Source organism: Oenanthe melanoleuca, chromosome 2, assembly GCF_029582105.1.
Source record: "Oenanthe melanoleuca isolate GR-GAL-2019-014 chromosome 2, OMel1.0, whole genome shotgun sequence".
Taxonomy (NCBI): domain Eukaryota; kingdom Metazoa; phylum Chordata; class Aves; order Passeriformes; family Muscicapidae; genus Oenanthe; species Oenanthe melanoleuca.
Window position 1 is genome coordinate 80342349 of NC_079335.1, and position 271709 is coordinate 80614057.

The 271709-nt window shown below is 41.3% G+C and overlaps 3 protein-coding genes across 8 annotated transcripts; 2 read left to right on the top strand and 1 right to left on the bottom strand.

Moving 5' to 3' along the window:
- Positions 1-9454: 9454 nt before the first annotated feature.
- On the top strand, positions 9455-52945 carry ZCCHC2 (zinc finger CCHC-type containing 2). 4 transcript variants are annotated; one of them, XM_056484036.1, is made up of 14 exons: positions 9455-10475; positions 23816-23927; positions 27228-27304; positions 29485-29556; positions 32785-32897; positions 34843-34937; positions 38175-38258; positions 40078-40135; positions 42161-42299; positions 43707-43771; positions 44574-44668; positions 47604-47732; positions 48428-49936; positions 50929-52945. In XM_056484036.1, the coding sequence occupies exons 1-14, from the start codon at positions 9549-9551 to the stop codon at positions 50994-50996; spliced, it is 3543 nt and encodes a 1180-aa protein (XP_056340011.1). In that variant the 5' UTR covers positions 9455-9548; the 3' UTR covers positions 50997-52945. The 4 variants fall into 4 exon arrangements, with proteins under 4 accessions (XP_056340011.1, XP_056340013.1, XP_056340014.1 ...); XM_056484038.1 differs by having other exon boundaries at positions 42164-42299; XM_056484039.1 differs by lacking the exon at positions 38175-38258.
- Positions 52946-88417: 35472 nt separating this feature from the next.
- PHLPP1 (PH domain and leucine rich repeat protein phosphatase 1) lies at positions 88418-223606 on the top strand. The gene is given in 19 exon segments (XM_056482815.1): positions 88418-88697; positions 88858-88941; positions 88944-90359; positions 161109-161305; positions 163282-163407; positions 178258-178424; positions 188182-188328; positions 188853-189083; positions 191133-191335; positions 192965-193025; positions 194685-194780; positions 198541-198696; positions 206893-207093; positions 208111-208273; positions 212522-212652; positions 216142-216246; positions 217148-217342; positions 219423-219651; positions 221543-223606. Coding segments are annotated over 19 exon segments (5316 nt in total). The 3' UTR covers positions 222671-223606.
- A 6931-nt stretch (positions 223607-230537) lies between these two features.
- Positions 230538-254203, bottom strand: LOC130250082 (MARVEL domain-containing protein 3-like). Of its 3 annotated transcripts, none has more exons than XM_056485420.1 (4): positions 253826-254203; positions 252198-252353; positions 248666-248817; positions 230538-235418 (listed from the first exon to the last, which is right to left on the bottom strand). In XM_056485420.1, exons 2-4 carry the CDS (start codon positions 252311-252313, stop codon positions 234715-234717), a joined length of 972 nt encoding a protein of 323 aa, XP_056341395.1. In that variant the 5' UTR covers positions 252314-252353; positions 253826-254203; the 3' UTR covers positions 230538-234714. The 3 variants fall into 3 exon arrangements, with proteins under 3 accessions (XP_056341395.1, XP_056341393.1, XP_056341394.1); XM_056485418.1 differs by lacking the exon at positions 253826-254203 and adding an exon at positions 253457-253811; XM_056485419.1 differs by lacking the exon at positions 253826-254203 and adding an exon at positions 252533-252763.
- Positions 254204-271709: the final 17506 nt, after the last annotated feature.

Consider the following 271709-nt stretch of genomic DNA (forward strand, 5'->3'; position numbering starts at 1 on the left):
TCCAACGATTTTTTTTTTTAATTTTTTTTTTTTTCCCCCTCTTTTGGTTACCAGCCTATTTAAAGGCAAAAGTAATGTTCAGGGTTTTTGGTACTTGCTGTTTGAAATTCATGTCTCTGTCATATTCTTTCGGCTTTTCTCGTGTGCTCATTACTATGCTCCCTAAGTGTTTAAAAAACATGAGCTCCTAGGACAGTAGAATTTTTAAATTAGTCAGAATGTGGTGTTCAGAGGAATTGAGGGATCTGGGAACTCCTTGGAATTCATTAGATGCCAGATTTAAACTACGTATCCAAGCTAGATTTTCGCATTTCAAAGTTTATTTTTTAACATATTTAAACAGAGAGTTCAAGACTGAGGAAGGGCAATCCCTGGAGATTCTTTAAAACAGGAAATGCAGAGAAAGAATTGAGCAGAATTATGTTGCAACTGGCTTCTGACACTGATTACTAATTAAACTGGTAAAAAATTAAACTCTTGAAATTATTTAAAATGCATGCACAGAGCATCCTTTCCCAAGGAGCTGGAGTGCCTTTATAAGGATCCTGTAAAAGGCTGCAATGGTAATTCATTTGATTTAACTGATTTTGCCACCTTTTTTCTGGGAAGTGATAAAGCAGGTTGTAAAGGCAGATAAGAGTGTGCCATTGTGGACTGTGTGCTCACAACGTTTTCCAATTTGGTCCTTCTATCATCAGGGCTTTTTCATTTTCAGGCAAACTCAAAGCATTACAGATTGCTATTCTTTCAGTGTCTCAAAGTGCATCAGGCATATTAAAGATAGAGAAAGCAAAGTGTCCCAAAGAGAGGATTTCTTAATTACTATTTCATTATGTATTTTATTACTCTCTAGAGGCTTTGATCTATGCTTTAGCCACTGCACAAATGCAGAGGCAGTCTCTGTCATGGCCAGGTGAGTTTATCACCAAAATTGAATGTGGAAGTATAGCATAGAAGAAAAGGAAGTTCTTGAATGGGGACTGGAGGCAAACACAGTAGTCCACATTGTCCTTGAGGCAATCTGATTTCTATATGTCATCTCTTCCCTTGTATCGGGCAATATTGGAACCTCTGCAGGAAAGACACTGAGCAACATTGTTTGGTCAATGTTGCAAGAGCAGAAGGGATGGCTGGAACAGGAGGGACCAAGAGATTTGGCACAAGTCACAGCAAGAAAGCATCATTTGGGCCAAGAACAGATTTATTAAGGTAATGGATTTCAAAGCTCATCAAAAGAGTTTTGGAGCTCATTGATATCCAATGGCAAGTATTTAAGAATGAAGAGCAATAATGAATAAAATGGCCCAGAGAAAAGAAAACATGGGATAAATGGCAGAAAAATCTTGAAATTGCTCAAATGGGAAGAAGCTAAGAAGTTTTTAGACAGAAAAGTTTTTAAATGTATTAATTAAATCCAGCCTATTGCCAATGATTCCTCAAGTAGGCTTTTTGTTCTTCAGAGCCTGCAATACTTCATAGATTTCTGGGAAAGAAAGGGTATTCATCTTTTAAACTCTGATTGCTCTTTCAGTACATGCTAGAGAAATTAGGCCTGACTAAACTATTATTTCAAGAGTTAGTAGATGGTTGTGGATGATAATTATATCCTGTTGAAAACAACCCTGAAGGTAGGGATGAAATAGTGTAATTTGTGACCCTTCCCTTGTCTCCATTTACTAATGACAGCCAGAACTGATGAAAAAAAGAAAAAAAAAGAGTAAGGCTTTGGGCTTCAGCCACATGAAACATCTCTCTTTGCTAAACAAATCACAAGCATCACTACTTTTACATTCAAGTTCAAGCTAAGCATGTGCTGGAGTGCCCTTGCTGAATCAGAGTGGGAATGAGGCGAGCACCCACTCACCTCATAAGTACGGATGATAGTTTGTATTCTCCACTTAGAAATTGCTCTTCTTCCTTATGAAAAAGTAACACAGCTGCTCCTGAGCCTGGGCACTACCACTGAAACAGCCAAACTACCCAAACCACAGAGCCAGGGGAGGCCCTGTGGTGGAGTCTGCAATGCCCCAGAGGATGAGGCTGGAGGCTGCCTGAGCTGAGGGCACTGCACTGGTCACTCCAGGCATCGAGGCTGCTGCCCGGTGCCCAGACATGCTTTAGATATTTCCTGTACCACAGGTCCCCTACTTCAGATTTACTTGGGATTTGAGATGTTGACACTAAACAGCAAACCCAATGCCTTGGACCATTAAAAACCACTGAAGTGAGGCTATTAATTTCAGTAGGAACCAGAGCTTATGTAGGTTCCTTTTTTTCTTCTGTAGGAGGTATCCACTCAGCTATTCATCGAATTATTTCTTTTCTCCAAAGTAAATTTTGTATGCTTTTCTTCATAGACCCCAGATTGTAAGACATCCTGCTTATATGCTATAGTCCTAATAAATACAGATTTAAAGAGCTTCCATAAATGTCATTATTTTGAGGCAACCTACTCATTCTTCAGAAGTGGAAAGCCAAAAACACCTCCAGAATGAAACACCTACACATGGAGAGATTTCCAATTCCTTCTTTTATTCCCAAGATGTTGCCAAATGGAAAACTCCTGCTTTACAAGCAGGGATTCACAGCCAAATTGAATACTGGACACCCCCAAAGTGCAAACAGGAAAACTCTCAAGGACAATTGGACTACGGGCACCTCAAAATAAATACATGGGAGAGAGCATGAGGAAAGTGAAAGTTGCTTCTTTGTTTTTTCTTATTTTCACAACCTACTTGACCGTAACTGAATGTCAGTGTGTAACACCTCCTCTAATAAACACTCCTGCACTGTTTTCAGGTTAATGCATGCAGTGGGTACAAACAAACAGCAACAGCATACTGAGGTGTGCTGAGGCTTGAGGATTTTTTAACAGTGATGTTGTGTGCCCTGAGAAAAAAAAAAGTGGTGTGGAGCTGAAGACAAACAAGAAGTAGCAGACAATCACCTCCCACCTCCAGTAGCACTGGGCTGGGCAGATGAGGTAGTCATTTTTCTTCCAGACCCAGTCTCATCCAGAGGCTTATGACTGCAGCTCCCACCCCAGAAGGAAGATCTCTGCTTTTGCACTTCAGCTGGGCTTCCTGGCAAAGAGCTCCAGGACCCCAGCTCTGTCTAATTGTCCCTGGCAGTTTGAAGGCTTTTGTGGGATGTAAGCTGTTCTTGGCACGAGGGGGTTCCCTATCTGCAGGTGAGATGCTAAGCAAGGTTTGAGCTACGTAGAACACCACGCTCTGAGCACTGTCGGCGATGGCTTTGCACAGCGACGGCAAGAGCTGTGTGTCTAATTTGGGCAGCAGCAGATGGATCATTTAAGACAGAAAGAGACTGGCACTACCAGCAGAGCAAAGGGATAACGTGTTCCTTCTGCAGCACAAATCTCTCAAGTGACTCATGACTCTTCTACAGCTCACGCTGGCATCCCTTGGTCTTTGTGACTGTAACTGCACACTTTAAAGGTCAGGGTACAGTGCTTTCTCCCTGGTACCTTGGAATCCGTACAGGTGAGGGTTTTGCTCTGAAGAACCTCCAGTGCACATGGTGGTTTCCATATGGTTTGATCAGCAGGTTGCTCTTCTCCTCCTTCTGGCCCAAGTGTAGAGATTATGAAATAATCTAGCCAATAAACCTCTCAGTTTGATTCCCGGGTGCTCGCTGCATACATAATTATCATGTACATGACTAATATCAGGCAGGCCTGGTGCCTGAGCCACACCCACATTCCTTCTGCGAGCCCTCATTTCAGAACAGATTTCAATTAACTTTCATCAGATGTTTAAGGTGGCCTCAGTATTTTCTTCTTTGTGTAGGTGTTTATATTTCAGTGCTATATACTTAAGGACGTACTTCACTGCTAACTAGAACAGAGACTGGTTTGGGCATGCGCTTAAATGATCTTCTGTCTACTGGTCTTATTCAGGTGGTATTTCCCCTGAGAGCAAAGCCCTGGCATTAGGTGAGCTGTGTGTTCAGGCTGCTCACATTCATGAGTTAGTGTGCCTTGTGAAAGCACACACTGATGGTTCACCTGTAACAACCTGGAATCACAGGCATTTCACCACTGTCCTTGCTGAAACATTAGAAAGCCTGAAGCTTAATGGTGTTGAAAAGCCCATTGCTTTCTTGCCTGAAATTGAATTGTCATCTAGACTGGGTAGTAGCTTTCTGTGCCAATTTCAGTTCTGGGTGCAAGGTACCCTGGTACTGCAAAATTTACACCAGCCTTAACTCAAGGGGGCTCAGATCAATGCAGCCTGTGCTCAGTAATGGTAAAATCCCATAGAGAATTTCAGCCAGTGCAAGGAAACCACTGGCCAGAAAGAAGACCCAAAGGAGATGAATACACCTGTGCTTCTGCACATTTAACTTTCCTCAAATTCTCTTGATACCTTTACAAGGAGAAAAACAAACCAATACAGACAGCCAGGTGTTTCACAGGCTGGAACACTACACTGAAGTTGAAATAGGCCCCCCTATTTTAGCAGCATGGTAGTGTTTCCATCTCTCGCAGGTTTCTGAGCTGGATCCAGCTGAAAACAGTAGTAACTCACCTTTGACAGTTACGTAAAAGACAGGCTGCAGCCTCTGTTCAGCTTCCCTTGAACGGGGAGCTGAAATTTGCAACCATGTTTCATAACAGTACCTTTATTGGCAAGCTTGCAAAGAGGCCTGGGCTAGGTGACCTTTGCAAATGAATAACCAACAACTATGACTTTAGAAATAGTCTTTCATAATTAAGCCGATCTTGGGAACACACCCTTTGCCTACACTGAACTTTTAAAGTAACTTTAAATCCAAAATTATGTTTTAACAATTTAAACTATGCTTAAAATAGTATGTTCATTCCTACACAGGAAGTTAACATGATTAGGGCTATGGGTCATCCTCTGCAATATAAAGTCCTAAATGCCTTTAATATGCACATCTTCCTTGAAAACATGCTTATTTTAAAAAGTGCTTTTTAAACTATATCTTCAGTTTTCTAACATAAACTTGCTCAACACCTTCCAAAAAAAAGTTTCAAAGAATAAAATATTCAAAATACAGCAATAAGAATTAAAAACCAAGTAATAACAACTTATCAAGCTGACAGGTTTTATTTTTAGTGAATTTCAAGTTGTCACATTCTCAAGGCTTTTTCTTCCAGATCCCAGGGCTAAAAGGTAACTACCTCCTATTTAACAAAAGGTAAGTTACACAAAAAATGCCAACTGTCATGAGCTAAAGGACAAATCATGAGTCAGCAAAATAATTCCAGAGCTTTATCAAGGAACTTATCTTTTCTTCCAGGTTGTTTTCTTTTGTGTGACATTTGTCTGACATTGCCTGAAATGATTTTCTTACACCTTGGGAGTTTGGCTGGGAGATCTGACAATATCACTGACAGTGGATTAAATACATTTGCAAACTTTGTATAAAGAAGCAATTGATCATCCTACAGTCTGGGAAAGGAGAAGAAAGGGAATTAAGAGGGGGAAAAAAGAAGGAAGAAAGGGAATAAAGGAGGAAAGCAGGATAGGAAGATTTGTTTCCTTATTTATGTATCTTCTACCCTGTTGTGTGGGCATCCATGCAAAGATCCTCACTGAAGATTTGTTACAGCCTTTGTTAAAAGTGAAAATACTTAGTAGCAGAGACAGTACCTGGGGAACAGGATCAACACAAAAAATATCCCGATATATATGAAATATATACTACTCTACATGAAATATATATCTACATATCCTACAATGTCCCTATCTGAATTTTAAATGGGCCACAGATCAACTTCATTCCTGTTCTTACAAAACAATTTTATCAGATCCTTGGTAGCAGTAAAGGAATAAACAAACAGAGACTGTGAAACTGAATTTATATGTTGCTGAAAGAGAAGTCAGTATTAAAAAATAAAAGGATTAAAAAACAAAAACCAAAAAGAAATGTAGATTGATAGAACTGAAGGTTGCTTTGTTGGTTCCTCCCTTGGCTTCAGCACTCAGTCCAGCGTCCCAGTGTTGTAGTTTTTATTTTTCTTAATGGTTCCCCCCACCTGGGGAAGTTTTAGGCCTGGTTAACAAAATCCTGCTATGTCCATGACCTCTGGAAGAAGTTAGTGAGGGAGGAGGTGTCACTCAAAAGACACATTGTGGCTGCCTCTACTCGGTGTGGTGGTGCACAAAGTACAGGAAACCGCCTCTCCAGGGCTTGTGTGTCTCTGGTGCTCTGCACAGCTCATGCATCCAAGCAGTGATGGTCACAGCCAGGTGGAAAAGCTGAGCCATTAGGCTCACAGAAGGACCTGTCTGTAAGGACATTTCTAGATTGGCAATGAAGCCTCTGCACTCTCCAGGACTTTGGTAAACAGGGGTTATGATGTACAGATGAAAAGAGCAGGCGAGGAAGACTCAGAAAGATCACTGTTCCTTTTGCTGCAAATCCACTAGTGGCAACCACGGCTCGCTTGGACACGGCTTCTTGCCCTTTGTCCTGGAGTGTCAGACCAGATCCCTGCTGTACTCTAAAGAAAGCCACTTCCCAGAGAAGTGGCTACTCCTGAATCAGCACCTCCATCCTGCTGCTCCTCTGCCTGCTCTGTGTTGCATCAGAGTTCATCTGGCTTTCAGCTCAGACAGATTACACACATACTTTTCCCTCTAAGGCTCTGTACAGCTGCTTACCCTAAGTCAGCATGACTGTGGGCCCAAGTCATTAAGGACCTATGCAAGCTATACACTTTTTAAAAGAAAACCAGGTTAGAAAACCTCCAGGGCACTTGCCCTAGACAAGATAATTTTATAGTAGCTCTTCCCATTGTACTAGCTTGACAGTGTTTGAGCACTTCCTCTCTGTGTCCTCATTCCATTCACAGTCTGGAGTTTCACTTTCATTTCTCTTGGGCACTTAAGTTTCAGTTCTCTTTCAGCACTGCCCTCTCCCTTGCTGACACCTCCCTCAGCTACTGAATTACTTTTAAGCCCATTTGGAATATATTTGTCTTCTTTTTGCTTTCTCATATCTTTCCTTTTTTAAATTTTTCTTTCTTGACTTCACATCTGTCTCATCTGTTTTCCTCAAGTATCATAGTTTAAGCCGTTAAGAAGAGGAAATTAAGAAGGGCTGAGTTAATCAGGTTCTTAAGCTTATTTGTGAAACTAAGAATCAGCTTGGGAACTGCCACAAATAGGGATGGGCTTCAAGTGTTTTCTGGATGAGGAGAGTGTATGTTTAACCTTCCATTACCTTCCATTTGTGCATTTTTGAATGGACCAGCATGCCTTCTCTTTCTGCCATCCCCTTCTGCTCATTCCCACAAAAATAAAGTCCTTTTTCACTCTCCATGGTGTTATCTGTTTGGAACTATGTCACATTTTATTTGAATCACAGATTGTTAAAGTAGGAAATGTTATTTCTAACATTGTGATTCTGATCTTGTGAATTCTATTCAGACTAAATATCAAATTGTTAAGCAGAAACCTCAAGTCTTATTCCTGTGCTTCCACAATTCCAGCTTGGCGCATCCCCCAAGACAGACACAGTAATTTTTCTTTGGGAAAAAATAGAACAATAATATGACAAGAATTGCTGTAATTCTAGAATTACTGCTTCATAATGACAACATAAGAAAATATTCTATTGTAGTATTATGATAGCTGCTTTGACTAATGGCTGCAGGGATCTGGAGTGATTCACAGGTCCAGCCCAGCCATAACCAGCAAACAGAATCAAATAAAAGAGGATAAAACAAGTTTATGAGACTTCATGACACTTTTTTTCACCTCCCTAGTCGTGGGACCAGCAAAGAACTGTTGGCAGTCTGGGATGGAAGGGTAAGGTCTGACCACTTCCCACTCCCCTCCTGAAGATTCAGTGAGGACAGTGACAGTGCTCCCGAGATGCCAATGAATGAGGAGAGATGCGCTGAGTCAGGGTCAAGTCTATTTGTGTCACTAGAAGCAGAATGAGCAGCCACTAGGAACTTTTAAACCCAACATGAGCTACCTTCAGATTAGTAATTTAATTTTTAAAAATAAAATACATATGTTTGCTGTACCTACATAAAAATGCAGGAAATGTATAGTCTGTAACCACCTCTCAAGACTGCTCTGTAGCAAATCTGAGTGATGCATACAGGACTATTATAATTTGCAAGACAGTTTCTTAGTTGTTTGATAAAGCTCTTCAGCGTAGCACTATCTGCTTCTGGACAAAAAGATAAGGGACAGTCAGATCTGGCAGTTTATACTTTGTAGTGGTAAGCAGTTGAGGGATGCTGCTCTGCATAATTGTAATTAAAATTAATTTTATTCTTCACTGTGCTGTTAAGCAAGCCACAGGCTTGGTTCTCCTTTTAAAAACATTTCCTTTATGTAACTGTGGGGGAATCAAAGTGAGGAGCACTGCAACTTTCTGACTACTCAAGAGCACTGCTTAAACTTGTAATTGTAGGCTCTTCATCGTGGAACACAACAGTTGGGAACACAGCTGGGGGAATGAGAGCACGGCAAGCCTGCTATTTCCTAACAGAATATCCTAAGCCATTTTCCTGTACTATATTTTTTCTGTAATTTTGCCTATATTTATCTATTGTAAAAAAACAAACTGGGTGGAAAGCCACAATACGGAAACAATGGTAATTTTAGAAAAGCAGGCATTTTGCAATAGAAGAAGTTTCAACTGCATTAGAATTTAGAAAACAGAAAATAAAAATTAGAAGGGCCCGTAGCAGCCATGTTTCCACACTCGGCATTGTTCCAGCACCGGCACAGCTCCGGGCCCGCTCCCGCCGGCTTTGGGCAAACCCACGTGGCTCCGCACACCGGAGCCAGGCCAGAGCACGGCCTCATCTCAGGGAAGTCTTTCATCCAGGAGACAGGGCGGCTCGCTCGGACTGGCCCCGGGCGAGCTGCGGGCCGGTTCCAGCGGGACCCACCGGGGGAGCGCGGGTCCCCGCCCGTTCCCCAGGAGGGCGCCGGTCCCTGCGCCGCGCGCCGGGCGGGGCGGGCCCGGGGCGGCCGCGCGTGCCCGGGGCGCGCCGCGCGCGCAGCCCCGCGCGCACCGCACCGCACCGCCCCGCCTCGCGCCCCCCGGCCCCCGGCCGCGGGCGGGCGCGCGCGCTGACGCGGGCGGCGCCCATAGGCGGAGAGGCGCGCGCGCGCTCCGCCCGTCACCTCCCCCCCCCCCCGCCTTCCCTTGCCCCCGGCCCGCCGCTCCCCGCCGGGAGCTCGGGCCTCAGCCGGTCCCGCCGCCGAGCCGGGCCAGGCCCGCCAGCGCTGCACCGCCGGCGCCCGCCGGCTCTGCGCGAGCGCCGGGCACAGGCGGGGAGAGGCGGAGACGGGGAACGGCCGCCGCCGCGAGCGAGCCCCGCCCCGCCCGCCCACTGCCCGCTCCCCGCCCGCCGGGACCGTTCCGGCCGCCTTTCGCCCCGCTCCGCGTGCGCGCGCGCCGCTCCCGCGCCGGCCGGGCCGCATGAGCGGCATGAGCGGCTCCGCCTGAGCGCCGCGCGCGCCGCCACCTCCCCGCTGCCGCCGGGTCCCGGCGGGCGCCGCGTCCCCCCCGCGCCGCCGCCGAGGATGCTGAAGATGAAGCTGCCCCTGAAGCAGACGAGCCACAAGGCAGCGGCGGCGGAAGATGCGACGACGGCGGGGCTGAAGGAGCCCGGCGGTGCCCTGGACTGTCACCTCCCGCTGCAGCAGCAGGTGCCCCGGGCCCGCGGAGGCGCCGCGGCGGCGGGGAGGGGGTGTGGGCTGGAGAGGCCGAGCCGGCTGCACGGCCTGGGCCCGGGGCCTGGGCCCGGCCCGCCGCCCCCCCCCGCCTCGCTGGGCGCTCCGGGCGGCGGCGGTCCCGGCTCGGCGGCCGCCCGCACCGACAAGGAGACGGTGTACGAGTGGTTCGGGCTGGTGCTGGGCTCGGCGCAGCGCCTGGAGTTCATGGTGGGGCTGCTGGACCTGTGCAACCCGCTGGAGCTGCGATTCCTGGGCTCCTGCCTGGAGGACCTGGCCCGCAAGGACTACCACTGCCTCCGCGACTCGGAGGCCAAGGCCAACGGGCTCAGCGACCCCGGGCAGCTCGGCGACTTCCGCGACCCCGCCGTGCGCTCCAAGCTCATCGTCTACCTGGCCCTGCTGGGCTCCGAGAACCGCGAGGCCGCCGGCCGCCTGCACCGCCTCCTGCCCCAGGTGGACTCCATCCTGCAGAGCTGTCCGGCGGCGCGGCGGGCCCCGGCCGAGGAGGAGGAAGAGGAGGAGGAGGAGGAGGGGGACGTGGTGGTGGTGATGGACGGCGCCGCGGAGAACGGGCAGGCCGAGCTCCCCGCCGCCCAGGGCCTGGGCTGCGGCGCGCAGGAGGAGCTGCTGCTGCTCTTCACCATGGCCTCGCTGCACCCGGCCTTCTCCTTCCACCAGCGGGTCACCCTGCGGGAGCACCTGGAGCGGCTGCGGAGGGCCCTGTGCGGGGACCAGGAGGAGGAGGAGGAGGGCTTCGGCCGCCACCCAGCCCAGGTAACGCCGCGTCCTGCGCTCTTCCTGCTGCGCCATCTCAGCGGGTGGTTTTGTCCTTCTTCCATCGCTCCCTCCCGTTTTCGTAGGAGCGGCTGCTTGCTTTCCCCCAGTCCCCCCCATTGGGATGTGGCCTCTTCTGTCCTCCCCCTACCACGGCGGTGTCAGCCCCGGCCGCCCCCGCAATCTCCTGCGGAGTGTCTACTACGAATTTCTTGGTGGGGGGAAGGGCTGGTTTTCTTAGCCTGCCATGCTTTCTGGAACGCTGTTTTTTTTCTGGAACTCTGCCGTGCTGGAGTGCAGGGTGCACTCTACTGAACTGGCTGCCTCGTATGCTGTAGGCCACTGTACGAAGCAAGAGTACAAGCAACAGCTTGACTTAACTTGTAAAAATAGAAATAATTATAATAAGAAGAATGCTAGATAGAAAACAGATTGCCTAAGAGAGCATTCTCTAGGGGCTTCAAACCAATAGAACACGTTGAAATATGTTTTTATATGGAGCCTGCTTCCTTGCCCCTTCCCAAAATGAGACACAGGCTTGAACTTGGAAGCAGGAATCAGGGCAGCAGTCGGGTCATTAGCTCTAAGGCGGATTCTCCGAAACACCAGGTTCAGTCAGATGGCTGACAACATTGGGGAAGGGGTGGTAATGATTCCACTAAAAAAAACAAAATGTCACAACTGAAGCTTCTTTTCAGAGAAAAACTGATTTTTTGGATGGCTTTCAGGAAACAGCAAAGCTCATCCTGAAAGCAGATGTGCCACTTGTTGCTAGGATGTGGCTGTCACCAGGGATGAGGACTTGCAGTGAGTGACAACAGAAGCTTTCTCTTGTGCAGTAGCTCTGTTTAAGCAGAGGTTTTGCCCCAGTGCCATTGACTGCTGCCCTCTTGATGAGCATTGGCTTTAAAAATTGCCCCATATTTATGCAACCAAGCCGTCCTCATGGAGCTCTACAGTTTTTGGTCTATAGATGGCCTCTTGTGCAAAGGGGAAGGAAGGGCTGGAAGATGGGTGTTTATAGTACTGTTCCACTGAAGCTATCAGGTTTTTATGAGTTGCCTGACAGAAAAGGGTACAAGGCAGTAAGGGTTGGAGTTGTTTCTAAGTTTGCTTGCAGTGCAATCCATTTCAGCCACTTGTAGAAAACTTCTACGCAGCCTGCCATATGAAAGGAATGGCTCCTTCTTTTTGCTAAGGATGGGGTATGCTCTTGAGGAGTGCTCAGAGGAGAAAGGAATCATTTTCTAAGCCTTCAGTTATGTTAACTAAATGCTTATATCATTTAAAGGCCAAAATGCATTTGGCATGTCATTAATAGGCAGATTTTCCAGGACTGAAATCGCAATTAATTTGGAGCATTGGTCCAAAATGTGTTGATTTTGGCTCAATGGCCTGCATCAGGTCTAGTTCTACCCCAGAATTAATTCTGAAAGTCCATCTTTCCGGGGAAAAGATTGAATTGCAGGAAGTGGTAAGACTGGACACTGTCCCTTCTGGGTTTAAAGTGCTAGTAACCGGAAACATACTTCCTGCCTGGAACTGGCACAGCAGTTGTAGCTGCTCAGGGTGTCCCACCACATGCAGTTGGGAGGGCAGGCTCCCGTGAACTACTTGAAACGGAATTGAAGTCCGTTTTGTGCAGGGTTCTGGCTTCAGCATAAGAGCAGCTGTCCAAGTTGTGGCGGTTTTGTTAACTCGGGGAACACCGAGAGACCCGAGTCAGCTTGGCTGAACATGCACATCACATACTCAGTAGTCGACACAGCAGTGAAACGGCAACACTTCCGTAGGCTTTCCTCCCCCTCCCCCCTTTCTTAATGGCTAATTGTAAATACAGCACAGCCTTTCTGGGAAATAATGGCTGACAGCGAACACAGGGATCTGTGCGCTTCTGCTGAGTATTTTCAGTCATCGTTCCACGGTGACGGTGGGACCCTGGCAGATAAAACACTGGGGGAGATGGGGCCAGTAGCAGGGTTAAAGACTTCACTAGCTAAATGCTGCCGTAGCATTACATTGAACTTGGTTTAAAATCCTGTCGGGTGTCCCAGGCCTTTTCTTCTCCTTTAATCTCTGGAATTTGAGTGCCTTCGGGGCCCCGCGTCTGTCAACTAGAACGGTTCATAAAGACCTCGTGTCGGAAGGGCTGGGCTCCATCTCTGGGAATAACCCGCTCCATGCCGGGCAGCCCAAGCAGCTCCTCTCGGGAGCGGCCGCACGGACAGCGCTCGGGCAGGCGGTGCCCGGGAGGGGGACGGGGACAGCCGGGCGCGGCGAGGGCAGAAGGACCGGCGGGAGCACTGTCACGGCCGGGGAAAGGGGGTGACCCCTCTCTTTGTTAGCGGGGAGGGCGGGTGGGTCACGGATCGCCCGCGCCCGTGAGGACAGAGCCCCGCTGTCCCTCCGCGCGGACTGATGGTGGCCGCCGCTTCCCGCCCCGTCCAACATGGCGGCGCTGGCTCCCGGTCACGTGGCCGCGGGGCGGCGCCCGGCCCGGCCCGGCGGGAGGGGGCGGCGCTGCCGTTGCATAACGGGGCGGGCTCGGCCCCGCAGCCCTCACGGGGCGGGCGGGAGAGGAGCGGCTGTGCCGGCACGGGGGGTTCTGAGCGCACAGGCTGCCGCCTCGGCTCTGGTGCTCCCGGCGTCGGACCCGTCGGAAGGCGGTCACTGAGCTGTTGTTCACGTGGGCCCTGAAATACCGACGTAGTCCTACGGCTGGCAGCAGCGACGTGAGGGAGTTCAGTGCTGGAGCGGAATCTGGTGGTTTGTCTCAGTTCTGGACTGTGCTACTGCACGTGGCGTGTCGAACAAAATGGCTCGTTTTGAGGTTTCAAAGAGATGTAACTCCTAGCTTTGGTGAACGCCGAGGCTTGAGAGGCTCATCTGCAAAGAATTTGCGGGTGATTTACTAAAACATGAAGCAATTTGCTTTTCCCCGTTATTTGAGTTATGTTTTCTGGTTAGGACTGTGTTGTCTGATAAAATTGAGCGCACAATAAAGTTGCTTTATGACAACGGATTAATAAGATTGTTGCTACTTTTAGTTTCTTATTTCAATTATTTGGAAAATGTAACATTTCTTAGTGATACATTTTAACAAATTCAGCTCAAAATGGAGGAATTTAAAAATTGTGGGAGGTAGAACTGTTGGAGTAGAATGAGCAGAGCTAGGATTGCCTTACAGTTGACAAATTTTGTGTCTTTATGAAGTGTTCTGAATTAAGGTTTGGGAGATTTTATGCTTAAAGTAGAAACACTTGATACTATTTTCAAATTCTTAATTTAAAGTATGGTTTATAACACCTTTTGGAAAAAAGTCATTGGTGCCTTAAGCTGCAGAATATCAACTTTGAATCTAAAGTCGAAGTACAAGAATAATCAGCAGTGCTCACTGCTGAATAAAAGAAGTGTTAATGTGCAGAGATCCTGTTGATACCACTATATTGGTTTAAGTAACAGAACACATAGCTTAGCTCTTGCATTGATTATTTTTCTTTAATAACTGCATCATTATCAAAGCAGTATGACTTTATTGTTTATCTTTTTCCAGCCCATTGGATGTTGGATCAAAATGCTGAAATGCTGAAGAAACTGAATATCAACGAACATAATAAATATGGCTTGCATTAGGCACTGGAACATTTCATCAGGCATACTTGACAGGAATAGAACCAAGGTTCTGTTGAAATAAGCAATCTCTTGGAGATAGTGGTTTGTTGAATAGTATTATAATTAGCTGGCTGGAGGATTCTTCAGAGAAAAAAGTCTCTACGTACAAACAAAGGGGAAGTTCCTATTTACAGAGTATTTTTCTTAGCTCACTTCTATTTATAAGATATTTTGTATGCAAATCAGAAGAGTGCTTTTATAGTTGATCTTCAGTCACTTGCAGCAGAATAACATAGTAGAATTTAATTTTAAAATCTACGAGCTCTGTCTGCAGTGCACTGTTTTTAGTGTCACAGAGTTAAGTACAGGGAAAAGTGTGTCTTCAGAGTCTGGTTTAAATAAGAGAAATAAAGAAAAAATGTCATTTTAGTCTTGGCAAAGGTCTTTTAAATGGTGGTGCATTTCAGGGAAATACCAATGTTTTACAAGTTTTGCATACTGAGATGAAAAGTATTCCATCTGCCTCAGAGAACCTAACAGCCTTGTCTCTGAATAGGAACTTCTCTGTCTCCAAACAGGAGTTAAGAATTTCCAGAAACATTACTGGAAGTCTTCTGGAAAGGAAGTCATAGCTAGATAAAAGGCATCTAAATGTGCATGCTGATGCTCCAGGAAATTGCGGAGTAAAAGTTTTCACTGCTTTGAGCTGTTTTAGCTGTTTAATTCTAAATATGAGGTGTTAGTACAAGTTTGTAGCCTTTCCCAGTCCCATTTTACCAGAGTTAATCAGCCTCTCCCTGTTATCCCTGACAGTTTGTTCTCCAGCATAGTCATGAGTACTGAGGGTGTTGAAAATATACCCCTGACTTCCTAATGCTTGTGCTTAGATTCCTGGTGGTCCAGTTTTCAGGGTTGCCTAATGCTGACTTATTTATAGGTAGCAGGATCTCACTGGGCTTGGAGTGCAGAGTGACTTTTGGCTTTTTCTAAAGAGCTGCAGAAAAGGATGCAGACAGCAGCAGTAAGATGGTTGTGTCTCTGAAACCTCTGAAGTCTGTAGGATTCTGCCTGCTTAAATCTGTCACCCTGTTTGCTTGCCATTATCAATCTCTGGCCATAGCTGTCCTAGAAAACACTACAGCTGATTCTTCATTACTGTAATTAAAACAAAATACCTACTTTTTCTTCAAGAGTTGGTGAATTGCTGTAGTATCCTCCAAGTCCAGAAGTTTATACTCCTGGAGACCAAAACTGGCTAGAAACTGCATTCCTTTGTGAGTTTCTTGCCTTTCCTCAGCCTCTTGTCTTTTTGGGAGAGTAAAGTAAAAATACTTTGAATAACTAAAGAAAATTTAGTGTCTTGGGAAGTGTCTTAGGAGCAAGATAACCAGAAGACAGATATTTTCTGTTATTTGGAGATACTGTACATAAAAGAATACTTTCAAACTATGCTGGAGTTCAACGATTGGACAAAGTGGCATATTGCCCTCTGATGGTAATTAAACATATTAATGAAGGCATCATTGTTCCTTCTCAGTACTGACTGTACTTCAGTGAACTACTCTTCAGGTGCAAGTGTTTTTTAAAATCTTCCATTCTCTCTAGACTCTTATGAGAATAATTCTTTGTATTAGAGTGAACTGCTACATTCATTTTTATTCACTCAGCTGGCAATAGCAGGAGTACTGAAGTTGCACCATTGTTGGATAACAACCAGCTGGGGATCCAGTAACACCTGAACCGGTGCTTGGACTGGCTATAGCTTCAAGTTCTCTACTTTGTCATGGGCTAGCTAGGTTGGACTGAAACTGTGATTTAGGCCCTGTTAGAAGCTCAGGTGGAGGTGAGACTTAGAACATGCTGTGTTTTAAGGTGCATTGTTCCCTCAGCACTGTAAATCATAGGTGTAGCTGCCATGTCGTGTACTTCAAGTGTAATTGCCACAGGCTGAATTTGTTCATGTGGTGTAAAACGGCTGGTATGCCCTTTGTCTCAAAATTTTATGATTTGATAATGCTATAAGTTAGTTGGTATGTGATTGCTGAAGCTGTCACATGGTGTCTTTTTCCTCCTGGAATCAGCTGATGTTTTGTAAGGTTTCTGTCTCCATCACAGTGTTTTGTTGTTGCCTCTTATGGGCGAGCTCTTAACATAGTTTCACTGAACAAATGTGCTTTGAAGTACTTTTAGGCACCTGTGCATACTCTCTATGCAGTCCAGCTTACTAGATATGAGTTATAGGGCAGTTGTACATAATCCGTTTGAACCATATATTCAGCCAGTCAGGTTTTTATTGCACATATTATGGGATTTTATGTCTGTTCACATAACCATGATGAGAATGAGGTCTGCTGTGACCTCTGGAGATCACCTTGCTTAAGCCAGGGCCACCTACAGCTCATTCCCTAGGACCATGTCCAGATGACTTTTGAGTGTCTTCGAGGTTATAGACTCCACAGCCTCTCTGGGCAACCTGTGCTCTGTCTCCCTGACAATGAAAAAGTGTTTCTAGATGTCCAGAGGGAATCGCCTGTGTTTCCGTTTCTGTTGTTTTTGTCACTGGTCACTGCTAAAAAGAGCCTGGCTCCATCCGCTTTACATTCTCTCTTCAGACGTGTGTACACACACGCACACATTTTTATACGTAGGGGTCTTTTTGTGCAAAGCTACTCTATAGTCTGTTAGGTCCCAGAGTGTGTGGTACATGTAGTTATTCCTGCCCAGGTATAGGATTTTGCACTTTCCCATGGTGAACTTGCTGAGATTCCTGTCAGCCCATTTCTCCAGCTGTGATTTTATGTGGAATAAGCATTATTGTTCTGGAGGCTGATTCTGCATGTTAAAAGATAGGTTAACATGGAAACATCTAAGTTGTTAGTTGGTTTGGCCAAAAGAGAGATAATTTGCTGTGTCTTTATGGTTCTAGATCTTGAGGCTGATCCTGCTCTAGTCTTGTAGAACAAAACCAGCTTCCCTGCATCTTAGAACAATTGGATGGTGCCTTTGCATAGTTCAAAGCTTGAAGATTGGAACATGGCGTAGCAGCAGTGTTTGTTGGGTGTTTGTCTGCAGTCTTTATTTTGCATTTGCCTAGCAGCTTGTCTGAGACAGTACTGCAGTTTTTTGGTTAGGGAACAATCTGTTGTATCAAGAGTGGTCAGCATTAAACAGGTTTTGAAGCATTGCTGCTCTATGTGATTGCATTTGTGAGTATTAAATGCGTATGCTGAATTACCATTTTAAAAGGGCAAGAATGTTCTGTCCCGGTATCCAAGCCACACCCCACAGTGGTGGGGTGCAGATACAGTTGCTCAGAGTGTTGAGTAAGGCTTATCTCTGCTGCTGTTGTCAGGAGAGGGCTCAGCAGCACACAACAGGTGGTTTGGCCCTGTCACTGTTGCTTCTGGAGAGGTGATGTTGAACCTTTATGCTACCACAGCTATGTAGCGATACATCTGTGTGTCACAGCTGTGTAGCAATGAGGGTAAGAGGTTACAAGGTTTGTTGTAAGCAAATCATGGCTTTGGTCTTGTAATTGGCACCACATGTGTTAATGATTATTCTGACATCACTCAATTTTCTTGAACGTGCAGATGCTGTAGTTGATAACTCACAATCATTAGTTAGACCTTGATTTTTTTCCAAAACAACTTATTTCATCTGGCTTTGTTTGTCAGTTCCCACTTGTAGATGAATGAATGAGCTGTGCCAGTTTACATCTGCACAGCCTGCAAGGCTGAGTAGTGCTGTCCCTCATAGCACATTACTGTAGTCTTGCAGAAAAATATTTCATATTTGGGCATGTAGAACTAATCAAGCTGTCCAGCTGCTGCAAGTGTGCTTCCCTTGTTAGTGCTCATCAGAGCTGATGAATGAATAGTTCTTTTATGAAAGTGCAATGCAAGCATCAGAAGACTTATGAGCATCAATTGCTTGCTTGTGATGATTAGTAGGCTATCCAATAACAGATTTCACTACATACTGCCAAGGCAATGCCAGCATAACATTGTTTGATCAATCATCTACATTGATAGAAGACAGAGTTTGCACATCTGTCACGTGTCAGTTGGCTGAGATCTGCTCAGCTCACGTGTCACTAGACAGAGCAACAACCTTCTCAGCAGGATGGCTCGCCACTTCAGGTATTTGGTGCTCATGTTACAGACAAGCACCCCTGGACCTTGGGACACAAACACTCCTGGACTTCTCTTCAGGAGGCTGATTGGTAGAGTATCATGGAATAGGCCCCAGATGGAAGAGGGGCCCCAGAAAACTGTTTGATACTACAGAATTGTCTCCTCCAAGCTTATTAGTGATGCATCCCAACAAGGAGGAAGTCAGGCAAAAATACTAGGGGGCCTATGTGGATAAGTAAGTTGTTTCTGGACAAACTCAAACATGAAAAGGAAGCCTACGAAGGGTGGGAGGCAGTGACAGATACCCTGTGAGAAATAGGGACAAGCTGTTTGAGCAGCCAGGTTAGGAAAGCTTAAGCCATGATGGAATTAAATCTAGCCAGGGATGTCAATGGCAACAACAAAATCTTCTGTAGGTGCATTGGTGGTAAATGGAAGACTCAAGAAACTGTGAGCCCTCTTCAAAAGCAATGGCGTATTTGGTCACTTGGGATATGGAGAAGTCCAAGGCACTCAATAACTTTTTTTGCCTCCGTCTTCACCAAGTGCTTCAGCTTACACCATTGAAGTCACAGCATCAAAGGCAGGATCTGGGAGAATGAGGAGCCACCAGCTGTAGGACATGCTTAAGACCATCTGAGGAATGTGAAGGTGCTCAAGACAATGGGACCTGATGAGATGCATCTGTGGGTCCTGGGGGAACTGACAGTTGATGTCTCAGCCTCTATCCATCATATTTCAGAAGTCATGGCAGTCTAGTGAAGTTATTGCTGACCGGAAAAGGGGAAACATTAGCCCCATTTTAAAAAAGAGAAATAAAGAAGTCACAGGGAACTACAAGTTGGTCAGTGTCACCTTTGCCTGGCAAGATCATGAAACAGATCTTCCTGGAAACCATGCTAAGGCACATGGAAAATAAGGAGGCATTTGGTGGCAAACATGGCTTTGCTAACAGTAGATCGTGCCTGAAAAATTTGGTGGCCTTTTACATTGGGGTAGTAGTGTTGATAGATAAGGGAGGAGTGACTGATATCATCTCCCTAGACTTGTGCAAAGCATTTGACACTGTCTCACGTGATGGCCTTATCTCTAAACTGGAGATACGTGAATTTGACTGATGGACCACTCAGTGGATAAGGACATTGGCTGGTTGTACTCAAGCAGTTGTTTTCAAGGGCTCCCTGGCCCAAGCAGAGGCCTGTGGCAACCAGAGTTCCTTGGGGTTGGTCCTGGGACCGTGCTGTTCAATGTCAGGGGGATCAAGGGCCCCCTCGGCAAGTTTGCCAATGACAGCAAGTTGTGTTTTGCAGTTGTCACACTGGAGGGAAGGATCCACAGGGACCTTGACAGGCTTGAGAGGAATTTCAGAGAACCTCATGAAGCTGAACTAGGCCAAGTACAAGATCCTGCTAGTGGTTTGGGGCGATCCCAAGCACAAATACAGGCTTGGCAGAGAATGGATTGAGAGCAGCTCTGAGGAGAAGCTCTTGAGAGTGTGGTTTGATGAGAATCTCAATGTGACCTGACAGTGTGTGCTTGTAGGCTAGAAATCTAACCACATCCTAGATATTAGGAAGAAATTCTCTACTGTGAGGGAAGTGAGGAACTGGAACAGGTTGCCTGGAGAAATTGTGGATGCCTCATCCCAGGAGGTGTTCAGGACCAGGCTGGATGGGGCTCTGAGCAATTGTGTCTAGTGAAAGGTGTCCCTGCCCATGGCAGAGGAATTGGAACTAGGGGAGCTTTAAGGATGCTTCCAACCCAAAACATTCTATGATTGTATGATACAGTCCTGGGAAACATCTCAAGTGATAAATACTTTCAACCATATGAGGACAGATCTGTTTCATACAAAACTGGTCTAGGTTGTAAGAGCAGATAATTTTAAAGCGCTCTCTTAGCTAGTTTCACTTTCAAGAAGAAATGTAATTAATCCTCCAGCCTGTCGTGAAGATCTGTGTGAATATCAAATAAATTATCTGGCAGCTGATTTGGGGCCACCCACATTTCCTGCTTCACTACATTTTAATCATTAGCAGCAGCACTGTGAGCTGCAGTGAAGTCTCACAGTGACAAAGGCTTATGCAAGAGTTAACCTTATTATTGCGTGTGTTGTGTGAATGTAGAATATGTTGTATTCATTGACAGAGAAGGATGAGCACAGCTAGTTCTTTACAGCATGACCTTCCTCAGCAGTGTACCAGGTTTTTAAGTACTTGTGTTCCTGGTGTGACTGGCACCAGGTAGCAACACATGATGCCACTCTTAATATTCTTTGGCCTTTCAGACTGCCTAGACTTTGCAGTCACTTACACCCTAGAGTTGTCTGCTTTGACAGTCACACCTGTATTTCAGATACTTGTGAGTTTGATGTAGAACTGTCACAGCAGGTAACACCAAAAGTGAAGAGTTGTAATGCAGCTTAAGACAGGATCTGGAGTTTTGCAGGCTATAAGGTAAAGCTGTGACTGCTCTGGATTTCCCACTGTCTACCTCCTGCGTTGCACTAGCTATTGTGAAAGCCAGCAGTCACAGAATACACACAGTGCTTATTACTGGTTAACTTTGGAGGTGAAGAATTACTCAAGTGAATAAATTATGAATTTATTATAGTTATAATTATTTTTAAATCGTTAATATAATTAATTAAATAAGGTTTGAAATGTAATATTTTGCAGTTTAAAGGGGGTCTTCAAATGCAGTTGTAGTTTGCCTGTTACAGACTGCTGCCATGGATAGAAAAATAACCATTCTAGAATAATTCACTGCAAAAGTACTTGAATGCTGTTACAAAGATGATGTATGTGCTGTGCAAAAAGCAATTTTCTAGTATTAAAAGGTGTAGCAGCAGTATTTAATGCTTTGGCATGAGCTGAACAGAATACTTTTTTTGAAGTAAATCCGATTTCTATACATCTCCTAAAAACTGCTCACAGTTTATTTGACTTTTTAACTAGCAACTATTTTTCAGAATAGACTGTAATTCGTTTTCCATTAATCAAAACAAATATTCTGAATCTTAATGCAAAAGGTCTGACTTCAAAATTGGTTGTTTTTAGATCAGGAGTTAACACTTAAACAAACCAAAGTACTTCCACTTTTTCTGTCCACAATTGTTACGGAAATGTCTGCTGAAACAGTATGAGTGGGTTTTTAAGACTTCTGGAAGTGGGTCTCTTCAGAGCATGCTTATGTGTTGGCTTGTTTGGGGTTTTTTTAGTAAACTAAATTTGAAAATGTGCTAAAGCTGTTAAAAATTACAGTCTCATTGACATACAGCTGTTTTCCTTTCTTATTCCATATCTGACATTGCACTCATAATTTATTAGATGTTCGCTGAGATTGTTTACTGGGTGACTGGGAACTGGTGTGAGTTTTATCTTGAAGAAACAAAGCAGTCTTTATATTTAAATCTGATGGCTCTGAAACCTGAAATTACCAGCACTCAGCTCAGAGCTCAAACCATACACGGGTTTGATGAAACAGCTGAAATGTCCTGCAGTGCAGTCTAAAGGCACTTGCTAACTGTGCTGCTATTGGTGTCATCACTGATCAAAGTTAGGTTACAGCATGTCGCTACTCGCGATGAACCGCATAGAATAACGACATGGACTCCTTTAGCTAGGTGGCTAAAGAAGCGATTTATTGAACGACACGGACCACTTTTATAGTGTGGTCCGCAAACTACAAACAGAACAGCAGTCTATTGGATAATTGAAGAAAACAAAACTTTCTCACAAACCGTGAGAACTGTTTATCAGTGAAGCCCAGGTGTTAATCTTGTTATTAATTCCTTTTTATTTTTCCCAAGTGTTATCATCCTGGGAAAGGCTCAGGCTGGAACTGAGAAACTGTCTCAGTCTGGGAAAGCTTCCCCTGCATGAGAAAAGTTCCAAGCCCTCGCAATTTGCAGCCTGAGACTTCAATGGCGTCCACACAGCATGCCCAGGGCAGGCTTGATGGCTGGACACTTCCTGGGTCTGCATGTGTTGGATATACTGTTAGGAGTTGCCACAGTTTGTACCCTTGCTGTAGATGAAGTAAAGATGCTTTAGTAAGATGAAGCCAGCTTTAGCTGATATATCTGTCACATCTGAAGAAGTTTGTTGAAGAATTGGCAGGGTATTCAGATGTCTTTTGCTGCCTCTCTGCTTCCTCATTCTGGTCTTTCTGTTGTGACAGTCTTGGGGTCCTCTTCAACAAATACAGTAACTAATCTTGGCTGATGATTTGTCTGATTGCATTGCACAAGTCCTTAAAAAAACCACATATTCTGGCACTTATTATTATGCTTCCTGCATTTAAAAATAGAGTGCTCTCTGGACATTTATATTTTTCCTTTACCCATCTTTTATGAAGGTCTTTTAGTGTTCTTCATCCTGAATGAAAAAAATCTAGCTTTCATGCTTACCAGTTTCTATATGTTTCTGATGCGTTCAGTTTTCCCAAACTTACTATTTAATCAACTTGTATTGTATTACTTGTTACAGATAAACAAAGGTGCTTTATTTAAAACAGATTAATCCAAAAACTTGCTAGTAACTTCCTATATTTCCTAGTTCTTTGTGGAGGTACCTTTCTAAGGCAATGTGTTGTTGCCTTGAACATAGAATTAAGCAGCAGCATTTAATGTCACTGGATGTTTAAAATATTTCTGAGTTTTATCTTAGTTGGCCAGTTTGTTTGTTTGCTTGCTTTTGTTTTAGCAAGACCTGGTCATTGAAGAATGTGTAAATTGATACATTAATGTTCCATCTTAATTTGGAAAAAATTATATAGGCTCTTGTTACCCTACGGAAACCACTTATGTTCTGTGCTCTTCTAATACTTTTTTCTTATCTATCACTGTTAACCTAGACTGTTCTTTCATCTCTTACTTATCTGTCCATGTTGTCTATCTCCTATGATTTCTTGTTGTGTCCCTTCTTGTGCCCTGCATTAAACCCATAATACATTTGGTATATAATTTGAAGTCTGCATGTCAATGTGGGGGGAGATAGGCTTTCGGTCTGCCCTTTTCTCTATGAAAGTGAGGGTGTTGGTGACAACTGCTTGTGTTCTGAATGCTTAGTTGGTAAGTGATGCATGGATTTAGTTGGTTAGAGATGCATGGACCACATGTCCTCATAGGCTGTCCAAGCAGTTACTCACGATTCCCTATATAGAAGAGGTGGCAGGCTGAAGGTACAGGGTATGAATATAATTGAGGATAATATATTTAGAATGTAGTGAGTAGATGACTTGACACGTTAGCACTTGAGAGAGTTCATACTAATAGTAAATTATCACTGAAGTTCTGCGCTTAGTGGTCTTGAATTGTCCAGCTTGGGAGACACTTCCCTACCCTACTCTGCTTTTAAAATAAGGTCAGTGAAACATTGGAGGTTATAGGTGACATTTGATAAACACATAAAGTAAGAACTGAAATGGCTATTGACCACCTTTTTGCCACTGTCAAGAGCTTTGGGCTTTTGTCCTGTGGAATAACAGATAAAGGGTTTGTGGGTTTTTTTGCAATACCTGCTGTTTAGAGCAAGCTTTGGTAACAGACCTTCTACTAAGACATTTCTTTTTTTGTCTTTCTCAATTTAGAACGACTTTTCCCACGGTGACTGCATGTCAAGTAATGAGACCAGTTTGCTAGAACGAGCCACAGCACCTCGTGATGGACTCCCGATGGCTTCCCATAGACCTCAGCGAGAAGGTATGTTGTCTGAGCTTCCTTTGGAGGAAGGTTTTAAGGGTTTCCTTGGACATTAAACCCTGCTTGGAGTCGTAGATGACTTGTGTCTTTCTTGCTGTTCATCTGAACAAGAAGCTAGAGTGATTGTAAGTAAAATAGCTTCTCTGCAGCCTACTTGGTCTTTCTTTATTATAACAAGTTGTCATTTGTGTTAGCTGCTAACTACTAGTGAATCCATGCATGAAAATTAGCTGCAAATGGGCTTCCCACTGAGAAAAGGGGTAGGATTTGGAAGAAAACAAGAACATTTAATGCAATTGTATTAACAGTATTCAGATTTTATAAGCAAAACTAAATGCAAAAATATTGAGAAGCAGTCGATAGATTTTGCTGCTTGATTAAGTTGTATTTGATAAAATTAAAAAAAAAACAAAGAAAAAACACATATTAGCAGATTATATAGAGATGGCCGTTTGGAGAAGTGAAAGGCTTCATAGAAGTCAGTGTTTTGCCTCTGTTGGGGAGAATAAGAACAAGGCTTCTGAGCATAAACAAAACTCTGATATGCAATTGCCAGCACAATTTCTTCTCTTTGAAGAAGTGAGCATTATTGAAAGCAGATTTATTCTCAGCCTTTATTCTTCAAGAGGATTAGCAAGTCACTTGTCTACTCAAAATTAGTCAACAGATAGTCTGCAGATAGCAAAGAGCCAACAATGTGGAAAAACGGTGGCTATTCATTTTGTCCTCATAAATGTCCTTTGTCTCTAGTATGGAGATTTAACTGCACTTTGAAGGCAGGCAATTTGAGAGTTTTTCATTCCTTGAAAAAAAACAAACCACAGATTATGGCAGATTCAGACAACAAACCTGTTTCAAATCCTTTTATGCAGTTCAAAGTGTTCGTATTCATGAATTAGAAACCTAAAAGGGAGAATCTCTTTAGTAACACTCTCAAATTAAGTAACAGAAACATAGAAAAGTTGAATAATTTAACCTAGCAAAAAGCTTAAATATTTTTTCGCATTTTATTATCACAGTGAGAAACCACAGTGAATGATCAGAATAACCTTGCGATATTTGCTGCACAGTTATGTGGTACAGACTCCTTGCTCCAGAAATCTCCTTACTGGGTTAGAAATACCACTGATAGTAAAACTTGGATTTTGTTATTAGCTGTGATGTATATGAATTTTTAAAATCTTGACTTAGTATGTAAGCAGTGTCATGTATACATGCTTTGCTTAATAATCCTGGATGCATGTGCTGTGTCCAGAATAGATGTAGAGATGTAACACACCTCATTGGCTTGTGCATTCAAACTTTTCTTCCAGTCTAGCTATTTAGAATATTTAAAATGTCATAGTGGAGACAGAATTATAAAGGAGTCTGTTGAAATTGTAGAACTAAAGCTGTGCAGCAAGAACAGTGTAATTACCTGTTGTATCATGTATTACGATGAAGCATGCATTAGAAAGAAGTAAAGGAAATTGAAGATACTCCATTGTGAAATAATTTTTTTGCACCTGAAGACAAATTTTTAGCATTGAGAACACTCAATAGTTTAAAATAAGCACAATCTCATTAGGGAAAAAAAAAACTTGTCTGTGAATGTTAATGGTCTTAGTTTCCTCATTGTGTATGCTAAATATATGCATGTAGTGGAATGCAATTTAAACCACTATTCTCAGTTCCAGTCATGGGAATCAACTTTTAAATTAACTAATGAATATAAATTCCAGCATCGATTTGAATGTTAGCCATTAAGAAATTTTACTGCACCAAAACTTTTGTTGTGCCATGGTCCTTCCTCTAACAGCGCTTTAATCTATACCAGACAGGTAAAAATTAAAGTCACTAAACATTTGTCTTTTCATAAAATATTGATATTGTCTGGCATCCTTATATCATCTCAGATTTCTTTCCTTTGTAGTTATAAATCTTCATTAACTGGTAAAGATGGAGTGCTTGTCTAACTTCCTAACTCCTAGCTAGAGGATTACAACCAGTGTACACCAGCACTCTCTGTATTTGTCTCTTTACTAAGAATATTGGAAGCTGTAGCGCTATCACCAGGCTTATTTACTGGCTTATTCCTTAATGGAAATTGCCAGTACTTAAATTCTCTTAGAAATGGCGTGTTTGATGGGGATGAGACTTGAATTGTAATGTAACAAAATTAATTTAGAAACATTTACTTTATATTAGATGGTAATTAGCTAATATCCTTTAATAAGTTTTGTAACATACAATTGCAGGAGAAATAATTTAATTTTTTAGGAAAAAATTACTGTTACGAGTAGTTCCCAATATATCCCATGTAAATGTGCAGTTAAAAATTGAAAGGAAAACATTAACTGTTAACACCACCCACCGCCTCCCAAATAAAGAAACAGTTTCTAAAGCATTGAAAGATAGCATTGATGGTGTAGGGTGGGTTGAGCTTCTTTTAAACTATTTTTTTTTAACATGCAAAGATGTGTTCTGGTTTGCTCTGGAATAAAATTCTATTGAATTCTTAGGCTATCATAGCAGCAAAAGTGAAAATCCCATCTTGGCTACATAAGGGTTTTTATAATGGAGTATTACCTGAACAATGCTGTGTGCCCTCAAGAAAATCTCCAGTTCCTGAAAGCCATATGGTGCTGCTCTTTGCCAGGTCACAGCCAGAACCCTCCTATTGCTGCATACAGTAGGCTGTGGAGAGGAAATGTTAAAGTAGCAAGTACTTACAGTACCTTTCTTCCTTCTCAGTTCAGTTCAATGACACTCTTTACAGTACAATTATAGTAGCTTTCTGCTGCTTCTGTTTGTTTTCTGTTTGCTGACACTCATTTCTGTCTCCTTCAGGCCTTCCCTAATTATTTTTTTCACCTAAGTACCCTTCAGAAATGTGGTTTTTTTTGCCTTAGTTCGCCCTCACTTACTTTGACGTTTCCGATGCATTGGTGCAGAAGGCACTGTCTGGTTGTTATCAACACTTGTTACTTCTTGTAGTAAAGATACAATTTGACTTACTTTTATTGTCTTTTCACTTATAGTGGTTATATTGTTGTAGTTATGTGATATTTGGTCTAAATAAGCTCTCGGGTAATGCACAGATTATCATGATGTGCACTGAGGAGGTTGCCATTTGGCCAGAGAAGTACTTGGAGGTAGCAAGGTTCTGTTCCTGGCAGTTTGTTGCAATAAAACAGCTCCTAAGGAGCTCCTGCGTGCATCAGGATTTAGCCTACAGGCATGCTCAGAGAGCCTGGGAAAGTAGGGAATGGTTTGCAAACTGTCAGTTTTGGAGTACACAATAAGGTGTTTTTCTTTCAGCTGTACACATTGAGAAGATAACCCTGAAAGACGTATCAAGAAAAAGGGCTGACAAACATTTGGAGTACACATTCAAAGTAAGCAAATAACCTCCAGAATGTTAAAGTTATTGTCTATGTACTGCAGATATGTACAGCTTGTTTCAAAAACCTGCACAGGAGGCAATTTTGAGATTCCTTGGATTATCCTGTAATTCTTTTGAATTATATGTGCAAATCAGGTGTTTCATGTAATTGTGGGGATAAAGTGTGAGGGCATAAGGTGGGAAGGTGTAGAACATCGGCCATAGCTGGGTGTGTGACATCATTTCAGGAAAATTGGCTTTTGCTAATTCATAAGAATTCTAAAACTGGTCAGTTGTTTGCTCAAGTGGCACAGGAGCACAGTTGCGTCAACAGCTGTAGATTGCTTGGAGTCATATGATTGTCTTAGATTCTCAGTGTTTACCTTGTGAGAGTGAATCCTGTGCTTTTTGAGAAAACTGGAGGTGGTTCCTTTGTTTTGGATTTTGTTTCTTAAGGCAAAACCAAACAAGCTGGAAAATGGCCACAAACTAGAAGGCTTACCTAGTCTTCATCTATTGTAGTAGCTAAGGGCAGAATGTATTAAATAATAGTTGCTAAGGCTGATGGTGATGTTCTAATTGAATCAAAGTAGTAGTTTTCTTAGCAAGGGCTGACTAACACTATGAGTCATTGTGCCAATAGATATGAATCTGGTAGTGTACCAATTTGAAGATAAAGTTAAATGTTCCCCTTTTTCACCCAAAAAAGAGTGGTTTGCATCAAGCCTTCTAACTGGTCATTTGACATGGATTATAGGTGATCTTGGAAGAAGCAAACTTAAAAAAAGCCATTTTGAGCTTACAAGTTGATGTGTTGATCCCAGAGTTTGGTATTGTATTCTATGATATTGTATTCTCTAAATGGATGCACTCCTCTTTTTTTGAGGACAGTAATGTGTGGAATGTAGCCTTCAAAGTCTTTAAGATTAACCTGGCCAAATATTTCAACTACATCATAGATTTTTTTTTTTTTTTCTAAATTGTCTGTGAAGTGAGTACATAGTAAAATGCAGTAGGAGATGGGAAAAGTTTGTACAGAATGCCTATATGCATTATCAATATTTAAAGTCAGAAAACTATTCTGAAGATTCAGCATGTAGGTAGATTTGACAGTGGTTTTGAATTTCTTTGTTAAAGGGGAATGCAGAGATATTCTGGCAAGTACTTCAGTAATCTTGAAACTCCACCTCAGTTCTTTTAAGAAAGAGTTTCCTTTCCTTATCTGTGCAGGTATATACTGTGCTCTTCACTGTAGATAATTTTGTGCTTGCCCAGACACTGCTTTATTAAGGTTGTAACAGCAATTGCAGTCATGGCTTCCCAGCTGAAGGCACCAAGGGTAGTTGGCATTTCTTGGGACTAGGTTGAAGGTAGTTGGTGGTGGACATTACTCTATCAGCTTTTGAGAGTAAATGTTTATAATTGTCGTGTCCACTCCCATTACCCTGAATTTTCCCATGTAACTAATTGGAACCTTTGGCCCAGAAGTAGGCTTAAAGCTGGGCAGCGCTCATCTAACCAAGCTTACTTATTTTTTACTCAAAACATGCATGTGAAAGTGCTGTTTTACTACTTGCATGCTGTGTCAGAACAATGAGCTACTGAAATTTTATGCAGGCATATGCTAAAATGTTGTCTGATTCTTGAGTTCCTCCTTTAGTAACTTGCAGTACTTTTTATGACTTGTAGCTTAAAACAGCTTTTACGTGACTGTATAAGATTTGATTCTTGAGGCAGATAAAATTATTTTATAGGCAATATAAACAGATTTTTTTGTTTCATTTTGACTCATGGTAATGATAAAGAGAGCTCAATCATATATATCTGACCTACAGTCCTTTTCTCTGGTACCTGTTTTTTGTGGCTAATTATTTCTGTTTGATACAAATCCCATAATTACAGATCCTCTGCCTGGCTTTTTTCTGAGTCAGTTATCTTCAGGGACTTCATTGTATTTCCCTGAATGTGTCCATACTCCCTTTAGCCACAAATAACATGAAGGTGATCCTAAAATACATACTTAAAATTAGTATGTCTTTGAAAAAGTACAGCCTTATCCCTGTTTTGCCTGATGTTTGCTTAATTGCGTGTGTTAACTGTGAGATTGCCAAATTTATGGAGTTGTTCTGACAAGCTAATTGCTATGAAATTTGGAAGAAGAAAAATTCCTCATTCTTTTTTCCTTCATTCTAGGTAACCTGGTCCGATTTTTCAGTAACATGTGTAACAAAAACACATCAGGAGCTTCAGGAATTCCTGCTAAAAGTATGTATTCAGATATGAAAGTAGTGTTTGCACATCAGGTTTATAACTTCAAAAGTAGTCTAGGAGAGCTGTGATTTCTGGGATGTAATTATAGAAACAAGAGCATGCTAGCAGATTTTTGTACTTCACAATTGTATTAAACATTTAATTATGTATATTGGAATGAAGGATCTTGATAGAAGAAGCAGCCCTGCAGAACGTTTGGGAAATTTCCCAGGAGGTGATAGTTTATCTCATCCAAAATGGTGCTTAGAGTTTTAATTGAACTACCATAAAACTACCAGATGAGTTTTTAATATTCCCCACAGAGTTTTGTATAGGTACAACCACTGGTCATTTGCTTGTGTTCCTGTTAGAAAGACCTTAAAGAGTATAATTTTTTATGTTTAATTAGTGCAACACAGCCACAATAGTTTTTAATTTAACTGTTGTATTCTTCAGTAGAACAAAGACAGGCCTATTCATCACCGCAAAGAGTTCAACTTTAGGAAAATCTAGCAACTATATATGCATATATGTCTGTGTTTAAAAAATTAAAAGTTCTCTCAGTGGTTTTCCCCCTCCCTCTGAACAGAGAATACATTTCTGTGTATAGGTCATGTGCAGACCCCATCAGTGTGATGACCTTGAACTGTGTGTTCCTTGCCAGTGTCTAATATTTTGGGTTCCACCTGTTCTGGGAAATTATTCTATATTTAAACTCCTCAGAGCAGTAATGAGACATTACTGTTTTGGACATGTTTTGATGGCATCTGGTGTTCTTAAGTGCAGTGTTAATTGTGAGCGGAAAGCCAGTCACTGTACAAAGGTCATTGTCTTGGTCACTGTTTAAATTATCAGCACTGTTTTCTGGTATTCCAAAAATGATGCATTGAATATTCACACTGCTTTAATCTAGTTGAATATCTGGTTCTAAGAGTTCTCAGAGCTTGATTTGTGAGGATTTGAATTACGCATGGCATGTCTGGTTGCAGGTGGGTTACTCCACAGCATATGGTACGTGCATCTGCACCTGAAGAGACCCCTAAAAACAGTATTTCATACAGGGTCCTGTGCAGGTCTGGGATGAGCATTCAGATGCATGCCTCATGTTCTCTCACTTGTGTAAGACAAACATCAGTGTCTGTAATGGACATTCTAGAACCTACTTGCTTTCCTGGAGGAGCCAGGAAAACAGACATGATCCAGAGTTTTGAAGGGTTGTACTGTTTGATTGATGTAGGATGTTCCAAGTGCTGGCTTGACTGCTCAAGCAGTGTCTAGGAGGTGATAGAACAAGAGGAAGACAACCACAAGCTGCTATGAGCTTCTTGAGGTGCTCTGTGGAAAATGTGTACAGCTGAACAATATATTTGGTTTGTGTTGGTTTGATAGCTGTAAATAGAGAAATAAGAAAGAATTGTTAAATAAAGCAGGATAGAACTTATACCTTGCTTTAAAAAACATAAAGTATAAATGTCCACTTTACATGCCCTTGTGTTTTGACTTTTTGTTGTTCCAATCTACATGGCATTGTTGAATACGATGTTCTGTGTCCTGGGGACAGAAAGGAATGGTCAAAATACTTAATAGAAAATTTCCAATGCTGCATGTGATAGAAATAAGTTAATGGTAGAAATTGTTTTAGAATAGAAGCATTGGTGGGAAAACTAAGGTAGTAAATGGCATAAATTGCATGCTTTATTTTAAAGACTGGCTTCTCTTGGGTGATAAGCATGAGAAATTCTTTTGCAAATAAGCAATTACCCACGTATGTAGAAGGACTAATAAGCTTGTAAGTAACAAGGCTATCCAATTACCTTAAGCTAAGCACCTAATCTTGGGTTTGTATAACTGCATCTTTAACTACAGAAGGAATTGCATTCCTTTTAATGGAAGTTTTAAAGACAAGAAGTTAACTGTTTCCAGAGACAAATCTACATACAAAATACTAGGATAGGAGATTTGCTCATTCCCACACTTCTGCAGTAACTTTCTGGTACCTTTTGCCTAACACTGACTAATTCTTCAGTCAGATTTCCTCATATTAAAGCAAAAGGGTCTGTTAAGAACAGCTGCTTTCAGCCCTTTGTGGTTTTATATCTAAGACATTTCAGGTGCTATAGCACTATACTAACAATACTAACAGCACCTGTCTGTCTGGATTCCAGTAGTTCCTCTTATGTATGTTACGAAGCAATTATCTGCATCAGAGACAGCATCCCTCTGTTAATTGCTCTTCATTCAGTGAAAGGATTACTGAGTTCTGGGCTGCTGTTTCAGTAGCAGGATGCAATATCCAGCTGGCACTCTGGGGCAGGTGTATTCTAGATATACAAGAGGAAGATGCTGCTCTAGTGTAAATAACTTAGTGCTGTTGATCATAACTGGTGTTATGTTAACCACATTAGCAATAGCTTTGAACTTTAGTTAAAAAAAAAAAAAAAATTTTCAGTGGCAGTTTGCTCTTAATTGCCTCATAATAAAATAATTTTTTCAAATGTAGATGAAAAAGTTTGATCAGCTTTGATGTACTTAAGTACACTATTTGGAAGAAGTAAAGGTGAAAAAAGCTTTGTTCTGGGCAATATTCTTTATTTAAAACAGATATGCTCTTTAGTAGCAAGAATTTTGCCTTCTCAGCTAGAGAATCAGAAGACTTCACTTTGTAGTATTGACGTTGGAAAGTTATAGTGAATTTTGATAAGAAGTTTCAGTGTTAATAGCAACTGGAAAGGGACTTGCTATTGATTAATCTCAGTGTTGCCCGCTGAAGTCTAGTGTATTAAATAACTGAGATGGTTTCCTTTCCGCTCCTGTTTATTTAAAATAGTTTAATCTAGCTAAGTGATGATAATAAATACGTTACATTCAGTCAAGCGTGGTTATTTTTTCATGTTGTTTTCAGAACTAATTTCTATGTGTGAAAGATTTAAAGAAAGAAATGGGAAAAAAAGTCTGTAAGTTATCCTGAAAAAGACCATAGTATTGGTAGATTTCCAAATGTAATTCTTTCAAATAGAGCTTTAAACAGTTTTATGCCCAGATTTGCTGTGAGAATTTACAGCAGAGTATTTCTCTTGCAAAACTAATTATGTTGATTTGTTGTACCTTTGGTCTGTAAAACACATCGCTCAAACTGGAACACTTGAATTTTTTGTTGATACCAAAAAGTGTAAAGACTCTTAGTGAGCAAATATAGTCTTTAAAATGTCAACTACTCATTTTTCATGTTAACCTTTTTCTTAGCTCCCAAAAGAACTGTCTTCTGAAGCATTTGACAAGACTATTTTAAGAGCACTAAATCAGGGTTTTCAGAAGAGGGAAGAACGAAGGCATGCTGATCTTGAGCCCATAATCAGGTAAATGTTTTAGCAAATAGCCTGAAATGCATCACTGGAAAAGTGATTGAAATCAAGCTAGATGACTCCTATGGACAATGGAAGTTCTGCTACCTAAACCCAATCTGCAAAGAAAATGGGAAGGCAGTGATGAAATAGATACTCTAGCTCTTTCAGATTTTCTTTAAATTAGGGGTGTCCTGAGGTCAGTCCAAATCTCCCAAATTTGCCCTAAACCAGGACAAATACTTTTACTGAACTTGGTAGAATTACTTCTTTGGCAGTAATTGTACAATTATGAAAATATATGTCCTAAGCAGCATTATATAGTAATGATTGACACTTGTGGAAGGATACTACCTCCTTTACACAAGAGTATATTTAGAAATACTAGAAACAGTAACTCAGAACACATATGTTCTCCTTTTTATGACAGGATAGAGTGAGAGACAGAACGGAATTTAAAAGGAATAAACAGCAATAGTGAAGCATATATATATAAGATTAGAAGTAGCTCATGTATTTGTAAGAAAATGGTCCATTCCTAATCACCTTCTATTTAGTGATGAGAGAGCTTGGTGGTCAAATTCTCTAATGCAGAACAGTAATATGAATTTGGGTTTGCCTACTTGATTTTTTTTTTTGTTTGGTACAGATATCTTGTTATGTTTGTCCATTTCAGTCAGGATTGTTCTACCTTCTTGAAAGCAAATTATTCATCGTGTTTGATTGGGGTCGTTGAGGAATCAGGCACTGCTTTTCAACCTCCTACTCATAATGCTCTGTTGGTTCCAGCATTTTGTCCTAATATTTTAGTTAAAGAAGATATGTAGCCACTCTGAGCCACAACCACCCCCTTGTCAATTTTAAATAAAGCTTGGTCTGTAATATTTGTTTTTATTGTCTTGATTTTCAAGCCAAAGATTAATCTGTGTGAACAATTTTGGCAAATAAGCATAGTGGTTTTAAATCAATAAACCTATTAAACAGAGGTTGACAGAAGGGAATGTACTGCAACACAGAAAGGTTGTGAAGCATTGCTGCACAGTAATTACAAACCCAAGAGACTCACTTTGAAGATAAGATTTGAACATAGGCAACTGTGTTAGAGTAAGCAACTGTACTTAAAATTTGTAGGTTGTATTGTGACTATATAGGAATGCTACATGAATAATCTCAAGAGAATAGCATTACTATATTCAAATTCCTTTTTCTTTCAATGTCAGTTTTATTATAAATATATACTTATTTGGGGGTTTCAATATGTGCCCAGTTGCCAAAAATTGCTCTCCCGCACCTCTCCTCCAAAGAAATAGAACTGAGTAGTGCCTGCTGGCAAGTAATATCTGAAACCTTGGTGTATGGGAAGTGAAAACCATTCATTGTTTGCCCATTTTCTTATTTGAAGCTAATAGAATTTGTCACTGACCTCTTGGTAACCAACTCAGACCGGTGCAGAGCAATGTTGAGAATCCCACACTTTGCTCTTGGAGATAGTTATGAAGTTCAAACACTGACCTTATAGGTGAATTCAACTTTATATTTAATCATACAATGTATTTAAGAGAGAGGTGCATTGTTTTGGGTAAATAAATGTGTTCTCAGTTAAAAAAAAAAGTTTCAATATAGAGTCCAGTGGTTTTGGACTCAGTTCAAACTCGTATTTAATAAAATGTTACAATTGGCTAAAATGTTTGAATTGGGATGACTCAAAAGTACCTACCATTTTAAATTAAAAAAAATCATTGTACCAATTCCTTATATTGGCTGTACTTCAAGCTTATACTAGCACTTAACAGCAAAGCTCAAAAGTAGCTTTTAGCATAGTTTATGCTGAATGTGCAATTTGAAGGGTTTGGACTTCTTAAGAACTGCCTATTTTGCTTTTAAATGGTACTGTAGTAAATTTTTGTGTTCTTCCTATAATTCTGTTACTTAGTTTAACAAACTCTCATTTAAATTTCAGGCAGCTATTTTCAAATACATCACAAGCTTTTCTGCAGAATCAGAGAGTATACAACTTCTTCCAATCAATTTCATCAGAATCTTTGCACACTCACAGTAAGAAATGTCCTAATACTGTTTTATACAATGAAAAGTCTATAAAAAGCTATTCTTGCTGCTCTGCCTAAGTATAGTTTTATAATTTTATGTTTGTGTGTTGTATTCCACTGGTTGTATTTGAACTCCTGGTCAATGAATAGTTTCTTGATACTCATAGTTTTGGCAGTGGGAACTTGCTATGTAGCATCAGCCTGCTTGCCTGCCTGCCTCCCTCCTTCCCTCCCCCCCCCTCCCCTCTTCAAATAGACTGTTATGAATTGAGTATGTTCACCAGTTTGGCATTTCTTTTTTTCACAAAATCTTAAATTTTGGAACAAAAAGTTTGAACTGACCCAAAAAATCATATCTTCTTTTTGTTTGTTTTCTTCTGTAGATTAAGCATCTGTCTTGATATTTAAGCTAAGATTTGTTTTGAGTGCATAAATGATGGAATGTCCCTAATTTAAGAATGTACAGAATTGTGTTCCAGCATTTGCATTGCAGAGATTTCTTTGGTGGACCTCTTAACCTACTTGTGTATTACAGTTGTTCGTGTGACCAAAGCTTGGCTTTTCTGCCTTAGGATGTGATCTTTGTTTCCATTGAATCTTTTCTTCTTTCAGTGCATGTTATACACTGTTATGACAGTTGAGGCACTGGTTGAGGCCACTGCCTCAGAAGTTGCCGAAGATCTTAGTAAGGAGTTGAATAGAATGGAGGCTCCAAACAGACTGTTGTTTTTTGTTTGGGAAAAAAAAAAAGGGGAATGACAGCTGACTTTAGTTTGAAATGATGTGTGTGATCTGTGACTGATGTATTCTTTCCATTATGAGATAGAAGTGCTGTGGTTAATGTAGTAGCTGTAGCTCACTTTGTAACATTTTTTAGTAACGCTTAGTACATTCTTACATGGCAGTTTTGTGAAAATGTTGAGCTAATACCAATCAAGGTGATCGTGGAACTGGCTGGAATTTACTGCTGTAAAAATTGACATTTCTGTTGTACTGAAAGGCTGACTGGAGAGGAAAGAGTTTGCAAAGTCCAGAAAGATTCATGTTAATGACTGGCACACTGGACAGGTTATGCATATTTTAGACTGTAAACTACATCTGGTTGGGAAGGACTTGCAAATGCATTGTTATACATGGTGGTAATTTGAAATGGTTTCAAAAAAGAACCAGTGCCAAGTTCCATCAAGATCAGAAGGAGAATAGAAAAATGTCAGTTCTGTCAGAAGTCTTGTAGATTACAAAGTGATCTTAAATGTGAGGTAATTTTTATTATAATAAATAATTGGGTACATGAAAGTTCATGAGGATTTGTCAGAGGTAGAATGTATGACAACAGGATGAGGAATTTTATTGTTTAGTGGAGAGGAGGAAAGACTCAAATGGAAGATGATTTAAGTCTTCAAATACCAAAGAGTCCTAATGTATCTTTGATGGATAAGACAGAAACCACTAGGTTTAACTTCTTGTGAGGAAGATGAGCACCAGGGGCAGGCAAGAACCTGGTGATTACAGACAAGTCCAGAGTAGTGAGGCAGATCTGAGGTCAAGGCAGAAAAACAAGTCAGTAGGTCAGGGTTAAGAACAAGATCAGCAAGATTCATGTCCAGGCACAGGTGTGCCGGCAGTGCACGCCAGGCAAGGCCTGAGCTCAAATGCGGCTCCCGAGCCAAAGGATGGAGACCCTGGGTGAGGTATCTGCCAGTTCTTTTCCCAGCAGCCACACCCCAAATTGCAAAACTGCAATATACCAGTTTGTATACCTCGGGAGAGCAGGGAAGTGTTGCAAAGCCCATTGGCATGATTCAGGTCCTGACGTTGGGTAGATATTAAGGAAACATTTGGTGAAGAGAATTAGTGTGATAAATTTAAGCATAGTTGTTTTCCTTTTGAGAAGGGGGACTGGATAACTTGTCCAGGGTAGCTCACATTTCCTGTGGTGCAGGCTAATAAAAGCTGTACTAATACAAAAGTACTCACCTCATCTGTTGCCAAATAACCCCAGTTAAATGGCCTGTAAGGGGGTTTTTTATTGTTGGTTTCTGTGTTTTTCTAGGTTTCCTGTTTGGGATTCCTGTAATCCTACTACTTGTTACTGCAAGTTAGTCGTAGTCGCATGTTTTGCATGTGGTGACAGTGTTGGGAAAGGAAGCACATATTTAAGAAAAATCTCATTTAGTTCTCGGAAAGAACATGCAGAATTAATTGACAGACAAAGCATTTGTGGCTTAAATTGGTCTTCAGTTGTTATATGGAGTCAGAGATAAAAATATCTTTTCACAGAGATACGAAGTTATTTATCAAAACCCATGTGGAAGTAAATTTTATATTTGGTGAAAGGTCTTAATACCTTAAATAATAGCTGGGATCTCACACTGAATATTCAGTAAACTTGATTATGCTGCTATGGTTCCATTAAGGAGAAAATCAATTAGCTCCCTCCTGGTTCATGAATTCGGTTGTTTAGACAATTTTTCAGGTTGGAGTAGACTTTTGATTCCAACATGAGAGCACAATCTCTGGGGATTTAGTATCTTTAATGCAGATGATATGCAGAAGGATTTTCTTATCAATGTTTTAAGCTTCTAAGCAACAGCTTTCCAATGCTTTTACCTGCACTAACTTGGAGCTTTTTAAGAGGGGAAGAGTAGACTCTTAGAGTTAGATACTTTAAGAAACTAAGTCCTTTTTCAGAGCATGGAAGTGGTATTTTTGCAACAAAACTGTTAATATTATTCCTACTTTTTTCATCCTGTCTGGCATAAAAAGGCAAAAATGGTGTGTGAAGACTGTGCTAAGGGCACTAGAAGACTTTAACCCAAATTAGGTCTCTTTTGGCAGATGAATGATTTGACGGTGGAGGAGTGTAATTTGTTGCAGAAGAATGCTAGTAACTATCATTGCTCTCCTCCCATTTCCTGTTGTAACAAAATGATTATAAAGAAAAATCTGAAGTGCAGCATAGTAGAAATATCTCTAATAATTTTCACAATCACAGGCTTTTGAAATTGTACCATAGCATTAAAATTATTTTTGACACTATTCTCTTCAAAATAAAAGTATCTCTTGAGAGCTTTTACTCTTGGAGATGGCCTGCTTAGAAGGAGGCAAAGTTCAAATTGCTGCCACATGCAAACCAGTAAGTTCAGTCTTCCATTTCCCGAGCTTCCAGTTTAGTGCAAACATTCAGGAACTGTCCAGTTGTTCAAGATCTATAAAGTTACTACGTGAACTTTATTCTCTGCAGGTAACTTACAACCCTCTTTGAAGACGGTTAAGACAGCAGAACACTTCAAGGAGGACAGTTCAGAAGCTTCAAGTCAGGAGGAAGGTAGTTGTGTACTCAAAGGTGGTTCTTTGAGATATTTTACCACACTCAGTTCTGGAAATCATAACACTTGACTGATTTCTTCATTGGTATAAAGTGGTACAAAAATTGAATGTAATCTGCTATGCAAATGAAACATTTTTGTGTACTTTCAGCAGTTTCCTTAAGAGGTTGTTCTGTAACTCAAGAAGTGGCAGTGTTCACAGACAGCTCAAAGGCAAAGTTCACAGCTGTGTTGAACAACCAGGAATCTATACTTCAGAATTTATTTGAGCCAAGATTATTTATAGACTTTACTGTCTTTACCTATTTAGTCTAAAGTTACCAGGGTTCAGAGTTAAGTGCAGTATTTCAAGGGTTGCAAACTGTTTTATATTAAATACGCCAAATTTGTTTAGCTTCTAGTTTTACACAGAAAAGATGTTCAAGTTTTCCTCTTCTTGTTCTTAACCTATGCTGCTGTGATACTCTGGACTGTTACTAAGTTTGGGATTGTAGTGAGTATTGATTACAGTCTGAAAGCTGTTTTTCAAATGCCTCAGAAACAGTTCAGACATGGAAGCAGCAGCCTGGTGGCTGGTCAGTAGTTTCATTCTGAAAGGAACAGCAAGCCAGTTTTGCATTGTTTTTGGAAGGAAACAAATAAATCTCCTGGTAGGTGGAAAGGATGGGAAAGGGGACTGATGGGTAAACACAGACCATTGAACACTTATGCTGGCTTTCAAGTAATGACAGCACTCTTATCCTTTTTCACATTAATTGCTCATAAGAAGTTTGCTGTTGAACTTCTGTGGATTCAGTAATCTACATAAACAGTTTGAACAGCTTTTTCTTGTGAACACACCAAGTAAATTTACAATGTATTTGCTTAAATAGTGTTATATATACTGTTCTTAAAAATACGTAAATCTCTTCATCTGGTAAAATTAGAAATGCATTTCAGAACACCTTCTGTGCCATTTTAGTGAAGTGTTTATCAGAAGTTTAAAAATAATGCTTTTATTTTTCTCAAATTTTTAAACCGTAATTTGGACTTACGTGTAGCATTGAGAGGAGTTCAGGCAAAATCATAAGTACCAAGAATACTAAGATCATCAATAGTTGGAATTAAGGAAAGCTGCTATTCTTAAAATTTAGCAGTTGTCTTAAAGAAAAGGATAGACTATGTCTCTAAGGTTCATAGTTTTTCTTCAGAGACTCTTGGAATGGTTTGGGTTGGAAGCAACCTTAAAGTTCCAAACCATCTGCCACAGGCAGAGAACCTTCCACTGTACAGGGTTACTTGGAGCCCTACCCAGCCTGGCCTTGAGGCAGTATCTTTTTCTGTCAGATGTAATTTGTGAAGCTTTACTTGCATAATGAATTTTCAGGTTCAGAATGCAGTGCTTTAGTGGAGGACTTGTCTTTGTTTGCTAGTCAGAATGTGTGACATAGTTTTGAGATTAATTTCAGTAGTTCAGAAGAAATTAAGAAATGTATTTTTTTCTGACTCGTTTCTTCTCTCTCTGTTCTTTCATTCTGGGTGATACTCAGTCATGCATTCAGTGCTTAGAATTAGATATAGAGGTGAGCAAACATTAACATTGTCATAGTTCCTCTTTCTGTTTCATTCTTCTGTGAAATGGAAGGTAGAGTCTTGTTTATATCATCTGTACAAACTAATTTATCTTCTATGCAACACCTGCTAATTTCAGCACTGTAAATTAAGCCTGGCCTTTTAATGAAGATGTCTTCTGCTATGAAAGACGAATTTCCTGGATTGATTTAAAAGATGAAATGGAATTGCTGTTGAAATGACGCTTTTTTTTTTTTTTTTTTCCAGATGTAATGCAACACACAGCAGTTCACAAGAAACATAATGGAAAAAATCCTGTTGCCAAGTAGGTACTAGGATGTAATGTGGCCATGGTACATGTCTGAATTTCCATTTGTTAGTGCTTTTGAGAGTATGCGTCCTTCTAGATTAAAGCTTTTTTGTTTGTGGAGCTTTTGTTTGTGGTGGGACGTTCTTGTCTTATTTTCACTGTTTGGAAGGTTGTTATTAAGTTAATCTCTATTAGAAAAATAGTTCAAAAGATGCTGTGTCTGAATTTGTAGGTCCAGGTCATTTGGTTAGCTCTTCTTTCCCAAATTTTGTGAACTTTCACTATTTGAATTTGATGTTTTGATTTGTGTTGAGTAGCATCAATCTGTATGGCATTTATTTTTCCTATGTGCACATACCCCCGTGCTTGTATTGAAAATTTCCAGTGCTATTGATTTGAAGCTTAAGTAACCTCAAAGAGGAACTTACAGGAGGAGATAGTCCGTTCTTGCCCTTGCTTACTGGCAGATGCATGCACACCTTGCTGGTTTGTGTCCATTGTAAATGGAAGCAGTTCCTAAACATATTAAGGTAGTTTATATATGCCTTCAGATCCCTGAAGTACCTAATGTGAATTCACTTATTAATGTATTTTGATTAAAAATTTCAGATATTTTAGCACATAGTTCTGCAATAATTCAACTAAATTAAAGGAATAAATGGGTACAAAATTTATTGTGATTTACAATTTTTTTCAGTGTGGATTTATCTGTAAAACATATTTATCTTGTGAAAATGTACCTGGAATTCCATTAGTTAGGACGTAAACATTGCACAGAACAGTGTTGGTTAAGGTCCACAGATCTTTAACAGACAAAATTCTTGTGAACTCAGCACAAGACAACTTAGTGGTTTGTGTCTGTTTTGGTTTTTTACTGTCCTACTTTTGACTCGTATTTCCTCAAGAAGAAAGTGTTAACTTAACAAAACCCATGATTATGCTGTGGATATACAGTCTACTACAAAGCCATCAGAGCAGGATCCAGATTTAGTAACTTATAGTTATTAACAAAGAAATTGTCTTTTTTTTTATTCACTGTATAATGAATTACACTAAGGCTGACTATAGTTTAGGATCTACTTTTCAAGTAGGAAAGAGAGGGACAGATATTTCCACAAAGTTCTGAGAAAGAAATTCTTTTAACTAAGTATTGTTTTCTGTTTATTTAAGAGAGGGGAATGTTTTTACTCCTTGATTACTAGAGGTCTGTTAGTCCTGTCCTGTTTTGTTTATGTGTTTGTCTCCTTAAAATCTGTGCCTGTTGTATATGGGTTGTAAAAAAATGGCACTGAATGAAACTTTTCCATTTTAAATACGCATAAAGCTGTTTAGAATCACAATCAGTTCATCTTAATTTCATTCAGTATTGCAGCCTTACACTCGAAAAGTCTAAAAATTTACTGGTATGAATGAGATCCCCCATACAAAACAAAAACTTGAGTACTGTTACATTTCCATGAAATGACTGCAAATTTGGCAGTGAAATCATTTGCCTCCACTTGGCAGAAGTTTCTCAAGTGACCTTGCTTCTGTCTTTGCAATCAGGGGCTTATGTCTTTCTTTTGAGACCTTCTTGGGTTCTTGCCATTTTCTTATTTTTTCTTTTTTGTTTTTAAATATTCTGTTATGTATCTTTTAAGTAGTTTGAGCCCTTACTCACAGAGGTACTTGTTGGGTAGCTACTGGAACTTCAGCATGTCTTGTGCTTTCAAGTGAGCTGGATTTCTGGCATCATGGGAACTGAGTAACATTTCATATTGCAGTAACCTTCGTGAAGCAGCTTGCCAGCAGCCCTGAATTAAAAGGCACTTTCAATTACCAGCATAAGTAGATAAGAATGAAAAAGGAACTCAAATTATGGTCAGATCATAACTTTAAAGCACAAGAACTGCTGTAATTTACATCTTTTAAATCCCTTGAAAATTTCTAGGGTTTTCTAAAAGCAAAATTTCCCAACATGATGTGAAACATTTATGTTGGAAGAAAAGTCTGCAGGTTTGTTCACATCAGCTTAACTTTTGGACCTTTTTTCTTTTTCAGCAGCACTAGCAGTGCAAAATGTTCTTCACTGGATAGCCTTAACATACAGCACTCAGAACAGAATGGGGTAATGGACTGGAGAAGGAAAAGCTGTATTGTCCAGCAGCACCCAGAGCACTGTACTAACCTACTTGACCAGGTGTGTTGTTGTTTATTCTTTAAAGCCATATATATTCTGAGACACTTGAGAAGACTGTCCACTACACATGGTGAGATTAACTTTAAAAGATGAAAAGTGCTCCTGAACTTGTACAAAATAAGTGAAGTTGCTACACTTACCTTGATTGGAAAACCCTTCATAACTCCTTACCCTCAGAAAGCTGAATATTTTGTTTATGAATTTGTTAATAAAATTTCCCAGCAGAATGTAAATAATCAGAGAAGTCTAATGTTAATTTCTGTTTAGGCATTTCCTATTACTGTAGCGTTGTCATCAGAGAAGATTCCAGAACACTTGGGCAATTTCTGTTATTGCAAGGAACAAACTAGAAACTGTATTAGTAGCTAAACTGTATTAATGCTACACAATTAAACATATTCTATCTTACCTTCATTATTTAAGTAATAATCTTTGAAAAAAGTTAATAGATGGATGTATATACACTTCTGAGATTTGTCTCTTCAATGCTCAGTCTCATTGTGAATATAGGTAAGCAGAATAATTGTTTATAAATAAAATTATCTACTACTGCTTATATACAAAAAGCCCAGAATGTTAGAATTCTTGATGTTGCTCTTATATATGTTTGGAATTTGGCTATTGATTGTTATGTACGGAATAGCAAGCCAAACAAAAATAGTTTGCTTATTTCATAAAGCAGGGTAATGAATTGATGTTGGCTTCTAAACATGGTAGGTTGCATCAAAGCTTGAAATACTACAAGCTTGAAGCAAGAAAAAGATTAATTTACTAAAGAAGATGAAAAACTATTTCAAGGAAGTCCAGATACAGTGATTTGGACAGACACTATTTCAGAGTTTTCATAAATTTTACTTCCTTGCCAAATATAAGTTGTTAATAATAGCTTAAAAAATTGTGTAGGTTCCTTATATATTTTTCCTAATGTGCTTGTATGTTGTATTTAGTTCAGCAGCTTAAACCTCCAGTTTAAGACTAGGTACCTGCTTGTCACTATGTAGAAATAATTTGTCACATGTACTTCCCACCCCAACTATCAAATAATTCCATTTATATCTACAAATTTTGTAGCTCCTTAAGCTTGGTGATCAGCCTTTTAGCAGGTATGTGATGAAACACATTTGTTTTTATCTGGAGGAAGAGTAGCATGCAAACAATAATTTGATCGATATCTCTGGCATATTTGCAAGTAGTAATTTGCTGAGTGTTTTGCTGATTCTCGTGTAAACACAAGACATGATGCATTATTTTACAGGCTCAGATGCACTGAGCAAGTGGTTGTTTGGGTGGTTATAGCACCTGTGAGCACACTATTCGACTTGTGGATCTGTTGGTCTAGGAGGGGTGTTCCTTGGCTTTCATAGCCAATTCTGTTGTTTGACTGGTATTTTTATATTTTCTGTCTAGCACACAGTGGAAAAACGAAGTCTGTCTACAATAAGCAAGAAGAAAGGAAAGCCACAGCTGGAAAAGTAGGTTTCCAATGTAACTGGTAATCCAGAAATTAAGTGTAAATGCATTCACTCTGATAAAGAGTCTACAGTCAATTAGGTGCTTTTATTTGCTGTGGTGGCACAAGAGCTGGCATTGTGTGAGGCTAGGCTACATGAAAAACCTTATTTTGTATTCTGTAAAGAATTTTAAGTGAATGCATTCATTTCTCAAAATATTGCTTGGCATTTAATAAAAAGATGAAGGAGTTTTTAACCAATATTAAATTGCCTTTTTCCCTTTATATTTATTTGAAGCTTAAAAGGTATAAAGCTGTCCAGAATATACTGAAAATCAAATGAGGGTTGACGGCAACCTTTAACATTATGAAGTGGGTGGTAGCTGGCTGAAATTGAAGATAATTTGCACATCAGAGGGCTTCAGAATTTCCTGCAGGCTACACAACTCTGCACTGTGAGAAGTGAAAGCACTTCCACCTTTACCTAATACTCTGTCTACATCTGAGTTTCCAGATGCTAGACTGGTGTAGGGCTGCATCATACATATCAGCTTTCAAAAATTGCTTTACTGTCTGCTGCACTATTTCCTTTTTGGTGTCTTTTCTTTTTCTTTTTTCACAGTGTTTAGTGACTCTGCTCACAGCTTAGTTCCTGGTATATTGCATCAGAAGCCTCTATTTAATTGTTTATTATTTAAATTTGTTGTTATATCTATTCAATACACGTTTCTGGCCTGGAGTCACTGCCTTTGTTTCCAGTGTCATTCCATGTTGGTTATTTTTGCTCATGCATTTGCAAAAAAGCCATGAAATTATTTACACAGGGAGAAAGCAAAGAAAACTGACTGCAGGTTGACTAACAGGAGCAATGGAGTTCGAGTTGCAGCATCACAGCACATCCGTCCTGGGACAGCAAAAGGTAAGATGCTTTTTCCAAAGCTGTTAGTAAGAAACTTGTAGCTGATTTATATGAGGTCTTCTGTTAAGGGGAAGGCACAACACTGAAAAATGTTCTGGTGCAAGTCAGTATATTGGCAGTCTAATCTGTGCTTTGACTTGCTGTACAGAATGCACTAGACTCAGTCCTCTGTATCCAGTTGCTTGGGGTGTGTCTCTTCATGCATAGGTGGCAAAATACTAGTGAAGTCTGCAGTAATACCAGTGAAGCTGGCTTAGGGGGTGGAATAATTGCAGAAACAGCTACTGTTGGGCTGCTTCCATATGAAATTTGGAAGTCAGTGTGTGGACATGGATCACTTTGCTGTTAGTGTGCTCTTTGCAGCCTACCAGTTTCTTCATCTGTTGTGTAATGGCCCACGAGAAACCGGTATAAAACCTGTGGTGTGAACCATTGATGAATTGTAGTGTTTAAACCAAGTGACCACTGAGCTACAACACAGAACTCTGTATGCTGCCCTAGCAGGATTTACAGTTTAGGGAAATCATAAATGTAGTGTCTAGGCCAAGACGTGTGTACATCAGTCAGTTGTAACACAAAATTATATTTGTGTTCCTTTAGTAAACTGAGTCTCCAAGTTTTATTACAAATTTCTGAAGGTCTGTGCTACCCACTGACTTACCCATCTTGATATTTTCTAAATTCCCGATATCAGTTAAAACCTCTCCTCTCTTATAAATAGTTCTTGTGTCAGAAGGTTGACAGAGTTTGCCTTTTTCTACACCACTTAATTGGCATAAGTGTTGAAAGGACTCTTAAAAGTGCCTTGTCTTTCTCTTGCTTCCACTTGTGACACAATCTTGATTAAGCTTTCATTCTTTCTTCTCACTATTTCTCACCTTGGAGAGTTCCAGCTGAATCCAATTCTGAAATACTGAAGTGTTTTATCGGCAGGTGTTTTTGCCTTCTACAAACAGCATTTGACTAAAATTTTAAGAACTCAGTGTTCACAAACTTAGCAGAACTAGAACAGTTTTAGAAAGCTATAGTTAAGGGCCATTAAGCAGAAAACCCACTCTACAGCAGAGCTCTGCTGCGTGCAATTCTGATTGATTACTGGTTTTGTTGTCAGGCAAAGCACACTGAGCTTTTATGAACTTTTATGACTTTGAGGTGATGCAGTGGTGTGTAAGGGGAGACCTTATCACTCTCTACAACCACCTCAAAGGAGGGTATAGCCAGGTGGGGAGCAGTCTCTCCTCCCAAGCAACTAGCAACAGGATGAGTAGACACAGACTTAAGCTGTGCCAGGGTTAGTTTAAGCTAGAGACTAGAAAAAAAAATTCTTCACAGATGCAATGGCTGGGCATTGGAATGGGCTGCCCAGAGAAGTGGTAGAGTCACCATCCCCGGAGGTGTTTAAAAAAGGCTAGATATGTGGCACTTGGTGCCATGGTTTAGTTGATGAGGTTGAGTTGATGTTTGATACAGGTTGGACTTGATGATCTCAGAGGTCTTTTCCAGCCTAGTTGATTCTCTGATTCTGCAGAGTTAGAAGGGAATGCTTTTCCTTAGGAGTTCTGTTTGCTCACTATTCACCACTCTACACTATACACCACTCTGTGAAACTGCTTCCTGGTAACTGTTGGCTGGTTCAAAAAGAAGCTGTAATCCACAGAGGCTGGAAGCTGTTAAATCCTGCTCAGAGATGAGCTTTCAACCCACATATACACACCAAAATGTCTTTTGAAATACTTACTGGAGACATATTCTAAGGGAAAAAGTAACAGTCTGAATCTCTGTCTAGGTTAATATATCCTGGCTTGGTTTGAAATGCCCTATTTTGAGTCTGTAATTCTTAACAGCCTTATGTTTTCTTTCTTTTTTTTTCCTCCCTATTTTGAGTTTATCTGAAGCACTAGTTAGTAACAATAGTAACTTACTTATAAGGATGCTTTGTGATTAGCACTTTAGACTTGGGCTCTTGGTGAATATATTAGATATTCAAAGTACTTGTTAAAATAATTGAAGCAATTATGAGTTTAATCCAGGAAATTACTTCAAGAATTGAAGCGTTAAGGCAACTTTTGGATGAACCTGTTAAACTCCCAGTAACAATAAAAAATGGTGGGAAAATAATAATAATAATAATAATAATAATAATAATAATAATAATAATAATAATAATAATATTACTATTATTATTACTACTACTACTACTACTATTCTTCTTCTTCTTCTTTTTGTTCTGAAGTTTTGCTAACCCAGATTTTGTGGCCTGGGGTTTCCTGCTGGTGTCTGTCACAGACTCTGAGAGAGGGTGAATTTGTCATTCTTCTTCCCCTCTAGAGGCTGAATTTGAAAGCCAAACCCATAATAGCTGCCCACCCTGAAAGGTGGTTTCCAGCCAAAGGATGTCCTGTGATCCATTCAGAATTTAGAAAACAATTTACCACTTTTTCAGTTCACCTCTTTTTCTTTTAACAGGATTTGTTGATAGAGTTTGGTTAAAGCCTGTTCTAGAAGAGTGAGTTGTGAAGTGGTGCATTGTTTAGCCGTGTCCTGCTGAGTTAGCTTTCTGCCTGTGCTGGTGTCACTGAGGAGCACTACAGCTCTGCCAGCGGAAATGCTGGATCCCTACGGTTCAGAGGAAATCACTGTTGTAGTACAGTCTGGTATAAACATCACAGGAATCATTCAGGATCATTCTTTTCACTGCTTTGCATAAATATCAATTTTCAGTATCACCTTCTTTAACACCGAGGGTTCACTTATCACAAATTTAGGGATAACACCAGTCCTGACTGCTGGGAATGGAAGTGATAGGAGTACAGGGGGACAGATTCAATTAAGTAGGAACAGACAAAAATCTCAACTCGTGAAATGTGAGAAAACCAAAGTAAACTCATTTCCAAACACTGAGATCAAAAATAAAGCTAACAACTTTTATTTTTAGATCTGAATTTGGATGCTGGATCTGGTCATGATACGTGTGGAGAAACATCATCTGAAAGTTACAGCTCTCCTTCTAGTCCACAACATGATGGACGGGAAAGCTTTGATAGTGAAGAAGAAAAAGACAGAGGTTGTATTTATGGAGAGTGTGCATGAATGACTTTATTCCTAGACTAATCTCTTTCTTGCATTTATTTTACTTAGTTTTTCAGTATGATTAGGTATTTTGTTTTCTGAACTAGCCACAGAATACATTTTTCTTTGTGGATTTCATGACTGGGCGGTTTGAGGGCTTCTAGCACAGTTTAAATACCACTGAGTTTTAGGTTTCTAAACATACATCATATTTTTTTTGCCTTAGTGATATAGCACCCTTGAGAAATTTCCATGGTACAACAATGTGGAAAACTTTGGCATGAAAGTGGCTGGGTTTATATGAAATCGTATGTGGCATGTCAGGGAGCTCCATTTTTTTGTACTGACAGTTTGCCATTCCTTCCAAATTTAAACAGGCTGTGTTAATATCTTTCTAGACAGATGCAAATTCCTAATTCACTCTGTGTCCTGCTCTTCACATTTGCAGATATACACGAGTCAAAGACTCAGTAGCTAGTTGGGCAGGTGGATATAGGCAGGTCATGAAGATGGACGTAGCTTTATTTGGATGAATGAAAAGAATCTCAAAGTTGTCACAGTTTGGGAAGACATAGATATCTTTCATGTCATCAAACTCAATAGGTTTTATATAGGTAAATGAGTCCAGGGCATGATTCTCTGTTGCTTGAGATTCATTCTTCTGACTGATAAATGCTTTTGTCCCAACAGATACAGACAGCAATTCTGAGGACTCTGGGAATCAAAATACAACCAGGTTTTCAGGCTACAGTGCTGTCAGTTCATCAAATATGAACAAATCATCTGCTCAGATCTCTTCAGTGAATAATGAAAATGGGAGCCTTTCAGAAGATCCTTTGAATGCAAAGTTTCAGCATATTTCCTTCATGCCTGCCTTACACTGTGTGATGCACAGCGCTGCCCAGAAGCCTGAAGCAGTTGTCCCACCACCCATATCTGCAGATGGTAAAACCATGGGAATGCTGGTTAGCACACCTGTCGCTGTCTCGCCAGTGAGAGAGTCTGCAAATTCCCCTCCTGCGGGAATGGGCCCAGTGACCTCTGGTGAACCTGAGAAACGCCTTGAGCTCATGGCTTCCCCTTTGCCAGTCCCATCTTCTTTCCTTCCACATTCTGTCCAGCCTGGTAGCCCTGCTTTGCATTTGGCAATACATAGGTTGAAAATCCCCTCTCCACAGGGATCATCAGAAAGTTGCACAGTTAATGGACCACAGCAGCCAACAGGAAACTTAAGTATTGGATCACCAAATACTGCCTTTATCCCAGTCCACAATCCAGGTAGTTTCCCAGGATCCCCAGTTCCTACTACAGATCCCATCACAAAACCTGCATCCCAGGTGGTAGGACTGAATCAAATGGTGCCTCACATTGAGGGAAACCCAGGAGCAATCCCTCAGCCTACCAATCTCAAGGTAGTTCTTCCAGCAGCTGGTCTCTCCACAGCAGCACCACCACCTCCACCAGCTTCGTACGCTTTGCCAGGCAGCCCTCATGCTACCAGTGTGTTGCCCAACCAGAATACAAATGTGCTGAGCACTGGAGCAACTTCCTCGCCGCCTCAGTCCGCTGGCCTTGGCGTTGGTCAGGTCCAGTCCACTGTTCCTCCTGCAATCCCGACACACACGCCAGGCCCTGCCCCCAGCCCGAGCCCCGCTCTGACACACAGCACTGCACAGAGTGACAGCACATCCTACATAAACGCTGTTGGGAATAATAACACTAACGGGACAATGTTACCTCCGCAGCAGTTGGGATCTGGCCCTTGTGGTTCTTGTGGACGTAGGTGTAGCTGTGGGACCAATGGCAGCCTTCAGATTAATAGCTATTTTTATCATAACCCACTTCATGGACAAGTCTACAGAGTTCCATCTTTCTTCACTCTGCCATCACTCTGCAATGGCAGCTACCTCAATCAAGCACATCAAAGCAATGGAACACAACTTCCGTTCTTCCTGCCTCAGTCTCCGTATGCAAACGGGCTTATGCATGACCCAGTGATGGGAAGCCAAGCCAACTATGGTATGCAGCAGATGGCAGGATTTGGGAGGTTCTATCCTGTATATCCAGCACCTAACGTAGTTGCCAACACAAATGGGTCAGGACCCAAGAAGAATGGGAACGTTTCATGTTACAATTGTGGTGTAAGTGGACACTATGCGCAGGACTGTAAGCAGTCATCCATGGAGGCCAGTCAACAAGGTAATCATGATAACTCCCAGCGGACTTGCTTTTGAGTTTAGCAGTTTCTCTTTACCTTTCTGAATGTGCTGTTTCTGGTCTTGCAGAAAGGTGTGCGTGCGTGTGTATGTTTCGTGTAAATGGTTGTGCACTAGTGACCTGCTCTAAACCTGCAAAGTATCCTATCTCTGCCTGAAAGTCTTGTAGAACAGTGTGAGGGAACGGGGTGCACAGCGTGGAGTTGAAAATGGGTTCAGAGCTGGAAAGTCAAATTATAGCAGTCCTAAGTTGTCATTCTTTTTTCACTGCTTTGGTTTTGGCATTATGTTGAGACTTGCATGTTATTTTAATTTTCCCATTCCCATTCAGTGGGGTGCTTTTAGAGAGAATTCATTGGCAAAAAGTGAAAGATAAAAAGTATTGTCTATGATATGACCTCGGATTCCTAAAACTTCTGAGAATTGAAAGAAAAACCAATGGACTGGCCATTTGATATTTAACGTTTTCTAGGCCTTACCTTTGCACAATCAGCCATCCTTCTGTGCCCCGTCATTCAATGCATTTAACTTTTCAGTCAAGTTGCAGCAAAAAGCAGAAACTGATTGGAACTAAATATTAAAGGAATAGCTTCCATTTCTCTCTCTGTCCAGAAGAATGGGGAAAATGCAGGGTTTGCATCAAGCACAAGCTATTTTTGATCCCTGCCCTTGTTCCCATTCTGATTTGAGTAGTTTGATTGGACCAGAACAGGAAAGATGAACCTTGATGGGGACCATCTTTTCATCTTTCCAGTAGAGCTCAAATCCTATATCTACACTCTATATCTTTTTTATAAAACCTACAGTTCTAGCAAGAGGATGAAAGAAAATAGGATAAAGTCTGAGGACCTACTTTAAAAGGACTGGAGGATGATAGTGCCTTTTGAAGAGCATGTCCATTTTGATACCTTGTAGTGGTTTTGTAATCCATTTTAATTGTGAGCAGTGACTTAGTAGTTCTCTTTCCTGTTTTAGGCACTTACAGACTGAGATACGCACCTCCCCCTCCCCCTTCCAATGATACCTTGGATTCTGCAGACTGAAACAAGTAAACATTGCCTACTTAAACTGAAGCTTGGGAAATTGGGGGAAGGTGTGTGTGGGAGGGGGAGGTTGGTCTTGTGTTTTGGGACATTCCCGGTTTAAATTCTTTTGGAGTTTTCAATTGCTTTTGCACCTCTGTTCCGTACAAAAGAAGAAAGCTGAGTCCCTGGTCTCCTCCTGGTTCTACAAGAGGCTTGCGTAATGCATGTAATTCACACACACAGCCAAACAATCAGACAGAGCATTCGAACCATGCTTTTGCACTGAAGACTTGAGACATGTGCAATGTTTACTGCAGTTTAAAAAAAAATTCCTCTGACCTCTGACATCACTGGTGGAGCAGTCATATGGTGAAAGAAGAAACTTGGTCATGTTCCCCACCACAGTCTTCCTCCCTCCCTCCCTGTTCTCCTTATGCTGCTGTTTTCTTTTCTTTCCCTGGTTGTCCACGTGGATTCGTTGGATTTGCATGAGTGTTTAGCAGTTCATACAGACCCTGCCCGTACTCAAAATTTAATGCTCATGAATTGAGGGGAGATGTTCAAACATCCTATTAGCAGAGTCCAAAGGAAAACACGATACTGTATGTGTACTATACCTGATAATAATACAGATACGCAGCTCTCAAGAGGCCCAAATAAATGAAAATACATAGAGCAGGAAGGGGCTGAAACTGTGTGGACTGGAACAGATTTAGAAAAATGAACGAGCTTAAATTGTCAGATTTTTTCTTCCCTTGTAGCTTCTTAGCCTGTATGTTCAGCAACAAAGGTGAAAAAAATGGTATGAATGTTGTACTCAGTGTGTTTGCATTTGTAATGAAAGTTGACAGCATTTTTTCCTTTTTTAAAGCTATTCTACATCGTGTCAACACAGAATGAACATTACTTGATTGAATATTTTTTCCTAAACTATTACAGTGTTGCATTGTACTTAGAATGTAAATGTTTTATTTCAAACTGAACAAAAAGCTATGGTTTTCTACGAAATAGTCAGGTATTAGTATTAGAACCTGTCTACCAAATAGAAAAGTCACTATTTTATAACAATTTACCACTATGCGTAATTACGGTATAATGTGAAAGACTGAAATGAGTGTTAAGATGGTATTAAACATGTCAGTATCATGAGTAAGTAAGTTTAATGCTGCTGTATTTTTTATTTTATTTTTAAAAGCCAATATATGTACTAAATTGCTTCCAGGTAATATTTGATTTCCTAAAGTGCACTGAGGTTATCTGGAAGACGAGTGTGTTTTTGACTGCTGCATTCAACACCGATGAACAACTACCACTGTATATCCATAGGGTTTGGCATTCCTCACAGTTCATGGCAGAAATGTTTTTTTTTCTTAAAATCAGACCCAGTGTCCGGTAGAGGGATGAAATAAAAATCAATCTTTGGTTCAGCCGTCTAATAAATTGCTAAACAAACAAAAAACTTGAAGAAAAAAAAAAAAAGCTTGATTACTACATTTCTTCATAGATAGCATTTATATTTATAGCACCAGTGTACATTTTGAAACTTTTTTCTTGGAGGGGGGGGAAGGGGAGGGAGGTAGATGAAAGCTTTAATTTAAAAAAAAAAAAAAAAAAGAAAAAATGTTTAAGTAGTAAATGAATTATTTTGATTAAAATTTTTATTTGATCTGGGTATTTTTGGACCACTTGAAATGACTGAACTGCGTTTGAGTTGAAGTGAGGGTGTTAAACCACCAATGGACTTGTATTGTGAATTACCTGCCAGTTGTACTTTATGGAACTTATTTTATGATTTAAAATACTGTACTGTAAATAGGAGGTATGTTACCTTCTCTTTATTTGTATGTTTACCATATACTTTGATATTTGAAATGTACTGGAAAGGTCACTTATATTTCTAGAAGAGATTGGATTTTATGCAACCTTTTTCCTTGAATTAACAGCAATAAAAAAAAAGAAAAAAAGTACCCGTGTGCATGTACTGTCCTTTATCACCGAGAATGATGAACAGGGATGGGATCATGGAGGGATATGGCAAGCAACAATTTTGGTTGGAATTTGTCACTTTTGAGACAAAGCCAAGAGTATTTGACTTAAACTGAGGTCAGTCTTGTGTCCAAAGTTAAGATACTGTATCTTGATTTAAACTTTAGGATATAGGAGATCTCCTGGTAGAAACAGGTCATCCTCATGTGATAGACCCAGGACTTGGACCTCAGCCCTTTCAGAACAGGTAAGCCTGTCCTAACCTGTTAGTTCCTGGATTTGGGCTGAAATCCAGGTTAAACTGCCTTTCTTTTTTTTCTATTTTTTTTTTTTTTTTTTTTTTTTTTTTTTTTTTTTTTTTTTTTTCTGACAGGCAAATAATGTGTGTCCTAGTCATGTAGTGACCAGAATACGAGATCTTCTATTTCTAAAATAAATGGAATGCTGGGGGTAGGAAAGAAGCTTAGAAAAATTTGCCTGATTGTAGGGCAATGAAGGGTCTGATAGGAATGCAGTGTCTGGATGTGCTCAGGTTGTACTTGAGAAGGGAAGGGTACTGAGAGACTCTCATCTCTGCTGTAGAGAGTACTTCTGATTCCTACTGTTTAGCTGCAGTTTATCTGTGCAGCCAAGGGCCACAGACTATCTTGGATTTTTATCCCAGATTACACCCCAGAACAGCCTACTTCTGGAGAAACCGGTTCAGGTGATGAGGAGGCTGAAAGTTGCCCGTGTACCCAACCTTTCTTTTTCAGGCAATTCCCATAATCGAGATGGGAATGGAATCCAGGAGTCATACAAACACCATCACACAGCTTCCATTGCTGCAAGTGCCCCATGTCCTTCCTTGGACCCAAGGGAGTGCAAACACCTGTCCAAGGAGTTTGTAAATTGTGGTACTACTCTGAAAATGCCATCTGCTTCTTACAGTGCCATCTTGAGCTGCTGGTATACTCATTTGCATCTGTGCTGCAAGCAGCCCTGACTTTGACAGATCCTGGCTGGACTCAATTCAGAAGTGTAAAATTCCATACCCATGGCACAGCAAACAGCAGAAACACCTCATGCTTCTGGTGCTTTATTTGATGGAGAGCTGACAGCACTTGTACCTGGCTGTCCTCTCTGGCTGCACCACCGCTGTCTGTGCAATCAAGTTTCACTCCAGCTGCAGCTCCAGAGATTCTCTCTCCCGCTGGGTGGCTTGGAAGCTGCTGAATGCCTGAAAGATAAATGAGAAAATCCCACTAGCTGGTTGGCCTGAGCAGCTATCCAGGCTGTCCAGGAGTGGCTCCTGTCCAGCAGTGGCTCCTGCACTGCTCCTGGTTTGCAGTGCTGCTCTGGATTGGAATAATTTGGTTCCTAAAGCTGGAAGAAAAAATGAATAATTAGGCAGGCACGGGGAGGATTGGAAGGAGGGAGCACAAGGGAGTGTGATGAATTCATCAAGCCACGCTGCTTGCTGTGGCTGAACAGCCTCATTTTCCCAGCTAAGTGACCCTGAGATGGCGTAATGCCTGGGTCTTGGCTTAGCTGATACTACTGGAGAGGTAGAGGAACAGATCATCTCTGTGTTGCCAAGGCATGAAGGGAAGTAAAAAGGTGGGGAAAGGTATGTTGAGAACCACAGAACTTGACCGGTGCCAAGCTACTTCACTTTTAGAGAGATGGAAGTACTATTGTAGTTTGTTTCAGCTTTGCTCATGATGTGAGCTCTGGAGGTGGGCTGGCCTGGGCCTCCTGAGGCTGCTCTCCTGAAAAAAGTTTGCCTAAATTCTGTGCACTGAAAAAATCAGCTTTGGGCAACAGAGCTTCCTGCTCTGGGCTGTGGCTGCTGCAGTTGGGCACAATAGATATAAAAGCCACAAGGACTGCCCTTTTGCTTGGAGGAAAGAAGAGCTGTGCTACAGGCACAGTCATGAGTTTATACTATAGCTCAAGTGCTGTCTCAGTTTTGTGGAACTGACCTATAGTCCTGTGAGGGAGGAAGGAAAAGCACATCTCAGAGCATTTTGTCAGGGGAGCACGTTGCCTCTCTGCCCATGGCTGCATTCCTCGGAGTAGAGAAGCAGGGTTCTCATTTTGGACCAGCTTTTGAGCTGACAGCAGCAGATAAAGCTGAATTTAACTGCACATTGTGTGATTAGAGATCAGAATGTATCAACACCTGTATTTGGTGGCTGAAGGGGCACCTATGCCTGCAGCCCCTCACCAGTACTGATCAGTAGCAGATATTTCAGAAGAAAGTACTTCTGATAGAAAGAAGAGAAAGACAAGTGGTAATTATTGCAGACATTGCCTAGCAAAATAACGAGTGTCAGGTTCATCCTCACAATAGGTGGCAGCATAACTCCACCAGTGGAATATATGGGAACTTCTGAGGTACCACTAAAGATCACAGAAATCACAGAATTTTCTGAGTTGGAAAAATCTTTGAGTCCAGCTCTTAAGTAATCAAACCCACGAGCTTGGTGTTATTGGCACCATGCTTTAACAACTGAGGTAATCTCAGATGCTTCAGCTTAACTTGGTTTTAATATCTTCATGCCATCTAAGTAAGCTTTGACTTGTGGCTTTGTAATGCTTGTTTCTGCTGAGTTTTCTCATCTTTATATGTTTTCTCACATGATGAGCATACTACTTGTTACCTCTCAGAAAAATAAGCATGGTAACTGTGTGGCCAGCAATTGAGGGAGGTGATTCTCCCCCTCTGCTCCTCTGTGGTGAGATGCCAGCTGGAGTACTGGGACATCTCCCTAACTTAAGAAGGTTGTGAACCTGCTAGAGTGAGTCCAGAGAAGGGCCATGAAAGAAGATCAGAGGGCTGGAGCACCTCTCCTGTAGGGAAAGGCTGGAAAAGCTGGGGGTGTTCAGCCTGGAGAAAAGAAGGCTCTGGGGAGACCTTATTGTGGCCTCTGATACTTAAAGGATGCCTACCAGGAAGGCCGTTTTAAACTGAAAGAAGGATGATTTAGATTAGATATTAGGAAGAAATTCTTTACTCTGTGGGTGGTAAAACACTGGCATGGGATGCCCTGAGAGGAGTAGGTGCCCCATCCCAGGAAACATTCAAAGTCAGTTTGGGTAGGGCTCTGAGAAATCTGATCTAGTGGAAGGTGTCCCTACTCATTGCAGGGAGATTGGACTAGATGACCTTTAAAGGTCTCTGCCAACCCAAATCAGAGCTAAAATAGCCCCAGTGTCATAACGAATATTGAAAACTCAGAGAATTGCAGCCAGATGTGAAAGCTGTGTCTTAAGAACTATTGAGGATTAAAATGGTTCTAGATTCTTGCATTCATACAATAAGAATTGCTTTCTGAGCACTCTGAAGCTTTTTTTTTTTTTTTTTTTTTTTTTTTTTTTTTTTTTTTTTTTCTGGGAGTAATTCCTGAGGCAGTCTGGTTATCTCTGAGGATAATGTCGCTTACTTACCTCTCTCTACTTAGCCTGAAGGTCCACAGATCAGACATTTATCTGGAATATCTCATGCTCGGGAACATTTTGCCCGAGAGACAGAACATAATAAAACTATTATTTTAATATTGATATGTGTTCCCTGACTGTACAGGGTCACTGTTATATGAATGAGTCAATAACACAAAGTACAAAAGCACAGGCTGAAAAAAAGTGCTGAACTTGTAAAAGGAAAGCTGTGTCTTAACCACTTGTGCATTCATCTTAGAACTTTCCTCTGATCTAAAATGTCCAGTTTTTATTGACTTTTAAAGTATGTTTTTTTCCTGAGGCAGAGGATGTTGAAGATGCATACAAAGATAAGAAATAACTCCTACCAATGCTCATTGCTGTGGCTATGGAAAGATGGGGATTGTTGCATTAAAAACTTACTTGCCACTTAGTTTTGGTATTAAATAATGCTTAGCAACTTCTAAGAAAAAAATGTGCAATACATAATAAAATATAACTTATATAGTAAAATATTACATTAAAATAGTATTATTGTGCATCATTGTAGTTTGATGCCATTTCAACATCTTTAGATTTTTTTCTTATTTTGACTGAAACTTAAGATTTGAAACTGAGTAAAATCTAGATTGAGTAAATATAATGTATAAAAGTAATTGTGTTGCTATCAGAATGCTCCTTTCCTTTCTTTAAAATGTTTTTTAGAGGATATGTACATGCCCCAGCAAAAGAGCAGACAGCTTAGCAGTTGCAAGACTTCTGAATGAAAACATCATGGGACTTATTTTAATTGCTCCTTTAAGACCAGATTGGCTCTGAGGTATCTTGACATGGACTCCTGGGTATTTCAAACCAGGCATGTAAATCCTGGCCTCTGTCAGCATACAAAATAAAGATCACAGATGAAAAGAGCAGTAACATGAGGAGAGAGGGCAGGGGAAAGCAACAGCAGAAAAAAAAAAAAAAAAAAAAAAAAAAAAAAAAAAAAAAATAGGAGCAGGCATTGGGGTGAGACAATTTCCACACATCACTTGATTTCTTACCACAGCTCAGATCAATTTCATAGCACAGAACTTCAAAGAGCAACTGCATCAATTTGGTACAAAACCAGCTGAATTCTGCATGTCACCACAGTGCACTTGTGGTGCAGACATAGAGGAGATGAGCCCTGCATAGGGCTGAGTTGTGTGGACATGGAACAGACTAGCAAAATACTTCAAAACTGTACAGTGTTCGTAATTGTTATGGCTACACAGGGACAGCTAAGACACTCTTCTGGGTGTTGTCTCCCTTTGATTTTTTTTTCCATTTCTCATTTATGTGTTTGCCAGGGATTTTTTTAATCTCACTCTTGCCCTGGTTAGCTTTTCTAAGTCTCTTTCCCATGTGTGCTAAAACCATGCACATGATGAGGATGACAGAGATTGTAATGTTATGGTTCATGGCTTAAACATTGTTATGAAGAACGTGGAGGGCCATTTGAAATGCTTTAATCTGTGATAGGGAAACTCCCAAATGATAGTACAACTTGCTAATTCAAAATAAAATGACAGTGTTAGAGGGCAGCTATCAGAGTCTGAGCTGTGCCAGTGCCTGCCATTGCAAAGGCTGCTAAAGGGGAGCTGGGACTTTGCATCACACACTGAAAACACATTTTCCTTCCTTTCTGAGGGAGGATATCTCATTTCTAGCATGTTCTCAGTTGGAGGAGGCAAAGAACAGGATGTTAATTCAGAGTTAGATAGGAAAGCAAATGAGCTTGGATACTCTACAACTAAAGCTTGATTCCCAAAGGCTCTCATGCCTCCAGCACCACTGGAAAGAGCAGCTGCCCTGAGGTGACAAAGCTGTCACTTTGTCCAAGTCAGAGATGTCTAGCCAAGTAGCTGGAACTAACAACAGCACTTTCCTCAGTTTTTTCTTGACTGTGGGAGGGAATATTATAATGCTTTTATTGCCATCTATTGCCAGCAGGTTCCTGATGCTGATGCCTGCATGGGACAGCTGGTGGGAAGGTGCTGTGCTTCAGTGCCCAGTGCAGACCTGGCAGGTGCAGGGCATTCATGCCCTGATCAGCACTCTGCCTTTGGGCTCAGAATGCAGGGATGGCTGCCCAAGACCTGGCACAGGAGCTTGAAGAGAGAGAATGCTGATGTTCAGTTTCTGAAGATTTTTCAGGCACCTGCGTGAGCCATGTTTTCATTTGCACCAACAGCCCCATCAGCAAAGACAACAGAAGCAGGAGGTGTTTAGCTCACTTCAGCAGGTGACATTTCAACCTGCATTTAGCTGGCGACCTGCCCTCACCTCCCTGCTCTCTCCAGAGCACCTGGGACCCCCCCGGGCAGGGGGATGCCACCTCCTGGCCAGTGGCAGGTGACATGCACAGCACTTCAGACCAGGTTTTGGTTTGGACATGGGTGGGGGTGAGCATCCTGCTGTGCCTGCTGGCAGAGGAGTGGGTGCTGTGATCAGGAGCCACAGGAGGATCACAACTGTTTGCTGGAAGCTGCCGAAGCTTCATTTACAAACTTCAATTGTTTTTGTTTGTTGATCTATTTTAAAAGCACCTAGGCAGTGGTCTTCTTGCAAGCAGGTAGAGCCTGGGTTTGGGACACAGTAGGTCAAGCCAGCCTGACATTTGCAATAGTGTGTATAGCCAGCGTATGGGCTCCTAGAAGGTTTAACTATTTATTTGGGCCCTTACTTTTTTAATTTCCCTAAAATGCCTTCTTGATTAATGCCCTAAAGTTTCATCTTTCGGTGCACATCTTTAACCAGTTTTAGACAACATCCATATTCAAAAGACTTTAGTGCTTCAGGCTTTCTCAGTCAGAGGGGAGGCAATGGGAGCCCTCTCCCCTCCCCACTGGGCATTGTCACTCACCCTGTATTTTTCAGCCTTTTTTTGTTTGGAAATGTATCTAGTTTCCTTCTGAACTCTTTAAAGCTCCTCACTTCAATGACAGACATGTGTAACACATTCCATATGCTCCCTTCCCTTTGGTCCGTGAGCTCTTCCCGTCTGTCTCTGATGGAGGGACATGCCAGGCTCCTCCTGTTGCCACTTAAAAGCTGGGAAGCGCCCTTGCTTCTTTAATAAAATTAAACAAAATTAATTTTGCTTCAAACGCTCTCTCTTGCAGCACACAGCCCCACTTTGCTCTGCTTAGGTGTTTGCACATTGTGCTGTATTGTTCCATCCATGCCAGGATATTATTTTTACAGCTGGCCGTGCCTTTGATACAGGGAAACGTGAGAGTTGGAGGGAGGGAGGGAGGGATGGAGGGAGGGAGCAGCCTGGGTCCCCGGGTGGGAGCTGCGCTGTGCAGAGCAGGGCACCAGCAGGGTGGCCGCTCGCCCTGGCAGGAGGGGAAAACAAGCCAGAGCTGGTGCAGAGTGAGCAGCTGAGCCTTGGGAGCCCTGACGGGCCTCAATGGACCTGCCCAGCCTCCCCTGGGCCCAGCAGCCCCAGTGCAGCTCAGCCAGGGCTTTGCTGCTGCTGTCCCTGTGCCTCATCCCGGCTAAGTGATGGCCAGGTCCTCCCAGCCGGGTCCCAGGCCCATGTTTTGGGTGCTTCCCTCTGCTGCTGCTCCTGCCTGACCCCTGGGTGGTCCTTGGGGCTGCCCCCTTGCTGCTCTTGCTCTGGGGCTGATGATGCACCTCTGTGCAGCTGCTGGGGGCTGTGGGGAGCTGGGGTCCCTCTGCTTCACGGGGCAGCCTCACTGTCCTGCACCCCCCATCTCTTTGTCTCAGGTGAGATCTCTCCTACAAGGTGCTGTCTTAAAACCCCTCCCAGGTAAGTCATGGTTTCCTTCTTACTGGGTCTGTATGGGCTGTGGGCTGAAGAACAGCAAGTGGAAAATACAGACAGAGATCACCCAATCTGCAGAGGGCAGAACATAGATGGGAGAGGGAAGGAAAGATGGAAAGACTGTGGCTAAAATGTGGCTAATAGAGTCACTCAATATTGTTTATTTAAGGCTGGTTCAGGTTCATAGTGAGCCCCAGGTACTCTGGAGCTGATTTCTGTCAGGCAGCAAATGGAGAGCCCAAGGAGCTGGTGCTGGCTGGGCTGGCTGGGGCACTCCATGGAGGCAAGCAGAGCTCTGCAGCCACCCTGCCACAGGGTGTTTGTGCAGCAGTGCCAAAGCCAGCAAACCGTGTGGTTGTGGATTTCACTGCTCACTGGAGATCCATTAAAGTAAGGTATTACATGGGGTGCCTGAGGCAGCAGGGACGGGTGAAAGAGGGCAAATTTGGCATCAGACTGCAGTTGCCTTATCAAAGAAAGGAAAACAGATTCCTCTAATTTACAAATACTGTAGTCTCAGCTAAAAACTCACTTGCCTGTGCTTGTCAGCACTCAGGGTCTAAAATGTCACTTTTCCCTTCTTGAGAAAAGGAGCAGCAATAACCCTATGCTGCTGCCTCACAAATGTGTATGCAAATGCATTGTGTGGTGCTTTTGTTTATTTCCAGAGACTTTCTAATCCTTGTTGCCAGTCTAGGGCTTTGCCTGCCCTTTGTTTTATCTGTGGAGAGCAGAGTGGTTCTGGCTGGGCTCTCACCAGTGGGGTGTGCAATAGCACCTGTGAGGAACAGCCTGGGCTCAGCTGGGCACGCTTACCCAAATGAAGAAAAGGTCATTTTCCCCTTCATCTCCACTTCCATTGTGTGCTGCCTCTGTTTGGTCTCATCTGATTTTTGGCCATAAGCCATACTGTGCTACCACTTCCCATGTTCTTGCCTCACTTCTCTCACAGTGAGGCAATGGGATCAGCCACAAAATCCCTGCTTCCAGACCTGCTGCTGAGTGAATTGGACAATACTTTCTCTGCCCTGGTTATGCCATTTTCCTGTGGTTTCCCTCCATTTCATCTCCTTGTGAGTCTCATACGCTGCTGCTTGTCTGCCTCAGTGTGTCCACAATGACCTTGCTCCATCCTTTCATTTTGGGCTTCACTGGCTGTAAGTCATTTCACTTTTAATTAGTATATGTATTTTCATTCTGTGTTTGTTTATTATAGCATCATGTTCTGTTTGGATAATGTCATGTTTCGGCTCAAAGGGCTTTAAAAGTTCAGAAAATGTAGCTGGAGACAAACTCTCTCCAGATTCAGTTTCCTCTGAGCATCAAGCAGATTGCCCTTGTCTTCACACCCATGGGGAGCATCAGCTGCAGTGGGGAGACAAGCCCTGCCCGTGTCCAGGGTGTGGCTCTGGTGGCAGTGAGAGACCAGGGGCAGGCTGCTGAAGGAGGCCCTTGCTGCATGCCCTTTACAGGAGGACCAATGGGCAAAATTATCAACTATCCACTATTAACAATTTTATTTATTTTTATCAAATTTTCCCTCTGCTGTACTACCTGCAAATGGAATTGCATCCAAACGGAGGCACACCTGCTGGAGTCTGATAGCTGAGCTTGACACAGCTGCTGCTGATGGGGCTCCTCTCTGCCTCTGGTGCTGTGCACTCCCCTTCTCCTTCTAGTGCTTTTTCCTTTGCTCTAAACATGTTCCTGGATAAAGGGTGAATGCAGCCATGTGCATCATTCCCTGTCCTGCTCAGAGGGAATTCTGTCCTATTGTCCCAGTGTCCAGCTGGGGGGATGTTTGTGGCATGGGGCTTTTTTCCTTCTCTTTCTGAGTTTACAGACCATGACTCAAGGAGGTAGCTACACTAAGTAGACAGGTCTTCAGATTCAAGTTCTCTGAGCACTTAAAAATTCTCGTTATAATTACTTCCATGGCTCCATGAGACACAGAGATGCTTTTGTCCTGCATTGCACTGATTGTAAACAGCAGTGTGAAGCTCAAAGCATAAGTCCTCCCATCTGCAGCAGGCATTTGCTCTGGGAGAAATGTGTCCAGCTGGTGTCAGGAGCTCGGGGTTACATCCCTGCTCCTGAATCCAGCCTGTTTGATGGCTGTGGGATGGGGCTCACAGCAGAGCTCGGCCACACACAGCTGATCCCTCTGCCCCAAGGTGCATGAGAAAGACTCATGGGGGAGTGATGGTGGGCCACAGTGATCATGAAATGCTTGACTTTGTTTCTCAGTGTAATGAGAAAAAAGGAGAGCAGGGTTGCTACCCTGGACCCCAGGAGAGCTAGCTTTAAGCTACCTGGGAGGTATTTAGCAGGGTACTCTGGGAATCTGCTTCTGAGGGCTTCAGAGTTCACAAGTGCAGGTCAACTTCTAAGAATCACTTTTCAGATACACAGGAGCAGGGAATTCCACTGCACATCATCACTGCAGAGAGTGGAGGGTGTAAGTGGGAATGGAGGGCCACCTGTGCTGAAACTTGCAGGTATTTTGCCACTGTGAGCTGCTCTTGCTCATCTTGGTGAGGTTTCTCCTCAGGTCAGGTGCCCTTGTCCCTTAAGCTTAGTCTTGCCCTTTCTGAAACCTGGATAAATAAAAGCTCCTTTAAGTGTCAAAATAAAAAATGAGGAAATAGCTGTTTTGTAGGCAAAACTGATGGCTGCCTCTTACCATAAATTGGTGGTGGCTTCTGCAAAGGCTTCCAAAGTCCTCCTAAGAGGTGCTGAGTTGTGCCTATAGGACTCAGGGGCAGCTTTGCCACGTGCCTTGCCTGAGGTGCAGTGTTGGCTGTGCAGGCTCAGCTGGCCAGAAACAGGGCAGAGCTAGCCCTGACTTCCTGGACGGGGAAATGAGGACAGCAGCAATTGGCTTTATTCCCTACTGCCTCCAGCCTGCCTCACAGAGGGCTTTTACTGCTCTTACTCACGGCAATCGCTCCTGCAAACCCTGGGTTGGTGATTCTGTGAGTGGGAGCCTCAGCATTCATTGCTTCCCACTCAGGGTCCCTTTGCCAGTGTAACTCCCCCACTGCCAGTGCTGCTTCCTTGGCTGTGTGTGGTCCTTTTGCTGAGTCCTGACATTTTTTATTTTTGGTTAACATCAGAATGGAGCTGCAGAATAATTGCTCTTTCACTTTGCTCTTAAATAGGCCATGCTGCTTGTCTGCATAAATGTTCTCTTCGTGCATGCTGTCAGTCTGCCTCGCAGGCTTCTTGGAGGGGAAAAAAACCCAAGCCACTTTATTTTTCAAAAAGGAACCTTTTCTTCCTCATGCATTGCCCCTGCTCTGTGTGACAGCCAGCAATTGGCCCTGAAGGATGAATACTAAGCTGCTTTGCCAAGGTGCAATTCAGACATAAGGCATCCCATATATCCAGGGCTGTCCTGTGAACTTTTCAGGCAGGGGATTGAAGACAGGGCAAGGTCACCACGGCAGATCCACCCTGCTCAAGCACTCGACCTTAAAGCCAAAGCTAGGTTTTAGCCACTGGTGTGCAAATCCCAGTGAGATGGGCAGATGCAAGTCAGTTTTCTCCAGGATGAAAGCTTCTGCTGTCAAGCTGTTCAAAGGGAAACATCCTGAGGCTGAAAACTGCTGGTGTGCACTGGCTCCTGCTCCAGAGGCTGGCCATGTGCCTCGGCTTGCCCTGGACCCGCAGGGATGGATGGATGGATGGATGGATGGATGGATGGATGGATGGATGGATGGATGGATGGATGGATGGAGGCAGAGAGTCCCAGGGGAAGAGTACAGAGGAACAAGGCTGGCTTTGCAAAGCTGGCTGCAGAGCCCCTGCCCTGCTCGCCCCTGTCTCCCTGCCCAGAGGCAAATAAACGTGTTTGCCCCAAATGCCATAGGACTTGGCCAAGGAATGCTCAAAGCTCTGGCTCTGCCTTGGGGCAGAAGCACTGAAGGGTTTGCCCTCCTTGCTGGAGAACTTGCCTGCAGAGACCATGCAACTGATCACATCTAATAGCGTTTATGTGACCTGACTCCTTATCAGAATAAAAGCCAGCTCAGCCTTCAGTCCTGGTCAGCTTTCACTGCAATGTTTTCCCAGTGCACAGAGGCCACCCTGAAGGAATCATGTGTGGAAAACTCCGCCACGCACCTGGCTGGGCTGAACCTGTGTCACTGCTGCAGAGCCGAGGTGGAGTTTGCTCCAAAAGGATAAAAAGGAGTTGTAAGTCAGGCCGTGGGGGAAAGGAACCGTGTGGGAGAGAGAGGATGTGTGTGGGAGCAGCGCCTGTGCCTGGAGGAGCTGCCTGGCGAGACTCCGCCGAGTCGGAGGGAAGAGGAGTGGCACCAAAACTGGAGCGGCCCCAGATCGCTGCCCAGGCTGGGCTGGGCTGGGCTGGGCTGTGCTTTGCAGGCACGGAGGTAAGGGCAAGCACAGGTTTTGCCTTTTAAAATGGTGAAGAGGAATGTTGGGGCTTAAGAGATACCATGAGACCATGAGTTTCCTGTTAAACCTCTTCCATCACCCACAGCTCACTGCAGACTTCTGTTCCAGACTGCCCTAGCTCTGCCAGAGTGGTAATTAGGCTGCATTTTGTCCTACTTCTCTCAATAAAAAAGTTGCTTGGGAGCCTCCCTGTTCTGACAATTAGAAACCAGCTAAAAGGGAGCAGCCATGTGGGGTCAGCTGGAGGGTCCTTCTGAGTATCATATGCCCAAAATTAATCAGTAGTGTATTTTAGCAGAAAAAGCAAGACCTCCTAAATTTAGAGAACCTAGATTACAACCAAACCAAACAAATCTTCAGCCTCTCTGGAAGAAAACACAAGACATTTGTGAGGCCACATCCAAGTGGGCCATGTCCAGTTGTCCAAGGTCCTTTATACCAGGGCAAGTCCAACCGAAGGATGTGGCATACAAGGAGAGAACAAGAGAGCTGGGCTTGTCCAGCCTGAAGAAAAGAAGGCTGAAAGGAGACCTCAGTGCTGTCTGACACTACCTTGCAGGAAATACAGAGCCAGACTCACCTTGGAAGTGCACAGTGGAAGGATGAGAGGCACCAAACAGAAGTTATGTACAAGGAAATCCCAATTAAACATTAGCAAACAACTTTCACAGGATTGGTGGTCAAACTATCTCCTGCAGGGATACACAAAGCTCTCCTAACAAAGGCTTACTCTGACTATAGAGCTGGCTGTGTTTTGGGTAGGGATTGGGCCAGACAGTCCATTCTGACCTTATTTATTGTGTGATTCTATGTATTATTTATAGGTATACCTGATTTTTTTTTGTTTCATCTATATGTATACCTGTAGCCCAGACAACTGTAAGTGTAATCACCTTTGTCCAACATCTCTAGTAATGAGACCCCATTTTCACTTCCTTGTGGTACTACCAGATACTACCCATTTGTGCTGACATTGCCAGTGAAGCTCTTTGTGCAGCATCTTTTCTTTCAGTGTTTCCCTCTGCTGTTCCAGTTTCCCTGCTGTATTTCAAAGAAGATTTCTGACAAAGCCATGACCAGGAGCCAGGTGGTGCCTTGGAAGCCTCTGCACCTCCAGCAGATGTGGCTGACAGGGTTAGCAGGGTTGATGCTCCAGCTGTGTGGATGATCAAGGCTCACACTTGAGCTCAGCTCCTGGGTCTCCTTTCTGTGGTTGTCCTTTTCCCCAGACAGTGGCACAGCCATGTGTGGGTGTCTGAGTACAGCTGGTGTTGGTGGGAGCCCTGCTCTCAAAACATGGCCCTGCCCCCAGGTTTGTGGCTCCTGCACTGGCTCTGTATCCACACCTTGGGGACACAGTCTGACTCTTGGTGTCAAGGGCAATCAGGCAATTACAAACCAAGGTGGGACAGCAGGTCCAATAGGAACTAGATCCTTCCCCTCTGCCACAGAAGGCCAATTGCTCTGGATTCGTCACTCTGAAGCCAACAGCACCATGCTTGGTTAAAATGGCTGCAACCTCCACACCACCCTCTGTGATGCTTTAACTACATCAGGTGAAAAACATCTCAATCAAATAAAACTGGGGTTCTGGGTCATGAGCAAGCCCTTCAGCATTACTGTCCATATTGCCCTTTTTGCAGCCTGTCCCTTAATGCAGAAAGTGGCACTTAAAATGGACAGCCATACTCAAAGGACCAACACTCTCACTTGTGAACCCTACATGAACCCAGGAAAAAATCGATAAGGGGTTTAGAAAGAGCAGCAAAATAGCATTTAATCTCCTCTGTGTCAGCAGATCTGCAGAGCAGGGTTAGGGCTGTTTTGCATCTGGGACTTTAAAAAAAAAAAGCCATGTAGGATTGCCTGCAGGTGATTAGGTTTTGTTTTAAAACTTTAAACAAACATGAAAATCTTAGCGTAAGCTTCTCAAAGATTAAGCACTCATGAACTTGGGAGGGAAGAGCACAAGGCTGGGATTCAGGAGATTTAGGATTGCTGTCTTCTCTACCACTGTGCTACTTGGGGTGTGACTATGTCCTGCTTCATTCAAGCCAGACCTTCCACTGAAATCAGAAGGCATGTTAGCCTGGGAGCTGAGGACTTAAACACTGTCAGGAGATATTTGCTGGGGTTTCTCTCCTTCCTTGCTGCCTGTGAGGTGTTGCAAGAGTTCTTGGATGAGGACTGGTCTCTACATGTTTGTAAAATTATGAGCTCTGATCTTTATTGCACTTCTCTGAGGGTCCTTATAAGGATTTGTGTTGCCACATGCTGGTGTCCACACTTTGTCTGTGTCTGGAGATACTGATCACAGCTTGAGGTTGGCTGTAAAGACAGACAGTAATGTCAGTGACCTGGGGTGGACCCTGCTGATGTGCAGCCAAGGGCTCCAATGAAGCTGAAATGCCTTGTCAGGTTCTGTGACTGGTGCCAAAGTCCTGAGCTGCTGGGAGCTACTGGCAGCAGGGTACACACAGCCCCACTCCCTGCATGGCTCTTCATCCTTGTGTACACATCCACAGCCTGTGTGGGAGAAGGTACATCAATTAGGAGTCACCTCCTTTTTTTTTTTTTTTCCCCCCAGGAAAGAAAAAGTGTTGAGCTTGATGATAGTAAAAACCTTCATGTTATCAGACTGCACATTCCCAGCCCCAGTGAAGGCTGCAGCAGAGCTGGCACTCGCCCTGTCTCTCAGCCCCTGAGCACCAGTGACCCCATTGCTCAGGACAGCATCACCTGCCTCTTCCTTCTCCGGGTGGAGCAAAACCTCTGCACGGCAATATCTCTGTGAGCCTGGGTACAAAGGTTGGCCAGTACTTGCAGAAGCAGGTTTTCTCCTCCTCTTTTCATGTGACATAAACGGGAATGACCCAGGGTTTATGAATCCCAGATGGAAAATGTCAGGAGTGGAAAGCAGAAGCCGTGTTTCCATTTGAGGACTCATTTTGGGCAGGGGACATGTGGCCATTTGGTACTTTGGGGCAAGGGCTGGTGGCTTCTCCTGTGACTAAAACAGCATCCAGCCATGCAGCTCAAACCAAAATCATCATTGTCACAAACCTGCTTCAGCCTCTGACCTCAATTCCCTCTCGGTCTGCAGTAAAAAGAGGATTGTTGGGTGTTTGATGTGTGTCCGCACGCAGCCGGGCAGGAAGAGGGATGTGCAGTGCACAAACACAGCTTTGATTGCACAGTTGTATCATAGATGGGCTGATACCAACTACCTTGTGTAACAACAGAAGGCTTTTCCAGAGTTACACAACAGCTGGATCCTGTACTGTAGACCAAGAAACTGTAATTTATTCCAGGTAACAAAGCACACCCTCTACAGCGGGAGCTTGGTGCATTACACAGACACCCCCCACCCTGCAACTGTCCCAGTATAGATGACAACATTTTAATTTGTTTTGCATCAAGATTAATGTGCTTGGCATAAGTGAGGGAACAAAGATAACCCTTCTGAAATAATATGTGGTGTCTGCTCCAGTGGAAGATGCAGGATGCCTAATGGCTTTCCATGGAGATCAAATTTGTGAGCACAGGGAAAGAAGTCAAAGTAGCAGCAAAATCCAAGTGCATGGGATGATGGTCACAACTCCAAAAAGCACACTTCTACATGTGGTCACAGTAAAACTTAAATTTCCCACTCTGAAAAGGGAAAGCAATCCTTATCAAACCTGATTTCCTCAAGATATAAGAGATGTATCCAGGGCCACTCATGCTGCCACAGGAGCATATCCCAGGAAAAAACAAACAAAAACCAACCAAACAAAAGTTAGCTGTTTCTGTTAATCTGTTTTATAGAGAGAGTGATGATCTAGAAAAGCCCTGGTGAGCTCTTAGAATCCTTTTCCAGTTTCTTCTAGAAAACTCCTGCTGTAAATCCCTTGCAGTCGCAGCACCTCAGGTAGCTCTGGGAGACAGATGGAGTTGCCATCTTCTGCCATGTCCCCACAGACTCGTCTAGAGGACAACCACCTCCAGGCAGAGACACCTAAATTCAGCTAGGAGCATCCCAAGGTTCCCTGCATAACACACATTGAAAGGCTTTTGGCAAATGTGCTGTGGCTGACACAGTCAGTGTCAGCAGCCTCTCCCCTTGCTGCAGAAACCCGCTGCAAGGCAGCCCTGGCCACAAATACAGACCTGGAGATGGCTCCAGGGAAAAGAGAAATTGATTTCTGCTGTACATGGGAAGCCAGAAAGAACCTGGCACTGGAGTCAGGTTGGGGAAAATGACCAAGAAAGAGGCCACAGTCTGAAGCATTCAGCCACTAAATGCCCTGCTAAGGAGCTGATGTCATGAGGATGGGGAAATCCACTGCTGTGATATGATGTTTACTTCACTCTGGAACTGTAACATGAAACTTGTGCAGATGCTATGAATTGAAAGTGTTTGTCAGGACTTACACATTACTACAGTGAAAACCAGAGTCAGGAGTTGTCCTCCATCACAAGAGTGGGTTCACACAAGTTGTGAGATTCCATCTCTTGCTTTCAGTGTCTGCATTTTACATCAGCTCCCTGTGATTAAACGAAGAATACAGCATGATTTATAGCACAGCCTGTGCTTCTCATAAAATCTCTTGGCAAGAAAGAATTTTTCTCAAGATACACAATGAAAACAGTAAGGCTTTCTCTGTAACCACAAAATAATCGAGATCTACTACTGAACCAAGCAGAACCTCCTCTCTTTTTATCTTTTATTTCTTGACAAACTGTGATCACTGCAATGAAAAATGTTTGAAAGTGAAAATCTTGTGATAGAGTTTATCCAAAAATTTTTTTTTGTTCATGGGGCACATTGCAGGCAATTGCTCTGTGCTTCACGACAAGTTCAGAGAATAGTAAACAACTAGGAAAAATATCTCCATTCCAAAAAACAGCATTTATGCCCCTCAGTCAGAACCTGGCTGTACTTACTAAAGCTGGTCCAAAGAAATAGTAGTCTGTATATTTTGTAAAAGCTTTGAATCCTTCTTACTTTCCTGCAGTTTTTAAACTCTTCTTAAGAAAAAGTAAGTGCAAAGCCCCTTTCCAAATCCTGAGATCTGTCGTTTTGTGTTTTGTTTTTTGGTTTTTTTTTGTTTTTTTCCTCCTGAAGAAGTGCCAAATGCCAGAGGAGGACATTACCAGGATTCACAGCATCCCAGTCAAAATCTGCACCCTGCATCAGGCAAGCCAAATTCCCATTAGCACCTGAGGTTCAGCCAGCAATACAATTCCTGTTTCCCTTTCTGTCCTTTTTTTTTGAGCTGATTCACCACCTTTGTCACCCCCCCCCTCACCGGGTCAGCCCAAGGACTGTGGCCAAAGGAAAGCAGCAGCCTCTGAGCTGGTACCCAGAGGAATGGCTTAGGATCTTCTGCCGGGAGCAGGAGGCATTACTCCTACTGCAAAAGAAATTCTACAATTGCATGTGTTAAACTGGGATAGAGAAGCTGGAGAACCACCCTCACGTTATAATTCCTTGGCTTCCTCATTAGCTTATTTTCAAACCCGAAATGACCCAGATGGAAAGAACAGTGCCTGCGCTTTGCTCATCCGCAATTAGGAAGGAAACAAGTTTAAACTGTGTGTGTTCTGTCTGTGGCAAAGGGAGGGAAGACTCGTGCTCCCCAATCTGCCCCCGAAATTACTCCTAATAGGACTAAATAGTGTTTTGCAACCGGGCTCTGGGCAAGCAATGAGCTGCCGTCGGGAGGCTCTGCTGTTCGCTACCACCAAAATGCCAGCGTGCTTTCGCATGTATCATGCTATTGTTATTATAATGGCAATTAACGAGCTGTAAACAAATTATATGTCTCGATACAGCCCTTTAAATGAGCTGAGGTGCATACCTAGTGGTAGGTAAAAGGTAAAACAACAGCACTAGACAAGTCGTTTCTGGAGCCATTACAAGTAATTTGCAAGTGCAGGCATCTCAGTTTTGCAATCTCACTCATCTTCATTTCCTTCGAAGCCTGCATCTTGGCAGCGACAGCAGGCTCTGGCTTCTCTTTTGGAAAGATTTGCCTTTACTCAGCTCTCTTGCTCTGGCTGTGCTTGTGCAAGTGCCGACAAATGTTTAACTCCATTGATATTTCTAGCCTGGAGTAAAAGAGAAAAGCAAGTCTTCTGTGGACAGGGATTAATATTTTCTCCTAAATTTTCCCTTTTAATTATTATGTGAAGAAATTAGGGTTATATTTGCCTAAGGGTGCTACTTTTGTTGCAGCTCTGCAAGTGCCTGAAGTCGCTGCTCTAAGCTTCATTAGGCAATTTTAGCAAATCGGAGCACGTTCCTGAGCCCTCGCTGCTTATCCTCATGTTTTTGTGATCTGCCCTACGCAGGGAGCTGCCTGGCGGAGAGCTGCAGTACAGAGGGACCCCGAGAAACAAGAATGAAAGCCAAGGGATGCATTCAGCTAAGCAGGACCCCTCGAGTCTGGGCTGTGGCAGCCAAAAATGTGGGTTCCTGGCAGGCAGCTCAGTGAGACAAACTGCAGGAGCTGTCGGGAAAAGAAAGAGAAATCCACGTGCCGGCAAAGGGCTGCTGAGTAAAGCAGCACACCTGCACTAGGATGCTGGGGGAAAAGACCCTGGCAGTGCAAAGGCACATTGAGGGATTTAAGGGATGAGGAAGGCAGTTTGTCCCAGGTCTTTGAGTCTACGGGCTCTGAACAAGCCCAGGTCCCTGCACTGTAATGCAGCTCAGTGTAGGGAGTGACCAGAAGCGCAGCAGCCCCTGGCACACTGGGGGTGGCAGGACAAACCCTGCTGTGGCACAACACTCGATGGCTTCATCTCCCTGGGAATCTTAAAGCCCTTTGGAATTGATAAACCATTCCCATTACATTATAGGATAATAATATTTTTTATCCTTAGGGTTTTTTGGGGGGAAAGAAAAGCCCAGCACAAGACAAACCCAACCTTCCAGCGCTGTGGCTTAGAGAAATTATGTGAGCTCAGCTGATCTTACCATGGGAAATGCTGGCTTCTTCCTCCCAGAGCAGTGTCTGCTATAAGAAGGAAAAAAGTAGGATGAAAAAAAGGGTTGAATAAGAAAAAGGGAAACACAGAGACTATTTTACAGTAAAGGCTTAGGAATGTTTACCTACAACAGCAGCTCTCATGTCACGGCCAGGGTGAGCAGGGGCCAGATGCTGGGTTTCTGCTTGTGCACAGCTGAAGGTGCCTGAAATGGGAGCAAAACCCACTTCCAAACCGGGCTTTGCCATTTGGGGAAAGACAGGCACACACGCCGTGCAAAATGTAGGTCAGGGCCACGGGTAAGTGCCGGGGTGCTCTGCAGGGACCTGTGTGATGGACTAACCAAGTCATACAAAGAGAAAACATATCAAGATCCACTACAGCTGGCCTCAGCTTGTATCACTCACTAAATATTTGATGAACGCTAACTGCTTAACCTACTTTACTCCTCTCGCCTACCGCAGTGTTGACTGGCTCCTCCATTTTTTCTCTATTATTGATGCATTTTTGAGGAAGACCCTGTCTCACGACAAAACAGTGATCTTAGATGTGAGACAAAAAAGGAAACACAAAAAGGGAAGGTAAAACAGACAGCCCCAGGAAGAGGAAAGCAATATGCAGGCAAAGGAAAGTATAAATTGAGAGGCAGAGCACTATCACCATTTTACAGTAGAATGGAAACCGGCAAAGTCTGGTGATGAAAGTGTGTGGAGAATCACATTAATCTTCTATCCCTTCCTAAAAAAAAAAAAAAAAAAAAAAAAAAAAAAAAAAAAAATAGAAAAATTGATTTCTCCCTGGGAACTGCACAGGCATGAATGTTACTGATATAACTGTATGGAAGAATTGCCAAGGAATATCATTCTATATGATATTTCTCATTGTGTAATTTTAAAGTTCCATACTATTTCATGCAATATCTAGTTTTGCCACCAGAAATATTCATGAAGGAGAGAGAAAACTGGGTGCAGGCAGGACTCCAGGTGGCAGAAGGGTTTTTATGTGACAGGCACTTCAGTAAGGTCACTCAGTGCATGATTCTCCTCCTGCTGAGAGCAGAGAGGTGCTCTCTGGCCTTATCAAAATCAGGGAAAACAGATGAGGAGCAATAAAAATAAAACACATTTATATTGGATAAAGTCCCACAACAGCCCTTGCTCCAGTATTTTGGAAGCCAGTTCAGTTTAATCAAGCATAGCTTTCCTGACCAGAGCTGCTCATGGAACTTCTGGGGATGCGCAGTGGCAGCTCCATCAACAAAGAGCCATTTTTCTTCATTATTAACAAAACATGGTTGGCTTGTGCTTTTTAGCCAGGCAAAGAGGAGGAATAAATAGTGGGTGGAGTGGCAGAGAGCAGCCACTTGCTTTTTTAAAAGATTGTCAGATACCTGCACCCTGGCATTCCTGTTACCCTCTCCTTGTTACCCTGTGCTGCCTTGGGAATGTCCCTGCTCCCCAGTTTGAAACAGCACAACAGCTCTGACATTAATGGTATGGCTGAGCACTGAGTTTCTGTAGGGCTGATTTATGCTGCAGGAAAGTGTTTTTCACTCTGAACTGACTCCTTTCAATGAAACAGCACTATGAGAAATTTGCCTCATCAGTCCTGCCAGTTGGGGTGGGACATGGTGTGCCAGGGATGGCCACGTCTGTGGGGATCTGTGAATGCAAAAAATCTCTTGTCTGGTTCCACAAGCAAAACCTGGATCATGCTGTTTCCATGAAATCTGCTGATTTACTGTTTTATTTTACTTATAGTGACACGTACCAGGGCATGACTCACTTATTTGCTCTCTAAAACCCCTTATTCTTTAATTGTTGCAGTTTTCCATCCTCAACACAGGAGGGAACTGCTCAGGAAGAGGACACCTGGCAAGTCAAGCACGTACAAAGCATTGCCCCAGCGTGCAGGGGCAAGCAAGGGCCAAGGTGTAAGCCAGGAGGGGATTATCAAGGGACACCAGGAACCACATTCTAATGTGAATCACATCAGGAATCCCATTCTATGATTCTATGGTCTCTTATTCCTGAAACAGGAATGCTTTCATCGTGCTCCTATCCGTAGAAGTGTTTAGTGCCTTTAGTTTCTTCTTCTCTTCCCCAAAACACCAGTTGCGTGTGGGTAGGTAACACAAACACCAGCAGCACCTTTGGGAAAGATGGGTGACTCTAACAGGAAAGAGTTCATGGAGAAGTTAATTATTTGCAAATTGGCAGTGATACTTTGACCTCAGATACTTGAAGACCTGGCTAATGGCACCTCTGGGCCATGAGTTAGCTGTCTATAAGACTTGATGGAGGATGAGTCAAACTGTGACTGGGTATGGAGATGGACAAATAGGGTGACTGCCTTTAAAACTGAGGGCAAAGGAGAAAACTGGCCAACTTCATGTCAATGCCCTGGAAATACTGGAGCAAACAAGCAAATATGGACTAATTCACACTTGGTGATAAAAGGAATGAGCACTAAATGAGCTAAAGCACATTTATTTCCTTTTATGGCAATCATAAAGGAGAAAGGAGAAGCAGTAGATGTCAAGTATCTCGTCTTCCAAGTGCTTTTGACAGTGTCTCTGATGCCATTCTCACCATGAGTAAGCTCAAAAGAGAAATTTACAAGGGTCTGACACAAGGCTTGTCAGATTGCAGCAGGAGGGTGAGTGACAGCAGGCACAGTGGCTGTCCCAGGAACAGCAGGGCAGGCTGGCGCCAGGCTGGCATCGTCACTGGTGTCACAGAGGGGATGCTGTGCCGTGGGGGAAACACGGGATGCAGTTCAGAACGGGACAAACTCACATGAGATGGTGCTATCAGGCAGGAGCCATGGACAGATCCAGTCAGGCAATAGCCTGGCTGGCAGATTGCTGGGCAGGAACCAGGCTTGTGAGCTTTGTTTCTGAGGCAAAGGCTAACACCACACTGGGAGGTACCAACAAGAGTAAGGCTCACCAGGGGCAGGCACAAGCCCTTTTCCTCTACCCTGCTGCAAGTCAGGCTGGTTTTGGGATATGGCTGTCCCAGAACAAGAGCACCCCAGCTGGACACAGGGGCAGCCATGTGGCTGACAGAGGCCTGGAGAACATCCCCTGTGAGGGAAGTCCAAAGGCACTGCCCTTGTTCGCCTGAAGAAGGAAAGAAGGGTGTTTCAACACACGGGGCTGCAAAGCGGAAGGCAATTATTCTGCTCTCTGCCTGTGGGGCAGCAAGGCAGTTTCGGGTTAGTCACTGGGAAATAATTATAGATTAGAGCTGGTCAGGGCAGCAGGGCAGAGGACAGACAGCAGCCAGACATGGGGGCGATGGAGCCTCCATCACTGCATATCTAAAAGACAACCTGTTGGAAAAACATGGGTATGGTTTATATATTATTGTTGACATTATACTATAAGTAATATTTTTGTACGGTATCTATAATACTCTAAGCCAGTAAGAGACAGTAAATATCTTACTGGGATCCCTTCCAGCCTTCATTCTTCATTGAGCACAGCTCAGACTGAAATTCTACATGTGATACATCACTTGTAGGAGAAAAATCACCCATGCAGAGCTCAGCATGAATGCCAAGTAGGAAATGTCCCCCACCACAGTGTACTAGTCCATGTTCTTCAGGCTATAGGACACCTCCAACTTTGGGGTGTCTGCCAGAGGCTCCAGAGAGTCAAGATCTGTAGAGAGTTAACAGCACCAGGGCAAAATCTGAACCACCCCTAAGTACTGAAACAGCACAGACCAGGGACTGTGAAGAAAGATTTGCCTACAGATCAGGGAAGTGGCAAAACCAATGTCCTTTTGGGTTGGGGGCTCTTAGGGCAAGCTTTGGACATATCTTCAACTTCCTGAACAGCCCAACACAGATTATAAATCCTTACCTATAAGTGGAGCTTTAAGAGAAACAAAGTAAATCGTGGTTTATTTGCTAGCATGTCTGTGGCTGTCTCTTCTCCTGGCCCTGTGCCTGAGGCTGACCAAATCTGAAACTTGATTTGGAGGGAAGTGTCAGATGTTCCAGCTTGCTCCAAAGGGACTGATGGCAGGAAGAAATACATTGAAGATCTTTTTAGGTGTGGGTGCAGAGCTGGCCTCTGCAGCACTGACTTGTATGTCCCTGTGAATAGCAAACCACACTCTAGGAATTATTCTTTAAGCCTTAACATTTTCACCAGCTATTGGAAGGCATTTTGATAATTACGTCAAGCATAAGGAAAACATCTCTATAGCTACTCAGTAACTAAGATACTTTGTCAACACAGAAATGACAGGGTTCTTATTGCCTTGTTAGTTACTTGAAAAAAAAATGGTATTATTTACTACAGAGGCATTCAACATATTGTATTTGCTAATGCTGCATTTCAGTGCTATGGCCATGGAAATCAAGAGGATTTAACAGCCTAGAGCTTGTCAAGTTTGCATCATGGAGGAGCTTCTATAGAAAAAAAAACAAACCACGCTTGCAGGGAATACTTTATATACATAAAGTGTATTTTATTTGATGGCAAATTAAATTGACATTCAATCAGAAGATACCAGTACTGTAAAGCTACTTGTTATCCTTTCCCAATTAATTTCCAAAGACATGTATCACTGTGCAGGAACTTCATTACCAGGGGCATTTGAAGGCCCTTGAGTTTATTCAAGTCAGGTTAAAAAAGAAAATTCTGGGGAATATGGCAGAAGGAAAAATAAAGGGTATTCACAAAGGCCGCCTTCTGTCTGTGGGTCAGTGAAGTCACCTCCTCCTAAGCATCAAGAAACTGAAAGCTGTGCTGTGAGAAAACAGCTGTTTAGGAAGATCCTTTTAAACATAGATGCAGGCATACTGCTGGGAGCTTGGCTCTTCTTAATGTTTTGCTACTGCCTTTTGATTTATTGTGTGTTCCGTTCTCCCCTGGCCCCCTGCCCACCATTTCAAGATGAATGAAAGAGGTTAGCAGTGACAACAGCACGGGGAATGTGTGCACCGAAGAGGTGAGCCCAGAAGAATGAAACAAACGGCAGTATTGGATATTCTGCAGTTGGGTTCATTCAGGGTAATTAATTGTTGCTCTTTCACAAGTGGAATGAAGAGCACAAAGCCAAAGGCAAGGGGTGGGGAAAGCCCCTGTCCCTTTGGGGAGCAGAATTAGGCTCCCTCACTGCCCCCACACCTTGCCACAGCCACACATTCCCGGGGCCAGCCTGCAGCCCCAGGGCTCACCCACATCTCCCTCCACCCCAGGGAGCCCCCAGGTGCCTGCGCTGCCTCGGCACCAGGAGCAGCTCAGCCTTTTGGAGGGGCCTTGGTGAAAACTCCCTTTAGCTGTCAGCGAGCATGGAGCATTATGCAAACAAATTTCACTGAAAACGAGGAAAAGAGGAAACCATAGGAAAAGAAATTACAAGATCCCCTGCTGCTCAGAAGCAACTCCCTTGCTTTCTAAAGTAGGCTGCATAAATATTGATCTAGCCGGGATATGCCCTACATTCATTTGCACAGGCATTATAAATGTGCTTGAGAATGAGAAATCAATCTTGTTTTCCTGAGTGGTAACCATGTACAGGCAAGAATGCGTACAGATAATGCAAATCACAGTTCTCAGGCTTGCCACTTAAACATGGAGTCGGAAAAGGCGTTCTTGGGGAATGCAGGAGGAAAACATCTTCTTCCCTATTTGCTTGTTTTCAGATATTTCCATTAATCCCTGCAGAGACCACTTAAAGCAGTTGCCCGCTCCAATTCTGACTATAATCTATCATCTAACTTGTTTTCTGTATTTTTCTGCTGGCTTTGTTTAGGCTACGTTTCATAACCTCCTCCAAGCAAGGTGAGGTACAACCTTAGGCATCCCTATAACTTTATGTCTCCCTCTGTCATTAGCCTTCCGTCTGGCTGAGCACTGCAACACCACAGTTGGGAAAATCATATCATTAGGTTGCAAAAGCAGTAGAGTTCCTGCACTAAAGAGCCACAGGGTGGCTTCTGAAGCACTGGGTGATTAATAATTAATATGTAATTGTTGGATAATCTGTTCAGATGGCTCAAGTGTAGGAAATATATGAGTATTTTGTCTGGAGAATGCTGCTACTAAAATAATAAAATTTTAACAAGCCCCCTCTTGGTACACTACTTAATAACAGAAATAGTATGAAACTGCCACATCTTGCTATACATTGTAGTGAAAGATTCTGCCTTTTTAGTAAGCAAAGTGTATGTGCTCATGAAGTAGAAGATGTGGAAAATGTTAGGTGGCAGGGATAAGAATTGCATGTCTAGTTGGATTTTTAGAAGAAAATGATTCAACTGTTTTGAATATGTGATCTGCCTTCTTTGAGCTACCATTTGGCTGATTTCTCTGCTTTATTGGCTTGACTCATTATTTTCAGTTATTTTCATCCCAATTTACGCATTCTAAATAACATCACCTTTACAGAAAGCATTTAAGATGGTTTTATTGCTACAAGGATAAAAAACTTCAAATTAAAAATGTAGATTCTCTTTTCATCAACATAACTCCAGAACAATACAATGCAGTAAATAAATGGAATAGGCTTTAGATGGTGAAAATGGTATCTTTAAAGACCTGGCAAAGGCAGGAAGAAAAGATGAGTCAAGTGATCCCCATTTCTTCTAATTACTTGCCATGCTGACAGAGCTCATCACCATTGGCCTCGAAATGAAATAATTGCCATGCTGCATTTCAAGGCTGTGATTCAGGAGCTGCAGGATGTGTCTTTCTGTTTCACAACATGTTATAAATGGAGATACTCAACTATACTGTGAGGATGCTGAACTTAGAATATTCCTGCATTACACAAGTAGGGTTTTTTTGGACTCTGACTGAAATATGCAGAACTCGATAACCTATCAATTTACTCGCGGGGACTAATGATCCTGCATTAAAATGCTGGATATTCTTATAATGGGCAGATGCTCCACATTATAAAACGTGCTTTGTTCAGCAGTACACTCAATGTGATTTGTAGCTATGGTGCAGAAGCAATCCAAAATGATAAATTTGCTTACTGAAGGTAGCTGTCAGGCTATACTAAGTGGAGGAGCAGAAGCACCAGCTTTCAGAAAGCAGTGTCTTCCAACAACACAATTTCAGCCAAAGATAAGCTTAGAGCTTAGAGAATAATGCAATGTTACAGCTGAAGTACCAGGATAATTGAGCCTATAACATCTGCTCTAAATGTAGTGACACCAAAAATAAGCCCTTCTGTCTTTGTTGTTGTTCCTTGTTAAAGCAGAGTGCAAATATGCAACATGACCCCAGCACATCAGGGAATTTGGGAACAGAAGCAGCTTGCTATCACAATTACCCTTCCCCTGCCAAAGAAGGAACTTTCTCAGCAAAAATATAACACAGACATTGCTTGGGTTGTTTTCCAATAACCTTTACAAGAAAGAAAAAGGGATCATACTTTATTAGCCCCTTTAATAAGGGATGTTCTGGTGACTGTTTTACAACTGGAAGAAAGCCTTAGGGTTAGGGTGTTTGATTGATTTTGCCTTGATTTTTGCCTTGATTTTTAGTCATAGAAGCACAGAATGGTTTGGGTTGAAAGGGACCTTAAAGATAGCTTCCACTAGCTTGCTCAATTAGAAATTGGTAAGTTTCTCATAAGATATTGTATTGAATCATTCCTAAAAGAAAAAGGGAGAAGGGAGGCAGAGAGAAAAATGTAGGTGTGTTATAAGGACTAACTCCCCTAAGACTTTCTCTTTGTTCCAAATTACTATTGAGTTTGATTAACCAGAACCCTTAATTTGCATATTCCACTCTGTTGTGACTTCCCCTGGTTTGAAGCAGTGGGAAACCAATCCCAGCCCCTGTCCAGCAAATCCTCTCACAATACATGCTGCTGGTTTCCCTTCCACAGTACAAACACAAAGGAATATTCAATTAAATTGAAAAAGGACACATTTAAAACTGATAAAAAGGAAATAAATTTTTTGCACAGCATGCAATTACTTGGCCAAATCCCTTCCTACCTAGTATCATCACAACCAAAATCCTAGCAGGAGTCAAAAGAAGACTGCTAAAACATGCATAAAAATAAACAAGAGCTTTGGAAGAGATTTATACTCATGCTTCTGGGGTAAAGCCAGCTTCCAATCACTGCAGTTTTGGGAATAGGTTTTCTGAGACTGGCTATCCCACACCATCTACCATCACTCTCCTTTCATCCTCCCTTGCAGTGTGTGGTAACAACCCTTTTGCAGCAGGATGCTATCTAGAAGGACCAGTAGTCTAATCCACTTATGCTGCTGAAAAGATGTAGGTAGGAAATCCTGCAAATGATTTACAAACCATTTCAGTATCTCGACTCTTGCCAAAAAGCAGCCCTTGTTTAGATATTTGACAATCTGTCGTTATGCTCGTTCAACAGCGACCACATTGACAACTGATGCCTGGCTGAGTGACTCAGCCTGCTAATTCCAGCCTGCCAGAACTTCACGGAGGTTTTGTGCACTGCAAGACCCTGGCTGATGTGATCATGTGTTGGAGACCTCCATGGTCTGTCTGATCTGGAAGAACATTCATTCCCAGAGTAAGTGAAGAGGAGCAGGCATGTCTGGTGGTAAATGCTACCTCGAGGCAGCAGAGCTCTGGCTAAAGCACCTGAGAACATAACATCACACACTGGGAATCAGCAGATACTTTTTGCAAGCAATGCCACCATGTGGGGGAATTATGTGATAAAAGGGTTTCCAGGAGCCACCTAAAAATCTGCTGCAAGTTCCTTGTATGCTGGGATCTGATATGAAGAAAATATAAAAGGGCAGCCAAGAATGGTAGGACACAAAATACTTGGCTACCACCCAGAAACGCCTGCAGCCCAGCTGTGCCGAGCCGTGGCGGATGTGAACCCTGGCCAGCTGCCTGACTGCAATCACTGTGGAGAAGAGCTCTCTGGCTGGCTCTTGTGTGCTGGACTATGGACCAACTTCATGGAAAACCCCACCATGCTGGGCTTCTTTCAAAAGCCTCATTGCTCACAGTCACAGGTACAAAGGCAGCTCCATCCCTCTGCCTCTTCAGCTCTAGAGGAAAACTCTTCACCATGTGCACCACATTTTTTTCCTTTTTTCCTTTGATTCCTGGCAGTATGGCATTCCAGAGTTACTTCTGGTGCAGGACAGATCTGTTTGGTGTTGCAAAGAAGTGTGTCAGGTTGCTGGAAGGTGAAGCTTGTGCTATTATTATGAAAGCAGGTTATCAGTACCTGTTGGCAGAAACAATGTTCCTAAAAATCCGGCTGACTTTCAAACACAGCATTTGCCAACTGCGTGGGGGCCACCAAAGGGTTTTCACAACGAATTCACTGCCTGTCTTATGAAGAGGCTGATGAAAATTTAACCCCAAGGCATGTCTTGATCTGCAGAGTGCTTAGGTCACAGGCACTGAATATCTTGGAGAACATGCTACCAGTGACAGTGCCTGGGCATGTATGCATTTGGGAAAACTAAGAGCTTATTCTGCTCTAGCAATGATAATTCACATCAGTTTGGATACCTGGTTTTTACCCCTGCGCTGGAAAGAACAGGTGGAGTCTTACAGAGCATTCAGATCTGTTCTTGGCACTTAGAAAGCAACAAAGGACACCTTTGGAAAGCCAAAAGCAGGATGATGCTGCCTCTGAAAGAGTTTGGATGCCAATTATATACACGACTGTAGTTTGGTGTATTCTGTTGGGTACATCTGCAAAGGTAACAATGCACGCTTTCACCTCAGTCAAACATGGATCCTAAAATATTAGCTGTTCTCCCCTTCCTGTGACTTCCCTCCCTGACTATCCCAGGCCAGCTTCTGCACAGACTGACAGAGAGCAGGGAGCAGGGCATCACAGTGACCCCCACTGTGGGTTACTGTATGGGGAGCCACATGATCTGTTGGTGAAATGATAGACTCATTTTCCTGGAAGTTTTGTTTAGCCTCACCCATGAATACTGAGGTCATTCCCATCGTGCCAGTCTATTGCAGAGAGCTCTCTTAATCTCATGCAATAACATGTCACAGCCCTGTGACTACGCAGTCATAGCTGGAATGGCTGAGTGAGTGTGCAAGGGAGGGGTGGAGCTCTGAATCCAAGGCACCTTTGGTAGCCACATTCAGCAATTCTGCACACCAGTCCATGGCTGCCAGCCTAGAAGTCAATAGGCATTTTGTCACTAGAAAAGCTAAGGAAGAAAAAGACCTCCTACTCTCCTAGATTTAACTCCTTATGATCATTTTCATCAAAGCCGATATGTTCCCTACAGATTTCCTGAAAGCCCTTCTGAGAGGGGTGCCTGGGGAGCCACGGAAGTGACAGTGAGCTATTTCAGTATTAACTGCTAAGTTGATCCTCCCAATTTTAATTGTACAAGGCTTTATTTTGTTAATTTCCCTGGAGGATTTCTATGTTTACTCTTAACAAGAGACACCTTTGGCGTTGAAGAAATGAATTTTAAAAGGCTCCTTCAAAGGGCATAATGTGCATCTTTGTTTATACTTAAAATAAAGTACTCTAGATGCAGCTGCTGATAGCACTCTCTACTAGGATAAATCATCACTAACACATATTTTGAGGGCTTAGCTTCCCCTGTGCTAGTCTCACTTCAGTGCTTATGACATTCACAAATAAATAACTTGCATTTATGTGATAGATTCTTACTGTATTAAAGGGATACCTGAGATTATTCAGGCACAATTTGTTTTAATGCAGAGCATTCCCATTACTCTGCTGGCAGTGCGGCTCCTGTCATCCTGGCTCACTGGAGTGGCAACACACCATGCAGAAGAGGCAAATACAAGTGAGTAGGGGCATGACCTTTCTACATCAACTTTGTTGCCAAACCTGCTGTTTGGCAGAAACATATCCTCAGTCTCACATGAAAGGCCTTCATGTACAGCCTTTAAACAACAGACAGTATCCTTCCTCCAAGATATTTACAAGGGAATTAATGGGAGATGACTAACCTCGTGAAAAGCTGATACCAAAAATGCTGGAATCTCTTGGGTCACTTCAAATGCGCCAGTCATGCTATTTAGGGCATTATGTAAAACCATCACATTCAAGTCACTGTGTTGGCTGCAGCTTAATGAATCCATGTTAATCCATCTCTATCAGTAGTGATGAATACTGTACCTTGAGGAGTTGTAGAGCTCTGAAACAAAAAAGGCTTAAGACGCCATATGAAGAAGAAAGATAAAAAGAAATAATTACAAGGAAGGATTTATAAAGTTCTGGAAGAGTATATTTTAGTGCAAAAGCTCTTAGAGCAAAGCTCCTTTTTTAAAAAAAGCAACAAACAAAACAAAAAGCTTAAAATGGAAGAGTCGAAGACACAGTAAGAGGATTAGTGTATGGGGCTGCTGCGTCTACTGGCAATTACAAGGTCTGGCTTTGCAAATAGTATCAACACAAATTAAAAGCAAAATCTGTAAAATACTGGTTTGATTTTAACACAGTATCTAATATAACACTAGAATGTATAACACAGACCTGTAATCAATGCAGGTATAACAAAGCTGAGGTTCCTTTTCCTCAAGTTTGTTTCCTCTGCACGTGGCTTTCAGCCATAGAGTTAACTCAGGATCAGCTGCTCATTGCCTTGAACTGTAATGGAGGTGCTGCTGTTTCCTTCCGTTCTTCATGTGACGGAAACAAGAAGTATGTGCTGGAGAAGAAATTCCAAAATTTGCTAAGGAAGCTGCACCTCCCAACTGTTTAACTGCAATGCTAACAGAGCCCAGCCTGTGCGTGTCACAAGGGGAAACATTTGTGTAATCAAAGGATCTCCACACCACACCGCTGCTGATGGCTTAGGAAAACCTTGCCTTGCTGAAAGCAATACAGGTTAGCCCTACAAGAAACTGAAATTCAAGTGGCCAAGTACTGCAAGTTAGACTCACTGTCACTTGAATAACCTCACAGCTGGATTCTGCACTCAGCTCCAGCCCCTCTGCCCAGAGGGAGTTGGAACTGGACTCTAGCTTACCAAGAAGGAAGTTTCACAGCCTGGTACTTCATTTTCAGAACACAGGCTACCTAACTTGTGCCTATCACCTTGAGAGGGGTCTAATGTGCAGCCAAGAAGGTATTTGCCTCTTTTCTCCTCTCTCTGTATTATGAAAATATTTATACTTACTCTGGTTTGTAACAGCTTTGAAGTGCACTGCTGAAGAACATGTAGTAGTGTTGACATTACTTGTGTGGAAGTGGTTTTGGAATCAGAACTACAGATCAAACCTTGCTGAAAATTATTTAAGGAGCTGTAGGTACAAATAACCTCCTGGATCACAAGAATCCAGTGTTACTGAATATATAAAAAAAAGGGCAACTGTAAGATCATTTACAACCTTTAAATTCTATTTCAGGCATTGAGTAATGGAAACTTCCCTGTTCAAGAATAGTTCTTAATCACATCCTCAATATGAGAACACTTTAAAAAGTAAACGTTTCCCTGAATAAACACCATCTTAATTACCTTACTACACTGAAGGCCTTACACACCAAGATGAGCACAACTGCCACAGAACATACACACACTATTGTGCTCAAGTTCACAGGTGGAGCAGCAATCAGCATAAAATTTCAGTTCCTTGTTATCTGTATATTCAATTTGTTCCTACAGCTGTGGCAATTGCAAATCTGAATGAGGAGCACAGGTGCATACCTAGCATTTTGAAAAATGAAGTTAATCTCTACTGATCAAATATTATTTTGAGAACAGTTTCCATATGACAACATTCAATTTCTCTTCAGAAAGGTTATTCTTACTATATTGTTTAATTTGAAATGGTCCCTTTGCTCATCCATCTCCTGGTCTCTGAATAAAACATCCAGTGGCAAATGTCTTTTGTTTCAGCATTTGACATTGAAATGAGTCTCTTGCTTTGTCATCTGTAGAAATATTCTCCCTTACTACAAAAACAGGCTACTAAAGAAGAGAGCTGAGTAAGCTCCCTAACACTCTGCAGGGTTGAAGGACATTAAATTCTTTCTTCCTAAGCTCCCTTTCCACCTTCACATGTTAACTGGAATCACTAAAGTGATTCATACCTTTTTGAAACACAGATGAATATTTAGCAGCATCACTGAAGATGACTTACAGTAGGGAAAGTATAAATATAATCTTTCCCACACAAGCATTTCTCAGCACTCAACTTTTGATCCAGAACCGACTTGTCAGTCAATTTTTCTGTAGTCAAGGACTGAAGATTAGGCAATTCCTGTTTAATGATGGCATATTATTTTGCAATGATATCTTTGAAAACAAAACTGAAACTGGGTATTCACTGCATATTTGATATAACCAAAAAAATCCCTTTGAGTATAGTTCATGGTGAGACTGAGTCTACAAAAGCTGTTTACTATTCCACTGCAGCAGACATTTCTGAAAAATTAGACAGAACAAATAAACCATCATTGAATTGTCTGGCAAAATATTAACAGTAGCTAAACCAAGTTGTTACCAGAAATGAAGGGGTATAATGCTAACAAAGAACAGAAAAAATCAGAACCAGCAGCAATATGAATCAAAGCTGGATCCAGTCCTCTCTTCTACACTCATAATGAAAGAGTAAGGAAAACCACAGACATCAGCTGATGCCCATAATCTGTCCCTTCCCTTGCAGAAACATCTAATAACAGCACAGTGTATCCCTGAGGGCTTTAAAGGAATCTGTGAGAATTGGAGGAGGCAGATTTCAGAAGAGGCTGAGCAGGAATTAACACACTCCAAGCACCACTGCAGTCAGTCAGTCCAGGGATGTGTGTGGAGCCTGATGCCTCCTGCTGTAGCCGTAGCAGCTGCCAGCAGAAACAGAGACACTGAAGATCACAACAACTCCAGCCTTTGTGAGGATTTCAGCTAAGGTCTGGTAACTCTGGGTGCAACACTGTCCTCAAAAGTCTTCTTGTGGTTTCTTCGGGCATTTTCCTGTGTGTGATAGTGTGTAATTTGTTCATTCAGTATCAAGAGTAATTTATAGTAACCTCCAATAAATTACTTTTTATTCCCTCATTTTTTGTTGCCAACTCCTGTAATCAGAAAATGCCTCCTCAAGATCGCCCTAGTCTGGTTGGAAAACTGCAGATTGCAAAGCACCCTGTTTCATTTTACCTGTCTCCCAAACAGCTGTCATCAATCCAACTTTAGTAAAGGGAAATGTGTATTTTACTCTTCCACTTCCTTCTGTCAAACATCAATTTCATAAATTCCATTCCCATGTCTGACAACACCAGTTAATCCCTATCAAAATTCACAATTTCAGGAGAGTTTTAGAGTATATATGAGATACTGGAAATGGAAAATACCAGAGCTTTCTCATAAGCTGCAGAGTTCAATTTAAATATGCATATACTTAGAGATTTTAAGCACACTTTCCTGCACAATGCAAAAATAACCAGGCTGGGTACTGCTAACATTTGGAGATGCTAGGCCATTACAGAAACTGCTGCCTTCATATTCAACGAAGTATGAAAATTGACTGCATGCTCTCTTTTCTTCCCACAGCTCAACTCTGGGCTCACAGGATGCCGGGAGCCTCACTGCAGCCTTCTGCTCCTGGACAAATTTCACGGGGCACAGATAAATCCAACAACTTCCCCAATCTCAGGACTTTAGTACAAATACTTTGCTTTTTAATTGCATAAAGCCATTCATGAGTAGGGCTGCTGGCAGCAGAGAGTTAGCCTGGCAAGAGGGAGAGCGAGGTCAGCTCAGTCCCCAGCCATTTCTCCACGTTTTGTCACAGATAGTGGCTGCTCCATGTGGACTGGTGGAGAAAATCCAGAGCTGTGTCTATACCAGTCCACCCATGGAGGATCTGGCCCAAGGCTGTCCAAATGACCTTAACTGCGTGTTCCTACACTAGTAAAACTATCTCCTCAAAAGACATAACAAGAGTGTGTTTAGGTCTACCCAAGAGGGTAAACAAAGCCTGCCAGGGAACACTGTTGCTGCTTCTAAGCACCTTGGGGTAAAGACTCTGGAGTTAAAAAAACCCCCACAGCTATTTGAGTCAAAGAGCATTGCAATGCTGGCATGTGAGCAAATGTGCATAGACTACTCGTGCAAAATTCAGGCAGAAAATTGGAAGGAATTTCCCAACAGGGAGGGCAGGGTGGCCCTGGGACAGTCTTCCAGTTAGGGCAGAGGACAAAGCAGCTGAGCTCAGTTCAAACTGATGTTCAGCTTTTTATCTGCTGTGTTAGCGGGGCCTCAGTAACATGTAGGATGTGGTATCTCCAGACACAAAGGAGAAAGCTGGAAGCCCCAGGAGATGTCTCTTTGGGTCAATGCTCTGGACTTTTTCTGTGTGTGGATGAACATGCAGGTATTTGAACAGTTTGAGAAAGGTAGATCTTCTCTCTTGCCACTCCCACCAAAGAAAAAAGGGCTAGAAACTGTTTGCTAGAAACATCATCAATGTATCATCATTAACAATAATGTCCCTGCAGCTTGCTGTCTCCTTCTGAGTGTGTGTGTGTCTTTGTGTGTGTTTGCATGTAGAATATTTCTCTCACACATTTAAATCAGGGGACCTGGTGTAACCTCTATGAAGTAGGTGGAGCAAGGGTGGTGCAAAGCAGTAGAAATAAATCAGAAAGTACCAAACAGCCAGAACTGGAGCTCATCTACTCAGTTCTGACTTCTGCTGTGTGTTGCTACAGTCAGCAGAGGTTTTGGGCACCTGTTTAAGTCTTTAATAGCCAAATGCTGCTGTCATCTTCTGCCAGTTTGTGCTCTTGAATTCCAAAGAAGTTCCTGCTGGTGATTGCAGCTCTAGATACAGCTCAGCATGAACTCCGCAATCAGACCAGTTAATTTTCAGATTGTTCTGCTCAGAAGGTGGATGGTTTTCACACACAGTAAGCATCAGCTTTGTTGTTACAAAAAACTTTTAAAAGGCTACATGATTCCATTGTAAGTGCTTTGGGGAATACCTGTTTTCTGTGCCCTGTTTAATCTGCTTCTATGTGGTACAAACACAGTAATGTGGAAGTGTCAAGAAATGTTTTATTAGGAGAGGTAAACCTTAATTTTATTATGGTTCTGGTTTATTTCGGGGTTCATATATTACACACAGGCACTAAAAAGACCAACCAGCTAAAAATAATGTTTCGCTAAGAGTTTATCTCAGGGCTCTTAGCAATGATTTATCTCCCCTAATATTGATGTAACTGGTCAATTGCCCAGAACTCCCAATTTATTGCATTCTACTGCGTTTTTCATGAATCTCTGGCAAGATGCTTGGCTGTGATTTTACAAAATGTATTAAAAAAGAGAGAGATCTCAGGCAGTTACAGCCCCATCCAGCCGGCATTACTCAGCTAAAACATCTCCAGGAGCACAAGAGATTTCTCTGAATTCCATAGTATGATGTCTTTGCAGTGTAAAGACCCACATGTTTACACTGCTAATTGAATGTATGATATACCTTTTCAGTAATTTGTTTTAAATCACACGACATGTTTTTTTTGAAAAAAGTTTTTATTAAATGGCTGCTTCTCAGCAATTTTCCACGCGTAGGCATCTTAGGTAAGTTTAGTGCCAGAAATACAATGACAGACTAATGGCACAGAAACCTTCTGTGTCTACTCACAAAGCAGCTCTTCTCACAGTATATGCGCATATATACACATACATGTTTCCACCCACATTTCCATGTCTCTCTCCATCTTGGATCTGGAGGAATCATCTCCCTCTTCAGAGGGAACACGGCCTGGGCTCTGCTCGGGCTGCGCGCCGAGGCAGCCAGCGGGGGAACGCGTCAGGTTGGGCAGAGCGCGGGCAGAGCGCTCAGCGGCCCGGCCAAACCCTCGGGCCAGACCTGAGCAACACAAACATGGGGCGCGGGACAAAGTCCCGGAATCATTTTAACACGGATACAGCCCCGCGCCGTGAAGGGCGGCAGCGGCACGCTACACCTCCCGGGGGAGCGCCGACACCGCCGGCCTGCTCCGGCCTCTCCCCTCCCGCGCTCCCGCCCCGGAGCCTGCGCGGCCCCCGGGACTCGCGGCCGCCGCGGGACTACAGCTCCCAGCGGCCCCCGCGCGCCGCCCGGGCCGGCTGGGAGTCACGCTGTGTTTATGGGCGAGGCCCCGCCCCGCCGCGCGAGCGGTGGCGTCACCCTCGCGAGCCTCCCTCGCTCCCCGTGGGCTGGTTAATATTCATGAGCCGCGCGCGCGCGGGGAGCGGCGGACGGCGGCGGGATCGCTCGCTCCTTGCCCGCCTGCCTCCCTCCCTCGCTAATGGCGCTGGCGACAGCCGGGCAGCGGGACTGAGCCGGGCACCGGCGGAATGCTTGCCGCGGCTGCTACGTAATCCCCCCCACCCCCGGGACGCGGCGCCGCGCTCCGCTCGGCCCCCCCGCGCCGCGCCGAGCGGCGCTCCCAGCAGGGCGGCGGCGGTGGCGGCATCCCCGGCCCCGCGGGCGATGGAGCCCGCGCAGCAGCGAGCGGCAGAAGCCCCGGCGGCGGGAAGCGGGCGGGGGGAGCCGGAGAGCGGCTCCCCGGGCAGGAGGAGTCAGGCGGAGAGCGGCGCGGAGCCGTCGGGCGGCGGCGGGCAGCTGGACGGCAAAGCAGCCGGCGGCCCGCGGCGGAGGCGAGGGGGAGCCGGCGGCTTCGCTCCTCCCGCGGCGCTGGCGGCCAGCGGGACTCCGGCGGCCCCCGGCGGGGCCGGCAGCGCTAACTCTCTGCTCCTGCGGCGGGGGAGGTTGAAGAGGAACCTCTCCGCCGCCTCCACCTCTGCCGGCGGCGCCCCGGCCCCCTCGCTGGGCACCCGCAGCTTGGACAGGAAGGCGCTGCTGCTGCTGAAGCCGCCCCGGCAGCTGCAGCCCCTGCAGCCCCCGGAGCGAGACTGGGTGCGGCGGGACCTGCAGCGGGGCTGCGTCCACGTCTACGAGCGGCACATGAACTGCTACCTGCGCCCGGTGCTCTGCACCCTGGAGACCACGGCCGCCGAGGTGGCCGCCCGGCTGCAGCAGCTCGGCCACCGGGGCGGCAGCAGCGTGGTGCGAGTGCTGGGCAAGGCGGGCGCGCCGCCGCCGCAGCCCCCGCCCGAGCCGCCGGCGGGCCCCGCCGAGGCGCCGCCCGAGCCCGCGGCCGAGGGGCTGCGGCCGCAGCCGGACGAGAAGCCCAGGAGCCGGCGGGGGACACGGAGCGGACTGTCCGGAGGAGGCTGCGGGGAAGCGGCGCGGCCCGACCGCCTGCCGCTGTGCAGCGGCGCCGAGGAGAGCGACTTGGCCGGCGGCCGGCCGAGCCCGGCGCCCTCCGACTTGAGCCCCGGGGCGCCGCCGGCCGAACTGTATCTTGCGGGGCCGCCGCTCTCCTGCCCCTCCCTGCTGGGGGAGCTGGGGCCGACCGGCTCCGACACTGAGAGCTTCAGCCCCAGCGCCGAGAGCGTCTCCGACCGGCTGGACCCCTACAGCAGCGGCGGCGGCGGTGGCTCGTCCTCTTCGGACGAGCTGGAGGTGGATCCGGCGCCCCCCGACGGGGTGGAAGAAGCAGGTGCTGGGCCGGGCCGGGGCCCCCCCTGCCCGGGGGAGCTGCCCCCGGGGCGGGCAGTGGGGGTGCCGGCGGGCGCGGCCGGCGGGCGGGAGCAGCCGGCGGGGCCGCCCGCCCTGTATGTACAGCTGCACGGGGAGACCAGCCGGCGGCTGGAGGCCCACGAGAAGCCGCTGCAGATCCAGAACGACTACCTCTCCCAGCTGGGCTTCCGGGACCTGTGGCGGGTGCAGGAGGAGGGCATGGACTCGGAGACCGGCTGCCTCATCCGCTTCTACGCCGGTGAGCGGGGCCGGGGGGCGGCCGTGGGGAAGGGGCGGGAGCCGCGCCCACCGCTCCGGCTCTTGGCGCGCCGGGGTGAGCGGAGGGCGTGCGGGCGGCTGGGCGCTGCTCCTCCGCCGGGCTGTCCCCTGTCGCGGGGAAGGTGGCCCGGGGCTGTCCCGTCACGGAGAAGGCGGCCCGCGGGTGTCTCCGCGCCGCGCCGGGGAGGGGCCGTGCCGGGAGGTCCCCGGCGGCGGCGGGAAGCGCTGCCCCGCGCCGGCTGCCGGTGAAGCCGCGGTGTCAGCGGCGCTCGGGCTGCTCCAGCGCTGTCCGCGGGGCAGCCTCCCCTTCCTTCACCGCCTCGGTAATGGAGGTCGCGCTTGTGTTGTTTTCCCGTTCCCAGCAGCGGCACTGGGCGTTCGAGGTTAAATCAGCCTTAATCTACTACTGCTTTCCCTAGTGACGAGGCATTGCATCGGTGCCGCTGTCGGGCACGGGAGGACGAAGGCTGTTTGTTCCAAACGTTTGCGGGATGCCGGCAGGTTTAGTGGAGCTGCGAGCCCGCCCCATCGCGGAGCTGAGGGCACGGCCAGCTCTCTCCCGAGGGGGAAGCCCCCGAAGGAGTTCTTGCTCCTGAAATGGGTTACAACAGTACAGGGAGCGCGGATGCATGAGCTGAGAGCGGTGCATTCCTGCAAACGAAACTCTGCGCTTGGCTTTCCGCGGTGTTGGCATCGGTTTTACCCTTTAGAGTAGTGGGACTTCACTGAGAGACTGAGGGCAGTACGCGAGAGAAGCAGGGAAGCACAAGTCATGGTCTTTGGAAGCGGGGTGGTCAAAACCTTTATAATGAAAAGGGAGAAGCTTTGTAACGCAGCTTTGCTGTTCCACCGTACAGTACAGAATTTGGAGTGTTGGGTGGAAAAGTTCGTCCCACGTTGTAATTATGCAACTTTCTGCAGTTTTAGGGAGGTTTAAAAATACCTTGTGTGTCAGTTGAGTTGGTTTGTGTAAAAGACTTACTGTGATCCCGGAACTTCTTGGCTTTTAACTATCCTGTACATCTCTTCAAAAAGAAGACATTGTTTAATGTCCAAGTATGCATTCAAATACCTTGTAAATTTTCCTGTGAAACAGGTAAATGTGATATCCCGAGATGAGGTCATGCTAGCAAAGTAGCACATGCCATCCATCCCCTTGCTGGGTTGGCTGAGCAGAATGGTCCTTCAATGAACCGTGAGAATTCAGTGCTTTAGCTCTGAAAAATACAGAGATTCCTTTCTCGAATGAATTCCGCTGAATGTCAAATGGAGTCGGTAATGGTGGGGTGGGAAGGAGAACAGTACGCTGGATAAGTGCCCTTCTTTATTCAGAAGAGAATGTGGGAGTGGTGGCAAGCGGTCAATTCAGCTTTTCTTCAGATTCTTCTGATTGTACAGTGACCCTGGCATAACGAGTGCAAAAGTAGTATTTGTAAAGGAATTGACAGAAATAGGTTAGATGCATTTGAGTTAGAAAGTAGTTTAAAATACTTTTTTTTTCCAGATAATAATTGTGGTCTTTTGTGTTTCTGTGCCTGCTCTTGAGGATGGAAGTCAGCAGGTGATGCTGGGAGGGATGGTGCTTTCTTTATTTCCAGTCCCACCCCAGCACTAAATGGGGATGCATACACGTGTTTTAAATTGGGACAGCTGTGTGCCTCCTTTTCTAACAGGATGCGTTCTAAAGAAAACATAATCAGGAAACAGTGAAGTCTTACACACAGTTAAGCCTGTTTGCATATAGTTTTAATGCATTAAATGATTAATTATACATGCTAAATGAGGATGTTCCAACTCTGTTTTATTTCAGTGTCTCAACTTGACTGCTAATGTAGCTCGTACATTTTAGACTTCCTTGTACAAAACTACTGAATAGAAGAAAGGGTATTTTTGTGAGCATATATAGGATTAAATTAATGCAAATTTCTTACGCAAGTTCATATGCTAACAAGTATGCCTCTGTACTTCAAAAGTGCAGCGTTTTTTGAAATCCTTATCTCTTTGAGAGGATCTGTGATCAACATCTAAAACACCTGTGATCAGGTGCTTGTAACAGAAAGGTTGCAGCATCTAAGGTACCAGACCAGCCAAAAACAGTTAAGAAAATATTACTGACATGTAATCATACTGATTTTATGTAACCGTCTTGGCAAGATATCTCTGCTTCCTTATTTTATACACACACAACCCGAAGATGAAAGGGAGGGAAGGAGAGACACTTAAAAAGAATACACACCAAATTACACTGGAAAGGGGAGCAATTTTTTTGGTCTCAAAGTTAAGTGTTTTGCTCAGGAGAAATACCTTTTTAATAATTGATCCTCCAGGATTATACCCTAAGGAAAGCTTTAAAACAGTGATTTCCTGTTTGCCTAGGACTTCGTTGATTTAAGTGGCCTGGCTTGTCCCAATGGATAGAGAACCACTAGCATCTCTATCCCTGTAATTTCCTGCAAGCTGTCTCAGTAGGATTTGGTGATACTGGTCTTGTACTGATGTGAAATGGCAGAAACCTAGGCTGGATTTATTGCATTGCTTCTAAAAGGAATTCTTTCACCTAATCCCCCTGGAGTGGGGAGAAAAGAGAGCAAAGTGATGACTTTGGGGTTTTTCTTCTTTCTGAGGAGAGACAGTTTTAAGACTGGAAGATGACTGTACTGAAACTTACCATTACAAATTCCACATAAGACAATGTAGCAAATAGTTTTAGTGATTGCTGTAGGCTGGTAATTTCTCTTGTTTTGGAATCTGGAAAACACAGATTAAAAAAAATACTTGCTAGGAGAGCTGTAGGGAATCAGATTTTTCTGCTGTGACAAAGGAGTTTTCTTAATAAATAGCAGTCCACAAATGTTCTCTAAATGAAATATCTGGTCTTTAAAAAACCTTCAAAACCAAAATGGGACACTAAGAAGGTAAAAGTGCTTCCTGTACATTGCCATGGTTTGTTTCAGAATGTGGTTAGTACATGTTTATTCTGGTGTCTCCTCATTTTCTTCTTTAAGAGTGTGAGTGTGGTTGATTCCGTCAGTGTCTTGACTCTTTAAGCATTAAACAGAAACACAGCTGCTAAAACAAAATCCTTTACAGCTTTAAGGGGCTGATCCTACGTCCTGTAACATCAATATTGAGCAAAACTGGGCATTAGTGGTTGGTCAGGCATGTCAGTTTTTCTCTCTGTTGAAATCTATCTTAAGAAAAGATAATGTCCTCAAAGTTTGAAATACTTAATCTCTATTTAAAAGGACATGGTTAAATAGCTTTCTGCTGAGATACTGTGTGACTGAGTTATGGAACTGTGTAAGAATCCATAGTACAATTACAGTCATGATATTGTCGCTGGGAGACCGATTAGGTCAGACTTCCTAAACTATTCCTAAAACCTCAAGAGTGGCTGTGATCCAGAAGACTTTTTAGAAACAAGTTATAGTGTTCCTTATTGATTTGTAAAAATAACTGTTGTCCCAGTGGCCTTGACGTCCTGAGATAATTTGCACGTAGAAGGAAAAGCAGACTAATACAACAGTCTCATTAAAAGCTGAAAACTGCTTATTTGTTTTAGATCAAAAAAAAGCATGGAATTATATGCAGTGCTGTGTTCTGGAGCTTCTGCATGGCTAGGTGTGTGAGTAATATGATCCTGGTCTTGAAGACTGGTTCAGTACAATTGATGTTTGAGGCTTTTTTGTTTTAGTGCTGAAAGGTGATGTTATTTCTGATTCTGGTGCTTGGCCACCATTAAATTCTCTGCCCCCTGATGTGACATAGGGCTTCTGCACCTGCCAGTGTCATCAAATATATCACTTTTTCGGTAGGTGAGTGCCTGTAGGCACAGTACTAAGAAATGCCAGATGTAATTAAGGGTGTTAATTTTGCATCTGGCTGTCAGATGGTATTTGGGAAGAGATCCTTTTGGCTCATGTGGCCTTTTAGAAAGCTGTAAAGAAAAATGAATGTAGCTTGGTCTTGACGTACGTTACAAGGGATGTTTTTCTGTCCAGTAAAGAAAGCGGGGGAAGATCTTGTATCAGGATCAGTTGCAGTGCTCTGAGCAATTGTGTTTGCGTGCCTTCTTTAAAAAAAAATAAACCTTGCAGTTGGGGTTGTACTAAGACTTCCAGCTAGATGGATGGAAACATGGTTTTAGATGCTTAGTTTGGAAGGTGCCAGAGGCCTGGCAATGCAGAGCTTTGTGGAATGTATTGAATTGATGGCTGCTTGTTGTACTACTTGGTGAATAACACAGTTCAGCTATTTAATACATTGATAAACTCGATTTAAGGTGACTGAGTGCCGTTACGGGGGGAAGCATGCTAGAGACACTCTTTTTATTACTGAGTGTGGGAGAACAGCTGTGCACTAAAGAGCTGCTTTTGGAGCACTTGACATAGTTCTGACATCTCATGTCTTTAACATGAAAGGAATTAGTTCACATTAATGTGAATGGATGTCTTCCTGCAGGTGTGATTGGACAGGAGAGGTCTTCATGAAACTTGTCTGATACCGAAAGGAAAAACAACCTCTGCTCAGGGCTGCTATGATCCTGATTTTTTTTTTTCTTCCTAACGTGACTCAGATGAACATTCTTTTACCTCATCATTTACCTAATCATTTATGTGTTGGCATCTCCTGCAGAGATTTTTTTTTTCCTCTTTGGGAAGCACTCACATTTCAGCTACATAACAGTTTTAATCTGGGCTTGGTCCATGTCATTCCCAAGGTAATGACATTTCTAGTCCTGTTCTGCAGGAAAGTTTAAAATGGTTGCATTGCCTTTGGCTGGCTCCACCTGTTCACGTGCATAGCCATTTGCTTATCTCCTGTTGGAATGGGGTCTTTCTGAGGTAGGCAGCTTTCAGGGGGGCTCTGGGGCTCCTGCACAGGAGGAGCCCTGCAGATAATGCTGGAATGCTGGGGCAGCTGAGCTTTGGTATGTGACAGCTGTTAAGTACAATGGTCTTTGCAACTTTTAAATTCTGTTGTACTCCTGGCTGGTATCCATAACTTAAGTACGTGTTAAGTACCAACACGGGAGATTTTAGTGTGATGTACATAGCAGTTACTATATATACTGAATGTGTAGTACCTAATTTGGTACATCCAGGAGCTGAATTTCTTCACTGCTTCACAGCACAGAACATGCCATTCTTTTTACTTTCTTTTCTCTTAATGTGTTTTAATACTGTCCCTTTGCAATTTTTACGAATTATTTCCCTCCCTCCTTTTTTATTTAAATTGTACAAACATTCTCTTGATGATGGAATTGCTGATATACCTAAGAGCCCTTCTCTAATGAAAGCATTCATCTGTTCTATTAGGACACTGGCAGACTGGTATGCATCTAAAGCACTGTATGATTCTTGGGAAGGTGCTACTTAATAGTACCAAAAAAAAGGGATTAATTCAATCCAGTGTTAGCAACTGGTGTGTGCTTAACTATCAAAACCTGCTTTTATGGTTAAAAAAACCTCTTTAATAAACAATATAAAGAGATATTTGTTATTTAAGTGGTCCTGTAAGAAAGAGCCATGTATAAGAGAACCTGCTGGAGCAAGTCAATTTAAAAATATATATGCATACAGAATTCCATAGAATAAAAGTTTAGAGATGGAAATCCTGAGACTGCTAGTTCTTATACTCAGCTTTCTCATTTGGACGGAACCTGTGCCTCACATGCTTACATTCATTTCTCTCTGTGTTTAAGGGTGATAATTTTGAATAACTATTTAAGCTATTAGAATATTAAATTAGGGGAAAAAAAGAAAAAGAAACTAAAGACTGACCTTTTATTTGCCTTGGACAGAAGCAAAGATAATTTGATTTAGTCTTCAGTGTTGTTTCACTGCTTGTGGAATGGGGCACAGTGGCATTTTAGTTCAGATCAAAGTGCTCGTATACTTGTTTTCAGCTTCCCTTCAGTCAGTTTCATTGCTCTATTTTAGAACTTTTGCTCAAATGAGGATTGACACTCTGGGAAGTTGTTTATCTGGAGTAGCTCTGTAATAGCTGTATTCTTTAACCAGAAAACTGGATGCTGTAGTTACCTTTGAGAGTATTTTGGTAAAATATTTTGTGTGCGTGTATTCGAGTGGAATAGATTTGGATGCTTCAAGTCACTTGCAGTTTGTGTGGGTAAACTTTAACCAAGTAAAAAAAGTGGGGTAGGATACACCAAAATATCTTCAGGTTTGTAAACTTCACTGTCTTGGCCATTCCAGCTTAGTTTTTACTTCTCCAAGATGTTTAAGAGAAATGCAGTGGACCTTCATAAACACCTAAAAGTTTCAAACTCACGAAAAATGAATGTGTCTTAACTTTTTCTATATGGCTCTAAGACAGGAATTCTGAAACACTATGCCCTTCACAGGGTATTTAAGAAACATCACAGGAGTACAATGGTCTTCATTAAAAAAAAACCAAACAAACCAAATAATGGTATCTTTCTTATGAAAATTATCTAAGAGACTGGAAACCTGTTAAAATTACAACTGCATTGTAGTGTCAGAGTTGAGTATAGATTCGAGGTAGTTAAGATCTATAAATTTTATGGCAGAAAGTTTCTGAAAATTCTAGATTTTTCAGTTTTGTTCTTCATTCCAAAGTGCCATGTTTTATTCTTTGTGTAACTTTTGTCCTTACTTTTCTGGACAGCTGAATTAGCTGTAGTGTTGCCTTTTTTGTGAGAATAATCTATGCATTTTTTACTAGAAAATAACCTGTATTCATTGTAGATTAGTTATTTTTTTCAATTAATCTGGCATTTATCCACCATGGTATCTTAACATAGATAGCATTTTCTAAAAATAACTCGTGGCAAATTTGAATTGAACATTTTCCCACTGATTGCTACTACATACTGAAGTCACCTTAGGTATCTGAGAATTTTAAACTTAAGTACTGTTATTTATGATATATTTTATTTAACTCTTCATTTACTTTGTATCATATGTGTTCTGTATGGTAAACTGTTAATGTTCAGAAAAAACATTGCTTGCTGTTTGGAATGCAGCAGCTGTTGTACCATCACGGAGGGATGTATGTGGGTTTTAAATGAATAACAATACTGTGTTTTGCTGAAGTTCCGTTCAGGATTTCAGGTTGGCGAAATGAATGGTAGAACAGGTTTTCTGCGGTGTCTGTGCTGGCACTGTGGTGTTTTTTTCTTTTTTTTTTTTTTTTTTTAAAGAGGGCACTGCCAGTAATTGCCCCTTGGGGTCTTGTATGTTATTCACCAGGTCACCAGGGCCCTCTGTACTCCCTGCCACTGTCACATAAATATCATTTAGTTATGGAAGGGGATAATCCAAGTTCTCTTTGCCAGTTGCCCCAATCAGGATTCCTTTTGCTTCCCTGGTTATCTAGCTAGCTAGTCCTGACCTTGGGATCTAATGGCTGAGACTTTCTTCTCCCCAGGATGTGGTTAAATATGTGAAAGAATGGGAATGGTGCATAATCTCTTGGGGGTTTTGTACCCCCCTTCCTGCTTCATCCCCCCATTATTTAGGGGGCAAAAATTGTTTTTTGGAGGACATTACATTTAAAAATGACAACTATAAAATCAGGAAGAAAGACCTCCTGGAGTGAAGATTTTTGATTTCACAACGTAGCATACTCTTCTTTGAAGCTTTTTCTCTCAATAGGGAAGTAAAATTTCTCCCAGCTGGCTTTGACTTATTTGGAGGGATGCTGAAAATACTCATTGCTCAACTAACTGTGTGTTCCTCGATTTGACAGCTAAGAATAACTATTTACATATTGATGCAAAATACTGAATTTCAGGGAATTTTTCTCTTCAGTTTTATCTAGTTTAGTTCTTGGTAGAAGGAAAATGAAAATTTTGTAAGTGGGCAAGATTTTTAGAGTTTAATTCAACATGTTTTTGTGGGCCAGAGGTAAAGTTGTTCCTCTGCAGGGCATTATTTGTTCTTGGTCTTGTGCAGTGTCAATGGGAATCTTCAACTTTACTAGGCTCTGGATTGTAATCATAATTCTGAAAACCCCATAATAGCCACTTGAACCAGTTCTTCTCATCTTTGAGCACTCCAAATGCCAGCTTATTTAAATAAAGACAAAACAATGGGCCTTGGTCCAGGGGGTAATGAGGAGCTGGAATGTCTTTGAAGTTCAGGACCCTGGGCTGTAGGTGCAATTTACATAAACCTCATTATGTAATCTGAATGCAATTTCTCTTCCTGTTTGTTTGATTTATGAAGCTTTGTGTCCAAAGAGAAGGAGATAGTAAGACCTGTAATTAAGATAAGTAGCAGGCCACTCCTTTTCTGAATGTGTGCTCTGGGGAGGAGAGAATGTAGATGCCGAATTAAGGGTAGAACAAAACCTGTGATTCAGGCACCTTCAGTTGATGCGAATAATTCTGACTCCTTTCCTTTGTAAAAGCTGCATGCTTCTTTAAACAATAACTATGCCTAGTTCAAACTGTTATTGGCTCTATAAATGGTACAGAAGATCTTGGATGTCCTTATCAGCAACAATTTTGCTTTTATATACACCGTGGAGGAGCTCTATCTAAGCAGCTCTCATCAGTTTGAAAGCTGCCTTGAAAGTTGCAAGTATCTAAGTGGACAGTGAGTTTTCTGATGAGAATTGTGTACAGTGATGTTTTGTTCTCATTCAAGCACCTGCTTTGTCTTACTGCCAGATCCTCTCTAACCTTTTTCTTCCACAGATTGTAAGTAGAAGCACTGCATTTGTGCTTAGAGTCCTACAAGCAGCAAAGCTACCTATGTGTGCAATCTACTTGCTTATTAGATGATTGGTCAGCTGAACCAGTGACTCCTTATCATGAGTTCTTTTATGATTATTGATTCAAATTCATAGAATTGTTGAGGTTGTAAAAGGCCTCCAAGGTCATTGAATCCAACCTTTGATTGGACACCTCCATGCCAGCTTAACACTAAGTGCCATGTCCTGTTGTTTCTTGAACACTTCCAGGGATGGTGACTTCACCACCTTCCTGGGCAGGCTATTCAAATGCCTGACCACCCTTTCAGTGAAGAAATTCTTCCTGATGTCCAACTTGAGTCTCACCTGGTGCAGCTTGAGGCCTTTTCCTCTTGTCACTTGTTGCCTGGAAAAAGAGATCACCCCCCACCTGGCTGCACCCTCCTTTCAGGCAGTTGTAGAGTGATAAGGTCCACCCTGCCACCTTCTTTTCTTCCCGCCCAAACAACCTGAGCTCTCTCAGCTGCTCCTCATCAGACTTGTGCTCCAGACCCTTCCCCAGCTCCATTGCCCTTCTCTGGACTCGCTCCAGCCTCTCCATGGCCTTGTAGTGAGGGGCCAGAGCTGGGCACGGGATTGGAGGTGCAGCCTCAGCAGTGCCCAGTACAGGGGGCAATCCCTGCCCTGCTCCTGCTGGCCACACTATTGCTAATACAGGCCAAGATGCCATTGGCCTTTCTGGCCACTGGGTATGCACTGGCTCACGTTCAGCTGCTGTCAACCAGCACCCACAGGTCCTTTTCCCACCAGCAGCTTTCCAGCCTGTGCCCACAGCCTGTAGCTCTGCATGGGTTGTTGTGACTGAAGTGCAGGACTAAGGAAGTGATGGAGGAAGGTATTTTTCCTTGTTCTGTGTGTTATCTAGTGGGACAGACAGACCTCTAGGGGACATCAGTGAGCAGTCATTTTATTTATGAAACTTATTAGGTTGTCTCAGGCATAATTACTGTGTGTCACTGTTGACTTTCTGCATCTACGTCTGTTTGCTTTCATGCTACGAAGCTTGTCTGTTGAAATAAAGTGGTTAATGACAAAGTGTTAAGAATGAAGTGGTGGAACATCTGGAAGATGGCTAGCATGTCTAATGAACTGAAGTTAACAGTCTAGGAGTTCTTGGTTTCTTCTGGTACCAGTATTTTTTGTGGCCACAAGCACTAAAGCATGATAGTTTGCAGGTTGCAAACAGGATGTGTCTCAAAGAGAAGTTAATCATATATGTGTGGGAGATGCAATTTAACATTTCAGAAATACTGACAGGAGTTTGTTGAAAGCTGTGCAGTATGTAATTATACAAAATTATTCCTGAGTTGAGGACTTCTAATGTACTGTCTTGGTGGAAGCATGGTTCTGTGGATTAGAAGTTGATTATTTAGAAGTAGACCTGAATTTAAATCCTTTCAGAGCAAGCAGTTAACATTTTTGGGTGTCCTTGGGTGTCCTAATAAAAGAAAAGACTGGCTGAAAGTATTTGAAGTGTCCAAGCTCTGGGAAGTTGCTGGGGATGTGTCTTCTTGTTCTGGTTTTGGTTTTTGGGGGGTGTGGATGGGTTTGTTTGAATGGCATGTAAAACATGTCCCTTCTCTATATCATTAAATTAGAACCTATGGTCTGTATATTCCCTGTGAATAAACATATTTATGTGATACATTTCAAACCATCATATACAGAAAGTGTTCCCCATTTAATGACTTCCAGAACAATGGTATCATCTGTATAAGCATATTCATCCCTGCTAAGATTAGACTGTAGCAATGAGAACTGCTTGGTGTGTCTCTTTAATCTTTTTAATCAAATGACAACTATGATTCCTGCTTATACGAGAAGAGTACATTAAATTATTTTACTTATTATGCCTTACAGGTTACATATTGAATGTGTCTCTTGTAAGAAAAATGCTTTAGAATGCTTCCTTTCTTTTATCTTTGTGATAAAAGATCCTAGTTTATTTTGCAACTTGCAGCTTCTTGTAATTGAAACCTAGAATGAAAATATAATGATCAGTGTCACTAGATAGTGTAGTACAGAGATTAAGACAGCTTGTAGCCTGCAGTGGACTAGGCCATACTCTTCTGTGAGTGTCTGAGAAAATGTTTCTCTGGATAAAACAGTCTGCTAGAGCCCGAGGTATATTTGATGTTTAATTTGCAACACAGGATGGGATGTGATCCTTTGTACAGTGCTCCACTGGAGTGTGAGCAGTTTCAGCACCTCTTGCTGCTTCATTTCTGTATTAATAGGAGATGTATTTTGAGTTCCTGGCAAATAACTGATACTACTTACTTACACTGTGGAAATGGGGAATGCAGATTTATCACCTTATTTGTGTACAGCACTGTCTTGAGAGTGTCAGCAGATTGCAAAGCAGAGATCAACTGTAGATCCTTTCAGCCCAGAACAAGCAGATACTTCTCACTCCTTTTGCCTTATTTTTTTCCTTCTTTTTTCCTACTTGTCTTTTTTTTTTTGTAGTGCTTTTATTTTTATTCTTTTTCCGTTTTTCCGTTTAGTCTTTTTTTCCCTCCTCCTGTCTTTTTTTTTCTTTTTCCTTCCCCCCCACCTCCTTTTTCTTTTACTGGAATTTTTGGACATTCTTGGCTGCATTTACTAACTCAGCCATTTTGTACATTTTGAGTCTTCTTATTGAAGACTTTGAATGGTTTCTTTTCAATATGCATGTATCAGCAGGCCTCTTTGTGTGTTCCTCATTCTTCCATGCCTGTATCTGTAAAGCTGTATATCAAACAGTACCAGTGCATTACTTGTGGAGAAGGAACATTTGTTCTAGTATGGCTAACACAGGGCTGCAAAAATAAGTAAGTAAAATTCACTCTAGAGAGTCACAGCACATGGCTGTAACAAATTCAACAAATTGCTGACTGTATATGTCAGCAAACTAATGTAGGATCAGGCAACAGTGTAGCCAAGAGTTAAAAAGAACAGAGCCTTAAAGCAGTTTAAGGTGTACTGTACCTTTATATTACAGGAATAAGCATTTGAAAAGTTTTTAGGGTTTTTTGTTAAATAAAAAATCCTGTATCATGTATGTTCTTCATCCAGCAGAGTATCTCTAGCAAATCTAGGGTTTTAAAAGGCAAGGGTTGTGGCTTGGCTTGTCTGTTAGAAGAATTTGTAAACTGATTATGAAGTAAAGGAACAAAAGGCTGATTTTGCATAGTAAGAATTATGGCTGATAGTGGAAGAGTTCATGCTGTTATAGCCTTTGAACCTAGAATTGGATGTACTGATTCTTTAGCATTAGACTGACTTTTAACTTTAGAGTGTCAGTGGTATTACATGCAGCACATCCTTAAAGCCTCTGCTTTTTAGGAATGTGTACAGCAGACATGGAGGAGATTCAGCATTTGGCACTGCTCTCATGTTTGCTGTCACCAGCTAAGCTAGGCATGATCGACTAGACGAGTTAAATAAAACATGCAGTTAACAATCATTGTCCTTTCTGAATTGTGAAGGAAAGTGCTGCTAGGGAGAATTGTACAGTCTCCTCTTGTAGCCCCAAAAAAGGCAGGGTTCCTGGTAGGCAGGTCCCAGGAAGTCAGTGTTGAGACTTCTGTCCAGAAGAGGATTGCATACCAACCAAATGAAGTTCAGTGGGGCACATGGCAGATTCTGCACCTGGAAGGTGGGAACCCTGCATTCGCACACAACTTGGCGAAAGAGAGGTTGGAGAGAAGCCTCACGGAAAGGGATCTGGGGATCCTGGTCAATGGCAAGTAGAACATGAGTCAGCAGTGTGCATTTGCAGCCCAGAGGGCTTAACAACATCCTGAGGTGCATCAGGCACAGCACCAGCAGCCAGTTGAGGGAGGGGGTTGTCCTGCTCTGCTCTGCACTGTTACTGCCTCACCTTGAATACTGTCTGCAGTCTTGGGCACCACAGTATGAGAAAGATTGGAAAGAGGGCTACTAAGCTGGTGAAGGATCTAGAGGGGAAGCCTTATGAGGAGCTGCTGAGGTCAGCTTGGTTTGTTCAGCCTGAAGAAGAGAAGACCGAGGGGGAGAGCTCATTGCAGCCTACAGCTTCCTCCCAAGGAGGAGTGGAGGGGCAGGCACTGATCTCTCTGGTGACCAATGACAGGCAGGGCAGGGGAATGGCATGAAGCTGTGTCAGGGGAGGTTTAGGCTGGATGTTAGGAAACCACCAGAATGTGGTTGGAGACTGAAACAGGCTCCTTAGGGAAGTGGTCATGGCACATCAGGCCTGCCAGAGTTCAGGAAGTGTTTGGACAATGTTTTCAGACAGATGGTGTGATTCTTGGGGCTGGCATGTGCCAGGTCAGGAATTGGGCTTCAATGATCTTTGTGGGTCCCTTCCAGCTTGGAATATTCTACCATTCTATGTGTCCTTGTCACTGGTGAAAACAAGAACAACTGTAGTTTTTGTACAGGTGAACTCTTCTTGCATCGATGTGTTCTTTATTCTGTGAGATTCTTAACCATGTTGCACTTAGAGTTGGGGAATTGGCTTTCCAGATGTGGTATAGCTAGTTCAAGTTTGTTCTGTTGCTGTGTGCATTGGCAGTCCTTAATTAGAGATGGCATTCAACATGCTCTTCAGTAGGTTCTCTTGTCATTGTGCCTTGGCACTATGGATTTCTGTTGCACTGGCATTTTCTTCGCAGTTTTCACATTCGGGCTTTACTTTAGCTCATCCACTAATTTTCATTTACAACATGTTCTCAGTTGAAAATCCTTTGGACTGTTCTCTGTAGACTTGACTATACTGTTTTGCAGCAAAATACATAGTTGTCTACAGATGGTTGGAGACTAATGTCTAACTTTGATACCTAATGTAGATGTTCATACCAAAATAAATGCTGTGGCCTAAAGTCTTTTATGCCCACTTTTAATTTTTATAAACCCACTAACCTTTTTGTAGAAGAAATGTCTGAATAAAACAACGTCTTCATGTGTAGCAGGAAAATAGTGCAATACCCTTCTATTCCTAATGAAATGTTAGACAAACCTTGTCTTATCTTTCATGTATAAACATCCTGTTCTGTCTTTTTGGATTCTCTTGTGCATTTGCTTCTCTGCACTGGAGTTACAGTTGTCCTTTCAGCAGCCTAAGCTGAGGAGAATACAACCCTATAGGCACACCTGGCTGTTTTGCTTTGGATGAGAATCTTTGGTTCCCTTCTTGGTAGTGAAAAGCGTGGTGGTAGCTGGTTGCAGGTCTCGTGGCCACTACTCTGAGCAAATCACTGTGATTTGATGAGATGTAGGGCTGTCACCTTTCTGGCAAGGCACAAGAGTGAGGTGCTGCTATCTCACCATGTACCAATCTGGGTTCCCAAGTCACAGGCATTTGCAGCTGAACTGTAAAAATGAGTGCACGGTGCTCTGGGTCATTTTGATCTTTCCCTTTGTGTGCTATTCTTGCTCTATCATTTTCTCGTATGTATGTGTGGCTGTTGAGAGATTTGATGAGAAACAAAGTCCTCACTTAGAGGAAGCTGCCCTGATTTTATTTCCTAATGACCTGTAAAGCAAATTTCTGAGTGCATTTGTTCCTTGGTAGTTGCAAAGGGGAGGGTGGTAGCACATGATTGGGGAAAAAAAAGAATTTTTATATCTTGCTGGTTACTGGTAGTTGTTACTCTTAATAACGTGTGTGCTTTGGTTTTTACTGAAGGCACTTGAAGTGAAAGGAGCGATTGAATGCTGACGTATGAGTTCATCCAGTTAGGGGTTTAAGGTACAGAGATAAATACAGTTGTAGCTTGCTCACAAGTGTCACGAGTCTCGTGGTGAGTGAAGAGCAAAGGTAAAAGCCCCATGTGGTAGAGAAGCAGGGCTTGTCTCAGGCACGCTGGTGAGGGCTCTTGCCTGCAGGTAGAGCAGTGCTGTGCCGCCATCGGCACTCTGCTGGATCTGGCAGCAGTGTGCTGGTGACATCACCCTGAGGAGAGGGAGAAGGTTCGGCAGAGTCACTGGGGCTGCTTGTTCTGCGCAGGCACTCGGGAAAGGGTTTCTTTCCTATGCTGTCTAATAGATTCAGCCTTTTATTTTATAATATAATTAAATAACCAAGCCTTTGTGAGGCTCCTGAATTCCTTTAATTTAGCGGCAGCACAGAAGCTGAATTCAGAGTATTCATGGGCCTGTACTATCTCCCTGACTACTTGCCAGGTCTATTCATGCTGTTCTGAGTGCAGGAAGTTCTCACATTCATTCAGGGTTGGGGGGTTGGGGGTGGAAGGCGTTGTGTGGTTGGCTTTTTTTTTTTTTTTTTTTTTTGTAAGCAAGGGAAATGGTTATAAGGAAAATTCTTCAGCAATTCCCTTGGACCAATTTACCAACTGTTAATCTGTGAGTAAATAATGGGAACAGTTTATACACTTGGCAGCTCTTGAGAAAGAGCAAAGAATCATGAGAAGTTCACAGTCCACAGCCTCAAGATAGCTGAATCCTTTGGTATGTTCGGATTTGTCTGAACAGGGACAGATTAGCACTTTTTTGCTAGCACATGTGATCTTAGATATTCTGAAGTGCTGAATTTGATGAGGAAAACGTTATGCTGGCATGTAGTAGCTGGCTGCTTACATTTAACTTGCTCAAATTATTTAATTATTTTTCTGTTTGAGTTTTAGGGCTCTAGCCAATAGGTTCATCATCCTGTTACTGTTACTAATGCTCTCTCAAGGAGGGGATGGATGAGGAAGTGTATTTGCTGCCTGGTGAGAAGAAAGCTGGTAACTGGCTTTCCTTTGGTTCTGAGAAGGGCACAGACAGAGGGGACAAGAAGGTGAAAGAATCAAAGCTAAATGACTAAATCAAAGCTAGTACTCAAAACTACAAAATGCTCTGCGAACTTTAGCATTCATTTAACTTCTCAGGAGCTGTCTCACATCTCTGATCTGTAGTATCTAATCTTTATCATGAGATACCACAGTGATAGACGTTACTGACATGTGTTAAGGACATTGGAAAAGGGAAAGTGACATATTGGTGTGGGTTTTCTGCTGCTACAGCTGAGGCATTGAGGAAAGCACGCAGCTATCTGGGATGAGTATAGCAGGATTTGGGCAAGTTGCCGTTTTCACTGAAACAAACGGAATTGGGGTGGTACACTGTATTTGCTTTTTAACATTTCTCTGGATTGTCTGTTGCAAAATGGAGGAACAGTGGATGGTTTGGTACCTAAATGGCAAGAAAGTTCACAGATGAAAAGCTTTTTATGTAGGTAGGGTGGGCTACATCTCATGTTTCATCTGGAAACTGAATTAGAGGTGGGGAACCCAAAGTTTGTGTGTCTGTCTCATAGCATGTGGTGAAGTACACATTTTTATGCTGGGATACAAAACCTGCAAGCCAATGTACCCTTAAAAATAATGTTTTAAATTTGGATTACCTTAAAGCTAAGTAATCACCTTTATAAGGTTTCACTTTTATTGGGATCTTGGCATGTGTAGGACTTAAGGATTGCCCTGCTGTGAGAAATATGAAATTCTGATGTTTTTGTAGGACAGCTTCCTGTTCTCTTGAAAACTGCAATGTGTTTTTGAGTTTCATTCTGTTCCTTTGTAGTTTCTATAAGGAAAAGCATTGTGCTTATGCTCTGTCAGTGACTATTTTGGCTGTTTTTGTCCTTTTTTCTTTCCATGCTCCAGCTTGGAAGTTTTAGGGATCAGTCTGAATTACTTTTCATGAGATAAAGTCTTGTGAATGAAGTAGTTTTCCCAAGGTGTCATTGGTTCTGGATCATGATCTGTTAACAACATTTACGTACGGATTATGGCACCTGTTAGCACACGTGCAACTGAGAAAGTAGTGCCAGGTGTCCGGATTGTTCTAGGAAAAACAAGGAAGCAAGGAGTGAAAAATTGTTGCTGGTAGATAGCCTCTTCATATTGCTTTTTTTTCCCCCCAACTTTTGAACTATGAGTTTTGAATTCTCTTTCCTGTTATAAATACTGGCGCTGAATATGCATGGCAGCTTTCCGTTTAGAAAAGCTTACCATTTTAAGCTCTAAAAGTACTGTGGCAGCTTTACTTTTTACAGATTTATATTAAAAACCTTCTGGTTGCTTGTATGTATAAAATTACACATTATGTATAAGATTTTAATCTCTTCAAAGTTAGAAGGTTACTACTTAAACTTACTTTGTGAACCCAATTTCATAACACTACTAAAAAGTGCATGCAAGCGCAGATTTGCCTCAAGGTTGGTTTTCTGGTGGTTTTTCAACACCTTGTGAAAGTCTTCTGCAAAAGGAAGATAAATAGCTTCAGCTATTCCACACATTCTTGAGTACTGGAGGAGGGGGAGTGTGTCAGCTGGGGGGAGGTTTACAAGTAAAACTCCTGTTGCCAGGCAGCCCGAGAAGTGCGTTGGCATCACTTGGAAATGAGTGCAAATTATGGGTTGCTGTTGGAGCAGAGTGGACAATGGAGGTAAAAAGAGTGTGAAGAGAAACTTGACTGTTTTGCAATTAGCTTGTTTCACCTTCCAGAATACAGGATGTTAAAGTTAAGGTAACTATCTTTGAAAGTCTGATAGTACTGTAAGAGGACAACTGGGCTACATAGAAAGTGTAATTCCTATCCTTTTTTAATCATTATAGCATATTCTGGTGAGTTAATGATTGCTGTTACAAAATGGGGTGTTGGAACGTGTAGTTATGCTATTGCTCCTCCTAGCTGTTAGTGTTGTGAGTAGATGAATGCTCAAGAGCTGCCTGTTCTGTTCTAATGCCAAGTCTTTTTGTTTAGCTTCTGGCTTATATAAGCAAATTGAGCACTTGCCACAAGATGCTTTGTGCAAGATACTATCACCTGAAAGTATCAGTCTCCAAAGGATTGTGTTGTTCCCTTTGCCTATTGGGGACCTATCACACAGGTAAACTAGGAGTCAAAGGCTTATTTTACTGTGTGGATGAGCTTTACATAAGAAAACCATTTTGGTTTTAATTGAAATCCACTTCTTATGTCTCCTTTCCTCACTGTTAGTGGTGTAGGATTTACTCTGTTGAAACATATGCCTTTGTAAGCTTAAATTTGTCGGTGTGTGTGTGTGTGTTTAGCAGAATGTTGTAAGATAGTAATTAATGCTGTAGTCATCATGTGAATGGAAAATATTTCTGCAAACATGCCTATATAACTAGATACTTAAGAGGATAAAATTAGGCTTTGGAATTTCCCTCTGGTCCTGTTTAACTTAGCCAGCTCTTAGACATTTATTTTGGTGATAGTAGTTATCTGTCATTGTTTCACTTTTAATGTCAACATTGCACTGTCTTTTGCAAGAGCATAACATGCAAACCTGGGGCAAATGAGGACAGTCAGATGGAGGCTATGTTATGTTCTGTCACCTGGAAAGCTTCTGTCCTTTCTTTCAGTTTTCTTGTGAGTTTAAAAACTGTTGTAGTTGCTGTGTAGCACCTTTCTTGAAAATATTTTAATATTTCTGCTTTAAACCCTAGAAGCTGCAAAGTACAGGCATATATTCCTTTGCAGGTCTTCAGTGTTTGCATTTTATGATGACTGTAAAAGACACTGATTTAGCTGAGACTCATAATTCCTCTAGGATTCTTATGTCCATACAAGATAAAACTGTGTACAGTACCATGTTCTTCGTTTAGCTCACGTATTTTTGTGAGGAAAAAAAACTGTGAAGGCAACTCTAGTGGATACACCATGTTGTCCGCTTTTATTTTTTTTAAAATTATGCTTAACTTTTTCTTAAGTATTTTGAAATGAAAAGATGTTTAGGAGGGCTTTGGGCAAGATAGCAAAATCTTTGTGGCACCTGGTCCTTTCCCCTCTGTATTCCTGATAACGGTGAGAAACATTTAGCATACACATTTCTTCCATAGTTGTAATCTTAAAACTATGGGGGGAAATGGTGAATTACTTTTTTCCTCTTCCCTTTCATTTTTGTAGCACACCCAAAAATCCCTGGATTTTTGTCCTTGTATTTGAAGTTCTCTCTTGGAAGCTGGATGCTTGCAAGGTAGAGATATTTCTTCTGTGGTATGGCTCTAACATTATGAAAAGTCACAAAGCAGCCTTTTGGTTTCTGCAGTGTGCAGGTAGGCACTTTCTTGTGAGGAAGCCTTCCAACAAATTGGCTGGGCATGATGCTCTGTTGTCATACCATTGTCTAAAGTAGTCAAGCACTCTTCCGTTTTAAGTGACTGGACAGTCCCGGAGCTGCATTTGGATTGTGAGTACCAAAACAGATGTTTCATGTGGCCCTGATATTGGAACATATAATAGCTTGCATTAGCAAATTGCTGGGCTGCATAATCCAAAAGTTCAGTAGCCACAGATCCCTTGTTTTCTTGTTAACTTGTAATCCAGTTGCAAGAAATCATTGGAATGCTTTTCCAGAAATCTCATTTGTTGAGGAATCAAGTTGTGCTTGAAGAACTCAGCTCTTCCTTTTTTTTCATTTTTTACTTCTCCACAAAAAAAAAAAAAAAAAAAAAAAAGGCAGAATTTGAAGATTCTAAATGTAAATTCTAGAAGAAAAAATGGAGAGGCTGGAAGGGCTTTGAAAGGCAGGAATTATTTTTGGTCTTTAATAAAACATATAGAAAACAAATTGTCTTTTAGCATCTTTTGCTTTTAGACTTTTATTTCTGCCTGGCTTCATAACAGGGTAGGTAAACACTACCAATCAAGTGCATTGCTCTAATTTTTGGACACCTTAAACCTTAATCAGACTATAGTGTGGCTTTCAAGCTCAGATGCAGTTATCTAGATGACTGAGATTAAATATTTATGATTTTTGGAGTTTTACTTAGCTTTTTTTTGGCTGTATATACTTTCTATTGCAGAAAAAAAATGCGGTCATAGGCAAGGGCGTTGTTGTTGTCGTGGTTTTAGGGCCAGGCAGCGGGGCATGCAGAGAGCAAATACAGAATTTCCCGAGGGGAGTGGCAGTACAGAGTGCTCTGCCAACTCCATTGCCCTATTGCCTGTTAAAATGGCAGGCATTTGTGGAATTAAAAATCCCACATAATTATTAATTAGTGTGGAAGTACGGATAATCCTTTTTTTAATAAAGCTGGTTGGTTTGCAGCAAGGGAAGGAGTCTCGATTGGTGGTTTATAATGTGCTGTCCTGAACCACTGTTCTTGGAGGCTCCGGGGAGTCAGTCACTGCTTGCACAGCTTCAGGCAGCTCTGACCCTTGAGTGCCAAAGGGCTGGTCTGGGCTGAAAAAAAATGAAATCCGTTTCCTTTCAAGGGATTTCTGTACTGAAGAGAGTGCTCTGTTACATTTCTTCTAGAAAGCTTCCTGAGGTAGCCACTGTAAGAAGTTCTGTGTTTAGGTGGGGCTTTGTGCTCAACTCTTCTGAATCTGCATTAAAAGAATACCCTGTCTTGTTCTTACTAAGCTGCTGGGCATGGTTAAGTAAACTGTATGTTGTCTGTGCCTTGAAAGGATAGTTATTGTTTGCAATGTCTTCCAGCCCATAGAAGTGAGTGGGAATGGGCTGAAACTTTTGAGAGGGGAAATCTTGCTTTGGCTGAATGGATGGGTGTATTTAGCCACAATGGCTTGGTTTTTACTGTGGTGTGTGTAACACTTCTGTGCTCTGTTAGCATAGTCTCTTTCACTCCTCCCTGTGGAGTAATGTCAAGTACTTTTTTTCAAGATTGGCTAATTATTGTAATGGATTAATTTTGTTTTGAAGAGTCTTTTTTTTTTGTTTGTTTTTTAATTTCTTACCTTCAGTTGCAGTAGCAAGGCCTTGCTTTGACATCACCCAGAAGTGATGCCTTTTGAGCTTGGTACAGTTTACATGGGCCTAATGCTGCTCACCAGGACATTCCACTTTCAGGGTTGCCTTCCCATAGGTAAGTTCTTTCATCCTAAGGTCTGTAAGACACTGAATCTGAAAAACATGGGTTTGGGGGTCAGATCTGTAGCTTTCAGGAGGCAGTGCTTCTTACCATCTCCTTTTTGCCTTATTGGCACTTGGGGGCTACAGAAAATTTTTAAGATAAATGAATGTGTCAGTACCATTTACCTGTGTCTCTGGGCATCTTTTGTATATCTGAACAAGGGGTAGTGCTGTCTAGCTGTGCACTCTTGTGTGTGGGCATTTTGTTCTTAAAAAGGTTTGATATAAGTGTGATATAAGTGCATATAAGTGCAAAATCAGAAGGTACTGATATTACATCGTTTTTATAACATCTTAAAACCTGCTTTTTGAAGTATCTAAAATAAGAAGTTTGCCTGTATCTCTAACATTTGTGGAATTCTCACAGACTTCTAACTTAAGCTTTCTTAAAAATAAATGTGCAAATATTTACATGATACCTTTTTCAGTGAGTGTCCTCCCACGACTCTGGCTGCATACCATCCAATCCACCTATTACAGGATATAGTTAGTAATATGTTGAACCTCTGCTGTTATTCTATATTAAGTATGATAATAATGCAATTTTAATACTAATAAATCAAAAACTTGAAACTCTTGTGTCTTTCACCTTTGTTTATTTTAATGTCTGGATGCAGTAAAAAAGACAAGTTGTGCGCAGTTCAGTTACCAACTTTTGTTGGGATACTAGGAGACAAAACTACAACACAAAATCCACAGTGTCTTGTTATTTGAAGTTTGATTGATACCGTTCTGCCAATTAGGCTTTTTTATATAGGAATCATAAAATGTGTATCAAGGCTGCACATGTAAAACTTCTTTTCCAAAACAAAGGGAACTGCACCAGTATGATAGGTAAAAGAAACTTGTCTTCCTATTTTTAATAAATTTACAAGGGGAAAGTTGATCATCTCTTTCCTTTTTCCTACCCAGTCAAGCTGTCAGCTTGCAGAGATTTGCTAATTGTGTAATTGGTGTTTTGAATTATGTTTAACTCTGCAGAAAGCTTTCTTGCTATTGAATATTCTATGATGTGTTACAGCTAAAGAAAACTTTTTCAAAACTTTAAAATGACTAGTAAAAATTGTCCACCAGTCATGCAGAAAAATTTGAAATCAAGAAGACTGCACTTTTGAACACAAAAATTGAAGGTTAAGCCTGGATGCCCTAACTTGCATAACTTTTAAAGACTTAAGCTCCGGGCATAAACAAAACAATCCGTCCAAAGTAGCACTTGGTGCAGATTAGAGAATTGCTTGAGGGCAACTTGCACAGTAGTGGTAGTATCATGTTGACATGTCACTGGCATTCCCTGAATCCAGAGGTCAGTAGGAAGGATTCAAAGGTAGCAGAAATTAGTGGCATCACACCATGAAAATGGTATGATATTAGGAGGTTGATTAAAACTGAGCGTTTTGCAGTGGTACTTGTTTTTTTTCCCCCCACTCAGTTTCTCCACTGTGCAGGTGGCCAAAATGTTTGGAGGGAAGTCCTTTTGCTTTGTGGAGTGTGTTCATTTTTTCTGGGAGACTCTTTTGGGAAAAAGGTTCTTGTGGCCTGCCTGGCTGACAAAGCAAGCAGAGCACCAGATATAAAACTGCAGTGGGAAGAAGTCAGATCTTTTGGGGTTCTGTATTTCTTCTAGATGTCTGGTATTTGTGGCATGAGAACTTTTTGGGGTGGGATTAAAAGAGCCTTATTTTGGGCAGTATTGTCATGCTGAGGTTTGTCTAAACTCGATGAGGTTGTGTAAGCTGACTGGTTACTGAGTAAGCTGTCCAGTTACTAACTAGTGTTGCTATATGAAATAGCTCTTTTAAAGCAGTTCTGTTGACATGAATGTGAAATGCTCACACAGAGAGTTGATTTCCAGAGTAGAACATGTTGACTGTAAAATATGGATTTTAATATACAAATTAAAAACGGGTGGTTGTTATACTAATCAGATGTGCTTGCTTATATTTAAGACAGATGTATTATGAGAGATTCAAGAAGGTCTGCATTGTAGTGGTACTTACACAAGCAGTGCTGGATGTATTCTGTGCTTGTGTGTTCTCCCAGAATCGTGGCTAGAGAACAGCTTACTTGGCTAACAGGGTAGCTTGGGCAGCTGTTTTTTAATAGGAGGATTATGTGTGTTCAGACACTGTTTCAGAAGAATCTGGGTTGGTTTGTTTATGTTTCTGGAACAATGCTTTATTGCCTTCCTTGAAATTCACCTTCAGACTACAGCCAAAATGAATTGGTGACTGTTACCTGTTCTTATGCTAAGATTCTAATGCTAAGAGAGAAATGTATTTAAGCATAAAGATGAATTGGGGAGGGGGAAAGAAAAAGGGATGTATGTGTTGCCTCGTCCCTTTTTCCTCACTGTTTTCCATGATCAGCTCTGTTTCTAGAAAGAAGCGCTCTCCTTATATTAAGTTGTTCATGTATGATGGGAAAAGAAACATGAGTTGTACTGATCCCTTCAAAAGCACAGCATATACTGGAGTTCCATGTTCTTCTCCTTGAATGTAGGTGCCTATCGTAGAACAGGACTGCTTCAAGTAATTGAGAATGGAATTTACAAAGTTGGTGTTGAGGTGACTTTAGATGCTAGCAAAAAGAAGTTTGTCAGGATTTGATCTATGCCTACATGCTTGGGGTTGAATACAGTCCAGAACTCAGTGCTTTCATCCTATGTAACACAAGGTTGTTTCAGCCATCTCTGAAATGAGAACTGAAATGTAAGGAAAATAAATGTGATTTGACTCTGAGATAGACATACTCCTAAAAAATGCTAGTTTACAAAGTTTTTCAACTACTTATTGTAATGAGATTTTCAAGATTTGCCTTGGAGACAAATGAGCTGTGCAGGGAGAAAAGGAGACATTAGTTTATACATATTATATTCTTTCCTAGATGATTAGCATTGCTCCTCTGTGCTGCACCACTTCTTAGCAGTTAAGATCTTTCTTATTTAAAACTGTGGTTTTGAAGTTTTTTCTCCTAGAGAAGAAATGAATGTGACGTTTTTCTGCTGTCAGTGGGATGAGTTCTACCCCATTAAATATAGCTTCAGAGGTGTCTGCCAGGGTGTTCCTCCTACAGCCTTCTTGATAAGCCAGAGTCTGCTTTCATGTATTTGAGTACCTACCCTGCTGCTCTGCTTCCTCACTCCCATCAGGATCTTGAGCTCCAGTGTCTCATGGTCACCACAAGCACAATTACTTTTGACTGCTGTAAGCCCAGACAGCTGCTCTTCAGTCAATAACAGATCAAGCTATAAAGGATAGGAAAATGTGTATTAAAACTTCCCTGAAGTGACTGAACCTGGAAAGTCAGATTTTTATATCTGAGTTTTGTAGGTGTTTCTGATATCCCTGCTTGAAGAAACGTCTCTGGAAGAATTTAAATATCAGATTTGCTTGCAGATTTGTTCTCCTTAACATATAGCTACTGTCATGTATCTATCACCTGCATCTAATAGTTCTCTTCTGCTGTTTCTTTTTGCCATAATTACAGGAAGTAATTGGTGGCTAATTTTGTGTTTTACTCACTCTTCTCTCCCTTGTCCCTCAGTGTAGTTTTGGTTTCTTGTGCAGTGTCTAAGGCCATTGAAGTGTACCAGAACAATGCTAGGAGGGAAGATTGGGTGACTTCCTGAAATGTAGTAATGGAGGGAGAAAATGTGGAGCACTGCCACTGTGTCTAAGTATGGGTAAAATAATGTGTGTATACATCTATATCTATGGAGGAGCACAAATACGGGTGTAAAACTGTAAAATCTGGTAACTTTGGTTGCCTTGCTAATGCTTAGGTCTCTGACCTTTTTGAGTCATCCAGGAACACATAATTCTTCTGTTGCTGCAGAGACAGCCTTTTATGATAAGTAAGTTATGTAGATAATGGGGAGCTTGGAATACTTTGGATGTTAGACTTCAGGGAGGGTACCTAGAGTCCTCTTCTGTAGGAAAAGAGGGAAAAGGTTCAGTTTCATAAATACTGCTATAGATATTAATAAGACTTTATGTGGTTTTTGGATTTTGTTTTATTCCATGGTTTGTCTAATTTGGTGTATATTTTTTTATCTAGTTGTCTTCTGTCTGTAGAGGATAATGGCAGATATCTCACAGTAAACCTATCTCTAATTTTTCAAGAGTCTCCTGACTCTTGAATTTTTGTTCAAAGGTCCAATAAAGTGAAAGATATTTTACTGTCTTTTTTTTTCTGCTGGACTCTCTTGGAGCTTAAAATGTTATCCTTTGTTACCCATGTGACGGAGCTGGTGTCTCTTTGAGGCTATGGGCTTGGGAGGAGACTCATAAATGTTTCCAATTGGGTTTTAAATTTCTGTTATGTTCATAAAACATTGTTTTAAGTGGGATGAAACTAATTCATGGGTGAGTGATGACTTTGGCCAGCCAAAGGGATGAGTCCACTCATGAGACTGCATGAAAAACTCAAGAGTTGGAAAGAAGTAAATCTCATCAGAGGTGGCGTAGGAGGTGAAGGCACTCGAGCAAAAGCCAATGAGTATGGTATTTGGGTTTATGAAGATAGACATACTTCTCACAGGTGAGCTGTGTCTGGATGGAAGTTGGCTGAATATAGTGCAGGAAGAATTAGGGGCAGAATTAGACCAGAGTGTTGAGGCCTTTCCAAGAATAGAAAGCAAGGGGAGTGCCATTTGCATGTGTGGAGCTGGGGGAAAATGGGGTGCTGGATTAAATGGATCTAACTCAGAGGTGTTGTTGGAGTTCAATGAACTTGTCAGTGGTGGGTCTTTTGCTCAGATTTGTATGTGTGAAGGCTATCTAATAATAAACAGTAAGCTTATATCTTAGATTGTGAAAGCTGCATGTTAGTGAGAAAAATATCTTTCCAGGTTTCTAATGTTGGTATTGCTGAATTGGAAATTAGGTCTCTTGTGAATTAGGAGTTAAGATTCATTAGCAACTCTGCATGGAAAGAGTTTTCCATATATTTTCTTGTCCAAATTAGTATATTTGTGTGTAAAATTGCTTTCAAGTTGTTTTAAGCAAAACATTTTATGTCAGTGGATTAATTTCTTGATATTTTTAGAATGTGGTATTTTGCCTTTAAAAAGATATTAACTGTTTCGTAGTTGAAGAACGAGGATCCCAAGGAGATTTGAAATAACTTTGTGGAACATTGGCAAATCTTGTAAAAGCATTCTGCTGCTGTTGCAGCAATAATTCAATCTGCAAGACTCATTCTCCAGCTCATGGCTGTTGTAGGTCCTCTCCTATTCTGCAGCTGTTTTATTGAAGTGAGGGAGTTGAGAGGTGTGCTGTGAGTCATTTGTATTGAGGTCCACTGCACCTTATCTGTCGCAGCTTCTCCTGTAGAATTTTTTCTTCATTTTTACTGCTTAAAATTACAAAAACAGGACATGGAGTTTAATAGCAGAATCTTCAGCTGTATGATCTAGAAAAGTAACTTTATGTTCTTACAGGAAGCACTACATATTATATGACTTCTCTAGATGACCCTGTCCATGTAGCTTTTAATACATAAGATTAGTAGGGAAGTGCCTTTTATTTTGGTTTTCAATTATGTAAATAATATCCTTGTCAGAAATGGAGGCTAAATCCATGTGGATTGGGATTTACTTCCAAGTAGTTACTCTTTGTTTTATCTTAAAAATGTTGTGCATATTCTTTTAAACAGCTTACACAACTTTCATTAAGAGGTTCTGTAATCTTTATAAGGACATGTTAAAGATTTATTTTACCTTGTATAGCATGAGTAAGCACACTGTCTTCTGTAAGTTTTGGTAAATACATCGTAGATAAACCAGTTGTGTTTTCATTAGTTTGCAGGATTGAGTATGCAGAACTGTGATAGAAATGACACTGGCTTTATTTGATAGTTTTGATAGTAATGATATTTGATCTAATTACAGATTAATTCAGTCTTTATTTATGAAAAAAAAGTATCCAACACTTGAATATGCATAGGTTGAAGTACTTGTGTGCTGCTTTTTCTAGCTAAAAAGTTGTCCAAAAATATGCCTACCTGTATCTATTTGCAGTATATGAAGCTTAATTCATATCTGTGGGATGGTGCCAGAAAACATTCTAAGATTGGTGCTCACTGACTTCTGGGGCTAAACAAAAATCAATTTTTATTGTGATGTATAATTGAGTGCAGAAATCTGTCTTCAGTGTGGCATTTTATTTTTTGAGTAAAGCAACCTGTGTATTCTATTTGAAGAAGTACAGAAGACTGGCACCTTATCAATGCTCTATTGCAGTGGTTCTGTTCAATTTGTATCTGTATTCCAAAGTAATGAGCCAGTATTACAACAAACATTGAGGATTAACCGCTAAAATACTATAAATCCATTGACCATATTTTCTTTATACACGTGATTAAAATCTTGCTTTTAAATGTGACTCTGATGTCTGAGATGATGATTGTTCCCTGCTAATTTCCTTAATGCCTTAGCAAAGGCTTAGCTGGGCAGTTTTATCTGATGCTGCCCTTAACATAAATTACTCCATCAGGAACTTAGTGTAAACATAAAAATAGGGAGTCCCAGCTGCCAGGCCCTGCTGGATTAAAACCTGAGTGCATTTCATGGCCTTGTAAGCTGAGGAATTTTCAGGAGGAGCAGAAATTGAAGTGGTGTTATTTATTTAAAAGAGAAGAATAAACAGTATTTGAAGGTGCCATTGCACAATTTTTTAAGTTCTTGAGAGAATGCTTAAGCTTTTCCATTTAGTGCTGAACATAATTGATTCACCTTCTTATTGCACAAAACATAACTCAATTATGGTAGGAGCAAACACTGTCTCCAGAGATGCAAGCTTGAGTGGATATGTGAGATCTTGGCCTCTATCCAGCAAATGATGCCATTGCTTCTCTTTTTTTCTGGTGCTTAAAATCTTATACCAGAGTCCCTCTGTGGAAGTTAATGCAAACAGAGCAGAAGGTGAAGTTGTCTATTCAGTTTTAGATAACTCGAAAAGGCATTGCTGTCATTTTAAAAAGCAAGATGGAAATTTGTTTTTATTTGTTCTCTTTCAGGATGCTTGCTTACTTCTATTGGGTAAGCAGAGAGTTAAGGGTATTTTTTTTGGGGTGGCTTTTTTGTGTTTGGTTTCTGTTTTGTTTTTCTGTATGAACTGTGTTTTGGGACCTTTTTTCTAAATTATTCATGGTCTAAATGTGTTTGACATATTTACCAGAATGGTTTTTTTGCAAGAATGTAATGCAGCAATGAACATGGCATTCTCTCTCATCTTAGCATTTCAGCTGCAGGTCTGTGAGGGTTTTGTTTGGGTGTTTTGTTGTTGTTAATTCCTAAAAGGAACCAGGTTTGAGATTCTTGACTTGAGAATAGAAATGTTGAGGCTTATTTCAAAAAGATTTGTGAATCTTTTAAGCAGAATACTTACTGTCATTTTCCACAGTACTTCTGTTGTGGCTCAGTCAACTTTATCTGTTGAAACTGGCAGGGTGGCAGAAGCATGACCTAAAGCAAACACAGGCTGCAACAGACATTTTGAGTTTTATTTAATTAAAAACCCAAAGCAGAGATCATGGTATAGCTTAGGTCAGAAGGTATCTCTGGGTCTCAGCTAGTGGCACTTCCAACTCAGAGCACGTCAGGTCTGGTTAGATTAGATTATTCAAGGTTTTGCTTGGTGGCATTTCCGTGGAAATGGGGCAGCCTGCAGTTGAGCTTCGTACCACTGATTATTACAAGCCTTGAACCTCGTGTTATTGTCCTCTTAGTTCATATCACTAAATGAGGATGCTACAGGAAACCAAGCAAAAGGTTTTGCAAAAATGGCAGTGAGAAATATCCACTGCTTTTTCTTTGCCTGTACATGTGTGCCTTCTTGTGTCCCTTGACTACAATCAGGTTGGTTGAGTGCAGTCTAAGTTCATCCCAGTCACATCATTGTTGTTCAGGTGCCCAGAAATGGCATCCAGGAGGACTGGCTCTGTTGTGGCCCCAGATCTTGTTTCTTACAGAGGGACGTGCTGTGTGTCACCCAAAGAGGATGATGGGGCTAATGACCTCCAGGCCTGTGCTCCAGTCACTGTGGTCTTAATCCGGTGCAATTGCCAGTGAACCTGGGACTGGCTATTGCAGTTTATGCTGCTGGCACCTGGAACTTTTGAAAATCTGTACTTTCTAGCCTTATTTCTTTCTAGCATTATTTCACCTGTGTGGTTCCTTACTCAAGCATTTTTTTAGGCTCAGTTTTTTTCTCTGAGAAATGACTTCAGAGCAGCAGCAGTCTTGCTTGAACATCTCATTTTAATGGTGTTTTGGTTCTCTAAGGAGATAAACCTTGTGTGGATTTAGTAGTTCTCTCATAAAACTTCAGGAGCTGAATTACTGTTAAGTGCAGAAGTAGTTTGTTTTGGACCTGCAATAAAACATAGAGAGTGCAGTTGATTAAAGATCTTATGTATCTATATACTGCTGCAAATGCTAGCTGCCATTAGAAATACAAAATGGGAATTGTACCTGTTTTTAGGAGGTTTTAGTAAGAGCTGTAGCTACAGGTCATTTGGCTCTAAGTGTATTTCTTCATAGGAGGAGCCAAAATACAGACAATTGTCTCCTGAAGCTATGAGTGTTCTCTGGCAGAAAGTTGCTAAGCAAGAGGCTTCTTAGATCTTGGAATTTTTGGTGGAAGGAAAAGTTTGGCTGGGAAAGTCTGACTTCTACTTAAAATACATTTTTAGGGTTAAAATTTACTAATTATCTGTTATTGGTGCAATTGTTATGGCCATCTATTGTAAAGTATAAGCACTGGAAGGGGAAATAGAATTGTTAACTTTCGTGCCTGAGCTGAAACTTTTGAGATGGAGAAATTAGCCTTGACTAAAGGAGTACTGTGATTATTCAGGATTTGTAAGCTTGCTTAAACTTGTGTTTGTATTTCTGGCAGTTTGGAAAAATTGGTTTGCCTTTGTGAATGTACTTCTGGCTTCAGGGTCAAACTTTCGAAACTGAGCATGAGTAACTTGAACAGTGCTTGTTTAGTCTATTTGTTCTGCTATGGTTGAGGCTGTAATTACATGTTCAATCCAGTGTGCCCTTCTGGAAAAGTATGTGTTGCTGTTCTGCACGAGTCCAAACAAGTATTTGTATTCAGCTAATTGCATTCCTTCAGCCAGTGTGCAGTCTTTAAAAATTAGAGACTTAAATATACTTACCACAGTAAATCAAGTAGCACAGTTAGTCTCCTCATTTGGAACAGAATATATTTAGAAATAATGTTTATAAATGTTTTACGCATGTTGCTGTAATAGAGGAAAGTGTGAAGTATGTACTAATGTTATTTGAATTTGTTATTTGAATTTCTTGCTATTTCTTGGTGGGAGGTTACTGAGGGAATAGCTTCTGAAATTGTGTTGTTTCTGTTATCCTCTGAAGATGGGACAGAAATCTCCCAAGCATGAGATAAAAGCTGCTTTTTTTTTATTTCCCATGATTTACTAAAGTCTAAATCAGCACTGCTGAGGGATGATGCTGGGGAGAAAAGGAATCTGGACTTCTCACCTGGGTAAGATGTGGAAAATTAATAGCTTGTGCTTCTTAAAATTTGAGATTGAGCTTCTATGTGGCGAAACTTGAGACACCCACCTCAGCAGAAAAAATGTAAATGCAGGCATAGACACATGAGTTCTGTTGGTTATGGACTTGGTGAGTTCATAACATTGTTTCTGATGTTAAACACATATGGGTGGTCTTCCTCTTCACAAAGCCTTGTGCCTCTGCTGTGTAAGATGGAACTTTATACTCTACTAGGAGTAGACTGCAATGATTTAAGTATTTCACTGCTGCTTGTTCTCTGACCATCTTCACCAAATGCTTCTTAGATGAAGATTGGATAAATGTATGCTCAATTAATAGATTACTGGGTGGTTAAATTATGAGTTGTGGGCCAAGTATTTGTCCTGGTGCTTGCTGGATTTTCACCTGTAATTTCTTAGAGTTAGTACTTTTGAGTTCTTTCTTAAGCATTTTTGTACTGTCTGTTCTGTGTGTGATAGCCTTAGATAAATGCTAAATTGTAGTGCTGATGGTAACAAACAGCTATTGTACTCTGCTCTCCAGAATGAATGTCTGCTGTGTTCTGTAATTACTCTGGGGTAAAAGAGGACACTTGAGTTCTTAAAGTAAGCTATTTTCTGCTGCTTTCCTGGGTAGCAGTCATCTAGGCTGTAGAGAGTGCTTGTGCTGTCACTTCATGCAGAAGAGTGTGATACTGGTTTATTCCAGTCTGCTCTTCCCACTTTGTCTAGCATAGTCCTTCAACTAATGGGAGCTCATGCAAGTTTGTTTTATTGTTGGTTTTGAGAAGGTGTGTGAGGTGAAAAATGGTGTGTAACATTGCCAGTAAGAAAGTTATATTTTAACTCTTTCTGTGGCTGGAACTGACTGAATATATATTTCTGTCTGAATGATTCTGTCCTTGTGTCCCTAGTGTGTGGTTTCATGTGGAAAAGTGCTATATTGGGACAGTCAAGCATCCAGACTTTGGGCTCCCAGTCATCAATGGATGTTGCTAGTCACTTTTTTGCTCAGTAACTGGGCAACATCATGATGGATCTGTCTTCTCAGAAACAGTTGGGATGTTCAGTCCATGCAATTCTTTTGGTACCTTAAATCTTGGCCATTCATTTGTGTAGTACTTGGAGCTGCAAGGTAGCATGTGGTGTGGGGAAAGGGGAGAACAATTCCTGATGGCATTTACCACAGCAATATAATAGGTGGGAATTTGGGTTTCTCTGCTTTGCTTCTGTGGTTTTCTTCCTGAGTTGCTACTCTGTGCAAGAGCTCATGGGTATCCATATGGTATGACGGATGTCCTACACAGACCAAAATTAATATTTCATCACACCTCCCAAAAGATAATGTGCAGTCTACTAAGCAGGCTTTTACAGCAGGCAGCTCAGCTTCCTGAAAATATCACAGCTTCCAAGTTGTTTGCCTCTTTGAAGGAAAAAGGTCTTGGGCTTCATACTGAAGCAGAGAAAGTGGTATAATCTAGTTCTTGCTTACCAACCTGGGTGGTAAAAGATAAGCTGTAGATCTGATTCTGTAATGATGTTTACTTACTGGGGTCATCTAAATCTACTTTTTAGGATTTTGATGGTAGTTATTTGCTGGCTTTGGCGACCTAGCAGCTATCTTAGAAGTAAAGGAGATGTCTTGTGATGCAGTGCTGAATGGAATTTTTTTTCGTTAGTTTGCTTGGCTGTTATGAGGTGTGGGTTTCTTTTGGTTTTGTCTGTTTTTCTTTCTCCCCATCCTGGAATGTTCCTGGAAGTAACATCTTCCCTGTCAGACTGCTTTGTGACAGGGTGAGAATACTATGGTGTCTAATCACAGCAGCACTGAAATGCTGATTAGTTATCCTGAGAAGTTACTGACCATAGCCTTGGAAATCCAGATCCTTGAGAAATTGATGTGGTTTTAGCAAAGAGGGATTAAAAGTACTTTCGGTGATCACTAGTGTATTTTCTTCTGCATTCCTTCTCCAATAGGGGAAATACGAGGTTTGACAGGGGCGTGGCTGATTTTTCATACACGGGTCCCTGCTTTTTCCAGACATCCAAGTGCAGGGAAGCATCATTGCTCTTATGAGGGTGCTGACAGGAACAGGCACTGTAGAGTGTTATCCATGCACTGAGCCCTGTGAAAGAGCTGTGATGCAGGTGTTGGGTGACAGTGCTGGACAAGGTCTATTCCCTTTCCATGGGCTGGCACTGTGGAGTTGTTTGAAGTCTCTTCTGAGAGGAGGCTTGGGTACTATATCAGGGCAATTCTCATGCCCCCTGTAGAGACTGTGCTACACAGCTCTCTGTAATCAGTATTAGAGACAGCTGAGGTGTCATAGTGGTGTATATGAGCTGCAGTTGCTGTCTCTGAAGATGCTTCTGCTTTTGTTTTAAGTAGTCAAAGGCTGTCCCTCTCTTTTAAGGTGTATGATTCATACCTACTTTTTTCTGTTTTGACTGATTTCATCCTGTGAGTTAAAAAAAGAAATGGAGAAGGCTTTTTAATAAAACACAGACCGTGGTGTCTGGATTTACATCCTCTGTAGCAAATACTAAGGTGGCAAAGAAAGAAGGTGGGGTCTTCAAAGCAATTAAAGGACTAAAATTTTTCCATTTTATGGCTTGTACAGTACAGTCAAAACTGGTAGTAATCCTGCATTTGTTTGCTTTGTCAGACAGCTTTCGTCTTTAAGAGATAGCAATGCAGTTTGCTGGTAAGATGGCCAAACTGTATGGGCTTATATTTTCCACACAGAGTATCTGCTTCATTCTGGATTATTTTTAGAAAACCTCATGAAGAATATATGAACTACTTTCAGGAAAGATTAAAGCAATTAAATTGTCTTCCTGTGGAAGAGGTAGGGCTGTGTGTGTTTTTAGTGAGGGGAGGAGTGTTAACAGCTTTAGCACTTTGGTATTCTGGTGAAGTAAAGATCTGTGAGACAGTATGTATTTTACTCTTTCAGTGAAAATATCAAACTTCTGTATCACTTTTCAGGCAACTGAAAATCTTACTGTAGAATTGGTGGAAATGTAGTTTGGAAACTGTATTCTTGGAAGATAGCAGCTGTGTCAAACATTGAGCTCCTGGGCCCCTGAGAAGCAATGAGGACTTAGAGTGCATATAGCATACAAAAATGCTATTTTTATGTAGGATGCCAATGAAAACAAGGATATACTTTTCCCTTATTATTTCTTTTAACTTTTCAAGGGCAATATTGGAGGTAGCAAGTCTGACTTGCTGGAAGAAGGGAATGAGAAACTATCTTGATATTTCCCCTAAATTTGAGGCTTTTTAGACATCCATTTTATTCCTGTAATTGTGTTCCATTGTTGGACTGTTTGGTAGTTGCAGATCTTGATTTCTCACATGTGTATGTCCCATCCCTGTATTTCCCTGTTCACTTGAGTGTTCAGTAAAGGTTTTGAGGTGTAACCAGCTTCCTTGGATGACAAATCTCAAGTGCTGTGTTTTGCCCACATTGGAATCTCATTAACTTTCATGCATGTTTTGAGTTTAGGAAATGACTTATACTTCATGAAGGCTTCAGGTGCCTGTGATAAACTCTTTTGCATGCTCCAGCTGTTGGACTTAGTATAGACTAAGGGATATTTCATCCTAAAACAAGAGGAGGAGTTGCTGCATGATTTGTGGCTGAATATTTAATGCAGTCCTACAAAATGAGTGAGTTTGATGTGTTTATTGTGGAAGAGGGTCTCTTGGTATTTATATTAAAGACAGGAATTAAAATCTATTTTTTTTTTTTTACTGCAGAAAAAGTCACTTGCAGGCTTCAAAAAAATGATTTTTTTGAACGAGATTTTTTTTTCTAAGCTAGGCTGTTTCAGGCTATTCTTGGGTTTTTATTGCTTCTGGTGTTTCAAATTGAGATCTTTCATTTGTAGCTAAAGAATCTGTTGTATGGATTTTTAGACTGTGAAGGGGTTTGAGATTTGGAAGAAGAGGAATTATTTTGCTGTCTCAAATCTTTCAGGCAAATTGAAGAATTCAGGCATAGAGCAGTTGATTACAGCCCTCTGTAAGACAGGGAGGCCACACATACATTGTGGGTTTTTTGTGTTGTGTATAAGTGTAGTACTCAGCAGAACTTCCAGAAGTAATTTTCTTTGTACACAAACCTGGAAAAGTACTAATGTCTTAACCAGAGTGAGAGTGGATTACACTTCAGAATGTAACTGTACTCTCTCTGACTGAATAGATTATATGGTTCTGGCCTTGTTAAATAATTGTGTGGGTTCTCTCCAAATATAGCTGCTTAAATTAGAAAACAGAATAGGATTGCTTTGAGAAATTAAGTAATGAAATAATGAAAAAGAGAAGGAATGCAGGGAAAAAAATCACTCCTTTCAGCTTCTCTGCGGCTCTTCAGTGAAAAGGAATGGTATTCCATGTCCCTGGGAATTCTTACTAGTGTGTGCTCTTGCTAAGTTAGCAGTCAAAGAATAATGGGGAATTCTTGTAATTGGTACCTTTCCTATTTAGGCTTACAAAGACTGGTGACAGGTTTTTAAATTTAATTGCAAACCCACGTCTGAATGTTCTTAAAGAACTCGTTAGTACCACGAGCTGCTGGAATACTGGTTTCTCTTGTAAAGATGAAGTTTTGCCAACAATGACGTCTTGACTGCTATGCAGAGAGTCCTTAAGATTGTGTTTTATGAGGAGGGTGAGTGAAACTTGGATCTCAGGAGAATCTTTAGCAAGGGGTGGAGAAAATCTAAGAGAATGCCTCCTAATTTGCCCCCTGTTGTTAGATTTAAGATCAGTTTTCCTTCCATACCAAAGAGTTGCTTCAGCTTTTGTTATGACATAATATGAAGAGCAGCTTTTGCTGAATGTGGCAGTATTGGTTAAATTCTTAAGCTGCTTCTTAGTTCATTTTCTGTTGGTTACTGGGGAGACTGCTGATACTGAGAAGGAAAAAATCTTCAGTGAGCTGACCAGGATTGGAAAGTTGAAAGATTTTTTTTCAGTCCTAAAAGTATTGGAACTTAAGAAGTTATATACTTGGTATTCCTCTTTCACTTTGCGATTATATTTCACTTACAGCAGAGATGATGGAAATATGTCAGAGCTTGCTTGTTCTTCTAGTCAAACTATGCTTTTGTCCAGAAAAATACATTAAGATGTTTTCATTTCTGAAACTTTGAATTACTTTAGTAAGGCAGAGAAGCATTGTGAAGCTAGAAGATTATGGTTGCTTGTCCTCTTCCAGTTGTACATGGAATTTTTCAGACGTGTCCAAAGACTGTTTCTTCTCATTCAAGTCATAGAATTTATAAATAAGCTTTGTGCAGGTGATATACTCTTTCCTCATTTCATGGGGTTTTGTTTTTCTGACGTGCCTCTTCATTCTGTGTTCAGCTCAGCCACCTTTTGCTGAAACTGATCGTTACGTGTTGCCAAAGAATAGCTCAAAGCAGCTGACAAGAGGTGAGAGAGACCTTTTCTTGCTTTGAATTATTCAGTAGTGGACCTCTAGTTGGCATTTCTAATATTAAAGCTTTAATAGAGGCTTCTGTCCCCTGGTAGTCTGTCTGGATTGCTTGATTAGTAGACAATTTTTTTTTTTTTTTTCATGAAAGTAATGAAATCAGTTAGTAGGAAACCCTGTGCATCCTTCTGTAAAAAGCTTTAGTCTGAATATCACCTACTTGCTCTGAAAGATAAGATAGCACGTAGATTTTTGTCAAACTGACCACTAGTACATGGCAGGCGCACTTTGAATGGTCACCAGCCTTTTAAGGGGACAGTATGAAAAAACTGCTTTTGGTATTTACTGACCAGAGAGAGTCTTCTCTTCATTAACCCACACCCCTCCTAGGGCATTTTTCATCTGGGATTCTGGAGTAACAAAGCTTCAATTGCTTGTACAGAAATCCCTCTTAGTGAGCAGCAGGCTGATTACCATTACCACTCTGGCTTTCTCTTCAGGGCTTGCTTGGCTTTTTGGCAAATAGGAGGAGACGTGTTTGTGTGTGGGTTTATGTGTCTGTCTTTTGAGTTGAGAGGTGTATCATCATGGGCAGTGCTGAAGGGAAGAAACAAACTCTTCCTTTATAATACCATCAGCCCTCTGGGAGGTTTTTGCTGGTATGTCCATTGTGTCTTTTAGAACAGCTTTTAATGAAGGAAAAGCTTAATATACCGTCTATATAGGCAAGCCAGTATTGGAGCACTGCAGCTGACTTTGTGTGGCTAACTTGCTTATTAATACATACAGCTTGACTTATCTGTTGTAAATAACAAATTATGTTAGAGGAGTATCAGTAGTTTCAAGTCAGACTTTGTTGTAAGATGGTCAGTGTTCTTTAGTGCAAGGGTGCTGTACTGGTAGCAGATGGGGAAAACAAAAGTTGACAGTCATAGCTGGAAGACAAGGATAACTTCTGGTGTTTCTCTCATAGCAGCTGGGACTCTTAGAGAGCAGGAACACTGCAGTGAAGGGTATGGAATGGAACCGACAGAAAAGCTGAAAGGGAAAATATGTCTAAGCATACAAATTGCTGAGAATTGCCACCTTTTTTCCTGTTTTTTTTTTCCTTTTCCTCTACTCACACTAAATGTATACAATTTCAATAGCACAGGAGCAACAGGGGCTGTGAAAGCAACTGTGACAATTTCAAGGCAGTATTTATTGAAACTGTTTTAATTTACCTTGTTATTTGTCTCATCAAAGTTGCAATATGTTACTTGATGAGTAAAACAGATAAAGGCTTTCTTTTCTTGTTCTGGAGACAATGAAAGTAAATGTTACTTATTTTCAATTCTGTCATCTCGTGAGGTGAATAGTCCGGTATGCAGTGCTTTAAACACTGTGTATGATACTCTTCTAAGCCCTCCTTCAATAACTACTTGCAGAACAGTCTGATACAGATGAGGAAATTCTGCCATGGAGACTGCAGTTTAAAACGGACCAGCCAAAGTCTGCCGCTGAAGGAACTCTTGCTATTTCTGTCAGCAGAGACTTTGCACTGTCAGGGTATCTTATAAAGCCTGAGCCACATCAAAGCTTTAAATCAGTTGGTAAAAGCTCTAATGCTACATCAGTACTGCAGAGCCCTGTCAACTCAGTCGTATGCAAAGCAATTGCCATCTTAATGTGTGTTGGAGTGTCATTTTCAAAGACTTGAAAGCATTTATTCAATAACAGCATATTTTACATTTTAAAAAAGAAAATTTTATTTTAAATGTGCAGTGTTGCCCAGAGCTAGGCTTTGCTGCTTTGTTTATCAGTTTCCTGTTTCTCTACTGCAAATGAATTATAGAGGTGCAAGAACTGCAGAAACAGACTTGCGTGTAAATTGTTACCAGAGAGAAACCATGGCTGTCATTGAGTCCTGAAATGCCCAAGTTTCATCCAATTATTACATAAGTTGTACTAAAAATACCATTGTTGTAGTCACCACTTGGAAAACTGAAAAGGAAAGGTTTTTTTTTTTGAGACTTGCATTGTGCTTGTCCACCTTTTGCAGGCAGCATAGAAGACTCTGTGCACAAATCAGTCTTGTATTAACAAGGAAATAGTTTGAGTTTATGCTTTATTTGTTATAGAAGTTAGAGATGCAGTGACTGCAGGCAAGAGAGTGTCTTTGTAGTTGGCTTCATAGAAACACAGTGGCTTGCATCCTTATTTTTTATCAAGGCACTTACTGAGTTACTTAAAACAGCAGGTTTTTAGCAGTTATTTGTATCTTGGTTTCTAGATCTTTCTTTTTAATTGTACTTCGGCAAATCAAGATACCATTTCTTAAGGCAGTGAGAGTAGTACAGCTTCGCTTTCTAAGGAAGGAGCCTGAGCAATGAGAGATGATGAGATCCTGCTTCTGCCACTGACTCACTGTGGCCTGGGGCAAGGCTGTCTCCCTTAACTGTCTGCAGAATGATGATGATTCTTGTCTTGTGGTGGTAATTGGTAGCATGTGAGACAGTTAATGTGATACTGGAGAAATTAAGTGTTCTCTACATCTAAGGAGTGAGTAAGGCACAGGCTGCTAACTGGAAGATAAAACAATTTTTTCTCATTTTCAGTGAAAGACCCCCTGTGTTCTGAGGTTAGTGCTTTACCCAAGTAAACTCCCTTTTTCAGATGTGTGAATGTTCTTTCATAGAGTGGAAGATTCTTCCAGCCTTTCTTATCTAATCTCTCCCTTGTTGTACTCATGTTAAGTTTTAGCTGATAATTTAAAAAACTTTGAAGACCTAACTGATGTAGCCTCAACATCTTAACTACTACTCACTGCAGCATGAGATTTTTTGATGACAGTAATATTTGCAAGTCCAGTGACTTCTGTTGATACTTAGCAGAGCTTGTGAGCAAGCTCGAGCTCATGAGCTCTCATTGACTACAGTCAGATGGTTGTATAACAGGAGATGGCAGTTATAATGCATGTGAAAGGAAGGAACCTTATGCCATTTGTGAGCCCTAGTGAAAAGACCTTTATGATTTCTTCATGTCCCCTTGACATCTGGGAAGTAGGAAACCCTTTCCTGGTTATTGTTCTTAATACTGACAGAGTTGATCTAGAATATCTTTTGAGCAGGTACAGCTTTGACAATTTTCATTATAGTGCTCTGACTGGAAATGAAAATTAATGTTTTCAGAACTTTTTTTCAGGGAAGCAAGTAACTGATGACAGACAGCTGTCCACACCAGCTTCATAATATATTCCTAACATGAGTTCAACTTCCAGATCCTAAAAAAAATTCAGTTTATTTTTGTTAAGGTCCTTTCCTTAACAAATTGAGAAAGTTTTAATTGTTGGGTAAAAATCGTGTTTTCTGAGAAGAGTGCATTTAGAGTGTGACTGGGATTAGAGAGTCAAAAGCAATAACTACAAAGTAGAATGGCTTTGTCTGACAATTAATTTTTTAGATGTGTTATACATGAAGATTCTTCACATGAATGTGGAGGCATTCAGAGGAATGATGTCCTTGAAAAAAAGTAAGCTGTTTGGGACAAGCATGTGTTTTACAAGTGCATGTGTGCTTATGTTGTTTTTTTTCTTTTTTTTTTTTTTTTTTTTGGTGAGTGTACATTTGCTGCTTGTATTTAGATATCACCTGGCATGGTGGATTCCTGTGTTATGATGAGGATTCCTAGGTGTTACAAAGTGAAGTAAATACTCAGAAACAGTTAAAGCAGATGGCTTAGATGAGAGCTGTTGAGAACAAAGGAGACAGCAACAATGTGGTGACAGCATTGTGGAGAAGAGTAGTGAAACATCTTTAATCATACCTAGCTGGCACATGGCTTTTTCCTCTTTTTTGCTTCTCTAAAGAGATCAGAAGGGTTCTGAGCTGGTCTGCAATGACTCATTTGAAGTCACTTAATTCTCTGCGATTCTACATGTAGAAGGTCCATCCTAAAAGCTGTTGACCTTCCTTTCAGAGTCACAGCAGTTTTCAAGAATGTGAAGAAAATCAATGAAGTTTATTCCCTGTGGCAAAGAGTGTTGTTTGGTAGGTTCACAAAATGCAGTGCCAAGGTGTGAGACTACCCTTGAGCTGTTTTGTGTTTCTTTTATGTTCCTGGCATTCTTGCATGCTCTTAACTTGCAAAGTATTTCATAAGTTCTGTGATGGTAAGGGAAGGCAATATATTAATTTTAAATTAATATTACCTGGAATGTTCTGTGATGGATGAAGCACTAATTGGGCATTGTCTGGGTTACCTCGCTCTGCTGCTGTGTTTTCCTCTGCTAAGTCTGGTTTGTTTGTTTTCTAATTCAGATTTAAGAAAAGAAAGAAAAAAAAAAAAAAAAAAAAAAAAAAGAAAAAAAAAAAAAAGGAAAAAAAAAAGAATTTGTGGGACCCTGCTGCCCTGAGATGTCCTTAATTTGAAAAAAATAAAAGAACGCACTATTTTGCTTGTATCTGGAACTGGATTGGATTTGTTCTTGCAGAAATCCAGTGAAAGCTTAGAGGATACTGCTGTTTTTTGCTTCCTAGAGCAAGAAACAGAAAAGGCACTTTATATTGCATAAATAATATTGGTAAGAAGGTTAAGTCTTCTAATTCTAACAACATATCTGTGTGTGCTATCTTGTCAAATAAGATTTTCATAATTCTTTTTTTTTTTTTTTTTTTTTATATAGAAAGGAAAAGATGGGAAACATTAAGAATTGCTATCAGCTTTTTCTTTAGGTGGAATAATTATTTTTTAATCTGATTTTAGGGGAAAAAATCCTTGAAGTGGAAAATCAAAATCAGCCATGCATGTGGGATAGATACCGTAAATTTCAGAATGATCTCCTGGATAGGTTCCTTTGAGTAGCTCCAAGTGATACCTGTCTACTGTTGCCATTAATGGTATAGATTCCTGAAAGGAGATGTTTATTAGCAAAGCACATCTGATTTCTTGTTCTGAAGTTTTTAAAATAACTGGAAGCTTTGGTGGTGAGGCATTACACGTCTGGGTGGATGCACTCCTCTATAAGTGAGTCTTTTTAGCATCTGTGGTGGAAATCATTGTAACAAACTGTTGCTTCGGTTGATAATGGCTTAGGTTGAGTTTTTTTTTTTTTTTTTTTGAGAACCCAGCCTTTGAAGATCGGCAGAGTGCCTGGACTTGCCACCAGATTTGGTGTAACTAACATTTTCAGCTCCCTGTTGATCAGCAAGGTTCTCTGCCATGAGCCTGCAAGAACAAACGATCAGTTTCATGGTGAAAGGAACTTCCTATGTGCTAGTCCAGCTTCTTGCTTAAGCTTTACAAGTCGTTTACAGGAAGTTTTGTTTGGAAAGACTTTTAGTTTTAGAAAAGTTTCTATCACCCAATCAAAACTCCAGTGTGTGTGTAAAATGTACTCCTTTGTCCCGCAGGATTCTTGGAGGGGCTTTTAAGCTATTTCACCATTAAGAAAACACTTATTTTGCTTTCTCTTGTAGTCTAACATGTTTAATTTCAGCTTTCATTTCTGTCTGTTTTTACATATTTCTTGGACTGGAATTCTTGAGTTTTTCATCTAGGAGAGAGTAGACTTGAATACTGAGTTGCCCCTTTTTCTTTTAATCGAATAGATTACTGTTCATAGATTTCACTTAAAGGTTGATCTTCAATCTTTTTGTTTTTTTTTTTTTCCTTTTATCAGATCTCTGTTTAATCTTTAAACAGTGGATTCAGAGCTGGCTATGGTATTTCACTAGGAGTTGTGCAGTACTGCAACACTATTAATCCTATATACTATTGTCTGTATTCTCAAGGATTAAGTCAGCTCTTTTGACCTAGCAGCCTGGAGCTTTTCTGATTCAGATGGGAAAACAGACTTGACTCATATGTTTAAAATTGCTATTCAGGGATGCCAAATCTGACCCCTTGTCAAGACCACCATGTTTGTCTTGGTTTAGCTACTGCAGGTACATGCTGAATATATTTTTGTTGTTGTTTTGGGGATTGATTTGTTTGTTTGCTTTCCCCAGCTGCATAGAAGTAAAAAGAGGTCTTTATAAATTAAATGGCTTCAAAATATTTCACGTACTGGCTGGTGGCTAGCCATTCCCACTTAGCCAAAGAGATTTGAATTTCATCCACGCCTGTTAATAGATTTTTGGAAGCCAAGGTCTGTAACTTTTGCAGAATTGTCTTTTTCAACTACTTGTCGACTTAACCTGTGAGAAACCATTCTAAATCTTTTTCCTCCCCATCCATTCATAGCTGCCACTGGATTAGATATTCCATTAGCGCCACATGACTTTCTTTGGCTGAACTCTGTTCAAGAGGGGTCTTTATAGGATCACTTTCCTTATACTTCTTCGTGGATTTACTGTGATGTTCCACTTAAAATGCCACCCACAAAACTGTCAGTCAGCAATCAAGGTAGTGGCAGTAGTTGCTGGAAGGAAATCACTTACAAGTTCATGAGATGCAGTTACAGCTGTCCTTGGTACACTGGCCTCTGATTCCTGCCAGAGGTGTCAGCTGGTTTGCTACCAAAACCTGCATGATCATTCATGGCTTCTTTACACCTTGACTGGTGCATGGCTTCATCTCTGCAGCTCAGCTCGTTGCCTGTGTATTGATGACCAGGCCTTCAGTTATTTGCTGCTCCCTTTGACTTCTCTTAGGCGTGCCACTGAAAAGCTTCCCTACTGGCCCTATGGAGCCTTGGCTCACCTTGAACCTTCTGCATCTTTATGGCCTGCTGACCAGTTGATTTCATAATATCTTACTGCACAGTATGAAGAAGCTATCAAAAGATTGCTAGAAGTGTTTAGCAGAATTATAATTTTCAACTGCTTGTGTTTCTGGAGGGATGAGTTTACATCTGTTTTGGTTAAAAACAAGTTATTTTGGTATGAATGGACTTAGTTTACCATCTCATAAAACAGTAGGTTTAAAGACTGTTTTTCAGCCTAGAAGGCCTTAAGTGTACCTACTCTTAAGAAAAAGGCATGGTTTTTCTCCAGTGCTGATTTTTTTTTTTTTTCATTTCTTCTAATTCAATAGCATCAATAGAACAAAGAGGTGTAGAATCAAAGTGAGGTGGAAGAACCTTCAGAGTAAAGATTTTTTTTTTTTTTTTTTTTTTTTTTGGAGTCGAGCCGATGGTGGTGGGTTTTTTTTTTTTTTTTTTTTTTTTTTTTGTTTTGGTTGTTTTTTTTAAGCTTCAGCATGTAAGCTGTCTTTTTCAATAACCAGAGTTAGGAATGTAGCTTCTGCCTGTTAAAAAACAATAAAATTGGTACATAGGCAAGCTGACATTTAATAACATATTGTGCAGAAGTGCTTGTGAATAATTGGATTGGGTTCCTGCAATGCTAGGCATTGTATGAAATTCTAATTCCTGCCCTTGAGATCTGTGTATAGCCAAGACAAAACCAAGGCAGTACAAGCAATGTAAACAAGCAGAGTGACAAGCGTAGTGGGGCAGGTGTGTTTGTTAGGCAGCTGTGTTGCTTTCTGATCTTGATTAAGTGTGGATTAACTTAATGGAAGGAAGTGAAGGCAAGTTGCAGGGGAGCAGGAGGGAAGGGTGGGAGTAGTGTTGCAGTCAGCTATGGAGAAGCTGGATTTAGAAATAGTGGGGGAGAAATCACGTCTGGCATTAAGAACCAAGCCATTGCCTCTCAGTCTATTAGAGGGAGGGCTGGAGGAGGAAGAGGAGTGAGGATGAGGCTGGCTCACAAGAGCAGCAGCTTCCTTGCAGTCTGAAATGAGTGTGCCATGAGATACGTTCCTTCTGTCCTTTGGAGTGAGAGCTGCTTCCCCAGCTTTGTTTACTCTTCAGTGTGAGCTGTGGCAATAAAAATATTTACAGTAATTAGAAAAACTAATCCTTTATGAGAAGCAAAGGCAGTAATTATACCAATTACAAGTTGTCCTTATGCACTTCCTGGTGTGATGAAAAGCAATTGTTTATCTGTGTGGTTCTCTCTCACTCTTTCTTCATTCCCTTGTTCTTTGGTATTTGTAAAACAAATATTTTCTCCCCTCTTTTACAAGTGGCTTCATAGTGACAAGGATGTTTCTGAAGATCTTGCTTTAATTGAGAGAAGTTGATCAATATGCAGTGTGGAAGGCTGTGAAAGTGAATTTTCCATCACTTCTGGCTTGACATCTATCTCCCAAATTGCCAGCAGTGGACCTGGAAATACCAGTGCTCTGTAGGACATGGAGATTCCCCTGAGGTCTCTCCTCTTTTATGGGGCCTAAAGCTGAATCACAGTTGTCCCTCTTGTGGTGTGTGTGAATCATTATAGCTTTCCTAATGATGGAACACTGGTCTCCTGTGGTCTGCTATAATAAGATGAGTCACTGAAATGTTGTCTGATTGCTGTTGAAATGTCTTAAGGTAATTCTCTTATTTAAGTTCTTTATTCTAAAAGTGATGCCCGTATTCATTGTCTGTTACTTACAATATATCTAGTTCTATAACATCCCTTCCTGTAGATGCAGGTGGTGTGAACTTCAGAGGGCAGATTTCCCTGATGTTCAAGGGCAAAGGTGATTATCTTGTCCCTAAAGAGGAGCTTGCTCCTAGGTTGAATTTAGTGTAGATAATTACAATGAGGTAATTAAATGTTTCCATCTATGAAATGACTGAGGAAGCTGGTCCATGCTTTATTGCTTCAGAGAGGAATACCTTTTCTTGTTTAGTGTATTGTATGGAGCAGGCTACTATGTGTAACCTCACAGTCCTGTGATTCCTGTATCTTGAATGCTGTTTTTGTTGCACTCTTTGATCAGTGGTGGAAGAAGGCTCTTTCAAACACTCTGTAGTTGCCAAAAATGCTACAAGTGCTATAGGTAGCCCCTTAGCACTGAGGAGAGGAGGGGGTCTTAGCTATTAAAGCTATGAATCTCAGAGCCATGGTAGTTTTGGGGGTTTATTTTATTTCTCATGCTCATACTTTAGTTTGGGAGGGTAGGAAATACTAACAGTGGACAAATATATCATCACATGGGAGGATTATGTGGATGGATAGTGGCTTTGGAGAAAGTTCCAATTTGGGTTCACCTCCATCTTGCAGCAGAGAAGTGAAGCTGTGGCTCTGCTGAAGCAGGATTGCTGCAGGGTAGAAAGGGTGTTGAAGTCAATAGTGTAGGACTCCAGTGCATGGAGGATACCTGAACCTCCAGCAGGGAAAATACTGCTAAACCTGGTAACAGTGTTTTTGCTTTTCTTCACTCTTTTTTTCTGTAGACAAGTCTCTGCCCCTTGGATGAAGCTACTGGGAGTGTAATTGGTCCAAGACTAACTGCAACTGTAAAGCAATCTCTGGTGTGTTGTGCTATTGGCACTAAGCTAAATATTAAAAAGAGAGCTTAAGCAAGAATGGGTTATTCCACCAGGGAGCTGTAGATGTTCCATCTGACTCCTCGAATTAACTCTAGAGCTCAGATATGAAGTTTGAGAGCAAGCAGCCTGGGGGCTCAAACAATAAATAGCAAATTGAGAAGTGATATTTTAAGAATTTTGTGAGTGTAGGGGGTGAGGGATTAATATGCTTAAGGCATGCTAGTATGGATGAAAGTCTAGTTTTTCTGTGGATAGTAGTTTTAATGTGTTTTTGCTGTTGTTGGTTTTGTTTAAAACTTTGTGATACCTTGTCACTTGATTTTGAGACAATTTTTTTTTCTGATTTCAGTGAATTTTCTGCATAATCTTACCCATTTGTTAAAGTAGGTATTTAAGTGAAAGAGCAAACTTTCATGATGAGTTTGAGGATGACTTCGTGGGTTTTGTACTCTTTGTGGAACAGGAGCACTTCCTCCAGATGCTGTAATATATGCAAGAAATAGTAATAGCAAAGGCAGTAAACAAGAATTGGAATAATGCTTGCATTCACTTATTTGTATATAACTTTGGCAACTTATCTTGCATCTCTTAAAAGATTCTATAAACTGATTGTTTTAGAAATAGGTGATAAATAGAAATTAAGTACTAATGAAGCCTTGAGGAATTCCTCTCTTGGTATACTCACTTTGTGTTCACTATTCTGTGTCAATCAGTGTATAGAATCTTTTAAGAGAAGTAAGATGAGTTTCCGAAGTTTTTGGCATTCAGAAAGTTTATACAAATAAGTGAATGCAAACATTATTCCAATTCATCATGTTTACTGTCTTTTCTGTTACTATTTCTTTCAAATACTACAGCTGATCTGGTGAAAATTAGAAAACTATTTTGAGGTTACAGGAAAAATAAGAAATGTAATATCTTTTTCTGCTCTTAGTCTTTTTCCCTTGTGAGAGGATTGTACAACATCACCGACACCTTGCATAGTAAATCTCCAAAATGTGAAAACTGAAAACACTAGCGAACTTGTCATTGTTCCTTTTTCTTTTCTTGTACCTGGGGCTAAAACCAATGTTAGTTAGTTAAACAGAATTGCAGATGGTTTAGCTTGCATGGTATCTATTGTTTTGGGGGCTGCTATCCAGTAAAATCCAACTGCTGCTTTTTTCCTTGCTTCCAAGCTTAAAACTCTTTGCAAGTTATTTAAAGCGAAAGCCAACCTGGAGCAAAATTATGAAAAACAAATGGATGAGGGAGCACTGAGGTGCCGCTGCTGACCTTACAGGTGGAATGGAATGTGTCTGTTTACAGCAGCGTAAAAATAACCCCACCAGGATGTGTTGCCTAGGCAGGAATAGCCATGCTAGACACTCCTCTTAGTTTATATCATTCTTGTGTGAACAATACCAACTTGATCTGTTAATCTATGCATTTAATAATCCAGTAAGAACTGAAGTTGAAATAGCTGATGTGTATGTGAAAGAGCCAAGTGGTGTCAGAATTCTGTGAGAAGTGTCAGACTGGAGATGCTAGACTGTAGCACTCAGTTTCCATGACCTTGCTTTGCGTGACATTCCTGGCTGTTGCTGTTTTTCCTGTTAGTTAGTTAATACAATAGCCCACTTTTCTGGCATGGCATATTCAAGGCACTAAATCTATGGGCAGGGAGCCTGTAGAGCATTCAAAAAGCAGGACATGAGCTCCTTTTAGCACATTCATGTAATGTAACTTTCTGCATTGCTGTTCATTTCATCACAGTGGCCTCTCGGCTCAGCAGCCTTTCCACTTTAGAGAAGGGTTTGACACATATTTAAATCAGCATGCTCTGCTGCAGTGTATCAGCTGGGAGGCTTGTTTGTTTGAAAGGTATAATACAGAGACTTTTGTTGCCAAGGAATAAGAGACCTGCATTGACATCAAGGTCTGGAATGTGCTAACTTTAATGCTGCAACATTTGGTGATGCCTTGTTTCACAGGCAAGTAACTTGTTGAACAAGTTTTCCAAATAAATACAACCTATAAGATAATGAAGACTTGTGGTCAATTTCTTCCTTTTTGAAACATTCTCTGAAGTAGGTTTTGTGCTCCTCTTTTATAGGTAAGTCGTTTTAATCTAAACTGGTTTTGTGGAAGTGCTTGGGGGTTTCACTAGCTATAGTTTGGAGACCAGTATGCACTTTGTACAAGCCCTAAGTGGAGTTTTGGCATGGTTCAGATTTAGCCCACATGGTTTGTGGGCTAAATTCACACCATTCAGCTGGTTGTTACTCTTTACATTTTCTGAGTTTGTTCCCAGATCTTAAAGATCAATTCAGCTGTTCTGGTCTCTGATTTGGATGTTGACATGCCAATGAACACATGACTAATCACATGTAGCTGTAGAACTTATTGCCTGAGTGTTTTCCTGCTACATGTCCAGTTAATGGAAACTTCTCCTTTGTATTCTGTGTTTCCACTGAAAACCACACATTGCCATCACTTCTGCAGACTGATTGAAGTATAATTTTATACAGTGGGAGGGATGGAATGAAACTTTGTGTAGTGGTTATGGTTAGTGAGGGAGTTTAGATCAAAAGTACTTGGTTCATGAGCTTGCTGCCTGACCTGTTAAATCTCTGAATTTTAACATGTGAGGGAAGTCACCTGCACTTAGCAGGTGTGGAAGTCACAAGGTAAGAAGGAGATGGGCAAGGTATTGGATTCTAAGAAGATTCAATGAGCAACAGTAGCTTAGAAAAACTGAAAAGAGAAAGCAGGGTAATTTCATGGTCTGATAAACTGTGTGTTCCCACAAACAAGCCTACTGTCATGGCTGTGGGTGGTAAGGGAAAGGAACACTGGAGATTAACTGCATAAGTGGGGGTAGAAGGGATGAGAATTCCTTTGGAATGGTACTGCTGCTGAAGTGTTGACATGGTTTTAAGAAACCATGGTCTGAGGTAGAGCCCTAAGGGAATGCACACTCTTGTCTTCCAAATGCAGAGGCAGTGTGCAAGGTGGCTGTTTATGGAGTGAATTGACAGATTTTTTAATATTACTTTATTTTGGTGAGGGACAATATTCTGTTTCAACGTTGCTAAAGTTAGATTGTTGAGGAGCAATGTGCAGCTGGTGGCTGGGCATTTAATGGAGATTTCAAGTCAGCAAAGGGAAGCAACTCAGGGAGCAATCCACTGGTTTGTGCTCTGCAGAGCATGCATGACTCTGTTTGCCTGTATACAAAGACAAGTGGCTGCAGCAATTTGCAAAACTCTTGTTAACACTGTTGATGCTATTGATGCTACTCTACTGAGACCTAGCTTACATGCTTTACTGTTGAAATACTATTAAAAGATTAAAACAGTGCTTCATCATTGCTGACAAAACAGCCCCATAGCAGCAGAGCAACCTAGACTGCCTAATGCAGTAACAGCATAAACATACACGGTTTCCTCCTACAGTATGAAAAGTGTGTTGATGTAACTAACGTACTTGCTGTTTTGTCTTCTCTAGCTGATGTTGAGTGTACCAAAAAATGCTTGTCTGTGCTAGTTTTAAGAGTGGCTGCCCTGTATATTGCTTTAATGTGAAACTACTCAAAGTAAGAGTTGATGGCTTCAAAAGTGTTAAGAGATTTCAGTTGTAAAGTAACTTTTTTCCTTACTTTAAAAGATGAATTAGGTTGACTGTACTGTAAAAAAACCAAAAACCAGGCTGCTATATTGATCAGTCATTATCAGACAAGGGGTTTTCAGTCCTTCCTCCTCATTTCCTCCCCACAGTGAAAGTGACTTTCAGTTCATGCTGCAGGCTTTTGTATGGATGCGGAGAAATGCTGAAATAATCCTAAGCAGACATGATCTACTGCAATTTTAATTAGAAGAATGAGACTTGGGAAAGTTGACAGCCCTTAGAAATTAAATGGGCAAACTCAATGGGCAGAGTATAAAAAGCAGTAAATTTGTATTTTTTTGAGAGGCTGAAAATGTTTAGCTGTTGTAAATGTCAAAGGAGGGATAGCTGTTAAACACTAGCTGTTAGCCAGGTATTTTTATTGTTTGGTAAGTGGCATAATAAAAGTCTAATTTTTTATTTAACAAATTTGTTTTATTTAGTTTTAAAATTTAATTCTAAAAGGTTATTTTATTTAAAAGGTTATTTAAAGGTTATTTTAAAAGGTTATTTAACATTTTAATTTATTACATCAAATAATTTATCCTATAGTCAGTTTTACTGTATTTTCTGTAAGCTTTCAGTGTATCTGACAAGACAGAATGAAGTTTTTCCTTTAAAGAATGTAGCTTTGCAGTTCTCTTTATATTGTTGTGAAATTACTGATGAAAAAATACTCAGAAAAAAAAATTTTGGCTTTTTTTTTTTTTTTTTTCCCCTTCTTCTTCCTCCTATGTAACAAGGCTAACCCTTGTTAAATCTTCTGGTGCCTTGATACTTGTTCACTAAGCATACCTGACTTTCTCACTTTATAACTGGTGCTGTTGTTTCTGCTCTTCACCTCCATGTCATGCCACTGATTCTGGGTCTGTTAATGTGGTTTCTGTAGGGTTACTTCTGTCTGCGTTCCTCACTAATAGCTCTGGAGTGAAGAGAGAGGTCTATAATCTGTCACATGGTAGGTCTTTGGTAGGAGGGCTGAGAGAGGAGGAGAGCAGACTTGTGTTTTAATCCCCACTTTTAATTTTAGACTATGTAGTGAATTGCAGTAGAGAAGCACTTGTGGCTTTTTTCCTCCCTGCAAGGTTGGTCCTGTTGTCCTGTATCCCTTCTATGGTGTGGGTGTGAGCTGCAATGTCCTTTTGTTGCTTTAATAACAAAGCCTGAGAAATCAAAGGGATTAAGCATCCTCTAGCTGTACTCTGATTGTGGAGTTTCACTGCTGGATTTAAGCTGTAATAAGGGAATCACAAGTTACAGGACTTGAGTGGGATTTCATGTATCTTAACAGTCCATAGGAATAATAATCTCTTTGTCATGAAGACCAATATTGAAGTTAAGCTGAAGTTGTTGTGAAATACCCCAGTTTCTGAGGACAGATTTCAAAGGAAAGGTAAATGGACAGGAGCAACTCGAACCAACAAAATTTAGTTGCATTTGCTTCAGAGTAGCCTATTTCCCATTCAGCTGTGACATAAATAGGGATTGTATGTATTTGAATTTGTGTAGTCTCTGGCTGCAATAGGTGTTAACTCAAGTGAGATATTTGAAGAGCAATATTGTCATTTCTGCTCAGCTGAGAGTTCTGCTTCCTCTGCTGTGAAGAGGATCAGCTATTTCTGTGTGGGCAGTGTTTGCTGATGCCACATGTGAGGTGGCTCTGAAAATACTGAACATCAGCAGCCTTCAGCTTTTGGGGTTTTTTTTTCCTTTTAAGGTGGTGAAGTTGATCTACCACTTTGAAGTTGCCAGAGTGGTTTTAAGAATCTTGTTTTAAGTTATGGCTGTGACTCATTACTCTTTTTCTGGTTTAAGAATGCACAGGGATTTGGGGACAAAATGATGGTTTATGAGTGTTACAGAAGAATGTCGTCTCCAGGAAACTGTAGACAAAGATTTTTATTTGGAACACTTAGATTTGCAGGTGGTTCCTTTATCTTGTGCCTTACTGAGTAAGTTTAATGTAAGTTTAATGTTGAAATGAAAATAGCTTTATCTAGTTATTAATAAAATAGTGTGCTCTAAACGTTAAGACTCTGCTCTTGCATGATCCATAAACTTGTGGATGAGATGGGACATCCCCCCTTTTCATCAAAACTGAGCATTACACATTGGCTATTTCTTGCTTAGGAAATCTGATTTATTTCTATTTTGTATACAGCTGCTTTGAAGTTCTGTTGCAAGCATCCTAAACTTTGAGGTAGCTTAGCTCAGGGAAAAGAATTTTTATCTGAGCTGGATTTTTCGCTGCAAAAGTTTGTCAGCATTGAGGCCCTTCAGAAGATGGGCTTATCTGTCTCCAAGTGACAGATTTGCTTTCTGTTCCTGAAAACCACAACATGTGCTGTGGAATCTCATCTGTGTTTGAAGTAAAGATATCTTTCATCTGAGCACGGAGCTGTTTTGTTTAATGCTTCTGTTTGCCATTGGCATTTCTGGAGCAAGTAGAAAAGTACATATGCAAGTAAGACTTAGGAGCTGTTTTCTGGTTGAGAAATGAACATGGGCAAGCTGACTTCAAGCTTTTTAGTTTTGTGTGAGTGTCTTTTCCTGCAGGCTTTGGAAGAGATGAAGATAAACCAGTCTGAAAGAGAACTTTACATTGAAACAGGTGACTTCTCCTACACTTGAAGATTGGAGAAGCACACCATGTAGAGCAGGGGGGTCTTCCATGTATGTGCTTTTCTGATAGCTGACACCAGTTGGGTGTCACTACTTGTTGTCTCTGTGCATCTCATGGTGCTGTGCATCCCCCACTGTGCGTGGTGGAGGCTTGCTGGCTCCTTTGCTCCTGAGAAAGAGCTGTGTACCCTCCTGGTGCTCTCTGCAGGATAAGCTTTAATGGCAAAATTTCTGCTTTACAGCAGATGGGGTAAGAAGCAAAAAACTCTACTTTCAGATCTGAAGCAATACTCTTAGATTAGATCTGCCTTGAGCATCTTTAAACCCTGACAGCCCTCTGGTGCTTTACACAGAGGTGACTGACCTTGAAAATTCAGGTTAGTGGTGTGAAGATGGGAAAAAAAAAAAGGCAACAGTGGGAGACCCTAGTGAGGAGGGGTCTGTGACACTATTAGTTTTGTAATAATAATTAAATACTACTACTTTCTTTCTCCCTTGCTATAGCATGCTTGGCATCGCATTGGTATTTCAGGTGCTGGGATCTGTACTGTGGCATGTGGAAAATAGTTTCATGTGCCTGTGAGTGAGAATAGAACATACCAAAAAGACTGATCCAGAAATAGCCAGTCTGGTCAGAGAATTGGTATTCAAGATGCCTTTCTGATGTATGTTGGTCCCTTTTAGAAATTATTTTTTAGGAAGTGGGGAGTGTTCTGGGGTTTTGTTTGGTTTTGGGCTTGGAGTGGGGGGTTTTGAGTTTGTTTTTGGTTTTCTTTTTGCTGTGTACAGCAACCTGGCTGAAGTTGCTGCATTAATCGAGGTTTGTATATGGGAGTACTTAAACTGAAGATTCTTATGGTTTAATGGAAGGATGGAAAATTTATGCAAGTTGTGAAATTAAATAGTACTCACTCCTGTAGTACTGAATAGTCCAGCAAAATCTGATACTACCTCTTCTCTCCCCAAATTCTTAAATCTAAAAGAGAAGAAAAAGCACCAAATAAAGAGTCTCTTTCCTGGTTTTTAATATCACAGGTATGGAATTCCTGAAACTGCATGGCTTGCCTTTTATGGATTTGATACTTTTAAGAAAATAAACTCAGGGATGTGAAGTGGAGACACAGAATTTTAGGTAGAACCTTTTTTTGCATGTCTTTATGAGGACCAGTGACTTGCACATTTAGGCACCTCTAACCCTCTTGTGTATGTAGATGATCGTGGAAACAGCACTTGTTGCTTCAAGGAATGGGCACCTTCTAGAAGAGCATTGTTTTTGCTATTCACTAGCCTTGTCTCTTGAACAACATTTCCTTTCTTCAGTAGAAACTGAAGTGCAAAGAATTGCTTTCTTGAACACTGAAGAAGAGCAGAACTAACTCTTCCACTGCCATCAAAGATTCTTTGGGGAAAGTATGTCTTTATTCACAGTGTAGACTCTTGTCTGTTTCTACATCTACCAAAAAAGCATCATGGGCTTGGTAGAGGACTTGGTAGGGATAGTTCCTGTGCAGCTGATGCAGTAGACTTGAGAGTTTGAGATAATCAGTATGTATTCCTGCTCATGTGGTAACTTCTGTGCGGATCTGCCAACCCCATCTTTGAACTTCAATACACACAAACATGTAGGTGAGAAAGTATTAAACCTTGTTTAAGAAGGCCTATAGGCAGGTAAGTAGGCTTGGGACAGGTTTGGGGCTTTGGTAGTCTTTGGGCATCTCATGGTGGAAGAGACTGAGTTGAGCTGGTGTGTGAGGCATGTGAGCAGCAGCAGCAGACATGGAAGCTCTGCTGCTGTCCCATGGCTCAGAATCAGAAGTTTCAGTAACCTTGAAATTACAGTTTGCTTCGTAAATGGGCAAGGGGAGTGGTGATGTGGTTGTCAGTGTTGTCCGGCCCAGAGCCATGAATTTTCTTAACCAGTTAAAGGAATGTATTCTTCTCTTTACAGTATCAGGCAGTGAAACAACCACAAAGTTTTCCATTTACTTATTGTGAGAGATACACACATCTTCCCCACACTACTGCTCCTCACCAAGTAGTGAGCTATGGGAACCAGGTTTGGGGTGCCAGATATGATACTATCACCCTATAAACAATAATGCATATTTTTTTCCAGTAATTTCTGTCCGGCCTATGTGTTGCACCTTGTTGCAACCTATGTGGTTTCTCACAGCAAACAAATCCAAAGGCTAACTTGCTTGATTGTTTTCTGTGGGAAACTTTGCATCTTACATAGATAAATTGAAAATTACTCAAGAGGAGAACTCTGAGAATGTACCCACCAGTTCAGGGAAGCTGCTTGCTTTCTTCAAATCCAAACAAAGAGCAGACAGTGTATATTTGAAAGTCTTTTTTGTCATGATTCAGATCACTTGTCCTAGTTTCCAAAGCCAACTCGATAATGTCAGTTTGAGACTTACAATGGGATATGTCAGTATTTATTCTACCTCTTCTCCACTTCATAACATCCTAGTCCCATTATTTCATCCCTGCTCTCCCCCCATTGTTAAATAGCTTGATTCTGTCAAGTTGAATAAATATCTAAATTCTGTCCATTGGAGAATGGCTCAGTTTCATCAGCAAATATAAATGTGCACAAGTTCCCGAGAATGGAGCAGCACATTGCTGCTGCCTTTGTCTGTCTGTGGGCTACCCCTCTGCACAAACCCACTAGAACTGAGATGAAGTGATGAGAGCTACAGTTCCTGCTCTCCTTGGGCTATACCTTTTGTGCTCTGAGTGAGCAGGCAGCTGTGAGAGCCCAGCACCCGTGGGCTATACTTTGGCTACCCATGTGTTCATATATCATGGGTGATGGTAGAAGAAAGTGTTTAAACTGCTGATTGCCACAGACATGCTGAAGTAGCATGCTGCATTTTGTAAATATGATTTGGAGCTAATGAAGCAGATCAGAGAGAAGCAGTCTTTTACATAATGCCATTGCTTCAGCACTAATATGACTAATCTGTTTGGACAAGTAACGATGAACTTCTGAATGGCTTATTGCAGGATGCTTGAGTAACTTGGTTAGAAACAACAACCTTTGTACTGGCATGATAATCTTTTTATAAGAACAAGTGGCTCGGTTCTCTTCAGAAGTGTACTATTTTTGTTTCAGAGCAGTGGGATGACAAGTCTTGGGGTAATGCATTAATAAAAAGAGAGAGAAAAAATCAGCTGAACTGCATTATAATAGCAGACCGCAAAATGTTATTTGGATCGTTATCTGTGGATACAGAGGAGAATGGGACTAGGGATGCATAGTGATGTAGGATGTCTGTTGAGGGATAGCTAAAACTGCTAGTGGCTGCCCATAGAAAGTTTGCACCTTTTGCTTAAATATAGTTTGAGTATTTTGTAATTTACTCCTAAGGAACTGATAACAAAAAAAGCCCTAAGTTTCAATGTACTTGAATTTTTACAGAGTCTAGACAAATCTGCATTAGTTCCAGGTCAAGGGATCTGGTCAGAGTATTTTTGTGTTTGGTAGATTCACGGGTTTCTTTTTCCTCTCTGACTCTGTGTTTATATGTTATGTGCTGTACTAGAGGAACAGTACCAGAAGATTAAATCTCTAATGATAAAAACTGAATGTACTTTTTTCTACAGATTGGTGTAATGCTGTTGCTTGTCCTCTTTATGATATTACTTCTGGTCTGCTACCCTGCATTGCTGGCTAACTTTCAAGGAGGGGAGACAGCAACTCAACTTATATGTTGTATGTATGTGAGTTGGTCATAGCTATGGAATTGTAATAAATTGAAGTTGTCTTTTGTGAATTAGTGGTATTGTGGCTTTATGCTTCTCCTGTAGAAGCTGACTAGGTTTTTTGAAGCTCGCAACAAGACAGTATACCAGGGACAGATGTTCTGGTTAGGTGAAAAGCGTGCAGCAGCCTTGGAACTTGCAGCATTCTCTGTTTTCCAGCCTGGTATGTTCTTTGTTTTTGTCAAAGGTGCATCTGCAGGAAGAAGCTATGCCATGCTGGATAAGTCTTGTGCTTGAGAGCATCTTTTTTCTTTCAGTAATATACCTCAGAGAAATGTGTCTTAAATGTGTCCTATTCCTCTTTTGTTTTCATTAAGTAATAAATTTAGCATTGCCTTGGAGCATTGCTGTCCTTTAGCTTAAGGAGAAATTTAGAAGAGTAGACCAAATAATGGCCCTATTCAACCAGAATCTTGTTATATGGGTTGTGTAGATAAAGCTGAAGGTGGCTTGATAAAGAGTCCTGTGCTTTGAGAGGACAGATTTCTTGAACACGCTTTTTTCATTATTGTGATCTTTCTGGCCAGATCTCCCTCTAAAACTGCTGCTGGTACATTTTTACCTTTCAGCAGATTTCCTCTACAGAAGAGTTATGAGCCTGTCTGATGCATCTCTGGAAGATTATATTTAGTCACAGGGAAACTCACTGTTGCAGCTATTTCCAAGAAATGTAAATGTAGTCCTGAGCTGTTGTACTGAGGCTGTCATTGTGACAGTACCCATTTAGGACACTGAAGTTTGCAAACAAATTTTGAAGTCTAACTTCAAGTATTTAATTGGATTTACTTTGTTCCAAAACAATTTCCCCCCCCCCCCCCCACTAATGAGTGCTGGATGAACACAGCTGCTCTGCTTGCAGCTTCCATAGAAAGATTTAGAACTAATTTTGTGCTTGTGCTTTCTTTCCTTTTTCTCTTTTTTGCCTCCCTGAAATGGTAAACAATGCATAAAATTTAGAAGTTAAGAAAAACAAGGGATACAAGTTTAGATTTCAATCCCATATCCTGAGCCTAGCACAGTTCTCTTAGATAATTGCCATAGTCTCCACAAGTGAACTTTACTGAAGGAACATGAGAATTTTCTTTCCATGCATTGGATTCTATATGAAAACTTACCATGTGTGTATATGAAAAATACCATGTGTGGATTCAGAATGTCTTTTTTGCATTAGCTTTAAATGTCTTGGAAGAGATGATCTTCATGTTCATTGTGAATTAACTGCTTCTAGTAAAAAAAAAATAAAAATCCAGTACAGCAGTACAGTTTTCAGAGGTGATCTGTGTTCTTAGCTTAAAATTACTAAGTTTTATATATTTGACTATTTCAAATTGAGCTGTTAAGACAATACTCTCTTTCAGATTGAACTTTGAAGAAAGTAGTTTCTCAGTTAAAAAGCTAAATGGTTAAAAAGTTATGTTTCCTGAAGTGATTAGGTTCTCTGGTTTGATGAGTTTATTTTGCAGAGATACTCCAGAGTTCCAAAGCATTTTGAATCTACATGAAGTCCTCAGACTGTGCTTCATGGTTCAGTAAGACAAGACCTCTGTGACAGCTGCTAAGTCATTGCATCCATGGAGCTGAAATCTCCAAGTCTCCAAGTCCAAATTCAAGGAAAGCCAATTTTTTGGAGTAGAGTGGCCACTTTGGTGCAATTTCTGTAGCAATTTCTGGTTGCTGTGTACATTGCTGAATGTTAGAATATGCTGGCCATCATTCCTCAGTGGTGTCCTACAAATTTGAGTACCTTTTTTCTACAGTTTATTAGGACAAGCTTTCCTTAGTTTATTTCGAGTGTAGAAATTTGTCAAGCCTTAGTGACTGATATGACAGTCTTGGTTCCAGCTTGGACATTGGTCTAGTAATGTGCTTTGTGTAATTTTTACCATGAATTTAAGGTAGCTTCAGGGAAGTGATCTGTGCTACGTTAAGTAGGCACAGACTTGGTTTATGGGATAAGCCTTCCTAACAGGACTTTGGTCTGTTCATGTCATTCCTGAGAAGAACACAAACCGCTGCTGAAGTCAGCTTATGGAGACAGTGGTGAGTTCTGCCCTGGAAGCAGCAAAACCTGAGTCAAAGGATTAGTGAAAGCATTTCCAAGAGATGGAAGGAAGGTGATTATAGGGTAAAACAACTGGCCAAGAATTGCTGAAATGCCAAGTTGTATAAATGTTTGAGTATAGTTGCTATGCTTGCTCAAAGCCTCTCTGCTTGTGAGCAGTCTAAACAACTGTATGCTTTTGTAGGAAAAAGTAGATGTGAATCAGTGTTTTTAAACTCACCTAGTGAGTTCTCACATTATATTAACTATTCTAATAGCAAATAGTTAAGTAGAGCAGTGAGAGAAAGTCTAAACAGCTTTTCATACAATGCAGTTAGTATGCAAAATGCAAATTGGATGAGGTAAACTACGCAGTTCCTTTCCCGTAATAATTACATTCTGGGTCACTGGCTTATTTGCTTCAAAAACCAGCAGGAGACCACTACAAAAACTCAGATTAGAGTAGAATGTTGGGCAAGACAAACTGGGGCAATAAGGGGAAATGTTTTCATGCATTGGAAGGGCAATTCTCCTCCTCTTCCTATTTCCCATTGTACCTTTGCAGATGTTCCCATGGTGTAAGACTGTTCTCAAGCCTTGTTCTTCTCATCTAGGTTTTATAGCAAAACCAAAATGCAGATACCAATGTTCCTTGAAGCTGAAAGCAGATCCTGATGCCTGACTGCCTTTTTCTTTTGTTGCCAAGCAGTTGATTTCTCAGGATTTGGGGAGGTGCATCTGCTGGTGCTGGAGGCTCTGTAGGTTCCCTGCTTGGTGTTCCAGCCAGGGAAAGCCTTCTCTTAGGGCAGGGTTGGATATTGGGAAAAAGTTCTTCCCCCTGAGGGTTGGGCACTGGAACAGGCTCTCCAGGGAAGTTGTCAGAGCACCAGCCTGGCAGAGTTCAAGAAGCATTTGGACAATGCTCTCAGGCACATGGTGTGACTCTGGGGACGGTCCTGAGCAAGGCCAGGAGCTGGACTCAAGGATCCTGATGGGTTCCTTCCAACTCGGCATATTTTGTGATTCTATGATTTGATTGTTTTTTATTGAAAATGTTGCATTGAATAATTACATGGTGTTTCAGTTTAGTCTCATTGTCCTTATGTAGCCTAATGTGATCTGTCTAGCTATCTAGAAATCATGTACTGGTTAAAATGCCTAGAAATTAGAGTATTTCATTAAATCCATTAATGCAACAATACTGTATGTGAAAATTCCATTTAAAAAAATTTCAGAACATGTGAGTTCTAGAGATTTGACATATAGCAGAAGGATGTTCTTTCGGAGGTTGGCAATGCTTGGCATTTTGTACCCAATGTGCTTCCCATGGGCAAAGTAAATGATTTGTAATTAAAATTAATTATTGTTTTGCTCCTAATAATAGGAGCAAAACACTGAATAAATTTTTGTTCTGTGATATTATAAATTAAAGTGCTGCAAGTATAATATATCCTTGACTTCTTCCTTTCCTTTCTTGCTGAGATGGTGATAAAGATACATGGAACATAAATAGAGTGTCAAAAAAAAAAAAGTCTTCAGGAGTCTCAGTTCTCCCTCAAAGGAGGGTGAGTGGGCAGAGGAATCAAAATGATAGTATTTTGGGAAGGATTCTTTTCAAAATCTGTCCAAATGCTTTTCAAATTTATTCCTGTGAATGTTTGTGAATGAGAGAGGATCACAGACCTGTGGTTTTTCTGACAACAAAGCTTCATGTGTGTTTTAGGGACAAGAGCTTTAATACTTATCCTTGTTGTGAGTGTGTGGCTGTGTCCACTCACACAGTAGATCTCTGTAAAGGGGATGTAACTGAGGGGGTTTTAATCCACTGTCTCTTATTTCCTCCTCTCTATTCTGGTGAGATAGCACTGGAGAGGATTTCTGCCATTAGGGTATATGATCATAAATGTCCTGGGCATTTGCATTCCTCTGCATAGAGGTGGCCTGTGAAATGGCTTTCAGAAAGACAAATTATCGTGATCCCTTCCTCTGTAAGGAGCCAGGCACTTAAGACAATTGGTCAGTGAGAGTGGGTGGGTCAAAATGGAGAGCCTGCTTAAATGAGATCTTGCATATTTTAAGTTTTTCCCCTGATTACAGGGTAGAGGGTTCAATACAGTGTTAATAAGATTAAGATGTGCTGAACTTTAAAAAGATGTTCTTTGGAGGGAAATGGTTTTGGTTTTGTTGGCGGCTTTTTGTTTGTTTTTAGATGCTAGCATTGGGCAAGGATGGAGGGTAGAATAGTTTCAGTTGGTCAGCTTTTTTCAAAGTAAACTGTTTAACTACTGTGTCTCTGTGTAGCTGCAATATTTTTTCCAATGGTAGAGAAAGCATTCATTTTTAGGGCAGAAAAATTAAATAATATTATGGTCTGACCACAATCAATATACTCATATGGTTTCACTTGTGATATATATTATACTGAACACTGTTCAGCTGCACTGCTCTCGTGGTATTGAGAGGTCTTGGATTTAAATGCCAGTAGAGATGATGCTCGACTTTCAGGATAGCTTCCCCTTATGTAGATGGGCTTTTCATGCTCATCTGGGTATTTTCACTGAGAGGAGAAAACTTTGACAAGTAGCCCCAGTTTCAAGTTGATCCTACTAGTGTTGTACAAAGTACTCATGGTGGGTATTTCCGGATCCCTTTCTAAATTTATCATGAACCAGAGGTAAAGTTGTGCTCTGATGAATTTAAGTTCCTGAGGTTGTTTTTAGCACACTCACTTTTCTGTCAAAGCTGAAATTTATGAACTTGTTTTGATTTCTCCCTGATAACTTCCTGAGGCTTCAGGAGCTCTAAATCAGCCTGTGTACCTGTAGAACTGAACCTTTGTACAGGGTTTTTCCTGCCCTTGCTATGGCTGTGAGAATTTTCAACATTTTTCTTATAGGGATGTATAGCGTCAAAGAAGAGACTTCAGAGTGTAGTCAGGCTTATGAGCTAGTACTTGTGGTTATTGTTTCACAGACCCATGGAGTGCTTTGGACAGAAAACTGATGGCTTTGGAGATGACTCAGATGTGTGATAGTTGATTTAATTTGAAAAGGGAATGGAAAAAGCCAATCTCTTCTGGTTTTTTCCTCTCCTTTGTAATAAAACCGTATGATGTGCACTCCTAGACAATTCCCATATGCTATCCAGTTACTTCTAGTCTCTGAGGTAGGAAAGAGAAGAAACTGTGTCAAACCTGATATCTGTGGGCATGTGATAAATCTTCTCTGCCTGTTTCTAAGGGTAGAAAAGCATTGAGAAAATGTTCCCTTTCATGTTTCATGTTTCTTCATGCATATCTCTCCCCACTGTTTCCTTTTTCACACTTTATAAAATCAGCTGTCCTTCTGTCTTGTTTTTTTCCTCAGGAATGCAGTCTGAGGTACAGAATTTTGCTGCTGACACACATGTTTAATGTATATCAGCATAATCCAACCTTTGTCATGTAAATTTGAAAAAAGAAAACACTTGAATGATTGAAGTTAGTGTGAATCAAAGGGTCTGTGTTCTTTAGCAAGGCAACGAGATGGATGGCTATAAGCAGGCAGAAATCCAGGTAGTGAAGCTTTCCAAGGCTATCTGGAAATCCTGTCTCTCCTTTTTCATCATCCAGGCTTCTGTGTGATTCTTTGAAGCTGCTCTTACTGATAAGAGAGCAGTGAAAAAGAAGGGCTGTTAAGAGTGGTGTTAGGAACAGTCTCTACAGTGTTGTAGGAGAGGGAGAAAGAGGCAACCGAGAGTGTCCCTGTGGCTTGTTGCAGCTCTCACTTTCAGCTGAATATGTACTCTGTGCCTACTTACTGAAGTCAGAACCAAAACCATTATTGCTCTGACTAGCTCCTTAAAAGGTTTGTATGAACATACTACATAAAATCACATGCATGTACAAATATTGATGACTAGTACATGGGAAAAGCAGCCAAGGTATAGACATAACGTGTATGAACTAAGCTTACCCAGCAAATTGTGAACACATTGGCTGATATGATGGAGCAAGATTGGATTAAAAGGTCAGCCAGAATTCCTTCTAGCAATAGCTTGGAAATCTCATGTTAATGAAGCTGAATTTTAAATGACAGATAAGTCTGACTAATTGCTTGTGCTGTTTTTTCTGGCTTTTGTATTTCTCTGTCTTTGTGCAATTTAAAGCAGTCACTCAATCTTTATCTGCTAGTTTTTCTCTTTGTATTTATTAGGTGTTGTGGGTTTTGATTGTAGATGCTGCCAATTCTAAATCCAGCATTCTGGCCTTCTCTTTGCAGGGCTGGATGTTGGAGGGACTTGACTGGACAAGTTATACATTTTTCAGTATTGTTTCATATCACAATTATTTGTGATTTTTTTAAAACTAGACACAGTTGAGATGTGCTAGTAATAGCCTTGCAATACGCTACAGAATTGTTTTGACATAAGCTGCTTATCATTTGGGTCCTATGATAAATCTTGAGTCTAGATTTTGATCTGTGCAACAATGCTGGTACAGTGGTAGGAAGTGTCATACTTAAAATGTTTTACCGTAACAACGATTTAGATTGCTACATGCTTTTAGATATGTAGGATGCCTGACTTTTTTCTTCTGATGAAAGAACAAGGAGAAGATCACTGTACTTGGAATTTGAATACATTTAACACACAAAACAGCTTAATCATCTTGCAGTTGATGGAATTTTAGTCTAGAATACGTTGAACGATGACATTTGTTTTGTGTAAGAAATTCATACAAAACTGTTCTTGACTTAGTGTGCACGTGTTCCTCTGTAGCATTTTAAAAATGTTTGACTACCCACATCTTCCATCCTTGGGGCAAGGCAGGTACATGCAAGGGCGTGTGGGGATTTGCTCAACTTTTGCTGGTAAGGAGCATGGATTCCTATCTTTCTGTTGTAATACTGAGACATACAGATGAACTTCTGCCAGGGGCTGTCATTCTTCCTTCTCAGAGGAGTGTGCACTCAAGTGGTTATTTTGAGCTTACATTGCCATGCCTCGTGCTGGGCATCTAACACTGATAAAACCTGAAAGCTGCTGTTAACTTCAGTGTAATTTTGCTCTTCAATTCCATCAAGACTCAGGCTTTGCCTAAAACAGTTGGTTAGCTCAGAGCTTTTGCCAATACAGCAATTGCTTTAGACAGGATAAGTATCCTTTGGGATGCCAGGGATTTTACTGTGCTTGTGGCTTTATTGTGCACTGGGAGTATAACAAGTAGAATTCTATTTTTGCATGACTTCACAAAAAAATATGTGCATTTACAGCATTTTGGTCAGCTGTGCTTTATGGGGGCTGAATTGGGAAGAAAGGGGAAAGATCAGTTGTGCATTCATTGTGTCCCATCCTACAGAAGCTGTACATGCTGTCATAAAAGTCATGGCAAGTACTGGTGAGTTTGTAAAAATTTTTTTTTTTGCCCCACCTATTATAATTTCACTTCTTTAATATCAATGCATAGAACTGTAAAACTTGAAGGAGTTTTTTGAGGCCATCTTTATAAGGGATAACTTGAAATGAATTGCTAAAGTATTCTTTTAAAGAAATACATGTAACGAATCTGACCAGATTTTAGCACGAGTCTTCCCAGTGTAAGATTAATTATGTTTTAAATTTACTTTGAGCAAAAATACTTGGTAGATTATGTCACTGAAGAACTTAGTCAGTAGCTTCATTATATGAATTCTGAGTTCAAGATGGGAAAGTTGTTTCAGATAAGACTTCCTGGAAGCCTCTAGGCCAATATTGCAACTTTTGCAACTTTTTTAAAGCCCAGGAGGAAGATGACATTTTTTTTCTTGATCTTACATTTTCAGAATATTTCAGTTATTTCTCCTTGGAGAGGTGACATATGGCTTTTTCCCAAAGGAGCTGGTATTGAGTTTTGCTACTCGAAAGCGAGTGACTTTCTCCCTTTTAGAAGCTTTCTTCAAAATGAGATTCTTGAACAAAACAACAGAATTCAGCCTGCATCTCCATTGTATTTTTAATGCTGTCAGAAGTTTGGACATCAAGTGTGCCTTTGTTTTGCTAAAGAAAACAACCCTGACTGCATGTAACCTGCTCGGATTTCCTGCAGACAAGTGAAGTGAATGGGGATGCATGATGCATAGGTCTGAGAGTTTGAATGTGAAGGACCTGTGTTTCAGCTGCAGAAGTAGTCTGTAGGGATAGATGGGGTGAAGACTTTAAGAACAGGTGAGTTTTCAGTTTATTGTGGGTGAGTGTGTTTATGGACGATTGCTTGCACAAACTGAACTTTAAAATCTGTCAAAATAACATTGGAGCAGCTAGATCTGGAGTTCACTTGTTACAATCAGAACAATTGCATTCCAAGGCTTTGTCTCTACATAGTAATCCAGATGAATTTGCACTGTGCTTTCTTTCTTTTAATTGCAAATAGTGTCCCGTCCACTGCTACATATCCTGCTTTAGCCTGTTGCTTTTATTAGGTCACCCTGGTGTAGGAGTAGTGCTGGATTCTGCTGAATCACTGTTAGATTTTTCTTCAGAAGCTTTTGCTTATATGTGGTTATATACTTTGGTACTTAGTTTTTGACATTAAAGATATTACAGCCATCTTCAATGGATATACATGCCACTTGATAGAAAAGCTTCTCAGGGAAGTAATTTTTGTTACATTTTGCCTGTGATATGTTTAGAAGTGTTGGTACCATGGTTTTAGGGCTCCTGTTTCAAGATGATGAGCCTTGTTGAGAACAAGATAAAGGGAATGATCAGGTGAACAGACTGAACTATGTCTCAGTGGGGAAAGAGGGATATTTTCTCAATTATGAAATACATACAAACCTTCCCTCCAGTGAGGATTTACTCTGAAGTGGAAGGCAGGATTATGGCTATAAACTATTAACTATGTTTTATTGTATCATATCATGTATTGGTAATGCTTGCTTTTAGGGGTGACCTTCCTATAAAGTAGGAGGAACATGTTTCACAAAGACTAAAGACTTGTCTGTGTTCTACTTTGCCAGTTTTGTCTCATAGTGAATGTTTCCTTAAAGAAAAGGATGAGTTTAACACAATTCAGTAAAATCTGTCATTTGGAGTCCGCTTTTCTTTTTCAGGTGAAAAGGTAACAATAGTAGAGCTTGAACTGCTAATTCCTAAAGGAAACTTAGCTACTTCAGAGTACAATACAGAGTGCAGCAAAATAAGGAGTATAATGAGTAAACTTTGGAACTATGCTAATAGTTACCCCTAAGAATAGTATAATAGTGACTAAGTCCCTCCTTGACTGAGCAGTACAGAGTCAATCTGTGGCCTTGTGTTAAATCTTGCAGGAATCTCTAAGAGTCTAAGTAGATTTGAGTGCAAAAATTCAATTGCTGCTTTTGGAGTGATTTGCCAGGTGAAACTTTGATATATATTCTTGGTCTAAGGATACAAAGACCTTTGCAAATGTCTACCTTTGCAAAAGCAGCCTGCTGGTAGAGACTGTGAGGTTAATCCTTGGTCTTAGTTAAATATAAAACCTGCTAATTCTGTGCCTTTGTTCCTAAATTATGACAGTATGGACAAGAAAAAAAGACTTCTAATAAGCATGGATCTGTATGTAGGTTTTCTTTGTAAGTTTCAAAGAAAAAAAAAGAGAGCAGTGCAATAGTTTGAGGTTTTACTTGTATTTTTTCTGCTTCCTTTGCCACCCTCCTTTTTATTTTAAAATCTAACTTGCTGCTTTATTTTTATTCATCTCCATTGCACTGGGGCTTGCCTGAAGTCATCATTGCTGTCCTTAGTTTGACGAGAATGAAAGGGGAAGCAGCCTTACATGACTGAAAAGCTTCAAAAACATTGCAGGCAGTAGCTTCATCTGTATTTAATGAAAGGGCTTGAGCAAAAGTAGAAATCTGCAGAATGATCTGGCAGTAAGGTTTTAGCAACAGCAATTGTGACACAGTTTCCCAAAAGGTGGGCAAAGACACAAGGGCTTTCAGTGGTTTGAGATAACTGAGGTCTCTTTGCACTTATATTTAGGCAGGACCAGCACTGAGCTTTGATTTGCAGATTTGCAGGCATGGTGGGATGAGGTGTTCTGGTTTTTGTTCAGTGGGGTGCTGGGGATGGTGCTCCAGGTGTGAACTCAGGGGCTGCAACTCACCCTGCTGGCTCCCCCTGACCAGCTAGGAAATAGCCCAGCTTTCCTAAGGGGATTCAGATCAAAGTCTTGAAAACTGCATGGTGGTTTTTGGGTGTTCTTTTTCTCCAAGGCGTACAAGAAACGATATTCACAAATTATTTGTGTGTGGGATATCTTGTTTCTGAAATGACTTGCTGAAAGCCGTGGGTGGGTTTAATTACATATCCTCTCCAGCAGCAGCCACTGTGTCACAGCTCTGGCCCCTATGTGCCATTCCTCTGCTCCCCATGCTGAGCTGTTCACCATGAGCTGTCCCTAAGGCCTCTCAGTCAAAAGGAGAAGCAAGAAATGGAAGCAGCCTGTTTTGTCTGAAAGGGCTCGGGGACAGCTTGCGAGGAACAACTGATGTGGTAGGGCTGATGCAAGGGCCGGGGGCCCAGCAGTGTGCAGAGGAGGATGATGACCTCTGCAGCTGCCCAGCTGTAGCAGGAAAGTACATCCCTAAATTAGGCACTCAGAGTTAATTCAGTCACTTCTGAAAAGTCTCAAACTTCGACACTGTTCCTACTGAATAATAACTTTAGCCTCCCTTACCACTGGCAAATACCCGAGACAGCTCAGGGCAGGCAGTCTCTCCAGCTGGCTGGGCTGCCTGCACCATGCAGGTCACGAGGAATTTTTAGTTTTCATTCCATCAAACCAATATTAGTAATAAAAATAAGGCCTGCTGCACAGAAGTGAACGTGTTTCTTATGTCAACACTTTTCCTTGCTCTTATTTTGGTAATGTCTTAAGTCGCTCTTTAGAGGCAGACTTTATTGGCTGTACTTTTCAAACAGGGGGGAATACTAAGTGCTTGCAACTTAATCAGCCGTGTAGCTGAAGAGAGGGTTTTTTTCTCCCCAAGTACTTTTATGTCCCATAATGAGCTGGTATTTTATAACTTCTGATGGTAATGTATTCCATATGCCTTCCATCACTGGGATAAAGAGCTTTACTCCAGAATCTAAAGCAAGTGGCTGTGGGTATTTATTTAATAAGGTTTGAAGTCTCTGCACCAGGCAGGATGTCAGTGTGTTGTGTACCCAGAGCTTCCTCAGGCTACTTGTGGTGAGATCTTAGTTCTTTAACATCATGGAAAGATCACTCCTGTCCCATCCTGCTTCCTATGAAGCAGGTAGGTTCTGTGGTTCCAATGGCAGTCCTGCTGTTTCAGTCAAATTCCTTGCTTTTCTTTCTCCTTGTTGTGAATACCTCTTGTTTCTCTCCAGGACTCGGGGAGGAGTTAAACCAGAGGAATTCAGCCTGAATATCAAGATAGCCAAATGAGTGGTCTGCTCATAATTCCTTGAGGCATCTCTTCTAATGACTTGCACAGAACAAAAGTCCTGTTGTGGGGGTGCTTAGGAGTTGCTGTAGTCTTGGAGACCTGACAGGAATGAAAAATAATCTTTTTATGGTTTCTTGCTAAAATACTCAAACTACTTTGGTTGGGCTTAGCGTTTGAAAAACATTTTCTGGTATGTTACTTTTCTGGATGTTCTGGCTTATTTGGCTTCACTCTGATCAGTGTAACAATAATTATATTTAAGGTTTTTGGCAGGATTCAAGTTTATGTTTCAAGTCACAGAGGATCATCATTACCATTTTATCTGCATGACTGTTGGCTTTGGTATATTATCACCCATGTGAAAACTCATTTTCTTCCTTCAGGGTTAGTTAAAACTGAAGAATTATCTGTATATGTATGTCATGCAGCCTTCTAAATCTTGAATGGAAGGTCTGTGAGGCAGATTGAGGAACATAATTTCAGAACTGCTGATGCTTTTACTGAAAACAGTGCTTCCTCTGGCACTGTTTGAGGCAGGGTACCTCAAAACCAAGAGATTGTTGGTGGTGATGCTGTAGTTATACCATAATTTGTGGTGTTTGATTCGTAGCCTAAAGGCATTCTGGTGTAGTTCAAATTGCTCCCTCTCTTTCTGTACACTTGGAAGAGAAAAGGTCTTTTGCCTTCTGATTTGATTATTTTCCAGGTCATAGAAAAGACAGGTGCAGTTCTGAGCCTCTCCCTTGCCCTCTGCTCCCCAGCCTGTCAGGGATGAACCCACTTGCAGGAGACTCTGCCACCTGCTGCTTTCCTCCCTGAAGTGAGGAACAGCCAGCCTTAGATTGCTTCACACTCTTTCCAAACCCCATCCCACTTCTGCTGTGGCAGAGCTCACTGTCATTTAAACTTTCCCTTGCTTTTATGCTCTCTTGGCAGCTAATACCTGAGCTCTTTAAAGCTCAGTCTGTCCAAGCTTATTTTTCAGTAGGCAAGGCTGCTGCTTTTCAAACAGATTTTGCTCACAGTTACCTGCAAAAAATAGTTGGATAGATTCAGGAATCTAGGAATTTAGTTCTACAACTACTTAGTATGTCCTTGATTAACCTCTGCTTAAAATCAAAATAACCCAGTGGCTTTTGACTAATTTTTTCTCCACTTGCATGATAATAGTATCACAGTATTTTATCAAATATCAATGATTACAATCCTTAAGCAGGAAGAAAATGGAATATGTGAGCAGATTGCATCTCAGGCAACAACATGTGATCCAATATTAAACATGAGCTTTTCAAGTTACAGAATCATGGAAGAGCCCAGGTTGGAAGGAACCTTGAAAGATCATCTGGTCCAACCAGATGGTTGGTTATGTAGTGAAGTAGACAAGAATAGGAAGAGAGAAACCATTTGCTTTAATGAAATAGGTCCAGTGTTTATTTCTGTATGTTCTCAAGAACCTTCTGGCTTTCACTTAGCAAAGCATAGTACTTGCTTTGAAAAAGCACCTTAAATTATTTGAAAGGTTGTTTTGAGTAAAGGGGTTATTTGTTTTTTGTATTTGTAGGAGTAACTGAAGCTTCTTATTCCAGTAATTTTCCAGTCAAACTTGAAGTTTGAGAGAAAATACAGTTAATATCTAGCAGGAGTACTTCTAGTGATAGCTCTCTTCCAGTTTTTCTAGTAAACCTTTATTAATGATATAAATTGCTACTGTATCTTGTGACTTACAAACCGTGAATTTACATGAAATTTTAAGAACTACTTTTTAGAGAGTAGTCAGAACTACGTTTTTTTTTCTGAATAGTTTTGCCGTTCCAGCTGTACCTAACATCATGTACTTAGTCCAAGAGAATCTGGTCCTAGAAAGCAGATTCCTCAGGCATCTGAATTTGTTTTCCCCTGTAACTTTTTCCCAGACTAACCCTTTGTGAAGTGTGAGTACCTAGTGTGATAGTCTTTTTACCACTGGTGTAGGCAGGATAATGCACTCCTTGATTGTTCTAGAATGCTGCTGTGTTTCCTACCAAGCCTCTTGGCTGCAGCACTGTAGCCAGAGCTTGTGCTCTTTGATATCCATGATATTCCTGAAGCATTTCTGAGGTATGGTGTTTTCCAGGACACAGATCTGCCCTTTGTTCCTGAATGCTAATGGAAGTTGCATTTGGCTATGGCGAAATTCTAAGTGAGCTTGTCTTCCCAAGAGATTGAGGTTATGCCTTGCAGTCTTAAGGGATTTCTGTCAGCAGCATGTTCTGCTTTTCCTGGGAAGTTAGAGAACACACAGTCAGAAAACAGACCTGGGAAGAATTTTAGAGGTGCAACTGCTCACATCCCTGACAGCTATTCCTTAAGCAGCTGTGCTATTAGTATTTACCAGGCACTTTTTACTCCATTACAGAGATAAGGTTGGTTGTGCGTGTTAATTCTTTAATCAGTGCTCTGTGGCATGAAGCCCATCATTCTACACAAGCCAAGTAAATTCTCAGTTACTTTAAGAACTAAGTGTTTCATCTTCCAAATGTAATGTTCAATTCAGCTTTTGTGTTTGTTGAGTTGCTCTAATTTACTCACTTGTGTTCTCTATCAGTTGTCTTGTGGCTTTGCATGGAGCAGGTGTCCCATTTCCCTGTTAGGCAAAGAGTTAATCCACAGCTTCTATGGTTGGATATGAATTTGCTTGGCAGTGTAACTAGTGCTTTCTTGGAGCACCTATTTTTGAATTTGATGCTGATACCTTGTGGGCATTAAAGATTCAATGTTTCAGCTTTAAGCAACAGTGATGTTCCTGCAGATCCAAACTGGCAGACATGGGTAGCCTAAATGCTAGTGTTTATTAGAGCAGAGCAAGGCTTGAGGGTAACTATGCCAAGTGTTGGCTCATTAAATTGGCAGGAAGATTTGAAAAGGCTGCTTTTAAAGATAAGGACAAGAATTGGCGTGGGCTAGGCAGGAATGAGCGAGTGGCAGTGGGTAGGGCATGTGGTAGGTGTCTTCTATCTTTCCATAGATAATTTGAAGGCAAGAGCAGGCTCATTGAGACAAATGAGCTGTCATGCAAGCAGGAGTAATAGCAAGTTGAAGTAATAGTGTGCAGCACTTGTCACTGCTGGAGATCAGGCATGGCTCTGCAATACTGGTACTAGAATCAACTCCTCGCTTTTCTGGAGTCCTAATAAGTTATTACTTCCTTGTATTTAAAAATTTTGGTAAACATTAGTGCAGGAACATTAGTGATTTTTCTTTTATCATGATGGGGAAGCTACTTGGAATTAGCATACCCTTTGCTTTGTTTATCCAGGAGAGCTGCCTCCCAAAGTTCACCAACACCGATATTCTTACATAAATTTGAACTGGTTTAACCTGAACATGATTAACTCTTGTCTCTGTTTGCAAACTACTTAGATATATTTGGATGACTTAGATCTGGGCTGGACTGTTTAGAGTTTGATAGGGTAACTTGGTGTAGATAAGTTAGATTAGAATGAGTAAATTGTGCCTCCCATTTACATCCTGAAAGAGCAGAGATGAGAGATGCATGTCTTTGTGTTGCCATCACTATGATGTTTTATGAGTGATGTAGACTAGATGTTTTAGAGTAGATTCTTATTAATAGATTAGATTAATAGAATCTGAGACAATTAAAGTCATTTGACAGATTTGGTCTAATTGGTAGTTATGCTAATAATTTGAATTACTAAAAATAGTAAATTCATTGTAATACAGAAAAAAGAACTTCACTCTTTCCAAGTCTCTACTCAGACTAAAGCAGGGTATTTGAGGGGTTTAATCTAGGTTGCACCTGCCAATGTAATGGCTGAGTGTGCTGCCTCTGCTATGGAGTTTGGACGGAGCAGTGTGGGTTGGGGAAGGTAGGACCTTGTTCTTTGGGAAGCCTTTGAAGCTATTTGAACCATGACCTGAAGGATAGCCACAAGAGACATGGAAATGCAAAGATACGGGTCAGCATGCACTACATCACCCCCTTCTGCAGTTACCACATGCCATGTGAACTCAACAGGAACCAATTACTTACTGTTGTGGATGAACATTTGATTTCCAGGTTCCATAGAGAAGGCCATTAATTGGTGCTTGTATGATTACTGCAGATTATTTAATGTGACCTGCTCCTCATGATAACAGCCTGTTATATCCTTCTATCTATTGAAGAAGACTGTACTGAAGCTAATATTAAATTACCTGCCTGCATGGTTTTGAATCTATATTTCATTTGTCGTGCTGCAGTTTGTAGCTTGAAAATTTGCTGATCAAGTCTCAGGACAATTTGAGTGAAAGAGGCAAAGATTTTCTGTGATTAAGTGGATTCTTTTGTTTCTATTTCAGGCAAGCCCCACAGCACTGGCAGCTCTGAACGGATTCAGCTCTCAGGAATGTACAATGTTCGAAAAGGGAAAATACATTTGCCAGTCAACAGATGGACAAGACGCCAAGCTATCCTTTGTGGAACATGCCTAATTGTCTCATCAGTAAAAGAAAGCCAGACTGGAAAGATGCATGTCCTCCCTTTAATTGGTGGAAAAGTAAGATATTTTATTTTGTTTATTTGCTTGGTTAACCCGTGTCTCTTTATGAAGAGAAGAGTGCATTCAATTAGGATGATTCTGACCCTCCAAAACCTTGTTTCTCTAAATGGGATTTTCAAAGTATATAAATGACTTTTGGTTATTTAGAATGTTTGAATTAAAGCTACAAAGAAAAGCAAAGGATGCACAATCAGTGTCTTGTGTGCAGTGTTAAGTGGTTTATATATGCACTAGCATACAGCCAAAGCATACAGGTCTTTTGTGTATGGTCTGTGCCATTCCTCCTCATTCAGGTTTTATCCCTGCTTGCTCTTAAGTTCTGACAATTAACAGATAAGGGCATGGGCTTTTTCTGAACATCAGGGGAGTTTTGAATATTCAGCATTATATGAGTAGTGGTCTGTTGCAAGCTAAGTGTAGCAAACATTCTTCCTTGTGAGAAGCTGAAACTGAACTTTCTTAATAAATTACATCTAAAACCTAGGAGTTCCAGGCTGAACACCAGGAAATTTTTTTTCTGCTGTGATGGTGACTGAGCACTGGCATAGGTTACCCATATGGGTGATGGCATATTCATCAGCCCTGGAGATACTTAAAAACCATCTGGACATGGTCCTTGGCAACTGGCTTTAGGTGGACCTGCTTAAGCAGGGAGTTGAGGCCGATGGTCCCTAGGAGGTCCCTTCCCACCTTAACTCTTCTGTGAAGCTGTAGTGAAGACACTAAGATTACAACATGACTGTTTTAAGCTAAGTAGTATTTCAGAAAACTATTATTGGCTTGTTTCACTGAGGTAATGGGAAGAGAATCATCACCTTGAGGATGAATTTACACCTTAAGTGATCAGCAAGTTGAATTCTGAAGAGTTATTTGGAGAGAAACACGCTTCACAATATTATATATGCCGACTAGAGTTGGTTCATTAATATTCTGTACTAGTGGTGTGAAAAGTAGTGCTGCCTTCTACAAGCTGTTTTTCTTGCTTCTTTTATGGTTTTTCACATGATTCTGCACCTCTTCCTCGGAGATACTGAAGTAGAAACATTGTCCTCTTTTGGCAACAGTGTGTGAACTCTTGACAGGGAATTGTATATCCTGGCTGTAGGTTGCTGAGAAGGACAGGATTAAGGTTCCCATCAGCCTTCTCTTTGAGATGAATATTCTTTTCATCTCAATGTATTTCTTTTAATTTAAAAAGGGAAAAGATTATGTACCATTTTAATTGCTTAATGTGGAATTTCTAAGTAGCTTTTGCACAGAAATGCCTTATGTGATGTAAAACGTGCAGACTGTGTTAAGCAGAAAGTTGACAACAAATTTTAAAAGAAAAAGATAACTAAGCTCAGAAAAATGTACCGAGAGCTTCTGCTGACAAAGCTTGGGAGGAGGGTGTTTGGCACAGAACTGAGTGTTTTTGAAATTATTGCTCAAAAAATATTCTTCCTCATCCCCATAAATACTCTGCACTTCCTGGTTTGCAAAGGCTTTCCAGAATGCTGCACTGAGACATTGAGACCATAAGTTGTGTGGGACTTCTCGTGTATGGTAGCAGAATGATGTACTCTGGGTGTTTTTTAACAAGTTGAGAAATGCCAAAGAATTTAATTGGGCTGTAAGAGAAGCATTTTGTTAAGCCTGTTTTTAATAACCGAGGAGTATAAATTGTATTTTTTTAGGTTGCATAAAAACAGCCTTAAATGCGTTTCACTGGCAAACCTTTTATGGTGTTCAGTTTCTATTAAAATGTTTATGTTCTTGGTGAATTTCCCTGTTAGTTCTGTCCTCCTGTTCTCATTCCTGCTTGTGTAGATTCCATGAATATTTGACATCCAAGATCCAGCTTGGTTGTTTGGGATGGTTAGTCCAGTTCTACTTGATAATCTCTTCTTGAGCACACTTTAACTTTGCTTTGGGGAGTTCTGCTAAGAGAGTTTTGATTCTTGTTGACTCACGGTTTTGTGTCTCTGCTGTAGGTGGAAGAAGTGAAGAAGCACCAGCACTGTTTAGCATTTAGCTCCTCTGGACCTCAAAGCCAGACCTACTACATTTGTTTCGATAACTTCACTGAATATCTGCGATGGCTGCGACAAGCATCAAAGGTGAGAATGCTGATAACTCTGGCGTGAATGGGATGTTTGGAGAGTTTCCCCCTGTTCAGTCTTCTCCATGCAGCAATACTGTCCCTCCTCTGGGCTGGTTGTCAAGACCTGCTGTTGCTGCTGCTAGTGTTGTGTAGAAATACTCAATTTCAGAGTTCTTGATAACAGGCAATAGGGAGGTGAATTTTTCTGCACTTACATCAAGACTTCTTTCTACTGAGGTTCTGTAAGCTAAGTGCTGTACTGAACTTCTTCCATTTTCTTATCAGCTGGATGGATCTACTGTGGTCATTATAATAACAAGGATGACAAATATAACTGTAAACACTTCAGTTAAAAAACTTTTTTTCAGTGTTATTAAAACCTAAAATAATGTTAGGGGTTTTTTAATTCATTCCTTACACAGAACCTAAATATTAAATTGCTAGAATAAAGGATTTTTTTCCTGCTTTGAAGTGTTGCTGAACCTCTCATTTAATAACTATTTGATTTTTGGGTTATTTGTAATAAGCAAACCATTTTCTGTCAGTGAAAAAAGATTACTAACTAAAACCTTTGTAAAGCAGATTTTATACTGGGCTTAGAACACAATTATAGGAATTTAGGGCCTGCATTATTTCATTTAACTCTTCAATTCCACTTTGTGTTGTTGAAAGGTGTTCCTGCAGTTGTCTGTTTTATCTCTTAATCCCTGCCACTTTTTTGCTAAATCCTAAGTATCTTGAACCATTATATTTTTCATACTTTTTACAATGGAGGCTTTTTTGCTGTGCTGTCAGCATGCTCTATTTGGTTTTGTAGTTGGACCTAAACTGTTCTTCAGTTTTGTACTTGATAGGACTCTCCATGCTCTTTACTATGTAAAAGCAACTTAGTTTTACATAGCAGTACTTAGGGACACTCATGTAGCACTAGATCTGTTTTGCCTTTAGATTGCAATAGCCTATTATCCAGCCCATTGCCAATGATCCAGCCTAAGTTGTCGGCTTTTTAAAGAGGTTTGATTTTATGTCGAACTTTCTTCAAACAGTAACTTATTCACCTTCTAGCATATGCATCATTTAAAATGTCTTTTAGGGCTTTTTTTTCTAGTAAGTTTTAAAATTCTTTTTAAAGAAGTTGTTCTGGTATATCTGCTTAGGTCTGTTAAGCCTCAAGGTAAAAATCCCCAAGGCATGTTTTATGAGATGGTGAGGCACGGTCTGTCAGGTTTTTGAGTTCTTGACGCTTTGGGGCTGTCTCTAGGACAGTAGTGTCCTTTCATCTCCAGAGGCTTTGACATCAGATAAATGAAAGGCAAATCTAATGAGTGGGGAAAACAGTGGAAAACAATGAACTTCAGAGCTAGAGATAAATGGCCAGAAAGCCCCTCTGAATTACTGGCAGCATAAGCTTGTTCTGTGCCATGCTGTGCTTCTCTCTTTCTCTCTGGTTCACCCAAATGACTAACAGCATCGGGATGATAGCCAGCATGAGAACATATCCTCATGCACTCACCATAACCTCCCATTTTTATGTAAGTGTAGAAAGAAAATACATAGTTTCAAGTTTCTTTTCAGACTATCAGGAGTGAAAAAGCTCTCTACGCTATTCTTTTAGTTGGTGAAACATACTTAGAGGAAAAATAAAGGTGTTTTCCCCAACTCTCCAGCCCCCAAACCCAAAACTTGGCATTCTGCATTCATGGATTTTCACTTTGCCACTTCAAGTTTTTTTTTTTTTTTTGATGTTTGGGGTTCCTGTCCTAAAACTGGAAAACAGAGACAAACATGATTGTATGCAAGGCAGTCCTGTGGGAAGGCTGCACAGTAACACTGTTTCTGAAAAACAGAAATAGGGAAACTAGTAATGCTGCAAAAGTATCTCAAATTTCCTTCAGCTGGTGCTGTTTGTGTCAAAGTGCTTAACTGTAAGGTGCACCACACCTGATTTACATGTATAAAGAAATGAGAAGTTGAATTTTCAGCTCTGTAGTTCAGGCAAACTAACATTCTTACACTGGGAAAAACCCCCTATATTTACATGAGGTATTCTGCCTCAGCTGTTTGGAAACTAATAAAGTTCAAAGCTGCTGAAATGTTCATGCTAACCAAGAAAATACTGTGTAAAGCACTGTTTCTAAAAGCAAGCAAATTTAGGAAGAGAGATATAATGGCTCTGACACTTAGCTTCTAGCTGCTTGCTATGAATTTACAGATTCTTCCCTAACACTGGTGTTGTATATAGTACTTGCACTTTCATGAGGTGTTATGAATATTATTTAACATTGTATTTTAAATGTAGATGTTGTTTAATGGCATTTGTTTTGAAAGTGACATTTGTGTTAACTTATATTCAGTGGTGGCTTTTCAGAGTAGTTCTTCTTTGTGCTCCTGAAAACTGAGGCTTCTGATTCTTACTTAGTGTAATTAAAGCTTCAATTATAAATTTTGATGCAGAAGGAAATCCCTGGTAAAAATTTTCTTTAAAATTGCTCAATTCAGTTTTTAATTGTGAAAAAAGTCATGTCTGTCTTCTGTATACTTCAGAAGAGTTAGATGATGGTGTTATTTTAACTTTTAAATAACAAGCTCTATCTTGAAAAGAATGCTTGCTCTGCAGTCTTTCTCCCCACAGAATATTGGCAGTGTTGACTTTCTAGTGGTGTTTCAGAATGAGGCAAATCCTAATGCATCACTCCTGCAATAAATATGCTAGAAAAGATCTCAGTTCGTGTCTGAGGAGACTGGAGTTTAATTTAATTAAAAATAAGCATTGCTCCTGTATAATCAGATTCATTCCAACAGTGGAATCTATCATAGCCAAGACATCTCTCATGCTCTGCCTCCATAAATTTTTGGAAGGTGAATAGATATTAGGATTGGTTTTCCTAGTTGTATGTGTCCTGAGGTGAACAGAACTTCTGTTTTCAGGACAGACTAGAATTACAGCACAAATACTGACCTAAATCTCAAACTTGGTGACATACTTATTCCAAATAGGTCACTTTTAGATACGCTGATTTAGCCTCAAACAGAATATTTTTAAAAGCTGGAAACGTGTCTTGTTCGTTAATATTGATAATTCTATACCACAGTGCATTTCTTCCCTTCTACTTTCCAAAATCTGGAGGCCTAATTAAGGAAGCTTAAAAGCAAAACAACAGCAACAGATTTGGTCCTTTGTGATCTAATGCATTCGTTCTCTTGCCAAATGTTGAAAAATAAGCTTATGCAACTGGGAAGGGGGAGCAGAGGGGAAAGAAAGGAACATCTTCACAGCTTTAAAGACTTTTCTCTGCATAATGTTGTCATGATGGTTCTGGAACTGGCACAATTACTTGCACAGCAAATCTGCCACTGTTTGCTATTTAAATGTCACATGCAGAAGGACAGGGCAAAGAATGTCAGTGAGGCGACTTGATGAGGGCATTCCTCATTTGCCACTTCCAAAAGCTAAAAAGCTATTCCTTTAATGTGGAAGAGAGAGAAATGTTATGCATACGGTATTGGTGGGACTTGCTGTTGTGAGGTTTTTGTTTGGGATGTGGTCTGCTGTTGGATGCTTCTAACAGCTAAACCTAACCATTTTTCAACATGTGAAATTTCTGTTGTGGGCACTGCCTATGACACAATTCAGGACATGGATGGTTTGGCTGGAGTATAAAAGGATTAGCAGTCCTCTCTTTTCCAAGGCATGCAGTTAAAATGGGATGTGACGGTCTGCCTTGGAAATTCAGTATTGCAGAGCTTATGCATTGTGGAATTTTATCTTCTTGGAAATAGTGTGCCCCACTGGGCATGCCGGGATGAGTTATCTGATCCCACAGACCTTCTCCCCTCCTGGCTGCAGGAGAGCAGGAAGTGTGTCAACAGCTTCATGTGGTAATAATTTCCTGCTTTAGTGCTTGGTTGGATGGGGCAGGTAGAGAGGTGATGAGGGACAGGGGCTGTAAATAGAGTGTGTCTGTGTAGGTGGGGAGAGATGTACTGGCACAGAGCCTTGTGTGTCTGCACACCATTGACCAGAGTTGGACAGCTGTGTTGGAACTGTTGTTGTGTGGGCTTAGGTGCCTACACACACAAGAATCCTACTGTTGAAAATACGAGGAATGTCCAAAAATAGGATTTAAAAGCTATGAAATTTAAGAGTTTTCTCTTGCGTGCTTTTATATTTTCCTTTCTCTGTTTCAGTCACCTCTGTGTTAAAGTCTGTAATGGAAGTGTGTGGTGGTCCAAACAGCTAGCCTGTGAAAAAGGAGAGACTAAATGATGATGTCAGTGTACATTATGTTTAAAACATGGTAAAAATAGCAAGAATAGCAAATTCAACTGATAAGCATGTGCTGTCATGTTGGCCTTATTCCTTTCATGTCAGCGCAGAATGCTCTCTTCATACATTTATTTGCACTGTGGAGCTAGCAGAAAATAAAAACAGATTAGAATTTAGCTTATACTATACAAGTGATGCAGGAGCCTCTATAGCTGTAGTCTCCATCTTTCCTCAACTTACATAGAGATCTATTGAAGCAGCAGTACAAAATTATTGGTTTTGCTTTTTGCTTTCTTTTCTCTGAAGTTATCTAGTTCTGACCATCTGCCTCAGTCTTGTAATTATTTTTTCAGTGCAAATTTGACAATTGTGTACAGAAACTGTTGTAAAAGGGGAGTATGAGCCCTGTAAAGAGGACAAAGCTGATCTGTAATTCCAGTGATACTTATTTCTGATGAGGAGAAAAGATCTGAGTTCTGACCAGATACATGGTGCTACAGATCACATTTATATGTATAAATTCTACAGAATCTAGAAATTAATTTCTGACCTTTGCAGTTCTGCTAAAATATTTCCAAAATAGGAGACCAAGATGATTAGGTTTTGGATGTGTTTTACAGAAATTTTGCTGAGGAAGTGCAGTGAGGAACAATTGAGTGTTAGTGCTAAAGATGTACCTGTTTTCAGCTGTGCTTCATTTGCCCTTGAGATAGGGATAGATCATCAACCATGGGACTGCTTTTTCCTTCAGCACATAAGATTCTGCTTATTAATTCAAGTGGTGGGAAATAAGGCATATCCACTTGTACCTTCATCTTTATTTCAGATACTCTCAGATGTTAGTGTTTGGCTTTTTCCTGTCAGCCAGGAGGAGTTTTGTGAGAAACTTCCGCACCAGCTTCATTGTGAAACACAGACTTTGCAGAACTTTTTAATATAAAATACAGCTTCTAATCTGTACAGAAGGCTTGAAGCCACTGGTATAATGGTTAAGTTAGCCCTACATTGTATTTGCCTTGGCTTGCCCTCCAGGTGATTGACCTATTTCATATGTATTTCTGGATACTGTAATGAGCTGTCTTCACAGAGTTCATCACTGCAGTGATTTTTATTAACAAGCTTCAGTTGTTTCTGGAGGCACTAGGGGCAGGCTTTTCTAATGCTTACTGGTCAAAATGGCCTCAGAATACCTTTTTGCAGAGCTTTGATCACAGAGCAGCACCAGTGCAGAGTGTAGGGAAAAATCACGTGCAAGGATAATGGTTTATTTTAAGTTATTTGGAATGCTACCTGTTACAGTGCGGACAATTCATACTTTTATGTCACTGGATGTACTGTCTCTTCTCCAAGTGTCTATTAAGCCCTCTAAGCAATGGATAACCTTCCTCTGGAGGACTACAGTGGAGAACTTTACTTTTCATGCAATTTGAATTTCTAGATTAGTATTTTTTGCTTTTACATTTTGCTGTTGGTTATCACCTGTGATCATTCTACAGGGAATGATTGTGTGCAACAAACAGACTATTTGTGTTGAAGTTAGGAATTTCTGACATTTCCTTTTAGCTTTATAGTCTTGGTCTATGTGTTTGAATGTACCATTGTGATTCTGGGCTGCCTATTTTTGTGTGTGATGGGGACAGGTTGGAGGTCAGGAATGTGCTGGCTGGGCACTGAGAAGGTGTCCATGAAGTAGTTGGTTTGTTTCTTATGCCAGTTGAACTTTGGAGGCTGGAGTCTTTATTCTAATATGACCTAAAAATTGGTTTAGTGTACTGCCAGCATCAGTGGGCATTTTTTGACAATAGCCTTTAACCAAAGCTTGTTTTCTTTGAGAATAACAATTTGGATTTCTTCACACTTGAGACTAAGCAGCACAATTAGCCTGTTGGAAAAGTTGATTTAACATCTAGTCAAGAAAAGAGAACCTAGAAAGATTTTCTCATTTTTGAAGTGTGGGTCTTTGTGGGTCTTTTTTTGAGCTGACCCTTACTTACAGGAAATATGATGAATCTAAGTTTAGTACAAGGAAACCATTTTTTTCCCCTAATACCATAAAATGACAATGCTGAGATAATGCTTTTGCTAAAAATAGATCCCTAAAAATAAACCTACTGCTTCCTTTTGGTGGTGATTACAAGTACTCAAACATAAACAAACCTCTGGTTTCCATGTGGAACTTGACTTCCTTTTCTCTGTGTGCACGAAATCTTCAGTAGTTGGGACCTTTGCTCTGAAGTCGTATCTGGTCATTCTTGCTGTCGGTGGCTTCTTATCATCTCAAGTGTGAAAGCAGAAGATTGTGCAAAACAAACTTGAAGCCAGTTTTGTTGCTCTTTTGATGATAGCACGTGAAAGTGTTCCTCCTTCTCTTTCCATGCAAAGCCTATTCTTTTGTGCCTTTTGTTATTAGAGGTTAGTTGACATTTTGGAAATGAACTTCTGGGTGTGTTTCAGCATAGTCAGTCTCTCTTAATGGTTCAGGAGGAAAGCCTGGTATTTTGTCTCAGCTGATAAATTTTGCATGTCTAAATAGTTCAGCTGATTTTGAATTTAATGGTGACTTCAAGATCTTAATTTGTGTTTTACAGAAATTATGGTTTCTTTGTTTTTTGTTTTTTTTTTTTCTTTTGCTAGGATTTAGAGAGTCTGTGGTTCTTGTTTTGGGCTTGCTGCCTTCAGTTAATAGTGGTTATTGAAGTATTGCAGCCAAGAGTGAGAACAGAAAACTAGGTATCGCCCACACATTTGGAATAGCATTCAATACTGTCTTTTGAAGCCTTAAATCAGGTTCTGGTATTATTGAATCTGAATTTGTGCAGCTCTTGCATAAATGTGGGAAAGCATCACCTGGAAGCTCAGTGAGGTGTTGCATATGTTACCTTTTAAGGTGTATTCAATCCAGAAGGATCCCAAAGTATTTTCAGTAATCTCTGGAAGTGGAAGAGTAGAAAGAGGGATAATGAATATAATGTTGCTCTGAATGGAGCTCAGGGGAACCAAGTGAGCACGTACTCTAAGATGTGAGGGGATTGCAGGGACTGACATATTGCAAAGTATTTTGGTATGTGTAAGGTGATAATGGAGCTGGTGTGAAACTGATGGTGGTAACACTGAAAGCCTTTCCAAGCAAAGTCTAGCTTGGACTAGGAAGAAAGGAGGGGAATTACTAGCAAAACCTAACTTTAGGGACATTTACTCTCTTTAGGTCTTTTCTGTAGTCGGTGGAGAAGGATTAAAGTCTCCAAGGAGAAGAGGGAGTGAATGCTGGAGACCAGTTTTAGGCCACACACCAGTAGAACTATATCCATGATTATTTGTGTTGCAAAACACTTGGGCCAGAAGGCCTTTCTGAGTTACAATGGTATAATGGCATGAAAAGAGTTCATCTCACTATAGAATTAATCCATATGATACAGCTGTGTCAAAGAACCTAGGTCAGAAATTGAGGACCTAGCATAATCTCTGGCTTAACACAAACAAAAAACCCCACCATTCTCTCCATGTGGGACTGAGGAGACTCAGACAAGTGAACTTTCAGTGTAAGTCTTACTGGCAAGAGTCTGAAATCTATAGTGTGTCATAGAGTGGTTTGAGTTGGAAGAGACCTTAGATTATCTAGCTTCAAAATCCCCACTGTGGGCAGGGACACCTTCCAGTAGACCAGGTTGCTCAAAGCCCTATACAATCTGACTTCAAACCCTTCCAGAGACAGGGCATTCACAGCATCTCCGAGCAACCTTGGATTATCTTTGTGACCTTTCTCTGGACATGCTTTAAAAAGTTCACATCTTTATTGTGTTAGAGACCTTAAACCTGGATGCAGCACTCCAGGTGGGGTCCCACAAGGACAGAGTAGAAGGGGAGAATCACCTCCTTGCCCTCCTGGCCACATCCTTTTCATGCAGCCCAGCCTGTGGTTGGCCTTCCTGGCTGGGAGTGCACGTTGTTGGCTCATGTCTGGCTTTTCATCCACCACAACCCCCAAGCCCCCCTCCACAGGGCTGCTCTCAGTGATGACTTCTACCAGTCCGTACTTAGGTCTAGGGTCGCCTCCTGACCCAGGTGCAGCTCCTGGGACTTGGGCTTCTTAAACTTCATGAGCTCTCGTGGGCCTACTTTTCAGTCTTGTCCAGGTCCCTCTGGATGGCATCTCTTCCTTCTCTTGTGTTGCTGAGGGTGCACTTGAGCTCACTGTGTCATTGTTAAAGATATTAAAAAGCACCAGTCACAAGCCCTGTGGTCTCAGGGACACCACCTGACAGAGATCAGTGCCTGTATGGTTTGGAGATAAGGATGTTATGTGGGATTGTGTTGAAGGCCTTAGAGAAGTCCAGGTGGATGACATTGGTTGGTCTTCCCTTGCTGGCTGCTCCAGTCACTCTGTGATAAAAAGGCCACCATATTGGCCAGGCATGATTTGCACTTAGTGTCTTGTATGTGCCTTAGCATTGGTTCCATGAGGATCTGCTGCATGATTTTCCCATGCTGAAATGAAAAAACGCTGAAAAAAGGTCCTTACTGGAGGGCTGCTCATTGTAAAGTCTGTGTGCTTCACAGTACAGCAGCTTGTCTTTAAAAAAAAAAAAAAGTAACAGGAATAGTAAAAAGAAAAAGGGGTTTTTCTTAATTTTTTGAGACTGTCACCTCTTTTGACAGTATTTACAAATGAATTAGTTTCAGTCAAGCTGTTATAAGGATGTTAATATTCCTTGCTCAATCAAATGGAGATTCACATGTCTGAATTATAAATAGCTTAATGCTACAGCTAATTACTCTCACTTAACTCTAAGTTGCATCTTAAGCCTTGTCCTTGCAGGGATCTTAGTGTGAGCATCCCACTGTGACTACCTCCAAGGCAGAGAGTTGATATCATTCCCTGGGTAATATTGATACCAGTACACGATCTCTAAAAGAAGAGTACTCTTCCTCCAGAAGGAACAAAAGTACTTATATTATATTAGTGAATGACTTCAGATACTACCCAGCATTTCCAAATGACAGATGTTGAATGTCACCTTTTTTGTCAAATTCTTGCTGATCTTTGTTAAACTTGGGATGCCTACTTTCACACCTATGAATTTTTTTCTGGTCTCCTATAGTGAAAAGTAAGGGTGCCCAACTTCTGGTTAATCCCCTTCACGTTTTTCCTTCCCCACACGTTTGCTAATGCTGTTTTCAATTGACAGAGGTTTGCACAAAGGCCATAAGTAGAAGTGACCTGTTTGTTTATAAAACTTTGTACAGAGATAAGGAGAGCACAGAAAGAACAAGTTTAAATTATTTTTGTGCCCGTGAGTCTTGCAGGCATGAGATATTTGTACAAGAGGCTTTTGGCTGCTTCACCTGCAGAGGAGAGATGGGGTAAGAGTGCCCTGTGAGTGCTGCCACACTGGCATGTACTTCTGCCCTTTGTCTTAATAAGGAATTACTACTCTGATCTGTGGCAGTGCCTCTTGGGTTTGTGGAGCTGAGTGACAGGCTTTCAAAAAAAACCCTTTGCTGGGTTTTAAATTTTCTGTGCAAGGCCCTTAGCTTGAGTGGTGTGTATCTAATTTAACATTTGAAAGAAAACAAAAAGGAGATGCTGGAAAAGCCAGTACCCCTTTATCCTTGGGCTGTACCCATTTTAACAGCTGTCATTTAAAAATGAAAATATATGGCTTGAAAGAAAAAGCAAATGTTTTATTCCCCCCTCCCCTTCATTAAGTTTTCAGGCATGAGTTTGTTTACCAGGCTAAACAGTTCCTCAGCTCTTGGCTGTGGCTCAGGGCACCAGTGTGCTTCCTGGCTGTGGATGCAGCTCACTGGAGAGAGCCTCTCTGCTGAGCAGGGCTTTGATGTTTGAATAGAAAGGAGGATTAGGGTTTAAGGCAAGGTTGGTTTTGAGGTGAAGGGAACCTGTTTGCTCCAAGTTAGTTTAGGTATTTCAAGACAATGTATCACTGTTTAGTTAAAGCTTACACAGGCATTGGTGGGATGTAGTGATTATCAAACTGTTTAAAAACAAATCCTAAAGGAGAAAAATTAAACTGCCTTTGTATTGCATGTCTACAGCAGGTATAATTTAACACTGTCAACTCAGTTCAAACAGACTGGGAATTTGGCTGCCTGCACAGTGTGGGCTGTTTTGCTATTTTGTCTTCTGTTGAAGTCCTAAGCAGTAATTTCTTATCTGAATAGAGCTGTGGGGAATGGGATGAGAGTAAACAGGAAAAAGACATAATTACATTGGTTTAAATTCACACCACAGGTCACACCAAAAGATGTCCTTGTGTAAACAAGACTTGTGTTTGTCCATACAGCTGGGCTCAGCTGTACCCATTGCTGACATCCATTGTCAGCAACAGATCATTTTTGTAGTATAGCCAAGGCTTTAAAACAAAGAGGATAATCAGTCTTGTTGCATAGCTCAGTGACAGAGGTGTCATTATACTGATGGACAAAGCAAAGTGGTTTTTCAGTCCTGTGTAGCAAGAAGCATCAGGAATATGGGTTGATGCAAGTATTTTTCTGTATTTTTGTTGCCAGCTGATAAAGATTTACAGTGAACTCATATTGTATTTTCACAAGTCTTGAAATACTGTTTGCTTTTTAAAAATAGTATTTGGCAAATCTTTTACCAAATCTTTTTTATTTGAAGTGTTGCCTGGAATCTAGGCATGAGAGGTACTGCTGGCTTTTTTGAATAGTTGTTTTTATTTGTGTATTGTGTATTGTGGCACAAGTAACACATGTATAAAAAGTGAGCTTTCATATTAGGGAGACTCCTATTTCTTTGATATGTGTGCAGCTCTCAGATGGGGAGGAGCAGAAGGCATACCCCCTAACTGGGGGAGAGCACTCTGCATCAGCATTATTTGTGGTGGTATTTGCAGGATAAATCTGCATTTTGTTGCTGCTGTGGGAAAATTAAAAGCACAATGACAGGTTTTTGATGTTTGTAGTGGGTAGACCCAGGGCTTTTTGTAGTACATGTGCTGTATTGTGTATCACATCTTCAAAACTACAGTTAGTTTGCCATAGTCATCTGAAGACTGAAAAAAAATACAACTGTGTAGGCCTAGAATGCATAACTGAGGTTGCAGAAGGAACTGGGGGGAAAAAAAAAATCTTCCATTGGAATTTGCTGTTTGATGTACAAAATTTGGTGTGGCCGTATCCCATTATACTCCTCTGGTATTACAGTGGGGGCCACTGCAACACAATGATAGTAAAGTATTTAAAAATCATATCCAGGGAGTGGAGAAAGCAGCATATTTCATATTGTTTATTTGTATTATTTTGGTTTTTAAATATCCCAACTGAAAAACAGACTTCAAAAAGTGTGAGATCATGCTTTGTGTTTGAGCTGCATGGCTGTAGATGTTGCATGTCTGCAGAGATAAGCATTGACTCTACAGCCCCTGCTGCAGCTCCTGTCACTGAGAGCTTGTGATGTACCATCTTCTGAGAAGGCCATTGCCCCAGCCATTTCCTCAGTGTTATTGGTGCTGAAATTGCAGCAGTGGTTTCATGTGACACAAGTGCAAAGGGTCTGTGCAGTTTGGGATATGATGAGAAGACGTTTGAGAGGGATTGGTTTGGGCCATGGCAGCTTCTGCCTGTGGAGTTTTGAATTGTACTGCTTGTGGTTTTATTTTTATATATGTACATATAGCATATCAAACAGCTGTACTTAAGAGCTGTCCACAAGAAAACACCAAACAAGCCATAACAAGCAGTTAATGCAGGTTCCCTGTGTATTCAGAAAGCCTTTCCCTCTAGCAGTGCCACCACACCAACCCTTCACCATTTTTAAAGGAGCATGGATGTGTTGAACACATTGCAGATAACTTGTTGGGATATTTATTTACAGTGGGATGTTTTGGTTTTGTTTTCTTCCAGTGGAAGCACGACTTTCTACAGATAATGTCCTTTTTTTCTAGATGCATTTTATTCTTTGAGTGTGAAGGATATTCTACTCAGCATTTTCCCACCCTTTATCAGGTTATCTCTGCAGTGATTCTCCACAGTGAGTCAGGGAAATCCAGTGCTTTATTAAAGAACTTTTTTCTTTTAGAAAAAAAATATTTGCTTTTAATAAACAATGGCAAGCTCAAGCATGTGCAGTCTTGCTACATTCAAGTCAATTGCAGACAATTGCAAGGTTGATTTCAGAACAACATGATTTCAGAATTTCAATATTCAACTTCAGAATAACTGGTAAAAATTTCTGGTGAACAAAAGAAAGTATTAAGATGTTCTCGTTTTTTACTTTTCTTTGTTTTTCATCTTGTTGCTCTATTCTGTAGAAATTTGTTATAGAACAGTATTGAGCAATGAAAAGAGAATGACTATGTGTGTTTATATGAGCCTTCCTTGTAATGATTTGAGAGTTAATTCTTAGAGTACTGTTTAGTGGCAGAACCACTTTGATAAAATTAGAGTTGATTCCAGAACTGACACCTTTTAAAATAATGGTTATAACTTTTACAGTTATCTCTCTGGTCGAAGCATCATTCAATATTTGTCAATTGCATGAAAATATTAGTTAAATATGTTGTATAATAAAGGGATCCTTTTAAAAATCAAACAAAAAATTGTACAAACAAAAAAATTGTACATACAATCTGTAAAAACAAAATTACTTTTAGCTAGATTTATTTCTCAGGGTTTGACATCCTTTTTTGAGGCAACAGTAGAGTTTGTATATTTGATTTTGTTTGGCTGCATTATCATGATCCCCACTCAGAGTTACCATTTCTGGTTCTTGAGATATTTTTAGAGTAATCAGCCTTGCTAAGCACTGCTGGGTTGCTTATTGCTGTTCATATCACATTCCAAACAAGTAGTTGGAGCAACAGTGTATGCAAGCCTTACACCTGAAATTAAACATTCCTCCTTTTTAATTTAATGGGTGTCAGCAGTTTTTCATCTCTTGTGTTTGCAGTGTGATCAGAACTGTACAGTACTGGGCATAAACAGACTGAATACCCAGCATTCAGAGATGACAGCTCAGTATAGCCTATGAATAATTCTTGTCTCATACTACAAGGGGAAGAAAAATACTAGCTACAGTAACAAAGGGACTGAACTAATTGAGTAACAAAAATTCAAGCATTTTAATGGTTGTGGGAGGACTGCATTATTAATGGTTGCACTGGAGAAAAACACTGCACTGTATGTTCCCCTTGAAGCTTATGCTGTGTGTTTATAATAGCAACCACTTATCCTTGTAGCTTGCTTGCTGGAGAGGGAAAAAAAAAATTCTATGGTCTTCCTTTCAGTGGCAAGCTACTTCACTTACCTCCTCAAAACCTGATGCCTCTAGTGTCAAAGTACTTTGTGGCAGGGATTCTATCTCTGCCCAGAAGGTGTTCATCATCATCAGAGTTGAGAAGCTCTTATGTTGCTGGGCATTGATGAAGAGTTGTTAGGTCTTTTCCTCTTTTTTGTCCCTTAGATGTGGTGTTTGTACCTCCAGAATCCCATAAGAGGCCAGTGAAACGATAGCTGCTTTTGGTGTGAGCAGCTGGCAGAACACCATAACCATTTGAGAGCATTGTTGGTGTGGTCCCAGAAGTCTAAAATGGTGATGAAGTTGTTTGCTTCTCTTCCTTTGGTTCCTTTGGCCATGCCTGCTTCAAAAATGCCTCTCCTCCTTCTAGCATTTGGCTCCTCTTCCTTGCCAACCATCCCCACTGCCTTGGACTTCCTTGCACTACCTGTGTGGTGATGCTTTGCCATGTAGCATGTCTGTGACACTACCTTGTGAAAGAACTTTTTTAGTAGTGTTGGACAGAAAATACAAGCAATCTACATTGCAGCCTTGGGTTTGTTTTTGATTTTGCTGGTGATTTTTTTTTTTTTTTTAGTAAAGTCTCATAAGTAAATAAAACAGGAAGATGTAGTTCACCAAAATGTATCCTAGAGATATGGAGATATTGCCTTTACTTGAAGAAGTTGCCTGTAGGTCTCTGTGGAATGATGTTAGCTGTATGATTTTTTTTTTTTTTTTTTTTTTTTTTTGCCTTTATAGATTGTGTTTGTTTTACCTTCCTCTTTCTAGAAAACAGTGTAAAGGCTCCAAATCACAGTTTTGTTTTAGTCATATTTTTTATCACTTTTGGACAGTCTTCTAATTCATTGAGAAGAAATGAGTGCTCTGTGCTTTGCTGCTGGATTATTTTTTCTCCTTGGTAAGGTGTAAATGGGTTAACTCTTCTGTCATTTAATACCCATCTTGGATGTATGATACCAAGACAGTGGTGATGACTGCTAACCCCTCGCTTCCACTCACTTGGAGGAGAATGATACCCAAAGGGCTAAACTAAAGCTCATGTCAAATATCTTATTTTTTGGGGGGTTGTAAAGTATTGCATAACTTCATAAATGAAAATGGATTTATTTCATATGTTAATATGACAAACCTTTGCTCTTTTCTCCCTACTAGCTGTCTGTGGATCTGGTTTAAGCAGTGAGGTCAAGAAAGAGATCATGGCATAACTTACAGCAGTTGTGTATGCTTAAAAACCAGTATATCTTGTGCTGGTAGGGGTGAAGGAAATTCTCTTTTTTATATTATGGTATTAATATGTTGGTGTTGTACTTGATTTCCAGGTTGCATCACAACGCATCAGCTCAGTGGATCTTTCATGCTGCAGCCTGGAGCACCTGCCTGCCAACCTGTTTTATAGCCAAGACCTCACTCATCTCAATTTAAAGCAGAACTTCCTGAGGCTAAACCCCAGCCCATCCACAAGTAGAGCGCTTAGTGAATTACAAAGGTAAAGTGGTATGGTTCTGCAACTCTTCCTCTGTTCTTGGAGCCATGATCTGCAGGAACTTTCCTAAAATTTACTCCTCTTGGAAAATTGTCCTGACTGTAATGCTTCAGAAATTGGTTAACTTTGTGTGTTAGAAACAGACTGGCTTTCATGAGAAACTTAATGTTTTTCTTGTAAATAGAAGGATATTTTCAGCCCAAAATGAAATTTTAATAATGTGTTTTTATCTGCCTACTGAGACCAGACTGTAGTTCTTCAGCCTTTGACTCATGTGAGTATGAGTTGGCGAGCTGCCCATCAAAGGCAACCATTGTAGGTAGGAGCAGTACTGCATGTGACCAAGTGAAGAAGTGTTTTGTTACCCTCCCAAGCAAAGAAAGCTCTAATTTCATAAATTCAGTCTGGTTCCTGTCCTTTTTCTTCTTTGCTCAATCTTAATTCTTCTTTCTTAGTATCTGTGACCTTCCACTGCTTTCCACTGCAGCTCATCCGAGAATGTAACAAATGGGTAGACAGCAGCATGATTGGTGCTCAGAATGATTTAATGTATGTGTTCTGTGGAATCAGCAGGCTTTCTGTGTTCACAAAGATGAATGTTCCCATACTGAATATAAAGCTGTGATTTTAATTTCAGTGGTAACTGAATTGCAGAGTACCTCATATTTGTGGATGGTCCCGTTCAAACAAAATGTTTTGAACCACATTTCTAAATCCCTTCCTCTCTGAAAAACAACCGAAAAATACAAGATGAATTATGCGGGCTGTTGTATTTTTGTATCATTCCAATTTCATTTTGGAAAAACAAAAAATTTGGCATATTGAAAGATAAATGAATAAATGAACCCAGCAAGTCTGCTTCACAAACAAAGCAGGCAGCTATTCCAAGACCTTACGAACACAGTCTGGAAAGGAATTCTCACCAAACTCTAAATGCCACCATAGGTCTCCAGATAGCAAGTGGAATTTTAGCATAAGCTAGTGATGTATGTGGACAAATAGTCAATGTCTCATTTTTAATGGCTTCTTAGAATTTTTCCTTTTTAAATATCAGAAAGTGTAAAGGAGATACTTGATTATGCTTTGTCCATGTACCTACAGCTAATCTCTGTTTGGAATAGATTTGGATTTGTCCATGTATCTGCAGTTAATTCTGTTTGGGATTAGAAAGCATTGACAGTTAATGCAATGGGCAATGTTGATTCCCTCTTTAATGTTCTCTTGGTATTGCAGTTGTAGGAACAGCTGATGAGTCTTGCTGATAGTTAATAAACTGTTAAATTTTAATTTACTTACATGAGCCTGAACATAAAAGAGTGAAAGAGTTCAGGTGACAAAATATAACCCTCCTGTTTCCTGAGATTCTTCTGAGATGAGAATCTAGAGAAGTGGCATATACCTGAGATAGTGCAAAACTGATTGTCTCTCATTCTTCTGTGAGCTGGTCCTATTCTGTAAGCGAGTAACAGTCTGCTCTGCTTCCATTGCTTTGAGCTTCGCAAAACGGCACGAGGCAGGAACTTCTGGAGGGGGAAAAAAAAATTTAGGCTACACAGCACTGTTTTGGTGTATCTGAGTTGGTGCATCAGAACCTCCTGCCCTTGAAGTTTTCCTTTGTCTGCTTGATGTCCTCCAGCCTTATGTTCACCCAGCACAGGTGGCATTGCCTAGACGGGAGTAGCTGGAAGAAGCTGTTGCCACTGTTTCCATTGCTGTCCCAATGGGAAGGGCACTGTGAAGTAGAGGTAGTTCATACTGAGGGTTAGGAAAAGCAAGGCCCCTTTGGTTGTCTTTTGCCTCCCTGCTGCTACAAAAGCATGAGCCCTAGAGTGAATTCCCAAGCCATTCTCCTTCCTGCACTAAGAAACACAGAACTGGTTTCTCCTTTGGGTGAGAAAACTTGAGTTGCACTTCTGTTCCCAAAAAGCTTTGAGCCAGCTTGACTGCTAGTAAATCTGCTTTTCTTCAGTGAGTAAATGCACAAATGTCTAGAAAGAGGAGAGCACCATATATTTTGAAATTATTAGTGAAATCCAGTATCAAAACGTGTAAAGTGAAGCTCGTTGTTCCTGTGAACACACATTGTCTGGTTTATTTTTTTCTTTTTAAACCAATTCCATAAGACCATTTTCAGATTTGTAGGGGTTACACAAGGTAAAACGTCACTGAATAAACCAAAAGTCTTTTTTTGTTCACCCATGTTCTTTCAAATCACAGCAAAGCAAGTACAGAATCTCTGCTGTTCTGATTTTGGTTTTTCTGATTTGGCTTTTCTACAAAATTCTCAGATTCTAAATTGGAGCTGCACACAAGGCAGAGCACCACTGAATCAAGCCTACAGGTATTTAAGGCTCCAAAATAGCCATGTGCTTGGATGTTGTGAACAAAACACATTGGCATTTATATACCTACCCTTCCTGGTACAATTTTAAAGTAAAACCTGGTTAGCAAGGTAGTGTAGGAAAATTTGTCTTGCTATAAGCAGTTCTTGGTGCTGCAGTTCCTCTTAATAAATCACTTTGAGTGATAATTTAATGAATGCTGGATTTCAGAACAAGTGTGTCAAAGACACAATAAAATACCAATTTTTCAGCCACTCACTGAGTGCCAGCAGCTGGGTCATAGTAATGACATGCTGACTAGTGCACTGACATGGCAGGTACAGTCAGGAATGTATTGGGGAAAAAAGGAATTTCTCTTTTTTTTTTATGCAGTTGCTTCTTTCAGTTGTTAATGTAATTTGTTGCATTATGAATAAAATGTTTAGTCCTGATCAGTACATGGCATCTGAAGGTATACAGAGGTGTAGATGTACTTTTTCCCAGTAGCTGCACTTCTACTTGCTTTCCTGTCCACTCAGCCCCTTTTGTTGCTAAGATGCCCTGCAGCTGTGAACTTCCATAACTGAATTCTCTGAATATTGAAAGGTAAATACAACTACCTCTATTTTTTTCCCTGTTTATCAGGGAAAACATATTTCATGCTATGTATACAAGTAAGCCATCTGAAAATTCATCTGTGCTGAAAAAAAATAGTAAATTATGCTACCTGTTCTCCCTCACAGAATCTTTTAAAACTACAGGAAAGGATATTTCTCTTTTGGAGAAGGGAGGAGATTCCCCAATTGAAATGCTAACAAGAGTTCAGGCTTGCTAATTTTGCAAAGTACTGTTGCTCTGAGTTTGAGGCAAAAGAATAGACCATAGTCTTTATTTACTACTGCTCTACTTCAGTGGACTAAAAACACTTTGTATTTGTAAGTAATTGTTTCAGTTGATGTTGTTGGAAAAAAGTGGTTGGTGTCAAGAACATTTTCTTGTTAATGTTGAAAAGTAAGTTATCAGTATGTGGGTTTTTAAGGTAAGACTGTTACAGATTTAAAAGAAAAATAAGAAAAAGAAAAGGGAGATATAACAAGACACAAAATAGTTTTAAAAATAAAATAAAATTATGCTTGCCAGTTTTATCTAAAGAAGGATTTATTATTTTGATTGTGGTTGTTAATTGTTAACAGTGATTATATGGGTTTATATCTTAAGATGAGTTGGCATAATTTCTCTCCCAGAGGCCCTATAGAAATGAACTGCCTTCTCTGGCATCTCAGGTGAAACTCTTTGGGGCTAGTGGCAGAAATTTGAATTGCATCTCTAGATGCATTTATGAGAAGGCTAGAGCACTCTGACTTACTGACTTCTGAAATCCCTTGCAACTTCCAATTTTTATCCATAAACCCAGGATTTCAGGCAACCTCAAGCTAAACCCTCCTTACAAATTCATTATGCTATAAGGAAGGAGGTAATTTAAAATGGAATCTTTGTTCAGAGAGCACTTGGAAGCGAGGGGAAACCAGTATTGCCAGCCTAACTGGTATGAACCCAGCAGCAAGGTGGCTAGAAGTCAGTGTGAGATGCAGCTTCATCTTAGCTTGTACCTAGAGATTGAGGAGCAGGGAGAAAAGTCTCCAGCCTGCCACTTGGTTGACCTCAAAGTACATTGAGGTACTCCTTGTGATTATTGGTATTAGTGTATGAAACTGAGGTTAGTGGAGAAAGTTGGATGGTTTAATGAATGTCAGTTATACATCTTCCCCCATTGCCAGGCCCAAACAGGGGCACTGCCAGTAGAGGCACTGGAAAGGATTTGAGCTTTCTCCTTTTTTTTGTATTTTTCTCCCCCTTTATTTTGGGGGGTGGGGGGGAAGGTGTATGTTTGGGTTTTGTTTTCTTCTTGTTGTTTATGGGGTTTGTTTTTTGTTATTTTTACTTAGAGATTTTTGTGGTTTTTAAAGATTTTTTATTTTTGGGTTAGTGGTTTGGGTTTTGGTTGGGTTTTTTATTTATAATCAAATGAATCCCAATATGTGGAGCATGCCAACTTTCCTTGCTCTGTGGTGTGTGAAGATGTGGGGAGCTGCCTCTTGCAACTCTTGTTGATCTTGGAGAGGAGGAAACCTTACTTTTGTACAACTTCTCCTCTTTCACTTGAAGTCAAACACTGAAGTGCAGCTATCTAAGCAGCAGGGCAAGAGGAAAGGTTGGTATGGTATTGACAGCCAGAGGTGTGCTAGTAGCAAGCTCCATCCAGTGCTTGCTATATTTTAATGCTACACTTATTTTCTCATCTCTGTAGCTTTAGAATTTTTAAAGAATATTGGTAATGCTAAAGATGGAACTTCGTGTTTGTTGTTTACATGACTTCCCTGCTTTTGTTTTATCCAACTTGTGAAGACGTTGAAGAAAGAGTTTGCTTTTGTTAATGCATCTTTCCAAACCTTCATGACTGTGTTCTCCTTAACTCCTCTCTTTGTGATCTCAAAAAAGTGCCCAGCAAAAATAAGTGACATTTAATTAAAGAAATATTACATCATAAAATTAAATCTCTGCAAATGACTAAATGGGGACAATTGCAAAATTGGTTTAATGCCTGAAACAAATTGACTTTTTTATTTTATTTTTTAAATTGGAGCAGTGAACTTAATAGTGGTATGAGGAAAACAAATGGCAGTAAGATATATACTATAAAAATAGCATTTTTAATATAGTGTAATTTAAAAGCAAAAATTGCTCTTGGATTAATTGGATTCACTTTGGTGAACTGTAAGGCTATGATCAGCAGTATCTCTTCCAAGTAATGTTTCAACAAGTGAACATATTTATGGAATCCAGTTATTGTGTATCAGTCTCCAATTTAATTCTCTAGATTTTTTTGGATATGGCTTCCAAAGTCAGGGTTTTCTTTTTGTGTAGTTAAAAATGTTTCAGTTTGGAAGTCCACCCCTAGTTAATACTTTTGTATTTCAATTGTAAATTTCCATTAGAGAACAAATGAATATATTTTCACTGTTTTTTCCTGGGAATTTTATCCTTCCTCTGAGGTCAGTCATTCTCCCCATATGAAGCAGTGTGTGGTAGGTACATGCAGAAATTGAGAACTGTATTGTGCAGTAGTGTAGGTTCAGGTTATTTCCACTAACAAAACTGGATCTTCTTGTCTTTATGGTACTCTTACCAACTATGTAATATAATAAAAGCTTTATTGTTAAATTTGGAGCTAGTCTGAATTTGACTTAACATCTGATTATTTGTTCATTTGAATAGTCCTACAAATTTAAGACTTTTGCAAAGACACCTTTCTGGAAAGGGAATACTATGACAGTATTTCTGGCGCTAGGCTAGCAACTGCCTTAGGCAGTAAGGAGGTGCAGAAAAGGGAGTAAATTGCACCTTTTATTTCTAAGGAGGAAATTGCCATGGCAGAATTTTAGGTAAATTCTCTTCATAATTAAATAAGTGGCCAAAGCAGTAGATGTTCCAGAAAGTGGCAAGTTTTAGTTGAATTCTAAAACTTGTCACAGCACTGCAAGGCAAATGCCAGTGTTCTGCTCAGAAATGGTGCTGTAACTGAGGGACATTTAGGGTGATGCTTGAAAATAATATTGAGATGTAACCACAGCACAGTCATGAGAGCCCAGGTTCTGGAGATAGGTTTGGAAAAGTGATTCTTTTCCTTTGGCTGAGTTCTTTATTAACCCATGCCTTCCCTGACAGGTGTAGTAAAATACTGCTTTTTAATTGTCTTGGTAAGAGTAGAGCAAGACTAGTTTTGTCAGATGAGGCTGTTATGGCTGGATTTCAATAATGGTGCATGACCACCAGTTGGAATACACTATTCCCCTTGCCCCAAACACAGTGGAACACAAATGCTGTACTGTGTGATTGAAATTCCTCTGCTGTTCCCACTGAGTAGGTCTGAATTTGAAAACAGCACATCAGTCAGTTCATTGCTTTGCCGTGATACAACTTCACTTGTTATTCCCTCTCTTGATTTTGGATATGTCAAACTAAAACCTTTCCTGAAGTGGCAGTTTCAGGATTAAATAAGTGGGCAGTTTTTGGCTCAATTAGGGCAATTAGTGTTCAGTCATATTGCATGTTTAAACCCAAGGGTTGACATGTCAAGATTTTGCTCTAGCTTAAAGTAGGGCTATTTTTGTTCAGCAAAGTGAGTGTTTGCATATTGGCCATTACAATAGAAAGCTTAGTAAGCTAACTGAGCATAGTGTTTTGAGAGATGCTGTTCTTCAGATTGACTTTTACTGAGAGAGAAAAGTCTGGAACTGTGGAAGAAGGGAGAAGAGGATGAAAAGTATATGCATGAACTTGATATGAGGTTATTACACTGTCATGCCTCAAACAAGCATTTGTGCCTTTTTTTCTGTCTAGCAATGCCATGTGGGCAGCATTCATGTGTGTGCCTGCTTCTGATAGGAGTAAAGATTTGGATGTGCGAAAACAGCAAAGATGTTGCTCTGTAAAATCTATTGGAAGCATGATGCTTTGCAAACTCAGCCACAACAGAAATCTTGAGTCTGTAAAATACTTCTCTCCTACCTTATTTATATTGATGTGATATAGAAGTGATAATGGTGTGACTGACTGTAAATCTGTCTAGATATAAGAAGCTCTATAAACAATTCAGCATCTGAAATGTGCAGCGTGGCAGTGCTCCATAAGGGAAGTGCACCGGCGTGTTTGTGATATGGATAGTGGGAAATGAATGGCCAAAGATGAGGGGTAGACTTAGATTTTAACTGAGCAAATGTCTGCTGGTTTGGCTCAGTAATGTTCTGCACTTGACAGTGCTCCATGGGAAGTAATATTACTTTGGCATTTTCTAAATGAACATGTTTGCAGTGGGGGAAGAAAATACCTCTTTCCAGCCAGATGTCTTAAATTAATCTCTTAACTTAGCTAAGACTATGGTGCTTGTCTTTCAGTGTTTCTGTAAATATGATTCAACAATGAACTTTCATTTTTGGATTTTTTTGATGTACAGTTCTAGGTACATTATGTATGAGTTTACCCCATACAATGATGTACTGTTTGTCCTTGCTTATGCACTACATAGACCTGTTAACCAGTTCAAGACTGTGTCCTGAGTAGTTAGATTCCTCACCAAAGACCTTTAATAAGCACACATTACAACATACATTAAATGAGTAAAGCTGTAGTCCAGATATGTCAGGTAGGGGGAGCTTTTTTCCCCCTCCTCCTCTTTGACCTAGGGGAGTTATGCACAAGAATGTATGCAGAAAACCTTGAAGATGAACATGACACTGGAGTTACTGTATTTCCTATCTTAGCCACCAGCAGCCCTTTTTCCTCTCTTAGTTTGATCTTCTGTAATTTTTTCTCAAAATTGTGTTTGGGATCTTCTAGTAGATTGTTTAGTGGACAAAAGCCCTGAGACTATCCTTTTGAGACTACAGAGCAGCACAGGTAAAGGCTGTAGCCTCAGTCTGGTTGTTAAATTCTTTTTTCATGGTTGACTTGAAAATTGGAAAGGTTACATTTTTGTTTCTCCAGCAGCTTAGTTATTTTAACTTAATCTTCTCATTTTTACTATTTTGGTACTTGCGTAATACTGGGAAAAAATATTCTAAAGCCTTGGAGTCCAGTGCTTGGAGCACTTCTGTGTGTATTTGCAGCTAACTTTGAAAATGATGTGGGACAGCTGTTCCACCACAGAAAGACCCCAAATTTCAAAGCAGTATATCTGTGCCCTAAATCTACACTTATCTTCAAGATAAATGCAGGATCATGTGTTTCAGTTCTAGGTTCAAGATTTTTAAGTCCTCTCTCTCAAAATAGAGCAATATGAAGGTATAGTGTTTAAAACATGCATATTTATTTTTATGGCTAGCAGCCCTTATTAACTTACCCTTGCCTCCTTTTTGATTTACAATTCTCCCTTTAGAGATAGACTAGTCATTGTTTCTGCACATTTTTTCCCCTGTAGCACTAATGTGGTTGCATTATTTCCTTTAGTCTCCATCTAACTTTGTTCCAAACTTTTTCTGCCTCCAGTATGGCACAGGGTGTTCAAAATTTGTGATAACTCTGGCAATGATTTTTCTATTTTTTTTCTCTCCTGCCATCAATGCACCAAAATACCACAGCATTCCCTTGCTTGCTGCAAGCCTGTGTAAATGCTGTGTGTGTTTAGAGCCTGCCTTTGGGGCTCAGCAGCCCTCACTGAAGTACCACACAAAGGTGCTGCTTACATTTTCAGTTGAATTTTAGTCTGTGGCTTGAGTTTGATTTAGACAATACTAAACGTGTGTGCCAGTTGATAGCAGTAGCTGCTAGGGATTTTTAAATCTTGGTATTAAAACTCTTTAGCCTTTTAATGCTTGATACATTTGCTCTGCATATTTTCTCATTGGAGGAGGACAGGGTTCTCTAAGGTAGGAATGGGCTGATGCAGAGGCTATGGATACACTGGCACATGCTGCTGGAGATTATTTTTATGTGCAATAGCAGCACTCATAGGTGCAATTTTGTTTCCATTGCCAAGTTTATATAAAAGTCTACTCACACAAATAAAGGACTTGATCGTTAATGAAGGGAAAATTAAGTCCCGATAAAATGTCCTGGTATAAACTGTGCCAGAAAAGGAACTTCCTCCCATCTATCGGAATCTGACACAGATCTTTTCATTCATCCTTTTACTTGGCTTTAGGCACACCTCCCAGTGGTTGTCAGGCAACTGTAATAATGTTGCTGAACATGCAGGCTGGCTAATTGGATTGCCCCTTCTTGGGTTTTTTGTTTAAATGGTTTTGGTCATTTTTAGTTGCTTTTTTGGCTGATGTAATAAACCAAGGGGCTTGTAAGAGTTCTCTGACACGTCAAGGACAAAATTTTGCCTTTATCGCTACTGAAGCATTGCTAAATTCTGTTTTAATTTAGCACATTTCCTGCTTGTATTTCAAACAGTCTGTTCTAATGATAATTTTTGTTTGAAAGGTAAACATGAATGGTCCTGAGCACAAAGATCAGCAGCACCAAAAAAAAATCATATTTAAATAGTCTGAGAATTTCCTGCACCTTGTGACCTGTGTAAGAAGGGCAATTTTACTACTAAAAAATGGGTTCAGGAAAATAGCAGTGCTTTAATACAGGGTAAGATGCCACAGAAGTGAAATACATAATAAGGATGGCAAGGGATTTGTTCTTTGTTACATTCTTTGGAAAATACATTTAATGTGTTGTTCAGGAGGGTCTGTTTCTCTTTATCAGCTTATCATGAGTGAAATCTTACAACTGGTGTTGAGTTTGAGTGTGGTAGTTTCCCTGGTTGTTCTGAGCATATAACTAAAAATGAATGTGATTTGTATTTATATAATCAAACTTGCCTTATATTAATTATTGTGTGGATTACTTATTTGTTTCCTCTATTTTTTGTTATCTCATTTTAGATTCACCAAATTGAAGAGCCTTAACCTTTCGAATAATAATTTAGGAGAGTTCCCACAGGCAGTCTGCAGTATCCCAACCCTGACTGAACTCAACGTGTCCTGCAATGCCCTCAGAAGCATTCCAGCAGTTGTAGGCGAAATGCACAAGCAAGTACTTTCTTAGAACTTTCACATACACAGCCTGACAACAGCAAAGGCAGCAAGCAGTTTCATGACTCTGCATTCTCCTGCTATGAGGAACATTCTAGACTTACTGGGTTCTGTCAGAACAGACTGGTTTGTAGATACATATGGAAGCAATTGTGGACGGAGGGAAAGTATGCTTTGTGCCTCTGAGCTCTTCCAGTCTCTAGCATTTGACACAAGGGTCACCTTCATGGTGAAGAAAATCTTTTTAACCCTTCTTGTATATGTTCTTCAGCTGTCATACAAATTGTACGTCTGGAGGTAGAACTGTCAGCCTACTCTTCGTAGTTGCCAAAGCTTTTAATTATTCAGTGGCTATCTTCTGTAACAGATGTTACACCATTATTCATTAACATTTTTCTTTCTGCTGCCCTTTTAGTTATTGTATGTCACTGTAACTGCAGCAGATTTGTCTGTTTATAGGAAGGAAATGTGATTTAACAGGTCACTCATTTTCTTCACTCTCCCTCCCCCTCTTCTAATAGCTTGCAAACATTTTTGCTGGATGGCAACTTTCTCCAGTCCCTTCCTGATGAATTGGAGCATATGCATCAACTCAGCTATGTGAGTCTGTCCTTCAACGAGTTCACTGACATTCCTGGAGTGCTGGAGAAGCTGACTGCCATGGATAAGCTCTGTATGTCAGGAAACTGCATTGATACCCTGAACCTACAGGTGCTAAAAAGAATGCCTCATATTAAGCATGTGGATCTAAGGTAGGTATTTAGAAAAGGGGAAGCATAAGTGAGCCTAAATTATTTGTGTTGAAATGGCTTGTCTTTGGCTCTCAGAATTGCCTCTGGGCATAAATCTCTTGTGTTTGTCCACTGAACCATGTTTCTGGTGGTGTTATGTAATTCCCAGCACTTGCAGTGACTTAGCACTCTTCTTTGACAAAGTTGGAGCATTTAGGGGGATCAATAGGTAGAAAAATGAGTTTTAGGGGAAATGAATGTTTGCACCAAAGGATCAGACAAAACAGAGCTTGGGATGCTTGTGGTTCCTGCAGTTCTTTTTGCTGCAGTGTTAATGCAATAGACATGATAGTCCCTGGCCCAAAAAGCTTCTATCTGAAATGTTACAGATTTTTGAGGTGAAGAAAAGGACATTGAAGGTGAAAGGTCAAAAATAGATATTTTAGTATTTCTTAGCGTGTTAAAAGGCCTTGTCCAGGGTGAGTAATGTTATTTTATTGATACACTCAGAAGAGTCCAAAGAGATCCTTGTTACAAATGGCTTTGGTGTAAGATGGTTGGTTCTCTATTGTTACAGTGTTTGTGGAAGCCAAATTCTGCAATCAGGTCATGAAGGCTCAATTCAGAGCCTGGACCTGAGATCCATGTAACAGTGAATTTTGGAATTCTAAACAGTGGATTTTGGAAAGCTAAAGTGAGATAAAACTTATTTTACTTGCCATGTAGCTGTCAGACTTCGCAGACTAGGAAGGGCCAGTGTCAGTTTAGCTGAATTGACAGGTGAATTCCGAAGTGTTTCTGGTAGGGTTAAAATATGTCTGTGTGTTTATACATACATTAAAAGCATATAAATTGGCCTCAAAGAAGGGATCTTGTGTCTGACCTGGCCCTGAGTTCCAGTGGTGCAATTCCAGCCCTCTCATCCTTTCTACCGCATCCATTCTGCACCTAGCCAGTGCACAGTGGTTCTTTGTGGCACAACCTGAAATAGTAAATATTGTACTTGCTGTACAATCAAGTGCTTTGCTTCAGTGAAATCAAAAAGAAGCACTGCTTGCAAATTGAAAATAGAAAAGTTAAGGTGGTGTTGGAGGGGACATATTGCGCTTATGCTTTTAACTGGGAGATGCAGCTACTCTAAAAACACAACTGTTACACAGAGGGCAATGCTTGGAAAGCAGGAGCAACAACAGAACTGCAAGTATTTGTCCTTATCTGCAGTAGTGAGGGCTCAGCTGGCTTAGTGGGCCAGCAGAAGTTGCTATACTGATTTTAGTGTTCTGCTCAGAGCTGGGTTTGATCAAAGAGCTCAAACTGATCTCTTTGGGAGTGCTCGGCAGTCTTAAAACAGTGCTGGATTATAGATAATCTCACTCAGTTATAACTTCTGGGGCAGTTGCTGAGTGTTAAAGCATCAGTGCACTACAGTGAAGATGTGTAAAACCTGTCCTCTTTATCTGTCAGCCCCAGTCCTCTTGGACTTCTGCTTTGTTTTCCTTCAACACTCATTTTCAGGTCTCTGAATTTGCTTGCTGTGAAACATGGAGAGGTGAGAAGCAAATACATGGGAATTCATAAATCTCAATTTGGCCTTTCAATAAGGCAAGGATCTCCAATACATGCTGGTTACTTGTATGTGCTGGATTTTTCCAGCAGATGATTGGCCAGCAAGAACTGTAGAAGTTTTGTTCTTTTCCAAAGTGTTGGGCACAAATAACAGCCAGATGATCTTTTATTTTTATATGTACAGTAACAGCTTATAAGTATATATACTTACACTCAGCTTCTTGCAGGGCTTTTCATCAGTAGTTTGCACAATAGTTTAGAAAAGAGCTTGGTGTCATCATTCCTTTGTCATGATGGATAAAGCTGCAGAGCATATCTATCCTGCTTTTCAAAAGATGAAAACCGTAACATAAAAAAGGGGAAAATATTAAAAATCAGCCTTGATCAGAACCTGAAATTGTGCTAGTTTAATCCAGTGCAGCTGATTGATTGTAGAGCAAGCAATGGTTTATCAACAGGAGCCTTCCTTATAACTACACCTAATCTCCTTTTTTTATCTGCAAGATTGAATTCAATTAGGAGATTGGAGGCCGATGAAATAGATTTTCTGCATCATGTGACCCAGCTGGATCTGCGAGACAACAAACTTGGGGAGCTGGACGCAACAGTTTTTAACAACATGGAAGTGTTACACTGTGAACGGAACCAGCTGGTGACCCTCAAAATCAGTGGGTATTTTCTCAAAGCTCTGTACGCTTCCTGCAATGGTAAGTGCATTTTCAGGGCAGCTGTGGCATTGTCGTTGTACCTGGTTCTCTGTGAGGTGCTTGTGAAGTGTAGTGCACATAATCAGGAGGCTCTTGACACAGTCCTAGATAAAAGGGTTTTACATGTGCTGTGTCATGCTACTGGCAGTTCAGAGCTTCAGAAGTGACTTTCAAATAATAACACCATTTGGAGGTCTAAGAACTGTGACAATCTTAGGAATTCTTCTCTGTGTCAGTAGGGAGGGTTCTTGAATTTGTCACTTGTTTCGCTTGCATTGATGTGTTGCTCTGCTAGAACCAGTAAGGAATGTATTGCTTTTCCCTGCACTGAGAAAATTTGAACAAGTGGCCATTTGGGAGACAAACCAAAACTATAAATTTTTACTCCTCCCTCTAGCTGCTTACCCTGTTAAGAAAGCTATGAAATTCATAATGGTAACTTCATTTACTCATGTTTGATAATAAAAATAATGCAGCCTTCTTCAGTTGAATAACTGCTGTGTTTCATTAACTGTTTGATCTGTCTCTGGAAACTGCAGTTACTTAAAATACTCAGTTTGCACCACCATTTTTATAATTTGGAGTAGTTCAGTGTGGAATAAAGAAAATGCAAAGTTGGAGAACTGTGAATTTGATGAGCAGTCTGAACTGCCTTTAAAAGGCTGTCGTCTTAGCAATATCTAAGCCTGCACCTTCATTAAGTATTCATGCCAAGATCTTTGTAGCTGAGAAAAGTTAACATAATCTGAGAAAAGTTAACATAATCTGAGCATGTGTTCAATGTGGGCTGAGAATCCAAGTCAACCCATGTCTTGCAATTCAACTGCCTATTTGGTCTTGCTGTTCCTCCTGGCTTGCCCTCTCCTTGCACCCTCGGCCACCTTGCTTTCATCTATCTCATCTTCCAAAGAAACTGCTTGTTACAGTGGCATTTTAGTTGATTTCTCTGTAGGGTTAAATAAATCTGTTTGGTTTCTTGGGTTTTTTTAAACTTAACACCTTGCACTAGCTAAAACCTTAGGATATGAACTATATTTTGATTGCTTCAATAATAACATTATTAGCTGTAGGTGTGTTATGAAAGATCTGTAAGGCTGCCTGCAACTGGGAACTCCACAGGCATGCCAAGGCTTATGTAATGTGTTGACAAATACTCTGGGTCTTACTGTGACCTAAAGGACTCTGGTATTTATTCTGTAACTTGCTGTTCCAGAGTGGGGAGGTTCCCTTCCCATGCTTATATCTCAAGAGAGAAAAAAGTAGAACAGTTTTGTGACTGACTCTTCTGGGCAGAGGGCGGCAGAGGTGAAATTCACAGCTCTTGTGACAAAAATGGAAAAAATGAGAATTTGCCATGAAATTTTTAATATCCTCCAGTTTCTTGTCCCTGATCAGTTATGCAGTGTCAGTCATAGCAAGTACAATGTAACATAGCAAATGTACTAAGACATAATAAAGAAACAGAATTCAGAAGGGGTTCACAAAGGTCCAGATCTTCAGAAATTTTTTAGGTTATTGATTTGGTCTGAAATCTCTGGGTGTTAGCTCTTAAATTAGCTCTTATGGAACAGTCACTTAAGTGCAGATCTTTATCACCACTTTTCTTGTTATATATATTTTTTCCCCTAGAACTTGTTCACCTTGATGTGTATCCAGTTCCTAATTGCCTGGCTTATATGGATATTTCTAGGTAAGAGTATATTTTTTTTTGACCTGTGAAATATAAATCAAAGAGACTTATGGATCAATGACATCCATCTCTCAGTTATCTCTCTGAGTGGGAATGGGGGTAGGAATTGGACCTTGGGATAAGAAAAGACTAATTTTCAGATTTAGAGGATGCTTTTTTTTTTTTCTAGTCAGTTCTTTCCTGTTTCCTTTTTATAGATTTACTTTTTTTTTGTTTTTTAAAAAATCCTGCCCAAAGCAAACTTTATATTCCTTTGTAGTTAAAGAGTTTCCATTATTTAAAGATTTCCTGTCTTACGGAGTTAGAACATGATGATTCAAACACCCACCAATCTGAGACTTGTAGAGAAGTTACTTTCTGGATATGTCTGCATCGTAAGCCCAGCGTAGGTGATGGTTTGATAGTTTACTCATCAGTTTGGCAGCTCCTGCAGCTCCTGGTAGTTCTCTGCAGCCCTGGCTGCTGCAGGGATGTCTGCAGTTGCCATTTGAATGCTTACGTAAATTTTATCTTAATGAGGGAGGTGGGATGAGGGAAGGAATGGAAAAGGGGGTGTTCTAGTTTGTTTTACAGTTCCAGGAATGAATCAGGAAAACATTTAGACACGTGCTTAATGGCTGTCTTATTTAAGAAATTACTCATCTGCATTTAAAGTGATAATATCTTCATTAAAACACCTGCTTAAAGCACTCATGCTATTGAGGGTGATCATAACAATTAGTGAGCTAACCTGGGCTAGTGGCCATCAATTTGGAAGTTTCATCAGCCCTGATTTACTCACATTGTCCTAAATGTAGCACACTTGTGTGACTAAATGAATTATTTATTGAAAAGAAGTCTTTGTAAAGCTGTGTTCTTCATTTATTTGTTAATGAAATTGGTGCAGAATAAACTAGAATAAACTAGAGGATACAAGTACATGATTGATTTATATTCATGCGTCTTAAGTATCTATTCCTGAACTTCAGGTCTGCGATTGCCTGACTATTATTTGATGCCCAGTTTGCATCTGTGTATTCTGACTGAAATAGTTATTATGTGAGTGCATTTGCACACAATCTCCTCCATGTATCTTGTGCTGCTGATTTTTGTCTCTTTAAGGCAGGATGCAGGAGTGCCCCACAGTACCTATTTGCGTGTTTTCAGTTCAGTATTTGGAAGACCTTGCCTCCAAGTTAGTTTCCAGGAGGGTCAGTTTCTGGGAAGATAAATACAAGAAAAGCAAAACAGTTGGCTTGAAAGATACACACAAAGAAAATTTTGCTCTGCTCAGTGAGGTAGCAAAAGAATGGTAGAGTGGATTTCAGTGAATTTGAGGGATTGAAGAGATATTTGAGCTGTGTAATCTTCTGAGCATCTCAGAAATTTTCTTCTCCATGGAGGGATTTCAGCTTTGGTACTCTGGTACTCTTAGTACTCCCCTGATAATTTGGAAGCTTTTTGATTTTTCCTAACTGCTGTTAGCTTTCTTGCCCCCTCACTCAGGACTGCGCTGGTAATGCCCTTGCAGAAGGATGGGTGATACAATCTCACAGGCAACATGCTATGTAGCAAATTTGTTTCCTGCAGGTGTCTGTATCTCTCTTGAGGCTGTATTCTTAAATGCTTTTGCATCTCAATTATAATTTAGTTACACGTCTTTGTGTTCCTTATTCTTAGAAATCACCTGGAAAACCTGCCTGAGTGGGTGTGTGACAGCAGGAAACTGGAAGTGTTGGATGTTGGCCACAATCAGATACGTGAGCTGCCTGCCCGGTAAGTCTTGCAGACCAGTTGCACAATGGGGAACAGGATAAACAATTCAAAAATAATTGCTGACTCAGTGTTGCTTGTTCCAGTGACTGTCAGAGCTGTTTTATCTTTTGTTTGATTTTATTTTTACCTTGTGGGGTGTCGTCATGCCTCAAGCTTCCACCCAGCCTTTCTTCTTTTACTTTCATGCAGAGAAAGTAGTGCCTTTGAACTTTGAAGCTGCTCATGTGGCTGTTCAGGCAGGAAAGCCCTTCATTTTTAATACTGAATATTAAATATTTACAGCTATAACTTTGCATGACAGTTTAGAGATCCAGCACTTGTAACTTAGTTTCAGTGATGCTTGGAGTTCACAGCCCTGTTTGAGTGAAAAAGGGTTTAAAGAAGGGAAAGCTTCCTCAAGCAAGTAAACTCCTGCAAGAAGAGCAATTGCCTTCACTACCACAATCTCTTTTCTAGAAATCTAAACTTAAAATTGATAAATATAAATGATAGCAAAGAAGTCAAGAGGAAACAAAATAGGAGTTGAGCTTAAATTCCAAATAAGTCTTGCTATTATTTGTTCTAGAGAGAGCTGTCTGTTTAGGTGAGTTTTACTGCTTAGGTGGTGATATTGGGCATTTTTAAATTCTTGCCTTCATTGGAAGAGAGCTGTCATTTTAGGTTGTTCTGTACACTTTGAAAGAGATGTTGTGAAAGATCATGATGTATCATGAGCTACTAAATCACAGAATAAGCTGAGTTGGAAGGGACTCACAAGGATCATGAAGTACAAATATTTTCCTTAAGGAGCTGTACAGCACAGATGATCATCAGAAACCAAGGATTATAGCTTTTTCTGGGTCAGATGAATGTGTAAGATGGTGTAAACTTGTCTGTTTTAGTGTCAGAAATGGGAAGAGAATAGATTTCAGAAATATGGGCAGAAGAGGATGTGAGGAGATTTACCAAGCAAACTAACAGGCTGATGTACAGACTATTAATCCCTCTGTTTTTTCATATACACAGCATAAAAAAGTAAAGCTGTGCCTACTCAGAAGGTGGGAGTGCAAAAGTTCATTTTTCTTTCATTTGCACTTTCTAACAGGCAGGACTTTCAAGGCATACCGGATATCTCTGGGAGATTAATGATTAGCTGAAATTAGGTACAGTCAACATCCCACTTGTCTCTCCTGCCATCTTATCATTAACCCCAGGAAATAGCTTATCTTTGAAAGTTCTTCTTTGTAGTATATGTCTAGATAGCTTAGCTCCTAATAAGTCAGCTCAGTTCTAGGGTCCTGTTCCATTCAAAAGATGGGTTTTGAATATGTTAAACTTTAGGGGAAATTTGGGTCTGGACTCAAATGCAAATGGCTCAACATGCCTAAGTATCAAAGAAATGCAAGTAAAAGCTCAATAACTGTGTTCAGGTGCACTGCTGTGTACTTTCCTTTTACATAGAATAGCATTCTGAAAACCTGTGAAGTGAATCAGCAGGGCTCTCCTAGGAGGCTGAGTGACCAGCATATTGCTGGTAGGATGAAGATTTTATCTGATCTAAACAAACTACACTTGATGCTGTGTGTTTGCCTCTCGAAACAGAAAATAATTCTTGAAGACAAAAGAGTTGAAGCAGTTGAGATATAGGTTTCTGTACTAGCATTTGTCTCAATTAAGGAAAAAGAGAAAATATTCCCTGGACTGTAATGCAACTGTTTTACTTTTAAAATTACTGAAAAATAACAAAAAGGGTACTTGGGCTATGCAGGGCAAATTCATAAAAATCATACTGCCAAAGAGAAAGGAAATGCTTCAATTAGGAGTTGTCAAAATTATCTTGTTACCATCAGTGAATAGATGTTTGTATGTGTTTTTGTTCCTTTGTGTCTTGTTTTTTTAAAAGATGATATTTTTGTATTCAACATTGTGTTCTCTTGAAGAGTTGCTTATTAAAGGAATTGGTAGAATGCTTACACCAAACCCTGTTTTCTGAGAAGATGCTGATGATGAATGACCTGCTTGTGCTTAGAATTTACTGGTTTCAAAACTTCCAGCGGGAATTGGGCAAGTGGGAAAGCTGCCCGTATGGAAGAGTAGTCCCAGCATCCTGGTTCCCCACCCAGCTTGAGAACTAGGCGTCCCAGGCTCATCAGGAGCTTGTTTAGTTTTCAGCCAGCCCAGGTCCTTCAGTGCTTGTGTGACTTGAAAAATAAGAGAAGGCAAATTTAAAAAAAATATATTGATTTTTTTTTTTTTTTTTTTAAACTAAAACTCCTTAAAGATTTACTCAGGTTTTCTGAATTTGTAAGAGAAAATCTCTGAGGATTTTGCCACAATTTGAACTTTCTTTTAAATTTTAAAATGTTGCTGCCCCCACCCATCCCAAAAAAACCTCCAAGGGAATTTTTTTTTTCTGTCAACCACTTCTGTTTTCTACCCTGATATTTGGTGTTGGCAGTATTAACCAGTCTCAAAAAACAGAATACAAAGGCAAATCCGTAACTGAGAGATTTTCAAGTAAAAACAGAGTAAACCAAGAGTGGTTAAATAACGAATACGTATTAGATAGGCTTATCACTTTGGTAAGTCTTTTCACCCCGTGTTGAGCCTTCTGGAATGATAGGGCTGGCTGTTGACTTGTATCCATGGTCATAACTCAGACAATCCAGCCAAGTGAGATAACTGTTAACACTGGCATGCAGATACTGAGAGTGACGGTATCTGTCAAGGGGAAAATACTCAGCATACTTGATTGATGATTCTGGCACAATAATCCCATGACCTGATGCGTTGCAGGGAAGGGGCAGGGAGGCTTGTTATGTGTATTTGGGTCATTGTGACAGAGGGAAGATGATTTTTGCTTTAATGCTGAATAATTCGAGAGTATTGGATTGAAGCAGGTCAGCGTGTTGCATGGGCTCGCCAGATTGAACAGTACAGTAGCAGGCATGTGAAACAGATGTAAGACATGTGGCAGATGAAGAATAATCTTTTTTTCTTAATTTGCTGAAAGTGGTTTCTGGTCAAAATTCAGAGTTGCTCTATTTTTGCTGTCTTTAGGTGCATGCCCTCGTTCCATTGGTTATCCTGCAAAATTAAGCTATACTGTTTGATCAGAACAGCTGTTTTTCTCTTTATGTTGCCCTCTTCTCCCCTCCCCTTCTCCCCAGCCCCACAGAAAAATAGAGCAGGGGGATGGGACTCCAGGTCATCTATTGGTTGTAAAAACTCAAGAAAGTAAAGCCGATTAGATAAATTTCATTTGCCGTAGAACTGGAAAGGAGGCTTTATGTAAGTCTGGTATTAACAGAAAAGAAAAATTGTGGGGGTGGCGAATTGCATTGGATTATGAGTCAGCACATGATGAGTAGAGCATTATAAAGCTTGTGGGGTGACTGGTGATTTCACCCCCACTTCTGAAGTGCTTGTATTAGCTAGGGGGATCCCACATGTGCAGGTTTCTGCAGCCTTTGTTAGCAATTGCCTCCTTCACTGTCGTGCTTCTATATTCATGTTTTATACAGTGCCATAAAATAACCCTTTGTCACTACTTTCACTCCTGAATCATCTGTGAACCTCCTTCCCTGTCTCTGAAAACCTTTTGAAGAAGTTGGTGGAGAGTGGGAAGACATTTTTGGATCTGTGCATAATTAATGCCACGTCTGCTAATCAGTTGGCTGAATCACTTTCTTGTAATGAACCGTGCTACCATGTCTAAATTATCAAAGAAACTCCTCATTTGGAATTTTTCTCATTTTTGGTGTTTTTTATTTCCCTTAAGGTTGTTTTACAATAGCAGCCTGCGGAAGCTTCTGGCAGGACACAACATGTTGGGAAGGCTCCCAGATCGGCTCGAGCGAACGCAGGTGGAGGTGCTGGACGTGCAGCACAACCAGCTCCTGGAACTGCCATCTAACCTGCTTTTGAAAGCAGACAGGTAAAGTTATGAAGAAATTGGATCCTTTTGACTTGCATCTGATGAACCTTGCTTGGGCTGTTACTTCCTAGTTCAAGGGGTAGTCTGAGGTTCCCCTGATTTGAAAGTTGCCACACCTTGTGTGGTAAGAACAGATGTCTGCCCAACTCACCAAAACACATTTTTTTATTCTGGTTTTGTTTCCTTATATGGTTGCTTCTTTTTTTCCACCAAGCTCTTGCTGAACACCTACTTCTTGAAATCTAGCTGTAGAGTTAAGCACATGCTATTTTCTGCTACATATACTGGAATGGTTTAGTGGCAGCTTCTTTAAATACATATTTCTTAGGCTTGCTTGATGCAGTGTGAAAGCTTTTTTTCCCCCTTCACTCAGAGGCTAGAACTTATTTATACCTGTCAAACAAAACAAAATCTGTGCATAAGGCTGTCAGAATAATTCAGTTATTCCCCTGCCCCTGCTTTTTTAATTTTTTTTTCTATGCTTTTTAAATGTTTGTCACTAATTTAGCTGGTGTCACCACTTGATCTGCTTTCTGGATTCTTATTTTTATGGTGCTATTTCTTTAGTATCAGAGTCTTCAAGGTTTTGGGGTTTTTTTCTGAATATGAACATATCCTTCAAGTGACTGTGATTGAAATATAGGAGGTTGGTAGCTTCATCTGGGGATGGTGGATGGGCTGGCCCCGCTTGATGTCAGCATTCCTTGCACCTCTTCACTTCCACATATAGTCATGGGATTTCTGAGTGCTCAAAGCATGCATAATTTAACAGGCAGTGAGATTGTGTGCTATGGGGTTTTATATCTGATCCTAGCTGTGACAAAAGGAATGCATAGCTCCTGGCTTTCTTGAGAGGTGCAGAAGCAAAAGAGGTGATCTCAATGGCAGAGCTCTTTTCCCAATTAAGAGTGTTGCAAAACCCCTCCTTTTATACTGTTATTAATTCTATCATGACCCTCTAGTTAAATGTCCTGAAATTGACGTGGAGAATTAGGTTGGTGGTTGAGATGTTTTCTAAATAAACTCTTTAACTGTCCCAAGTTGAATCTGTTAACTTGGAAAGAAAAGAAACCTTTAATTTTCAGAGAGCTCATGGTAATTTGGAAGCAACTAGAAAAATAATTTCGCTAAATTTGTATTAAAAACAGGTGGTAGGTCTAGGATGTAGTGTAGTTCAATTTTGGAAGAGAGAGAACCTGATTTTTTTTGTTCTGCAGCTCGTCTGTAGGCAGGGTTTATTTTGAGGTTTTTTTTTGTAGAGGTTGTTGTTTTGGGTGGGGTTTTTTTTTTTGTTTTTGTTTTTTTTTTTTTTTTTTGGTTTTTTTTTTGGTTTTTTTTTGGTTTTTTTTTGTGATACCAAAATGAACAACTACAAGCTAAAACCAGGATTGGGGATAGATTCCCTGAAGTTTACTAGGAATATGCTGAGAAGAGGTAGAATTAAAGAATATTTTGCATAACAGTGTTAAGTGGCTGGTTCAGGGTTAAGCAGTTTTTTCCCCTCTGCAGCTTTTGAGCAGCACAGGGTTCTTGTTTTCAGTCTTCTTCAGGTCTTAACAAAGTCATGCACCATCACAGGAGATAAACAGAGCTTGCCCATTCTGACATCTCATCACCAATGCACCCTCCTTTGCCTGTGATGCTAGTAGAAGCAGTTGGCTTTGGTAGTGGTTTCCCTGTTGATCCCTACTCTTGAACTTGGTTTAAGATGGTATGGCTTGTCCATGCTGGTTCTCCTATGACTGCTCCAAAAGTGAGAGCTCTGAAGGAAAACAACAGTACAGGCTAATACATTAGTGTACAATGTCAGAGTTTTAAATTTGGAATTTTCTCCATAGAACTTATTTCCTTTTGTTTTCAAATGATTGCATCCATCAGCAGCTAAGTGTGAACAGAAATGGGTCTGGAAAGGCATTCAGGAGATTGTTTTGCTTTTACAAAGGTAAAATGCTTCTCTTCTCCAAGCATTCCCTGGGAAGCACAATCTGTACTGCCAGACGTGCCAAGAGAACTGGTTCTTCAGAGTGGTGTGCCATAGTCTCTACCCAGCATGTAATATTGGACAAATCACTTTACCTCACAGAACCTTTATCTCTGCATAAAATGACTTGCCTTTTACAGCCTTGAAAAGATTTGGGTTTGTTTTGGTTTGGTTTTTTTGAAAGGTACTCGGGTCTGTGCAACTGACAGATGATATCTTGTCTGGATATGAAGTCTCATGCTGTGAATTATAAACGCTTTCTGTTTCTCAATCCTGAATATTTGACAAAGTGGGTGTGAAGTGCCTTGGGCGAACTTCAGCACAAGCACTGGTGGGCTTTGACTTCTAGAACATCTGAGGAAGGAAAGGAAATCGGTGCACTGGTACACAAAGAGAGAATATTGCTTTCAGAAAAAACAAAAACAAAAACCCCAAATACTGAAAAACCTCAGTTCTCTTCATAAAAGAGTCTATGAACATTTGTTTTCTACCTTAATCCTTCAAAAATCAATGAAAAAGTGTCATTAGAGATATTTTGTTGGTCTGCTTTTTAATTAATTTTCTATTTTAAACTAGTTGTCAAGGAGAAATTGAGGACTAGCCTATGAAACATCTCTCTGACCGAGATAGAACTTGATTCTGTTTACTGCACTGAAAGTATGCACATCTTGATCATGTTAGCAAGGATTTCTCTTGTGGGGTGGGGATTTTCTTGGCAAGATCAGTGCTACAGAGGCAGCCAGATAATCTCTTCATTTCTCATTACCATATGCTGGAAAAACAGAGAATTCATGCAAGTGCTGCAGCTGATGGGAAAACTCCCAAACTGAGCTCTGAACCTTTTATCATGCACCTGCATTCCTGAAGCGTTTCATTTCTCTCCTCTGCTGCATCTGTTGTGATGCCTTTTCCACTGTCTGATTCTCGTACAGACTTTTACTACCTTCCCTGAAGCTTGCAGGCAAGCTACCATTTAATGACATGGAAACTGTTGCACCAAGTGTTCTCCAGATGAGTCTTCAGGAGCTTTAGCTGGGCACAGTAGAAAAGCAGTGACAGTGGTTAGGTCAGGGTTAAAAATGGGGAAGCACAGTGGCAAGATGGGCAAGAGTTTGTTTCTTGCCTAAGCATCCTTTCCAGTTAGAATGAGTGTTTTCAGTGTCAACCCTTAAAACAGTCATCAGACCTGTGAAAGTATTTGTGTGGTGAGGATGTGTAGCTGTGATGTGCACAGCTTAAGCCTTGGGCTTTGTTTTGCAGAGTCTGGTAGTGGCCAGCTGTGGTCGTTAAGCCACTGTCAGCTATTCAGAGCTTGTCTAGACTCTGTCTGCATGATTTTTGTTTTCAGCTTTATTCAGCTGTTCTTACCTCATTTGATTTTCTGTTTGCTTTGAATTTATTTTATTTGTTTTGGGTTTGGTTTTTGCTGGAGTTCTGGAAGATGACCCAGTTAAATTTTCTCTCATTTGATATTTGCTATTTCCACCCACTATGGCTGCTTCTTTGTGATGCAAGGATTTAGTCCTATCCTGGATGCAGAGGAAATGTGAGGGAGGAAACCAAGTCAAATGAATGCCAAGTGCTGCTTGAATGTTTGATGCACATGCTTGTGTTGCAGAAATGCTTAGCTGCCTTTGTCTCTTTGTTGCTAGGTTAAGGATTGCAAGCAGATACTTTAGAAACTGGGGAAATCCCAGTTAATAAAATAGCTAAAGATAGGTTAGAAAGTAAGAGCTGAGGAGCGGGCAGCAGATAAGTGTTTTTTTTTTGGCAGTCTATCAGCAGGAAAGGGATTCACTTGAATGTTTCCGTCTTTTAATCGATTTTATTTATTTTTTAACTATGAAATACTCTCTTCTGCACAGACTGGCAAAACAGCTTTGATTGTTTTTCCCACCCGTCTGTTTTTCCCCCCAGACATGCTTAGATTACAGGATTCTTCCTCACACACCTGCTACCACATTCATAAATTATATTAGACTAAGGCAGTCAGAAATTGAGGGCATGTCTCTGCAGAAGGCACTGAAGAAGAAATTTTGTATTTTGATTGCTTCATACTGATGGAGATCTTGGGGCATAGGCCAAACTGGAGATCTTGATTTTTCTGCATATTCTTTTTTTGCAACTGCAGTGGTGTTTCCAACTCTTATCAGTACTTTTAAGCTAAACACAGTAGTTTTGATTTGCTGCTGCTTCACCAAAGAATGCTGTTGTCTGTGTTCCTCTTTTTAATGTCAAACATTCCTAAGCTTTTTGGAGAACCTACATTTTTTCAGTGATGGCTCTATCCTACCCAGCAAAGCAAGTTTGTCAAGCTGCCTTGGAAAATGGTGAGGAATTCAGAGGTGCTGTGTTCTCCCAATTGTCTATATTCAGCTTTTGTATGTGCTAGAGGTAGGCATTGGTAGGTAAAGTTCAAACCTTTTGCAGTTTTATGTAGAAGATATTCTTCCTCTGCTTTTATAAGTTTCAATTGAGATAGTCTTCTAGGTATGACTAAGGAATGCATATGACTGCATAATAGGTGTTTTTAGTTGAATTATATTCATGTCCTTGATTGTGGCCTATTCTTTGGGATAGTCTTTTTTCTTATTTTGTCTTTTGGAGAAGTTAAGTCCAGCAAGGGTCTCAATACTCCAATAAAACAAAGGTGACTTATTCCAGCCAGAGATCACTGTCTCTGCTGCTATTCCAAAGGAGAAGATTCACCTTGTCAAAGCTGAAGAATTCAGACATCTCCCTGCCAGAATTTTGTTTCTTTCTTCATCTTCTGAGTGTACCTGAGTGTGCCCGTGTGTGCCCCAGTGTGCTCTTTTAGTACTTTTTAATTCATGCTTTCCTGGCTGTATTGTTCTGTTATGTGTGCAGGCTGCTGAATTCAGGTCTTTGTAGTGATGCTGTAGGTTTCTTCATGAGCTTGTGTATAATGTGTGGGTGGAATTGGAAATGGAAACAATTAATTCTGGACTGAGTTTTAATACTTGACATTCTGCTTCCATCTGATAAGCAGTGTGAGTGGGATATCTTCAAGGAGCATGAATCAGTTTAAGTCCATGCACAAGGGAGATGGGAACAGTTGTGCCCAAGTAAATTTCCACTCCTCTGGAGGGCATTTATAAGATGTGCCTTCTAAGGTAGCAGCTGGCACCTGCACAAGGATGACCAAATAGGGGAGTGGAAATAACCTGGAGGAGGACTTCTGTATTAAATCAGTGTGAGGCAAAACCTGATGGGCAGCTATAGTTTTAGTTTTTGCTGGGGTTTTTTTGGTTGCTGGGTTTTTGTTCGGGGGTTTCTTTGGGTTGTTTTTGTCTTTTGGGTTTTTTTTCGTTGTTTGTTTTTAACATAAGATTATGGCACAGAATTGATAAATCTTTGGCACTAACAATCTGACGGTTCATACTGTTCTCTGCCCAAAGAATAGTGTCTCTATTTTATTTCATTTTTATTTTCAAATCTAGACAATATCTTGAAAAAATTATTATTTCAGAATATTTTTTGACATTTTAATGTAACAGCTGGTCTAAAAACGTGTGAGCAAGCAACACACTCATTTCCAAAGGCTGATTTAATTCTAGTTATGTCATCTAGAGACAGAGATGAGTGTGTGACTGTTGTGACCCTGGTAGTCACCTAAACTTTGTTCACAAGTCAGTAGCCTGTAGGTTAGGATGATGGGGATTTATTTCCAGTGTCATTGTATCACTCCCTGGAAGATTTAGCAAAAGATCAGGGTGGGGGGAATAGTATGTGTGTGCAGAGCATCAACTCTCCTCTTTCCCTTCCCCATTGGAAAATACATGCATCAAAACTTATTTCTGACAGGAACACACAGATTCCACTCACTTTTATTACCAATGAGGGAACAAATTGAAATCTCTTGTTACATTTCACCAATGTTGAAAGTTTATTAAAAATAGAGGAATGTTTAATTTTATTTTGAATTTAAAATTGCTACAATATAGTACACTTTATTAATTTCAGTGGTATCAGAGTAATGTACCTTTTCTTAATTGACGCTTTTAGGTGTGCTTTGGGCTAGCTGTTCTTGCTCAGACTTCACAGCCATAGGCTACAATGCTCTCTAAATTACCTCTCTGGCTGCTGGTACCTGTGAAACACTCCAGGTTATTCTCGTGCAGCTTGTGAGAACAAAACTAAGATTCAGGCTCTTCTTCAAAAGAGTACCAGGGTGGGTTTTGCTGTCACCTCTTATGCCCATCTTTCCTGTGACAACTCACTTTTTCCAGCAGCCTTGAACCTAATTGTTTCTTAAGCCTTTCCAGCTTGATCTGAAGATGACCATTTTGTACTGTGAATGGTACAAAAAATACTGTGGCTTTATTGTTAATTAAAGTGCCTTTATTTTGTGGAGAGGGAAGAATACCATGCACATTAGATTGAAGTTGCCAAAGTAGTAACTGTCTGTACTTCAGTAATAGCTGTACTTGCTGCTGTTTAATTAAGCACAGGATCTGTTGATGTGGTATGCTTTGGTTTAATGATCCAGCCTTGAATGAGCTTAGTGTATTTTTAGTTTGTAGCTAAAGGGTGAAATTGAGCATCTTTTTAGAATAAATAAATAAATTAAAAACCCCTTTCAGCTGCTTATTTCCTTCTCTGTACTAATCCTTCCTCCCCTCCCTTCCTCCTCTGGATTTTTAGCACCCTTGTGAATAATGAATGAGCCTGAGGATTAAACTCTGTTTCTCTGAAGTGGACTCCTCTGTTTGCATAAAGCAGCTAACCTGGTTTCAGTTCTGAGCAGTGCTGAGAGGCTTTTGCTTCTGATGGAAATAGTGGGTTTTTTTAATCCTTTGGCGTTCCACGTGACTTCTGTAGCCTGTCTGACCCTTATTGACTGCTGAGCAAGTTTGAACCAGCTGTTACTCCTGCAAATCCACTTCATTCATTAATAGACCTTAAAGGTCAGTGTGGACTCCTGTGTTCGTGGGAGCAGCCATCAATATTTGATCACTTTCTCTTAGGATTGATGACAGGAATGCACCTACCTTTTGTGTCCTGATCTGTGGGCTTTACAGGCTTGAGAGCACATTCATGAGTCTTTTTTCTTGAATGCAGCCTTGCCCACTGCATCTGCCTGTTCCCATTAGTTGGTAGGAGCAGGACAGCCGGGTCTGAATGCTGTCCTGCAGACTGGCAAGCTCACACTTCCTTCTGCATTGCCCAAGGCAGCCTCTTCTGAAAACTGAAGGAAGGAAGAGGGGTCCCATATCTGTTGAAAAGGCATGGTCATGCCAGAGTTGGTTACTAAAGGATAAATAGTTGTTTTTTTCCATTTGTGTGGAATTGCTGGTGTGAATTCTAGCCATCAAGATACCTACAGTGCTGATGTGATCAACATACTCCCCTAACAAACATGAGTCCTCTGCCCACAGAAGTTCACTAGCCAGAATGGGCAATGCCTATACCTCAGCAGGTCTTGCTCCCTTCCTGCAAAAGGCCTTTGGGGGAGAACGAATAGCTCAATTTCTGTGCTCCTTCAGTTGCTGTTCCTAGTGGTGGGACTGCAGAAACATGGGTTTCTGCTGTGTTGGGGAGCAGAGGAAGGCAGTCACTTAATATGCTACAAGCACAGTCTCTCTTTAAAATCCAAAACACAAATTACTGCTTGTTCTCAGGTTTTGCTTTTTGTTGTGATTGATGCATCTTTTATTATCCAAATATTCAAACAGTACTTTTCATATTTTGTAGTTGCTCTGTGGCCTGCAGGTTTAAACAAAACACTGTCTGCACCTTAGACCATATTTAAAATACTGAAAAATTGGCTGGCTTTTTTTGCCATTGAAGTGTTTAGTCACTTGAAAGGCAATTCTCATGGTTCATTGATGATGAATACAGAACTCATTTTTATGTGTAATGAGTATGGAAATGATGTGGTTTGTTCTAGCTCTTACCTGTAGCTACAGCTGTAGTAATATTGGAGATACCAAGCTCTTGATAGCAGGATAGAGGCACCTTGACGTACCCCTTTTGCTGATGTTTTGTTTATACAAATGTGGTCATTAAAAATAAAATCAGAAATTTTGCTCATGTCATGCTAGACTTTTGGTCTGTCGTGAACTTCTTGCTTTTAACCTTTACCTTTTGACTATCTTAAGTTAACTCTTAAAAATAGAGATTTTTCATTTATACTTTTGGACAAAACCTGCAGGATGTTTGACTGAGCTTCTTTATGTAACTTCTCTTTGCAGCCTGAGATTTCTTAATGCATCTGCCAACAAACTGGAAATGCTTCCTCCAGCCACCCTTTCTGAAGAAACTCATAGCATCTTGCAGGAGTTGTATTTGACCAATAACAACCTCACAGATAAATGTGTACCCTTGTTAACAGGCCACCCACACCTGAAAATCTTGCACATGGCTTACAATCGCCTACAGAGCTTCCCTGCAAGGTAAGGAACTCGTTTCACTGCCTCTGGCCCACGGGTGGGTGGGCATCATGAAGTATTTTTGCAGCAAGAGCTGAATTGCACAGGAATGTGGTGGCAGAGGCTGCATTTTGGCTGTAGTGGTACTGCAGTGGGTGGATTCCCCCACTTATGCCCTCCTGCACATTGCTACCCTCCCTTGCAGCACAGGCAAGTGAGTGGTGCTTGTTAGTTGGTGAGTTTTCATGGTGCTAGAAACTCTTTTCAGCTGGACTAATCCAGCATGATCACTCTATGCTTTTGGAAGTCAAGCAAGGAGGTCTTCAGTCCTCCCTGGCTTGGTAACTTTGCTTACACCTGGTGAGCTTCTCCTCACTAGAGATTTGTGAGCACAGCCATCTGGAAATGTCCTCTGGAAGTGGACTAAACTCCACTAGGGAAAAGTCCTCTCAACTCCAGGAGATTGTGCCTTGGCAGCAATTTCTGTGCTTTCAGTTCACTCTTTTTTAATCAGAAATCTTTCAAGTGTAAGATGTGCTGTAAAACTGATGGGGTACAACCTTGAGAAAGAAATGCCAATAAATAATGGAAGAGACATCTCTGTCCTTGTGTGATATTCTGAGCAGCTGGGCTACAGCAGCAAGGAGAAGGGACAGAGATGAATTTCAGGGGGAAGGGCTGAGTGGGGTGCTAGGAGGGGGAGGGGAAAATGTGAGGTGGAGAGAAGTAGTGAGAAACTAAGGTTGATAGAGAGGGGAAGGAAGGAGGAAAGAGTGAAAGTGAGCTGGTAAGAAGGGGAATGTAAGCAAAATAAGTAATTTGAAAAGTAGCATTAACAAACGCTGATGGAAGAAGTACACATTTTGTTCCACAGCTGTGTTAGCATCTGACATGAGGAGAGCTGACAGGCACTGCTGTGAACAAGAATCAAAGTCTGTGATTTTGTTCTCTTAAAATAACAAAAACCATTGCTCTTATCACCGCTTCAAAACAAAATATGCATCTATTAGAAGAAAAATTCTCAAATTCTTGTTTTCATAGCAAAATGGCCAAGCTGGAAGAGTTGGAGGAAATCGATATTAGTGGGAACAAACTGAAAGCCATTCCAACAACCATCATGAACTGCAGACGTATGCATACTGTAATTGCTCACTCCAACTGCATTGAAGTCTTCCCAGAAGTCATGCAGCTTTCTGAAATAAAGGTATGGAATGAATGTGCTTTGGAAAAAGCAAGCATAATGCAATTTTACCAATTCTCCTCTGCCCTCGGGTCTCTCATTGCTATGGAATAGTATGTTCTCAGAGAGTATGGGGATCTGACAGCTGCTTTCTCCTCTGAAGTCATATCCAAAATATTTGCCCCTGTGCAGCCTCAGAGTGGAATGAAGAGGAGCCTCAAAATCTGATTTTATGCTTACCTTGGTTACACTGTATCTTTTCTGCCAGATAGGTGTTAATTGTCTTCCTGTGGCAGTCTGTTTTGATATGACTTAAACATTTGGCAAGAGCTGTGCATAGTTAACTCTTGCTGCCTTGGCAGTTGGTTGATTCTGTAGGAATGGACTTCGTTTAGAGCACGTCTTAAAAACCGCTGAAGCTGTAGAACAGGATAGGCCTTGGGGACAGAGATAAATTCGGGGAGCACAGGATTTGAGTATTTAGGCAATCTACTTCCATTTTCCTAATTGCAATCATATTCTGCACAACAGGAAGATTAGCTAATCTGTCTCCTGACTGTGTTTCCAGAAGTAATTCTGTACTTTTTCCAACACTTTTTTGAGGTGGGCATTCTTCACTTGACCACACTATGAACACTACTCCTTGCCTTTTGTGAACTGAGTTCCTGCTTCTCGCCTGGCTCTAGTGCAGAATAATTTGTGCTGTGTGCCCTTTCTGCTGGACAGAGCTGGGAGACTGTTGTCTCACAGCATACAAATCTTGTGATACAGCAGAAAAATCTGTCCTTGTCTGAGGCTGAGAACTGATTACCTATTCAGAGACTCAAAACAACTTAAGTGTCCTTCTGGCCCTTCGTGAAGTCAAAAGGCTTAGTTCCCAGCCTGCTGTGTGTGCCTCAGTGTCTAGGGTCATGGAAAGCAGCAGGAGCAATAATTCTGTTGGACAAGCGAGTGTATGTAAAGATGAGCTTTATGGTTTCAGCCAGGAAATCTCAAACAAACTCATGGGTATTTGAATACTCCTCCCTCTTTGGAACAATGGCCAGAGGAAGCAGAGGGCCATTTAGAATCAATCAGAAGTAAAGCCTTTTTTCTTAGAGGAAGAATTGGGGTGGGGGAGCAAAGCCCTGCATGGTAAACATTTCTTTAAAAATATGAGGGTGGTGTTAACAACAAAAAAAATAAAGTAAACATACTGATAGGGAACAGTCACCTTTTTCCTTTTGTTTGTGCATCTTGGGGGAAAACTGAATTCTTTATAGAAGTGTCATATTTAAAGTTCTATTTGGCCACATTGAGCAGCAAAGTGCTCTTGGAAGAGCTGGCACTTTCTTCCTGCTGGTTCCCTATGGTTTAGTTCTTTTCAGCAGAAGAAAGAGACATGAACGTCACTAAGTGTTTTGGGAATGCAGGGATAACATGTGGCTTAATCTAAGAGGACAAAGTGTTCTTTGACTCCACCTGTGTGGAAGGAAAACACCTCATCAGTACTCAAGCCTAGTTTTGACTTCCATGAGATGAGTTCATATAGTTGCCAGATGGGAAGGTGCCTTGTTGGACATAGGAGTTCTGACCTTTGCGTGATTTCTCTAGATCAGGGCAGGTGTTTATCAGTCTGGAGATTAAGCATGTGCTGCCTGCCTGTATCCATTCCTTGCCCTTACCCGAGTTCCTTCTTAGGTATGGGGTAGCATTCAAAATATGCCAAAAATGCAGAATTTATTTCCTGAACTATGGATTTGGTCACTTGGTGAAATAAGCTTGTTTGTAGCAAAGCACAAAGTCATCTAGTCTAATATCACCTCTGTGATTATATCATATTTGATTATTAATTTTAACTGAAGAGGCATTCACTAAACTCCTGGGGAAGCTGTTACCTGAGGTAATGGCTGTTTTGCTTCTGTATTTAATTAGCCTGAGAGGCTGACGTATTATGTTTTTGGTGTCAGTGTCACTGGAACAGTTAGTATGCTGTCTGAAATTATTTTAGAAGGAAGACTAGTGTAAATGATTATGCTTTTACAATTGCAGTGACTCCAGGACTTCCAGACACAAGGTCATTTCTCTAAGCCTTTTAACACACTAAAGTCAAGACTACAGAAGTTGTGTATTGTCCTCTCTTTTAAAGACCCCAGTGGAGGCCTTGGAAATACCTTGCACAATATATTTTTAGGGGTTTTATTGTCTTTCATGACAGGATTTATACTGTCAGAGTTAGGTTTGCCCTGTGCACACTGAAAGGTCTTCTGCAAAAGGCCGAGCAGCTGGAAGCACTCACACCTGAGTCAATGCCCCAGCAGACTCTTCCCTGTAGCTGTTGGGTGACTTCAGTTTCCTTGCTTTGCAAAAGATAAAAGCCAAATAGGATATTATTGGTAGAACCACCTTCAGCTACAAGTGGAAATAACCCAAGTCCCTTCTGGCCTTGAACACAACAGTTACAAAGCTGTGAAAGCAGCAGCCTAAGCAGGTGCTCCCTGTTAAACCCTGTCTTCCAGCTGGCCCATCCAGTGCAAATTCCTGTGTGCACTTGCAGTTGTTCTTCTGGTGCTGCATGGGTGGGGCGAAACCAGGTTGCATTAAAATAACACAGGAGGAAATTGGGATAAGTTGGGAAATAAACCTTCCTGCTTGCCTGTGAAGTAGACCAAGGACTAAATTTAACATAGACCCACAGCAAGTCCCTCTTAGCCTATTCTTCAAAGAGTTCAAGTAGCACCTAAGAAATTCCAACCTGATAAATAAACCATCTTCACTAGCCTTGGCCTAGGGACCAAGGGATCTGCTGGAGAGTGCTGCTGTCTTTGGTACAGTGGGCATTTAAGGAGAGCAGTGAAATTAGTGGTGTTGGTACTTCTCATTCCAGCATGTTCTTCCATCAAATAGGTAATGGCATGGAGGTGTTGAACACAGCAAGGCCTGCTGGCAGCTTCCTTAATCTGCAAAATAATTACTGGCTGTCTGGAATAACTTCTGCTAAGCTGTCCACTATTTTGTTTGCGTGACTGATTTAAACTTTGATTTCCTTATCAGGCTTAGATAGCGTCAGCAGTTTGTTCTTCATAGATAATAAAGTCTCCATATTAGACAATCTCAGGATTCAAGATTTGGGTCAGAAATTTTTTATTTCCATTGCACTGATTTAATAAAGTGTTTGGAGACTGTTCTTTTCCAGGATTTACTAGGTTATCTTAGGTTTGCTTCCAGCTCAGGAGCTGATGTCTTTGAATATACCTACAAAAATGAAAGTGCCTCTCTTGTGTTGATGGAAATTATATAATGGTCAAAATGTGCAGCTAAAAAAAGTCTCTCTCTGCCTTTTTTATTAAAGTTTCTGAAGTCTTTCACTTTTGCAACTTGAAAGTAGAAAATGTCCTTTCAGAAAGATGTGCATAGTTCCTCTGTCCTCTATTAAATACCAATCTGATCTGTCCTCTCAGAACTGCACTTTTTTTTTACTTCCCAGTTTTTGGGGCATGCTACACCAATCATCCTGTAGTAGTTTGGAAATTTGATTTTGTTCTCATATGCCCTGTTTTTCCCTGTGCATTGACTTTCATTTGGATATGCAGCTTTAAATAATGTTTGGGGATTTTACCATTCTAGTACACTTGTTCTAGCTAATTTGCTTAGCTGGTAGATAGCTTGCAAGTTTCTTTGCTGTTTTGTATTTTTGAAATATTTAAACTTTGTTTTTTTCTCCTCTTTTTTCTATTGATTTTGTATTTAAATAAAAATTATCTAAGATGACACTAATTAAAAGCATGTTTAAAACTGCTTCAATATTCCCCCCCCTACTCCTCTGTTCTGCATACATTAATAACACTGCTTACTTTAATATCTCTCAGTAAATACTGAGTTCCTGGGAGCCTGATGCCTGTGGCTTAGAAGCCCCAGCTGTACTTATCTCCATTTCCTTTGTTTATTAAGAGAGTGTGTTCATTAATAACAGTTTTTCTTAATTACTTTGAAAATCCACTGACTCTCTCTGTGAAGAGCAGACAAAACTTGCTGGTTTTGTAACAAGATGACACCTGTCTACAGATGGAAGTGGACAGAACATATTTCTAGGTGTCCCAGACATCTGGCAAGATGGCTAAATGCCATGTAGGAATTTCTCTTGTACGAACCACTTACTTAAATCAATGGTCTTAGGTCTTGGTTGCAGCCTTTTTTGTTCATGAAACATGGATTACAACATTTAGTCAAAATTTATATGATCTTGATGACAGCTGAATTCTCTTTGTTTTTTTGGCTGCTTTCCTTTTGCAGTGTGTGGACCTAAGCTGCAATGAACTGAGCGAAGTCACATTGCCTGAAAACCTGCCTCCAAAACTGCAGGAGCTGGACCTGACTGGAAATCCCAGATTAGCCCTGGATCACAAAACCCTAGAGCTTCTGAAGTAAGTTACCTTACAGAGTGGGGAAGGAGCAGAATAATTCTAGATTTGTAAACCACAATACACAGAAGTGGGATCTCTTTTAAGGAATATGGTTCCCTGTTGCCAGTGGATCAGAAAGTAACAGATTGTGTGGATAGGCCAGGAATTGATGCTTCATTGAAGAGGATGACTTTACCCATTTTGGGACAATTGTTTTCAGCTGTAACTCCTGGAGAGGTCTGCTAGTCTGGTGTAACCACTGTTGTACCAGTTTGATTCCATTTTACTTCTGACATTAGATTCAGCCCAAAGACATATTTTATACTATTGAGGAGATGCCAGTAGCTGCTTGCTATATCTTTTTCTTGCATTCATCCTGCTTGGGCCTGTCTTTGCCATTGTACTGCTTTTTACCTCTTCACATGCTGTTTCTTGTTCCCCTTCATATCTGTCTTCTTCTGTGCTAGAAATTGCATGGTTTTTTAATATTTAAACGGCTAAAGACTTGCATCTTTCACTCTGTTATCAGAAAACCTGGTTCCTTTGCTTTGGGACACTCAGTTTCCTTCCTGTCTACCTGTTTGTTTCCTGCCCTGGGATTTAAGTGTCATCCATAACTGAAATTCCCCAAGTGCTTTGTCCCTTCTTCTGCAGTGTGATGAGGAGCTATTGCAGTAAGCCAGATAATCTCTGGACTGTGGTGCTGCCTTGAACTTTTCTTATCTCCTGGAGGAAACTGCACCAGCTCCAAGTTTCCTTCTAAATCTCTTTGATTCTCAAACATCTAATGGTTCCAAGGGGGACTGATTTACATTTTAGGGGTTGAGCAGTTACTTCATATTGTTTGCTTTTAAATGGTTTAGATCAGACACTGGAGTAGTAACCCTCATCTGTTGTGCAAGGGAAATTTACAGCTGAGTTTACTTTTAGCTTGAATCAGCAGATTTTCAAAATATAGGTAGATATTTGAGTAATGATTATTGCTCACAGATAAAAACAAGAGTCCATGTTCTGCAGCAGACAGTGAAAAAAGGGGCATGCCTCTATTTTAAGATAGCAAATCTATACTCTCTTGCATACAGGAAATCTTCCTGAAGAAGCAGTGTGTGATATTGCTCTGGTTTATAGGGGAAAAGATATGTATGTTTTACAGAGTTAATGAATGGTGTCAAAGCTTAGTGAAAGATCAGCTTTTCTCATGTATAACCCAGCAGACAAGGTGGGCACATACATTCTCTTGCCACTTTAATATTCAGGCATCATGCATGGTAGCGTGCTTGTACAATGCTACAACAAGGAGTTGAAGAGTAGTGTGGCCCAGTTATATGCCATGTTTTCACTGGCACATGTGTGGTCCTTAATTCACAGGAAACTTTTCCCTCTTGCATGTGCATTGTCCTTGCTATTTGTTTTGGCTTTTTTTTGTTATTGTGGGGTTTGTTCGGGTTTTTTTTTTTAATTTTGGGGTTTTTGTAAAAATCAATTATTCTTGAAATTACAGGTCTGTTCTGCTCACTAGTGTTCATTGGACACAATCAGGTGTTTCAGGCCTCCTGAGGGGTTTCTCAGTGTCTGATACGCTACCCTTACTTTTGTGGTATAATGCTATAATTGACTGTGAGGGAGGAGGTGCTTCTTTCACTTGATTTTTGTGGCAGGCACAAAAATACTTGTGCACTTGGTACTTTTTATATCCTCCTTCTGCATGTGAAAGGCAGCTCTCCATCTGTGCCCTGGCAGAACTCAAGCAGGTAGTAGGTTAATATGTATTCTCAGTGCTGGTGAGAAGAGTCCTGTCATGCATGCTTGCTTTTTTAGTATGTATGGAGATCTTAAAGGAAGCTTGCATAGTTGGAAGGATGTTGCCAAGTGATTTATTGGATGTAAGAATTTTCATTAGCAATTAAAATGAAAAAGAAGAAAAAAAGATGCTGTTACTCTGATTTTTAAGAGAGAGCATCTAGTTCAATTGTAACAGCAATTTTAAATTAAGGGATGAAAAAAGCCAGGCTGGTCAGAAGCCTGTATTAGCCTGCATGGGATGTTCTCTGGGTATCATTCCCTTCAGGACGCATGGTCTGTTTGTGCTGGTGCCCCTAAGGAGGCTGGAACCAGTGTGTTGAGGTAGCTTTTGTTTTTCACCAGTTGCTGGGAAACCTTGAGACAACCCTGGGTCCTTTACCTGCACAGGCCCAGTGGTCAGTCAACCCACTTGAAAAAGAAACAAGCAGAAACTTTTGTGACCCAGGTTCCTCTGCCATGGAGATAAATGCCTTATATGAGAAGTCTGCAAAGAAAGTGTGTTTGCTCGTGTGTGTCCTGCTTTGCAGGTGCAAGAAAATTAAAATCTCTGCTACTTTAGAAGAGATCCAGGTTTCCAGTTTGATTTGGGGTTAGTTAAACTTTTTTAATAGTTGTGGCAAGATGTTTGCCTCCTATTTGTCACACAGCGGGCTGCACGATCAAGAACTTAAAACACAAGTAATTCCAACATTATTTATGTAATTTTTTGGCTTTTAGTCTGCCCTCACTGATGTACATCCTGGCTATTAATATAAAAAGAAATCAAACTGGATGTGGCAGTACTTTAGGTTATTTGAGGAAGGCTTTGCAATGCAAAAAAGGCTTTCCTGTGTGTTCAGGTCAGGTGGGGATTTAGAGGAAAAATGAATGCTCAGAGTGAACAGTTAGACCTTTCTGCTTGTGTCCTTTTATGTTTCATTTGGTTCATGAAAGGTTTGGGTGCCTTTGAAGTGTCTGCAGCATGTGGGGAGCTCGCTTTTCCTGCCTTTGGAAGAGAGCAGTAGGGAGCAGGGGGTATGTCATCTCTCCCCAGCAAAGCAGGGCTGTGAAGAGAAGAGTATAAACAGAGAGGGCTGGGCCCTTTTTAAGTCGTTACTATGCTCCAGGAGATACTTGAAATTCAGGCTAAAGGCTATGTTGGTAGTAAATTGGAGGGTAGAGGATCAAGGGCCTGTGTGAAAATTGGACTTCACAATTGGGGAATGCAGAAGGGCTATTCCTGCTGTCAGGACCACAGGCTACCTAATGCAGGTTGGTGCAGGATCAGGATGGAGGTGATTTCTGTTTTGTGGGTGTTTTCATGAAAGGCTGTTATTACATTTGACTACAATGAAAAGAGCACGGAAACTTGTTGAAATGGCTGGGAGAGATATTTAAGTTTAAAAAGTCACTTTGCTGTGCTGGCTTTTATCAAACTAGTGGCAAATTCTCTTTGTGTTCCTAGAGGGCCTGGTTTGACCCAAATAGCTCAGGGGTGAAGGCAGGGAAATACAGACAAGCTAAGCAAAGTAGTGCAGCTGACACCCTCATAGAGGCTCAGTTGTTGTTGGTTATGTACAGGCACATAAAGGTAACCATTTTGGATGTCCTGCTTCGTTTTCTGCCATTAAATGTGTTACTAAGAACTGGGAGAGCAATCTCACATAAGTAGGATCACATCAGCATGTCCATCCATTGCATCCTGTCCCCTTTCCTCTCTCCTTGCAGCAATATCCGGTGCTTCAAGATCGACCAGCCCTCGGCCGGGGACGCGTCGGGAGCGCCGGCAGTCTGGAGTCACGGCTACACGGAGGCGTCCGGCGTGAAGAACAAGTACGGTGGCACGGGCTTGGCGTGGGCTGGGAGAGCCTCTGTGAGAGACAGAGAGAGTCTTTCCTTGTGCACGTCTTGGGGACGTTCTAGGGCTCGCAGAGGCCAAGCCACGTCCCTCCATTTGTGAACACAGCCCTTGGGTCTTTGTTAGGGAAGTTGCTAAGATACAAGGGGAGCCAACACATTTGGTCTATGCAAAACACTGCTACTTGCAAAAGATCTGAGTGTTGAAAAGCATTTTCCTCTTTGCTCAGCTTCTTTATCTTCAACCAAAGGATGTTTACTAAGCAAATCAGAAATACTAAAGTAGAGACAGAATGGCCAGAACTCTAAATATTCATAGTCTGTGGCGCTTCTGTGACTAAGGCAGTAATTGACAAATAATGTACCAAGAGTCTGCTAGTCTCTCTGTTGCTGGCAATGTGATGAACCTTTCTTTGTTCCTCAAATACCTTTTTAGAAATCTTCTGCTACCTAGGTTTCCATAGCAAGTGCCAGCAAGCCTTTCCTAACTCTTAACTGATTTAGTACACAACTTGGTCATCAGCATGCTAGATCCCAATGATGGCCTTTGGAGCAGCAAGTGCAGTTTAAATTGGTGTTGTTTCAGACATACTTTCCCTCCTATTTTTACAAATAAAGGACTTGCTCACATGCTGAAAAGGAGGAAGAATCCTGAGGGCTTAGCTTGAAGTTCCAGTATAGTTCTCTCCATGTCGTAGCACTGCTGATGGGCCTGACTGGTCCCCACAGCTCAGAAAGCAGTCCTGAAACACCTGTGACCATAGGTGGTTAAAGCTGGTGCTCAGACCAGGCTGCATCTGTCTGGTCAAAATGACAAGTTGAGAAACTAGGAGTGGGATAGAACCCCTGATGTGTTCCTGCTTTGTTTTGTCCCTAGGCTGTGTGTGGCAGCACTTTCAGCCAACAACTTCTGCGACAACCGGGAGGCCCTTTATGGTGTGTTCGATGGGGACCGCAACGTGGAAGTGCCCTATCTGCTGCAGTGCACCATGAGCGACATCCTGGCAGAAGAGCTGCAGAAAACAAAGAATGAGGAGGAATACATGATCAACACTTTCATTGTTATGCAGAGGTGAGTCTTGGATCTGAAGCTTTTTTTACTTTGTCTGTGCTTACAGTGCAGTTTCTTTGTTTTCGGGTCAAGCACCTGCTCTTGCTCCGAAAAATGTGAGGCGGGGGAAAAGCATTGGTATCTGGCTACAGTGTATCCTTTTATTGCTTTTTTTACAAATATTGCCTCCCTTCCTTTCAGGTGTGGGGAGAAAAACCCCAACACCTCTCCAACCAAACAAAAAATCCCAACCCACCTGCAGAGTTACTAAAATGCTCATGACGAAGTGGTGGTTGGATGTTTATTCCTTTTTGGTATCTTCTCCGAGTCTTAAGGTTTACAATTGGCTATAACCAAGTCATTGGTATGAATGTCTTGATCATATTTTTAAAATTCCTTGCTACAGCTGCCTGCAAAGCCTGAACTCATCCTTTCTGTCTCTGCCAATGTACCAGTTCAGGTTATTTAAGGGAACACAAATATTTAAAACACATAGTCTGACTTCTTAGAAATCCCTTTGGCCTTTGAGTATTATTTGAGCAGGACCCATCCAGAGAGCTTTTGATACAATAGCTGTGAGTGTAATAGTAGTTCTGTGTAGTGGTTTGGAAACTGTGTGTGCTGTTCTGGACAGAAGAAATTGTGCTTAGGGAGACACTGGGTGAAGGAGGAGTATGAAGGGAATTGAACAGAGGACAGTGAAGAGGTCAGGGAAACAGAGGGGAAGGCAAATAAGTAGCTTAGAGACTGAGTAAATGGATCAAATTAAAAGTAGCATTGCTTATTGTTGAATTTCTGCACCCTTGGAAAGGAAAAATTCTAAAGTTGCTGTATTGGGAAAGATAGGGAAGCAGTAGGGTGGTACTGAATCTTACAAACACAAGGGAGAAAACACTTCCTTCTCATAATTGCTTATAACAGTGCTTCAGACTGCTGAGAAGGTGGTTGCCATATACTGAAAATATTCAAAAATACTAAAAAATTTGACTACTGAAAGTACTTATTAAGTGATTTTGTTTGCTGTTAGTGCAATTTATTAGGAATGTGGCATTCCTACAAAAAATTCTTTTTTTCTTCCCGCCCCCCCCCCCCCCCCCCCCCCCTCTCTTGGTCTCAATTCAAAATCAGCTAACCACTTCTTTGGGGAACCAGAAATAGTATTCATTCGAGTTGCATTTAGCCATTCACTGATGCTTACAGATGATATGCAGCACTCCTAGTGTGTATTTGTGAAAAATTAAGTAGAAAGCACATTGATGCTTGGTTGCAAATTTAGTTGCCCATTCTATCCCCAGGATTTCGAATCTAAAGTTCTTATTAGCTATACCTAGCCTTAACATAAATATTAGTAATTAGCTTTTTAATTACTATAGGAGTAAGATCCTGATAAACAAGCTACTGGGAAGGATGAGTATTTTTTCACAGTCTGAAATTGAAATTAATTTACATTTCAGTGGCAGGCTTCTGTAACTTCCATTTTATTAATAATTTTTTTTTTTTTGTTGGCTTCTGCTGAAAAGCAGGTTTAAACATTTCTAAAAACTTTTTTAACAGGTTAGTAGCTGACAGGATAAATCAAAAATGTACCTTCTTATAGTGGAATTCATAGCCATTGTGAATTTTTTTGGTCATAATGTAATAACTTTTAAGAGCATTATCTGGAAGATACCACAAAACAGTGGACCTCTGCCGCCTTCTTTTGCTCAAAAGTAGACATTTTTTACAGTCAGAATCATTATTTTTATATGATCCATAGCTTCAGAAGCCAAAGCTCTATCTTTAACACAAATGCCTATTAGATGTAAAGGAAAAGACAACTGTGGAACTCTTAGAAGAGTTTTTTAGCTTTTTTTTAATTAAGCATATTTGAGTATCTGCATATGTGAAGATAACTCCCTGCCTGAGAGTTGCACGTGGGATCCCTGCAGTGCTGCTGCTGTAGTGTCACAGTGTTCAGTGCAGACTTCTGTTTGTGTCCCAGTGATCCAATAGAGCCAGTGCCCCGAATGCTTCTGCTTGTGGAACAGCGCCTGTTTCTCCAGAGTGCCCCTAATGCTTGTTTTCCAGTTAAAGAACAATCACTGTTTTGTTTAAATTCCAGGAAACTTGGAACAGCTGGACAGAAACTTGGAGGCTCTGCTGTCCTTTGCCATATAAAACATGATCCCATGGACCCTGGTGGATGCTTCACACTAACCTCAGCAAATGTGGGGAAGTGCCAAACCGTTCTCTGCCGGAATGGGAAACCTCTGCCTTTGTCCAGGTGTTACGTGATGAGCTGTGAAGAAGAGCTGAAAAGGATTAAACAGCATAAGGCCATTATCACAGAGGTTAGAGAACAGCTGGGGACTGTTGCAACTTGCAGCTTCTTTGAAGAGCATTTGCACAGCAGTGCATGAAATTGCATGTTGGTATCACTAACCTCTAGGAGGTGGTGTTCATGGTGTGGGTTCCTCAGTTGCACTTTTCCTTTCAAGGTGGTTCATACCATGCAGTCAGGTTGCTTTTCCAATCCATTGCCATGCTGGATTTTGATTAGCTTTCAAGACTGAGCAGCTGTGAGCATGTTGCATTGAAACAGGAAAGCAGATACTCTCCTAATGGGAGAGGAATTGCTGTGTTGGAACTGTCATGGAGAGCTTTTCCAATTAAAAAGAATGAGAGGGCAGAGCATTTGGAGCAATGCCATCCTTCCCTTAGGAGACTCCTTGCTCCAGGCAGACAAACTTTTGCTGTCTGAGCTGTGTTCCCAGAACTGCCCTTCGACAGGCTGCTCTTGAAGAGAGCACTTGCCTAAAAGGAAAACTCATCCTGTGTTCAGCTGAGCCATGAGAGGACAAAACTATTTGTTCCTTTCTTAGAAGCTTGAAGCCGCTGCTGTCAGTTTTGCTTTGCCTTGTGTGACACATGCAGAAGAATAGATAAATATTGAATCCTCCTAATGGTGGGGCAAACCTCCCTGCTGTGTGCCTGAGAGCAGAGTGGGCATGTGAGTGTGGAGTAAGTCATGTGCCTGTTGATCTTCCCTGGGAAAGGTGAGGACTGGGATCTCAAACGTGGCAAGTTGAAGGGGAATCACTCCAGCATAGCGTGCATCATGAAGGTACACTCTTTCTGTGGCTCCATAGAGGAAAAGGGAAATTTTTGCACTGAATCTTCAGATGACTCACTGATTTCATGCACACTGATGGCTCGTCACTGCTGTCAGCCTTCTAATGGGAAAGTTAACAAGCTGACATGGGGGCTTATTTTCTTCTGAGTGGTTTTAAAGAAGCTTTTTTAGTCTTGGTTCACTTTTCTATGGTTATCTGCTTTATAATAACCCTTACACTTACTAGCTGAACCCAAAGAGTGTAAATGCTCACCTTTGCTGTTCTTCTTGAATACACAATTAGCAGGGTGCAGCTATCCCCAGCAGGCTGACAGATAGCCAGACTTGCAGTTTCAGACATTTGCTCTGCTCATTCTGACAGCTTGGATTCTAACCAGGACAGGATTCTGGGATTTGGACGTGCATGGGATTCGTTTCTCAAATGCGTCCGTTTTTACTGGTGTTATCCCTTCAGATACTACTCCTCCTCCCTTTGGAAATGTCATATCTAAGTGGAAATGTAGTAACTAATTGGGGCGTGTAAAACATTTCACTACAACTCAGCTGACTGAGAAATGCAGACTTGCTCTCTGCTCTGTTTGACTTGCATGCTTAATTTAAAAGGTTTTTTTAAATGAACCTTGGTTTCTAAAGTGATGAGCCAAGATGAAGCCTACAATTGTTGCGGCTGCAAGAGAAGACTTGTAACTGAATCACCTGCCCCTATATCAAATGCGTGTTGCTTTGCTCTGTCTAAAGCCAGATACCGTGGGTGGAGGAGGGATAAGTCTGACTCACTGGTAAAAGATTTGTCCAGTTGGCTCTTGCAGCTGCAGGAGCAGAATAGATGGCTCTTTGTTGCAGCCTTCTGCTTTGTTGATCTGTGCATAGGTGGTGCTGATGACAAATCAGTCGAGTGTAGGAGGCGAAGCACAGGATTGCAAACCAGCCCTTGCTGTGCTCTGATCCCAGCTCTGTCACCTCCTTGCAAGTCACTTGTCTGTCTCCTTGTCTGTGAACAGCAGTGTTGGGGGTCCTGCAAAAACAGCCATCCATAGAATACAAGGAGAGGCAGGTACTGTATATCCTTGTCTGTCTTGTTACCAATTTCCTGTCCTTTCTAATTTCAGGATGGCAAAGTGAATGGTGTGACAGATTCAACAAGAATCCTGGGGTACACCTTCCTTCACCCAAGCGTTGTGCCGCGTCCTCACGTCCAGTCCATCACCTTAACTCCACAAGATGAGTTCTTCATTCTGGGGAGCAAGGGGCTGTGGGACAGCCTCTCGATGGATGAAGCCGTTGAGGCCGTCAGGAATGTGCCTGATGCGCTGGCGGCCGCCAAGAAGCTTTGCACTTTGGCCCAGAGTTACGGCTGCAACGACAGCATCAGCGCTGTGGTGGTTCAGCTCAACGTGACGGAGGACAGCTTCTGCTGCTGTGAGCTCAATGGGGTCCCGCCCCCCAGCCCAGGCATCTTCCCCCAGTCTGTCAACGTGGTCATCAAGGACAGGCCCGCCGACGCGCTGGGGATGCCGTCCTCGAGCAGCGGCATGGCTTCGGAAATCAGCAGCGAGATCTCCACCTCGGAGATGAGCAGCGAGGTGGGCTCCACGGCCTCGGACGAGCCGCCGCAGGTGGCCATGAACGAGAGCAGCCCGGCGTACCCCGGGGAGCAGCGCTGCATGCTGCACCCCGTCTGCCTGGCCAACTCCTTCCAGCGGCAGCTCTCCAGCGCCACCTTCTCCAGCGCCTTCTCCGACAACGGCCTGGACAGCGACGACGAGGAGCCCATCGAGGGGGTGTTCACCAACGGCAGCCGCGTGGAGGTGGAGGTGGACATCCACTGCAGCCGGGCCAAGGACAAGCAGCTTCTCCAAGTGCCCGTGGAAGCCAGCGACGAAGGGATCGTCATCAGTGCCAACGAAGATGAGCCCGGCCTTCCCAGGAAAGCCGAATATTGTGCCACGGGCACCATCGGGCGCCGGCGGGGCAACGGCTCTGTGGCACCGCACGAGAGGAGCCACAACTTAATTGAAGTTGCGACGGATGCGCCGCTCAGAAAAACTGGGGGATACTTTGCTGCTCCAGCACAACCTGATCCTGATGACCAGTTCATCATCCCACCAGAGCTTGAAGAAGAAGTCAAGGAGATTATGAAGCAGCACCAGGAACAACAGCAGCAGCAGCAGCAACAGCAGCAGCAGAGGCAGTATCCGATGGACCACCTGGCGGACTATTACGACACACCACTATGACCCACTATTTACTGCTCAAAAATAAACTAACAAATAAGGAGACGTGACTGTGAGACCCAGTGGGCTTGCATTACAGCAGGGGTTTTCCTTATCCTTTTCCTTTATATACTTCCTTTTCCTTATCCTGCCACTACAGATAACTGCAGCTTTTCAGTTTGTTAGGTTTAATATTCATTGACTTTCTTCTAGAGACGCTTGACTGGTAAAGTTTAAAATAGTTAACCCTCCCTTAACATATCAAGTGTAAAAACAGGAAAACAAACAAAAAAATAAAAAGGTTTAATATATTGCTGAGAAACAGATGATGATGTAATATTTTTTAAAATGGCTTGTTTGTTTTGTTTGAAAAGCAGGGCAGTAGCCAGTGCTAAATGATTTAAGTAATATTGTAATACTGTATTTCTTTGAGAGAAAAGGCTTTTTTTGGTCTTGAAAATGATAGACATTTGTAGAATATGGAGACTAACTCCTAGGAGTTGCTTTACTCTTTCAGGTGACTTAAGTCACTGAGATTCACTAATTTTCTCTGAGAGAACAGTTGATTGGGAAATTCCTGTAAATAGCTCAGTGTTGTATAGTGATGCTTACTGTTTTGTAGCCTTGGCATTAAGGACACAACCTGAAAAACTGACTTTTTTTCTTAAGTGACTCTTTGGGCCATGGTCATTAAGCGTAATGGACTGTGTGGCTGTGTACAAGTTAGCTAGAGCCCAGGTGGTGTAGACTGTTCAAAGAAACCCACTTTTTCCTCCGGTCTTTCTTTCCTTACTTTTACAGACACGTTTTGTTTGTGTTCCTTACTGCTGCCACAACCAGCATGATTGTATAGAGCTCATTTGCTGTAGAACATTTACATACCAAGAGTTATATTAAAGCCGAATGCACAAATGAACATGTCATAATTTTTGTTACAATAAATATGAAATTTACACCTGATGTCTGCTTTTATGTCTGACCAGCTGAGCAGCAGCTCTCAAACAGCACGTTGCTGGTGGTTCCTCAGCATGTTGCTCAGTTAAACCAAGAAGTTTTGGAACTTTTTCAGCTCGATCACATTTTTACACTAACTGCAGAAGCTCACTTGTATTTTCAGAATTCAAAGGTTGTGCAAAGTGGCCTTTAAAAGATACAAACCAACTCTCTGAGGAATTGACTCTTCCTTTTTTTCTTTCTCAGTACTAATTCAGCACTATTGATTTGCCCTTTGCCACAGTATTGACAATGCCAGACTGAAGAGGAGCGTTGTGCTCTGGCTCCGTCCCACTGGGACTGGGTGACTGAAGGAAGAAATAATGAAGGGATAACAAAAGGTAGAAGGAGAACATTGGATACTGAGAGAAGAGAGAAAATATGAGGAGAAGGCAGAAAAGTGCATTTAAAACTACCTATGTAAATTTGCTCCAATGTGCTACGTGAACATGAGTTCGATGGCAATCAGACTTTGGTAGCAAGGAGCCATCTTTTTTTTTGATTCCTGTGGGAAAGGAGGGGCATATTTTTGTGATTGCTGTGGGAAAAGAGCAATGTTCTTTCTCAGTATTGCCCCCAGCCAACTGCTCCATTTTACTTCTTGCTCTTTAAAAGCTGAATTAGTTTGCACTCATGACAGTGTCTTGTTCCTTCTTGGCACTTGTCATATTTGGGAAGAGGACTGTGGTGACAGGCTGTTGTCCTTATTCTGTTCTTGAGTGAAATAGCTAAGTTAGAATGGGATTGCTGTTAACAGAAGATTTTTAGCTACTTTTCTTTAATAACCATAACAACAAAGGAGCAAACATTAAAATACCTGGTTTGATAAATGTTTATAGCACTGTCTACTGTAGATCTAGAATATTGTACTTCATTGTAATTTGAACTTCTAAATATCTCTTTCTTAAAGAAAACTCATTAAATAATGTATTTAAACAAAAAAGGTTTATGGTTTATTGGTCAGTAATTCTTAGGTATTCTTTGGTGAACAGTTTGTATATTTCAGATTTTGCTGAATTGATTCATTATTTTTTTCGTTCTGTTCTGATGCTGCTGAAGGATGAAGGTGATAACTAGTAAGGATGCTACCTTTTATTTTCCTGCTGCTGGTTGAGGAGTAACCTTGCTGCTGCAAGAGAGCAGAATAGGTGTGGAAGGGGAACCATTTCATGTGAGCCAAACTTTGGCTCAGTGTTAGTGTGTTCTTGCCTCGTGAAGGTTGAAGCTAACATCACTTATTGCATCTACGTGAACTAATACTGCACATGATTTTTGGATATGTTCACACTCTATTTTGCCCAGTTTTGACCTACTGGGAACTATCTGACTCAAAGAGAGATGGATTTGTTTTTAGAACTTGACAGCTGTAGCAGGGATGATGGTTAGGAGCTAAAAAGAAGGCTTTCAACCATGGAAAATGTAGAACCCCATTACCTTTATAATCAAACCTTGCCTGTCCTTTGAAACTTGCTGATAGTTTTATCTGAGACAAGCAGAAATGCATTAATAGGAGGAGATAGATGGCTGATGGCAGAGAAATGAACATATTTACATTATTTCCTGGAAGATAATTTTAAACACAAAGTTGTGGTACTATTGAAAAGTAACTGAGTGGCTTCTGTGCTTGTAAATGTGAGCCTTTTGTTAAAAGCCATAAAAGCTTTTTTCTTGCTTTCTACCCACAGTGCTCTAAGGTAAAGCATTTTGTTGTGCCAGAATGGCCTGGTGGCATCCTGCCTGTGCATTCAGCGTGTGGCACCACCATCTCTGTGATGGTGACCAGTGCCATGGTGGCATCGCCTCCTCTGGCTTACTGGCCTGGAGTGTGCGCTGCATCCATGTGGGTTGTCTCCCTCACAGCTACAGAATGTGCTGCTGCTGCAGTGCCCCATAAGTCTTGCTTCAAGTAATCCCTTCATAGCAAGCTCAGCTTCATCACCTGCCCTCGTATTTACAGCTCATACATGTAATTTTCCGGCAATTTGTACATATTTATTTTTTAAGCATAACTTTGCTTTGGAAGCGTGTCTGTGTGGGGCTGGGTGTTAATCAAATGTCACACTTGGCTCTGAAGGTAATTTCTGCATCTCTGCACTAGTCATGGATGGTGCCTCTTGGGTGCAGCCTTGCAGGTCTGAGCTTGCAAATGTGCGCTTGAGTGGGTTGGTTGGGATAACCCCGTGAAGGGTGTGCTGGTCTGGGGGGCAGGAGGGCTTGAATCAATTCAGGCAGAGCAGTAGGATCCAAAGGAGTGAACAGAACAGTAACTTTAGCCTGATCTGCCTGCTTTCCCTGGACACTGCCAGCCCTTAGTGGAGAGATGTACTTTTTCTAAGAGGAGAAGGCACTCAAGCCAAGCAGTTCTCAGCAGTGCTGAGGGTGTCATGCTGGGTCAGGTCCCTCAGAGCTTTGGCTGTAGCGGGGAGCTACATGGCCAGAAGTGGTAAAAATATCTTTTGGGCTCAGCTGGAACCAGGACGGTCTTGGTGTCTGCTAAATGACTATATGTTTACTTTTCTCTGCTAACCTGCTTTACTGCCCTCCTTTGTTAGTTCGATTGACTTGTTTGGTGCTAACGTCTGCTATTGTTGCAGTAATTGCTTTGTCTTACAGATTTGTTACCTGCGTGCTTGCACTGAGGGTTTCATGGGATGCTGCATGAACCAATCTGTTTCTTCTTGATTGCTTGCATTTTGCTGTGCCTTACACTGATGCTCTAAGTGTTCAAATGCCCTGCCTAACAGGACTGCTGTTTCTGAAAGCTGAAAGTTAAAATTTGTCTGCTGCCTGAGAGAAAGTCTTTGCAGCCATTTCAATCAAAAGGTGGGGGTGGAAAACCCCCAAATATTAAATAGATTAACCACAGCCCCAGGGCAGAATCAGTTTACCATTTATCTAGGACATCAGTGTGGAAAAAGTTCTTTGTTTGCTCCAAGTCCCTGGCTTAAATGATTGGTCCCTGCTTTTATCCAGACCGTTTTATTTGTATTTCCATTCCTGTTGAGGTCAACAGTTCATCCTTTAGATCATCCTTTCTCCGGCTGACAAGTTTGGATTCACCTGCGGTTGACTTGGATACCTCGTCCTACCTTTCATCTCATGCCATGAGCTAAGCTTGCCCTCTAGGTTGAGACTGAGGCAGGATCTGAATGAGGCAGACGCTATCTCATCTTTTTCCATATTTTTTTAATATTGCAAGCTAAAGGGAGACACTTAAACTGCAAGAGCTCATCAGAAGCGTGACGGCATGAGGAAGCTGGTGTATAATAACTGCAGTGTGACAGAGACCCGGGACAGGCAGGGCGGGTCTGCTGCCTCATCGGGAGACCCAGGAGCAGGTGATCCCTGAGGCTTTCTGCTGCAGGAGATTCAGGGTGCCTGATTTACAATCAGAGTGTGGATTCCTGCACGTCAGGCTTTGGGGGAGAGGATGAAGTATGCAAGTCCCAAGGCTGGGAAGTAGTTCCTGTGGATGAAGTTCAGCTGGTTCTTCTTGCCCTGTTGCCCAGTAGGGTCTCACTTCCAATGTCCTGCTGCTCATCACAGCCTCTGGAGCATGTTTGGTGTTTTTGTTTGAGCTTGTTCTTCTGTGTCTCTCATTAAAACTTACAGAAACAGAAAAGGGATCTCTTACCAACGGTTCTGTAGAATTGTCTTTGGAGGTTTGTGTTTAGGTAGGTAACTTAGGGACATCCCAGGGGCCATCAGTGGGCAGGAATGGGGCTCTGGAGGCCTTTAGGAGCTCCCAGTGCCAGCAAGCCATGTGATGAGAGCCTGGGCACCAGACACAATGCTCTGAGCAAGCACAGCAGGCTCTTCTCCTCTCGTCAGATTCAGCACAGCTGCACCCAAAGAAATAAATGTGTTTTAACTGTAAAGTTGTCAGTAGCGAGTCGTGGAACAGATGGGATTGTTTTGCTAATTAAATGTATGCTGTTGAATGCTTTAAAGGAAATTGGGATGCAGAACTATGAAGAGAGACTGGTGTAGCAGAAGTCTGTGACTTGTAAGATGCTTTTTAATTTTAATCCCTCTTTAGGAGAGAGACAGTGGCATTTTGTGGGAAAAAAAAATCTTGCAGTAGGTGTACTTGCAGTTAGTACTTACCTGAAATTACAGAATATATTGTGACATATAGTGCACAGAACAGTGCATAGAATACAGAGTGAAGTACTCTGCTCAAATGTATTTAAAATTGGGTGGCAAGGAAAGCAAAAACTGCTGTGTCTTTTTAAAGTGGCCAAAGCTGTCCTGAGAGCAGCAAAACTCTCTGAAAGCAAACTTTGCAAGTCACCTATGGTAGTTTAATTTAACAAGGGGTAAAGAGATTTTTCTGTTCTCTCATTTCTGTTGGGCAAAATTTGACCACAAATTTTCAGAATTTGTTGTTTTGCTGTTCAAAATCAGCTCAGGTATCAGCTGATTCATTCCCTGGCATTTTTTTAATGCTTTGAAGATAAGAACATGGGAAAGGATGTCCCCAGACCATCCTGCACCATCAGAAATAGGGATGTGTAGGAAAGGTGATCCACAGGAAGTGACCTTCCCCACTCCCAGTAGTCTGTGGCTCGCACTTGTTTGAGCCAGGAGCAGTGTCCTTGTGCAGATGCTCAGAGATGGCTTTCAGGCCTCCTGGTTTTTTTCTGATGAGGAACTGAGCCTTTATGTTTGGGGTGGGGAAAGGCGTATTCCTGCTGTCTATATTAATTGGGAGCTGCAAGGGCTCCCCCTCGTGTTACCGCGGGACAGGACCAGCATTGCTGCATCCTCCTCCTTGACAGTGGAATGAATGGCTGCATCCCGCTCCCCTGTGCTCCCAGCCTATCGTGCGAGCCATGCAGGGGCACCAGAGTCCAGGAAAAGCCTTTCTTCAAATAAGCAAAGAAGGCAGCAACACTGACATAGCAGGAGTCTGCTTCCACAGACTGAGGGCTCTCAGAAGCCTTCTGAGTGTTAGAAGTATTTGCTGTGAGTCCAAACAAGGATGTGAGAGCTGAAGGAGCCAGGGAAGCCACACCTGCTACTGTTCAGGAGAGCACCTGCAGTGCTGCCTAGTAAAACAGGGTCTTAGCAAGGTCTCATGTAGTCTTAGCAAACTCTGCAATGACATCTTGATCCCAGCATGTCTTACTTACTTGGACCAATAAACTGCCAAATCAACATCAGAGCTGACTTGCAACAGTCTAAAAATCCGAATCCCCTTCAAGTTGCACAAGTGCTAAAGCATGTCCAGAGAAGGGCAGTGGAGCTGGTGAAGGTCTGGAGCATAAGTCTGATGAGAAGCAGCTGAGGGAGCTGCGTTGTTTAGGTTGTTCAAGAGAAAAGGAGGCTCAGGAGATGTTATCACTCTACAACTTTATGAAAGGAGGATGTAGCCAGGTAGGGGTCAGCCTCTCCTCCTAAGTAACAAAATGAGAGGTAATGGCCTCAGGTTGGACCAAGGGAGATATAGGAAAGTGTCTTCACTGTAAGAGTGTTCAAGCATTGAAACAGGCTGTCCAGGGAAGAGGTGGCATCACCATCCCTGGAAGTGTTCAAAAGATTTGGCTGTGGATTTAGAGGTGAACACAGCAGTGCAAGGTTAACAGCTGGACTTGATGATCTTGGAAGTCTTTTCCAACCCTAATGACTCTGTGATGGGGCCATTTTGTTGGGGAAAAGCTCTGAAGCGAGGAAAATACCCTGCTTGCACCTGTCTTGTGAGCCTTTCTAAATCCTTCTGAAAAATCTGAATTACCTGTAAAACACATGCAGGCATTTCCCAGGCTTGAGCCCTTCAGCACAGGCTGAGAGTTTTGGGGAGCCCAGTAGCAGGTGCAGGTCTGTGTTGGGAAGGCATCCCTGGAAATCAATAGACCATTTGCAGTAATGAAGGGCATCCTGTGACTTGCCCGCTTTGCACTGTCACACGCCTGAACCACTTACATCAAACGCCTTGACAACTGGTGGACCTTGCAAAGGGTCTCATATTTTATTTATGACGGGTGATGCTGAGCATCTGTGACAGTTTTTATGCTGTGCTGGCATTAAGCTGCTGCAATACACTGAGCTCCACCGTCTCTGGGAGATGGATGATTTGAAGGAGAAGAGTAACAACAAATGTCACAGCTGTATGACATTCTCATAGTGCCCTTCAAAAACTTCCCTGAGTTTTGAAAAAGAAAAGGAGGCATCCATGTTCGGCAAATGTATTTGAGGGATCTGAGTTGCTGAAAGTCTGATGTAGCTTTGCTTAACTCTGTGAATGTAAGTTGTGGTGGAAAACTACCAGAAGAGTAACTTTAATGAAGTAAAGTCTGCACTAGCAGTAAAATACATGGATTATGAAAGAAAAATTCCATTCAAACTTTCCTTTAGTGTTTTAATCCCTGTATGTATTCTCATCAGTTTAAAGCAGTTTCCCATGTAAACTGAGATCCTGACTTTTCTTAATGCTAAGCCTTGAATTCAGTTTCTGCTGTTGCATAACCGGTTTGTGTCCCAAGTTGTTTCTGCACATTGGAGGACTCATGGAGAAAGCTTAAATTAGGATAAAATGTATTATAGTCTGGGAAAGTTTTCTTTTAATTTTCTTTTGTCATTAAGAAAATAGGAGAGCTGCTTTTTTCTGCTTACCTGAAATTTCCTTTCTGTGGATAGGTACAAAGGTCCTTCCCCCTTGCAGCTGCTCTGCAGCTGGATGGCAATGCCCTAATACGTGCAGATCTTCCAGCAGCACCAGTTCCAGATACATGAATAATTTGGGAAATGTAAAGATTATGTTAATCTTATTTGAAAGACTAAACATCCTCTCTCCCCTTTGTCCTCCATGCCCTCTCCACCAACCCCCACCCCCCGCCCCCCCGCCCAGTTTTCCCTTTCACAATGAAACAAGAGACCTGTGTCCTTGGATGTTGATTTGCTCTCTTTTGGACAAGATTTACCCCAGACTGAACTATTTTATCAATTTGTTTGAATAAAGGACACATCTAGGAAAATGGGTGCTCAGAGGTGCACAGCCCAGCATGATGAGATTTTCATGGCAGTTTACTCAGTGTATGGATGCAGGATCAGGGCAGAGAATTCCATCCCCTCCTTCCTCCTCTCTAATTTATTTCTTTTTTCTATCTTTCTCAGCCTAAATATCTTATGCCCTTTGTCTCCTCCTAAAGATTAGGGCATGGAGACACATTTTTTCAGACAGATTGTTTTTCTCAGAGAGTTTTTGGGGGGATAGTCCCTCTGTGGGTAGCTAATGCTGGGGGGCTCAGCTGGAGGATTTTTTCTCTGACTGACTGAAGCTGTTTGCTCACACATTAAAGCAGACTGGTGCAAACTGATGGTTTAAATCCAAAGGGGCTGGCCAGGAGTCTCACAGGTAACTCTGAGATGAATGAGCTACTCAGCCCAGGTCCTTTCACTAGTGACCTGTCTCTGCAGTGGGGCTTTTCTCTTGCCAGGCAGCTCCAGTTCACCCTGCAACCTGCATCCGTTTCCTCGCATCTCTAGGGCTTGGTGGCCATTTTAATCCTTTTTGTGAAGGTTCAGAAAAGGCTTGGTGTGCCAGGAGGCTTCTTGCTGTACCCAAGGCTTTGAGGCTGAGAGATGCAGTGCTGTTTACCCACATGACAGCCTCTTAGAGAAGGGCAGGTTTAGCCTTTGCCATCCTTGTTTCCTTCACAGCAGGTGAGAAGCTGTGGTGGTCACAGAGGGCAAGCTGGATACACCCTGAGGATCTCCCTTACCAAAGAGAGACTGAGAATGATGGCTGTGTGCAGTCCTTTGGCTGCAGGTGAATTAAGCTGTCAGGGGCTGTGTCAGAGAGACAGCTGAGCTTGTTTTCAGTGCTGACCTTGAAGGCTGCATGCAGGTAAGGCACACACACACGTGTATGCATGGGGCAAGCAGCAGGGAAAGGCTCAAAGAAAACCTCTGCTCTTGTATTGCACCTCCCCAGCTCACGCAGTCAAGCCTTTCACATCTTCTAGAGCACATCAAGCATGGTGTTGTTGCAGTTGGAAAACACGATGGTTTGGATTGCTCTGATGGTATTTGGCTTGTCCTTCACCCCAAAAGGTAGGAAAGCTTTTTCTTTCCTGCCTTAGTTCCTCTGAGAAGTATTTCTGGGATTTTCCCCTCTACTCTCCTCTACTTCCCACTGTGAAGGTGAGTGGAGGAAACAGCACTGTTTATTATTTCCTCATAATCTTTTTTCAGGGAAGAAAACAAATTCAAGGCACAAAACTTTCAAGAAACTGTCAATCACTGGGCTGTGGCTTTCTTTGGGGCTTTCTTTTCCTCTGCATGCAGTGTTGCAGGGCCTTGGCATGTTTGTTGATGACACCAAGCTGACAGCTGGAATGCCTGAGGGAAGGGATGCCATCCACAGCCACCTGTCAGGGTCTCCAGGCCTAAGGAGTGGGTCAATGTGAACCTCAGGAAGTTCAAACAAGGCCAAGTGCAAGGTCCTGCCCCTGGGCTGGGACAGTCACCAGTATCAGTAGAAACCGGGTGGTGAAGGGATCGAGAGCACCCCTGTGGAAAAGGACAGGGAGGATAAAAAATGGTGCATAAAAACGTGGATTTGAACTGTCAGTGTGCTCTTGGAGCCTGGAAAGCAAATCATATCCTGGGCTGCAACAAAAGCAGCATGGCCAGCAGGGTGAAAGGGGGGATTCTGCCCCTCTGCTCTGCTCTGGTGAGACCCCACCCAGAGTGCTGCATCCAGTTCAGGGGTCCCCAGCACAGAAAGGACATGGACCTGTTGGGGTGAGTCCATGGGAGGGCCAGGACAATGATGAGAGGGCTGGCTATGAAGACACACTGAGAGAGTTGGGGTTGTTCAGCCTGAAGAAAACGCTCTGGGAAGACCCTTCTGTCTTTCAATATAAAAAAGAGGGCTGATAAACATGGAGAGAGACTTTTTACTAGAGCCTGTAGTGACAGGAAAAGAGGGAACCATTTTAAAAGAGAGCAGAATTAGTTCTGTTACAATGAATAAACTTGAGGCTGTAAAAGTTAGAAACATGAGGGGATGATGAGTGCAGGGAAGCCACTGGGTGAGGAGCTGAGACAACGTGACTGGGACTGACTTTTTGACTTTTCACATAAAACACATAAAATTGCTCCTGCTAACCAGAAAGGGACCCAAAATGGATGGACTGTGAGGACCCACGTGTCCAAGGGAGGAATACTACAGCAATACTCCACAGTGGAGCTATGTGCACCATTTTCTAAACACTGAATTATCTTGCAGCAAATGAAGCCTTTACCACAGACACAAGGAAAAAAGAGACAAGCAAAATGGTCCCAAAATGATTGTTGCTTTTACACAGTGATGGCAGGCATGCATCCAAAACCAGGACAGAGTAAGAACCTCTGATATTAAAATTCATACTGTGCACATATTTAAAGACTGATTTGAATTTATGCATTCTTACGTGCAACATTTTATAATCTTTTGAATTTGTCCTTTCAAGGTGCTGCTTTTTATTGTTTGTATAAGTTAATAACAGTATGTTATTGTGTAACTAAGCCTGCTTTCAAACTGTGCAAGGTGTAGCACAGAACAGGAGTGCAGGCAGAGATGCCCAGCAAGTGGTCAGCTGCAGCTTTAGCTGCATGCCAGACATCCCTTTACAGACTTTGCAGCTTTACAGCATACCAGAGAAGGTCTGGGCTTTGGCAAAGAGCTAGAAATCAAAGTCCCAATTTCCTGACTCTATGATGACTGTGAGTCATAGCAAGTTTGGAAAAACACTATTCTTGTCTCTCCATAAGCATAATAATGCCATGGAGCTTTTTGGTGTTCAAAGTGTTAAAGGGATATTTAAGGAATTACATAAATGATACTTATTGTAAAGGCTTATGTAATCAATTCTAATCAGAACCATAACATTTTCTTGTTTGGCTTCAAACACAATCCTTTGGGATCTCTCTGTGTGTTAGTATACATATGTGTATGTATGAAGTATGCAGTAAATAAGCTCTACTATGGTTCAAAAAAGCCTCATCTGCGCAATGACTGTGGGCCAGACAAAACTGAAAAGAATTAAAATGGCCAGAGCTTTCTCTCCTCTCAAGCTGACAGATCTTATGCACTTGAAGAACAGTCTTTTCTTTTTCTCACTCCCTCATCTTTGAAGACCAGTGATCTATGTCATCTGCGTCAAACAAAGGACGCTTGAAAGATGTTCTCTTAAATTTATTTTCTCAACCCTGGGGCATACAATTACTGCTGTTCACTCATGCTTTGCCTGTTTAGATATTGGAAGGATATATGTACTTTCTGTCATTGTTGTAGCATTCCCAGGGCAGGCAGCATGTTCCCGATTCAGACTCAGCCCACCTCTGGCTGTGGAGTCAGCAAGCCAAACCTTGTTTAGCCACTTACAGAAATAAATGGTATCTTTACTAAGCTGATACCTGACCATTGTGGTGCCTCTCAGGTTCTGATCTGTGCTCAGTGAGATGGGAAAACGTAGTAGGACCCTGAATGCTGCCTTTGACACGGCAGCTAGTTCCCCCCAGCGGCATTCCTCAGGGAGCACATGATCGGCATGTGTCAACCCCCGTGACTCAAAAGATAAAATGCTTCACTGGGCAAAAAAGGTCACAAGTGTAACTTCGGATTCAGAGAAGCACTCGGCTGTCCTCTGCTTTGTAAGCACTGCAGGATAAAAGAACAGGACACACAACAGGCACAGGATCTGTTGAAAGCTGCCTATCCTAGCTGTGTGTTCAATTCCCTATGTCTCAGGAGAGGAAAGGAAGTGGTTGTTAGCACAAATTTGGCAGCAACACAGTTGTAACCCCTTAAAAGCCCACTGTTGCTTGGATTTGCTCTGTGCAGGATGAAAACATTACAATCAAACACATTTTAAATGCAGGAGTCCATCTTGAGAGACCGGTGCAAAAATCCTTGTTAAAACAGTCACTCAATGTCGATTTTATTACGTCATTGTAATGGTTATAATTGGTGATTCAATACACACTTCAGCACCTGGTAGAAAAATATACTGTGGGCCGGTTGCCTGTGTGCCAGTGTCCATCCTTTGCTGAAGCCTCAGTTCTCTGGCACAGTCCCAGAGCTGATTTCACACCAATGTGGCGAGAGCCTGGATGTTGTGGGAGCTTTCGGAGCTCCTGTGCACGGCATGGTGGCTCCTGACGCCTCTGTCTGTACCGCTGCCCTTGGGGCCGTGCTGAGCCTCGGCCGCGCGGCTCTGGAAGGCCCTGACGGTGCGGATAGCCCGGATGCAGACCACAAAGCTGGCGAAGTACAGGCAGGAAGCCACGACTCCGAAGAGGCCGACGGCCGCGTCGCCGCCCTGGACGGCGCAGTTCATGGAGGTGTAGCCGCGGCGCGCGTAGAGCCGCTCGCGCCTCCTGCACACCTCGGTGGCGTTCACCTGCCTGACAAAGTGCAGGTACAGCCCCACGGCCGCCGCGTAGGCCAGGCCAGCCAGCAGGCTGAAGGCACATTCCCCTGCCAGCAGCCCTGGCCGGAGCTGCTGGATGGGTTTGGCCCCCACGACGAGGAAGACGAGGGTGAGCGTGGCCACTGTTAAGCTGAAGGCCACTCCGCCATACACGCAAGGGGCTCTCATCTGGGTGAACTGCATGTCCAGCTCCCTCACCTCCTGCAGCTCCGTGCCCTCGAAGGGGCTGTAGGCCCAGTTCAGGTTAAAGGATGATCCGAGGCCTCCAAGGGACGTGAAGCCTGCAACAGAAGCTTGGGAAGCGCCCACGCAAATCAGCACCAGGAGGTTAACTGTGATTTCCACAAACTTCAAAATGCCTGGAAAGAGCAGGAAGATGGGAATAGGTGTCAAAAACACATCTTGTGCAAACTGTGGGTGACAAAATACACCAAAACCATAGACAGAGAGTGCTAATACTGAGATATTCCTCTTGGCTACAGCTACAGAAAAGCATTTGGAAAAAAATTAAAAAAGAGAAGCCTGAACTCTCGTGGGCACATTTTGGAGGTTGAGCAAATTACTTTTTTTAATTTGTCAGTGTGCTTGATAGATGGATCTTCATGCAGTGAAAAAAAATCCATAAAAATTTTACAGTGCATGTGTTACTGCCAAGGCAAGCGCACAGTGATTATATTTTGGCCTGTAACTACTTGGCATAAACACACTGAGCAAGAAATATCCAGTATGAACAAAATGCTGAGGTTGAAGCTGACGAAAACCTAGAAGCTTCTAATGGCTTGAAAAACTGTGCAAGTTATTTAGGTCCTTCAAAACACATTTGCTGCTTTAACTTACACCTTTTTTTCCTGTAAAAGTATTTGTTAATTTAAATGTACTACCCAACTAGATGTAACTTGAACTTTATCTTCTTCAAAGACAAAAATCCCTCATAAATCTGAAGCAGTTTCTGATTGCACCAAAAAACACAAAAAAAAAGGAGGGGAAGGAAGCAAAACCCACCTTATATGCAGAAATAAATTAAGTGAATTTGATACTAGGTCATGTGTGCTCTTTCACACACTGACCTTCAGAAGGAAGCCTTACAACTTCTGAGTTGACTCTTCACTTTTTCTTATGTTGGGCTACTAGTAATAGTAACCAAGTATTTTTAAGGGAAAAGATACAAACAAAACTCAGAACCGAAAAATGGAGAAATTACTTATATTTGTGGTAGCTGCCTCTCAGGAAGCTGCCCTATGTTTGATAAATCTGATTATTCTGTGACAGCTCACTAGGGGTCAGACTAAGATTAGTAAACATGAAGGATGTTGAAGCGTAGCACAGCTAGTGTTGCCTATCGGGGAAATGAAAACCCTTAGCGTGTCAGGCGTGTTGCTCCAAAATTCTGAAGTTAATTACAGAATTGTAAATCTTATTATTCCATTGCTGTCTGACAGCCAAGAATGTAAGATGCTTGACACAGTGGTCCTATATTTGTCTTTAAAGTGGGGCAGGATCTGTAGCTTGCACACAGACTTCCATTCTATGCTGCTAGCGCTGATCCACATGGCATTTCCCTCTTGAGCAACAGCTCAGTTGTTTTCAAGGCTGTATGGGCTTGAAAAGGAAAGGCTGAAGGAGGAACACAAGGGAATTAAACAAATTCCTCTCTTGTGTTGCCAGATGCTTCTAACCAAAGAAAGCCAGTGACAGCCACAATGAAGGATTATCAGATATTCCCATTCTGCCCCTTCCTACTCCCTCCACAGAGGGCTAAGGTAATGAGTTCTTTCCTGCTGCCACTTGCTCTGCACAGGAAGGTAGTGTTAGAGCAGACAAAATTGCTCCCCTTGTTCAAGATGAACCATATGAGCAGTTCTGTGTATGTGTTCTTCAGAGATGATGCTGATTTCTGCATGACAGCGTTGCCTTTTCTTTGACCCTTCTGTACAACCATTTCTGTGAAGCAGGGCAATAACCCTGCTGGTTACCAAATCTCTTCAGGAGGCTTCAAAGATTTCAAAGGAGGCATTTGTGGAGCTAAATGTAAAGAGAAATTTAACTTTTGGCCTTGGAGTTTGGATTTGGAACTCCTTGTACCAAATTCAAACAATGAGGCCAAAAGACTCATCATTTTAAATAGGTAAAGAGTCATCACTTTACTAGGACTGTTCACAGTATTTTGAAAGAGTAGTAGCTGTGCAGAACATTAACTGGAACTGAACCAGGCGTTTGTTTTTGGTTTTTTTTTTGTCTGCTCAGTTGAGTTGTACGTTATGTACATTCCAAATACAGGGAGCTGACTTAGATCTTCAGGGCCCTTAGTGTGACAGTGTTGGATGCAGAAGGGCACTTCCCTTTTTAAAGGCTGACTATTGATTTCATAGATGTTCCAGCAGGAAACAGTTCTTACAAGTATACATGGAGGAAAAACCATTTGATTAAGGGAAACATAAATTTTAAGTATGTTTGGCTACTTGGTAGTTGGGAATTCATGATCACTCAGCTGCTGACTTCAGAATTTCCTTTTCATTTATATGTACTGAGGCCCTCTGACCTGCTGAGCATCAACTTTTCCTCTACATCACCTTGCTGAGCTTTGGAAGAGGCAGTTTTCTGTTCTCAAAGTAGTCACTGCCTGCTGCTAACCTCCCCACATTTATAATGGACCCCAATCCTCAATGATGCTGCTCCAAAACTTTCTACATGGTTGCACACATTCTGTAAGCCACCCCTTAACTCTACTGAGCTGACTGATAATGGGATGACAAATGTGATCAGTGCATGTCTACTGTATTTTTAACTGCAGCAATAGATGTTTTAAAGGCATACCTGAAAAATTTCCTTAGACAGGGCATTCAGGTTGGACAGGTTTTGTATGTACCTGCACAGTTGTAACACATGCGTGCTGTAGAATTGTTTAGCGAGGCTAAACAACGGAGAGAGGTTCAGCAGCAGCTACTCTACCAGTCACTTGTATCATTTGGATTGGGTTTTTTTTAAAAGAAAGTACAAGAACAAAGCCTCCCGTATTAAAGACAATTCTAAAATGATAAGCAGTATGTAGAATGAATTACAGGTCTATGATGACAGCCAGCTGGGTTTATGAATGTAGCAGACAATTAGTGGAAATGCCTAACACCTTGTATAATCATCAGGGCTTTGATGAAAACATTAAACCTTACAGTATGTTCCAACCCAGGAACCCCAAAAGCTTTGTGCAGTCTTAATCTGTGATAGTTACAAGCTGCCACCAAATCCTACTAGTATAAACAGGATAGAGACAGATTTGAGAAGTAAGGAATAAAAGGACAGTGAAGTTTTGAATCTTAGCTCTGCCAAGTTATGGTCACATTCTAGCAGTGACCTGCATCAAGCAGTGTGCTGCTGGTGGAAAGGACTGAGTTACAAGCCAGACTTCTGAGTCTGCACTGCCATTTCTGCTTTCACAGGCCAATTAGCCAGGTCATCTTGGAGTTATACCTTCAGAAACCAAAAGGTCTTCCTATGGGGAAGCTGCTTATCTTTACATTAATTCCCTAATCCCATGAACAATGAATGCATTGCAAGATTTAAGTGTAAAATGACCGGAGGTCTGAACAACTCAAAATTCTATTGGTTTAATTATTGTTTTCCTTTCTCAGGTTCAAGATCTTTGGATTTACCTAAAATGTTACTCATTTGTATTTAAATCAGCACATTTGTATTTGTATTAAAATCAGCACATTCAACAGCTGGCTTTATGAACTAGCTCTCTCCTTACTGAGCAAGTTACAGGACTCCTGTCAGGGCTCCTGGATTGCTATTTCCTTTCCCATGCTTCTTTCCTGGACTGCTTTTCAGCACTGAAGGTGAGAATGGCTGCAATCGGGATGTTGCCAGAGCCTTCCAGAGAATTGTTTAATTTGCTCCATAAAATCTAAATCTGCAGTGGATAGTAACTTCAATGTATCATTCTCATTAATTTTGCATGAATGCAGTTGTCTTTTGGTGTAAGTACACTTCCTGCTATAGCAAACAATATAGCCTTCCAATTTATACTATTTATCTACTATTCACTTTTTCTTTCCCTTTCTTTTCCTTGCTGGGCTATTTCCATGGTATCAACCCACTGAACAATGGTTTTATCTTCTGTCAAATGGTGGGCCTGACCATCCAGCAAAGCTGCCAGGTGGGCTGGTTAAGGGTACAGACTCACAGGCAGCTGACTTTAACAGCTCCCACCCTTGGCTGGGCAGCCAAGACTTTTTTCCCCTACTCCACATTAGGCCCTTCTAACAGTTGTGCAAACAAATTAAAATATTTAACTCTTCTTTTATGCTGCTGGTTTTATTCTGCAACTTTAGCAACTTGAGGTGACTCAGCATATCTGATGAGCAATCATGTTGGCATGAGTTTAGCAAGGGCAGTAACAGCCAGGACCAGAGAAGGACCAGAAACTCCCCTTCTCAGTGAGGTAAGCTGTTAAATCTGCATGCTCTGCCTCATAAAACCATACTGTGGCTGAATGTATGGTACCCAATAACTTAGCTGTGCACTCAAGTCTCGTGTCAGAAGCTGTAAAGAGGAATTTCCATCCAGGCACTGTGGTAGGACAGCTATGATGTTCAGGTGTGGGGGTCGTGGTGTGTGCATATGGATACATAAAACAAAACGGTCATTTCTTGTTTGTTCCTTTGTTTCTGCAGCTGCCAAAATTAATTTGCAGGACAGACAGTTTTGGCTCTTTCTGTTGAACTCCTCTGATCCTATGAGGGCCATACTAATGGAAAAGGGCTTCAGAGTGTCTCCCTCCATTGTATCGGGGACAGGAGCCACCTTCTTCCTCTGTTGAACGTACATGGACTCCTCTTTCTGTGTCTTTCTGTATCATTCCTTCCTCTTCAGTGAACATCACTGTGTACTTCCAGAATATTCTATGTCTACCATTCTCATTTTGGCTTGCCTTCTCCCTCTGCTTCCTTTGCAGACCACATGCCACCAGGACCAACAGGACCCAGGGGCAGCCCAGGAGGTGTGTGGCTGCCACTCTTGGATCCCAGTGGCAGGGCTGGTGACACACAGGTCAGTGGTTCCCATGTCACATCCCATTAGGGGTCGCTCCAGGAGAAGGGAAGAGAGGAGTTAGAAGCTACTTGGTTCTTTTCCTTCCACCCCCCAGTTTGGATAGCTTTCTGCTTTCCAGAGGTAATCTTTCTTTTTATTTATTTTTTTACCTCCCAAAAAGGAGCAGACAAGTATTTTGACCATATGTAGTAACTTACAAAAGCAGCAGTCAGTCCTGAAAAGGATCTCAAATGGAGAACATCTCTTGCCAGTGCAGGTTTGGCAATCCCCGGAGACTGAAGGCACAGCTCAATGCAGCTTTGGTCACCTCTCTGCTAAACTGAGTTGGTGGCAGGAGGAAAAAATAAGAAGAGGAGAAAATGTCAAAGTAAAGCAGGGCTTTACTTTGGCTCTGCTTTTGAAAGGGGACAAAAGGTGACAGAAACTGGGAGAAACCAAAACAGAGGAGGAGAACTGAACAAGGGAAAAGAAATGAAGACAACAGTTGCAGGAGATCAAAAATATAAAATCTGGATGCAAAGATATTTTAAAACCTTTCTAACAGTATTATAAGCAAGACCTTACTGAAAACAGCAACAAGAGTTCACCAGCTTCACTAAAGCAGAATAAAGCCAATACACAGCTTTGTCATAAACAAAGAAATGCCCCCCAAGCCCCTAAACCACCATAATTCTTTGCAGGTCTCTGTGTTCTTCAGCCAGTGGTGTGATTTAGTTTTCACTTAGTCATGCTAAAATCAAAGGCAGAAAAAAAAACAACCCAACCCTAAAACACAAGAATTAGGCAATGTAACACCAACAAAATCTTGGCTTTTCAGAGGACCCAAGGGATGCACATACTCAGAGCCAAGTGCATTTAAATTGCACGGATGTGCCCAACACACTTATGCTCGTTTGAGATATCCGTCTTACTGGAAATCACTGAAAAAATAGTTTAAAACTAGGAAAATTAAATGATTTATGTACTCTAGAAAAAAAGCTTTATTATTACCTTTTAATAAGTTGTCTCTCTTTAGTCAAGATAATCACTCTGTTAGGAAATCTCAAAGGATGACCAGCCTTGGTTTTAATGACTCAGAGAAATCTTGCCTTCACAGAGCTCAGATCCAAATGTATTACCCTGTTTTTTCTGTGTATCCTCTTCCCTTAGAGAACAACTATCCCACCTGCTCTATTCTTTCTGCTTAGTACCCTCCCATCCTCTAAACAGTGCTGTCCAATTTTCACAGGAAAGGGTGGACTTAAATTGTAGAATTACTGCATCATCCTCTCTCCCCATATTTTCCCACCACTGTAAGACACAGTTTCAATACAACCCAGCCCTTGCCTGGGAACAACAGCTATGTTGTACCCAGTAGCTCTTTAAAGCATCACTTCTAGAATGTTCCTGATTTCTCTCCTGCTAATTGAGCATGAGTCATCTTTCCTAATTTTGGAGAGGGTGGGAAGCAAAAGATCTTGCATTAGACTGTAGTATTTGACAGTACTGTTTAAATATAAGAACTGTAAAAGGCTGTATTCTCTTTGTAGCACAAGTAGGTCTCTGTATGGTCACCTCACATTCTACGTTTCAGGAAATGGCCTTTTTAATCCTTTTTTTCTAAATGTACCAATAGTTCTTTCAAGTAGTAAACAAGTGTCTTAGTATTGAAACCAGCTTGCAGAATTTTTTTTTTTTTAAAAGAGTTCAGAAAACAATGAAACGCTCTTGTTCCCTATGCCAGCTTTCCACGGCCACTCCCTCTGTTTGAACTGAAACTGAGCCACCTTTAGAAAGTACAAAGATTGGGGTGTTATTGCTCTTTTAAGTAATCATAGTCTGGCTGAAGGTGGGTCAGGTTGGAGGCACCTGTGAACCTGAGCTTCTCATTCACTTTACTGATTGTGGGTTGTCACACTTGGTGAGCAACATTCCTGACTGGGTGGATTTTTTCTTCTTTAACAGAGCTAGGATCACCTGCTCAAGAAATAGAGCTGCATTCAATAGATAGTCTGTCTGCTGCATCAATTGGCTTTGAATGCCCTTTTTTAAAGAGAAGAGTTTCCCTTTGTTCCCATAATTTGGGTCAGATGTGGGGAAGACAAACCTGGTTCTCTTACAGGAAAGATGGTGTAACTCTTCTTCTGTAATGGCAGCAAACAAACCTAAGATTTGCCAATATGGGAAAGATGGACTGAAGTCTAACACACAACTAACAGCTAACAGCAACTTTGCCAGTATCCTCCCCTGCCAGCTTTAGTGAGTCTTCTCAGTTGCAGCTCTCCCTTCTCTAGTAACAATCGTGTACATGTTAGCACAATGCCAAAAGGTAGATGAAAATAATTTCATGTGAAAACATGGGCAGAGTGAAGTCCTGTGTGTTGGCAAGGCAACAGTTTACTAAAGGTAGGATTTGGCATCTGCAAGTAGTGTTGCTCCCCTGAGTGTTTTTATAGAGCCAACTGCTCAAGGCTGTTTGTATTTCACAGCAAAGAGGACTGAGCTCCAAATGAAATACTTTAACATCAGAACAGGAAGGAAGGTTACCTGCAGCTCTGCTGCTGTATCTTGTTACTCTGCTACTTTAATTAAGCATTTTGAATAACTGGAATTATTTTAATCTGCACAGCTCCATCCAATTTGCACTATTAATATTGTCTGTCTTTACAATTACAAGATTAAAAACCTTGATGGCAATTTCAGCCTGTTAGTCACACTGTATTTAAAATATACTTTGTAACAGATAGAAGGGGAAGACGTCTAATTACAATGAGACTATAGGAAACCCTCTAGTCTCCCTTCCTAGGCAGAAATACATGGAAATTAACTGCCACAGGAACAGTGTACAGCAGCTTTGGGCACAATTTAAAGGAACTAAGCATGGCACACTGTGGGGGCAAAATGTGAAGATGGTGACTACAAAACACAACAGTTTCTAATCCTGTTGGGTACCCCCACAGAAATGTAGGTGTCCTGTATGTCAAAAAGATGCAACATGCTGCTGAATGTACCTGTACAGTTACCTGCACTATACACATTTAATGACCTTTCAATGCTTTTTAATGTGCATACCTGAAGCTACAGGAGATTTTTTTTACTTCAGTCCAATGCCTCTTGCAGACCACTGTTCTCCCCGAACATCTCTGCAGCATTGAAAGGGACACGAATGCTGCAAAAAATGTTTTTCCCCTCCTGCTCCCACATCTGACTCCGAGAGGAACAGTATCACAACATAACACAGCAAAGAAACAACAGCAGTATTATGGCTGAGAACAATGGCATAACTCAAAGTGAGTCTCTATTAGTGTGAGCCCTGTGTCTTGGCTAACTTTTCATCTCAGTATTATTTTCTAGTCTATGAGTATTTCCCAGCACATATAGCTATAGGGGAAAAAACTGACTGTGTTTTGTAAAAACAAAAGGTTATAGATGTTTACATTTGAATTAATGCTGGCTTGTTAGTGCATGAATATATCCTGGAGAAAGTCATTGTTACTCCCTAATTCTATTTCCTCCTCCAAATAAATTCAGTTTGATATTTCCTCCTGGCTATGTTTGAAATTGGAGACTTTTCATGTTGTTACAAACCATAATACTGTCTTTTTCTGAGAGGAAATTGGTCTGAAGGTTTTAACAATTGTGGATGTTAGAATGTAGGCTAAAGGCATGATTGTTTGGAAGTGCCTAGAATATGCTTAAGAAATCTGACACTATTCAAGGCGCAAAGCTGTATTCATAGCAGCAAAGAACAGGGATTCAATTATACTTGCTCCCCCACAAACTGTTTTGTAACCTTTTCAGTGTTGTCTCCCTTAAATGCCAAATGAGTTGAAAAATTAAAAAAGTTATTTGATCAGGAATCATGACCAGCAAGCACAATTCTATAGAAGGCAAAAGCACAGGTAATTTTCTGGGTCACGTACTGACCAAAGATGGGAGAAACTTAGTTTATCTTCACTGTTTAAGCAAAACTACAGGATGCATTATCCAAGAATTGCATTGCTCCACCTCTTCACACCAATATACATAACAAAAAGAAAATTAAAAGTTTTTAGAGTCAAGTGACCAACTATCTGAGACCAATTTATGATGAGCAATTCACTCTTAGGTTCAACTCAGATTTTCCTCTCACTGAGGTGAAGGATGGCAGCTGGCCTTGAATACTTTTTTCATTCTGTCTGCTAAACAGAAGCACTGAATCTGGTTATATTTTCAAATACATCTAGAGGGGTTATTTGAAAGGCAAAGCGATTACTAATTTAGGTTTTTTACACAGAAGAGAGAATTACAGTTATTTTACCTGCACTGTGAAAAGCAAATTGAATGCTTCCTTCTGACAGAATTTCAGCTCTAAGAATTTCCAGGTCAAAAAACTTATGTGCTGCTTTAAATGGCATGGGTAATATTGTGTGTAAGCAGTAAGAAATGGCTATTGCAAGCAGCAGTTCCTTGGTTAATGAAAGGTTTGTCTTTATCACAGTTTATTTCAAATTCCCATAAATCATATAGTGCATCTATGCAGTTTGACAGCAGTCACACCAGTGACTGTTCCCTAAATCTCCTCCACTGCTGTAGGAACAGAAGATTTTTACTTCTGTTTCTACTGCCTTTTGATCTGTAATCTGCAGGCCTACAAGTGTAGCTTTCCTACAGAAAATAACCCAACATACAGAAACTAGACATAAAGACAGCATAACAGGGAATAGTCAAGAGTTTGTTATAGGAAAGTCACTTAAAAGAATCACTGGATATATGAAGAAAGATAGTGCCCTTAAATCTCCTGTGAGATAAACAATCCTCTCACTGGTTAGCAGTGGTTAAAGGATAATAAAAAGGAAACAGCAAACCAGCCATTTTTCAGGCAATTGGAGTTAAGGAGGTAATTTCTCATTTGTGTTGCCTCTCACCAGAATGCCCATGTTGGCAGTGCAGTGGGAGGGGATTTGCAGAGTCAAACAGGTGGAAGTGAAGACACAGGGGCTACAGGACAGGCATTTTTTCAGGAGAGAGAAGTACTTCATTTTGGCTCTAGTTTGGTCCAAAGGGCAGAGTGCCTGCTAGTAGTTAAAGCTCACCCTCTCATTTAGTTTTATACAAAGAAAATACAGTTTGTGCAACCTGAGTCTGCTCAGCAATATTGCCCAAAGAGCTGTGAGTGGAGCTTCCAAACAGGCTCAGCTCAAAACTACATACCCAAATACTACGGTAGATGCACAGACTAATGAACTGAAAAGATTGAAAACTGAGATGGTTAAGTCTGCTTTAATAATAATAATCATCATAAAAATTTCTTCATGCTTGTCAACAGTAAAATTGGTAGGCTGCTAATAGCTCAATGTCTTGAATGAGAAATTAATGAAATCAGTGTTTAATAAGCAACCTCCACTTCATGGTTGTACAGAAACACCCACAAACACTGATGTCCCTGTCGACAGAGCACACAGAAAGTCTCTAAGCAAAGCATTTTCATTTCAGGTAGCTTTCTTTGAGTCAGACACCACACAAAATCTAGGAAGCATTAGAATAGGACTACAGAACCAGAGCCTTTAGGCAGATGTCTGATTCTTTCAGGAATTTATATGGAATTTTTACTGCATTTCTGGTCAACCTATCTCAAAAAGGTGTGGTGGATCTGGAAAAGGCATATGACTGGAAAACTGACCAAAAGTGGCTATTGCTCAATGTGTGAAGATGCAACAGGGGCACAGGGAAAAAGGGAAGACTTCACTCGAAAACTATAAATCTCATGGAGAAGCTGAATATATGAGATTATCACTACATATTTAGAATACCATCAAAATCAGAAACACCTTCTTTAAAACATTTTAAGGAACAAAACAGTAGTATTTCAAGTGAAACACTGGAACTCCTTATCTTAAGGTAATGCGAAGGTCAAACATTTAAAAAGCGATTCAGCAGAGAATTAAACAAATTTCATAGGTCTGTAAAGAGGTATTAAACACAACAGATGTGAGTGCAGTCTTCCAATTCAGGAAATTCCACCAACCCAAAGTCTGGAGTGTATTCCAGAAGACAGCTTACGTTCTACTGATCCAAACTTTGATGATCCTCCTAAGTTTGTACTGTAGTCCAGTGCTTGGGAGGAACAGTGATGAGGTGCCTCCTGTAATCCAGCACTGCTATCCATGTGATACCACCTGAATAGCTTTGAATAGGTATCCCTCATATAATGTTTTAACAGATTTTTATCCCCCTTCTGTTTTCAACACAAAAGAATTAAAAAAGAGCAGAATGTTTTGAAGTTTCTTAGATGGTATCAAATGTTCCTACCAGCAAAAGGGTCAGTATCAGTTGTTTCTTCTGTTATATTTGGGATGGGTTTATTGTCCAAATGGGGGGGAGGGGGGGAGGAAGGGAAAGGGGGCAGGGAATTGGGAGGGAAGAGGGGAATAACAAAGATAGGACAACAAGGTCCTAAAGTGTCCTAAGATGTTTAAAGGATTCCTAAAAAACTAGCTGCTTATTTCTCAAATTCAGCTTTATTTTTTTAGGATATAGCTGGTAAAAAAAACATGGATGAAGGGGGCACTATTTGTGTGAAGCAAATACTTTTCAGAGCTCTGGTTGTATAGAATTCCTCTCAAGTTTGCTGAACTGCTCAAAATGCCTAAAGAACATAACCTAGGTGCGCAAGGCAAAAGAAAAAAGCCCCCAAAGCTCATCTACTTAGTGGACCATCAGAAACTAGGGGTCACATTTCAGTTGTTGCTTTGGAAAAGATTGTGTTTCATCACTTGCCTTCCCAGCCTTGTTTGAGTCTAGTTTATTTTAAAATTATGATGATTAGGAAGGGGAATTTCACCAGTGCTGATAAACCATTGGCAAAAGAAAGAGATGGTTAAGAAGTATTTACAGGAACTTTTCATGCTCTAAAGTGTTGAAGCTCCAGTGTACTGACTTCTTAGTAAACAATTCATGCAGTTCATTTACAGCATCTACAATGACTGAAGGGAATATAGAATTCTGCAAAACAGTTAGTAAAGTCTGCTAAATCTTGGTACTTTCAAAAATAAACAGGGGAGTAACATTCTCATAATCTTATCAATCTTCAATATATTTTCATGTTTTGAAATAAAATTGCTAATAAAAGGGTTACTTCTCTGCATGATCTCTACTCCTCTACAGAAAGCTCAGACATTAAATTTTTGGAAAACACTGAGCAATACCTGGGGGAGGGGTGGGAGTACAATCATCATTGTCAACTGACGCATCCAAAACTAGGACATTTTAAAAATCTTAATGATGTTTAATGCACCAAAATAATGAAAAGCAAATGCAGGGGGAAAAAACCCCAGAAATTCACGTTGAGCTATCCATAAGTCTAAACAACCAGTGAAACTGAAAACTAAAACTAACTTGCCACTTCATTTTTCTAAAGCTCTGATAAAATAGCACATGGGGTTTTCTGCAGTCTTTCAGACAAGTTAAAATAATTCAGAAGAAGAAACTGATGATACAATTTTATCATGGATAAAGTATTAGTACGGTTCCATGTCATTAAACCTTTACTAATGGTTGCAGTTACAGCTGAAGATTAAAACCAAGCTGCATACTAATTCACAGAACGTATTTGTAAGACAAAATAGTTCATCTCACTCTTAAAATCGTTCACATATTCACAGACAGGGAAATATTAAGAGCAAACTGATTGCGCTACTTAACTTTTCTACATGGAGTGAAGAAATAATCTAACATTATGTGCTTTAATTTACTTCCAACAGCTAATCTCTTCACTTTTCTCTCTACTGGAGGACACTGAAAGTCTATTTATAGACATCAGCCAAAGACTTTGCACCTAGCTGCAAGTTCAGCTCAGACTGCAGTGGAGCTTTCCTACAGACAAGGTGAGAATGATCGCTGCCCTGGAAGAGGGAAAACTTTCAAGGGGTAATGAATATTTTAACGACTTCTTCCTTTCAGTTTACAGGAATGAGTTTACTAAGGCTGATTTCCTCCCACATTAAGGCTCATTTCTGTCCTTGTTGCAGCTGCTTTCTACCTAAGAAAAACTCAAGCTATTTCTCCAAAACTGTTTTATAGGAATCATGTCCAGAAAAAAATTTGTCTCCCACAATGATACTTTATAAAGATACGTGATTGATAACTGGAGTAAATCCAGAATTGATAAAAAGTGTGAGAAGAATGATTCGGAAATAAACTAGCATCAAACCTTCAACAGCCACCTCTAAATTGCTCACAGATGCAAATGTCTATTTTTTTCCTAAATCCCAAAGATTAACTCTTGTTGCACAGACTGGCTGATTACACGCATGACCCACTCTGGATGCATATTCCAGAGATGAATTTTCAAGTATCTAAATATCTGTATAAATATTGCCTTTAGATATCTAAAATGGCATAACTCTCAGTTATGCCATTATTTAACTCTCCCAGTCCTTGTGGACCTTTTTTTTGTAGTGGGTTTTTTGCTACTTGTTTTCTTTTGTTTTAATACTTCTCTAGCTTTACTTTGTTATGCTCCTAAACACAGAAATCAAATCCAAGAGAAGTCCTTGGAAGGAGAGGGTGGATGGCAGGCAATAAGAGTTTCACATACCTCTTGTTGTGCATACCTTTGAGCACTTCATTGAGAAGCTTTCCTTGGGAGGATAAAACTCTGGTGTTGGGACAAAATACTCCTGTGAGTAAGGATCTGAGCAAACAGTAGAGTTCCTTGAGTGCTGGCCACCTTGGATGTCTCCTGTTGCTCTACAATGGAGTAAACAACTAATGGTTATTAACAAAGTTGTAGTCTCTCCTGAACATTAGAACACGAGAAATTGTCAGATCCCCCCCTTAGTGGAAGCAACTAGCTTGCTTCACAGGTATCTGGCCTTTTCTGCTTGCCTGTTTGGAAAGCAAATATCCCAAAAACTTGCATAAACCCACGTTTACAAGGATATTCGCATTCAATGGTCCTTATTTTAGAAAAGAGTGTACTCACTGGGTAGGCTGGCTGAACTGTTTAGCTTACTGGCAAAAGGTAGAAAGAGGAAATATCTTTTTCATTAAAACTAAATAATTTAGCTAGTCCCTAGCAGGCCAGATAATGGAAATGAGAAAAGATTTTGGCATAATAAATGTGCAAAGTAGCACAACTATTTCATGAGTGTTTTGTCAATTTTCTACTTCCAACTAGTGTCCCTCACAAAGATGTCTTTTAAAAGAATAAAAGCTATTAAGATAACCAGATAAAGATTTTAAACTAGGGAAAAATAGCCTATTCAAATTTTTGAGGTCCTTGAAGATATTTGAAGAAGAATCTAAAATCAACCCTCCTCCCAAAAAAAAAATTTTTCTCCTGTCTCCAATTAGTCTCTTCATTGACACAACAGTCCAGTTTTTTGCAATGACATACAGCTACAGGTTATTTGAAGCCTAATGATTTTTAAAGTTGGTGAGATTTAGGTTATTTTATAGGAAAAGTGCAATGTTCCCTTTAAACTGAGCTAACACTCAAATTAAAAGAAACATTGGCTGCTAATTTTTTTGTGTTTGGTCTAATCGAAATTTTCTCCCTCATTTGAAGAAGAATTGGAGCTTGCCTTTTTCAAGGTACAGCTGGATGAGTTTGTTATTAAAGAGTATTGTAAGTCTCAGTCAGCATTATTATTTTTAAAAGTCTTCTTTGTATTCCTTTTTTATTTTGATTTTCTTATCCACAGATCAGCATTTTCAACTGTAGTTTTGTTTCCTAGTATCATTGCACTTCACTAAGGTTTATCTTCATCTAATTCCAGACTCAATATTATCTCGTTCATCCACATTAAATCATGTTCTTTGTAGTTTTTACTTTTTAATTAAGACATTCAATAACAAGACCAATGCTAACATCTCCATGTTTAGCTGCCAACAGCTCTATTTGGCTGAAACATTTCTGATTTTTCTGACCTCTGTCCTGTGTCTTGTGCAACTACCAAAGCATCCTGTGCAGCTGTGTCACATAAATTAAATAAGCTGTGTGATTTATAAGACTTTCAGTAACTTGAAAGCAATCCCTTTGGTACTTCTGATGCAGCTGCTTCTCTCTATTGTTTCCTGTTACTTGCCAGAACACAAAACAAGACAAAAAAAAAATCAAACCAACCCCCCACCCCCGAAATGTTCAGCAACAGAGTACATTTAGGAGAAAAAAATCCTTTTTTTAGATGCCTTTTTTTCTCACTATGGCCTATTCTGGCCACCTTTGCTGCTGTTTTCCTTAAGGATTTTACCATTCTAGGTAATTCTCCTCAGCAGTGGGAGGAAGGTTGCTGTAGGAGTTTCAGACAGAAATACATTTGGAAAGAGAAATACTCTGGCTAGAAAGTCCAGTTCATCAGGGATGAAAGTACTAGGCACCCAAAGTGCAGCTTCCATGAAATTCTTCCCATGTATTTCATTACAGGATCTGGTGGTTTTCTGATCAATCAGCCAAAGTTTTCATTAAAATGCATGAGAACTCCATGAGAACCAAGCAGAGGAAATGCTGTTAGGTTAAGCCAAACTCCTTCAAAACAACTGACAGAAAAGTTTTTCAATTAATTTTAGTGGGGTCTGATGGCCCCCAGATGCTTGACTTGACTCTAAGAATTATCTTCAAGGCTGTTACAGATTTGCAACTGCAGCTTCCCTTCCTCCAACCCCTGGTGGATACAGGGATGTCTGTGAACCTTAACGGTCCGTCCATCAATTTTCGATCTGCGAGTCCAAGCACATAAAACTAACAGCAAAACCAAGAAATCCAGAGAAGTACTTTATTAAAAAGTGGTGGTTTAATTTATAGCTAGCCTTTCACACATTGCTTATATTATGCTATACATGAAAGAAAAGAAAAAAAAAAGCCCACATCAAACCCCCAATCATTTTGTTTTTTTCTTTTTCTCTCCATTGTGCTATTAATGTGTTACTGGCATTAGCTGCTCTCACGTCTAATATGTTCAAGATAATTTAACTACATTTCCTGCCAATCCCTGCTTTTGCTAAGGACAGGCATTCAGCCTCTGAGAATGATTCTTAGGCTAGTCTTTGTCCTCATTTATCTTCAATTTTTCATAATTTAAGAGAGACAGAAGAAAAATTCATTAGCTATTTTCACGATGCAATAGTTTTACCACTAGCCGAATGTTATACTTTGCTTAAGTATTCCTTGTAGTCCACACAGTGCTCTTCTCTGCTCCTTTTATTCTCATCCTCTTTTCCTTGCTAAAATGCATACTATCTGGGAGTACTTCAGTATTTCAGCTTTTCAATAATCTTCATTATACTTATCTCTTCTCCCTGTTTGCCTTTATTCTTAAATTCCCCTACAATCACATCCCTGGAGACCAAATGGGAGAGATGAACACTTTAGTGCCGTGGCCAATCTGCCAGTGGTGTTTAAATCTACAGACCCCTCTCCTACAGTGCAGCCATGCACTGGCATGACCTAAAAGGAAACCAGCCTAAGCTCACGTCTAGTGTGCTGCAGCCTGGCCAGGCTGGAAGGAGAACTATAATATCCTAAGAGTTTATTTGGCACTGGAAACCCATTAGTTGATCTGTTCATTGTGGTGATAGGGGCTGATCCACTCTCAAGAGCTGCCAACAGCCTTAGTCACTTCAACAAGCACTCATCTATTGACAGCAACTACTGAAAGTAATTTTATTTCAGATTAATAGGAACATGTTCACAGCTGAACTAGAGCAACCTGAGAGCTCACAAAGTCCCTGTGCTGTCTCAGTCGTGTAACATTCTTATTTAAGCAGTGACTATTTGGCAAGCCACAGCCTGCTGTCACCTGATGACTAGTGTCTTCAGGAATTGTACTGACTCATGGCCACACTTCACCTACTTGCCAGCCAACCTGATTAAGATCATCCCAGGAAATTCACATCTCTTCCTGTGTTACACCATCTATCTTTCTGTCCTGTCTTAAGCTCAAAACAAAGAAAAATGGTTAAATTTCTAAGTATAAAATAGTACCCTGTTCCAAGTGCAATATGTTCATGCTTTCAAGGCTGAGCAAAAGCTTTCTTTACTATTGTAAATTAAGCCTATTTAAAAGCAGAGAGAAGGCAGACGTTATAGACCTGCTGTGATCTATTTCTCTGAGGAGATAAAGACGTACCTTGCATTGTATGGGTATGGTTTTCTTTCTCTTCTGTCTTCCTTGTATCTATCAGATCTATGGTTCTCATGGTGCCTGTACCGCTTATCTTGGTATCGACTCCCAGCATGAGACATCTTGTTTCTCAGATGTATTCTCTCCTTCTAAAATAACTTCCTGAGCCAGAGAAACAAAACCAGTTCATTTTATTGCTCCACTTAAAAGTTATTCATTGACCAGCACTCACTTCCATTTCATGCTGATTCAAAGTTAGTACAGACTTCTTTAAGAAGTGAAGGAAGTAAAACTCATTAAACTACAATGCAACTTCATTAAAGCAGGAAGTTTTTCTTTACCTTTTCATCAAGTTTCTATACTTAACATTTATTGCACTTAGCTTATTTACTAGGTCTGCTCTGATTCTCCTGCCTTTGCTGCCAAGGCAAGGGATTGTATACACGAAGAACTGAATCTTGTCTTCTGCAATGCTGTGTCTCAGGTAAAGCATTAAGCCAGCAAGTGCCAGTGCACTGCAAGAGTGTGCACACAGGCGCCACTGGCACAGGGAAGTCTGGAAGAGCAGGCTGTGACCTTTGTCTCCTGGGAGGGACAAAGAGGAGGGCACCCGTGGGTGTAAACACAGTCAGTACCAAACGTCGCCTGCGATTTGCATAAACATTACGTACAGGCAAAGCTGTGCTGGGCTGAAAGTAAGCTGGCGAGAAGCTATACCTTGATAATTCTGTATTAAATACTACCAGTTTATCATTTTCTGAAAGCCTCTTTATCTTTTCAAGTGCGATACAATTAAGCCCAAACCTGTAAAATAGGGAAACAGACTTCAAACACCTGAGCAATCTTTAGACTCATTTGCCTTCATCACAGCCCTTCAACATCCCTGCAGAACTGTCTGCAGTCGGTTTAATTTGGACTTGTCAAGGCTTGATAACCTTCCTCCAACCTTTGGGTGTTATAAAGTAAAAAAATATAAAAATATAATACGAAGGAGTACATTATTTATTTACATCTAAGCGGGAAGGAGACAGCGCCTCCCCCCGAGGGCAGGAGCCATTCCGCAGCGCCACCACAGCGACCCGAGACCGCCGCGGCGCCCCGGGGGTGGCCCTGGGACGGCCCTGGGACGGCCCGGGCCCGGGGGTGACCCTGCCGTGGGCGCTGCCCGGGACAGCCGGGGCACACCGGGCACCTCCCGCCGGGCACCTTCGCTTCCCCCCGCCGCCAGCTCCCCGGGGCCAAGGCCCGCGACCCCCGGCCCTCACCTGAGGGAGCGGCCGGCTCGGCCCGCCCCGCAGCAGCTCCCGGCCCGGCCGCCGGCACCGCCCTCCGGCCCGCCCTCACTGCCCTGCCCTGCCCGCTCCTGCCTCGGCACGGCGGGAAGGTGAGCCCCGAGTCGGGAAATCACAGAGTCAGCTTGGCTGGGAACGACCCGCAGGTCTCTGAGATCATCAAGTGCAGTCTATGATCCAACACCGCCATGCCAGCTAGACCACGGCACTGAGTGCCGCGTACCGGCTTTCCTGGAATACCGCCGGGGATGCTGAGTGCACCGCCTCCCCGGGCAGCTCGTTCACATGTCTGATCGCTCTTTCAGTGAAGAAATTCCTCCTGATGTCCAAGCTGAACCTCACCTGGCACAACCTGTGTCCTTTTGTCCTGTCGCTGGTTGCCTGGGAGAAGAGGCTGTTCCCACCTGACTCCAGCATCCTTCCAGGCAGCTGTGGAGAGCGAAGGTCACCCCTGAGCCTCCTTTTCTCCAGGCTAAGCACCCCCACTAAGCCACTCCTAATGGGAGATGTGCGCTCCAGACCCTTCACCGCTTCCTTGCCCTGCGCCGCTCAGTGAAGAGGAACGAGGGCCGTGGGAACGGGCTGGTGTCTGGGAGCGTAGGATAACCCGGGCTTTGTGTAATAAAACGAGGTCCCTGTGCCTTACAGTGCTCAGGAAGAATCTGGTAACTGCGAGAAAATATAAAACCTGAAGTTTAATAAAGTTGAAATGCAAGGTCCCCACAGGTTGCCCTATGTTTTTTCTAAAGCCACCTCCACTGACTGGCAGCCCTCAGGGCAGAAAGCCCTGCAGAACGGGGGGTGAAGGGGAGGAGGTAAAAGATAATGGGTGGAACTTGTGCCCCGGAGCACGTATGTGGGAACAGCCTGTGCTACACTAGACAGGTTGCACAGGGAGGTAAGCAGATAAACTCTCCTCTGGAGCAGAGCCATGTTTTGGATAAACAGCCATTTGAATGTATGCAGGCTCCTTTCTTGGTGCTCTGGTGAAAGCCCTCCCTGTGGTGTATCTGCAGGGGCTTTGTTGCCCTGCTGCCAGCCTGTGATGTTTCTCTTACACAGAACAACATGCTGGTCTCTTCAGGATGCCTTCTGTTGGTGTTTATAATCTCTTTTTGGAGAGAGTCTATACAGGCTCTTGAACCAGAATTGCAGCAAATGGATTGCTGGTTGTGCAGTCCTGTACACAAAAGCAGTCTGTGCCTGGGAAACAGGACGGTGGTGTTAACATGACACTGTGCCCAGCTAATCTTGAGCTTTGGAAAGCTTCCCTATGCTGTGCTGCTGCCCTGCACAGGAACTGGGAGCAAAAAATCCCTTTCCTTCCCGGGGCTTTCACAGCAGCATGCTTGGGGTACCAGTGCTTCATGAATTTGGGCTTTAGAGATGTAGTTGTTAATGCAATCCCATGACAGAGGTAAATCCAAAATCTGCTGTAAGTAACATGCAGGTAACAGAGGAGCTGCTGTGCCTGAAATGAGGAGATAGCTACAGGAACTGAATGCTCAAAGCACATGTTTTGAAGTGTGGTAGGAGTGTGATTCCCTGCTCTGGCTGAGCTGTGTTAACAGCTTCTTTTGCTGGTTACCATTCTCACCTTGCCTAGACCTCTTCTCCTTTTCCTGCCTTCAGCTGTATACTTCATCTTCTTCTTGCTGTCTTGGACCAACCCTAGTGCTTGCTTGATCACACAATAATCCAGTTCTGCTTGCTTTCCAGCCAAAACCAATTTACTTTCTGCTGTTTTAGTGAGTTGAATTGGCTTTGTGCTGCAATCAAATGTGCACTGGAGCAAGGATTTGGCAGAAGCACATGTCCCACAGGGAAGGAACTGGGGGAGGGATGGGGGAAGAGGGCTACCTCTCTTGGCAGCGGTGAGTGGTGATTGTAACTGAAGTCCTGATGAGAAGCTGGAGTTTGAGACACCACTGCCCATCAGTCTCTATGCCTTCTCAGTTTGGGGCTGTCATCTGGCTAGCAAAGGCAGTCTAACAGCAGGAGTGTTTTACTGTTTCATAGCTTTGTTTGTTTCTAATTCCTACTGATTCTATTTAAAGGTTGTTTAAACTAGTTTGGCAGATGTTACCCCAAAGACTAGGGTGCCTGCATGAACTCCATTCTCCTGTCGAGATAACAAATATTTGGAAAATTGATTCATCATTTGCATTCAGCAGCGGATATCTGCTCTTGATGGAGGGCATGAGGAATTACATCTCCCTTCTGATGCACAGAAGATGTTTGTTTCATACATACAGTTGAAAAATCACAAGGTATCATGGCTGGAAATGGGCTTTTTTGGAGGGGCTGAAATATAAGACTATCCTTGACAGCCACTGTTTGCAGTATAACTAGTAGTTTTGTTAACACATTTCTCTTTCTGGGCTGAAAGGGTTCAGGTGTGGGCATTTTGGTTTGGGTGGAACTGAAGGGATGCTGTTATTGCACTGTGTAAAATTCAGTGAAGCTGGTGGGCAAAGTGAGTATTTTAAAGATTTTAAAGTCATTATGGAACCAGGTAGTTGAAATAACAGGGTCACAAACAATGCAGAATTATAATGTGAGATCTAAAAACCCTTAACTCTCTGACATAAGGGTTTTTTCTTGGAAACTCATTAAAAAAACCACAAGATAGCTAGTGACTGCTGGAGTTGCCTATATGACATAAGAACCAGCGAAACAAGCTGCAGAAAATCATGCTGGCTGGGGAGAAACATCCAAATGTAGGAGTGGGAGTGTGTTTCTAAGGAGAAAATCAAGAAGAGATTACATATTGTAATGGCTAAATTTAAATGACAACCACCAAGGAAAAAGAACAGATCATTTGTTCTTACATTATTGCAGGTGAGAGGATACTGTATTTGTTGTATATAAGCAGATGGGTTTGTAACAAAGATACACCCGATTCTGTCACCAATTTCTCTTTGTAATAGAAATAACCTTTGGGACTGAATTTTGGCTAGCTGATGAAATCCAGAGGGACTGATGTGCAGAAAATGAAGTGTGAACTGTTTTTTTTTTTTTTTTTTTCCTGGTAATTTACTCGAGTAGGTCACATCTGTGTCTTGGATCAATGTAGTCCTGGATACATGCTCCCACCTAACAAAACAAAGCAAAACGCAATGAAACAAAACAAAACAAAAAACCTAAAACCTAATCTAGGTACAGGGTACAAGGTGCTATAAATAGATCTCTAGGGACAGATTTCTCCAGCCAGGCAGGCAGGCAACCACTGGAGTCTGTTCAGTCTGACAGGAACACTAAGCTCCTGAGATCAGCAGGACTAAAATTAGCTTTGGAACACTATTTTCTACCCTTGTGCTGCTGCTTTTATATGAAATCTGTTGTTTATTGTTATAAACAACAAGAAAAGAATTTGGATTGGAAGCTTTTTTTTTCTTCTTCTTAAGGAGATTTTGAAATCCCTAGTCTTTGAAATGGTAGGTAAATTCAGTTTGAGAACTAAGTAATTGGTTATGTGTGGTCCATATTTTTCTGTGCTAATGACAAAAAAAAAAAATCACAACACTAAAAATTTCTTCAGTGAAAGAAATGTAAACAGTCATGACTGGGTTAATATTAATATTGTATTCTTGGTGTGTGCTGTTACAAATACTTAATTTTAAAAGCAATTGGACCAGTCCTTGGGCTTTTTAAAAATTTTTGTCTTTGGAAATGTGTGAATTGTTTGGTTGGTAGTTGTTTCTCTTACAAAGCTGAGTCCTTCCCAGCATCTTCTGAGTAATTGTCTAGCTCTGATTTAGAGATCTTACAACATGGCTTTTTGAAGAGAGGGATTTTGTCTCGCTGAATCTAGACCCTGACTGAGGAATGGCCAGTTTCTGGAACACATCCAAAACAGGCTGAAGGTAGTGAGGATGTTTCTTTTGAAGCCTTGAACCCTAAAAGGCTGTTATCTGTGGGCCCCTTCATATTTACATCAGCTTGAAGTACACAGCTATAACACCAGCCTCGGTAATGCTCTGCATCACCACAGCTGTCACTTTCCTGCTGGCTTTCCTCAAGTTCTTCTGCTGCTGGCCACCCAAGATGTATCTGAAACCTTATCATTCATTTTCTTTTTCCCTGTTCCTAAATGGAGTTGTAGTAGGCTAAAGCCATTTTTTCCCTTCTAAAATGTTGAGCAAAACCAAAATGGCTTTTGAAATCTGAGAAACTGTTAACATTAAAATTTCTCCCTCATTTCTTAACAACCCATTCTCACAAATTCTATCTGTGTTGTGCTGAACTTGGGGGAACCCTTGTCTGTGTAGAGCTTGGAGACTGTCTGAACCCCATTCTTAGTTTTCTGTAATAATTTACCACTTCAATGTGAAAATATGTCAGGACTGAAATTTGCTTTCAGAGACCCTGTGTACATTTCGGCAATCCTGACTGCTCTAAAATTCACAGTGGTGGACTTTGTGCAGTGCTTTTGTCTCGACCATCCCAGAGGTCACAGTAGTCCTGGGCTTCTGATTCTGTGTGCCAGTTTGCAAGTTCAGAAAATTGCAGCAAGAATAGCTATCTGGGAGCTCAGGCCACTTCCCTGTCTCTTGGCATGAATACATTACATTTCATTTCATATTAGTAAAATATTTATGAAGTTTTATTAACATGGTAGGGGCTCTTGCTCTTTCACAAGAGGTAGCAATTATGAGCAGCCTGCCTTCTCTCTGGTTTAATCTACTCTCCTATCTAGTGTTTTTCTTTTTTCATCTGGATGTAGATAAAATCCAATAACAGGGTATTTATTTTGTGGACAAAACTATCAGAGTTGGAGTCAACACTTGGGGCAGTCGTTGGAAAGATTTCTTGTGCATAGAAAATTTATGAAGGTACAGAGGTGCTGGGTTCAGTAATCAAGCCTTAAAAAGTATTCAAACATTTTGTTCCTGAAGAAAACACATATTCTTGTGCAGCTCTGAGCAATTTACATCTGGATGGTCTGTCTGGAGCTCTAAACATTGGCAATTGTATGTATATGTTAAGATGGAAAAGAGGTATTAAATTTAGGTGTCCTGTTCATGCAAACAATTTGTCGCTCTTTCTTTTGACCTCCTGAAAAAGAAATGCAACAGTGGCATCCTGTGGCTCAAGTTGTTCATGGCAGGTGGGTTTTGTTTAGGGCAGAATCTGCCACCAAGGTCTTCCTTCACTGAGCAAGAAAGGGATTGAGTTGTTTTTAAGTTAGTTTACAGAAGAAGCCCACAATATCCCAACCCACTGCACATTTAAAACCTGAAGTAAAAAGTTGCTATATACTTTTCAACCAGAATTTTCCACCACTTTATCTTATTCTGCTTATTTTTCTACTAAACACCTTGATGTTTGGAACAGAGAGGATGATTTGAGTTACTCACGGAGGAGACAGGACTTCTGCATTGCTGTTTTTGTGCCAATGAACATTTCCTCCAAAATAGTAATAGAGGAGAGACTCCTGTTTCTAATTAACCCACGTTTTAGTGCAGCATACTGGGTCTAAAAATGAATGTTTCAGAGAAGTCCAATGGAAAAAAAAAAAAAAAAGACAAATAAGAGTTGTTTTCCCTTGCACATACATCATACCCAAGTCCTCACTCCTGCACACCGTATGTGGGTCAGTTGAGTTTTTTGAAGTCCTGGCTTTAACTTGTTTAACTTGGACAGGCTGTGATTTGCTTACCTCCTCACCAGCCGATATTGGCAGCCTCGACCACCAGGCTCTCTCCCAAAGCTTTCAGGCATGCCAGAAGGCACCTTAAAGAGGAACATACAGACTCACCTGCGGTCATGTGGGCAATTGGCCAGCAAGCTGCTGATAGCCTCACTTTTACTTCTTCTCCCCCTGGCTTTATGGTGGCTTCTCTTCTGTAAGAAAGGAGATGTTAGGGTGGTTTCTTTTAAAGCCTCTTCCTTCCTACTTCTTACCTTTGCACACAGAGGTGTAAGTGCTGTTGAAGGCTCAGCATCAGGAAGGAGTGGGAGGAAACGAAACAACTTTCTTTGGTTTACTTTTTTCTAGTATCCAGAGGGCAATGCACATTTTGAGTCATCTGTCTTGAGAACTGGAAAAGCAGAGTAGGGGCAGTTGTCCTCTGCTGCCTGTGCGTGGGAAAACCTGTGGGTATTCAGTTTTCTGTTGTGCAGGAAAGTCACCATGTGATGGCTGAAGCAGGAGGCAAGGGAACAAAACCAGCAGCAGGCAGGGGCTCAATTGTTGCCTTTAATGACGAGTAAGTACTCATAAGATTTTTGTGGAATTGCCTAACTGAGCTTGCACCACAATTTCTGGACGGTATTAATCCCCGGGCTGCCTCTTAAAACACGGACATGCATGAAAAACAAACAAATGTTGAGACTGGCGGTGGCTCCAGAGATGTTAACCCTGCTCCTTTTCGTCAGTTAAACTGACAAGCCAGATAAGAGGAGCCGGTGCTGGTATCGTCTCTTGCATAACAAACCGCTCTCGACAAAAGAAGCAGCCTCCTGTCAAACGAATTTCCTTTACAACTGCCGAGGGGACTATTTTTAGTTTCATCTGCCATTCTTTACTCCCTAATCATCGGCTTCGCTTTTTCTCAAGTTTTTCTCCCTGTTCCCCTGCACAGCTAGCTCCTGTGGCAGGTACTGCTGGTAATTGGCAGAGCAGGAGGGCACTGGGCTCTCGGCTCTTCTCTGTTAACCTGTGTCTGTATGGGATGCTGCCGACCTTGCCGTGTCGAGTTAGCTCTGGCCTGTGTTTCCACCTTCAGAGAAAGGCTAACAGACCACTCTGAATCTAGATGAGGGATGTCAAAGACCAGCAAGTGAATGAGATCAATTCTAGCCGGGAAAGGGTTTTTTAGCTAAGGCTGTGTTAAAAAAAAAACAAAACATGTTTTAAGGTGCAGGAGTAGATCTACAAATGTGCAGTGTTGAAGTGACATCACAGACACACTGCATCAGGCAGCAAATTCTTCATATACCATTGGCAAAGCAAAGCAGAGCCTGGCTTTTCCACTGGAGATAAAATTAAAGTGCTTTGGGAATGATGGTGTTTATTTCGTTGGTCTTTATTCTGTGGTATTGGCTGCTTCTCCTTTTGGTCTGCTTGAGCCACTGCATGTTTGTAGCCTTTTGAGCAGCAGAATAATTCTTTTCTTCTGGCTGAGATATAAAACAGCAGTCCTGCCTATCTGTAACCCATTAGAGATTTTGTAGTGCTATTTGCAAGCTTAAGAGCATCTGAAGGCTTTAGTTATTCAGGAAGCAGCACTGCTTTGCTCAGTTGTGCATAGTAATTCAGTCAGGTCCATCATTCTCTCAGCATCTTTCTAAAGCCTAATTCAAGTGGGTTTTTATTTATTCTATACCTTCTTCCTCCCCAGTATGCAAAAGCTTCAAATAATGAGTGGTTTCATGCTCGTAAGTAAAGTACAAATTTTATACCCATTTTATAGCTGGATTTGAGGAACACAAAAGCAAAGTGAATAGCCCAAAGTCAAGAGGGAAGTCTCTGGCAGCAGACGAATTTATGGTTCTGTCACCTGAGGGAACTAACTTACTGAAGTTAGTGTACTAGCTAACATTTTCCAGGCAAGTGCCACAATTCTCATAAAGAAGGAATCACTAGAAATGGTCAGTTTTGACCACTGCTATTTTCTTAACAAATATGAGTTTCCAAAAAATACAAGATGTTTGCAGAACATTTGTTTTGAGAAAGTGAAGTCAAATTTGTTGGATTTGAACAAAAATGAGTTTGGTTTATAAGGTTTAGTGTCAATGTTCCAATTGGTCTTTTCCCTTAAAAAAAAAAAAAAAAAAAAAAAAAAAAAAGCCTGGAAGAAAACAAAAAAAACCCAGACTTGAGACTTGGTTTCTCCAATGAAATGAGAATGCTAATGTATTGTTTATGGAAAAATAAAACTACATCTTTTTTCAGACTTTCCTCCATCCATTCTTAGTCTTTTCTTTTTGTTTTTTAACTGACTAGTGTGACCAATCTCCTTAACCCTAATAAACATGCAACAACACTGAACAACACTCATTAGCCAAGGAAAATGAGAGGGAGAGAGCTGAGAAGAGGTCTTATGGCTGATGACAGTGGCTCCTTGTGACTTTAGTTGCCTTACTGTCCAGTAGAGCAGGGATCTCCTTAGCAATTTTTGCTGGCTCACCTCCTTTTCTGTCTTGGGTTCTCATTGTGCAGTAGCACAGATTCATGCACCTGTGCATGGGATCCACCTGGCTAATCTCAGTCTATGTATAGCAGAATTATCTGTGGGCTTCTCAAAGGCGGTTACCCCTGGCTGTGGCATATACCACTGTGCAGCATACAGTGACATAAAATTGTTCCTGCTTTTCCCAATATACCATTGCTTTTGACAGTATAACTCTTTACTTCCAGCTTTCTTTATCAGGACATTTGTGAAAATCTATTTCTAGGTTTTCTAATTCTGCTCTTTTCAAATCTCCGAATTCAATTTTGGTTTAGGAGCTAGAAGTAGAGAAAACATTAAAAGAAAGATTAGTTTTGTATTGTATTGTAGATGCTTGAAAGACTGCCAGAGAGCTGTCAGGTTAGTGATGACTTGTGACATAAAAAAGCAGACAAGCCAAGGTTCATAATAATTCAAGATCTGTTGAAAACCATACTGAAACATGGGAGGGTTTTTTAAGAGAAAGTTTTCATTGTGCATATTCAGAATCAGAAGTGTGTTTTAGCCCTTGCTGAGGGAAAAAACTCATGATTTTAGCTTTATGGGCATCCTTTGGATTTTGCCTCTCTTGCTCAGATTTTCAGTGTTTTCATCCCAGTTCATCTGTCACATCTCTTGCCTGGCTTCCTGGCAGGGATACTGCCCTTAGGTGTCTGCACATGTGGAGTCCTTATTTCCCTGCTGCCTGAGTATGTGGAGCCTTTCTTTCATGCATTTATCCACTTGTTCAGTAGTTCACTTCCCTGCCTCTCTAGGCTTTTGTTGCTCTACAAAAAGGAGCAATTGAAACTTTTCCTGGATCAGTGGTGTGAGAAGTAGGGAATAACTTCTTGATGAAGAGCCTAGAAAAAAATCATTTAGGTTCCAGTGGGTGAAAAGGGCCTGACCTTCAAAATTTCCCATGTCATGTTAAGAGGATTTGGGCAAAGATCTCAGGAAAAAATGAGCACTTTGCATTCAGAATGCCCATGAAATGAGAAAGCCAAAGAAAAAAACAAATTTTTCTCTCTCACTGTGTAAAGGGCTCTCTGCTGAAGAATCACCAGCTGAATGCATATAAGAAGCCGCCAGCAATCATTAAGCTCAATTAACCATATTCTCGTTCCCATGATAACATCTGTGGATTATTTAAACAAAGTGATGGTGGGCAAGGAGGAGAGGAAAACTGAAGAAGAGAGGTTCTGCTGTGAACACTCGTACCACCATCACCCAAGCAATGCTGTAATACAGAAACTGGGTCAGAGACACCCTTCCCCCTCCATGCTGCTGTCAAAGTTATTTGAGTGTCTATTGAAACCCTCACAATAGAAGAGTTTGGCTGCTGCATTTGCTAAGCAAAACTGATTTGTATTTCTTCGTTCAGAAAAAAAACTGCTGGGTAATTTTCTGAGCAAGTACAATGCAGCAGTTCAGTAGATCCCTGAAAACTGATTTCTTGGTGATTTTTTTTGTTGTTTAATAAGACACCTGTGCTTTTATTTAGCATTTCAAAATTGTCATGCTGAATCTGTGTTTAGGAGCCTTAAACCTCTCTCTTGCCTCTGTTAGTTTTAGGACTGCCACTGGTAATCTTCCTTCAAAGTCCAAAACATCGTGGAAAGTCTCTTGAGAGACTGATTTAAATCTAAATTAATTTCTTTATTTGCTTCTAGGATAATTGAAGTAAAATATATTAGTTGGAAGTATAGTTTGGCTGGCTTTAAACACAGTGCTCTTCTGGAGTCTTCCCATTGCCCTTTTTAATCCTGAATTTGAGTCTTTCATCCTTGTTTACAGCTGTCCCATTAGCAGTCTCAGCCTTCTGGTTGCTCTGACTGCTCTGGGATTTTCTGTCTTGTTTTTCTGGCTTCTTTCAAGGAGTCCCAATGGCTCTACCTTGTCCTGAAAAAAACCAAACTACATTTCATGCTCATAAAGACAGTGTGCACAGATTGTCAGTAAGCATGGAACCTGGGTATTTGGCTATAAGGAGTGACATTATTTGGCAGTTGTTGTTAGCCCTTATTCCAAAGGAGACATGAGTGAAGTGAAATAGCAGGGTCCAGATTTTGAACCTGTTTTCTAAATTAATAAATTCTCTAATTTCACTTCTCCTTCCTGCTGCTCTCAGCATGCAGGGAGGAGTGAACACATGCCCTCTCACACATTTTTTTCCCTTATATGAAAGAAATGTAATTTCTTTCCTGAAAATTGCCCAACTCGATGGGCAGTCTGGAGTTGGCTGGAGGACTTGGTTGGCCATGGAGCCCAAAAAGGTGTTTGGGCCATGACTACTGGGGGCTGCACAGCCTAAGTAGTTATATCATGTGTTAAGGAGGCATGTTTGGGAGTGACAAAGGAGGATGAGATGGAACATAATTTAATTGCTTTCTGTGTACCTCAGCCTACTGTCTGAACAAGGTATTTAATTGTTACCTGCAAAAGTGAGAACCTTTGTGCCCATTCGTATCTAGATTATTTCTGATTCTTTGTCTTATTGTGTGTTTAAGAGGAAAAGATAAAAAAAAGGAAAATAATACCCCGTGTTGTGCATTGGCTTCATCAGTGAACATCTCTTGAGCTACCTTTCTTAACAGGCACATAATTACCTATTTCAGCCTCCTTCCTCGCATTCTAATACCAAGAGGAAGAAATAGAAATTCTTGCCATTCCACCCGAGTGCCCAAATTTTGGGAGAAACTCAAGAAAAGAAGCTGTTTGCACCCTGAAGTCAGATGGCAAAATGACTTCTCTTTTTATCAAAGCTAATCACTTTCCAGCCCTGTCTCTGGCAAATCCTCTATCTGCAATAATCAAGTCAGTACATACGACATAGTTTTTTGACAGAACAATATTTCTTAATAATTTAGTAGCATTGTACACACATAAAAACAGAGTTATAATTAGCTCTCATCCCTAAAGTTGGAAGAGTTTTTCAGTTCATTGGAGGCTGCTGGCCAATTCTCTTATCTAATTGGATGAAGTTCCTACTTTCTCCCATTTGTATAATGTCTGCTTTTACACAAACTCATTAAGTGCAGCTGTACTCCAAGTTTCTAACAACAGCCCCAGTGAAGACGAGGCAGAAGTTAAATGGCTGTTCTGTTCTCTCTTTTTCATCTCATCTTAATCCATTTTGGTGGTTGATGTGAGCCCAAACATCTTTCCCTAGCACCTAAATGTCCCCCCTCTGGCTTTTTATTATGAATTATATTAATAATTAGAAACCAGACAAATTGCATAAGATTGATCTGTCTGTTTTGAAACTGGAGAGTTTACAGCTTGCTCTCAAGGAAGATGGATTTAAAGCAATTATTTGTTTCTGTGAGGCATACAGAAGTGATTTTTTCCCTTAATTTTAAAGCTGGCATTAAGATGAAATCACATAATTACTACACTATTCTTTAAATCTTCAGAGACATTAAACTGATTATACAGGTAGAGTAGCAGCATCATAGTTAACATATTAAGGTTTTTCCTTTAGATGGAATTTTTGGCAAAATAAATACATTTTAAACTAAACAATACCCCCCCACTTTTGTTGGTCTGACTGCTTTTTTTCTCATGTTGCTGTGTGTAATTTTGCATTTCTACTTAGCTGAGTATACAGAGTAATAGAAAGTCTTCATTTTCCAGAATTCAAATTTCTCTTACAGCACTGTTTACATACATTCAAATCACATTTACAAAGAAATGTTTACCACACACTTCCAGCAATACAGATATATCATTAGTATATCATTAGTATTAGATTGATTTTATAACTCCTATGGATATTTTTTTTCCCACTGAAGAACGATTTCAAGGTTTACTGGGGAACTTCCAGCTGTATAATTTTCTTTCCTAATGGCATCTTCCCACCAAACAAGGGAGGCTGTAGGAGAGAGGGAAACTCAGGGAAGGAGTTTTCTCACAGCATTGATTGTTCCAAGAGGGCACATACCTGTGATGATAAATGCTCTTGCTCAGATGGCAAGATGGTGATGGGGAGACATGGGTGACAATAAGGATGGCATTCTTTGGCACTGGGGACTGATACAACTATGTATGTGCACATGTCTGCAGTGCAAAACAGGGGAGACAGCAAAGAAGCACAGTGAGACATCAGTGGAGGGACTCAAAGAGACTCTCTCCTAAGCCTAAATTGAGTAAACAGGGAAATTTCCCTCTGTTGGTGCTCCAGCTCCCAGCATCAATATTCCCGTCAGGTTGCAGATCTCTGCTGACTGTGAAGGTCACCAAGGGCTTGACCCTTACAAGGTTCACAACACCCTTAGCTCTGTCTAAAATTTAAAGATGCAAACATCTGGCAAAATCCAAAGGCCAGTATGAATAGGGAGGGCCAACAGAACCCTTCTCTGTCTACCTTAGACTCTTCCTTCAGTTTAAATACTCATAAAGAGGTACCACAGTTGAACAGTTTGTTTCTATTCCTGTGAGTATATGAAAACTGAGCAGTGTTGTAACCAAGTCCTAGTCAAAAGACATTTATGGCAAAGTTGGCAAAATTCAGGAGTGCAAGTTGAATATCAGTCTTCTCAATAATGACACCCAAGAGGTAGTTTAATTCCTTGTTACAACATACAACTTAATCTTAGCATGAGTCACAGGTAGTTTTGACTGATAAATGTCTCTAATCAAAAACTGAAATCTGTGAACATCTCTTGTTTTCAGATAATTGGCTCCATCTGTAGACACGTTCCATCATAGTCTCAATCCCTGTGTAGACAAATGCAAAACATGGGAATTCCATTTGTTGTCTCCACTGGACCTGCTGCCCCACAATACACTAGCTTGTCCAACATCCATAAAAGAACATTTTCTACCCAATAAAGGTAATGTCTTCTAAGTGTGCAAGCTTATTTTTAGAGGAAATATTTATGTATTGAAAGGGCTCTTATAATGTTGGAACATTTGTTTTGCCAGCTACAGTCATCATAGGTACATCATTAAATTTACAACAGTAGCTGCTGTCTGCTAATTTTGTAATGTTTTGACAGAACTTAACACATGAATGTATGTTTGTGCTACTAGTCATCGGTGAATCATACCACTTAATTGGATGGGTCAAGAAGATAAATAGATGTGGTCTTTGGGAAATGAAAATGCCTTCTTTCATTTGTGGCTGAGTTTGTTTGTACACTGCTTTTGTTGGAAGTAGCAATTTTTGATGGGGATTACGGAAAAAGCAGTGACTTATTTTCCTAACACTTGAGTGAGTAGTGATAGTTGTTGGAGGATGTGATGACAGACGAAAAGTGGGTTTTAATTTTGGTTTTTGAAGTGTGTGGGGGTGGGCAAGTGGATAGTCAAGACACATTAATGAAGTTATGTTGACAACTGTTAAGTGTGAAGTCTGTCATGTATCTGATTGCAATGAATGTGTCTTTATGAGCAAACTGCATTGGAGACATCTGTGCAATTGTCAGCTGTAATTAAAGGATGATTCAGCAGTGGACATACAGTTGAAAATGAAGGACAGGATGATTTTTTTAATGTGGGTGTGTATACTTCTGTTTGCCAAAAGTGACATATCTTTTTGACTAGCTAATTCTTTCCAAGTAGCTACTAAAATGAAAAATTATTTGACTTATTTTTCTTTTCTTTTCTTTTCTTTTTTTTTTTTAAATACAGCTTCCGCAGTAGGAGAGAACTTGAACATTTTAAGGAAAGCAAATGGGACTTTTTGTTCATATCCTTGTTGGTGGCAATTTGGAAGTGCATAGAGAAATTACTTCCAAAAAGATTTGGGAAAGCATGAGGTAGAACATCACTTGTCAAGCATGCAAAATAAGCAAAGCAAAGAATACTGCTTAGTCCAGGGCACATCTCTGCTTGCATGTGCTGTGCTCACTTGTAACACGTTGCAGCTGTGTCATGGTCCATTTTCCTAATACCTTTCTGACTGTACTATGGATTTGGATGTTGCTTTCAAAGGGGCTTGAAAGGGACAGCAGGGGTTTCTCCTCGTAAGGGATGAGCAATATTCTGGATGGCTGGCTGATTTTTTCCCCACCACATAGTTTCCCAGTCAACCTGAACTTAAAAAAAGTAAAGGTATTTGAGGAAGGATCCAGGCTTTTCTCAGGGGGTTGAATAGCCTTGTATAGCAGTTCAAGCTGTTCTGCAGCTATCAGTGATTTCTAGTGCAAGAACTAAAATATCTCTTCCTAGCTCCAGTTAATATTTATGGGAGTTTCCCAGCAGATGATGATTGTAGTAGCTCTCAAGAGGGTAGCATGCTTTGAAAAGCATGTGATATGAAGAGGACCTTAGGCCTATCTGAACCTTGGGTGCTGTCTCATCTCTTGTTGGAGGTAGCTGTAGAAATTTTTCTTTTTATACTTCTTGAATATCTTTTATGACCTCTGGACTGCCCTTCCTTTCCCCCTCCATCTTGGCAGAAAGCAAGGAAGCAGCTACAAAGCAACAGCACTGACATCTAATTCCAGAACAGGAAGCTGTTATTTGGATGTAACTGGAAGCAGTGCTATTTGTCCTTGGTTAAAGATTGATTCTGAGTCCCTAATAAAAACACAGGGATAAGGAATCATGCTGATTTAGGTGGTAGGCAGCTGGAGTGAAGGGCTTGTTGGGTACATGGCCTATGAGGCAAAGGAGTGAGGAGGAGCTGAAAATGAGCATCTTTGTTTAAAATACATCTGCTTCTTTTCCACGGCCACGTTTTTCAAGTGTAAAAGGTATCAGCTTCTTTTAGAGTTGCAAGTTGGAGGAAGCTGCGCCTGCTGCTAGCAGTAAATGAGTTACTTAATGAGAAGAATGTTTGCAAAGCCTGGAAAGAAATAACAGCTGCTTTTTTAAGTAAAAAAAACAAAAAAAACAAAAAAAAAAAAAACCCGAAAAACAAACCAAAAACCAAAAACTCCAACCCTATAGCATTTCAAAACTGTAGCATGATGGGGACTTTTTTTTAAAGGCCTGGATGAAAGGAAATTAGTAATGTGTGGGGGGTGCTGAGTGGCCCAGGCATCTCACCTGTTTTATTCCTAGCTGTAGAGGGAATTCAAAGTTTGACACCAGATGTAAAGCAAATCCAGAACCGCATGAACTACTAGCCAGCTTCCTTCAGCAACATTAATTTCCAGTCTCATGAGAGAGCACTTTGGTTTGCTGCCAGTTTTGACTTCAAGCAGAAGTGTCAGAGCAGTGCAGCAGTGGTCCCTTTCAGGCCAGGGCACCTGGGCACTGAGCAGACAGCTCAGGCTCCTGGCCAGGCTCCGATGCAAACATTGCAGAGCACGGCTGAGCCCTGGCTCCCCTCTGCAAGCAGCATTAAACATCCTGCAGCATGAATTATCCTGCAGCATAAATTATCCTGCAGCATTAATTATCCTGCGGCTCCGGGGCTCTGCGCCGCCCTGCTCTGGTACGGGGTGCTGGCATCTGTGCGCCCTGGAAGGGGGCTTGCCAAAACTCCTGTCTGAGGTTGGCTGATGTGTTTGGCATTGCTGGGCCCTGCCAGTGGGTTCCTGGGCTGTTTGCTGGAAAGAGGGCAGTGGAAGAGGTGCAGGCCAGGAAGAGGAGCTGTTTGAGCCAAAGTCTCTTTGGTTTGCCTTTAGGAAAACAAATGCAGCCCTGTAGGACGACTTAGTAAGAGCTGGGAAGGTGTGATGTCTCTCAGCTTTTTCCAGTGATCCTGTCTAAAAGAAATGCATTTCCAAAATGCCTTGGTGCCTGTTAGGGTATTTTATGTGACTTGTGGATTCACTTTCCAATCTTTTGCTGTTCTCTTTTGTTTTCTTTTCAAACTATCCATCATATGTGGAAATCTCATCCCTGGAAGTGTTTGAGGCCAGAGTCTATGTGGAATCTCATCTAGTGAATGGTGTCCCTGCCCATGGCAGGGGGGTGGACTAGATGGTCTTTGGAGGTCCCTCCCTACCCAAATAATTCTTTGATTCTGTGCAAGGCTGTGCAGTTTGAATACTAAGCATTCATGCTCAGGCAACAACTGGTGGTGTGTGCTGTCACTCTAGTGACTCGGAGGGATGAACCCAGAAGAGAGCAAGAGGCTTTTTGACAAGTTACTTGTTTTCATGGTTTTTTTGAGTAAACTTTTAGTAAATTAGGGGTGATTACTTCCAGCAGTAATGTACAGTCTACTTTTTTTGTCTGGTTTTTTTTTTTTTGAACACAGCATTTTCTTCTTTCACAATTTCTAATGTAGTTGCCCCAACAAAGATTAAGAGTCTATCAAAGCTATTGCCACACTAGTATGTAGACTGCATGCATTGACTTTTTATGTGTTTGCATCAGATATGCTCATCAATTCATAAGACTGATTATTGTGGGTCAGTGGAACAATGAACCCAATTCTCGGATTCGTGATAATTGACTAAAAGAGTGTTTTTTGAAAGATTATGATGTAGTTCTATGGCATGCATTTATGCAATTTCATTACACAAAGTGCTTCTCCAGTGTAAGCTCTTCCCTGCTGGGTCAAGTTGACCAATTTTTTCCCCACTACTATTAGTAAACTTCCTGCAACAGGGCTTTTTGGTGAATGGATATGGTGGATTGACCCTGGCTGGATGCCAGGTGCCCACCAAAGCCACTCTATCACTCTCCTCAGCTAGGCAGCAGAGAGAAGATATCATGAAAGGTTCCTGGCTCAGGATTAAGGGCAGGTAGAAATCACTTACCAATTACCATCATGCAAAACAGACCTGACTTGGGGAAATTAGTTTAATTTATCACCAATTAAATCAGGTTAGGATAATGAGTAATAAAACAAACCTTAAAAACATTTCCCCCCAACCCCTCCCTTCTTCCTGAACTAAACTTCACTCCCAATTTTCTCTACCTTCTTCCCCCTCAGCAGTGTAGAGGAACTGCTATTAGGATTTGTAGTCAGTTCATCACATGTTATCTCTTTCACTTTTTCTCCTCAGGTGGAGAACTCCTCACAGTCTTCCCCTGCTCCAGTATGGGTCCCCCCCACAGGAGACAGCGGGTTCTTCCCAAGGGCTGCAGTTCTTCACAAACTGCTCCAGTGTGGATCCCTTTCACAGGGTGCAGTCCTTCAGGAACAGGCTGCTCTAGCGTGAGTTCTCCCAAGTGACAAGTCTTGTGACAAGGGACAAGTCTTTCCAGCAAACCTCACGGGCTCCTCTCTACATGGGTTCTGCCAGGACCCTGCTCCAGCACGGGTTTCCACGGGGTCACAGACTCCTTTGTGCATCCATCTGCCCTGATGTGGGGTTCTCCATGGTCTGCAGGGGAATCTCTGCTCCATCATGGACCTCCATGGGCTGCTGGGCACAGCTGCCTCACCATGGTCTGCACCAGAGGCTGCAGGGGAATCTCTGCTCCAGTGCCTGGAGTACCTCCCTCTTCCTTCTTCACAGACCTTGGTGTCTGCAGGGCTGTTTCTCTCACATATTCTTACTCCTCTCTCCAGCTGCAATTGTGTGATTTTCCTCCCTCCCCTTCTTAAATAAGTTATCCCAGAGGTGGTGCTATTGTTGCTGCTGAGCTCAGCCTTGGCCAGCAGTGGGTCCATCCTGGTGCCAGTGCACATTGGCTGTAATGGACATGGGAAAAATTCTGGCAGCTCTCACATAAACACCCCTGTTGCCCCAAAGCTACCAGAACCTTGCCATACAAACATGATACAATGGGAAAAAGATGTGCTATTCTAACTAGATGGTGCAGAGATCAGGTCATTCATCCCCCTACAGCCCCTTAGCATGCTCTGTGGCTGCTTTGACAGAAATGTGTCTCTCCATCCCAGTGGTCTACCAATGCAGAGACCTCCATGGTGCTCATGCTCACAGTAGCACAGCCTGAAACATGCACTTTGAATATTATTGTTAATAATCCATGAGCAGCATCATCTACATATATTGCACCTTACCTCCCAAAGGGTCTTTCATGTTACCAGAGGGGTAAGAAGAGTAATAATCTAGAAGTCACAGGTAGGAAAGGGAAAAGTTTACTTACCAGATATTTTGAGGATCAGCAGATTTTTTGGAGTGGGAGTATACAGGTGGGGAGAGATTTAAACAGGCAAAACCTCAAGGATATATATCTTTAACTAAAGCATTGGA

Coding starts and splice junctions, on each gene's coding strand:
- ZCCHC2 (XM_056484036.1), top strand. CDS start 9,549: ATGCTGAAGATGAAGCTGCCCCTGAAGCAGACGAGCCACAAGGCAGCG. Junction 10,476..23,815: donor TCGGCCGCCACCCAGCCCAG/GTAACGCCGCGT, acceptor TTCTCAATTTAG/AACGACTTTTCCCACGGTGA. Junction 42,300..43,706: donor GTACTAACCTACTTGACCAG/GTGTGTTGTTGT, acceptor TTTTCTGTCTAG/CACACAGTGGAAAAACGAAG.
- LOC130250082 (XM_056485420.1), bottom strand. CDS start 252,313: ATGTCTCATGCTGGGAGTCGATACCAAGATAAGCGGTACAGGCACCAT. Junction 248,818..252,197: donor CCATACCCATACAATGCAAG/GTACGTCTTTAT, acceptor ACTCCATTGTAG/AGCAACAGGAGACATCCAAG. Junction 235,419..248,665: donor AAAGGTATGCACAACAAGAG/GTATGTGAAACT, acceptor TGCTCTTTCCAG/GCATTTTGAAGTTTGTGGAA.